At 43.8% G+C, this 288,358-nt stretch overlaps 3 protein-coding genes across 9 annotated transcripts; 1 reads left to right on the forward strand and 2 right to left on the reverse strand.

The window, feature by feature from the left end:
- Positions 1–8,763: 8,763 nt before the first annotated feature.
- Positions 8,764–117,552, reverse strand: LOC117349038 (ATPase family AAA domain-containing protein 3). 2 transcript variants are annotated; one of them, XM_033921921.1, is made up of 16 exons: positions 117,213–117,552; positions 110,351–110,427; positions 109,320–109,421; positions 104,907–104,966; positions 99,488–99,557; positions 98,570–98,735; positions 96,387–96,456; positions 70,181–70,336; positions 67,173–67,229; positions 62,761–62,886; positions 54,263–54,387; positions 47,720–47,771; positions 36,133–36,203; positions 27,863–28,030; positions 24,782–24,890; positions 8,764–9,314 (listed from the first exon to the last, which is right to left on the reverse strand). In XM_033921921.1, the coding sequence occupies exons 1-16, from the start codon at positions 117,394–117,396 to the stop codon at positions 9,135–9,137; spliced, it is 1,773 nt and encodes a 590-aa protein (XP_033777812.1). In that variant the 5' UTR covers positions 117,397–117,552; the 3' UTR covers positions 8,764–9,134. The 2 variants fall into 2 exon arrangements, with proteins under 2 accessions (XP_033777812.1, XP_033777813.1); XM_033921922.1 differs by lacking the exon at positions 70,181–70,336.
- Positions 117,553–117,589: 37 nt separating this feature from the next.
- LOC117349039 lies at positions 117,590–131,047 on the forward strand. Of its 4 annotated transcripts, none has more exons than XM_033921924.1 (5): positions 117,590–117,793; positions 123,248–123,381; positions 125,240–126,149; positions 126,491–126,735; positions 128,384–128,526. In XM_033921924.1, the coding sequence occupies exons 1-5, from the start codon at positions 117,738–117,740 to the stop codon at positions 128,392–128,394; spliced, it is 1,356 nt and encodes a 451-aa protein (XP_033777815.1). In that variant the 5' UTR covers positions 117,590–117,737; the 3' UTR covers positions 128,395–128,526. The 4 variants fall into 4 exon arrangements, with proteins under 4 accessions (XP_033777815.1, XP_033777814.1, XP_033777817.1 ...); XM_033921923.1 differs by having other exon boundaries at positions 117,591–117,793; positions 126,491–126,664; positions 128,384–131,047; XM_033921926.1 differs by having other exon boundaries at positions 117,591–117,793; positions 125,843–126,149; positions 126,491–126,664; positions 128,384–131,047.
- An 8,289-nt stretch (positions 131,048–139,336) lies between these two features.
- On the reverse strand, positions 139,337–191,814 carry VWA1 (von Willebrand factor A domain containing 1). Of its 3 annotated transcripts, XM_033922815.1 has the most exons (6): positions 191,556–191,809; positions 162,031–162,594; positions 148,697–148,975; positions 143,649–143,921; positions 142,115–142,384; positions 139,337–140,045 (listed from the first exon to the last, which is right to left on the reverse strand). In XM_033922815.1, the coding sequence occupies exons 1-6, from the start codon at positions 191,626–191,628 to the stop codon at positions 140,005–140,007; spliced, it is 1,500 nt and encodes a 499-aa protein (XP_033778706.1). In that variant the 5' UTR covers positions 191,629–191,809; the 3' UTR covers positions 139,337–140,004. The 3 variants fall into 3 exon arrangements, with proteins under 3 accessions (XP_033778706.1, XP_033778707.1, XP_033778708.1); XM_033922816.1 differs by lacking the exon at positions 142,115–142,384 and having other exon boundaries at positions 191,556–191,814; XM_033922817.1 differs by lacking the exon at positions 148,697–148,975 and having other exon boundaries at positions 191,556–191,813.
- Between the last annotated feature and the right edge of the window lie 96,544 nt (positions 191,815–288,358).

Here is a 288,358-nt window from a genome sequence, read left to right on the forward strand (position 1 = left end):
GCAAGCGATTTTCTCTGTGCACGCTGGGAAGCAAGCGATTTTCTCTGTGCACGCTGGGAAGCAGCGATTTTCTCTGTGCCCGCTGGGAAGCAGCGATTTTCTCTGTGCATGCTGGGAAACAGCGATTTTGTCTGTGCACGCTGGGAAGCAGCGATTTTCTCTGTGCATGCTGGGAAGCAAGCGATTTTCTCTGTGCACGCTGGGAAGCAGCGATTTTGTCTGTGCACGCTGGGAAGCAGCGATTTTCTCTGTGCATGCTGGGAAACAGCGATTTTCTCTGTGCATGCTGGGAAGCAAGCGATTTTCTCTGTGCACGCTGGGAAGCAGCGATTTTGTCTGTGCACGCTGGGAAGCAGCGATTTTGTCTGTGCACGCTGGGAAGCAGCGATTTTCTCTGTGCCCGCTGGGAAGCAGCGATTTTCTCTGTGCATGCTGGGAAGCAGCGATTTTGTCTGTGCACGCTGGGAAGCAAGCGATTTTCTCTGTGCATGCTGGGAAGCAGCGATTTTGTCTGTGCATGCTGGGAAGCAAGCGATTTTCTCTGTGCATGCTGGGAAGCAGCGATTTTGTCTGTGCACGCTGGGAAGCAGCGATTTTCTCTGTGCATGCTGGGAAGCAAGCGATTTTCTCTGTGCACGCTGGGAAGCAGCGATTTTCTCTGTGCATGCTGGGAAGCAGCGATTTTCTCTGTGCATGCTGGGAAGCAGCGATTTTCTCTGTGCATGCTGGGAAGCAAGCGATTTTCTCTGTGCACGCTGGGAAGCAGCGATTTTCTCTGTGCCCGCTGGGAAGCAGCGATTTTCTCTGTGCATGCTGGGAAGCAGCGATTTTCTCTGTGCATGCTGGGAAGCAAGCGATTTTCTCTGTGCATGCTGGGAAGCAGCGATTTTCTCTGTGCCCGCTGGGAAGCAGCGATTTTCTCTGTGCATGCTGGGAAGCAGCGATTTTGTCTGTGCACGCTGGGAAGCAGCGATTTTCTCTGTGCATGCTGGGAAGCAAGCGATTTTCTCTGTGCATGCTGGGAAGCAAGCGATTTTCTCTGTGCACGCTGGGAAGCAGCGATTTTCTCTGTGCCCGCTGGGAAGCAGCGATTTTCTCTGTGCATGCTGGGAAGCAGCGATTTTGTCTGTGCACGCTGGGAAGCAGCGATTTTCTCTGTGCATGCTGGGAAGCAAGCGATTTTCTCTGTGCACGCTGGGAAGCAGCGATTTTGTCTGTGCACGCTGGGAAGCAGCGATTTTCTCTGTGCATGCTGGGAAACAGCGATTTTCTCTGTGCATGCTGGGAAGCAAGCGATTTTCTCTGTGCACGCTGGGAAGCAGCGATTTTGTCTGTGCACGCTGGGAAGCAGCGATTTTGTCTGTGCACGCTGGGAAGCAGCGATTTTCTCTGTGCCCGCTGGGAAGCAGCGATTTTCTCTGTGCATGCTGGGAAGCAAGCGATTTTCTCTGTGCACGCTGGGAAGCAGCGATTTTGTCTGTGCACGCTGGGAAGCAGCGATTTTCTCTGTGCCCGCTGGGAAGCAGCGATTTTCTCTGTGCACGCTGGGAAGCAGCGATTTTGTCTGTGCACGCTGGGAAGCAGCGATTTTCTCTGTGCATGCTGGGAAGCAGCGATTTTCTCTGTGCATGCTGGGAAACAGCGATTTTGTCTGTGCACGCTGGGAAGCAGCGATTTTCTCTGTGCATGCTGGGAAGCAGCGATTTTCTCTGTGCCCGCTGGGAAGCAGCGATTTTCTCTGTGCATGCTGGGAAGCAAGCGATTTTCTCTGTGCACGCTGGGAAGCAGCGATTTTGTCTGTGCACGCTGGGAAGCAGCGATTTTCTCTGTGCATGCTGGGAAGCAAGCGATTTTCTCTGTGCATGCTGGGAAGCAAGCGATTTTCTCTGTGCACGCTGGGAAGCAGCGATTTTCTCTGTGCATGCTGGGAAACAGCGATTTTGTCTGTGCACGCTGGGAAGCAGCGATTTTCTCTGTGCATGCTGGGAAGCAGCGATTTTCTCTGTGCATGCTGGGAAGCAGCGATTTTCTCTGTGCATGCTGGGAAACAGCGATTTTGTCTGTGCACGCTGGGAAGCAGCGATTTTCTCTGTGCATGCTGGGAAGCAGCGATTTTCTCTGTGCCCGCTGGGAAGCAGCGATTTTCTCTGTGCATGCTGGGAAGCAAGCGATTTTCTCTGTGCACGCTGGGAAGCAGTGATTTTGTCTGTGCACGCTGGGAAGCAGCGATTTTCTCTGTGCATGCTGGGAAGCAAGCGATTTTCTCTGTGCATGCTGGGAAGCAAGCGATTTTCTCTGTGCACGCTGGGAAGCAGCGATTTTCTCTGTGCATGCTGGGAAACAGCGATTTTGTCTGTGCACGCTGGGAAGCAGCGATTTTCTCTGTGCATGCTGGGAAACAGCGATTTTCTCTGTGCCCGCTGGGAAGCAGCGATTTTCTCTGTGCCCGCTGGGAAGCAGCGATTTTCTCTGTGCATGCTGGGAAGCAGCGATTTTCTCTGTGCCCGCTGGGAAGCAGCGATTTTCTCTGTGCCCGCTGGGAAGCAGCGATTTTCTCTGTGCATGCTGGGAAGCAAGCGATTTTCTCTGTGCACGCTGGGAAGCAGCGATTTTGTCTGTGCACGCTGGGAAGCAGCGATTTTCTCTGTGCATGCTGGGAAGCAGCGATTTTCTCTGTGCATGCTGGGAAGCAGCGATTTTCTCTGTGCACGCTGGGAAGCAAGCGATTTTCTCTGTGCCCGCTGGGAAGCAGCGATTTTCTCTGTGCCCGCTGGGAAGCAGCGATTTTCTCTGTGCCCGCTGGGAAGCAGCGATTTTCAGGGTGAAAGCTGGTAAGCGCCATACTTTTTATCGGTACAGTACTTTACTCATGATGCAATTTAGGGGGAGGAAGTCAGCATGCAAAAAAGTGCGAATAAGCGAAACCATGAGTGCTGAAACCGCAAATACGGAGGGAAAGTGTACTACCACATTCAAATTTTAGAAGTAATACACAGCTCAAATCTAAATGTCCCACTTCCTTTGAGGGCTCCTTTTACGAAGCCGCGTTAGCAGCTTTATCGCACGCACATTTTTAGCACGCGCCAACCCCCACGTTAGCCAAAAAACTACCACCTGCTGAAGAGGAGGCGGTAGTGGCTAGCGCAGCCAGCAAATTAGCGCACGCTATTACGCGCGTTAAACCACTAACGCGGCTTCGTAAAAGGAGCCCTTAGTGTATGAACAGTGATTGACTCATGCAGACAGGTTAACCAAATGGTTAAAAAAAAAAATGCAGAGATCGACAAACTTTACATTTTATCAATTTTCCCAAATTTCCATCTGTTGATCCACTTATTGTATTTAAGAGATATTTTTCTGAAATATTGAAAATACTCGCAATCCTATTTCCCCGTTTCAAAAATGTATTATTACCATATAGAAACATAGAAACAATAGACGGCAGATAAGGGCCACGGCCCATCTAGTCTGCCCACCCTAATGACCCTCCCCTACCTTTCTCTGTGAATAGATCCCACGTGTCTATCCCATTTGGCCTTAAAATCAGGCACGCTGCTGGCCTCAATCACCTGTAGTGGAAGACTATTCCAGCGATCAACCACTCTTTCAGTGAAAAAGAATTTCCTGGTGTCACCTCGCAGTTTCCCGCCCCTGATTTTCAACGGATGCCCTCTTGTTGTCGTGTTAAAAAAAAAAATAATAATAATGTACAGAACAGCCAGTTGCAGGGGGTGTAGAAATATCCTTTTGAAAATCTGAATTGGACTCAGGTAGTTGGGAATGATAATTTTAGGATTTCAGACAGCAACATTGATAGTAGACTTTGTTCTACAACTTGATTGAGACTGGATATTAAAAATGATTTTTTTTTTTTTTTTTAAATCATTGGTAAGAAATGTTTCTGAATCATAAAACTGGAGTTTTCCCTATTTCTAGACAAATCCAACTGAAATGTCAGTCCTTTTCAAAATTGCATTCAAGGGTCAAGCAGGGGGTTTATTTTGGTTTAATTGCCCACGTAAATGTGTGGTTAAGCTACAGTCAACAACATTTATTTGCCAACACACTTTGCTTCTGTTTTGGACTTTAGGCTTGTAGCTTCTCCCCCTCCAATTGTAACTGTGCTTTCTACATCTACTTCATGAAATATATATATATATATATATATATATATATATAGTCAAACCTCGGTTTGCGAGTAACCCGGTTTGCGAGTGTTTTGCAAGACGAGCAAAACATTCTCGCAAAACGTGTCTCGCAAACCGAGTGTTGACTCGATTTGCGAGCACCCCCCGATAACCGGCATCGCTCCCCCCCGCGAGAACAGGAACCCCCCGCCCGCCCAACTTTAACTCACCCCCCCCTTTGGCACCAGCACGCAGCCCACAAGTGCCGGTGCCGCTTGAAGATCTTCTTCTTCCCAGTCTCTGCCGGCTTTGAGCATGCATCTGGGGATGCTCAAGCCCTTCTAATTCTCCCTCTCGCCGAGATTCTCGGCGAGAGGGAGAATTAGAAGGGCTTGAGCATGCGCAGATGCATGCTCAAAGCCGGCAGAGACTGGGAAGAAGAAGATCTTCAAGCGGCACCGGCACTTGTGGGCTGCATGCCGGTGCCAAAGGGGGGGTGAGTTAAAGTTGGTCGGGTGGGGGGTGCCAGATCACGAGGGGGGGGGACTTTGCGAGCGGGGAGGAACGTATTAAAGCGAGTTTCCATTATTTTCTATGGGGAAACTCGCTTTGATAAACGAGCATTTTGGATTACGAGCATGCTCCTGGAACGGATTATGCTTGTAATCCAAGGTACCACTGTATAGCTTGGTCTAGCTTCCTTCCATTTCTTTATCAATTGATATTAACTATGTCAATTCTACTCAATTTGTAACATTTTTTTATAATCATTGTAAACCGCATAGAACTTCACGGTCCTGCGGTATATAAACCGTTATTATTATTATTATTTATCTTGGAATAAGAATTGCCGCTGTTGGGTCAGACCAGCGCTCCCGCGGTGGCCCTTAGGTCAAAGACCAGTGCCCTGAGTCTAGCCTTACCTGCGTATGTTCTGGTTCAGCAGGAACTTGTCGAACTTTGTCTTGAATCCCTGGAGGGTGTTGTCCCCTATAACAGCCTCCGGCATTGTGTCTTGCCCTCTTTCGCCTTTTGTGGACTTAAGGTAGAAATGTAATATTTAATTTCCTAATTGCACTTTATAATGAAAAATCTATATTGGAAACTTATGTACAAGTTGCTGTGCTAGGGTGGTACGAGTAATTTGATTTACTTGTGTGGTCATTTCACTTTGCTGATCAAGAATCATCTGGTAAAAAAATGTGTTAAATTTCTTTAAGAATAAATTTTTTGTTAAAAATATGTAAAAAGCCACACAGTTCTTCAAAATAAAGGGCCCCCCCTTTTACAAAGCTGCATAGTCGAGTGCCACATGGTAAATGCTCCGAAGCCCATTCAATTCCTATGGGCGTTGAAGCATTTGCCATGCTGTAAAAGAAGGGACATTTTTTTGTAAAATTTTTTTAAAAAGCCAACCAGTACTTCAAAATGTCTAGCAGCCTAGCAGCTCCTCAACCCAGTCCCCTCCTTTTCTTCCTCCCAACATAAAAAAAAAATTCCCATTGGACCCTAAGACCCTCAGCCATCATTTTAAGAAAGCCCCTCCTCCCCATTTTTCCTTGTAAAGGCAGGAGCAATGCCCACTTTCATCTTTAAAAATGGCAGCTTCTGACCCCCATATGGTGAACCCTAAGATGCACCAAGCCTCGTCAGTCTGCCAAATATTCATAATTTTTCACCTAATTCACATATTTGGCAGACTGACTCCACTTGGCTCCTCCGAAGTGCACTGCACAGGGGCAGGTGCTGCTATTTTCCTAGATGGTGGCATTGACGCAGGAGCAAGTGGGCATGGCTCCTGCCTCTTCAAGGTACAATGGGGGAAGGGGGGCTGCTAGACATTAAGGGCCCGATTCTATAAATGGCGCTCTAGTTAGTTGTTGCTAGGTGCCAACATTGAAGCGGCCTAGCAACACCTAACTAAAATCTGCACCTAACCAAAATCAATTAGCTTAAATGGCATGGTAATCGACTCCACCACTGAAGTAAATACAAAAAATTATAATTAAGCCCCATTTTACGAAACCACATTAAGCTTTTTTTTATCACCGGCTGTGGCGGAATTAGCTCCGACGCTCATTGGAATTCTGAGTGTCGGAGCTAATACCACCATGGCTGGTGATAAAAAAGCCTAAAGCAACTTCGTAAATAAAAAAAAAAGGGGCGGGGGGGGGTAAGTTAGGTGTGGAATTCTGCACATGCCTAGCAACATTATATGAAAAGGGCAGCCAATAGGCGTTGTTGACTTAGGCGTCGTTAAGACATCCGAGTTAGGTGCCGGTAAAACCTAGCCTAATATACCGGTGCCTACATCCAAGGGTGAAGGGATAATTGCGCGCCAGACGCCAGCGCGCCGACAATCCAGTGCCGACAATTCATAGAAACATAGAAATAGATGGCAGATAAGGGCCACGGCCCACCAAGTCTGCCCACCCCAATAACCCTCCCCTACCTTTCTCTGTGAAGAGATCCCACGTGGCGATCCCATTTTGACTTAAAATCAGGCACGCTGCTGGCCTCTACCACCTGCAGTGGAAGATCATTCCAGTGATCAACCACCCTCTCGGTGAAGAAGTATTTCCTGGTGTCACCGTGTAGTTTCCCACCCGTGATTTTCCACGGATGCCCTCTTGTTGCCGTGGAGCCTTTGAAAAAGAAGATGTCCTCTTCCACCTCGATACGGCCCGTGAGATATTTGAACGTCTCGATCATGTCTCCCCTCTCTCTGTGTTGCAGGGGGGGGGGGGTTTAAACCCCCCCTCCTTATAGAGAAATCAGAACTTTTCCCAAAAAAAATCAGAAAAAGTTCCGTTTTCGCTATAATGGAGATTTCCAACCCCCCGAACCCCCCTTCAACAGCAGCGCGAACACTAACCAATAAAGTGGGGGGGGGGGGGGTTGCCACCCAAACCCCCCATCGGAGCTCTTTAAAAATTACTTTTTCCCCTGCCTGCTTCTGTCTTGCGCCGAATTGTCAGCGCGCTGATGTCTTGCGCTCCACTGTCTATGAACCACATCCAAGACACCTAGCAATACCTAAGCGTGACTAGGTACCGCTAAGCGAGATCCTATAAATGGTGCCTCGCAGTTGATGGGACAACTGCACTGAGCAGCGCCTACAATGTCGGTGCCGTTTATAGAATCAGGCCCTAAGAATATGTTGGCTGGGAATGTTGTTAAAGACACCAGTTTGTTTGGTTTTTAAAAACTTTTAACATATGTGGGGAAGTGTTCAGGTCAGGAAGGTGGAAGGAGTTTTTTTAAACTGGGGGGGGGGGGTATTAGCTTGGAAGGCGCCACTGGTCCAATGTAACTAGCATGGTGAGGGGCTCTCTAACTTTCTGGGCTACCTCAGAACTAGTGGTGGATGTCTTACATTGCGCTCCCCAGTAGACATTAGCGAACAGCTTTCCATAACTGGGGACTGACTAACGTGGTTAGCTGTAGAGCAGTGTCCCACAAACTTTTCGGCGCAGCGGCACACTAAACCTGGTGCTCGGGCTGGAAAGCCTCCGGAAGTGCGCGGACATCGATGCGATGACATCACGGGCACACATGATGTCACATGTCAACGGCCGTGCATGTGCGGAGGCCCCCCAGCCACCACCCTGAACCTGTCACTTTGCCGGTGGGGGATCCTGAAGGAGAGACGCCGACTGACTGCCTACAGGACACGCCTCTTGCTGCGAGGCACATCCTGTGAGCAGTCAGCTGGCGCCGGCATCTCGGGGCACACCTGGAAATCTGCTGTGGAACAGAGTAATGAACATGTAGAAACATAGAACATGACGGCAGAAAAGGGCCAAGGCCCATCTAGTCTGCCCACACTAATGGCCCACCCCCTAACTACCTCCAAAAAGAGATCCCACATGCCAATCCCATCTTTTCTTAAAATCTGGCACGCTGCTTAAAACCACTCATTAAACATGCGCTACTGCCAGCAGTAGCTTTCTGCATCAGCTCCAGGGTCAGATAGAGACATCGAATTATTGGGTAGAGGAGATCCTTAGTGTAGACGTGTGAGGCAGACGGGGGAAGTCTGACTGGTTGTCGTGGCATCATTACTGCCTCTGCAATCTGAAGGAAAAGCAAGCTTCTAACAGAAGCTCAAAAAGAGAAAGGCACATGTCCCTGCAATATATCACACTAAAAGCTGTGCCAGCATATATCACAAAACAATAAAAGTGGACTCTTAATTCCTTATTTGTCATTTTTGACTGTATTGAATAGATTGTAAGCTCTGGTTGAGCAGGACCGTCTCTTATCTGTCTTTGTACAGAGCTAGAAATCAGTAGTAGTAGTAGTAATCAATTCATATAAACAAGTGGCTCTTAAGTCTGTCCTGGGGACCCCCCCCCCCACAAATCAGTCAGGTTTTCAGGATATCTCTAATGATGTATGAGGTAAGATTTGCATGCGACAGAGATCGTGGATCCACATCTCTCTCATGCATATCCATTAGGGATATGCTGAAAACCCATCTAGTTGGCAGATGCCCTGTGGACAGATTTTAGAACCATCTAAGCGTAATCAAGGACTGGGGATAAGCTGCTCTTATGTTCAGCTCAAACTGGGCAGGAAACGGCTTGTAAACGTTTATAAGCTTGCTCACTTAATGAAGATAGCCAAGGCATCAGACAGTGAGAATATTTTCATGTATTTCATTAAAATTGTATTTGCAGTTCTGCATTCCCATATCTAGGTCCACAATTCACATGATACTGTGGTTTCAATTACACCACCAAATGCCACAGAACTAAGCAGCAGTTCCTGCCAACTTCTAACCAGAGATCTAGTTTAATGCAGTGGCTCCATCCTGATTTAAAACAATCATTTTTCAATTATGTTTCCTATAAAGAATATAAAAAAAGGTAAATGAGGCTTGGATGTAAGAATGCATTCTCTGCCCTGGTCCCCTCACAGAAGGGGTGTTGCGTCTGTTACTTTGCTCCAGTCAACCCATTGTTCCTGCTGCACCGTACTTGCGGGTTAGGGGTCTGCTCTTTCTCAGAGTGGCGTTCCTTCTGACAGTGGCAGCAGCGAGCCTTTGCTGGATTCTTTGCTAAGTTCCTTGCCTTCGGTCTTTAGCCATTCCATCTTCTGCTGGTGCTGCCGAATGGCATCCGTTACACGAGCATCGATCATAGCCTCTGTAAGAATACCATCCTCAGAGGCATACGCAGCAGCCTGCAAAAAGACAAAGTCCGGTTTAACGGAAATTTGATCATGGATCAGTATGGTTTGCCATCTAATGGGCTGCTCAGCAGTGCCTGTACACTGCTCACATCTGTGCATTCGCCACTGGTGATGCCAGAACAGTACTAAAGCAAGGGGGGGGGGGCACTGAGCTGATATCATGCTGGATAAAGGAGAATAAGGAGAATCTCTCTATTTCTCTTGCTCTCTCTTTAGGAGAGCTGCCATTATTTTAAAGTACAGCTACATATTCAAGGATCTTCCAGCTTTTCTTTTGTTTCTTACCCTTAACACCTTCTTTGCTTGATATACTGCATTTAGTAAATCAATGCTGTTTACAAACTTCAGGGGATAAAATAAACTTAACACGTACTAAAAAAAAAAATAAAAAATCATACATAAAGCAAAAATCAAGAAATATAGAAGCTCGTTTTCAAACCACTTAAAGACAGTGAGGACCGCCAGCATGACAACTCAACAGCGGGATCTGGAGGCAGCGGAGGGGACCCACAAGAAGACAAGTCCGGTGCGAGCCAACGCCAAGATGAGGGAAGATGGCTGCCTCTACAAGAAATTCCTCGACAGATCCCTAGCATTTCAAGCAGGCAAATGGAACAAATGCCTCACTGCACTCATCTCCAATTTCCCCCCCCCTACCAAATGTTCAGGAAGTCAATCAAAACCTACCTTTTTGATAAATTCCTCTATCTTATCCTCCCCCTTCCTTGCCTCCTCCTCGGACCTTGACTTAACTCAGACTCTCGACTCCTCCAATCTTGTCAGCCACCAAATGGTTAAACAAAATGGATCACCCTATCCAACTAATCACCCCTTCTTCGTTACCTCCCATACTAAATGCCTCTGCTCTGCCTTATCGAACACCGCAGTATGTATCACCGCCGTATGTAATACTACTGTATGAATTCCGCTATATATATGTAACTTACAGCAAATGTAACTTCTCTGCAATTTGTAACCTAGCTGAAAAATAACTTCACCGTAAATGTAGCGTCGCTGAAAATGTAAATGTTGCTATACCAAAAAATAAATAAAAAATTGTAACTTCACTGTAAATGTACAGTCTCTTCATCTGTTAACCGCATAGAACTTCCATGGTAATGCGGTATACAAAAATAAAGTTATTATTATTATTATTACACAGAGGACACGGACCTATGGCTGGAGAGAAGGGAGTACACCAGGGGCCTGGACCTGCGGCTGGAGAATCAAGAGAAGAGAGGACAGCAATCATCGTGGGGGACTCCATCATCAGACAAGTTGACAGCCACATAGCGGGAGGAAGACTAGATCGACTGGTGACCTGCCTACCGGGAGCCAAAGTAGAAGACATAGTGAGCCAAATCGACAGGATCATTGACAGCATGGAACAAGATGATACGGCAGTAGTGAACCATGTGGGGATGAACAACATGAGCAACAGGAACTACAACAGAGAAGTACTGAAGGACCAGTTCCGGGCACTAGGAAGGAAGCTGAAGACCAGAACGCATTTTTGGAGATCCTGCCGGTACCAGGGCAGATGAGAAGAAACAAATGGAGCTGCAAGCAGTCAACGCATGGATGCGGTGCTGGTGTGAGGAAGAAGGATTCCACTTCGTGCGCAACTGGATGACATTCTGGGGGAAGAGCAAGCTATACAAGAAGGACAGACTCCACCTCAGCAGATGGAACGAGGCTACTTGCAAGCAATATCAAGAGAGAAGTTGAGAAAGTTTTAAACTAGGAAGAAGGGGAAAGCCGACAGACGGCCCAGAGAGAGAGTCGATGATTTGGGAACCAGTATACCTGGAGAATACCGTGCAGGAAGAAGGAGGGGAAGACCCGCCAGATCACAAACAAGACAGACCGAAAGGTACACAAGAGGGAAGGACACGCAAGAAGGGAACAGGCTGCAAACTCAAGTGCAGGGCTGCCCAAGTCCAGTCCTCGAAATTTACTGGCATGCCAGGTTTTCTGGATATCCGCAATGACATGCATGAGAGAGATTTGCATACCAAGAAGGCAGTGCAGGCAAATCTCTCTCATGCATATTCATTGCGGTTATCCAGAAAACCTAGCCTGCCAGTAGATCTCGAGGACCGGACTTGGGCAGCCCTGCTCAAGTGTATGTACACGAATGCAAGGAGCCTTAGAAATAAGATGGGTGAATTAGAAGCTGTGGCACAAAAGGATAACGTTGACATCATCGGCATCACAGAAACATGGTGGACTGATGAAAACATCTGGGACACAGTGCTACCGGGATACAAACTATACCGCAGAGACAGAGTGACTCTGTCATTGCCATATATGTCAAAGAGGGAATTGAATCTACTGGAGAGAACAAGCCACAACAGACAGATAGGTTAGAGTCTCTATGGGTCAAAATTCCAGGAACAAATGGACCGGAAACGAAGATAGGCATCTACTACCGACTCCCAGGGCAGTTGAAAGAAATTGATGAAGAAATGACGAATGAGATTAGACACAACTGCAAAGGAGGCAACGCAGTTATCATGGGCGACTTCAACTATCCAGGGAGAGAATGGAACCTCGGCACCTCCGGCTGTGCCAGAGAGACCAAGTTCCTGGAAACTGTAGGCGATTGCTTCCTGGAACAACTTGTCAAGGAAAACACGAGAGGAAACACAATTCTGGACTTAATTCTAAATGGGCTGTGAGGACCGGCACAGGATGTAGAAGTAGGAGGGACACTAGGAAAACAGCGATCATAACATGATCCGCTTCAACCTGGAAACAGGGACAAAACATTGGTCCAGAACGACGGCCACGGCGCTAAACTTCTGAAAAGGGAATTATGAAGGGATGAGACGCATGGTGGGGAAGAAGATTAAGAAGAAGATAAACACTGTAAAGATGCTAGAGCAAGCTTGGTCTCTTTTTAAGGATAGTCACTGAAGCACAAAACCTATATATACCACATATCAACAAGGGATCAAAGAGGAAAAAGAATAAAGAACCAGCGTGACTCACTGTAGAGGTTAAGGAAGCGATCAGAGACAAAAAAAACCTCGTTTAAGGAATGGAAAAGATCAAAAACAGACGAAACCTGGAATAAGCACAAACAACATCAACGCAGGTGCCATAAGGCAGTGAAAGGGACAAAAGAGACTACGAGGAAATAATAGCCAAGGAGACGAAAAACTTCAAGGCATTCTTTCGATATATTAAAGGGAAACGACCCGCGAAGGAAGCGGTGGGACCTTTGGATGACCAAGGAATAAAGGGAGCGATAAAGGAGGACAAGGCAATCGCCGACAGACTGAACATGTTTTTTTCGTCTGTATTTACTGAAGAGGATATACACAGCATTCCGGAACCCATCAGGATATATGCTGGAAGTGAAAACGGGAAACTGACAGGGTTGACGATCAGTTTAGAAGAGGTATGCAGGCAGATTGATAGGCTCAAGAGCGATAAATCCACGGGACTGGATGCCATTCATCCGAGGGTCATCAAGGAACTGAAAGGGACCACAGCTGAACTGCTTCAACTGATAGCCAACCTGTCGATCAAAACGGGAAAGATTCCGGAGGACTGGAAGGTGGCAAATGTTACGCCGATCTTCAAAAAAGGTTCGAGAGGAGAACCGGGAAACTACAGACCGGTGAGTCTGACCTCGGTACCAGGAAAGATGGTAGAAGCGCTGATAAAGGACCGCATCATCGATCACCTTGACGGACACGGTCTGATGAGGACCAGCCAGCACGATTTCAGCAAAGGCAGATCTTGTTTGACAAACTTGCTGCACTTCTTTGAGGGAGTAAACAGGCAGATAGACAAAGGCGACCCGGTCGACATTGTATATCTGGACTTTCAGAAGGCGTTCAACAAGGTTCTGCATGAATGACAACTTTAGAAAATTGCGAACCATGGAATCGAGGGTGCAAATACTCATGTGGATAAAAAACTGGCTGGAGCATAGGAAACAGAGAGTGGGGGTGAATGGACTGGAAAAACATCACCAGTGGGGTGCCGCAGGGCTCGGTGCTTGGACCCGTGCTCTTCAACATCTTTATAAACGATCTGGACGAGCAAGGTGATTAAATTTGCAGACGATATGAAGTTATTCAGAGTAGTGAAGGCACAGGGGGATTGCAAAGATCTGCAACGTGACATAATCAGGCTCGAGGAATGGGCATCGACATGGCAGATGAGGTTCAACGTGGATAAGTGTAAAGTGATGCATGTAGGTAACAAAAATATCATGCATGAATACAGGATGTCCAGGGCGGTACATGGAGAGACCAACCAGGAAAGAGACTTGGGAGTTTTGATCGACAAGTCAATGAAGCCGTCCATGCAATGTGCGGCGGCAGCAAAAAGGGCGAACAGAATGCTAGGAATGATAAAAAAGGGGATCACAAACAGATCGGAGAAGGTTATCATGCCGCTGTACTGGGCCATGATGCACCCTCACCTGGAGTACGGCATCTAGCACTAGTCGCCATACACGAAGAAGGACATGGTACTACTAGAAAGGGTCTAGAGAAGAGCGATTAAGATGGTTAAGAGACTGGAGGAGTTGCCGTACAGTGAAAGATTAAAGAAACTGGGCCTCTTCTCCCTCGAACAGAGGAGATTGAGAGGGGACAGGATCAAAACATTCAAGGTACTGAAGGGGATAGACTTAGTAGATAAAGACAGGTTGTTCACCCTCTCCAAGGTGGGGAGAACGAGAAGGCACTCTCTAAAGTTGAAAGCGGGTCAGTAGAGTGGCAGTATAATTACAATTATACTTAAGGGGGTCAATAGACTTAAAAGGGAGGGTCAATGGTGTGGGCAGACTTGATGGGCTGTAGCCCTTATCTGCCGTCATCTTTCTATGTTTCTATGAAAGGGGATAGATTCCATACGAACAAAAGGAAGTTCTTCTTCACCCAGAGTGATGGAAAACTGGAATGCTCTTCCGGAGTCTGTCATAGAAGAAAACACCCTCTAGGGATTCAAGACAAAGTTAGACAAGTTCCTGCTGAACAAGGACGTACCCTGATAGGGATAGTCTCAGGTAGGGCCTTTTGTAAAATCCACTTCCCAAGGTGCTCCTTTTGGTGTAGCTTGTCTGCGGTTTCACAAAAGTAATTATTAAGGACATCCTGAAAGCCACTGCCACTGGCGATCCCCAATACATCACATTATAGCATGTATAATTCCAGTTTTAAAAAGTGTTGGTGGAGGAGGGTGGAATCAGAAATGTGGGTGGGGGGTGGGGAAAGAGTGGTGGCTTATGATGAGGGGGTTTGAGAGCTGGGGAAAGTTGGGACAGAACCAGAACCTTAGAGGAGAGGGAGAGAGAGACTTAGGAATATGATGATACTGGCTGCATGGGAACAGATTTGTTGGCTCTTATTTAGCCAGCTTGTAGCCAAAGTGTTTTGTCATTTTGGGGTCCTTTTATTAAGGCGCGCTATAGATTAGCGTGCACTGAATGCTAAATCGGTTTGCGCACCTTAATAAAAAGGACCCCTTTATGTTTTACCATGCTTTGCTATGTCTTGTCATCTCTAGCAGACAATGGCTGCTTTGCTATTTTCTACCATATGATGTCTGAGTGCTATCTACAGCCTTGGCCCCCTATGGTAGTGGGTTTCAAGCCCACATTGTCCCATGACCTTGAATGGGCCACTTTGTCGTCTCCCCCCCCCCCCATTGTCCCAAGTACTTTAGATAGATTGTAAGTCCACTTGGACAGATGGGGAAAAATGTTTTGAGCACCTACATACATGTAAACCATTCTGAGCTCCCCTGGGAGAACGGTATCGAAAATAAATAAATAGACAGATAGATAGATAATTAGTTAGTTGTGTTGTGCCTCCAGGGCTACATTTTCTCCTTGATAAAAAAAAAAAAAAAGATAGATTATACCTTAATAATAAGACAACACAGACACTAGCTGGGCAGAAGCAGGTGGCAGGTAAGGAGCTTCCTCCTTCTGTGCCATGCAGCTGTGCTAGACAGTTAGAGAGGTAATATTTAGTTGATGTTGGTATATTTTTAGCTACTCTGCTAATAAATATTTCTTCTGCGATTATGAACACTGCTGTGAAACAGGATGTTGGAGCAAAGTAATTTAGAAGATGAACTGTGTGGCCGTCGGGCTGGGTTTCCAGAGGCAGCAAGTTGAACAATTCGCTCTAGGCCACAACAACAGAAACGACACATCCAGAACTGCTGGTGTAGGCGGGTTAAAAAAAGTAATGAACAGGTTTCTTCGGAGGATTCCATCAGCCCTGATTTTTGAAATCTCATACACATGCGGTTTTAAAGAGGCTGCATAGGATTTGTGAACCCCCCTCTCCCCCGTTATGCTAATACAAATTTGATTAAAAAGTACCTTGCCCCGAGAGGCTAAAGGATGACAGGAATAGACTTTAAAAGTAAATTACAGGGGAATTAACTAGTTATCAGTTGTCGCCTAAATCATAAGCCTTAAAGCAAACCTGGAAGAACATTTCTAAGGCAGCCTTTAGTCTCTAAAGATGTCTGTCTATCATGCTTTTTGCGCTTCATATTTTTCTGTAAAACAGATGCTTCTGATAAATACGTAAACAGCTCTGTGGACAGTGTGACAGTTGGAACTGACTATTCCTACACCCAAATTTTAGTTGTCCCTGCAGCAGACCCAGTGGCACTCCTCCCTTGCCTGCCCCCTACCGCCTGTGCGCTCCCCAAACCTTTTTAACTTCTCCTGCACGAGCAGCATGCCCATATCGGTATCAGCTCGCCCTTTGACGTCACTTCCTAGGTGCGGGTCCCGGAAGTGACGTCAAAGAGAGTGCCAACGCCAATGAGGATAGCAACCTCATGCTGAGGAAGTAAAATGAGGTACGGGAGGAGAGAAGCAGGGGAGGGCGGAGAGGAGGAGAGGTGGACTGTCCCCCCTTACTACACCACTGAGCAGACCACAAAAACAGTGTGAGCCAACCAGGGCCTTAGGTTCATCCCCGTGCATCACATGGTGCACTGGGGAGGGGAAGGCCCGTCATTTTCACAGATGGGGCTTGGAGCTGGAGGGACGTCTATCAAAGGTATGGAGTTGGGGGGGGGCGGGAGCATCCAGTGGCAGGAGGGAGTGGGCATTCTTGGGAGGAGGGGGTATCTGTTGGCAGGAGGAAGTGGATTAGACCAAGCTGTCACCAGCTCTGATTTCTGAGAGCTTTATTTCAGTCCCAATGCAATAGATTTTCTCTGGGTATTTCAAGGGGAGGAGGTAATATTTTTGGAGTCTGCAAAATTGCAACAAACAAGCCAGAGTTAGAAAAACAGAAAAAAAAATATGAAAGATCTACAGCCACTACTCCAGGATGAATTACTGAAAGAAATATTCCCGGCTCCACCTATGCTGGCCTTCTGCCAGTCATCTAATCTGAAACAAAAACTAGTGATCAACAAACTCCCAACAGAATCTCAGAAACTGGCAAAGTTCCTGCAATATATCAAGCTGTAAACTATGAGAACATATTTTACAGGATCCCATTGTCACTCAAATGGGAAAACATTCAGCATAAGGGGATTCTACACATACCCATCTTCTATATATATATTAGCCAATACGATAAAAGTATAAAAGATGGGTTAATGTACAGGATGTGAGTCATAGGATGAAGTTAAGAGCTCAGGAGTAAATCTAAGGACATACAGTCTCTTAGGCTTCCGCGGCTGATGTCATGATTGTAGCAGGTTTCTGGGTCTTGCCGCCATCTGTGTAGAAAGAACCGATGTTTCAGCCATCATGCTGTGGCTTTCTTCAGGGTATGCTGAGGTCTGCAGTGTGTCTTTATATATAGTGGGGTTATGGACCTGATTGAGAACAGGACAGTCTGTGGGTCGAGAAATTTGAATTTTTGGAGGGAAAGCCACAGCAAGATGGCTGAAACATCGGTTCTTTCTACACAGACGCGGCAAGACCCGGAAACCTGCTACAATAAAGAAATACTTCTTTACAGAAAAGGTGGTGGACGAAGACTGTATCTGAATTTAAGACAGCTTGGGACAAGCACGTGGGGTCTCTTAGGGAGAGGAGGAGATGGTGGAAGTTGTGGTTGAGCAGCCTGAATGGGCCATTTGGCCTTTATCTGCCATCATGTTTCTATACTGGAGAAACAAGCCAGATACTAAAGACTAGATAAAGCTATACAGATATTTATTTATTTAAAAATTTTTTAGCCCGCTTAAACCAGGATATCACCTCTGTTGGACAACACTTCAGAAAACTAGTACACTGCATCAATGATTTTATGGCGAGAATACTAAAAGGAAATTGTAAGACAATCCAGGAACACAAGACCTTTGAAATCAAAATGATAAATTTTGACATCCAACAGACAGGACTTAACAAAAATCTTGGTTTTCTATTGCATTACAAACCATAAAATTACACTGCTCTGTCACCTCATCACCCAGCCATATCTCTGCCAATGGAGCGCTCTTATGTTTCATTTACACCGTTTGTACTGATATTTGTCAACATTTGCTTACTTCTGATCTGAAGGATTACCTTCAAAAGTTAATAAAAAAATGCATTAAGTATCACCTTATTTCCTTTATGCTTTCTTTTATTTCAATATATTACCTTAGGACAGGGGTAGGCAATTCCGGTCCTCGAGAGCTGGAGCCAGGTCAGGTTTTCAGGATATCCACAATGAATATGTATGAGACGGATTTGCATGCACTGCTTCCTTGAGATGCAAATCTATCTCATGCATATTTATTGTGGATATCCTAAAAACCTGACCTGGCTCTGACTTTTGAGGACCAGAATTACCCACCCCTGCCTTAGGATATCCTGAAAATCCGGCCTTTGTAACCCTTGAGGACTGAATTTGGACAAGTCTGTTATAAATCATAAAATGATACTCTGTGGCAATGCAGATTACCCAGACACCTTTCCCTGCTTCTCATTCCTCCTCCCTCACCTCTACCTTTCCCCCCAGACTATCACTAGAATGCTTTTCATGTTTCACTTATAATAAATATTATGTCTCTCAGTGCATTTGAGCATATTTTTGAAACCGTTTCAGGGTAGTCCTATTATTAAGTTTCAATTTACTAATTTTAATTCTACCTCATTAGTTATATTTATATTTGGTCTTTTTACTACTGTTAACAAAATTGCAAGTTTTATGTTGAATTATATCTGCTGTATACCACCTTAGGTGAATCTCTTCATAAAGGTGGTTAATAAATCTCAATAAATAAATACATTCTGAATTGCCATCTTTTGCTCATATCTGACCTGAGGTTTTCTGCCTTTGAAATTGTGACAAAACATATTAAGTTAGTTTAATGAAAAAAGAAAAAACCCTACTTATTTTCCCTTTTGCTTTGTTTCATTTCTATTTATTACTTTAAAGGAGACTAAGAAGGCAAAACACACTATTTTATCCAGAAAAATTAAAGTGATAAGACTAGTTGCGAGTAAGTGATTGCAGTCCTCAAATGATTGGTACCTGGTCTTATTTTTCAGCAGACCTCTGGCTCTTTTATTCTCAGGAGCAAAATAAGAAATGGACATAAAAGCCAATAGAAGGATTATGGGAACAAGGGCTAAATATACATTTGGGATCAGCCATGACCTAGGCTGTATTATTAGAGCATTCACAAGTTCTTCAATCCTAGCCGAGCACTAATGTGGAAAGATTAGGATACCCTGAGTGTACATATGCATTATAAATTTCAGATTTTTTTTTCCCTGACAGCACTGCCCATAATTCTAGCATGCTGCTGGGATTCATGCTCCAGTGATTTTCTCAATGACTTTCTATAAATAGCAAGCCCAAGCCCCAGGCTGTCAGGAAAGCAAATAGGGGAAGCGGCTTAGCCACTAAAACTGGTGCTTTTATGCTTTCCCTTCTCTCTTCCCAGCAGATAAGACACCTCAACCCATTTTCTCATACCCAGCAGACAGAGCACTTCCCTGTGACCTGTTAGGTGTGGAGGGGCCAGGCCAGCTACCAAATACTTCTTTTGAAAAAAAAGAGATCAAAATTACACTAATGGGCATTTTAATGTATGATGTTCAGTGTGAATATTCTGCCTACCTCCCTCTGACAATTTATACACATTTAGCGACTTCGTCAATTAATCTAAAATTTGTAGTTTGGTTTCAAGCAGGTACTGGGGGAAAAGAAAGCAGACTTTGCACATTTTATGAATGAAGAGATCATTAGCAAGGGAGTTCTAGCACTGATTTTTTAAAGACCTAGGGCTCCTTTTACTAAGGTGCGCTAGGGCTTTAACGCGTGGAATAGCGCGCGTTACGTGGCCGCGCGCGCTAGACCTTAACACCAGCATTGAGCTGGCAATAGTTCTAGAGGCGTAGCGCGCGGTAATTTCCTGCATGCGCTAAAAACACTAGCGCACTTTAGTAAAAGGAGCCCCTAGATTTTTCAGTTTTAAATTTGACCCAAAACACTGGCTAGTAAACTACCAGGTCTAAAATATACCACATTCATCAGAAACATCTAAAAAAAAAAAAAAAAAAAAAAAAAGAGTTTTTATTCTTTTTAAGATTGCTTGTGGTGAACAAAATTTTGAATATGGACATTCTATGCTGGTCTGCTCTGTTTTTGCGGCTTTCCTGACTGGATGGGAAAAAAAAGGGGGATGGAACCAAAATAAGCCTTAAAAGACCTTCAAGGCTTAGAAAGATGTACCCTGGCTGCCATGCTGGGCAGACTAGATAGACCATGGTGGTCTCGCTCTGCTGTTGTTTACTGTGGGCAGGTTCTATCTGCAGCGACATTTCAAAATCCAGCTGTAGCAACTCTGTAAGGAATCCCTTCATCCCCATTCCCTTCTATATGATTTAAGTGAGTTAAATCAATGTGCAGTTAAGTTACTGTTTCATGCTTGTCAATTCAATCATGTCTCCCCTCTTCTTATTTCCAAGCTGGCTGCCAGTCTCCTCATGGATAGAGTTTAAGCTACTTGCCCTGGTTCACAGATGCCTCTCTGCAACAGCACTGAATTATGTAATGTAATGTAATGTAATTTATTTCTTATATACCGCTACATCCGTTAGGTTCTAAGCGGTTTACAGAAAATATACATTAAGATTAGAAATAAGAAAGGTACTTGAAAAATTCCCTTACTGTCCCGAAGGCTCACAATCTAACTAAAGTACCTGGAGGGTAATAGAGAAGTGAAAAGTAGAGTTAGAGGAAAAATAAAAATAAAATAAACATTTTAACAAGACAGCATTGATCTAAATACTTTGGAAGGTAGAAGAGAGGAGAGAAAGGAATAGAAGCAGAAGGGGGAGCCGTTGAACAGTAGAATTCTGGAGAAATTTAAATGATAGAAATAGAACAAAACAAAGACAAAAAGGCAAAACAATAGATAAGATGAAAGATAAATCATAAGCTGGAAAGAAAAATAAAATAAAACTTTGTCTTCAATCCACGGTTTCAGCGTCAGTGATGAAGTGGAGCAAGTAAGTTTAGGAGGAGCTATTGACGTTTCCAGAAAGGGCTTCTTCTTAATCAACTTCTGATTCCACATGCCCCCTTTCAATAGCTATACTCTGCTCAAACTGGTCCTTTTATCCTTCCCTTTGCTATCATTCATGACTCAGCTTTTAGTTACACTAGACCAGGGGTTGGCAATTCTGGTCCTTGAGAGCCGGAGCCAGATCAGATTTTCAGGATATCCACAATAAATATGCATGAGATAGATTTGCATCTTAAGGAGGCAGTGCATGCAAATCCATCTCATACATATTCATTGTGGATATCCTGAAAACCTGACCTGGCTCCGGCTCTCGAGGACCGGAATTGTCTACCCCTGAACTAGACCAAGGGTGCCAAAGTTCTTCCTCGAGGGCCGCAATCCACTTGGGTTTTCAGGATTTCCCCAATGAATATGCATGAGATCTATTTGCATGCACTGCTTTCATTGTATGCTAATAGAACTCATGCATATTCATTGGGGAAATCCTGAAAACCCAACTGGATTGCAGCCCTCGAGGAGGGACTTTGACACCCCTGCACTAGGCCCAAAATTTTGGAACTCTTTCCACTTGCATTTCAAACTGAGCATTCATCTTCTAAACCAGTGGTTCCCAAACCTGTCCTGGGGGTATCCCCAGCCAGTCAGGTTTTCAAGATATCCCTAATGAATATGCATGAGAGAGATTTGCATACCTGTCTAATCTAATCTAATCCTTAGGTTTGTATACCGCATCATCTCCACGTTCGTAGAGCTCAACGCGGTTTACAGTAGGAGAAATAGGAAGGAACTACAACAGAGGGTTAGAGGTAGAAGTGTGAAGAAAATTTAGAGGACTTGGGATGCCAAGACATAAGAGTTTCCTTGATTCCTAAGTTGGAGGGAGACTTACATTTTTTGAGAAAAGCCAGGTTTTCAGATGTTTGCGGAAAACTTGGAGAGAGCTCAAGTTCCGAAGAGGGGAGGTAAGGTTGTTCCAGAGCTCAGTGATTTTGAAGGGGAGGGAGGTCCCTAGCATTCCTGTGTGGGAAATGCCTTTTAGCGAGGGGAAGGATAGTTTTAATTTGTGGGAGGATCTGGTGGTATTAGGGTTTGAGGAATTCCAAGAAAGAGGGATAAAGGGAGGGAGGATATCATATAGGATTTTGGGTTCATTATACAAGAGGATATGTTCTTAGACAGGTCGGTGAGGTTCGAATCAGTCTCGAGGAGGACGAGGATGTCGTCTGCATAAGTGTAAATTGTTTCAAGGGGGGATAGGTGGAGGAGTTTTAGGGAGGACATATAGATGTTGAAAAGGATAGGGGATAGTGGAGAGCCTTGCGGGACTCCACAATTCGGTTTCCAGGGGGAGGATGAGGTGCCATTCATGTTAACAATGTAAGAACGAGAGCGGAGGAATTTAGAGAACCAACCTAGGACTGTGGAGTTGATACCTATCTCAGAGAGTTGTCACTTCCATTATATGCAAATCTCTCTCATGCATATTCATTAGGGATATCTTGAAAACCTGACTGGCTGGGGGATCCCCCAGGACAGGTTTGGGAACCACTGTTCTAAACTTAAAAAAAAAAAGTTGATCAGGACTTGGCTATTTCAACAAGCCGTTGGGGAAAGCACTGTCCCTCACCCTTCTTCACCTGCTCCATTTGTCCCTATTCTTGTTCTCTCACTAACTATTATCTTTACTTAAGACAGGAGAAAAATTTTGATAAATTTAAAAGCCAACTTAAGAGCTTTCTTTTTAAAGACGCTTTCAATATCTAATTGAAATGCCAATTGCTCTTTATAGCTGCCATTCATTTTGCTCAATTGTGTATTATACTCCCAATAAACTATTTTGTTTTCCCTTTCCCTTTGTATATTACCCTTAAATGTTATTCCTTTCCTATCATAAAATGTATTTCGTTCCCTTCTATCCTAGTGTTTCCTGTTGTAATTTGTCTATTTTTAAAAGATTTTTATATTTTTATATATTCTTGTTATTGTTTACCTTATATTTATAGTTTATGTAACGAATAAACTTGAAACTTTGATTGTAAACAACTTAGCAGCATCATTAGCTAGTGATCAGCAGTTGATCTAAAGTTTTGTTAAAAAATTAAAACAAATAAAATGTGTGAGTTGATGATCAAAAGTGGATGATACAGAGTGAGAATATCTGGAGAGCCTATCTGCCTGTTGCAGTCCCCAGCCCTTTCATGTTCTATCTTTCTTCATCTTATCTGCACTGTAGCGCCACCCCCCTTCCCCATCCCCACTTCTCTTTATTTCTCTTTTCAGCCTCTACCTCAGTTTTGGCATCTGTAACATTCCACTGGATAACTTGGGGGAAGGATCCAGGCTTCTATCCTGCTGTCCTGCTCATTGCCTCTGCTCCAGGCCAAATTCTTCCTTGTGGTTGGATCCACACTTTTTCTGTTGGCCTCCACAGGCCAAAAACCCTTTGGCAATCCTTACCTCCCACTGAGCCCATGCTGAGCCATGACAAGGTACTGCAACTCTACCTGTGTGGGCTCAATGGGAGAAGAACTGTAGAAGCATCAGCAGCTGACACCAACTCTGCTTACAGCAGTGGTCTCAAACTCAAACCCTCTGCAGGGCCACATTTTAGATTTGTAGGTACTTGGAGGGCCGCAGAAAAAATAGTTAATGTCTTATTAAAGAAATGACAATTTTGCATGAGGTAAAACTTCATAGTTTATAAATCTTTCCTTTTGGCCAAGTCTCCAATAATAATATTGTCATTTATAGCTAAAGAGACATATGATCAAGAAACTGTTTTATTTTACTTTTGTGATTATGATAAACATACTGAGGGCCTCAAAATAGTACCTGGCGGGCCGCATGTGGCACCCGGGCCGCGTGTTTGAGACCATTGGCTTACAGGTACCATCCTGCAGATTTTTTTTAAATTGACATAAATAGGCTTTCAACCCCGTGATCTAGTCCGTTTGTTTCCAAAATGTACACAGGAAGAGGAAGGGGGGGGGGGCAAGATGAGCTTCCATGATAGTTTTAGAATTGAATGGATAAACATGTCTCTCAGACAGTATGGCAAAAAAATAAAATTAAAAAGCTCATGACCACTGAAGCAGTTTTTCCAGAGCAGGAGGACACCCCCCCACCAGTGCTCCCTCTAAGCGGGCGGGTGTTGTGAGCAAACTTTTTTTCGCTGTGAGCTAAAAATATCGGGCGCCAGCAAGTTATGAGCCAACTCGCCCGATTCTCCTCTCGCCGCCCTGCCATCTGCCGTACGCCGTGCGCTGTGACGAGAAACTTGTGCGCTGCGATGTAATATTTTGTGCGCCAGCGCACGCCAGCGCAGCTTAGCGGGAACACTGCCCCCCACCACCACAAAAACGGCAAAATCAAAGAACATATACACAAACATGAATGTATAAGTTTACTGTACACGTGCATACATAGAGCTGTATATTGGTATACGCTCTTCTCTATATGCACCTAAGTGAATTCTGAAACAGCTTCTCTTTCATGAGAGCTCTGCAACTCGTACATCCCAAGACGAGACTGCCCTCATTTCACAAAAGTCACACCAGAATGTTGTTGGGATTTGATATACTGCTTGGACAAGGTATATTAAGCCGTTTAAAATCAATCAGGTACTCAAGCATTTTCCCTATATATCCCAGTGGGCTCTCAGTCTATCCAATGTACCTGGGAAAATGGAAGATTAACTGACCGGCCCAGGGTCACAAAGAGCAGCGCGGGGTTTGAACCTACCACCTCAGGGCGCCGAGGATGTAGCTCTAACCACTACGCTTAGAAGCTCTCTCAAAATCTAAGTACACCACCTTTTTCTCAGCCCTTTGGATGTTGGGTATTATTTTTGTCAGGAGGGATGAGAACCTTATGCAGGAACTCAGTTTGCAGCTACAAAGCATTGCAAACCCATTACGTGGTTTTGAAGTCATGCATCTTTCTCTCAACAAACACTTAAAAAAGCATCACTGTGTCCAGGACCATACCTGCCATGCCACACCAAGTTTGGAGATCTCTCTGCCAGACATTCCCTCTGTCAGCTTGGCTATCTCAGAGCACTTCTTCCCATAGTCAAACTGGGCAAGTTTCAGACGCCTACAGGGTAGGAACATAAGCGTCAGTACTATATCAATGGCCACATCATCAAGCAAATCATTACCCACAAAAGCAAAGTAGAACTGGGTCATCTCCAGGGCAACAAAATTAAGGCACAGAGAAGGTAACTTATAAATCAGTTTCATGCCTAAATCAATGAGCTGCCATGTTCTTTTGCAGTAAGCATGCTCAGGAAAGAAATTAGTGCATATTTAAAAAAAAAACAAAAAAACCCCAACATACAAGGGTTCTTCAAAAGGTTTCTGCACTTTCATATTTTCACGGGAAATGGTTGGGGTGGGAGAAGTGGTAAGGTGTGTTGTAAAATCTAATCTAATCTTCTATTTGTGCGTCGCTCATACCTATACAGGCTCAAGGCGACTGTAAAGAGAGGCAAGAGGGGAGAGAAAGAGGAGGGAGAGAGGGGAAGTAGATAGGTAGGAGGGAGAGAACAAGAGGGGAGAGTGGAGGAAGGGAAGAAGGGGAAAGGGAGAGAGGAGAAGGTAAAGGAGATTAAGTATCAAACAGATGGGTTTTCAGTTTTCTTTGGAAGATGATGTGGCAAGGTTCAGTTCTGGTCCTTTCTGTAAGGCTTTTCCAAGTTTTTACTCCTAGAAATATCATGAGAAAAATGTATCACAAAATAAGGTGAGTGGAAAAGTGATATAATTTGCTTTTGAGATATTTAATAGTGTTTAAAAAATTTTTAAAAAGTGTGAAAACCTTTTGAAGATCTCTCGTACATAAACAGCAGCCCCGCTCTTAACATGCGTCCCCTTCAGTGGTGGTCTCTGCAGTTTCAGGATCTGGACTTTCCGGTCCCTCTTCAGAAGTTAGTGTGTCACAGCCTAACCAATCTGGTTCGGGGGTGAGTTTGAATCAGCCCAAGTGTACAGTGCTTCTTACAGACACGTCTCCTCGGGTGGGGAACTCAATGTCTCGGTCACTCAGCTGGTCACAGGAGGAAGCGTCCTGGATGATCAATGTTCTGGAGGACAGAGCCATTCAGTTGGCGTTACTTGCTTTCCAGGCATTGCTTAAGGGCAAGTCGGTTTGGGTTCTCTCGGACAATGTCACGGCAGTGGCTTACGTCAAATCATCAGGGGGTAACTAAGAGTCATCTGGAAGCGCAGAAGACATCTCTTCTCATGGAATGGGCAAAGACTCTTCTTCTGGACATCTCGGCTTCCCATATAATGGGAGTGGACAACGTTCAGATGGACTTCCTCAGTCGTCATGTACCGGATCTCGGAGAGTGGTGTCTTAGCCTGAAAACCTTCGAGTTGATTGTTCAGACCTGGGGCTGGCTGGTCATGGACTTTGTGGCCACGAGTGTCAATGCCAAAGCGCTGAGGTTCTTTGGTCAGCGCAGAATATTGTCCACTTGAACTGATTCAAACTCACCCTCTGAACCAGATTGGAAGGCTGTAGCCACCAGCGCAGGTTGTGATGCACTAACTCCCAAAGAGGAACAGGAAAATCCAGATCTTGAAACTGCAGAGACCACTGCTGAAAGAGAGAATACTGAAGGGGACGCATGTGAGCCTGAACCCACCGGACCACTTCCAGGGAGGCTGCCATTGACCGCAAGACCTGCAGAAAATCCTGAGCCTGAGGGCAACGACAATCATCCTGTTGACCCCTTTCATATCCAAGATGGGCGGAAACACCCCTTCTTTCTTGGGCACCACAATGTAAATGGAGTACCTGCCTATATGAAACTCATGAGAAGGCATTTTGAGGTCCAGCAATCTTTGCAGCGTCTGATTAAAGCTTGCTTCTTCCAAGCTGCCTGACAAGAAGAAAGGGTGGGAAAACTCTAGAGCACAGCCATCTCAAATCACTTCTAGGACCTACTGATGCATTGTAATCTCGGCCTACCCCCGATAAAACTCCCACTGGAAACGGGGGAAGGACCTGAAATGAGTCTTTGGGCTGGATGAGGAGCCACCGGTGGAAGTTACAACCACCCCACCCCCCCAACAGGTTCCCAAAAACGGCTGCATGCACTGAAAGAAACGTGTTCTGGAAGGAAAAGAGGCTGCACGCCAGCCAGGGAGGTACCTACAAAAATCACACAAACGCCCATGGCTCCATGGGTCCTCAGTATCTCTCCTCTCTCATCACACTCCCTTGAGCACTCTACTCATCGGAAAAGTCTCTTATCTGTACCCTTCTCCTCTAGGGCCAAATCCAGACTCTGTCCCTTCTACCTTGCTGCACCATATGCCTGGAACAAACTGCCCGACTTGGTACGTCAAGCTCCCTCTCTGGCAGTTTTCAAATTCAGACTCAAAGCCCACTTTTTTGAAGATGCTTTCAATTCCAAACTCCAACCCACCTTCTAAGCACAACATGTGTCTTATCATTCCCTCTGCAATTCCCCCATCTGAGCACTGTGTATTGATGCACCTTCTTGTCCAGTAGTAGTAGTAATAGTAGTAGTAGTAAATTGCCTCATATGCTATTTATTCATTCCTTTACTCCAGGGCTCATTCTATAGCTAGGAAGGAGAGGTACACATAACTATGCATGTTTTCAGAAAGGAGTGTCTGTGGATCCGACAGCCACCATAGTGTCTCTTTTTGGTGCAACAGCAGAACCCAAGTGCTGGTCTAAATCTGAGCATTGAGCGGTGGCGACACATCTGATTAGCACACCAGATGTTTACAGAACTTGAGATATAGGGGAACGAGTAAGAGACAGATTCTGGGAATGGGACATTGGTAGTGAATAGAGGGCCCAAGAACAGGCTCTGGGTTTAAGGCTAAGAGGAAGAAGACCCAGTATTTTCAGAAAAGAGTTGAAATCTTGCTCCTAGAACCTTCAGCAAAATGTTTCCTTAGTACCTAGAATTTGAATGTACATATATCTGAATATGCATATATTATACACACACCTACAACCAAGGATAAAGGTTATAATAAAAATATAAACAATTAGGCCTTTGAAATTCAAGTTCTGATACTTACTGTTTGCCTTCAGTAGCAGGTTTCAGAACAAACTTGTCAAAATAGAGCCTCACCAGTCGTTCCCTTTCCTCTAGTTGTGGAAGGGCAAAGTTCACTATTTCATCTATTCTATCGTTGATGGCCCAGTCAAATTGTTCAGGTTGATTACTGGCTAAAACCATCATAAATCTGTTAGAAAGGAGAAAGAAAACTCTGGGTTTAGCAGAATGCTAAAAATAATACATTCAAATTAATGCACATAAATACAGTACATACAGCATACACTGCTAAACGGTAGAAAATCGTTTCTTGTTTTAGCTGACAATTACTCTCTTAATATTGGCTAAATTATTGTTCCAGACCTAGGGATGTAGAGTTGTTATTCTGAATTACCATACTTGGCAATAAGTGACGATATGCAGCAGTATCCTACCTATCCCTTCATCCTTTATTTATAAAATAACTCAATGCTCTGCTGCTGTTAGACTTAATATTCCCTCTGCAGTCCTGCGTGGAGGCTTGTAGCAGGTAATGCGAGGCGATGGCACACAGCCACCAGCCATTCTGCATCTGTCCAACTGTGGGATCTCACTGGGACTAGCATGGGACTGGAACACAACATCTGTTACCACCACAAAGATTGTTGCAATAAAAATCGAGCCTTATGAGACCTAGAAGTTTTGAGGGCAATTTTAAAAAGGTAACGTTCCATGGATAAAACAGTGTTTTATGGGCAGAATTATCTTTTTTTTTTTTGTAATAAAATTGCTCTTGTTAAATATGCAGCTAAACTTTAGAACATATGGTTTATGCGTGTGTAAGTTTATCAAAAAGAGCAGAGGCATTCCTAGGGGTAGGCACGAGAAGTTATTGGTGTTCACATACACACTTTATAAATTCATCCAGGAAATTTGTGTATGCCAAAGAGCAGGGGGTACAGATGCATATAAATTCCCTGGGGTGATTTTCAAAGTGGAAGTACACACATACGCTGTTTTGAAAATTCATTGGTACCTGCACAGGAAAATCCATGCAATCCATGTAATTCTCTAAAGCCTGCCTAAAATTAGGTGCCAGGATAATGTGCATTAATCAGCAATTACAAACACACAGTAAATGATGGCAGAAAATTACACGTGTAATTGCCATTATGGAATACACAATGGCTGATTAAATGCTCACATCCAAATGCTGTTTGTAAGGTGCATAACTGATAAGATTTTATTGTAATAGAACATGCTTGCTCTGCCACAGGGGTGAAGTAGGAGTAAAGTTTCTATCTGAGGATAAATGAAGTAAAAAAAAAAAGTGCTTTACCTTTAAGAAAAAAAGAACTACAGGTCCCATAAGACATAGTGCAGAGGAGGATGGAGTAGCTGTTTCAGAAAGGGGGATGACTCTCTAGAGTAGTCTAGGCCAGTTTTTCTCAACATCTTCAAGCCAAGTATCCCCTAAGTCTAACAAATATCAACCGACTACCCCAGCTCAAGCTCTGCCCCAGTCCTCACCCCCATTCATTTTTCATATACACACAAAATAATCTTATTAATACATAATGGTAACCACAAAATTAAAACCCACACAAAGCACGCTGTATGTAGAGAAAATGTTAATTATCATTTATATTTGGGTTTTTTTTTTCATAACATAACATAAAACTCACTTGTATACCTCAAATACCATTAAGTTCTATGCGGTTCACAAAGACTAGTAATACAAATGAATAAACATCCAATATCTAACTTCTGAAAGATTCCCTAAAAAGATACGTCTTTAAGGCACGTCGAAATTGTTGATACGAATTTGAGAATATGAATATGCGAGTTAAATCTCTAGTTCAACGAGGTCAAGGTAGATGACTTTAAAATATGCAATGTCACCTTAGTAACAACTATAGAAAAATGGACAAATATAGTGCAAAATGTAGACAACAGATATAAATTCTCAAAGCTGGCACATTTCGATCACTAAATTGAAAATAAAATAATTTTTCCTACCTTTGTTGTCTGGTGATTTCATGAGTCTCTGGTTGCACTTCCTTCTGACTGTGCATCCAATATTTCTTTCTTTCTGCCTCCTGCATACTCTCTCCTCTGGACCTTATCCCCTTCCCCAACCAACATCACTCCCTGTCCCTCCATGAGTCCAATTTTTCTTCCTCTCTCTGCCCCTATTACAAAATATCTCCCTCTCTCTTTAAGTGTCCAGGGAGAGCGAGCAAGAGAGATCTCCAGGGTGCATCTCTCCCACCCCCCTCTACTGCCACATCCAGTATTTCTTCCTTTCTCATCCCCTAGATCATGTAGAGCATTATTCACCATTGCCCACCAGCCCCATGCCAATTTCTCCTTCTATCACCCCTCTCCAGCACAATGCCACATCTTTCCCTCCATAACTATTTCCAACATTCCTCCCCCTTGCATCCCCTTCAATCTGTCTCAATGTTCCCTCTCCACCACCACCATATCCAATCATTCTCCCTCTCATCCTTCTATTCCCCATGCATCTCTACCTCACTCCTCTCTCTATGCCCAATTTTCCCCTTTCTTCCTTTTCCCATATACACCAACTCTTTCCCTCACTCACACACATGCCCAACAATCCTCTCTTTCAATTCCCTCCCTATGTCCCAAGTTAGTGTCCCCTTCCTCCTCCCTTCTGTGTCACATATTCATGCCCCTTCCCTTCTTTTTGTGCCCTCCTTTCTCCCTTTGTCCCACAATCATGTCTCCTCTCTCCCTTACTCACTCACTCCCTTCAGGGCCATCCAGCTGGGCTGCTCCTTCCTGCCTTCAGTTGCACAGGGACGCGGGCAGCGGCTCTTACATGCTGTATGTGGCTGACCCACAAGCCTTCCCTCTGATGACAGCTCTGATGTCGGAGAGAAGGGTTCCGAGTCAGCCATGTGCAGCATGCAAGAGCCACTGCTCGTGTCCCTGTGCAACTGAAGGCAAGAAGGAGCAGCCCAGCTGGACAGCCCTGAAGAAGGTAACTGGGATCCCCCATGAACCCAGAAGGCTTCCCTCTGTTGTCAGCTCTGACATCAAAGGGAAGCCTTCTGGGTCGGCTTCGCGGAGGGGGGAATGCACGGGATCCCTGGTGGCAGCAACAGCCATTAAGGAGGGGGGGGTGGAGATCCGTACAGTGCTGCATACCCCAACAAGTGTGTTGAGAAACTCTGGTCTAGTCCATGAGAAAGGACCACTTGCAACAATTATCCCAAAGGAGGGTACAGTTATAGAACCCAGAGCTATGGACAGAGCAACGAAAAGGAACAAGATGATGTTTTTTGTAGTATGAGCTTGAGGAATAATTGAGAGTGTGAAACCAGGGGCATATTTTCCCCCTGGTATCTTCTGTTTATTATTAACAGTTGGGGGTAGAGGATAGTACTGAAGAGCTATTGTGTGTGTTTGGTACTATCCAAGGGAAATGGCTGAGCTGAGCTGTCATAATGAATAAAGAATTGAACCTAGCTTTTGTTCCAAAAGAATAATGAAAAGAAAAGCCTATGTACTACTTGGAGCCGTAAATGCTCAACCCTGAAGTGTGTGTGTGCGATAGGGGGAGAAAGAGGGTTAAATTCTTACCCAGGAGGCCAGGAATTTAATTTGCAAATTTGATGAATTCAACATATTTGCTTTTTACATGGTTTCTCCAGAGGCTTCTCAAGTCACTTCGCAGACTGCTATTCATTTCCACATACAGTTCAAACTCCTCTTATATTATATATCAAATGCATTACCTTTACCTTTATCAGTGACATTAGCCATAAATTAGCAAACCCAAACAGCATAGCCTAGCACACCAGTGTCTGGAGCTAGTGGCCCAGCTATTTCTGCAGTATAATAAAACGGTAAGCCGTGCATGCGCACTTCCTATGCGTGCGTCCGTTTTCCGTGAGCTGCAGCTAGGAAGTGCGCATGCGCGGCTTACGGTCTGGCCTCACGCGAGGCAAGACAAGTGCGCATGCGCGCCCTTCCCTGCTCTCGAGGCGAAAGGCGGTGCAAAGGCAGTGCGGAGCAAAACAGGGGAGCAGGGAAGGGGTACTGCTGGACAGGAGGAGGTAAACGGAAGAGAAAAGGGCTACTGCTGGACAGGGGGAGCAGAAAAGGGGTGCTGCTGGACAGGGGGAGGTAAACGGAAGAGAAAAGGGCTACTGCTGGACAGGGGGAGCAGAAAAGGGGTGCTGCTGGACAGAGGTGAGGTAAAAGGAAGGGAGAAGGGCTACTGCTGGACAGGGGGGAAGAGACAGAAAGAAAAGACAGAAATAAAGGGGGGCAGGGAGAAAGAAAGAAAGAAAGACACATACAGAAAGAGAGAAAGAAATGCCTAAGTCTACACATCTATTCTAGCACCTGTTAATGTAACGGGCTAAAAAACTAGTACAGTATATTTCTTAAGGCCTACTAGCAGGTACAATGTGCATAACTCCAGGATATTTGCTCTAGATTTATGAATTAAAATTGCTAGGTTATTCCTCAATCACAATTACATTCATAAAATGTCTATACAGAGACATTTTTACCCTCCTCTACAATCAGTCTCTCTTGCAGGTCACATCAATTTACATATTGAGAGCATAGGAAAGTTTTGAAAAAATGGTGAAGAGAAATGATAGTGCAGTTGGATATATTAAATCAGTCCCATAGAAAGGTATAGCCTAAAACATGTTGACCTTTATTTGCACATTGAAAAAAATGGGGAAAATCAGTATTCATTTTTAATGAGGCTTTCTTCTCACAGCTTCCTTCCACTGCATTAATTAGTGCTAAAGGTTTAATGGTGCATTATAACGGCAAATAGCAGTTTCACAGCAGTAGCAATTTTTTTTCCCCTACATCTCACCATCTGCTTCCATCTAGAAGCCCGACCAGAGCTGCTCCACAGTGAGATGAGATGCTTGAGTGATTTCATCTTTCCACTGCTGTGACTCAAACCAATGAAACTAGGGCTTAAATCCCATTTCACCCACTGATCCTTCCAGTTATTTTGGGCAAGCCACTTTGGCCTGGATGCACTAAAGACAGTAATACAGACTGGATCGCTGTTGGCCGATTCTAAACTAGCGATCAATGCATTACCAATCATCCCATGCCACTCCCGAGTACCTTCTCAGAGACGTTAGGAGGGGCCTTAGGCATATGAGCCAATCAGGGCCTTAGGCTCTTTCCTCTGTATCCTGGGATACAAGGGGGAGGAGATTAAGCCAATCAGGGAGTGGGCATCCCTCCTGCCTTTTTTTTCGGGGGGGAGGGGGGGTAAGGATGTTTGGGGGGCACCTGGAATGGGAGTGGCCATCCCTCCTAACAATTTTTGTTGGTGATGCGGGGGGGGGGGGGGGGGGGGGGGTAGGAAGAAGTGAGCGTTCCGTCTGCTGTTTTCGCTTTCACGGGGGGCCATTTTGTGGTGCCGGTTCGTCGGGGAGGGAGGGTCGCCATTGGCAGGAGTGTGTGTGCTTTTTTTTTTCTGCTGGGACAGATATTTTGTGTATGTAATACATGCAAAATATCTGTGCCATTGAATAAAATGAAAAAAAAAACAACCCCCCCAAAAAAAACAAAACCAAACCAAACCAGGCAGACCTGTCGGTAACACAGTTACCATCATCAAAAAAGGGGGTATTTTGGATAATAAAGAAATTTTGAAAAAGCTTTTGTTTACACACTAAGAACATAAGAAGTGCCTCTGCCGGGTCAGACCACAGGTCCATCCTGCCCAGCAGTCCGCTCCCGCGGCGGCCCAAACAGGTCAAGACCTGTCTGAATCATCAGAAGGGGCTCCCTTGCCACCTTGGTTTCCCATTTAAGTCCTGCCTTCCTATCGAAGTCCTAGCCCTCCGGTCTTGCACATGCACGACCTGGTTGGTTTATACTCATTACCTGTCAAGATTTATAACTGACTCAATGTAATGTATAACTCCTACTTTATTCAAGACCGTTCATACTCACCCCGGTTTATAAATAAACTCTCCCAAGTGATAAACTAGGAGGTTGAAGTATCATATCAGGTCCTTATCCTGGATTGATAAAGTACCATATAATCATTTACGACAAACCTCCGTCCCACCCTTAACTATAAACTTTATTTGTATCTAACTCAGGTTAAAACTATTGTAATTTATTCTGTTTTCCCCCCGACAGCTAAAACCCCCGTTTTAATTTTTTTGCATAGCCAAGCAATGCTAGTTCATCAATCGCTTGGCTACTTTGCATGGGGTTTTAGCTAATTTGCATGGCTGGATAGGAAAATGGGTGCTTGAGGGGAAAAACACACGGTGAGCCGTTTTGTGAATCGGGCCGATAATAGCGATCGTCGCTATAGTTATGAAAACAGGTTTAGCGATGATTGCTGACTTTAGTGCTTTTAGCCCTTTATCAGCTGTAAGGTTTTTAGGGAAGGGACTTTGCACCTGAACTTTAATAATGTTGTAGGTCACCTTGAACATTATCTAGAAAGGCAAACTCAAAATTAAGAGAAAAAAATGGTACAATTAGCAAGACATAAAAAGCAGAATAACTCATCAGCTTTGAAGCTGTTATGCCACTGAGGGGCTTTAGGGACATCATAAACTAGGGAAACCCCACTGCACATACGAGGGAAGCCCTAATTTCGTATTGTTTATTCTTCTACTTTTAGTGACCTTGTTGAAAGTAGCACCTTTTAATGTAGAACCTTCCACACTTCCTGGGTCCAAAAACATAAATCAAAACTATGTTCTGGGATGGCTGCAAATTGCAAGGGTAATTTTCAAAAATATTTCCTTGGGTAAAAATTATCTTATTTACATGTTGATTTACTTGGATTGAGTGGAGGCATTTCTGGGACCTGGATTGGGAAGCAGCTGTCACTTAGGTGCATCTTTTGAAAATGGACCATCTGTTTGTAAATTAACACTGAAAATTTGCTTATGTAGTTAGATCTGGGATAATGTCAAAGCAGAAATATTAATGTACTTTTGTTTTGAAAATCAGGCAAAGTCTGCACAGCCAAAAGTATGAGCGTATGTTTTCTGTGTGTCCATAGTTAAAAAAAAAATTAACCTATTAGTAATCATTTGCTACTTTGACTTCTTGTATGAATCAAGAAGCCTGCCATTAGAATAGAGGTCTGCACGGGAACAGGGATCGCGGGAATCCCCCCTAACCCATGGGACTCCCACGGGGACCCCCCCTCTGGCCCACGGGACTCCCACGGGGATGGAAGGCTTTTGGAAGCAGGGTTCGTCCATATAATATAATGGACACGTCAGCCTTAGTAAAAGAGGGGGTTTATAAGTTAATTACCTGAACAGAAAACAAAAAAAGGGTTCTACCAAAGAGATTCCACAAGGAAAACAGCAGCGCAAACACAAAAGAAACTGTGGAATTGATGATCCTGTCAGAAGTAATTGCTGTTTTTTTATGGGGACGGGCGGGGATAGAGAAAATTCCTTGTGGGGACGGGTGGGGATGGAGAGGATCCTGGCGGGACGGGTGAGGACGGAGAGGATCCTGGCGGGGATGGGTGGGATTTCTGTCCCCGCGCAACTCTCTACATTAGAACTGTTTTCCTTTTGAGAGTGAACATTTTTCTGAAGTGAGATTCTTAAATTAGCAGTGGCAGCCTATCCTTCAATGTCTGGAGACAAATCCAAGACTTAGAAGAGGACTCCAAGTAGCCTAAGTGCGTTCCCGCCAGGTAAAATCAAAACAGCTCCAGGCCATACCATGAGTAGAAGCACTGGGAACCAGAAGCACAACTGTATTCACTCTGTCATCAAACCCACCCGCTGGTCTGTCACAGACACTAAAAGATGCAATTACCAGAGAGGACACAGAAGTATGCTAGTCTTGCTGTTACCACACAGAAAAGAAAAAGCGTCCATTTAAAATCCACTAACAGTCAAAATAGGGAAACAGAGAAACATGACGGCAGATAAAGGCCAAATGACCCAACCAGTTTGCCCATCTGCAGCATCCACTATCTCCTCCTCTTCCTAAGAGAACCCGTATGCCTGTCCCATGCTTCCTTGAATTCAGACACAGTCTGAAAAGATCAGACATGTGACCATGCTTTCAGTAACAGTAGTGCCATTTATAAACTGAAATATGTAGGAGATGGGAGTTAATAAGCAGGAAACTGGGGCCAAGGGATGAAGAGAGCTGCCAGACAGAAAAACCTTTCTAATATGAACCTCTTTATGTTAAGGACATATAGTACTGCCAATATATTTTTCATCTCCTAATTAAAACAAATCACCCCCAGCTCTGTTTCAGCCCAAGTTCTAATACATCAGAAAGGGACCCTACTTGTTGCTTTGTTCTCCTGTCCTGTAGAGGAATGCATTCAGCGTTGCTCTCAGGTCTTCACTGATCTTCTCCTGCAAGAAAGAAACGCCAGTAGGTAAGCTGGAATAGCTGTGGAGTTTTATTTATGGCACTTTCTGTCAGTATTAATGCAAATATCCTGAATCAATTTGTATAATGTCTAGAATATAAATGGGGGTGGGGTAGGAAGAGGGAAAACATGCAGAACAATCTCCTACCCAGTTACCCTGCAATTAGTTACTTCCTCACCAACTGGCACCTGGGCTGAAGGACTTTTGCTTCTGGAGTTCATGCCACACAAGACAACCATAACCGGGAAGCGTTATGTCAACACAACAATCGCTTTGTGGGTGTCAATTAAGGAGAAAAGATGAGGAAAACTCATAGCAGGCGTGCTGCTGCTTCACGACAATGCACCGGTGCACATATCATGACAATCACAAGATGCCATCCAAGAATATGGGTTTCAGCAGCTGAACCAGCCACCCTACAGTCCTGACCTGGCTCCCTCCCATTATTTCCTGTTTTGGGTTTTGAAGAAATCTCTTTGTGGACAGCAGTTTTCAAGTGATGGAGACGTCAAGGAAGCTGCGACGTCCTGGTTTGAAGGTCAGGCAGAAGAATGCTTTTCCAAGGGGTAAAAGTCATTGCAAGAAAAGTGGATGAGGGGCATGGAACTATCAGGGGACTATACCAGAGTGGTAGAAAGCTGGAACTCTCTTCCGGAGGCTGTTATAGGGGAAAACACCCTCCAGGGATTCAAGACAAAGTTAGACAAGTTCCTGCTGAACAAGAATGTGCGCTGTTAGGGCCAGTCTCGGTTAGGGTGCTGGTCTTTAACCAGAGGGCCGCCGCGTGAGCGGATTGCTGGGCATGATGGACCACTGGTTTGACCCAGCAACGGCCATTCTTATGTTCTTAACATTTTTTTGAAAATTTTTCTTTCCTAATCAGGTAAATTATTGAACGCCACAAAAGCACAGTTACTTACCGTAACAGGTGTTATCCAGGGACAGCAGGCAGATATTCTTAACACATGGGTGACGTCACCGACGGAGCCCTCGGTACGGACCTTTTAACTAGAAGTTTCTAGTTGGCCGCACCGCGCGTGCGCGAGTGCCTTCCCGCCCGACGGAGGAGTGCGTGGTCCCCAGTTAGGATAAGCCAGCTAAGAAGCCAACCCGGGGAGGTGGGTGGGACTTAAGAATATCTGCCTGCTGTCCCTGGATAACACCTGTTACGGTAAGTAACTGTGCTTTATCCCAGGACAAGCAGGCAGCATATTCTTAACACATGGGTGACCTCCAAGCTAACAAAGAGGGAGGAGGGATGGTTGGCCATTAGGAAAATAAATTTTGTAACACAGATTGGCCGAAGTGTCCATCCCGTCTGGAGAATGCATCCAGACAGTAGTGAGTAGTGAACGTGTGAACTGAGGACCAAGTGGCCGCCTTGCAGATTTCCTCGATGGGCGTGGAACGGAGGAAAGCCACAGAAGCAGCCATAGCTCGGACTCTGTGGGCCGTGACAGATCCTTCCAGTGAGAGACCGGCCCGAGCATAACAGAAGGCAATACAGGCAGCAAGCCAATTTGAAAGTGTCCGTTTGGAGACAGGACGGCCCAAACGGTTGGGATCGAAAGACAAAAAGAGCTGAGGGGATGTTCGGTGAGCTCTGGTACGATCAAGGTAGTAAGCAAGGGCACGCTTACAATCCAGCGTGTGCAACGCCTGTTCTCCAGGATGCGAGTGAGGCTTAGGGAAGAAGACGGGAAGCACAATGGACTGGTTGAGGTGAAAAGCTGAGACCACCTTGGGAAGGAATTTAGGGTGGGTACGCAGAACAACCTTGTCATGGTGAAAAACAGTGAACGGTGGGTCGGCAACCAGTGCATGCAGTTCGCTAACCCTCCTGGCAGAGGTGATGGCAATTAGGAAAAGCACCTTCCAGGTAAGAAGCCTGAATGAAGTTGTGGCAAGAGGCTCAAACGGAGGTTTCATAAGGGCAGAGAGAACCACATTCAGGTCCCAGACGACGGGAGGAGGCTTGAGAGGCGGTTTGATGTTGAAGAGCCCTCTCATAAATCTTGAAACCAGAGGATGAGCCGTGAGGGGTTTTCCGAGAATAGGCTCGTGAAACGCAGTGATGGCACTGAGGTGGACTCTGATGGAAGTGGTTTTGAGGCCAGCGTTGGACAGCGAGAGCAAATAGTCCAAGACAGTTTCCACCGCCAAAGAGGTGGGTTCTTGATGATGCCGGAGACACCACGAGGAGAATCTGGTCCACTTCTGATGGTAACATTGAAGAGTGGCCGGTTTCCTGGAGGCGTCCAAAATGAGGCGGACCGGTTGAGATAGATTCTCCGGAGAGGTCAGCCCGAGAGAAACCAAGCTGTCAGGTGGAGGGAAGACAGGTTGGGATGTAGTAGAGACTGATTCTGCTGTGTAAGTAGAGTAGGAAACACAGGAAGAGGAATGGGCTCCCTGGAGCTGAGTTGAAGCAGAAGGGAGAACCAGTGTTGACGAGGCCACCGAGGGGCGATGAGGATCATGGTGGCATTGTCCTTGCGGAGTTTGGACAAGGTCCGCAACATCAAAGGAAGTGGAGGGAAGGCATAGAGGAACCGATCCCTCCAGTCGAGCAGGAATGCATCCGGGGCCAGACGGTGAGGAGAGAAGAGTCTGGAACAGAATTGGGGCAGCTGATGGTTGTGAGGTGCTGCAAAGAGGTCCACCTGCGGAGTGCCCCATCGAGCAAAGATGGAGAGTAGAGTCGGAGGGTCCAACGTCCACTCGTGAGGTTGAAGGATGCGGCTGAGATTGTCGGCCAGAGAGTTCTGTTCGCCCTGGATATAGACCGCCCTGAGAAAGAGATTGCGGTCCGTGGCCCAGGACCAGATGCGCAGAGCCTCCAGACAAAGGGGGCGAGATCCGGTGCCGCCCTGCTTGTTTATGTAGTACATGGCGACTTGATTGTCTGTGCACAGGAGGAGGACTTGAGGACAGAGAAGATGCTGGAAAGCCTTGAGGGCGTAGAATATGGCTCTGAGTTCCAGGAAATTGATGTGATGACGACGCTCCTGTGGGGTCCAAAGTCCCTGGGTGCGTAGATCTCCCAGGTGAGCTCCCCACGCGTAGGGGGACGCATCTGTGGTGATGATCATAGAGTGGGGGGGCAGATGGAAAAGTAGACCCCTGGAAAGATTTGAGGAGTTCAACCACCATTGGAGAGATTGCTGAAGAGATGATGTCACAGAGATGGGATGAGAAAGAAGATCCGTAGTCTGTGACCACTGGTTGGCGAGCGTCCACTGAGGTGTACGAAGGTGGAGACGAGCCAGAGGAAGGACATGCACTGTCGAGGCCATGTGACCCAGGAGGACCATCATCTGTCGAGCAGGAATGGAGGGCTGCATGAGTACCTGACGGCAGAGATGGAGCAGGGTCTGCTTGCGATCGGAGGGGAGAAAAGCCCTCATTAGCGTGGTGTCCAGAACTGCTCCAATGAATTGAAGTCGCTGGGTGGGAAGCAGATGCGACTTGGGGTAGTTGATCTCGAACCCCAGGAGGTGGAGGAGAGAGATGGTGTGATGAGTAGCCTGTAGCACAAGTGGAGACGTAGGTGCTTTCACCAACCAATCGTCCAAATAGGGGAACACCTGGAGGTTGTGAGACCTGAGGAAGGCCGCTACCACTATAAGGCACTTGGTGAAGACCCTGGGTGAGGAGGCGAGGCCGAACGGTAGCACCTTGTACTGATAGTGGTGGTGCAGTACCTGGAATCGCAGGTAGCGGCGAGAATGTTGATTGATGGAGATGTGAGTGTAGGCCTCTTTGAGGTCCAGGGAACATAGCCAGTCGTGTTGAGAAAGAAGAGGATAGAGCGTGGCAAGGGAGAGCATTCTGAACTTCTCCTTGACCAGACACTTGTTGAGGTCCCTGAGATCGAGAATGGGACGGAGGTCTCCCGTCTTTTTGGGTACCAGGAAGTAGCGGGAGTAGAATCCCTGCCCCCTTTGATCTGGAGGTACTTCTTCGATGGCATTGAGAAGGAGGAGGGATTGAACCTCCCTCAGGAGGAGGGGGGTTTGAGATGAGTTTGAAGCAGACTCTACGGGAAGGTTGTCCGGAGGCAGAGTCTGGAAGTTGAGAGAGTAGCCGTGGCGGATGATGTTGAGGACCCACTGGTCCGACGTGATGACTTCCCAACGGCTTGAGAAAATGGTGAGACGACCCCCGATAGGCTGTGGAAGAGGCAGCGAGGGTGGATGACTGGCTATGCCCTGGAGAGAAGAGTCAAAAGGGCTGAGATTGTTTAGCAGGCTGAGGAGGCTTGGAGGGTTGGGTGGCCTGAGACCGAGCCTGGGCATGGTGCTGCTGTTGACGGGGTCGCCGAGATTGTTGGGGAGGCGGATTGAGTGGCCTGGCTGAGAACCTCCGCTGGTAGGATGATTGAGGCCGATAGGGTCGAGCAGGCGGAGCCTTCTTTTTCGGCTTGATTAGGGTGTCCCACCTAGTCTCATGGGCGGAGAGTTTCTGGGTGGTGGAATCCAGTGACTCTCCAAAAAGCTCATCCCCGAGACAGGGGGCGTTGGCCAGGCGGTCCTGGTGGTTGATGTCCAGGTCGGAGACTCTGAGCCAGGCCAAGCGACGCATGGCTACAGCCATGGCAGAGGCCCGAGAGGTGAGCTCGAAGGAGTCGTAGATCGAGCGGACCATATACTTGCGCATTTGGAGAAGGCCAGATATGTGCTGCTGGAATAGCGGGACCTTGCGCTCAGGAAGGTACTTCTGGAGGGCAGACAGCTGTTGGACCAAGTGTTTGAGATAAAAGGAAAAATGGAAGGAATAGTTGTTTGCCCTGTTGGCAAGCATGGCATTTTGGTAAAGCCTCTTGCCAAACTTGTCCATGGTCTTACCTTCTCTGCCAGGAGGGGTAGAGGCATAGACACTGGAGCCCTGAGTCTTTTTTAAGGTGGATTCCACCAGAAGGGACTCATGGGGCAATTGAGATTTGTCGAATCCTGGAATAGGGATGACACGGTAAAGGTTGTCCAGTTTACGGGGAGCTCCCGGTACCGTGAGGGGATTTTCCAAATTTTTGTAGAATGTCTCCCGTAAGATGTCATGTACGGGAAGTTTGAGGAACTCTTTAGGAGGTTGCTCAAAGTCTAAGGCTTCTAAAAAGGCTTGGGACTTTTTGGAGTCAGATTCAAGGGGAAGTGACAGAGCAGCAGACATTTCCCTCAGAAATTTAGAAAAAGAGGACTGCTCAGGTTTAGAGGAGGCATCAGGCGCCGATGGTTCCTCATCAGATGAGGAGGGATCCTCCTCGGTACCGAGAGGAGTCTCCTCCCATAAATCCGGATCCCTGACTTCTGGTGCGTGTCGGGACACCGGGGTGGAGGGTGCGGTGTGGTGAGTTTTGGACAAAGATTTACCAGAGCGCACCGAAACGGCACCAGGGGAGGACGATCGGCGTCGTTCTCGGTCCCGAGAAGAGTGCCGTACCGCCTGGTGCCGAGCAGGATCCACTGTGGTTCGAGAATGAACCACAGGATCATCAGGAAGTTGTTGTGCCGAAAGGATCGGCATCGAGGTGTTTACCGGTACCGAAGGAGTGGACACCGGGGGCTCGGTGCGGGGCTCGGGCCGGTCTGGTACCGGAAGGAGCGGTGCCAGGATAGAGGGTAGCAGTTGTTCAAGCTGTTTCTTCAACTGCTCCTGAAGCTGAGTTTGTAGGATGGCCGAGATACGGTCATCCAGGGGTGGCATCGGAACCGCTTTCTTTTTCTTCGGTTCCTTGGATGCCGCTCCACGCCCCGGCGATGAGGAGGCCGATGACGAGGCACTCACCGTTATCGGGGCGGAGCGTTTACGGGACCGGTGCGATGCCGGTATGGACGGTGTCGTCACCGTAGCTGGAGGGCGCTCGAGGGAAGAGGAAGGCTTCTTAGCCGGCTTACCTGGCGCCAGTGGCGCCGATGCGGGATCGGTCGGTGTCGAGCTGGACGGTGCCGATTTCTGCGGTACCGCCGCTGAGGGTGATGAATCCATCGCCGACTCGGAGCCGAAGAGCAGGGTTTGCTGGATTCTTCGGTTTTTAAGAGTACGTTTTTGTAAAGTGGCACAGCGGGTGCAGGAGTCTGCCCGATGCTCCGGACCCAGGCACTGCAAACACCAATTGTGTGGGTCAGAAACGGAGATCGGGCGTGCACACCGCTGGCACTTCTTAAAACCGACCTGCGGGGGCATGAAGGGGAAGATAGCCTCCGCAAAATCGAAGTCCGAGGCCTGTATAATGGCAACAGGCCCCGCCGGGGCAAAAACGAAAGAAACAATAAAAATCAAAGTTTTTTTTTTTTTTTTTTTTTTTGTAATTGAAAGAAAAAGGAAACCCGGAGGTAGAGGAAGAAAAAAATATAACAAAAGCGCGAGCGGGAAGGCAAAAAGTGATTTCAACGGCCGTTGAAAAAATACACGCGTCTTCTTCGCTCCGCGGAAACGAAGAAACTGGGGACCACGCACTCCTCCGTCGGGCGGGAAGGCACTCGCGCACGCGCGGTGCGGCCAACTAGAAACTTCTAGTTAAAAGGTCCGTACCGAGGGCTCCGTCGGTGACGTCACCCATGTGTTAAGAATATGCTGCCTGCTTGTCCTGGGATAATACATGTTTGCTTCTCATTTTGCCATTAAATACCAGTTGTGATATGGGTTGATCCCTTATATCTTCCTCAGTAGAGACAAAGCAAATAATTAATTTGGTCTTTGTGCTATGGACTTTCTCTAGTGGTCCAACTGATTTATGAGTTTTCCCCCTCCTCACACAGTAAATTCTCTTTATCATCTTCCTTCTGAATGCTTTGCATTTTCCTTGCCAGTGCTTAAGCTGTTTCTCATCTTCTTCATTCAGCTCCTTTTTTTTTCCTTTCCATTTTTGATGGATACTCTTTCAGCTATAACAACGTTTTTCACCTTACCTTTCAAACAGGCTATCATTTGTGCTTCCTTCTGTCTAAAGTGGAATACTTCTGATCTGAACTTCCATTTTAAACAAATGTCCACCCTCAACCTTTGAAACTGCTCCTTTTAGTTTATTTTGAAACCATTTTCTTCATTTGTTATTATCTCATTTTTGAAAGCTAAGTGCAAATGCAGTAAATCTCCTTTGTGACATCCTCAGTCCAGTTATCCACTCCACTACTGTCAAGCAGTCCCAACACTTGCATTTCATATCAAATCCTCTGTTCCAGTAAGGACTAGGTTCAGAATCACTCCCTCTCTTGTTGATTCCTGAAGCAGTCATTTATTTAATCTAGGAGCGTTAACCTTCCTAGCATATCCTGATGTGATATTTAACCAGTCAATATTGGAGTAATTGAAATTAGATTGTTGCTAAATTTGGTAACGTCTCTAATTTCTGTTAATATTTCAATATCTTGTCTATTTATTCTGGCCAGGTGGACAGTGGTTATGCCCCTACAACTATTTTCTTTCCATAAAAATTTATATCCCTTCCCTTAAGTTAGTAGGCCAGTCACTGCAATGACAATAGAGAATGACATGAGGACAAATTTTTCCCCATCTCCGCTGGAACTCATTTTCCCCTCCCGCCGAGTTCTTTTCTTATCCCTGCAAGCTCTGTCCTCATCTGCACAAGACTCAAACCCTTTAAAATCAAGTAGCAACATTCTAGAGCTCAGATTGTGATGTCATAATGCCTCATTCCACCAATGCCTAAGCTCCGTTCTCATCTGCACAAGACTCAAACCCTTTAAAATCATAAGTAGCAACATTCTAGAGCTCAGACTGTGATGTCATAATGCCTCATTCCACCAATGCCTAAGCTCCGTTCTCATCTGCACAAGACTCAAACCCTTTAAAATCATAAGTAGCAACATTCTAGAGCTCAGACTGTGATGTCATAATGCCTCATTCCACCAATGCCTAAGCTCCGTTCTCATCTGCACAAGACTCAAACCCTTTAAAATCATAAGTAGCAACATTCTAGAGCTCAGACTGTGATGTCATAATGCCTCATTCCACCAATGCCTAAGCTCCGTTCTCATCTGCACAAGACTCAAACCCTTTAAAATCATAAGTAGCAACATTCTAGAGCTCAGATTGTGATGTCATAATGCCTCATTCCACCAATGCCTAAGCTCTGTTCTCATCTGCACAAGACTCAAACCCTTTAAAATCATAAGTAGCAACATTCTAGAGCTCAGATTGTGATGTCATAATGCCTCATTCCACCAATGCCTAAGCTCTGTCCTCATCTGCACAAGACTCAAACACTTTAAAAGCATAAGTGTTCAAGGTTTGTGCAGTTAAGACTGAGCTTATAAGAATAGGACAGGGACGGTGACAAAACTTGTGGGAACGGGAAGGGGAAAAATTTGGCCCTGTGTCATTCTTTAAATGACAGGCCTTAACAGGGACCATGCACCAGGATTCCTTCCATTATCCTGCAATTATAGGTCCTATATTCAGTCACTAGGTGTCACCACTGCACGATACTGTAATTAACTTTCCTTTCACCCCAAGTGGCTGTGAGTACTGCATCAACAGCAACCTCTGCTTGAGGAGCAGAAAACCCGAGCCAGGAATCAAATCTAGGACCTTTCATAGCACTATCACTGAGCTACCAGGCTCAACATTTAAAAACAAACTCTTAATAGTATTACAAAAATTTTTTAGCAGTTTAATTTAAGAATTGGGAAGCTCACTGTTTCCATAAATTGCTTGTTGTTTTGAATGTGTCCTTTGGCCATTTGTTAGGTTTATCACTGATTATTTTCTCTCAGGGATATCGTCTCCAAATGGTTAATTTTGTGAATCCTATTGCAGAGAGGTGGATGCATACTGAGGTGGTCTTCAATCTCATTTGCATGAAAGTATGCTAGAATTCACAGGCAAATTGATCTTGGCTGTTGGATGAGGCCCTGTGGGAGAAGCAAGTCCATTTCAACTGATGAGATTTTCTAGTGGATGGTTTTCTGGGCACTAGGAGACCTTCTCTAACTTCTTCGGAGACTGGAATTTTGTCTAACATGCTCTGCTAAATCTCCATGCTGTCAAGAATAAATTGGTTAGGTTGGGATGCAGAAGATGGCCTTGATGTTGTTTTAAGAAGGTTGGTTGATGTCCCTAGTAGAATTGATCTGTGTGGCAAGAAGACATGGAAACCAAACTTCTCTGGGCCATTGATAAGCAATGAAAACGTTATGTGCTCTGCCTCGAAGAATCTTGAGGAGGACTTATGAGATTAGTGGAATGGAGAGGGGAGGAAGCCAAGAAATGGCAAAAGCGTCGCAAAGTATCGTAAACCATACTGGAAGGTCTGGGCATATGGAACAGAAAGCAGCAGACTTCTTATTTAGCTGAGTTGTGAAGAGGTCAATCTATGGCAGTCCTCAGTGCTAGAAGATAGCATGGGCCACCATAGAGTCCAAAGATCATTCATGTGGATCCAGTTTGGGAATAAGCGAGTCTGCAACTTGGTTGTGTTGCCCTGGAAGGTAAGCAGCCTGGATTACCATTGGACTAGAGAAGGCAAGATGTAAAATGTGTGTAGCCTCTCAGCATAGGCCTAGTAATCTTGATCCTCCTCACTGATGACAAAAAATGACAAGTTGTCTGCAGATGAGCATGGTCTCGTTCTGAATCCAGAGTGTGAAAGCCTGCAGAGCATTAAAAGTCTCTCCGAAACTGAAGGAATTTATGTGAAAGCTTTCATCCTGCAGGGACCATTGGCACTGCACATGCAGGTATAACATGTGCGCATCCTGTATCAGCAAGAAACATCAGTCATCAGAGTTATTTGCAGCTATTGAGGCTGAAAAAGTTCATCCAACAGTCAAATATCTGGCTGATGTCACCACTGGAGGAACCTTGTGAGGCAGGCATGATGACAATAGTTTTTGAGAAAGGCTGCCATTTCGGGTTCCAGTGGAGTTTGAAATGCCACTGTAAGAGACATATGTGTAATCTCACTAGCGGGATAATATGAATAGTGGCTGTCATGTGTCCCATCAGATGGAGAACAGTATGAACAGACATCCATTGACTTTAGCAGAGGGTTGCAAAGGATATTCAGTGTTAAAATCTTGCTTGATGCAGATACATTCTTGCTGTTCAAGCATCCAGGTGGGTGCCAATGAGCATCACAAACTGCTGGTATGAGGCAGAAGTTTTTGTGGTTGATCAGGAACTCTGCACCGTAGAGGACTTCAGTAGGCTTTGACCTCATTTTCTAAGTACATCCAACAGACTGCTAAAGCCTGTCGCTTCTATCTCTACATCACCACCAAAATTTGCCCCTTCCTCTCTGAGAACGCTGCTCGGACCCTTGTCCACACTCTGCAACCTCGCGCTTAGGCCCACTGCAATTTACTTCCGACAGGTTTCCCACTGAACCACCTCTCCCCCTGCAATTGGTGCAAAACTCAGCTGCATGACTTATCTACTGCCAACCTTGTTACACTCACCTTACCCATCTCCTCAAATCACTTCACTGGCTCCCTATCCACCTCCCCATACAGTTCAAACTCCTATTACTAACCCACAAGAGTGTTCATGCCGCAGACCCTTAGTATCTCTCCTTATACTCTGTTCCGCAGATAACCTGCTTTTATCTCTACCCTTCTCTACTGCCAATTCCAGACTTTGCTCCTTTCATCTAGCTGCCCCGTATGCCTGGAATAAATTACCTGAGTTTGTCTGTCATCCCCCTTTTGTTACCTTGTTTAATAGCAGACTGAAAACCCACCTTTTTGATATAGCCTTCAATCTATAACCCTACTTCCCACCCTAGCCAGTAGATTAATCATCCCCCTAACTGTATCCTCTACCCTGGCATCCTGTTTGTCTGTCTTGTCTTGTTTAGATTGCAAACTCTTTTGAGCAGGGGCTGTCTCCTTCATGACTCTGTACAGTGCTGTGTATGTCTGGTAGTGCTCTTGAAATAACAATAGTAGTGGTACCTCATAAGAGTACCAAGGGCCATGTCCTTTGTTGGTGCTGCGATGAATCAGTTTGCATGAGGCCTCTTCATGAATCAGCTCCCCGGCCACAGAGCGGATTGGATCTGTGACCTTAGTGAATCTCTAGCTCATAGGCCTTTGGTTGATAAAAGCCCTCTCTATAACCTGTAAGTCATCTTTGCTGTACCTTATGGGCATCAAATGAGCAAGTAGTCAGGGCACTGAGATGAGATTAGTCTGATTCCTCTGTTCTTGCAATCTTAATTGTTTTGCTACCACAGCTTGACAACTGCAAATCCTCCAACATTTCCCAGTTAGTGCTGCAAGAAAAAAGTAGCAGGAGGGGAGCAAAGTAAAAAAAATTAGAAACTCAAATTATGTTCAAGTGCTGCTTGTCCATTTGTCCCATGCAGCTGCAAGGAGCTAATCTCTCCTTGCTGAATCACTTAATTATCCAGACATCTGCCATCTCATCTCTCTCTTGCCTGCTGAGGAAAAAATCATCAGGTTAAATGAGAAGGTGGACCAGCTGAGGGGAGGGAGGGGGAAGGGACCCACCAAGACTGTTGTGCTGTTTTTACTTACTGTTGATCGTTTCCGCAGGAATGCATCAGCTTCATCAACGAATAATAAAAGGCTGTAAAGAAGACACAGGAGCTATCACGGCAGCACAGGCAGGGAAGGGAAAACATTCAACTACTGTACAGCTGAGTCGTAGGCCCTGCTGGACTGATCACCACCAGAACTCTTTCTTTGTTCAGGCGGAGTTAAATACCAAAATGTATTCCAAATTTTCAGTGTCAAAAAGGGCCCTTTTACAAAGGTGCATTAGGGCCTTAATGTGTGGAATAGCGTGAGCTAGCCGCTACCGCCTCCTCTTCGGCAGGTGGTAGTTTTTCGGGTAGCGCGCGCTAATCCGGTGCGTGCGCTAAAAACGCTAGCGCACCTTTCTAAAAAGGAGCCCAAAGTGATTGGGCCTAGAATCTGAATTCCTGTCACACCCCCAGACACCCTTTCCAGAGCTGGGCAATCTGCATTACTAAATGCCCCTACACAAACGGCAACATGGGGAAATGTCTGGAAAGCAGTACACTTCCCCCTCCGTATTCGCAAATTCCATATCTACGGATTTGCTTATTCGCGGTTTTAAACGAAAAAAAAAATCACTTTCATTTTTCAGGCTATTTTAAGCCCTGTAAGCCCCCCCCCTTAAACCTTACCTGGTGGTCTAGCGGGTTTTCGGGGCAGGAGCGATCTTCCCACGCTCCTGCCCCGTGCAGATCGCTCACAGGAAATGGCTCAAGAGACTACAGGAGCTCAAGGCAGCCATTTCCTGTGAGCGATCTGCATGGGGCAGGAGCGTGGGAAGATCGCTCCTGCCTGAAAACCCGCTAGACCACCAGGTAAGGCTTAAGGAGAGGCATTCAGGGCTTAAAATAGCCGGGGGGAAGCGGGGGTTAGAGGCAGAACCGGCCCGAATGTTATTTGCGTTTTTTTCATATTCGCGGGCCGGCTCTGCCCTAAACCCCTGCGAATTCGGAGGGGGAAGTGTAGATACTAATACTCTAAGGGCTCCTTTTACAAAAGCGTGTTAGGGCTTTAACGCGCGGAATAGCGCGTGATAAATTTCCGCATGTGCTAGCCGCTACCGCCTCCTCTTGAGCAGGCGGTAGTTTTTCGGGTAGCGTGCGCTAATCTGATGCATACACTAAAAACGCTAGCGCACCTTTGTAAAAGGAGCCTTAAGTATGGCTGTGATGGAAGAGGCTGAGTTGGATTTTTCACCCTAAATATGAAAGTCCAGCTTGCCCTGCGTTTCCTCTGTACAATCACTACTCCTCCACCTCCTGCATCAACACAAGACATGATATCATTGTAAATGATAGATACCTAAAAAATAGTGTTTGAAAGATCTTCTTATGTTGGAGTAGGAATACATATAGTATTGTATTAAATATCAAACCCAATACAATATTATATTTATTCCTACTCCAATTTAAGAAGATTACATTACATTACAGATTTCTATTCCGCCATACCTTGCGGTTTAATGCGGATTACAAAAAGAGTTACAGAAGGAGGGTGACAAAGTTAGATCAAAGATCGTTTCCAAGAGTGGGTCAGGTAGGATCAGGGGTTAGGGAGAGGATGGTAAGAAGGAAGGTATTCGTGTTTTTAAGCCTTATTCAGGGATTTCTTGAAGAGTATAGTTTTTATTTCCTTTCTGAACATCTTGTAGTCTGGGGTTGTTATCAATAGGTTGGAGATTTGGTTATCTAGTTTTGCTGCTTGAGTGGCTAGTAGGCCATCGTATACTTTTTTCCGTTTTACTTCTTTGATTGGGGGGTATGTGAATGGGGTGTGCGTTTTTCTATGCCTGGTAGAGGTAGTTTGGATGATAGATTGGGTTGTCTCCGTTTATAGTTTTAAATAGTATACAATAGAATTTAAATTGTATTCTTTCCTGGATCGGAAGCCAATGTGAATCGATGTATGCCTCTGTAATGTGGTCATGTTTCTTCAATGTGTAGACGAGTCTCAGAGTTGTGTTTTGAATTGTTTGTAGTGGTTTAATCATTATTGCAGGGCAGGGGAGGTAGAGGATGTTGCAGTAGTCCAGTATACTTAGGATTAAAGATTGTACTAAGAGCTGAAATTGTCTGTCAAACACTATTTTTAAGCATATGTCAAGTGAAATGTTTGCCTTTAAATAATTAACCATTGCAAATGATGACAGGTAAAGATCAAAACCAGTTTGCCCAGGTAAGATTCATCATCTTATGGTAGATATACATAATCAATTCCAAAATACAAGTTATTACCAACTCTTTTAAGCCCATGTCTTCCACCCAACCTCTCTTATCTGCCTCCCCCCCAAAATTTATTATAGCAATGGCCTTCCATGCTTTCACAGAGCTCCGATACAATCATATCCATGACTAGGTACAAGAGAATGGATTCAACAAAAATCTCGCCCACAATAAATAATCATAGTAAGGGCAAAATTCACCATATCAAATAATTAACTTAACTCATACATCAATTAAGATGTCTATTATCTGTACTTTTCAAATTTTCAATTCAGTCCCCAAAAAAATCTGGGTATATCATAATGCATATAATACTCAGATTATAGGAGCTCTTATAACATATGTTATTTCAGATTCCCAAACTGGGATCTCAGCTCTAATCATATATACTCCACCCTTAGTTTAAATTTCAGCCTAAATCCTTCCATTACCTCATCCAAATTGATACAATGAACAAATCACACAGTAACAAAAAGTATCATAAGTGTCTATATCAAAACTTTTTCAAAAAATGTCAACCCTTATATCTTTGGAGGTTGACAACAACTGGAACTACTGGGAGTGGTTCAAACTCTTGTCAGCGCTGAAATTGGTGTCAACCTCCAAAGATAAAATAACAATAATAAAAAATAAAATCCCAATGACCTTGAGATCTACAGAGCACTATCCAGTGTACTTTGCAGTTCTTTTGCTCTGCTTCTGCCTGAAACAAATCTGACCCCAGAATATTAAAGTTTCTGCTTGTATTCAGTTTGTTCTTGTAACATATTTAACCTTGGTGAGGCACAGCTGGAAAGGAAACCACCCATGGGAAAGGAAGAGGCTTCTGGCATTGGTTATTCCTGTTTCAATGTAATGGGTAATTAAGCCTGACGACCGAGATTAAAAAAAAAAATGCAGAGTCAATGTGACATCGGTGACTTCATGGCAATGGCCAACAGCAGTGAAAATGTTTTGTTTTTTTTTGTATGCACAAATCCATTTTTTTTAAAATGAGCTTGTTGCATGTAGCCCATTCATCAGGATAGAGGCACTTCAGAAAATGCACAGCGTAATAGTTTTTTATCTAGATGGCTGAGCAATGGTCATCTACAACAGTCTGTATACAAAGGCACAGCTGCAACAGCTCCCCAGGATGGTGCCCTACAGCAACTGGCAGCCATCCCAGGAAAAACAAAATCAGCCTATTTGTACTTGGCAAATCTGCCAAACCAGAAACAGCAGCTAATCTGGGTAACACTACCACAAATTCTAATTCCTATTAAATAAAAAAAAATTCCCAACACAAGCAAAATAAGCTCGTTGTTCCAAAATCTCCACCCAGCAAAGAAAAAGACAAATACAAATTCTTTCTTAGGCACTCAAAAGCATTTATTTTGCAAGTTTCAAATCATAATTTGAGCCACAAATATAGAAACATTGCTGTGATGAATGCAGATGTGGATTGACTCGGACAATCAGAGAAAGAACATGTCCGAACCAATAAGGAGGACCATAAATCAGCAATTAGCTTCCTCCACAGAATGCCCAGACACCATCTAAATATAGTATCTCAACTAAATCAGATTCCTCTAAGCTTATTCCAGGAGATCTCGAGTGGTGAATGGGAGTATGCACACAGAAGGGGTAAAAAAAACCCATTCATTCATTTACCTCTTTGCTGGATTTGTGGCTCAGGGAATATCAGATCTTAGTTTTAGATTTAAATAGTGCCTTGCATGGTACATTCATGGATGACCTTACAGCTCTGGACATGTCAAACCTCGCAGTGAAGCCAGTTTGAAGCCCCTATAGGTTAACATAAGGGATAGACCTGATCTGTGCAATGTTTTAAGTATCAAGAGACTCTAAGCAGGAAGTATGACTTCTGAACTGTGATGAAGCTTTTGCATCTATTTCTACCTATAGTACAAAAATGTCAGGTGATATTTCATCTCTTAAAACGTATATACTGTCCACCTACAACAGTCTACGTACTGTATAGGTGCAAAGCTATAACCTCTCTGGATAGTGCCTTCAGGAAAACTTAGTGCATGCTATGAGCATGGGCGTTTTTACACAAGAATCATCATAATGGGTTAGACCAATTGGATTACTGCAATGTGCTTTATCTTGGGAAAACGAAAGCAAGATGTAGGGCCTTGCAGCTCTTAATGAATTCTGCTGCTAGGTTAATTACTGGTGTTCCTCGAATGACACATGTAACACCTATTAAAAAAAAATTGCAGATGATAACAAAAAATTGGAAGAATTGCGATAGACTGAATCATATTTTTTGGTGGGAATCCCTGTTCTTATTCTATCGATATGAATGTATGAATTCGGAACTAACTGGTCATTGTAAAAACATTAATGAGATTTGGGGCCCATTAGCAGATATTGTAGCCACCAATAGTATAAGCCTTCATCATCAATAGAGTCTTATACACATCTAGGATGGGTGGGAGAGGGGGGGAAAGATATTTCTATTATAATTTGGAAGTTATAAGTGCTGTTTCATTGTACCAATTGTACAGTGGTACCTCGGTTTACGAGTGTACTGGTTTGCGAGTGTTTTGCAAAACGAGCAAAACACTCAGCAAACTTTTGTCTCGTAAACCGAGCACTGCCCCGATAAATGAGCACTCAGCAATTGTGGCCCAGGGGTAAGAACTTGCCTGTGGGTGCTGCACAGCGATTCCAAAGTGTTGCCTTCCTTCCTTGGGGTCCCCATGCGGCTGCCCTCCTGCTTCTGCGATGCCTCTGCCGACCGTCAGCACTCTCCCGGCTCCCATCTAAACTGGCCATCCTGAATGAGCATGCGCGCGACTTCTCTCTCCTCTCCTAAGGCAGCCGCTCCCCCGACAACACGCTCACCACGTACAAGCATGCAGGACGTCCTTGTACATGGTGAGCGTGTTGTCGGGGGAGCGGCTGCCTTAGGAGAGGAGAGAGAAGTCGCGCGCATGCTCATTCAGGATGGCCAGTTTAGATGGGAGCCGGGGAGAGCGTTGACGGACGGCAGAGGCATCGCAGAAGCAGGAGGTCAGCCGCATGGGGACCCCGAGGAAAGAAGGCAACACTTTGGAATCGCTGTGCAGCATCCGCAGGCAAGTTCTCACCCCTGGGCCACCATTGCAAACTTCGGTTGTGGAACGAATCTTCTGAGTTTGCATTAAAGCCTATGGGGAACTTTGCTTTGAAAAACGAGCATTTTGGATTACGAGCATGATCCTGGAACGGATTATGCTCGTAAACCAAGGTACCACTGTATTTTTTATATGCACTTTGTGTATGTTTTAAAATGAATAAAGATTTATAAAAATAAATTGCACTGGCTCCCTATATCACAAAGGGTGCAGTATAAAGCGTTAACCAAGGGCTCCTTTTACTAAGCTGCGATAGCGTTTTTAGCGCGCGCAGAATTTTAGCGCGTGCTAAACCCGCACTACGTGGCTAGAACTAACGCCAGCTCAATGCTGGCGTTAGCATCTAACATGCTAAAACCACTATCGCAGCTTAGTAAAAAGAGCCCCAAGTTCACCAGATTTTGTATTATGTTGCGCCAGTATGTTTGTTTTCAGGAGATGTTTAAGATATGTCGACCAGGGAGAGGTTGAGGTTGGCAGAGGTTAGCGAGTTGAAAGCACACTATGCAGATACTACAGCCTCTACGTTATCAATAGCTGGAGTGAAACTATGGAATGCCTTGCCAGGTCAAATGACATCTTTGTACAGAATGTGCTAGCTTTAAAAGATTATTGAAGACACAGTTATTTGTTGAAGCATTCAAGGAATACAAGATCTAGGGGGCATGCATACTAAATAATAAATTTAAAACAGACCAGAGAACATATTTCCTCATTCAATGTGTCATTAAACTTCGGAAATCATTGTCAGAGAACATGGTAAAAAGTTAGCTTAGCAGGGATTATAAAAAGGTTTGGATAATTTCCTGAATAAAAAAATTCTATCAGTCATTATTAACATGGACTTGGGAAAATCCATGGCTTGTTTCTAGAATAAGTAGCATAAAATCTGTCTACTCTTTTGAGATCTTGCAAAGTTTGTGCTCTGGATTGGCCACTGTTGGAAACAGGATACTGAGCGTGATGGACCTTCAGTCTGTCCCAGTATTGCAAGGCTTATGTTCCTAGGATCTGAAAATACCACAAAAACTGGCAAAAGGAACATCTGTGTTATGAAGTTCTCTGTTTACATCTTCATCCATAGTCTTTTTTTACCAAGAAGCACAACAAAAATTTACAAAACGAAAAAAAAAAATAAAAAATTCCTCAGAGTACAATATAGAGGAACTGATCATCAATAAGATGCTTACCCTCTTCCACTAGTATTTGCCCAGTCAAACGTCTTGTGCATAGCAGTAACACCTTCCCGCCCCATAGGGGCGACATCACCACCTGTCATGATGGCATAGTCCATACCAGAATGCATGGCAAGTTTCTAGGGGAGAAGGATAAAACAAAATAAAATTTCTCTTACTATTGCTTCTCCAACAAACACTCCCATGAGGCATGCTTTAAACAGTGTACAGGTGCTAAATGTCTGTGGCAAGACCACAGCTTGGTACAAATACCGTGTTTCCCCATGTATAGGCTGCGGCCTATACACTGATTTTGCAAACCGGCTTTGTGGGTGTGGCTTAAATGAGGCGGCCTGTCTTACAATAATCATCCTCCCTAGCAGGTAAACACCTCCCTCGCTGGACAGCTGCCGGCTGCCTCCTCCAATCATAATGTGCAGGACAGGAGCAATGTTTTCGATCTTAAGCCTCGCCCCGCACCACTTCCTGAATGGCTGCCGTCATGAGAACTGACGGCAGACATTCAGGAAACGGCGCTGGGTGAGGCCTGAGATCAAAAACATCGCTCCTAACCTGCACAGCGTGATTGGAGGAGGCAGCTGTCCAGCGAGGGAGGTATTTAAAGGGGGGGAAAGATGATGCAGCTTATCTACGATTTTAAAATGTACATTGGGATTTCCTGTGGCCTATACATGGGGAAATACGGTAGTACTTCATCAAATCAACTGAGCAGGAGAATTGCTAACCAGCTTCCAGATTGTTGCTGTACTGCAGAATCTGCAATAAAGATTGCAAACAAGGATGTGGCTTGATTTAGCATAATGGATAATTCTTTTTTATACTCCTTAATCTGTTCACAGTATAGAGCAGGGGTAGGGAACTCCGGTCCTCGAGAACCGTAATCCAGTCGGGTTTTCAGGATTTCCCCAATGAATATGCATTGAAAGCAGTGCATGCAAATAGATCTCATGCATATTCATTGGGGAAATCCTGAAAACCCAACTGGATTACGGCTCTCGAGGACCGGAGTTCCCTACCCCTGGTATAGAGCCTTCCCACTTGCAGCTCCCTGTGACTCTGGGCAAGTCACTTAACCTGCCACTGACTCAGGTGCAAATAAGTACCTGTATACAATATGTCAAACCACTTTGATTATAATCCCATCCTTTTATAAATAAATAAATAAAATTCCAAGTTCTCTGTACTTGGCAAGACATACAACTGTCTGCTGGCTTTGTGCAGAGCTGGGCACACAATCAAAACATTATAATTAAAAAAAAAATTATTTCAATCACACAATTGCACATATTCTCAAGTCCAAGAAAACTGCATCAGGAAAATAACCCCCCCTTTTTTTATTTTAACAAAGCCATGCTAGCGTCTGCCGTGTGGCAAAATCCCCAAAGCCCTTTAAATCCCTATAGATTTCGGGGCACTTACCGCAGTAGCCGGTGAATCACATTTTATAAAAGGAGAGAGGGGAGGGGGGGGGGAGTTAACTGAAATTTACTTAAACACCAGTCAAGTTATGATCTCACTAGAAATCAGACCCTGAAACTAAAGTATATCTATCGTGCCGCGACTTTTTATCACGTGCTAACCCCTGCGCTAGCCGAAAAACTACCGCCTGCTCGAGAGGAGCTGGTAGCGGCTAGCGCGGCTGGCAGTTTAGCACGTGATATTACACGCGTTAAATGGGTGACGCGGCTTCGTAAAAGGAGCCCTTAATTTCAGGGTATATTTAACCAAGAGACACCTAGGCACCCCACTTGTACGTGATTCCTCACACCTATAGAGAATGAGAATTTATGTAACTCTGGGACTTTGTACATTGAAATTGACAGCTGTGATGGCTTTTAAAAAATACAGTGGTACCTTGGTTTACGAGCATAATTCGTTCCAGAAGCATGCTCGTAAACCAAAATACTCGTATATCAAAGCGAGTTTCCCATAGGAAATAATGGAAACTCGCTTTGGTATGTTCCCTCCCCCCGAGGCCAGCGGCACTGCTCTATCCCCCCCCCCCCGAGAACCGGCATTGCTTCCCCTGAAGGCCCCCCTGCGATCCGGCACCCTCCCCTCCGCGATCCGGCACCCCTCCGCCGTGATTCGGCACCCCCCCGACACTTTTTACTGTCACCTTGGCACCGGCATGTCCTGTGCGTTGGTGCCGGTGCCCGAGGTTCGACCTCCTCTTCTTGCTGGACCTTGAGCATCTGCGCATGCTCAAAGCCTGCGAGTTCACATTCTCTCCGAGAATCTCGGAGAGAGCGTGAACTCGCAGGCCTTGAGCATGCGCAGATGCTCAAGGCCCAGCAAGAAGAGGAGGAGGCCGATCTTTGGGCACCGGCACCAATGCACAGGACATGCCGGTGCCGAAGCCCAGATGACAGTAAGAAGCAGCGGGGGAGGGGGGTGCGTGCCGAATCGAGGCGGGGGGGGGGGTGCCGGATCGCGTGGAGCACCGCTCGCAAATCGAGGCATGCTCGGTTTCCGAGGCGCCGATTTTGCAAAATGTTTTGCTCGTCTTGCAAAACACTCGCAAACCGGTGCACTCGTAAACCGAGGTACCACTGTATATTGGACTCATCCGCAGCCCATTCCCATGCATGTTAACCGTTTCACTTTACTGCGAGTGATTATACAAAAAAAAAAAAAATCTTAATTAGAGGCTTACTAAATCAGTGGCCTCCTACAACAATCTGCTGAGAATCCTTATATGAACCTTCTAGTAACAGCAAAAGCAATTAATCAGTAAAGGTTTTGTCATTTGATATCAATTATTTACTAGGTGGGGGACACTCTGCATGCAGAAAGCATATCAAGGAGCTTGTAAAGCCAACTGAAACCATTTCAATTGATTTGGTTACTAGGGGCTGGAAATCTTTTTTTTTACATTTTTATCTTGTAAAAATTTCACACTACCAAAGCCCTCATCTTTAGGGATAAAAAGGAAGGAAGATTTGTGACATTTAAGATTTTGCATCTACTCTACTCAGATCAACCATGAAAATAAGGAAAAGAAGGAGCAAAGAAAAAACTCTGTTAAAACAGTCAATTGCTGATATTCTGGGCTACCAGAACCAAGTCTGCCTTACGGAGGGGTCCTTTTACAAAGGCGCGCTAAGCGTTTTAGCGTGTGTTTAGCGTGCACTAAATGCCAACGCGTCCATAGAATAACATGCATTTAGCGTGTGGTTAGCGCGCGCTAAAAACCATAGCGCACCTTTGTAAAAAGGACTCTGAATGCTCTCTTTAATATACAGTGATGTCAAGTGCAGCTCTAGTCTCAATGGGCAACTGGTTTCCTAAAATGAAATATCTGGGCCTCTCCCAAAAACATTAACACACATCGACAGTTTATCTTCTCCGTCACAGCGCCCCAAACATGGAATTCCCTCCCCATTTATTTAAGGGAAGAGCGCCTTCTTGACAGATTCAAGAACAAGTTAATATGCTTTCTTTTTGAAGATGCATTTTTGACTGTTAGTAAGATAGATTAGGATCTTTTAACAAATTTTATTTTTTTGACTTATTTCAAGTCTTCCGCTTTTACCCTCCCTGTTGTTTTTTCCTTATTTCTCTTATCTACTATCAACAATCGTATTTCTTTCCCCTTTTATCGGTATGTTCTGTCTGGTTAGTCCAAATTTTTTTTTCTGTCCCCCCTGAAATTTGTAATTTTAATTTTTGTACATCGCTTAGAATTTTGAATAAACGATTACCGTATTTTCACGCATATAACGTGCGTGCTATACACGATTTTACAAACCGAGCATAATCATGCGTGTTATATGCGTGAGCGCGTTATACAATTGTTTTCTGTCTTGCTGGTGCCCTCCTCCATCTTCTTGCAGCGTTCGCTGAAAGCCGCAGCAGCGGCTTCCATGCGCCTCCTGCGGTTGGGAAACGTTCCGTCTGACGTCGTGATGTCAGAGGAACACTTCTGGGTCAGCCGCAAGAGGCACATAGGATCCGCTGCCCGCGGCTTTCAGCGAACGATGCAGGAAGATGGAGGAGGGCACCAGCAAGACAGAAAACACCGTATCACACTAGAATGAGGAGCATGCACGGCATACGTGTGGCCGCGCTATACCAAAATTTTCTTACATAAATTCCTTGTTCCCGCGCGCTATACCCGTGTGTGCGTTGTACACGTGTGCGCGTTATATGCGTGAAAATACGGTAATCAAATTTTTTTTTTCCAAATTCTTTATTCATTTTGCATCTTACAACAAGTGCACAATATTACAACATATTAAATTTTTACATATCACTTGAAATTCATTCAATTATGATTTTACATAGATAAATTTATTCCCTCCTCACCCATACTTCCCACAAGTAATTTACTTCAAAGTATCATATACATATTGTATCACTATCTATAAGATCTTAAAAAGAACTTTCTACCCTCCCCCCTCCCCCTACATATAAATACACCAGACAGGTCCTCTCTGCTTAAAGATAATAAAGAAATGTGCTTGCAAATGGGTTAGCAAAATGTTAGGGACAGTTTTGATCAAAAGCATTCAAACTAGATTTAAAGTGGTGGAAGATTAATACAGAATACTGCGAGTTGTCACGCTTACAGCCCAAGTTTGATTCCTGGGTCATGTGTCTGCTCCCAAAACTAGTTAAGATGCCATAGTAGTGATGTTCTCAAACCTGGGGAGTGGGAGGAAAGGACAAGGGGGGGGAGGGTTTCGCCAATGATTCACTGGCTTCATTCACTTGACAAACCTAGGGTCTGTAGAGAACTGTGGTCTGTGGTCCCTGACTGTGTGTGTTGGGCTGAGCTGTGACATATAAAATGGAGAAAAAGCTTTAGGCAGCTGTGAATGAAAGCAATGTAGATTTTTAAAAAGATGTACACCACTTTGTACGATTACTCAAGGAAGCTGTTTATAACTAAATATAACAACTGAGCTGAAAAGGACAAGAGAAAGCTGCTAAGAAAACCTTCTCCTCAAACGGTTTAATGAGCAGAATTATGCAGTGGTATGTGATGAAACCTGGATGAATTATATACCAAAATGAAATTACTTACCTGTAGCTGCTGTTCTCCAAGGACAACAGGGCTTAAATCCTCACATATGGGTGATGTTGCAGTCAGAGTAAGGTATGGAAGGCATTAAACTAAACTAAACCTTACGTTTATATACTGCATCATCTACATAAAGATAGAGCTCGGCACGGTTTACAGGTAAATTCAATGAGAGAAGGACATAATAATAAATTAGAGGTTATGAAGAGGATAGCTAGCTTTACATTTTAAATAGATAGCTTTACGTTTTGGAGAAAAGCCAGGTTTTCAGATGCTTTCGGAATAATTGGAATGAGCCTAGGTTCAGCAGCGGGGCAGGGAGGTTGTTCCAAAGCTCAGTGAATTTGAAGAAAAGGGAGTTCCCTAATTTACCTGAATACATGATCCCTTTTAATGAGGGAAAAGGTAATAAATATACAGTCAATCCTCGGTTTGCGAGTGTTTTGCAAGATGAGCAAAACATTCTTGCAAATTGTGACTCGCAAACCAAGTGTTGACTCCATTTGCGAGCCCTTCCCCCCCCCTGAGAACCGGCATCGCTCCCCCCGCCCGCAAATGCCCCCTGAGAACTGGCATCTCCCCCCCTCCACCTGCTCGCGAACCGGCATCCCCCGCCTGCCCAAACAGAAGCCCTTGCCCCATCTAGCACCGGCACGCAGCATCAACCCACAGGACGTGCCGGTGAACGAAGATCCTGCCTCTTGCCTGGGCTGGGCCTTGAGCATCTGCGCATGCTCAAGGTCTTCTGGCTCTCGCTCTCTCCGCGTATGTTGTAACTCATTTAGGCCACGGAAAACAAGGCCTAAATACCTGTGCCTAACTTGTGTACAGATCAGGTCCTCAACCTGGCAGCTAGGCTTCAATGCTAAGAAATGTAAGGTCATGCACCTCGGAAGCGGAAATCCATGCAGGACGTACTACTTGAACGAAGAAACTTTAACTAGGACTTCAGCAGAACGAGATTTAGGAGTAATCATCAGTGCAGACATGAAAACTGCCAATCAAGTGGCGAAGGCTTCATCTAAGGCAAGGCAGATATTGGGTTGTATCAACAGAAGTTTCGTCAGCCGAAAGCCTGAAGTCATAATGCCATTGTACAGGGCCATGGTGAGACCTCATCTGGAGTACTGTGTGCAATTCTGGAGGCCACATTACAGTAAAGATGTGCGCAGAATTGAATCGGTTCAGCGGATGGCCACCAGGATGATCTCGGGGCTCAAGGGTCTCTCGTACGAAGAGAGACTGAACAAATTGCAGCTCTACACTCTCGAGGAACGTAGGGAGAGGGGAGACATGATCGAAACATTTAAGTACCTCACGGGACGTGTCGAAGTGGAAGATGATATTTTCTTTCTCATGGGACCCTCGGCCACAAGAGGGCACCCGCTCAAACTCAGGGGCGGAAAATTTCATGGCGACACCAGAAAGTATTTCTTCACAGAGAGAGTGGTTGATCATTGGAACAAGCTTCCAGTGCAGGTGATCGAGGCAGACAGCGTGCCAGACTTTAAGAATAAATGGGATACCCATGTGGGAACCCTACGAAGGTCAAGATAAGGAAATTGGGTCATTAGGGCATAGACAGGGGGTGGGTAAGCAGAGTGGGCAGACTTGACGGGTTGTAGCCCTTTTCTGCCGTCATCTTCTATGTTTCTATGATGGGTCATTTGGCCTTTATCTGCCATCATGTTTCTATGTTTCTATAATCAGAAAGTTCTATGACATCACAATGCAGGTGTAAAGAGCCTTAGCCTATAGGAAGAGGAGATGCAAATGTTAAGAGCCTTAGCCAATAGGGAGAGGAGGAGAGAGTGGCTGCTGCAGACACCAGAAAGTATTTCTTCACAGAGAGAGTGGTTGATCATTGGAACAAGCTTCCAGTGCAGGTGATCGAGGCAGACAGCGTGCCAGACTTTAAGAATAAATGGGATATCCATGTGGGATCCCTACGAGGGTCAAGATAAGGAAATTGGGTCATTAGGGTATACACAGGGGGTGGGTAAGCAGAGTGGGCAGACTTGATGGGCTGTAGCCCTTTTCTGCCGTCATCTTCTATGTTTCTATGTTTATAACAGTGTGCCTAACTTTTAGTAATTTCCATAATCTGCTCATACTCCCCCCTTGGCCATGCCCCCCTGTTTAGATTTGCACACTAAAACTGAGTCACAGCGCTTTATAGAATGCGCCTACCAAGTTGTGTGGGTAACTTCTAATTAGTGTCAATTATAAGGTGTTAATTGGCAATTATCGGCACCTATTAAGCCTGAAACAATTGTCCCCGCAGATAACTTATGGCGGTATATATACAGAATTTGGGGAATAATGGTGTGGTTCAGATTTCAGGCACATATGGTGATGATTCATTCAAATGCATCAGTCTTCTCTAAGATGTTGACAGCCTGTATAAACACTGCCAAGTCTAAAAATCAGTGACCTTGGCGCTCGCACAGAGGCTCTCCACAGCGGCTTATGCCAGGAATAGGTGGACAAGTTAATGGTCTGGGTGCTTTACCTCCATTTGCCTTGAAATAGCTGCCTGACAAACAAAGAGTTAAGAGGAGAGCAGGAGCAGTGCAAGACAGATGGTTAAAGAGGCCATCATTTCCCAGGAAAAAGCTAATTCAGATGAAAACAGAACACATACATGTGCGCACACAGACACACATGGGTTTTTACCGCCTCTGAACAGCATTAGTGAATTATGTGCTCCTTATAATAACTTCGTTACAGTAATGTTTCCATTAGCGTAACCTGCTGTTCAGAGATTATTCACTAGATCTAGGAGGCTCTTAGCTTACTCTTGGGAGTTTACACCATTGAAAAACAGTTCAAGGATGTGAAACTTCAGTTAATGTTTCTAAGTGGGGCTGGGGGAGGCGGGATTCACTTCAGTAAGAGCAAGACATCACACAGGGCTGATGTCATCTCTTCACACTAGATAATGAACAGTAACACGGACAGATAATTTTCTACCACCTCCCACCAATACAGATAAATGTTATTAAGAAGAGAAAATGAAAGGGTGGGGGCCTCTGGCGGCAGGTCTTGCACCATCTCTGCCAAGCCAGCCCATAAAAATGGATCTAGAGCAGGGGTAGGCAATTCCGGTCGAGAGCCGAAGCCAGCTCAGGTTTTCAGGATAGCCACAATAAATATGCATGAAATAGATTTGCATCTCAAGGAGGCAGCGCTTGCAAATCCATCTCATACATATTCATTGCAGATATCCTGAAAACCTGATCGGGCTCCTGCTCTCGAGGACTGGAATTGCCTACCCTGATCTAGAGGGAAGCCTCCTGTTCCTCTGCTGGACTTCTAGTACAGGATTGCTGCACAATGGAAACAGGCCAGGTGATCATAACCACAGACAGGTCAGAGAGTGGAGTGGATAACCCTCCCATCAAAAAAAAAACCCCAACAAAACAACAACTAAGCAGCTGTTCTGTCAGAATTCTGGCAGTTTTACCTTGGCAAAGAGCGTCTTTCCAGTGCCAGGAGGCCCATACATAAGGATATTCCTGTACAAGCCTTTGTTCTTTTTCGTGTTTCTCGTTGCAATCGCAATATCTCTGACGCGCTCTTCCAATTTGGGCTATAAGAGAAGCAATACCAATAGTTACAAGTCAGAGACCTCAAACCATAAGATACAAGGTTTAAAGAGCAGTATTACCCAATCTCCTCAGACCTCAGCTTTGCTTGCTACTCTCTGGTCTGCCTGGTTTTGCCCAATGCTATTTTATTTCTCATGATTTCAAAGAGCACAGTCTCCTGGAAACCATAAAAGCATTTTATTTGGTTTTATATGATTTATTAACCATCTATTTAGGTGGTGTATATCAAGGTTAAACTGGAAGTCAGTAAATTAATTTAAGGTGTCGGTCAGTATACCTTAAATATAAATTTACCCTCCCCATATGCCTGTAAGTGATTTGAGAGCAGAGTTTTACATGCTCAAATAGAAGTTCATAAAGTTACTTCAATGTATACATGAAGAGTAGACCATCAAAAGAACTGCATATACATGCATAGGTATTTTAGGGTGGGATTAATATATATGCATGTATCTTACAACCAGTGGCATAGTAAAGGGGGGGAGCAGACCGCCCTGGGAATTATCTTGGTGGGGGTGCCGGCACCTCTCTGCCCCCCCCCCCCCAAATGCCATATTCACGCCCTCCCTTCCCTCCTCCCCGTACCTATGCCTATTTAAATCTTTGCCTGCGTGAGCAAATTCTCTGGCCTGCTGCTCGTGCTGGTCTGGCTCCCCTCTGAAATCACTTCCGAGACGCGGGGCCAGGAAGCGACATCAGAGGGAAAGCCAACGCAAGCAGCGGGCCGGAGAAGCTGCTCAAGCTGGCACATATATGCACCTGTTTTGGGGCAGATATAATTTGTGCAGTAACTTTCCAGGTGTTAGAACTATAAAAACAGGTGCAACCTAGGCACTTCCTTGCATTGGACTTCTGTAATGCTTTCTATTTAGGACTTTTGCAGGTCTGGTTGAAGGCAGACCTTCACTGCTCATGTGCTTTTTGATTCTTCAAATAACCCAACAAAGAAGCTAAATAACTATGTTTTAAATCTGTTTATTGAACTTGAAACATACACACAGGCAGAAATAAGGTGAATATGACCCAAAAGTAATGAATAAACCAGAAAGGGCATTTTTGGACTGCAGGATGTGAGGGTAATATAAGAATTGCCGCTGCTGGGTCAGACCAGTGGTCCATTTGACTTGAACTTTTAGGAGAGACTGCAGTTCAAAAGGTGGCAAATGTTCTCGTCTATTTCTATGTTTCTATGTTCTTCTTTTGGCTAGCACCATAACTAGACAAATTGATGAAATAGAAGGCGTAATTATTAGAGAGTATTAATGAGTCACCATGATATGCAATCCAGGCTGATGAGTCTACCGATGTTGACAACAAGAAAATAATGCTTGCTTTTGTTCGATATATTTTTCAGGAGGATGTGCATGAGGATATGTTATGTACATTATTGTTGCCAACCAACACCACAGCTGCAGAACTTGTCAAGTCTTTGAATGATTACATATCAAGAAAACTGAATTAGTCATTTTGGGTTGGTGTATGTATGGATGGAGCAGCTGCCATGACTGGACAGCTTTCTGGTTTTACTACTCGGATCCAAGAGATCGCGTCTGAACGCGAGTCTATGCACTTTGAGACCAAATATCTGGTCTGGACCAAATTTCTGTTATGCAAATTAACGCTGCCCGGCTATTGGTTATCAGGCTATTGGTTAATACTGTTGCAGCACTTTCTGCCATCAACAAGAACCTATGAACCATAAAGATGAACAGGTAAAGAATCAAGTTAGAAAGGTATGAGATGTGCAGTCATATGTATGAAGGGGTGCTGAAAAGTTCTCAGCCCAACCAAGAAGAGAATGACGTGGATATGGTTATCTGTAAATGTAGTAACATAGAAATTAGTTTCTTCAAATTGTCGCTTAACAAATTATACTCTTTTCGGCTACAGTGGAAAAATAATGCTCAGAATTTAGGAGGCTGGTTGGTTGGTTAGGCTGAGAACTTTTCAGCACCCCCTCGTATGTGTCATCCTTAAGATGGGAGTGAACAAGGACTGATAAGAACATTAATGCAGTCATCTCTGACAAATCCAGTATCTTTACTATAATAAGGGCCCCAGATTCTAAACCCCACTTCCTCCACAAACTACCACATCTGTGTCCATCGTAAGTGAGATTAAGCCGCCACATGAGCGAGAGAAAATGAGAACAATGAAAAATGAATTACAGTGGTGCCTCACACAACGAACTTAATTCGTTCCAGGAGCAAGTTTGTTATGCGAAAAGTTCGTTATGTGAAACGCGTTTTCCCATAACAATACATGTTAAAAAAAATAATTCGTTCTGTAGCATAAAATATGCTAAGATGACATAAAAAAAGATAAATTTTTGGTTATTATTTTTATTTAGATACATCTAAAACATAATTGTTTTTTAAAACAACACACATTTTTTAAATTTAAAGACAGACTAAGTAGAGTCTAATTTTACAGTGAGAGAGGGCAGAGTCTCAGCGGCAAAAACTGGGACTTAACTGTTCATTTTTTTTTTTTTTCTACCGTGTTTCCCCGATGATAAGGCAGGGCCATCAAATAAGACAGCCCCCCCTTTTTAGAAAAAAATGTAAAATAAGGCACCCCCCCCCGCAAATAAGCCACCCACCGATACCTGCGCTTACCCGAATCGGGTGGTACGGTGGGTGACTCCGTGTGGTCCCTGGCACCCCCGACACGATCGGGGCAAGAGGGAGCTCAAGCCCTCTTGCCCCCCCGACTCCCCGACACGATCGGGGCAAGAGGGAGCTCAAGCCCTCTTGCCCCCCCGACTCCCCGACACGATCGGGGCAAAAGGGAGCTCAAGCCCTCTTGCCCCCCCGACTCCCCGACACGATCGGGGCAAGAGGGAGCTCAAGCCCTCTTGCCCCCCCGACTCCCCGACACGATCGGGGCAAAAGGGAGCTCAAGCCCTCTTGCCCCCCCGACTCCCCGACACGATCGGGGCAAAAGGGAGCCCAAGCCCTCTTGCCCCGCCGATTCCCCAACTCCCCGACAATATCGGGCCAGGAGGGAGCCCAAGTCCTCCTGGCCACGGCGACCCCCTAACCCCACCCTGCACTACATTACGGGCAGGAGGGATCCCAGGCCCTCCTGCCCTCGACGCAAACCCCCCCTCCCCCCAACGACCGCCCCCCCCCAAGAACCTCCGACCGCCCCTCCAGCCGACCCGCGACCCCCCTGGCCGACCCCCACGACACCCCCAACCCCCTTCCCCGTACCTTTCTGTAGTTGGCCAGACAGACGGGAGGCAAACCCGCCTGTCCGGCAGGCAGCCAACGACGGAATGAGGCCGGATTGGCCCATCCGTCCCAAAGCTCCGCCTACTGGTGGGGCCTAAGGCGCCTGGGCCAATCAGAATAGGCCCGGGAGCCTTAGGTCCCTCCTGGGGGCAGGGCCTGAGGCACATGGTTGGGTTGGGCCCATGTGCCTCAGGCCCCGCCCCCAGGAGGGACCTAAGGCTCCCGGGCCTATTCTGATTGGCCCAGGCGCCTTAGGCCCCACCAGTAGGCGGAGCTTTGGGACAGATGGGCCAATCCGGCCTCATTCCGTCGTTGGCTGCCTGCCGGACAGGCGGGTTTGGCTCCCGTCTGTCCGGCCAACTACAGAAAGGTACGGGGAAGGGGGTTGGGGGTGTCGTGGGGGTCGGCCAGGGGGGTCGCGGGTCGGCTGGAGGGGCGGTCGGAGGTTCTTGGGGGGGGGCGGTCGTTGGGGGGGGGGAGGGTTTGCGTCGAGGGCAGGAGGGCCTGGGATCCTTCCTGCCCGTAATGTAGTGCAGGGTGGGGTTAGGGGGTCGCCGTGGCCAGGAGGACTTGGGCTCCCTCCTGGCCCGATATTGTCGGGGAGTTGGGGAATCGGCGGGGCAAGAGGGCTTGGGCTCCCTTTTGCCCCGATCGTGTCGGGGAGTCGGGGGGGCAAGAGGGAGCCAGGCGGAGAGAGGGCAGTTAAGCGCAGTGCCTGCGCGGAAGGATGCAGCTCGGGCGACTTCGTTGTGTGAAACGAAGTTCGTTGTAGGGAGCAAGACATAAAGTTCGTTGTGTGTAGCGTTCGCTGTGCGAGGCGTTCGTTATGCGAGGCACCACTGTAATCATCTCTGCAGATATGGATCAAATGCCCCAAGTACATAACTGGCTTCGAATTGGTTTTTATCCTTCAGTGCTTATGTTTCTACTGCATGACAGCAGATCAAATTTGAGAGACAGCCTTTGGGCTTCTAATATAACCTTCAAGCATCGTAGGTTATAGGAAAAGGTAAAAAAAATGATGCACTTACACTAAGGACAACTCCTTCCAGGGCATCTTCAGGCTTGCTAAGAAGTCGCTTGCTGACCTAGTGAAGATAACAGCATGAAAAATTAGCCCCAGATGTCTGGAAATTCCCTTCATCCAGAGTTGTTATCTCAGCTCCACAGCAAAACAAGTGACAGTAATGAGGAAAGAAGGGTACAGAAGACAGGGCTTAAGATGCATTCTTCTGTTTCTGTTTAGACACCAGAGAAAATGACACTAAATTTAAACTTCTTGAGATGGCAGAACAGCAAAGAAATTAAGGCCCACACTGTAAACCTAATATGCTGACTTGATTCCCCTAACCACCATTCACTACATGACCTGTACAAGTCATGCTCAAGCTCTTTGGCAGGGGGGGGGGAAGATACATTGGAATCAGAACTGTCTAGCAGAGGGGTGGGCAACTCCGGTCCTCGAGGGCCAGAATCCAGTAGGGTTTTCAGGATTTCCTTAATGAATATGCTTGAGATCTATTTGAATGCACTGCTTTCAATTGAGGAAATCCTGAAAACCTGACTGGATTCCGGCCCTCAAGGACCGGAGTTGCCCACCCCTGGTCTAGCATAACACATTGCACTGATGAAATATATGGGGCTGACCCAGTTGACAATGTCTTACGGCTGGACCTGACACTCCCCCCTCATGTGCTGAAGGATGGAAGTATTATTGAATAATAATAATGAGCATGCAAAGCAGCAGCTGGTAATACTGAAGACAGACAAGAGCCTGGATCCTTTTCTCAGCTAGAAAATGACACGGAGACTGGGACCTGCGATAAATTGCAGATAAATTTAAAAGTAAACTAAAAACTTTCCTTTTTAATGACGCCTTCATAATCTAACTATCTTTTAATTGACCTTTTAATAATCATGAGAATCTCTTAATAGTTATTCTTTCAAGTCTCACTTTCAATTTTTATCTTCCTTTCAAATTTTATCTTATTAAATTATTATCATTACCCTCTCCTTATGTGCCTCCCCTATATGTTTATTTAACCTTTATTTAAATTGTAACTTCTAACCTATATTTTCCTTTTGTTTCCAGTTTTGTCATATTTGTCATTAACCCTGTTAGTATTATCTACTATGATTTTATTTTTATATTGTAATTTTTATTATTATGTATATCGCTTCGAATTTAGATGAAGCGATTAATCAAATCTGTATTAAACTTGAAACTTGAATGGGGGAAAAAAACCCTAGTAAGTTTACCGTGGGTGTGGGAGCAAAGCTTTTTACCGCCCTGCAGGAGTGGTTAAAAGCATTGCTCCTGCGGTAAAAAATGTAATTGCCCTCTTTGCCTCTTCCTTCTGCCGAACCAGAAGGAGGGACTCAGAAGGAAGGCCCCAAAGCAGGCCTATGAAGTTTTTTCTTCAGTCACTAAAGCTTCTAAGATACTGATAGGCGTGAGGAAGAAGGGGAGGTAGGGAAGGAGGCATAAAGGAGTCACAGGGTTGTTTTTTTTTTTCTTTTTTAACCAAGGGGGAAAGGTGTACTGGTGCTGCTGAACTTGTAAAGGGGGGGGGGGGGGCCTGCTTGGGCTGCTGGACCCATGGGGGTGGGGGTGCTGACTGACTTATGTGCTGTTGCCATCAACCCCGGGACCTGCAGATGCAGTAGCAAGTACAATATTTATTTCTGGAGTTTGTCTGCATGGCTCTGGAAGAAAAACCTGGCATACAGGTGTTTCAAACAGAACTCAGGTACTTCAAGAGCTGGGATGGCTCTACGTGACTCTTCTTGAAGTCCAAATCATCCCAAGTTCTTCAGAAATTGGACCACTCTCAAGACTGCCAATTCACCCTCTTCCTTGGATTGGGGGGGGGGGGGGGAACCTATCAGCCAATTGTCCAAATATGGGTGTACTTGAATCCCTGCCTTATGTAGGCGCGCTGCTACCACCACCATCACCTTGGTAAGGGTATGAGGCGCTGTGGGAAGGCCAAAGGGGAGAATAAAGAATTGGAACTGCAAGTACCTCCTGTGAGCCAAAAAAAATTGAATGTGGAGAAAGGCCTCCATAAAATCAAGGGAGGCAAGAAATTCTCCAGGTGCCACTGCCACAATGACTGAATGAATGGTCTCCATGAAGAAGCATGGTACTTTCAGCGCAGCATTGACAGACTTGAGGTCCAGAAATGGCCTCCAGTCTGAGACTCTCTTTGGCACTATGAAGTATATGAAATAGTTGCCTGATCCCGAGTCTTCTTCTGGAACTGGCTCTATGGCATGGAGAGCCTTTGCACCATTACCCGGACTCTGAGGGCTCTCTCTGGCCAGCCAGCCGGAATCTTTAAAGAAGTCTAGAAGAGGGGCACACAGAACTCGATCTTGTAACCTTCTCAAACAACTTTCAGGACCCAATGATCTGCACCTATCTATGCCCAGACTATCCAGTAAGCCAACAAACTGCCCCCTATTTGGGGGTACAGCTGCTGGCCTAGCGTCATTGCACTCTCTTGGAGGCTGGAGAGGAGTAAGAGCCAGAGGCTTGCTGCATTCTGCCGTGATCCCTGAAAAGATCTGTGTTGCTCTCTTTGAGAGTCTTGACAATTCCTACATCCCAAATTCCAAGCCGCCCAGGGTCTGCTGTCCAGCAAGGCTTTAGGGTGACAGTCTAACACCAGCCACCAGATCATCCAGACTATTTCCAAATAGCACCTGCCCCTTGAAGAGAAGCCTACTGAGTGTGGCCTTAGAAAACGAGTCTCCTGCCCATCGTCTGATCCAAAGAATCCATCATGTGGAGAAAGAATAGGCGGATTCTTTGCTCATGACTCTTAAGATGCCATACAGAGCATCTGCTACATAATTCACTCCAAAAATGATCGTCTGCCTCTAAGGTTGGGCTCTGGAATACAAGTACCAGGTACATTTTAGTAGCTTTTCATAAAGCTTCATCAGCACAAAAAAAGTTTGCCTGCCACGAAAGAGTTATGCTACACTGCAGTTTTTAGTGTCATTTCCAGAATAAGCAGCAAGAGATATTTACCTTGATAGGATGCTTAAGGACCTCTAGTGCAGTGAGGCGTGATGTCTCTCTCACCAGAGAGGGTTTTCCCAAACGGGCTTCTATATATCTTCCTGCAACTCCTGTGGCATTCTTGGCAGTATATATGCCCACTGCCAGCAGTGTTAATCCTGCCACCTAAAAAGCAAGGACACTCAAGGTGAGTATGCCCTAACAAGATGGATGCACTGTGAAATCTCCCTTCCATCTCTGCAAATTACTTTCTGAAAAGCCAGCTATATGGATAGTTGCAGATTTACCTTCAAGTCAGCATGGCTTGCTAGCAAATGTCCAGAATCAAGAATTACAAAATGGAATGGGAGCGACCCTCTCTATAAAACCTATATGTACTTGTATGATCGTTACCAGTCCTGAAATCTGAACATACTTGCGAGGGAGGAGGATTTCAAAATCAGGTCATTGCTCTGCTGTAGCGAAACAGAGGAAAATTCTTGCTGTTCACTTAAGTAAGGATTTATGGCATTACATTTACCACAGAAAAAGCAAACTTGTTATCTGATAAATCAAGGCAGGTTGGAGGAGTCAAACCCTGTAGCATTATGTAACTGAACATACTTCCACATCTTTGATTTAATAACCTAAGCACTTGTTCTTTTCTGCAATTAAATAGTTACCCAAGCAGAGGATGCTCTTGCTGTGTCACTTTCTCTATTAGAAAACATATTTCCCATTTGGAAACTCGTTTTCCTCCACCGGTGCATGAAGTAAATCACAGCAGATGAGAAAAAAACAAACATTCTAGAATTCACAATGGGAACTACAGCTGGCCCAAGGGAATTTGCCATCCTGCACCCTTCACCAAGGGGCAACTTGGGACACTCCATCAACTCTCCATAGTTCAGCATCTCTGCTTCTATACTACTTATCACTTATATAGCGCTGAAAGGTGTAAGCAGCGCTGTACATTTTGATATTTATAGACAGTCCCTGCCCGGAAGAGCTTACAATCTAACTTGGACAGACATGACATAGAGGGGAGTAGGGGATACAGAACCCAAGGTGAGAGGAGTTAGGAGTCGAAAGCACTCTCAAAGAGGTGGGCTTTAAAAACGGGCCTTGAACACTGCCAGAGTCTGAGTCCATCGTAGGGATTCACCAGAGGAAATGAAAGGTGAAAGTGACTTGCCTGATTTCCCTGCTTCTCAGTTACCCATTTTCAGGAGGTACTTTTTTTGTTCAATTCTATTTTTGAATTTACATCCTAATTCATTGTGCTATTTAAAATCAGCACTACAGGTTCCATAGTGCACCAGTACAGGGATTTCAGAAATCCAGGACCAGCTTGAAATCCTCCGTCCTGGGACCGGGTTACTTGGCAGCTTTTCAGCTCTGTTAAGCCACTCCATTTGAAGCATGTCTCCATGTTCATTCAGACTATTATTATTGCCATGCTCACAGCTAGATGCTGCACTTTTCCTGGCAAGAACATACTGTATTTATTTTATACTTCCCCAGAGTCACACGGAGCTGCAGTGGGAATCAAACCCATTAAAAAAAACCCCCAACAAAAAACAGGCACAAGGGTATAAAATGATCACAGCAAAAAACAAAACAAAAACCCTTGAACTCCTAACACTTTGAAAGGGCTTTTAAAGAAACCAACTCTAAGAAGAGGAAAAGCCTCCTATGCCATTCTGCTGCATCATATTCTGTGATAACAGATTATTACCGGGGAGAAACCACATAGGCATAAAAACCCATTCTCCATGAAATTTTACATTAGAGTTTATCAAAACTAGTTGTATGGGTAGAATTCAGGGGTGTCAAAGTCCCTCCTCGAGGGCCGGAATCCAGTCGGGTTTTCAGGATTTCCCCAATGAATATGCCTGAGATCTATTTGCATGCACTGCTTTCAATACATATTCATTGGGGAAATCCTGAAAACCCGACTGGATTGTGGCCCTTGAGGACCGACTTTGACACCTGTGGGCTAGATAATATCTGGATGTCCAAGTCTGGAGATTTTTTATGAGGATCTGACGGACACTCTGCCGAGATAAGTGAACATTTTCTTGAGCGTTTTGAAGGAGCTTATTGAGTGCCTGATGTTTGATTAACATTTTTCGATAGTACCGATATGGTTAAAATTACACTATCATAATAAGAACATATAACTAATTTTGATAAACTCTAATGTAAAATTTCATGGAGAGGAGGCTTTTATGCCTGAGGTTTCTCTGCAAAAATAATCTGTTAGCATAGAATATGATGCAGCAGATTGGAGTATAAGGCTTTTCCTCCTCTTCTTAAGAGTTGGTTTCTTTAGAAGCCCTTTCAAGGCATTAGGAATCAAACCCATTTCCCCAGGATTTCAGGCCACCAAACTAACCACTAGGCCAGTGGTTCCCAACCCTGTCCTGGAGGACCCCCAGACCAGTCGGGTTTTCAGGATAACCCTAATGAATATGCATGGAGAAGATTTGCATGCCTGACACCTGCATTATATGCAGATCTCTCATATGCATATTCATTAGGGCTATCCTGAAAACCCAACTGGCCTGGGGGTCCTCCAGGACAGGGTTAGGAACTACTGCACTAGGCTACTCCTCCACATCAAGCTCTCCTGCTGTGAAAAAGCAGGACAGGAAAGGGAAGACAAAATGGCTGCCGTTCCTTCCAATGGCATCAGAACCACAGGTCCCAACTCTTTAGTGCAGGGACAGTGGCTGACAGCTCTCATGACTGATAGATTCTAGCACCAATCGTATGGCTCTCACTTCCAAATGTTTTATTAGCTAGATCAGGAGTAGGCAATTCTGGTCCTCGAGAGCCACAAGCAGTTCAGGTTTTTAGGATATCCACAATGAATATATACGAGATGGATTTGCATGCACAGCCTCCTTGAGATGCAAATCTATCTCATGCATATTTATTGTGAGAATCCTGAAAACCTGACCTGCCTGTGGCTCTTGAGTACCGGGATTAACTACCCCTGGACTAGATACTTGTCCCTGATAAATGAGTTCCTCAGCTATATAAGCTTGCATCTCCTGTCATTACCATTGGATTATGGGCCTCAAATTCCGTGCCCTTTATCAAGTTTTCTGAACTTTAGTGTTATATCTTGTGCCTCCCAGACCCTTCAAGGGCATCTCCTGGACTACTGTGTAGAAAATGTTTGGAACTCTCAAGAAATCTGAACAGTGACAGGTAAGAGCTCTTCTTTGCAAAAGACCTGGTCCTCCCCAACTATCTGTGCTTCCTCTTCCTAGGAGTCAGAGTAAGGTACCTCTATTCACTTTGGAAGCAATGCCATGCTCCAATGGTACCACTGATTGCAGACTGGGAACCCCAGTCTTCTAGGACCTATAGGTACAGTCTCTTGGACAAAATAGGTTCCTCTGAACATCTGGGTCCAGATTGAGAATCCCAGGTCTGCTGCATCCCATCATTTTGCTATTAAAACGGTTGTATGTGAAAGCAATACACAGTCAATGGAAAACATGTCCCCTGTTCCTAGGAATTCTCTCAAGGACCTCCCCAGGGCAATGGAGTTTTTAGTAGCTCTTTTTTAAAACCAGACTGGGGTTTGAAATATCAGGAAAGACAGGAAGTAAAATGGCCACCATTTCAGTGCTTTCCTTGTAATGATCCAAGCTCTGCATGAGCATGTCATTATTTTCTCCCTTTGGAACCAAAGACTGCTCCGCTGTCTCTGGTTGACCTCAATCTGGGCTCTCCTCACGCTCGAACTATCCTACTGTATTGCCACAACAGGAATCCACACTGTCCTGAGCGTCCTTAGTGAGTGTTCCTGTGTAATTGGTGATTGGAGCACTCTGCCAAGTCCTCCATTCATTGCTGCAAAAGGATAAAATCTGCTGGTTCAACACTGCCAAAACAGTGGCCAAATTGGGGCACAGTCATCCTGACTTCATATCTTTGAGCTCCTCCTGGGGATTCAAGGCCAGAACACACTGGTTGCCAGCCTTCTTCCTACTTGGTGCCTATCACTGTCTCTTAGCTTCTAAAAGGTATAAATCTAGCCTATGCTATTATTTTGTGGGGAGGATGAGTAAAGGAAATATCAGATGGCTGAAAATCCAGGAAAAAGAGAGGGACCCAAAGGGTCTCCTTTGTGGCTCCTTGATTCATTCCTTCCTTCCAACTTAACTGGTTACCAGTTCTCCAACCGATCCAGGAGATAGCCACACCCAACCAGACCAGTACAGCATTCCCAACACCATCTACTGGAGACAGATGAATACTGACGAGTTTGGACAGCGGGTGAACAGATCTTGCAATCAATTATTCTTTCTCTCTTATCAGCTGGCTGACAGACAGCCCACTGGGGTTCTGGAAGATGAGGAAGACCCTTTGCTCCTGCGCTGCGACTTTACAGGCCTGAACTGGAGTACAAATTCGGCACTATGAAGAGTGGTTTTACTTTTAATTTTTCTATGCAAAAACCATATACCTCTTACTGTGTCAGGAATTTGATTAATTTGAGAAAATTGGGAATACACTATTGTGCTACGACTGGCTCACTCAATCACTTATCCTTTTATCAATAACTATCAAGGCTGCCCTATGGGCTCAGTTTTGAATTGAGGAATAACTGCTTACAGAGATCAGCAGGATATAGTTTGATTGCTGCACTGAGCAAAACACTAAACTCCTGCCCCACCATTTCCTACTGATATGGAGCAGCTGCTCTCTCTTGCAACCAAAGCATGTCTAGTCACAGCCACATGCGTTTCAAGTTGAGCTTGTTCCCACATATGTTTTGCACTTTTGCTTAGCACAACTACAGAATTAGAAACTTTCTCAAAAGCAAATGAAGAATATATTGGCACTATACCGTGACATTTTGCACTGGCGGCACTGCCAAACACTGGGCTTTATTCTCACTTACGTGTGTTATGCAGTTAACGGATGAATTACAATGTTATGTGTATGCATGGAGTGACAATGCTATTGCACAGTCTGTTATGGGGTATGAAATTAGCAGAGGATGGGGTATGCATTCTACCTTGCCGTGAACGCACAATACTATACTGCAATGATTTAAGTGCACCATACTACCTAACTAATGCATGGTTGTGGCAGTGTGTCCTAGTGTGTCCGGCTAGTCTTGTGGAGCAAAATGGCCTGAATTATCAGGAACAATCAGCACACATTACTCAAACACTTAACATAAAGTTTTTTTTATTGGGTTGCCTCACATTTAATACAATAATATCACTGTGGCTTACTTCAGACAGGCAGTAATGAGTTATTCCTTTCCCTTAGCTTCAAGAGGCAGCGTTCAGTTTCCCCAAGCTTTTGCCCTAGACCAGGGGTGTCAAAGTCCCTCCTCGAGGGCCGTAATCCAGTCGGGTTTTCAGGATTTCCCCAATGAATATGCATTGAAAGCAGTGCCTGCACATAGATCTCATGCATATTCATTGGGGAAATCCTGAAAACCCGACTAGATTCCGGCCCTCGAGGACCGACTTTGACACCTGTGCCCTAGACCATGTATAGGAAAACTGGGAGTTCCCCTCTCTCTCTCTCTCTCTCTCTCTCTCTCTCTCTCTCAGGGAGCTCTTCCCTTGGGACCTCCCTCTACTAGGTTCTCTCTGAATCATTTAACTCTGGGCAGAAGCACTCCTTGCCTGAGTTCTGCCCTTCTGACTCAGCAGTGAGCTCTAAAGTGCAAGGCACTTTAGGATCTGTAGTCTTTTTCCAAATTGACCAACACCCTCTGCTGCCCAGTACCATAAGTGCACTCTTAACCCTTTCAGGACCATAAGGATCGTAGGCCAATTTTTGTGGTTTTGACGACATTTTTATGGTAAAAAGGGCTTGCAGATGCCAAAAAATTGATTTTTTTTTGTGAAATATCATAATTTTTATTAAAAAAAAATCACACTTCTGGCTTATGGACAGTGTGGCAAGTGAATCTTCTCGTCAATCTAGCAACGACGCTAATGAATGAATGTCGGAACCAGTTTGTTTACATAAAGGCAGTATCATATGGAATCCGTACATATCAAATTTAGAACTGTAGACTATCCCAATCAAAATTGATAGGATTTTAAAGTTATGGGACAAATATGTCCCTTGGTCCTGAAAGGGTTAAAGGAGGGAAAACCCCTGAATCTGTCACAATAGTAAAGAATTTTTCTATACTGTAACTGACATGCTGGAAACGCCTCCAAGCTCTGCACTTAGCCCTTGTTAATTTTGCAACTACAGCATGGGCCTCTAAATCCTGGTTGAGGCATACCCCAAGAACCCTGAAACACCCTCCTGATCCCCTCTGCAGCTGCCCCTAAAAGACTGACCTTTGAAAAGGAAGCAGACTACTGACAACTTGCAAGGAAGATACTTGTGTCCTAGGAAGTGAACATTCACTTGGGTCCTATCCTCTGGGAACCTTAGTCTCCCCTAAGTCCTTCACAGTCTTTTCCAGAGGTTCATGGTTTCTCCTTAAAAAAACGCTCACTAAGAAAATGTTTTCAAGGCTACATCCAACATCTAATTTTACAACCAAAATATGCATTAAGTGCAACCTCCCCCCAAAAAAACCCACCTTTACTATAACTTAGTTAACAGGCCGCTAAATTTCTCTAACGCTGTATGAGCAGAACACACAAAAAGACCAGCCAGCTTAGGCTGTCACATTTGAAATGTATAAAGGCCTAGAAGAGTGTATATACGGATTCATCCTCAACAGTGGATTATCAGATAACTGCTATGGTTAACAGACCGATTAGTATTCTTAGAAATTTGTGCTAATTAAGGGATTAGTCTTTTATGAATCATTTTAAAAAGGATAGAATTAGGGGTCTTTACCCCTCTCCTGGATTATTACAGTATCTTGTTGGGCTTCCGGATGTGGCAGATGCTCAGTTGCAAATAGTATAAAACACGGCAAAAGGTTGATTTTTTTTTTAGAGCGTCCAGGTAAGATAGTGCCACCTCAAATAACGTTTAATTGGAAAGACTGTTCTAGACTGAATTGTAGTTTTTGGTGGAACTCAGTATGCCATATGTACAAGATGGAAAGATTACTTGCAGTACAGAAGGGTCATTTTAAAAGGTTTCAGGAGGTGTGGAGGCCATTAATTGAATATTATAATGATTAAGGTTTATTCTTTTTCCTTATGTGATAATTTGTAGAAATGGGGGGAGGGGGGATAGGATATTCTAAATAAATAGCTGTATATTTTAATTGATTAATGCACATAAGAAATATAATATGTATGTATGAATAGAAAAGGGAAAGGGGTAAATTTATTGGAAATATATTGTTATGGAATTTTAAGTGATATATGTAATATGATGAGTCATATTTGTTGTGCACTTAATTTATATGATAAAATGAACAAAGATTTTGAGAAAGGAAGGGTGGGGGGGAGGGATAGGTTAATATAAGATTAATTGTAATATAGAGGAGGGATATCTAGGTATGTATATGAATGGATAGATTATTTTATTGTTATGGGGAGGGATGGGAGGTGGGTGAGGGAAATTAAACTATGTATAATAACATTGTTTAAGAATATCAAGTGAGTTATGTGAGTTATTTGTAATAATATTGTACACTTGTTGAAAGAAATAAAATGAATAAAGATTAAAAAAAAAAAAAAAAGATAGTGCCACCTCATATGAAAAGACATTGCACCAATTACTTCTTGTTTTCTTTTAAAAATTGGCAAGGCTTTGTGCCTGCTTATATGATGAATCTGATGCACTATTGCATTCCTGGATGTCATTTAAGGTCTGCTGCTGCTTTGGACTTGTTATGTCTGCATCTAAGTAATTTTGATTAAACAGAACAACAAGGAAGACCATAATGGGGTTTGTTCCAGACCACCGGAACTCATTTCCATTATTATTTTGAATAAGAGCTCAGAAAACTTGGTTGCTTCAAAAAAATGTAGTTGATTTTAATAGCTTTTACTTTTGTTTGTAACTGTTACTTCTGGTTTTATCCATTTTATGTAATCACGTCTTGAGCTTTGCATTTTGAGTTGGTGTAAAAATGTAAGAATTTGAATGAAGCTGTTCAGTGGCATACTTTGACCCAGTACAGTATGGGAGCTGCATGCGTCAGAGGTGTTGGGGGGGGGGGAGGGGGGAAGACGAGGTCTCCAAATTCAAGTTTTCAAGTTCATTAGTTTTCTATCCCACCAATCAGATAACCATCTAGGATGTTTAACCAGGTGATGAAAGGAGTTAGTCCTGACACCGAAGACATGATGGAGAGGCTGCTTGGCAGATCCACTCCCACAGCTTCTGTATCATTATGAGGTTCAGTATTTAAGAATTTAATACTATAACCTGTGGGGGTCCAAATCGTTTTTAAAAATTCTCAAAAACTATTTGGAGAACAACGGATTTGGATCTATCCAGATGTCTCAAAAGTTACTCAAGAGCGAAGGAAAGATTTCCTTTCCCTGCGTCAAGAAACTCTTAAATTGGGGGCTACGTTCCTTTTAGCTTCCCCCTGTAAATGTCTGGTGAGGTATTTGGGAATTAAGTACATACAGTCAAACCTCGGTTTACGAGTAACCCGGTTTGCGAGTGCTTTGCAAGACGAGCAAAACACTCGGCAAACTTTTGACTCGTAAACCGAGCATTGACTCGATTTGCGAGCCCCCACCCGACCCGACCGCGGGAACCAATAGTATTGCTCCCCCCGAGGCCACCGGCGCTTCTATCACCTCTTCCCCCCCCTCCCCGACTGGCCCTGTCCTTACCCCTGCACCGCCGGTGATAAAAGTGCCTGCCGCCGGTCTGCTGCTGAGCCTTGAGCATCTGCGAATGCTCAAGGCCTTCTGGATCTCACCCTCTCCGAGATGCTCAAGGCTCAGCAGCAGACAGGCGGCAGGCACTTTTATCACCGGCGGTGCAGGGGTAAGGACAGGGCCAGTCGGGGAGGGGGGGGGGAGAAGAGGCGATAGCAGCGCCGGTGGCCTCGGGTGGAGCATGGGAGTCGGGGTGCGTCTGGCAGGAGTGAGCCAGCATTTGAGAATCCCAGCAGAGAGGGTAGTGGCATCCATGGGGAGGGGGGGCAGCGTCCGGGAGCGGCAGAGCCAACAGTGTCCAGTCGGGCTCTGTTGCTGCGGCGGTGTTTGCTTAGCCAGCACCACCCGCAGTGAAAGGCAGCCAACAGCAGCAGAGGAGGAGAACTGGAGGAGCCGCGTGGATGGGTCTGTGGCAGACGCAGCGGTGGAGGCGTCCCTAATGGTAATTAAGTTTTTGGGGATGTGGAACGAATTGTTCAAGTTTCCATTATCTTCTATGGGGAAAGTTGCTTTGATATATGAGTGTTTTAGTTTAAGAGCATGCTTCTGGAACGAATTATGCTCTTAAACCAAGGTACCACTGTATTTTTTTCTCCAGACCACTTGAGGGAGTTCCTAAAAGTCAAAAAGATCATTAAGGACTGATTAAGAATGGACTATAATTAGATGGTAACCGTGCTACACTAAGCTTTTTCCTTTTAATTTACTCTTTAATTAATTATCTCCGATATTAGGTGATTGTCACACCCCCTACATTGTGGTCTAAGGAAGGGATAACTTTATATTTGTTAAGTTTCTGTATAATTGGTAAAATTTGTTTCTTTCTCTGTGTTGCATGGAACAAGATTTATTCTTGTGAATTGAAGTGAAAATCTAATAAAACTAAAAAAAACACAACCCAAACCTGCGGGGGTCTCTGTGGCAGAAGAGCAGCCCTCTCGCTCCTGCTCCTCGCAGCTGCCTTCTAAAGTAGCTGTCGTGACCTCCCATAGCATTTCCTGTAGTACTGCGAGATGCCGCAAAGAGGTCGCGGCAACTATTTTAAAAAAGCAGCCGCAAGGAGGCAGGAGCGAGAGGCTGCGTTTCTGCTACAAAGGCTCCCGCTGGACCACTAGGTACCTCGGTAGGCCAAGGGGTGGGGTGGGGAAGAGATTAAAGGGTCAGGGCCTGGAGAGAACCTTGATTGTGGCAGGGAAGGGAGGGGAGGAATGAGAGGTACAGAGACCTGCAAGGGATTGAGGGGAGAGAACCTACACTTTGAGGCTCTTTGTAAATCTTGGGCCAAACGTTTTGGATAAATTGGCTCTTTGCTTTAAAAAGGTTGCTGACCCCTGGCCTAGGACATCATCAGTTTTATTCATATTAGCAACACTGTGGATGAATAGCGTGTCTTTTCAATTTTTTTTTTTTTATACTGGTTGCTACCAAGCCACTAAAGGTCAGTCACTGGATCAAAGTTGGCATTAAGGACATAATTCTTTTTAATGCCCAAACTAGCTGTATGTGCTAATTTTAAAAATATCACTAACATTTAGGACTCACTTTCATAGTGCTTCCAAAGCAAGCTCAAGCTCCACGACATGCCTTTCTTTCTAAATTCTAGCCTCTATTTTGATTGTGCATATATAGAGGAAGTGAATGTCATGCATAGCTCGGAAGGTCAAAGGTAGCAGAACTGAAAGAATTCAAAGCACAAGATGCAAGGTCACCACTGCATGCATGGGGGAAGGGGATATTTGAGAAGCACAAAGAGCAGACAAGGGCATGACTGACTCAACATTAAATTGTGGGAAACCATATGGTGCATGAATGTTTTGAAGAGCTTTAATCAAGAGAAGAAAGCTGTACAGCAGTAATTCAGTAACCAAACTGAGTTTGGCATTCACAGGCTGCAGCAATAACCTGTGCATTAAGCATGATAATGAGGGGGGAAACAAATCTGGCAAGTCTGGCAAGCAGTGCCAAACACCAGGAAAGAACTTCCCTCCATTCCCTACAGTGATCTGTTTACATTTACCAAACAGGTTTCATTTATGAGAAGTAGTAAAATCTTCACTTCAAATCTACCTGATTCTCTAGCATTCGTCTGGAACTTATTATAGCAAGTTAGATCTGTAAGTCATAAGCTAATGATAGTCAGGGCATGTTCATGTATTTTCATGACGTCACAAGAATTTATATACACAATCTCAATTTTGCATACATAAAATTAACTCATCTGTGAAGATAAAAAATGTTATATACCCCCCAAATAGATACAGTAGAGAAAGATTTTTGCAGTTAATGTCTGGTAACTGCAAAACCTCAGCATAAGCCCTGGCAAGTTAGATGCAAAGCATCGATAAAAAAAGCTAAACAAGAATATGAAGAAAAACTTACCAAAGAGGCAAAAACTCATAGTAACAATTTTTTTTAGGTACATCAAAAGTAGAAAACCTGCGAGGAAATCCATGGGACCCTTAATAATAATAATAATAATAACAGTTTATATACCGCAATACCGTGAAGTTCTATGCGGTTTACAAAAGATTAAGTAAGGTTCAAACTGATTGAACTTAAAAGGGGAGGAAGAAAGAGAGTTGGTGGGACAGGAAATCTATTTTTGAGGATAGAGAGATTAATAGGATATGGTGATCAAGGACTAAAAGGTGTGCTCAGGGAGGATAAAGCCATAGCGGAGAGACTGAATGAATTCTTTACTTCGTTCTTTACAGAAGAAGATGTAAGAAATCTACCTGATGAAAATCAAAAGGAACTGCAGGCGAAATGTACAAGATGCAGGCTATGTTTATTATATCAAATATCAACGTGGTTAAATATTACCACCCTTCAAACAAACCCAAGGACCCGACACGGTCCGTGTTTCGATAAACACGCTTTCTTCAGGGGTCCAGGGTTGTTAAGGTTTGACTTAACCGCAAATATAAAAAAAGATAGTAAACATAGGCCTGTAAAAGCGCCCCGACAAACTCAGCAAAAAACTTCCACCAGAAATGGTTTTCAAGGGTGATGGAGGTGGAGGAATTGAAAGAAATCTCAGTGAACCTGGAAGACGTACTAAGCCAAATTGACAAGTTAAAGAGTGATAGATCCCAGGGTACTGAAAGAACTCAAACACGAATTTGCAATCTGTCGTTAAAATCAGCTTAGTACCTGAAGACTGGAGGGTGGATAATGTTACACTGATTTTTAAAAAGGGTTCCAGTGGAGATACAGGAAATTACAGACCAGTAAGCCTGACATCGGTGCCGGGCAAAATAGTGGAAATGATTATAAAAAATAAATTTTGGAACATATGGACAAACATGATTTAACGAGACAGAGTCAACATGGGTTCAGCCGATGGAGGTCTTGTCCCACCAATTTGCTTGACTTCTTTGAAGGTGTGAATAAAGGCGAGCCAGCTGATGTAGTATACAGTATCTAGATTTCCAGAAGGTTTTTAACGAGGCGGGGAGAGCGTGAACTCAAAGGCCTTGAGCATGCGCAGATGCTCAAGGCCCAGCAAAGAAGAGGACACAGATCTTCGGGCACTGGCACCAGCATGTCCTGTGCGTTGGTGCCGGTGGCCAGATGGGGGTAAACAGCGTGTTCGGGTGGGTGCTGGGGGATTTCAGATCACGGAGGGTGTGTGTGTGTGCAATGCTGGTTCTCGGGGGGGGGAGGGAAGAGCAGCGCCGCTGGCCTCGGGGGATAGGAGTGGGTGGGAACGTATCAAATGAGTTTCCCTTAGTTCCTATGGGAAAACTCGTTTTGATATACGAGTATTTTGGTTTACAAGCATGCTTCTGGAATGAATTATGCTCATAAACCAAGGTACCACTGTATATCTATATCTATCTATATATAGTGACACTAAAAAAGTTCAAAGAGCGAGTAAGATGATAAAGGGGTTGGAAAGCCTCTCATATGAGGAAGACTAAAGAGGTTAGGGCTCTTCAGCTTGTTAAAGAGACGGCTGAGGGGAGATATGATCGAATCCTACAAAATCCTGAGTGGTATAGAACGGGTACAAGTGGATCGATTTACAAAGACTAGGGGACACTTGAATTTACAGGAAATATTTTTCACTCGGGGAATAGTTAAGCTCTGAAATGCATTGCCAGAGGATGTGGTAAGAGCAATTAATGCAGCTGGTTTTAAAAAAGTTTCAGACAAGTTCCTGGAGGAAAAGTCCATAGTCTGCTGTTGAGACAGATGTGGGACTGTAGCATGGAATGCTGCTATTATTTGGGTTTTTGCCAGGTATTCGTGACTTGGGTTGGCCTTCGCGAAGACAGGATACTGGGCTAGATGGACCATTGGTCTGACCCAGTAAGGCTACTCTTATGTTCTTATGGATGCTCCCTACAGTTACAAAACAACAAGAAAATTGACCCTGGTCCCTCCACAGAGGGTCATATCGAAGAAGCAAAGAAATCGTGGAGAGTCGATGTCGAAGATGAAGGTTTTATTCAAACAAATAAATAATCCGCATAAAAATGTCTAGGGCCTGAATCTCTGGGAAACATATGGACCCAACACGGTCCATGTTTCGACAATGTAGTCTTCTTCAGGGATCCCTATGTGGTCCTAAAAGCTTGTTCCCTACAGTTTCCCATTCAGTTAACATGAAGACACTATGGTTACTGTTCCCGTAATGCAGCAAACATAATACAGTTATTCACACCTATTTAGATATCATTAAGTTCTATGTCATGCCGCATACCATAATTACCATTACTTTATAACTGTAAGGCACAGTCCCCATCCATTGTGTCTCACTCCATATTAACTGTGAGTGCAGCATAATGAGCTAAAGCCTTGCAGATGTTCTGAAAATTTCAAGTGTTTTTGTGTTTTCCAGCTACAACAGTTTCTTATGTATTTCTAAGAAAAGGATTTGGACAACAAAACCCATAAGGACCTGCTCCAAACTCTTTTGCATTGAGTAGGTTCCACATAGGCCTCCTCCTCCCTACAGTATCTACTCCTAGATAATGCCTTGTAAGTACATTCTGTGAATAAAGATAGGATCCCAAAGTCACTTTAAAAAGGATGTCAGCATCTTATCACAAGGTTTAAAGATTGCCGGTACATATTGCAAGGATTGAATTATCTACTTTCTTTGCTGATATACAGAGCCTCAACTGGCACCATTTAAATAGTTTCAGAACTAAGTGAAATTTTGTCCTTATCTCTTAGAAGCTCATAAGCTTTTTTTCCCTTCTTAAGACAAGATCCAAGTGTCCATATGCCTTTTCTTTACTGCCAGGACATTTAATAGAAAAATTATTTTAAACATTGGATTATATCCTAAGAACAAATTTAATAGCATCTATGAATTTACCCCCTCCCCCTTTACAAAGCCGCATTAGGCTTTTTTCCTAATGCAAGCCACAGAGGTATTAGCTCTGACGCTCGTAGGTTCAGCAGCCCCAGTCTTTCAAAAATGTTGGCTTCTAAACTCTAAAAAGCTTGATTCTATTGCTAAGTTTTCCTTTGTTTTTGTAAGATTAGCCAGCTGGTTAGAGCAACGACTGAGAAGCTAAGATTCCAAGTTCACCATCTTTGGTAACACTCTTTGTGATCTCAGGCAAATCACCATGTACAGTAGAATGTAAGCGCTTTTGATCACAAATATATTATACCTGAATTCCAAGAATGCTCTAATACAGTGTTCTTCAACCTTTTTACACCTATGGACCGCTAGAAATAAAAGAATTATTTTGTGGTCCGGCATCGGTCCACGGACCGGCAGTTGAAGAATACTGGGCTAAGTCGTGGGCCAGACTCCACCCATCTCTACCCAGTCTACACCCCAGACCCTGCCCCCTTAATAGTACTAATTGTAACACTATTTTTTCCATTCATTTTTCATAGATACACACAATATAATCTTATTAACAACACATAATGGTTAACCACAAAATTAAACTACACAAAGCACACTGACAGCAGATATAAATTCTAAAAATTGACATAATTCAATCACTAAATTCAAAAATAAAATCATTCCCTCCCTACCTTTGTTGTCTCCCTCCCTCTATGCTATGCCTTACCTTGTGACCTGCTCCCGCCTGGCCATTTTATGCTGCTCCCGGTGTTATCTTCAGGCTGGCTCCCTCTTCCTCACTAATGCAGTGCACAAAGCTGCGGGCAGCGGCTCCTTGCACTTCTCGCACCTCATCTGGAAGCCTTCACTCTGACACGACGTCAAAGAGAAGGTTTCCGGTTCAGGCGCATGACGCACGTAGAAGCCGCTGCCCCGTGGCTTTGTGCACTGAATCAGTGAGGAAGAGGGAGCCGGCTCGAAGATAACGCCGCACTGTGGACTGGAGGTTGAAGAACACTGTTTTGGGCCTGATGCACATGCTGGCCCTGTGGACCGACAGGAAATTTCTGTGGACCGGCACAGGTCCACGACTGGTGGTTGAAGAACACTGCTCTAATACACCTTGTGGGATCATTTGGAAAAGCAAGCTAAAAATCCAACTTATTTTCTAGTGAAATCAATTTTTATTGAACAGAGAAATAAAACACAGCAAAAGGTACAGGTCTAGCCAAAAATATACAACTCCCCCAACTCATCCCCCATTCCCAAACCCCTTCCCCCCGCCCCCCAGCCAAATGCAACCATCAAAAGTAAGGAACAACAAGATGAAAATCCAGCAACAGGCAGAAAATCAACCCTGAATCATTGGAGAAGCCCAGACGATATAGTCTAAAACACCTTGCAAACAGAGCCCTTTACTCTGATGAGCCCTGAGAAGAAAAGGCAAGGCCTCCCCCCCAAAAAAAACAAAACCCCAAACAACAAAGAGCAACAAAACACAGCACCATTAACGAAAAATAAGCAACCAAAAGAAAAGAGAAGAAACCATATCCAACTTATTTTTAAATGATTAATTATGGAATATGATTCATCTAGAGTAAATTAACACTTGCATAGATGGAACTTTTTATACTGAATGTCATTAAAAATGAACCTTGAAATTTTTAGTTTGTCCAATACAATTAATAAAGGTATTTTTGGATTTGGGATTTAGCTCATGCCTTTCTCAGCAGTAGCTCAAGATGAGTTACCTGCTGCACCTGAATGCTTGTTTCTGTCCCTGGAGAACGTACAATCTTAAGTTTGTATCTGATGTAGAAAGATGGTTAAGTGGCTTGCCCAAGATCACAGTGGCATATCAACTTCAAAAGTCAAAAATAAGAAATCCACTGTAGAATTCAGCCAGCCATTAATATTGTATTCTTTTTATTATCTTTTAAATCACACTTTCTCTCACCAGCACAGGGTAGGAAAAGCTTAGAAATAAGGGTAGTTAGTATACTAAGATACTTTCTGTTCCCTAATCTTTAATCACAGCCATAAAATCTTTCCCCTATTTTTCTTACTATATATGCCACTTTCTGTAATTGTTCAAAAGTTCCAAAAAACATATAAATGTATCTGGCAATATACGAGAGAAAGTTCCCCTTAGCTTTAAATCATCTACATAGCAGCTTGTCTTAAAAGTCTGTAAAAAGATCTTACTTGAGAATGCCATGCAATTTTGTATTAACTCCGATGCAGTCAGTGTTTCGAAGCTCTCTTGCCGTTGCGTCAGGGATACTTATCCACAATGAATAATAATAATAACAGTTTATATACCGCAATACCGTTAAGTTCTATGCGGTTTACAGAAGATTAGTGGAGAGTGGAGTACAAGTTGAGTTGACGTACAAGTTGAGTTAACTTAAGGGATGTGGGAACAATGGGGAGAAAGGGCAAGAGAGGGGAAGGAGGGAAGTGGGTCAGCTGTCTAGGTATTTCAGGAATAGGTGAGTTTTGAGGCGTTTCCTGAATACCTCATAAGTGGTGGGCAATAGGAGTTGTTCTAGGTCTTTACCCCATAGAGCAGCCTGATGTGAGAGAAGATGCTCATGGTGTTTTTTTAGTTTGCATCCTCTAACCGGGGGAGAAACGAAGTGCAAGTGGGAGCTTCTCTTGTGTTTGTTGGCTGAGAAGGAGAATAGGTCAGTGATGTATTTAGGGGTTAGACCGTAGAAAACTTTAAAACAGAGGCAGGCGAACTTAAACTTTACACGAGCTTCCATCGGCAGTAACAGTTTTAACATATCATGCTGATTTTAAATAGACGCTGACAGAGCCTGGTACTCAGCCTGCTTAATGGTTAGGCCAGTAGGCCGAGGACTAAGGAAGCAAGGTTCATCCTACCGCAGCTTCTTGTGACCTTGGGTACATCATTTAACCTGCTGCCGCCTCAGATACAAACATAGATTGTGAGGCTTCCAAAGACAGAGCAATACCTAGTGTACCTGAATATGACTCCCCTTGAGCTGCTGCTACTACTCTGAAAATGCATTAGCCAAATCCTAATAGCAAAATCAATCAATAGGCTACTCCTCGACAAAATATAATAATGGGTCTAGCAAGTGGCACTAATGATAATATTTCTATGCAAAATTAAACATCCACAGGCTGCTTGAAAAATCATTCTTGTGCATGCAGATGATACAAGTTCCAGGGTTGTGCTACTGCTGCATGTCGCTTGCTGCATGCCCATAACCTTATGCTTGTAGTGCCATCTAGTGTTGGAGATGCAGCTTTACACTTGCACCAAAGCACTGGGTATACTGCAGAGGAATCCTTTTGTCTGCAGTGTGCTTAGTGTGGAAAACAACATCTTTCACAAGTTGTACATTCTTTTGCCTGCTGATTTTTCATTCATTTATTCTAAAACGACATATATATATCTTAAAAATCCCAGTACACAAATCAACATGCATTAGCACAATATTTATTTTATGGTAGCAGAATAGCATCAGAATTGGGATTCTAACACAATGCATCAAATTGCATGCACTTAGACTTGAGGTTGCGTATGGGGTTAAGATTCAAAGATCGGTTGGATGGGCCATTTGGCCTTTATCTGCCATCATGTTTCTATGTTTCTTTGCACACTCTGAGTTGTAGATTTCAGGATGCAGGAGGAATGTATGGCAAACAGAGAAACAAAAAAAGCAAATAGAAACATGATGGCAGATAAAGGCCAAATGGTCCATTCAGTCTGCCCATCCGCAGTAACTATTATCTCTTCATCTCTCTAAAAGATCCCAAGTGCCTATCCCAGGCTTTCTTGAATTCAGACACAGTCTGTCTCGCCACCTCTTCCAGGAGACTGTTCCACGCATCTACCACCCTTCCTGCTTAGCCTTCAAGATCCTACATGGCGTCCTTCCTCCCGTTATCCCACTCTTTTGGAATTCCTCAAAACCACACTCCACCAGACCCTCCCAAAAACTGAAACTATCATTCCCCTCTATAAAAGGTATATCCCGCGCAGGAAAACTTGGAACATCTCTCCCCTTTAGAACCACAGAACTCTGGAACAACCTCTCATCCCCACTCAGAAACTCAAGCTCCTTCCAATCCTTCCACAAACACTTGAAAACTTGGCTCTTTGCAAAAATCTAATCACCTCCCATTCTCCAGTATTCTGTCCCTCTCTTTCCTCTTAGTCCCTCTCCTTTATCCCTTATTGTTGTTCCTTTCCTCATAACTCTGTAAACTGTGCCGAGCTCTGCGCTTGCGGAGATGGCGTGGTATACAAACCTAAGGTTTAGTTTAGTTTAGTTAGTTTAAAAAAGTATTTCCTTAGATTACTCCTATGTCTTCTCATTTCAGAGCTTCCTTTCAAATGAAAGACTCAACTCGTGCGCATTTACGCCAGGTAGGAACTTAATTGTCTCTATCATATCGCCCCTCTGCCGCCTTTCCTCCAAAGTATACATATTGAGATTTTAAGTCTGTCCCCATATGCCTAATGACGAAGACCACACACCATTTTAGTAGCCTTCCTCTGGACTGACTCCATCCTTTTTATATCTTTTTAAAGTGCAGTCTTCAGAATTGTATACAATATTCTTAATGAGGTCTCATTACCTCCTTCTTCCTACTGACCATACCTCTCCCTATGCACCCTAGCATCCTTCTAGCTTTCGCCGTCACCTTTTCACCTTTGCCCATCTTAAGATCATCACTTATAATCACACCTAAGTCTTGCTCTTCTGTCATGCATATAAGTTCTTCACCCCCTAAATTTACCGTTTCCTCGGGTTTTTGCAGCCCAAATGCATAACCTTGCATTTCTTAGTATTAAATTTTAGCTGCCAAATTTCAGACCATTTCTCAAGTCTATCCATTCTGCCCTTCCACAGCATCCACTATCTCCTCCTCTCCTTAAGATATCCCATGTGCCCATCCCATGCTTTCTTGAATTCAGACACAGTCTCTGTCTCCATCACCTCTTCTGGGAGACTATTCCATGCATCTACCACCTGTTCTGTAAAAAAGAATTTCCTTAGATTACTCCCGAGCCTATCACCTCTATGCCCTTTCACTCTGAAGTTTCCTTTCAATTGAAAAGACTCGCCTCATGCATATTTATGTCACGTAGGTATTTAAACGTCTCTCTCTCACCTCTCTCATATTTCTTCCAAAGTATACATATTGAGATCAAGTCTGTCCTCGTACGCCTTATGACGTAGATAATCTACCATTTTAGTTGCATATCAGGTCATCCGTGTAGTATTGGACAAGGATCTGAAAAGTGGTGAAGCAATGATCACATGGGCGCTTCTACGAGTTTTCATTTTGAGCCCTCCCATAAGATCCCATCTCCAGTTCCCAGTGGGCCAATCCGACCCGACAACAACACAGTGCAGCTGATAAAGCTGCACACTTTGCTCTAATTAACCAGTCATCAAAAATATGGGTGGACCAATTTATCTTGCTTTTGCAGTGTGACAACTACCACCATCATCTCGGTGAAAGTCCTTAGAGCCACCACCATTCTGAAGGAAAAACAGGAATGGAAAGTCATTTCCCAAAATCAAGAAATGCAGGTGCCTGCGATTCTCTACCTGAATAGGAATATAAAAGATAAGCCTTTGTGAGATCCAGAAAGGTAAGAAACTTCCCTTGACAGATGGAAACCTTTTGGTCAGTGATGATGGCCATCCAGAAGCATGGAATCTGTAAGACCTTGTTTGCTTGTTTCAAATCCAAAAAAAAAAAAATCAGACAGAACATAGCCTCCTTCTTGGCACTGCAAAATGAGTCACATATGGGGGGATCACTACTAGGGGTAAGTAACCTTGAAAGAGACCTGGGAGTGATGGTAGACACAACACTGAAGGCGTCGGCGCAGTGCGCCACAGCCTCAAGGAAAGCAAACAAAATGTTGGGTATCATTAAAAAGGGTATCACGATCAGGACGAATGAAGTCATCCTGCCACTGTATCGTGCAATGGTGCGGCCGCATCTGGAATACTGTGTCCAGTACTGGGTACGCTTAACAGCTTATAAACTTCGGTTTTATATTTCACCAGCTTAAAGGTATGTCCATATGGTGAAATATAAAACCGAGGTTTATAAGCTGTTAAGCGTACCCACAGACTATAGGGAGCTAATCCAATGCCTGATTTAGCTCTTGAAATACAACATCTGACATCTTCAGCTGTGGAGGAAGGTTTTTTAACTCAAAAGGAGTATGAATATTTAAACATTTCAAACCCTAGGACTCCTGTGTTTTATGCCTTACCTAAGATCCATAAGAATCTAATTGACCCTCCAGGCCGTCCTATCGTATCTAGCAGAGGCTCTATTCTTGAGCCCTTATCTTCTTTTGTGGACATATTTCTTCGCCCCATTGTATCTAAAGGATTTTCCTATTTAAGGGACTCTTCACAATTTTTGACGAAACTCTCGGAGATTGGTAATCCTGAAGAAATTACTTTTTTTGTCACGTTAGACGTTAAGTCATTGTATACCATTATTCCTCAAGATGAGGCCCTTATCATTGCCGAAGAATTCCTTCAGAACAACCGGAGCAATGATAGGATTCCCATTGAGCTTATATTGAAACTGATGTCTCTAGCCATGAAGAGGGATTATTTTAGATTCATGGATAAGTTTTTCCAACAAGTGTCAGGGGTAGCCATGGGGGCAACCATGGCCCCCTCGATTGCCAACCTCTTCATGCAAAAGTTTGAAAACACATGGATTATTAATAATCCTTTCTCTGACAAAATTGTTATGTGGCTACGTTTTAGAGACGATGTTTTTGTAGCCTGGAAAGGCTCTAAAGAGAACCTAGATGAGTTCCTTACATGGTTAAACTCTAGACATTGGAAAGTTGAGTTTAGCATGACTAGTCATCCGAACTACATCTCTTTCCTAGATGTCCTTGTTACTAAAGAGAGTGATTCTATTAAGACTACAGTATATAGGAAAAATACAGACAGGAACACCTTTCTTGATTTTTCAAGTAATCACCCGAATCCTCTCAAACGCAGTTTACCTACCTCTCAGTTTTTCCGTTATCGTAGGCTATGTTCCGACACGGGAGATTACAAGCTTAAGAGTAAACAACTGTATTCCCGATTAAAGAACAGGGGATACCCCCCAGCAGTTTTAAAGAAAGCCTATAAGAGAGCTAAATTCATTAATAGGGATCTCCTTTTCTTACCTCGGGAAACTGAGTCCACGGACAACATTGCTACCTGCATTCTAGAGTACTCTCCTAACATCAACAATGTCTCAAAGATACTAAGACGCCACTGGAAAATAATGGATCTTCATCCTGTGTTTAGAGACATCCATTTCAGAATAGCATTTTCACGACAAAAAAACTTTAAAGAACTTTTAAGTCCATCTGACATAATGGATCCCTGCCTGCCAACAACACAACTAACTGGACATTTTAAATGCGGTAAATGTTCCACCTGTACCATAACTCAGGAACTTTCAGATGTTTTTATTCATCCGCTCACTAACCAAATTTTTAAATTGAAACACATGACTTCTTGTACATCTACTTTTGTAGTCTATGTTTTCATTTGTCCATGCCCAATGATCTATGTTGGTCAGACTACTCGTCCCTTTAAAACACGGGTCACTGAGCCCTGAATATGTATACCCTAGAGGAAAGGAGAGACAGGGGAGATATGATTCAGACGTTCAAATACTTAAAGGGTATTAACGTAGAACAAAATCTTTTCCAGAGAAAGGAAAATGGTAAAACCAGAGGACATAATTTGAGGTTGAGGGGTGGTAGATTCAGGGGCAATGTTAGGAAATTCTACTTTACGGAGAGGGTAGTGGATGCCTGGAATGCGCTCCCGAGAGAGGTGGTGGAGAGTAAAACTGTGACTGAGTTCAAAGAAGCGTGGGATGAACACAGAAGATTTAGAATCAGAAAATAATATTAAATATTGAACTAGGCCAGTTACTGGGCAGACTTGTACGGTCTGTGTCTGTGTATGGCCGTTTGGTGGAGGATGGGCAGGGGAGGGCTTCAATGGCTGGGAGGGTGTAGATGGGCTGGAGTAAGTCTTAACAGAGATTTCGGCAGTTGGAACCCAAGCACAGTACCGGGTAAAGCTTTGGATTCTCGACCAGAAATAGCTAAGAAGAAAAAAAAATAAAAATAAAAAAAAAAATAAAAAAATTTTTTTTAAATTGAATCAGGTTGGGCAGACTGGATGGACCATTCGGGTCTTTATCTGCCGTCATCTACTATGTTACTATGTTACTATGTATATAAGAGTTGCATACGCAATAATAGACTACAAGCTCCCATGGTTACCCATTGTTTAGAACATAATCACCAGTTCATGGATCTAAAATGTTGTGTGATCGATCATATTAGTGAGGCGAGTATGGATAGACAGCAATGTTTGTTGCGTGCTGAGCAACAGTGGATCCATAGACTAAACAGCGAAGAACCAGACGGACTTAATTCCAAATTGGAATGGAGTATATTTTACTAACGTTTCATTAATGTCACACACTGAGTTTTTCACATCACATATAGAATTAATCTCTTCCTGCTTACCAGCCTCTGCTGTAGTATTTGAAGTTTTGCACGAGCCAGCATTTACCATCGCAGCATTAATTTTTGCCACGTATTCACTTCCGGGTTTGTCACCCGGGAGTGCTATAATAATCCCAGTACAGTCGCGGTGCAGCCATCTTTTGATCTTGAGATGCGGTTTGCGTCCAGCTTAAAGGTATGTCCTTATGGCTTCTCTTTTAGTTTTTTGAAGCCGTGCAACTGTCCAGTTTTTTATCTTAAAGCTTTGCTTTAATTCTGGTTTCAGTGTGATCGGATTGCTCTACACCCTGAGGCAGCAGATATGTGAAACGCTGGCCATCGTTGGTGTACCGATCAACAATTTAGATAAGTGGATTTTTCCTCTATCTTCTGCACAACAGCCCTGCTTCAAGTTTACTACTATTGGGAGTCGGTCTGGAGGTTTTTTGCCAGTGAGGTGTTCGCCTGACCACCTTGGACCACCATTGTGGTGGTGGAAGGGTTCCAATCTGAGGCTTTTTCCTCCAGTCATTTGAAACTCCCTCTATTGAAACTGCAGCAGTACTGATTTTTGTGACATTCTATTGCATTGGTGAAAGTGTTTGTTTCAATATTATTAGCTTTTCACATTTCCGAGTTGTTTTTGCTCCAATTCTACCCCAAGACAGGAGACCCCCAGCTTCACTCTTAACACCTGTCTCAGACTGGATCCAGACTCCACAGGTCTCTCTTACCTACCATCAATACAGGCTCCACTCAAAACTTGAGTCTCTTCCAATTAAAATCGCAACAACTTTAAAGTTGTTAGGAGTTACCGTACTCTTGACAGTAAGTTCACCTATCACGCTCATATCAGTACAGCTGTTCAGAGATGCTTTCACCGACTAAGAATGGTTCGCTCTCTCTCTAAATTTGAATACCCTGATTCACTCACTTGTGATCTCCTGCATTGATTACTGGAATGCCCTTTACAAAGGCATAACAAAAAAAGAAATGGCGCCTTCAGACTGTGCAGAATATAGCGATCAAAATCATTTTTAATGCAAATAAAATACAATCATGTTGCCCCCATCTTGTAACATTGGTTACCGGCAGAGCTCAGAATCAGCTATAAAATTATATTATTAACATTTAAAACTCGCCTAAGTAACCAGCCAGAATTTATCGACAGACTCCTTATCCCATATAGTCCATCTAAAACTCTTCGCTCTATGACATTACATTACATTAGTGGTTTCTATTCCGCCAATACCTTGCGGTTCAAGGCGGATTACATAAAAGTTTTCAGAGATTACATAGAAATTTACAGGAATAGCTTAAGAGAAGTCATAAGAGTTACATAAGAATTACCAAAGAGTTGTCGGGATTTTAAGGTGGTAAGTGATGGGTAAATAGAGATATTTTAGCATTAGTAGGGTAATTAGAAGAGGGGTTTAGGTAGGAACTGGTCGTGTTAGATAGGTTTTATGTATTTTTGAAGAGTAGGGTTTTAGTATCTTTCTTGAAGATTTTGCAGTCTGTGGTCGATGATAACAGATTGGTGATTTGTCTGTCCAGTTTAGCTGCTTTGGTGGCAATTAGGTTGTCATATAGTTTTTTTCGTATGACATTTTTGGATGGTGGGTGTGTGAAATGTGCCTGGATGAGGAGTATTGAGTTAGTCAGTTGTTCCAGTAGGTTAGGCTTTCTCCGTGAATGGCTTTGAATAGTAGGCAGTAGAATTTGAAGTGTACTCTTGCCTGTATAGGGAGCCAATGAGAGTCATGATATGCTTCTGTGATGTGGTCATATTTTTTCAATGAGTAGATGAGTCTTAGGGCTGTATTTTGTATAGTTTGTAATTGTTTTATCATGGCCGCTGTACATGGGTGGTAAAGTATGTTGCAGTAGTCTATTAGTCCAAGGATAAGGGATTGTACCAACAGTTGGGATTGTTTCCTGTCGAAGAATTTGTCTTAGATTTCTCATGGTCACAAATGATGCTTTTATTACCTTGTTGATCTTTGGTTGCATGGTACAGCCTCTGTCAATTAGTACTGCCAGAAGTTTTAGTGTGGGTTGAATAGGGTATGAGATCGAGTTTATTATGACTAAGAACCTCCTCAATATTCCATCTTTAAAACATTAATACAATGAGATCTAATATCTTTGCTGTTACTGTACCCTCCCCCTGAAATTCCATACCTAATTACTTACGTGAAGAACCATCCTTAAGTCAATTCAAAACAAAACTAAAAACATTTCTGTTCCACGAGTGCTTTTGGACCGTAACTGTCCTTATAAGGACTAAATACTTTTCTTCCACTGTAGTCTTTCTCTACCTATTGTCTGTCCCTTTTTTTGTTTTCTTTTTTCCTGAATATTGTAGTTCTTACCCACTTCCCTTTGGACTGCGTTCGTCTTGGGGATTAGGTTGCTTGTTGTACTAACAATCCCTAGCGATGTCTCACATTGCTAATTTTATAACCTTGTTTCACCGTATTTGTACAATCTTTTATTATTGTACACCGCCTAGAAGTCTGATTAGGCGGAATAAGAAATTTTAAATAAACTTGGAAGTTGAGACAGAGAACGACTGGATAGATATGGGCTGCATTGGACACTATGTGGAATGACATCATCAAACCAGTAGTTCTCAGTCTCCAGCAGATGGTAGGAGAAAATAAACTCAGATTGGTCTGCAGGGATGAAGAAGAAACAAACATCAAACTCCTCTGGTTCCTTTCACAGGATTTAAGTTGCAGTACCGTCCCCAAGTATGTCTGCCTCCTTCGTAACAGGGGGAGCCGTTTATGCACCGAGCCATAGCAGTGCATCATCAACCCTTGTAAAATAATGCTCAAGCCCACAACTAAAAAGCAGCACATTGCAATTGCATAGTCCATTACATTCAACGTCCTCTTAATGTCCCAATACAACTAATTACTTTGCACTAATTAAAACCATGTAACATAAAACTTTAACATAGGAAAGAGACTACAGCCATTCAGTCATTACACTCGACTTGCTGTAGCAAGCTTTTTTTTGGGTTGAAAGAGTGCACTGTCATAAACATGGGTCCTTCAACACAATTCCCTCACTGTATCAATCACTCAGAGATCAATGAATTAAGGAGCTGGAGCTAAAGTTCTCCCCTCCCACATCCGCTGAATATGTTAGCCACAGAGACCTACTAACAAGCCAACTACCGGTAGCTTGGTTTAAGCCAAGGTCAAACATTTTTTCTTGCTCTCATTATCAGTTGCAGGTGGATACGACTGTGGCACAAACCCCACCAATAACAACTACTTGTCTTTCTGATGTAACATTTAGACGATTGGGGGGGAGAGTCACACGGGAGATGCTTCCATTGATGAAAGTCTCCATTTTACTTCTGGCATGGCTCCAAGCACCACTGCTATTTAAGCTCTACAAAAGGAAACCTCTCAGTGACGCTCAACTAGGACTGAGAGCAAAATAGAATTTACTGCTCCCTTCACAGTTCACCTGGTCCAGCGATAATTATAATTCTTTTTTTTCTACTTTGGTTCTCTTCATCTGCCAGGATGTCAGCAATTTACTTACCGTGGCTGTCACTTTGTCCCAGTCAGAAACAAAGGCACGAAACCCTTCCCCAAACACAGTACCAGCGGTCCTGAGAGAGGAGAGAAGGAAAACAGTAATGAGGAAAATGCGTTTAAAAACTGGAACTCTTAAGAAAGCAGACCTCCTGGGGTTTTATCATAGACTAACTTTTAAAGGTCTTTAACCCAGGTAAAAATACAAGTTGGTATGAAAACAGTCTACTGTATACAGCTAAAAGTACATGAGAACTTCCACTATGTACATACCAACACTGCGGGTAGGCCAGAGCTGGTGATACAATGTATTATTTTGCATTTTCAAAATTATACTCATTTCAAGGGAAAATATTTTGCAGAAACAGCAGCACAAGTATGTTCTAGCTCAGTGGTTCCCAATCCTGTTCTGGAGGACCACCAGCCCAATCGGGTTTTCAGGCTAACCCCAATGAATATGCATGGAGCAGATTTGCATGCCTGTCACTTTCATTATATGCAAATCTCTCTCATGCATATTCATTAGGGATAGCCTGAAAACCCAATTGGCCTGGTGGTCCTCCAGGACAGGGTTGGGAACCACTGATCTAGCTGATAAATGGTGCAAAGCCTGCGAGTAGAAGTACCTATGGACTTGTAGCAAAGCACGGTTTTAAAAGCTTCCTTAATAACATATACTGCTACTATAAGATTGTCAGCGGCACCCTACTATGGCTGTATTTAGAATAAACTGGTTTTACCCTCTTGGGGAATAAGTGAAACTGCGTCATGAAGCTTAAACAGTTCTGCTTACTCAGCGAGTCAGCCTGATTATGCAGTATTACCACAGCCGACAGGAAGCAGTTCAGAGACTTCCAGCAGTCTGGCTCAACAGCATCCTGCTGCTCTATGATATTTCAGCTCCATCAGAACCTGCTCATTTTAATCCCCCCCCCTTATTTCAGTCAATGCAAGGATGGTCCTCAGAAAGGTGCCAGAGAATTGGCTGCCTCTGAAACCCAATACAAATGCACCACAAATCTGACTAATGGATCTTTCTACTATCGTGTTTCCCCGAAAATAAGCCCTAGCGTGATTTTCGGGGTAGGTCTTAATATAAGCCCTACTCCAAAAGTAAGCCTTGTCCCCGGAAGCCTAACCCGAATATCCCTGGATTCGCTGGCAGCAACGCTTCTCCCCGCTCCCCCCTGCTGCGCAGCCAAACTCCCGCTGAACCTCCTCTCTTTCCATCTCTCCCTCCTGTCTGAACCCCACCGACCCTACGACCGCGAGACCTACAAAGAGCAGCGTCGGCAGCCAGGACATTCCCTCTGCCGCATCACTGATGATGTAATCAGTAACACGGTGCACAGAAGGCCCCGGCAGGATAAGGCTGTGAAGCAGCCTGTTTAGAGTGCTGCCGATGCTGTTCTTTGGAGGGAGGTATTTAGGTCTTGCGGTCGGCGAGGTTCAGATGGGAGGGAGAGATGGAAGGATCAGCAGGGGTTTGGCCGCATGGTGCGGGGGGGGGGGAGGTTGCTCAAGGGTTCTGCTGCATGGAAGGGAGGGATAGAAGCTGTGCAAGGGTTCTGCTGTATGAGGGATGGGAGGTATAGAAGCTGTGCAAAGGTTCTGCTGCACAAGGGATGGGAGGGAGGGATAGAAGCTGTGCAAGGGTTTGGCTGTGTGGCGGGGGGCTGCTCAAGGGTTCTGCTGCATGGAAGGGAGGGATAGAAGCCGTGCAAGTGTTCTGCTGCACAAGGGATGGGAGGGAGGGATAGAAGCTGGGCAAGGGTTCTGCTGCAAGAGGGATGGGAGGGAGGGATAGAAAGATGCTGTGCACAGTGCAAGGGTTCTACTGCACAGGGGGATGTGAGAGGGGAGGAAAGATGCTGCACATGTGGGGGAGAGAAAGGAAAGAAGAAGAATTGGGGTGAAGAAGAGGAAGGGAGAGATGATCATGTATATGAAAAAAGTAAGACCTACCCCAAAAATAAGCCCTAGTGCATATTTTGGGCCCAAAATTAATATGACACTGTCTTATTTTCAGGAAACACAGTATGTGTTGACTGGGACTTTCTCCCCCTTCTAAGGGATGCAAATGCTGCTTCTGCAGCCATCACCAGATCTGATCAGCAGGAACAGAATTTAAAGTGAGGTCTCCTGCCTAGCAGTATGCAGTACTACCAATGGACCCTATACAGGACGCACTTGATAGATTCCAGGACAGTCTGCCGATGCTCAGCAGCCTTAAGGCGAATCTGCTCCCGAATGATATCAGCATTCTCCCGCTCTACCTTAGCCCGGGCACGGGCTTCCGCCTCAATGCGCAGCATCTCATTCTTGTGTCGCAGCTCCATTTCATGTTCGATTGTGGCTTAGAGAAAAAAACAAGGCAATTCAACAGATGCATCAACAAACCAGCACCATTTGCAAAATTTACAGTATTACAATACTAATCAGTACCTCAAACACAGTCCAGGCAGGCTTCTGTCATGCATGGCATGTCTCGCACACTAGAGTAGGGGGTTCACAGCCCAGTCCTCAGGACACACCTAGCCAGTCGGGATTTCAGGATACCCACAACGAATGTACGAGAAAAATGTGCGTGCGCTTGCTCCATTAGATACAAATCTCTCTATGTATGTTCATTGGGGAATCGGGTTTGTCCCGAGGTCTGGGTTGAGAACCACTGCCTTGACGTGGAACAGTAATGTCAGAACTGCCTGGCAGCAAAAGGTAAACATGAACATTTCATAATATAACCAAAAGAAAATCCTTAGCCCTGCATCTCTGCTGTGTTACTTTTACCAAGACGTTCTCTTTCCCTCTTTCAGCCCATGCATAGGCACACTTTAATACACACAACTAATACTGACTGAAGCAACCTCATCTCCTGCTTACATGAAATGGATATTTTATCCAAATCTTTATTCATTTTCATTTCTTACATCAAGTGTACAATAAAATATCAATTAGATCATACAAATCACTTGAAAATCTAATCAAACATCAGCATGAATATATAAATAAAAAACCTTCCCCCTCCCATCCCTTCCAACAATAGTATTTTTCCAAATCTTACATTCATTTTAACATATACATCAAGTGTACATTAAAATATTTTACCTCGCCTCATTGCCTCCTGTTTTTGGACGGACTCCTCCTGTTTCCGCAAATTCTCCTCATTAAGAAGTTGCTGAAGGAAAAGATTCACAAATGGGATCCATTACAAACACAATTCTGATTATTTTTCTTGAAGTGTGCTTGTGACACTGTAATCCCTAACTGCCTTCTGAGCGTTTGTTAATTCTCTCATGGGACAAAAGCTTTTAAAACCTTCTGAGAACACCAAAACCCAACAGCATCAAGTACACAACACACACACTGCTGAACTTAAAACTACAGGGCCAATGCTGAGCTGCAGTGGTCAGCATTTAGGAAAAACACCAGCTGCCACAGTTAACCTGAAACTGGATAGTCAGAGCTGGTACCCAGACACCAGTTCAGTGCAAACCCAGAAGTGTAGCCCAGGTACAGTAGTGACCACATTTAATAATAGTAATAATAATTAATTTTTTAATATACCGCCAAAGCCATGATTGTTCGAGGCAGTTTACTATAAGAGGTGCTGGACCATCAGCGAAGAGGTACAATACAGTGAAGTGGTACAATACAAAGTCATCGTATATAAGGTACAAGTTGGGAGTAGCGATACATTATAAGATTTTTAGGTTACAATCGAATGAACAAATTTGTTTTTATTGCTTTTCTAAAATTGAAGTAGGATGAGGAATGCATGATAATGTTACCCATCCCGTCGTTCCATTTACCTGCCTGGGAGGCAAGAGTTCTGTCCAGGAATCTTTTGTAGATGCAGGCCTTTAAGGATGGGAAGGTGAACATGTGAATTCTGCATGTGGGCCTAATAGGACTGTCCAGATTAAATTGAGAAACCAGGTACGTAGAGGCCAGGCCAAAAATTGATTTATAACAAAGGAAAAAAAATTTGAACAAAACTCGTGCTTCCAGGGGCAGCCAGTGAAGTTTTTGGTAGTAGGGGCTAATGTGTTCCCATTTTCCTCAACCAGAAAATCAGTCGAATTGCCGAATTTTGAATGATTCGAAGTCTTTGGAGGGTTTTTTGGAAGGTTCCCAAATAAATGATGTTACAGTAGTCAAGTATGCTAAGAATGGAAGATTGCTAAATGCATAAAGTCAGGAGTCGGGACAGAAAACAAGGCCTTCCTAAAATTATCTGGATATTTATCCAGTCAGTAGTCTAAATAGGGCTGCTAACTGGATAACCTCTGGTTTTGCCTAAGCTCTGCCCTGACACTAATTTGGTTAGTGCTACTGAATATCCCTCTCACCAGCACCTACTAGTTAGCAGTATCTGCAAATTGGTATCTTTAAATACTGATGCCTATACTTTGTGTGGCTCTGGTCACAGCAAGTGTAAATTTTATATTAGATGGGTATTTTATTAGCTTGTTCATGGCTTAGCCTTCTCCTAATAAGAGGGCTGGTTATGTTTTCCAGACTTTTTGATATACTGTTGATGTTAGAATGATGAACTATATCATTATTTTATTTTCAGAAAATGCTTGTTTTGTAAGGAAGGCAGTCTATAAATACAAATAAACATAACAGATATTAGGTTCTTACCTGCTAATTTTCTTTTACTTTCTCCAGACTGGCCCAGTTCACTGATGGGTAATAGTCTGCTCTTAGGGCCTGATTCTCTAAAAGTGCGTCCCGATTTTAGGCAGCTGTAGGCGTCCTACAGCTGTCTAATCAGCCAATCGGGATGCACGTTTTAAAAAAAAAAATGCTCCCCAGGCAGGCCGCCTATATTGAAGGCGAGGCCCGCAAGACACCTAGGCCCTGATTCTGAATAGGACGCCCGGGAGAGGCGTCCTATTCAGAATCGGCCTAAACTAAACCCCGATTCTGTAACCGGCGTCCATGTTACAGACGCGGGTTAGAGAAACGGGTTAGATTAGACACGGCCCGCTACACTTATCGCGGCAAGGGATCTCTCTGCCGCTATAAGTATAGCGGGCCGCGGCCCCCTGACCAGGAGGGTGCCCAAACCCTCTACCCGAAGACGCACCCCCCCGACACTAACGACCGCCCCCCCGACATTACTGATCCCCCCCGCCCCCGACAATATTGATAGCTGGCAGGAGGGTGCCCAATCCCTCCTGCCCGAAGACGCACCCCCCCCCCGGCGCTAACCCCCCCCAAACCTCCACTCCACCAAACCTGTTCTTAGATGGGTCTTCCACGTCTTGAGCCGGCAGGCACGCCTCGTCGAAATGAAGCGGGCCCGCCCCTTCCCGGCCCATCCCGCCGAAGCCTAAGGCCTGATTGGCCCAGGCTCTAGAAGCCTGGACCAATCAGGCCTTAGGCATAGCGGGTCCGCCCATCCCCACTTAATCTAAGGCCTGATTGGCCAAACAGACCTTAGATTAAGTGGGGATGGGCGGACCCGCTATGCCTAAGGCCTGATTGGTCCAGGCTTCTAGAGCCTGGGCCAATCAGGCCTTAGGCTTTGGCGGGATGGGCTGGGAAGGGGCGGGCCCGCTTCATTTCGACGAGGCGTGCCTACCGGCTCAAGACGTGCAAGACCCATCTAAGAACAGGTTTGGTGGAGTGGAGGTTTGGGGGGGGGGTTAGCGCCGGGGGGGGGGGTGCATCTTCGGGCAGGAGGGATTGGGCACCCTCCTGCCAGCTATAGATATTGTCGGGGGGGGGGGGGGGCGGTCAGTAGTGTCGGGGGGGCGGTCGTTAGTGTCGGGGGGGGGTGCGTCTTCGGGCAGAGGGTTTGGGACCCCTCCTGGTCAGGGGGCCGCGGCCCGCTATGCTTATAGTGGCAGAGAGATCCCTTGCCGTGATAAGTATAGCGGCCGCGTCTACTTACAATGTAGGCCAGCATTTTGCTGGCCTACATTTTTAGCTTCTCCTCTACTAGGGAGACGCGTAGGGCCGCCTAGGTTCAGCCTAAGGCCCGCCTAAGGCCCTTAGACGAGCTTAGGCATCTTGCGGGTCTCCCTAGGCTCCCGGAGGTGCCTTCAGGCTTGCCTGGGGAACATTTTTTTTAAAAAAACGTGCATCCCGATTGGCTGATTAGACAGCTGTAGGACGCCTAAAATCGGGATGCACTTTAGAGAATCAGGGCCTTAGTCTCTATCTGCTGGTCATGGTGAGCTATTACCATGTTGAGTTGTGCTGGTCTGGAGAGATGCTTAAGAATCTAATTTGTGGAATGTGTGCATATACATTGCATCAATTTTTTAAAGCAGGGTTTCTCAACCCAGTTCTTGGGCACACCCAGCCAGGTGGGGTTTTTAGTATATCTGCAATATACATGAGATAGATTTGCATATCAAGGAGGCAGTACATGCAAATCTCTCTCATGCATACGCACTGTGGAGATCCTGAAAACCCGATTTGCTAGATGTGTCCGAGGAATTGCTTGAGAAGTACTGCTTTAAAGGAAATGATTCAATTCTGGACTCCTTATCTCAAGAAAGATACGGCGGAAATAAAAAAAAGGTTCAAAGAAGAGCGACCAAGATGATAAAGGGGATAGAACTCCTCTTATACGAGGAAAAGACTAAAGAGGTTAAGGCTCTTCAACTTGAAAAAGAGAAGGCTGAGGGGAGATATGACTGAAGTTTACAAAATCCTGAGTGGAGTAGAACAGGCACACGTGGATTGATTTTTCACTCTGTCAAAAATTACTAAGACTAGAGGACACTCTATGAAATTACAGGGAAATACTTTTAAAACCAATAGAAATGCATTTTGTTTAACTTGGAGAATAGTTAAGCTCTGGAACGTGTTGCAAGAGGTTGTGGTAAGAGCGGATACCATAGCTGGTTTTAAGAAAGGTTTGGACAATTTTCTGGAGGAAAAGTCCATAGTCTGTTATTTTTTTTTTTTTTTAATTCTTTATTCATTTTCAATATTTTCAATAAGTGCAATACAAATTATATACATTTTATATTTAAGACATCACTTAATACTCTTTCAAGAAACAAATCAATCTATATCCCTCCCCCCACCCTATCCCATAACTATTATAAATTTTTAATTTAAATAATCAAATCTTCAAAAAGCTCATTAAGATATACAATTCATATCCATAAGAGATAATAAGCACTAATAAATAATCCAATACATTAATTTTACAAGAATTCAGAGAATCATTTAAAAATAAATCCACCCTCCCTCCCTCCCCCTGGATGTGCACATAATATATCAATAAAAATGAAATCTACAATAGATCAACAAAAGACGTCAATGGACCCCATATTAGCTTGAAAATTTTTATATTCCCTAACGATTCTGCAATCATTTTTTCATATCTGTATATCAAGCATAAATTTGCCCACCAGAATGTAAAGTTAAGACGGTCCCAATTTTTCCAGTTACGCATGATCAACTGTAATAATAATAATAATAATAACAACAGTTTATATACCGCAATACCGTTAAGTTCTATGCGGTTTACAAAAGATTATTGGGGTACAAGTTGAGTAGACGTACAAGTTGAATTAACTTAAGGGATGTGGGGAACAATTGGGAGAAAGGGCAAGAGAGGGGAAAGAGGGAAGTGGGTCAGCTGTCTAGGTCTGTACAGCAGTACCTGTCATAATTAGGAACAGTCTGTTATTGAGAAAGACATGGGGGAAGCCACTACTTGCCCTGGATTGGTAGCATGGAATTTTGCTACTCTGAGATTCTGGAATGTTGCTATTCTTTGAGATGCTGGAATGTTGCTACTCCTTGGGTTTTGGCCAGATACTAGGGACCTGGATTGGCCACCGGGAGAACGGGCTATTGGGCTTGATGGACTATTGGTCTGACCCAATAAGGCTATTCTTAAGTTCAAAAAGGATACCTCAGGGAAAAAGGCACATGCACATATTTACACCTGCTGTTTTATGTGCACAAAATTTCCCAGTTTATGATAAGTGCATATGAAGCATGCATATAAATGCTAAAGCAACCATAGCCCTGCCTGCCCCCTACATCAAATTTGATTTGATATATCACTTATGCTTGGTTTTATTAAACAGCGCTAGAAGTTTTTAGCACAGGCCTGAGGAGGAAATGCTCCGACACTTATAGGAATTCTATGAGTGTCGGAGCATTTACCGTGCTGGTTCATGCCAAAACCCTCTAGTGCCTTCAAAAGTAGGCACAACAATTTAAATATAATCCTGGTTGAAACACGCAGCCAGTGCAAATCCTTCAAAATTGGAACAATTGATTTGATCTTTTTCCCTTGACTATCAAACTCACTGCTTTATTTTGGATTAAAAAAAAACCAAACACCTTATGTGCATACAGGCTTTATGTACAAGTTTACATAATTATACTCTAATTAATTTCATAAACACGCTGTAAAATGCTGTTGTATATAAGGAAATGCCTTTGAAATTTACTTCTCATGAAGCACCAAAGACAACATACAACTTTTTGAACTTTAGGCAAGACTATCCTGAACCTATCAGTCATAAGACCGAACACCCACCTGCTGTCGCATTTGGTCTTCATAGCGCTGCCGTGCAAGCTTGTCCTGATACTGCGCTCTCTGCAATCATAAAAATGCGAGAGAAAATACTTAAGGAGTAACAAGAGACACCTAGGAAGTTCTTTTTTACCCAGAGGGTGGTGAACACATGGAACAAGCTTCCGGAGGAGGTGATAAGCCAGAAATCTGTACAGGGGTTCAAGGAAGGTTTGGATAGATTCCTGGAGGATAAGGGGATAAAGGGGTACAGATAGAACTTGAGGTAGGTTATAGACGTGGTCAGAAACCACTTCACAGGTCGCGGACCTGATGGGCCACCGCGGGAGCGGACCGCTGGGCGGGATGGACCTCTGGTCTGACCCAGTGGAGGCAACTTCTTATGTTCTTATGTACCTCCATTTACCACCCTGCAACTAAGGGCCAGTTTCTATAATTGGCGCCTAAAGTTAGATGCCTATTGCGTTTAGACGTGGGAGTAACCTTGGAGAGATGCTTAAATTTAATTATGATTATACCCATATGGATGTTACAACTAAGTCCCCTCATGAAGCCTGTGGCCACTGTGTCTTGGTTTGGTCAAAAAATTTCTTAGCAATTCCCCGCACTAATAGAAAATTCTTTTTAAGAACTAATACACATTGCAGCTCTATGGAAGTCGTTTATTGTATTATTTGCCCTTGAGAAAAGCTATATATTGGGCATACAAAACGGAAGGTAAAAGTGCGGATAGCTGAACTCCTATCTAACATTAGACGTGATCAGCTGCAGGCTCCAACTGTATCTCATTGGGTGGAAGCTGGGCATTCCATTAATGAATTTCAATATACTGTTTTAAAACAGATAATACTGCACAGGGGAGGAGATAGTTCCCATAGACTATTAATGGAAATGTTCAGATATATTTTTGATTGGGGTTTAAACGAGGAAATCGAATGGTTCAAACTATGATTGGTTCATTTAGTTCCTAGGGGAGGGTTTAGTATTCAGGATAACATGGATGGCTCCTATTTGATTGGTAGTGGCAATATTGACGTCAGCTCTTCCGGGGTTGATAAGGTTGGATTAATGGATGCTCGGTCTGCGATTTCTCCCCGTTCTGACGGGGCTACCTTTGTTCCTTCAGCCAAGTAAGATTTTTTTATTAGATTTTGTAATAAATTTTGTAACTAGTTCTTTAAAACGATTAGTTAAATTCAATAGTAGAAAGTTTGAGAATATATTAGATTCATACAATTTATCGAAGTGCTTTAGAGTTATTTTTATTAGAGCTTTTGAGTTTTCACTTTTACCTTTTTTTTCTTTTTGCAGTGCCCCCTTCCTGACGACGCTAACGTGAAAGGAGTCGAAGGGAGGCTTATTGATTTTATGTACACGGGTGCGTTCAGGGGTTACATTGAAAATCGGTACAAGCGCAGGAGACCACAGCAATACCACCCTTTCGCCACAATCTTAAGATAAGTGGTCCATTGAATATCTCGCTGTGAACATTTAAAGTGATTTGTACAATGGTTTGAAGGTGGGAAGAGGGACGTTTAAAGTGCTATGATGGTCCCTATATCCAACCAGCGCTTGCACTTTTATTAGTACTTTATAGCACTTATTGCTTGGTGAACTATATATTTTTTTTCCCCAAGTATTTTTTTTAGCATTGAGTATTTATTAACTTGTGGAGTATTTTTCAATATCACATTTAGGCACCCATTACAGAAGGGTGCTTAGCGGAGCCTAACTTTAAACTCAGGCACCTGTAATGAGTTTTAAAGGCCTACATTATAGCTACTGTTAAAACTCTTTTATTAGAATGATATACCGTGTTGGTGAGGTTGAGGTAATATGATATTATACTAGTTTTTCCATATCTTATGTATGTTAAGTCTTTCAAATTTCTCTTTTTATTATGTGTGTAAAATTGTGAGCCGCCTTGGATAAAGGCGAATTAAAAATGTTTTAAATAAATAAAATAGGCACTTAAGTCCATTAGAGAATCACGCCTAGTGGCGCCCCCTAAACACGCCTACTTGGGTGTATATGGTGCCTAAGACTGTACATGCACAATTTAACTGATTAACTGGCTATTAACACCTTGTAATTCATGCTAATTGACCCTAGTTAAGTTACACATAACTCAAAACATGATCTATAAAATGTATGCACCCGCTGCAGTGTATGAATTGAAAAGGGGGCAATCCTAAAAGTTATGCATACTGTTATAAAATAAGTCTGATGTCTGTGCAATGATCAAGAAGATATTTTTCTAATTGCGTATGAACAACTTTCGGCCGTACCTGTCCAGCAATATATTTAAAACTGTCTTGCAGACTATAGTTCCATCTTGTCTAGGCTACTGTCATTTGTTTTTGGGTATACCTGCATTGCAGGTTGCACAAAACTCTATTATGCGGACATTATTTAGATTGGGAAGGCATGATCATGTGACAGAACGCTACATAACATTGTACTGATTGAAATTGGAATATCGGATTCGCTATGAACTGCTGCTGATGGTTTTTCTTTGTATACACAATCATGCACCAAGGTACTTAATAGATCGCCTTCTGACATATGTCCTGCAACGACAGCTGCGTTCAGTAGAACAGGCTGATCTCCACATCCCTACAGTGAAGCAATTAAGGTTAAATGTAATGTAATGTAATGTAATTTATTTCTTATATACCGCTACATCCGTTAGGTTCTAAGCGGTTTACAGAAAATATACATTAAGATTAGAAATAAGAAAGGTACTTGAAAAATTCCCTTACTGTCCCGAAGGCTCACAATCTAACTAAAGTACCTGGAGGGTAATAGAGAAGTGAAAAGTAGAGTTAGAGGAAAAATAAAAATAAAATAAACATTTTAACAAGACAGCATTGATCTAAATACTTTGGAAGGTAGAAGAGAGGAGAGAAAGGAATAGAAGCAGAAGGGGGAGAATTCTGGAGAAATTTAAATGATAGAAATAGAACAAAACAAAGACAAAAGGCAAAACAATAGATAAGATTAAAGATAAATCATAAGCTGGAAAGAAAAATAAAATAAAACTTTGTCTTCAATCCACGGTTTCAGCGTCAGTGATGAAGTGGAGCAAGTAAGTTTAGGAGGAGCGATTGACGTTTCCAGAAAGGGCTTCTTCAGGGAAGAGACTTGGCAGAAATGTTTTCCTGCATAGGCCCCCAAGAGTGGAATAATCTGCCACTATATATACACGTCAACAGACAAATGTATGCAACTTTAAAAGATTGTTAAAAAGACATTTTTTGTAAGATGAGACACGGGAATTGAATTTCATGTAAGATGAAATACGGGATTTGAACTTCATGTACTACGGTTAGGTGCTGGTCACCTTCTGTAATTTTGATAATGTTGTCATGTTTGTTTTTTGTTACTATTTGATTATGTATGCATTTATTGTGACCCGCTTTGGGTAAAGCGGGATACAAATAAACTATAAAAACTTAGGCACAGACACTTAGGCCTGATTTTAGCTGGCCTAAACGAGTGCGCCTAAGTTATGCGACGTACACAGACACTTAGGCCTGATTTTAGCTGGCCTAAACGAGTGCGCCTAAGTTATGCGACGTACACAAACACTTAGGCCTGATTTTAGCTGGCCTAAACGAATGCGCCTAAGTTATGCAATGTACACAGACACTTTAGGCCTGATTTTAGCTGGCCTAAACGAGAGCGCCTAAGTTATGCGACGTACACAGACACTTAGGCCTGATTTTAGCTGGCCTAAACGAGTGCGCCTAAGTTATGCGACGTACACAGACACTTAGGCCTGATTTTAGCTGGCCTAAACGAGTGCGCCTAAGTTATGCGACGTACACAGACACTTAGGCCTGATTTTAGCTGGCCTAAACGAATGCGCCTAAGTTATGCGACGTACACAGACACTTAGGCCTGATTTTAGCTGGCCTAATCGAGAGCGCCTAAGTTATGCGACGTACAAAGACACTTTAGGCCTGATTTTAGCTGGCCTAAATGAGTGCGCCTAAGTTATGCGACGTACACAGACACTTAGGCCTGATTTTAGCTTGCCTAAACGAGTGTGCCTAAGTTATGCGATGTACACGGACACAACACGCAATTCAAAAAAAGGTACACAACACCTTGTTAGAATCGTGCTAAGCTCCATTCTAGTCAACACTGATTTTTTGGGGGCGCTATATATAGAATCAGGCCCTGTGTTGATAAAATACTGTCAAATACAGGCAGTGCTGGCTTTCTTTTTCAACAGAAGACAGCAGCTACAGAGTGCATAAATGAAGATCAGATCTCTCCAAAGTCTGCTGGAGACTTGAATGGAGAATGGGTTGAGAAGACTTGTGCTCTAATGCACAAGCACACTGCAAATAAGATGGGCTGAGCAAAGGCAGGCAGTGTTTTTGGTACAAGGTTTCTAGGGCTCCTTACTGCCTGATGCTGTTTCGTCTCTTCATTTAAGGTCTTCCTCCTCTCCTCTCCTTGCACGCGAATCTGTTCATTCTTCAGCTGTTCTAAGGCAGCTTCATATTCCTAAAGAAAAAAAATGAAGCAGCTTAAATTAGTGGTCCAGATACCCATGGAGGTGTTTCACATATTTATGAACACTGACCTGCATAGCTCAGTTATTTGGCACCTGCTGTAGCTGCTGTTTCTACAGTATATAACAAAGAAAAACGGGGAGACCCAATGATCCACAGTGAAAACAATCCACAGCTTGTCTGTGGTGTTCTTTGCTCACATGTTTAAAGACAATAGACTGTTTTCAGTCCAATTCTTTATATGTGAGGTTGCAAACCATTGGACCCCTGAGGAAACACGGACCGTGTAGGGTCCGATTGGATTTTTATCACAGTATTTTTTATCATTGTACTTTTTTCATTGAATTTTTATGGTTTTAAATGTCAGTGTTTAATAAATTATCTCCAGAACATCTGTATCCACAGTTTTTTGTTTTCTACAGTATATAAACCAGAGGTACTTTTCTGCTTAGGATATCTCTCATGAAGAAAACATGAAAGGTTACAGACTTTTCATGTCCTGTTCTATAAGTCATAGGCTGACCGCAATTATCATATAGTCAAGCATTTAGAAATGTTGCCAAATAGCCAGTATTAGCAAACTTGATAAACCAGACATCAGAGCTGGAAATGCTGTTTCTTTAAGAATATTAATGTTCCTTGAAGCATGCCATAAAGATTTGACCCCTCCCCCAAGTTCTTTCATAAACTGGATTTTCCTTTCATAGATCATGTTGTTTGCATGTATCTAAAATTAGTTAAGTACATAATTTCAAAAATATAAATACTGATAGGCAAACATTTCCTATTAATGATCTTACATCAGTGTCCATCAATTACAAATGTCAATTGCATGAAAGAAAGGGCCAAACGGTGGAAAATTCTGCCTTGGAATATCAAGCCCTGAATCTTTAACAAAGATAAAGGCGGGCTATAAATTACCTTCACTTTGGCCTGCTGCTCCAGTTGCAATGTCTCTTCTTGTACTTTTGCAAGATTAAGGGCATCTTTGGCATGGCCTGCAATAATAATAATAAAAACCACAACAATTTAAAGATCACATCAGATCCTACTTATAAGTTTATCTTCTATCACTGAATAATTAGGATAACTAATAAATAGAACCTTGCAGCGTTCACTGGGTTTCCCTTAGAGGCCTCACTCTGAATTATATCAATGCATGCTCAGTCTTTAAGAATACAGACATTTTCAGCTGTACTATTGGACAAGTCTTGAAAGAACATTACAGAAAAATTTGCTAACTCCAGACAATGGGGCTCATAATCAAACACGTCTAAAAACCAAGCCTTAAGACAGGTCGTCCAAGTGCCAATAATCAAACCAACTTTCTGGATGTGTTGCTGGACTTTTTATGCCTCTAAATGCCACTGTACACCCAGAGCTAAAAGGGGCATATATGGAGAAGTGGTTAAAGCACTATGTAGGCCGACCTAGACTTAGTTATCCTGCAGGGATAATCGAAGTTTTATTAGATTTACCTGTTTTCACATCGTCTAGCTCAGAACGTTTAAGCTGGGAATATTACACACTGCCAACCACAGCAGTACAAACACTGTAGGTCCCAAGCTGTGGCCACTAACTTCTAAATCGCCATGCCACAATCTAGACAATTTGCTCACATCTCATCCTCCACATCCTTTCTTGAAAATTTCTGCTGGTATTCCAGGTAGGGAGTGGGGAAAGGAGTTATTTTGAATTACTTCTGCCTAAAGCAGGGGTGTCCAACCTGTGGCCCGAGAGCCGCATGCGGCCCCGTGAAGTATTTTGTGTGGCCCCGGTCGATGCAGTGTTTTCCTCTGCTGCCCCTGGGTATTTACCATCTTGCCGGCTCCCTCCTGTGTCTTGCTGCAGCATTTGAAAGTTTGTGTGGCCCCAGAAACATTTTTTTCAGCCAATACAGCCCAGTGAAGCCAAAAGGTTGGACACCCCTGGCCTAGAGTATTACACAGGGATTGGTACCCATGGTTAACCGTGGGGACGGAGACAGAGCCTGCAGGGACAGGGACAAAGTCTGTCCCCGTGTCATTCTGTTAAAAACTTGAGACTAGCATCAATATGTAAAAACTTAACATTTTAGACAACCGCCAACTGAACTCAATAATTAAAAAATACTACAGAAGCTGCTTTTGGATTTAAATGAGCTAGTGTTAATTCAGTGTCCCGCAAACATTTTGCTGCAGTGGCACATTAAACCTGGTGCCCCAGCCGGAAGGCATCCGGAAGTGTGTGGACGTCGACGCGATCATCACGTTGACATCCACGGAAGCCCTCTGGCTGCGACCCTGAACCTGTCACTTTGCTGGTGGGTGATCCTGGAGGAAGGGAGGTGCGGGGAGAGGAAGAAAGACGCCAACGAGGAGGAGAGTCCTTGACACCGCGAGAGGCATATCCTGTAAGCAGTCAGCCGGCACCTCTCCTCAGGGCACACCTGGAATCTGCTGCGCACAGTTTGCGATATACTGTGTTAATTGATATCATTTGTGTCTTGTCTGCCTTTGCCATAGCAACAAGGGTCTTGTTTGCTGATCAGACTCCTAACACCTGCAATGTCCTTCCATCGTGCCTAGCTGCTCAAGCATCTTACTGTTACTGCAACAGAATCATCCATTGTTATTTGCATCAAAGAACATTTCTGACATTTGACACTTATTTTCCTGTCCATCCACTACACAGTGTCGGTTCTCTTCTATACCCACATCTGAAAGACAATCCAATTAACTTCCCAGATGATGTAAAGACATAGGCAACTACTCTTTGGGAAGGCTGTACCAAAAACCAGACCAAAATGGAATGATCTACGAGGGGTTTCATAAGTCATGGCAACTATTTTTTTCTCTCTCAAAAATGTGCCAACACTGGAAATCTACTAAATACGTTTGAAAGTGTATAGCATGTACTTCTTGATGTTGCCACCAGATGAGTGCAGTGGTCTCTGGTAGGGGAGACATGAAAAACATGACATTTGAATTATCATTTTATTAACAAGTAATAAATGTTGGCTGTTTCCGTAAAGCAAGCACACAATCAGTTTAAGAGTATGTATGTTTTAACTGTTAATATCCTTCAAAGTGTTGTCATGTAGGATTATGTCATCATGCAACAGCTCTGGACGTTTCTCCCAGACTGCACAACGCAGATAATACTGCAGAAATGACTTGTAATATTGTACTGGACATTCACAGTGGATGATGCAACTGGATGATGCAACCTAGACTCGCCCAAGGTCACAAGGAGCTGCACAGGGTTTGAACCCACACCCTCAGGGTGCTGAGGCTATAATTCTAAACCACTAACCCAAACACTCACTATGTCAGTTTGTACTTGTACTTTGTTGTTCATGTTGTACATGTTGTATGCCAGGGGTGCCCAACACATCGATCGTGACCTACCAGTTGATCGCAAAGGCAATACGAGTCGATTGCAGAGAGACCACGCAACGTGAAAACACTGTTGCCGGGATCTCTCCCCACCGTCACCAGCTCCATTCAATCATCCCCCGTCGCCGCAACTCCAAGCAAGGAAGGGCCAGGTGCATGCTGCTTGGCTGCCCCGGACCTTCTCTCTGATGTCAGAGGGAAGGCTTGTGGGCCGGCAGCGTGCAATTACTGCACGCGCTTGGCCCTTCCTTGCCCAGAGTTGTGGCAGCAGAGGATGATTGAATGGAGCTGTCGAGTCGCAGGGGGAGGAAGGGGTGGGACAAAGGATAGAAGGCAGTGAGGGGGCATGAACTCGGGACACAGAAGGAAGGGAGGGGGCATGAATGTGGGACACAAGGGAGGGAGGAAGGGGGCACTAACTTGGGACATAGAAGGGAGGGAAGGAATAGAAAGGGACAATTGTTGGGCCTGAGTGTGTGAGTGAGAGGGAAAGAGATAGTGCATATGGGGAAAGTAAGAGGAAAATTGACAGAGGCTAACTCTCAGAACACATATGAGCAGGAGCAATCAGTGCCTAGGAGCACTATGCTGTGGAAACCACAGTGGCAGTGCCTACCATGAATAGAATGACTGCACAGCACCAGACTTTCAAGACTCTAAGGAGCCAGAAGAACTGTTGATTGAATCCGCTATATCTCCCAATGGTCCTAGCCCTTGGCAAAGCCATGACATTCAGGAAAGGGCACAACAGTACAACATGCCCCCTTCACTTGCGAGGTTCTAGGGCAACGAGCCTGTAAACACAAAAATGATGGCTCACAAACTAACGAAGGGCCATATTAAACTACTAAGCCAATAGTACTCTCAAAACAGGCGAACTGTCGAACAAATTCAACTACAAATCATCATCTAAGAGAGGAAACGACCCATACACCTACACATAGAATTCTACAGGAGAGGCATGGCCTAATCCAGCTTCCACCCCCTACCAGCTTAATTCTGGTCTCCTTATCTCAAGAAAGCTATAGTGGTGCTAGAAAAGGTTCAAAGAAGAGCAACAAAGATGATAAGGAATGGAACTCCTCCCATATGAAGAAAGACTAAAACAGTTAGGGCTCTTCAGCTTGGAAAAGAGATGGCTGAGGGGAGATACGATTGAAGTCTACAAAATCCTGAGTGGAGTAGAATGGGTACAATTGGATCGATTTTTCACTCTGTCAAAAATTACAAAGACTAGGGGACACTCGATGAAGTTACAGAGAAACACTTTTAAAACCAATAGGAGGAAATTTTTTTTCACTCAGTTAAGCTCTGGAATGCATTGCCAGAGGTAGTGGTAAGAGCAGATAGCATTGGTGGTTTTAAGAAAGGTTTGGACAAGTTCCTGTAGGAAAAGTCCATAGTCTGTTATTGAGAAAGACATGGGGGAACCCACTGCTTGCTCTGGATTGGCAGCATGGAATATTGCTACTCCTTGGGTTTTGGCCAGGTACTAGTGACCTAGATTGGCCACCGTGAGAACGGGCTACATGGATCATTGGTCTGACCCAGTAAGGCTATTCTTATGTTATTCCTGAACAAGTGGGTAGTCAATCTAATCTTGCAAGGTCTCTTGTAGGAAGCTTCATTTACATATTTTTTTATTCTCTCCTCTTACCTCAGGACTGACCTCTGATTTCCAGTTGGTACAAAAGCAGACAGTCATACCTGTATAGGACACGGGGAAGGGTATAGGGATACTCCCCGAGAAATGTTTAATATGCTCATATCATGAAACTGAAAACAACCGTGAACAATCAAAACATTATAAACCATAAAATTGTAACAATGAGACTCAGCCTGCCCTAACAGTGTGAGGTACATCAGTATAAGATCCCAGGAGCAAAGTGCACAATATTTGCAGATGTTAATCTTGGAAAGGCTGGTCAAAGAATCAGAAGTCCAGCTTACCAGTACTTATTGAGGCAGATAATCGATGAATCAGTAACTCCCAGAGCAGGCTTCAGGAATAGAGTGTGGATTTACAAGAAAGAAGATTAGCAAAGGTAAGAATTGAATCTTTCCTCGTGGATGGGGAATAATTTGTCCCCGTGTCATTCTCTAATCTAGGGCCCAATATTTAACAAAAGCTGAGCGCCTAAATCATGCCCTATTTTCAGCCAAATGTTTGAAACTTAAGGGGTAGTCCCAGAAATTAGGCGCAATATTATAGAATGATCGCTTCCTTGCCTGTAAATCTTGATATGGTCTGCGTTTGGGGGGATTTTAATGTTCCATTTGATAGCTGGTTTCATGTTTCAGGTGTGGCTTGATGTTTTGAAGACATATATTTTCTTTTAAACAAGCTGAATAATATACCTACTCAACAAGCAGGTCATATTCTAGATTTAGTGTTTGTTTCACAAAAATGATTTAAGGCATTACTTTCAGTGCCCTTGGCTTATATTGTTGGATGGTCAGATCATTTTCTTCTTACATATATAAATGTAAACATTAACAAGTTCTGAGGACCACAACCAGAGTCAGTATTTTATAATCTTGTCTCTCTTCTTACTTTTGAATTTCAGTTTGCTGGGAGACCTGATTGCTAGTTGACTTATATTGTAGTACAGTGATTAGACCTAAATTTGAGCTAGTTGCAGATGGATTCTCAAAGGAGGGAGGGTTCTTGAGTGGGCAGACTTGTTGGGCTGTCGGCCCTTTTCTGCCGTCATACTCTATGTTTCTATGTTTCTTGTAAAATCTCTCTCTATTCCTCAACAAGTGGGACATAACAGAGAAGGGTGGGAATGATGAGCCTGCTGCCAGAACTGAAGATCCAAAGGCAGAATCCTGCTTGGCTGCCACATATATCCTGTAAAACTTTATAAATGTATGCAAGGAGGACTAAGTGGCAGCTCTACAAATCTCTTCTGGGGAAACCACTGAAGATTCTGCCCATGAAGAAGCAACACCTTGGATAGAGTGAGCCTTTATCGAAAGAGAAGGCCACTTTCTGACAATATAGGCAGATAAAATAGCAATGTGGATCCATCTGGAAACGGTGGCTTTCAATGCCCTTATAGGCTGTACCTACCAGCAAGAACAGGTGATCAAACAAAACTTGTTCGTGACTTCCAAGTACCTCAGCAAAAGCCTGCACACATCCAGCGATTTCAACACTGTCATGTTTGCTCGAACCCAACGGTGTAAAGGCTGGCAACCGCATGTCCTGGTCGATGTGGAAACTAAAGACCACTTTGGAAGAAAGGAGGGGACAGTGTACAGGATCACACTTGATTCTGTAAATCTGAAGAAAGGGATCTCTGAGTTTGGAAATTCTGTGGGCTGACGTAATGACCACCAACAATATCATCTTTATGGTGAAATCCATCAAAGAAGCCTGGCCCAACGGTTCATAGGGCAAACTTGCAAGTGACTCGAGAACTAGATTGAGATTCCAAGTAGGAAACAGCTGACGTAACGGAGGCGGAGCAGCAACGCATCATTTAAGAACCTGACCACATCCGGAAGAGTGGTCAGAGAGGCCCCCCCACCAGGGGCTTAGGACCAAAACAAGACAGCCCGGCTATCTGAAAGTGAGCTGACAGCAAGGCCCTTTTCCAGGCCTTCTTAAAGGAAGGAGAGTACCATCGGGATCAAGCGTAAAAAAAACAAACTCCTACTGTCTCGTTTGTAAGAAGAAGACAACTGTAAGCCAGAGGGCAGTCCTGAAATGAGACGTGGATGAAAAATATGTAAATGATGCTTCCTACAAGAGATCTTGTGAGATGGGATTGACTATCCACTTGTTCAAGAATAGAGTAGGATCGTACAAGGAGATGCTGTGACAGGATGCATAGTGACATCAGGAAGTTCTCACACTCAACCAGCTACTTTGCCAGCAATATTGTATGACTTAATAATACCTCAAACCTCCAAGTATCCCCCTCTGCTAAGGCACCTATTAAAAAAGAGTAAAAAAATGACCCTAACCCTCTTTAATATGGTACTCCTCATTCTCCCTTTTACCCCAAGATGGCTTAAAACTTATCTTTTTAGAAAATTTGTTAGTGTTAGATAGCAAATATTTTTATTTATTTGATGATGATGATACATTCTTCCTAGGAATGCCTAGATTCTTGTTTGTAGACCGCACAGAACTCTTTGGGGCTGAAGGATAATAGTGCCAATTATTATAATTGTAATTAGTTTCCCCAAAATGTGTTCAGATCCTGACTTAAAGTGGAGCTCAGAACTATGAAGCAGGAATCCCACCACTCACATTCACCTGTGACCTTGAACAGATTCCTTAACCGCCTTCACACTAGGGGTCGGGCTATTAGTTCTTCGACCCATCTACTACTACACCACCTCAACCGTACCATTGCCAACAGCCTTTCCTACCTTCCTCCCCTTGCACTTACGTGACTGGTCAAGCTCCCGGGCCGCCTTAGCCGCCCTCTCCAGGCCGGTGGGGTCGAAGTTGCTCCATTTGTCCTTGGGTTTGTCACCAATGTCTCCGCTACCACCTACATCGGGAGGAGGGGGCAGAGGAGGGGGCCCTCCCGGGACCGACGGCCCCTTACTTACACCGAAGAGCCAGGACATGGCATGAAAAGCACGAACCGTGCGCCAACTCCTGCAACCACTCACACATGCGGGTTCACTCGAACACTGCGCCTGCGTACTCTGGCCCAACTCTATCACGTGACGTACCAATCTCCAACGCTCATTGGCCCAACTAGCCGGTACTCGGAACAAATTCCGATTGGTCAAGAGCTGGAGACGGCTATAAGTCAGAGCGGCGTCGGGAGGGTGGAGACAGTAAGATGGAAGCCGGGAAGAACGGACGTGATTGGACGGCGTGAGATGTGGCGTCATATCCGTCTGGCAACAGGCGTTGTTGAGGCGGTTGCTAGGGAGCGCAGAGCTCCCGGGCTGTGCGGATCATGGCTCGGAACGCGGAACGCACATTTGTTCTGCATGGTTCCAAAGCGGCCATCAGGTAGCGGGCTTGGGCGGGGAGGCCTGGGAGGGGAGGTAAGGAGGGAGAAGCCCCCCCCACTCCTAAAAACGCGTCTCACCGGGATTAGCCGAAGTGCTCGGGGCCCTGCTTCTAGAAAATGCCCTCGCCTCGCGTACGTGCCTTGGAGCGCTGAGCAAAGCGTACCAAGGAGACGGCGGTGTTAACACGGGAGAAGAGGTGTCGCTGGGCCTCATTCTGAGACCGGGGGGGGGGGGGGGGGGGGAAACAGGCTGCATTTTGTTTCCCCTCTAGGAAAGCGACAGTCCGTTAAGGGCCAAAATTCTGGCAGTTATGATTTTCGGATTAAGATCTGATAAAATTAGGGGGTTCCGCTTTAAGTGTCTGTAAATTGTATGGGGGGGGGGGAGGTGTCTGTTTTTCAGATAATTAGAAGTTCTTTGAGGGTATTTGAAATCAGTGTGATGTTTTGTCCTGTTACTATTTCCGGCAAATAATTGGTTTATAATATAACATGGCAAAATTTTCTGTACTTTAATCTTACTTTAAAATCATGGGTTTATTACTCTGTCCTTAGAAAAGATATTTTTAAAAATAAGTGCACCATTGTTTTGATTTCTGGAATTCATGCAGCCCACACACCCTAAAAAAGGCAAGATTGCCTTTTGGTAGGTCTGGCAAATAAGTATGTTGGGCCTTCAACTGTACAGTAATGCATATGATCCCCCGGCATAATCCTTTTTGTCTCCCATACTCCACTGTATCCACCTTCATCACCCTCCCCTCCCCCATCTGATCTTCTCCAGCAGGCAGGAGTCTGTGAGTGAATTCTTACTGATTGCTGCTGCTCTTGCAGTTTCCTCCTCTGCGGAACTGTTTGGGGCTGGTGGGTCTCACAAAAGTGCAGGGTCTTGCAAGGTTTTGGTGGCTGAAGAGGAAAGAGAAGCAGCAGGTAAGAAGTACTGCTTGCTGATGTTTCCTGATAGCAGGAGGGTAACCATGGGAAGTGGTGAGAATAGAAAGGCCGCTGGATGCAGGTGGTTCTGGCCTATCCCTCTCCACTGGGCATTAGCTTATTTACTGAGGCACAAAGAGATTGAAAAAGCCCCAGCCTCTAAAATATTCCATCCACAGATTAGAATTTACATGGTTCATTCTGGATAGCTCTTCCCCACCATAACCCCAGTGCTCATATCTCCCAGCCTCTCTTCACTCCCCCCCTCCCCCCCCCCCGCCCATATCGCTCACTGCCAATTTTTCAGGAGGAGAAAGTGCCTCCCTTGTGGCCTTGAGCCACATTCTCATTTTTTTTGGCTTTGGATCTAACTTGCATAGGGCAGTAGTGCCATGTGGTTAAAAATGGTAGTCAAGTCCAAACTAACAGAGGAGAGCACTATCTTAGGCTCATTTGGGCCCTTTCACTTTTGACCAATTAATGAATAGCAATGAGATTGATCAGCAGGGCATATGTGGGTTAGCATAGACAATGACTATGGTCTAAGATATTTTCCCATGCATAGCTGCTGGAAGATGTGAAATGTTTTAAACATGTCACAATTTTATATACCGGTATATCAATTTATGAAACAGTAGCATTGAATACTCCTTAAGGCAGGGGTGTCCAATGTCGGTCCTCGAGGGCTGCAGTCCAGTCGGGTTTTCAGGATTTCCCCAATGAATATACATGAGGTCTATTTGCATGCACTGCTTTCATTGTATGCTAATAGATCTCATGCATATTCACTGGGGAAATCCTGAAAACCCGACTGGACTGCGGCCCTCGAGGACCGACATTGGACACCCCTGCCTTAAGGTGTACTTCACTCCTATATATAGTACATGTCATGATTAACACTAGCCTGAGCCCTAGAGAATTCCAGCCACTGTAGAAAATCAAAGTAATGAGGCCTGTTCTGAAGAAAGACTGATCCTGGAGTAAAAGTTCATAATCTATTCTAGGGAAAGCCACTATTTATCCCTGGAATCTTCCTACTTTTGGCACTCTACAAGATACTGGGCTTGATGGATTTTTGGTCTGACCCACTAAGGCAACTCTTATGTTCTTATGTACTGAGTAATTGCAGACAGGTCTTAAACTTGTCTCACAGATCTAAAATAGTTGAAAGAGTTGTCTCTGAGCATTTAAAAGGATTTTGTGGCAAAAAATGTACAGCACCCTTTGAGTTAAAGAAATTCCTCTCTGATTGCTCTGTTAGGCGAGTTCTATTGATTTCTCTATAGGAGGGTTGGCTTGGTGGTCACCTTAGATCTCATGGCAGCATTTGATCATTCAATTCATTACAATTTATACACCTCCAGGACTCTGGTCATGGGGGATTATTTTAAAATGGCTTGCCTCTTTTCTTTCAGATCACTCCTATTATGTCAATTTTAATGGATTTTCATCAGAGATAGTTATTGTGTGATATGCCTCAGGGTCTTTGATTTTTCTACTTATTTTTAATCTGTTCTTAAATCCATTGACATTTTTTATACAGTACCTTGGAATAGGTGCACATCTTTTTGCAGATGATATTCAATTAATTAGGTATACAGATCCAGTTTATCTTGACCTTACCTAATTTGCCCCTCCCCCTTTACAAAACTGTAGCATGGGTTTTTAGCGCTGATGCTCATTGGGATTGTATGTAAAGGGGGGTGGTTGTTTTGTCTATCAGTTGTTTCTGCTTGGCTTGAGATATACTTGTATTATCTAAAATTTGATCTACTGAAATCAAAGACGAGTGGATTACAAATCATTAGCCCTGCCCCTTTCTCCAGTGACCTTAAGTCACACTTAGCTCCTAGAAACATTATAAAAAATCCTATGCTGCATCTTTGATCTTTAGCTTTCATTTACAGTTTAATTTTGGATGCAATAAAATTTTGTTTCTTGATGCTACATTCTATTCAAACCATTTGTCTGTTCTAGATAAATTGGCCCTCGCAACTTTAGTTTTTATTCTTGTGAATAGATTAGACTGTTGTAATTATATCCTCATGCCTGTCCATCATTTACAATTAGGTCAAAATACAGTAATCACTTTTATATGGAGAGATATATTAATTACTACACTGTGATACTATGTTTAAACAAATACCTTTTATAATCACAGCTCAACTTGCAATAATGTTATATTTAATTAAATATTGTGAAAACCTCAGACCCAAAACCCGTGACTGCTGATAACACCAAACTGGGGTTCATTGGGGGACCATCATCGTTTTTCACTGTCCCTTTACCATCCAACTAGATATTGCATGAAAATCCAGATTGAAAAAACTTATCTGTAGATCGGATGGTATGATCCCAATAATGATCCTCAGCGGTGAATAAATTATCTCGTGCTTATAGTGTGCTAAAAACAACCACTGTTACTCCTCCATAATATATCCTTGTCCCCCCCCGACTCGAGTTTCGAGGAATGTCTTCTTCAGGGAAGGACTCTTAAATGGGATTATTACGGGCAAGACGCCACCCTCAACAGTGGAAGTGATGTCACCAGGGGGGAAGGAAAAAAATGAAGAAAGACAATACAGTTTAAAGGGACAACCACTCGATCTCGTGATTCAATCCATTGGGCATTAAGGTATGCCATTCATAAATGAACCTTTGTTCTTTTCTGATCAAGCATCTTGAGAGGTCACCGTCAGTTCCTTTAAACTGTATTGTCTTTCTTCATTTTTCTCCTTCCCCCCTGGTGACATCACTTCCACTGTTGAGGGTGGCGTCTTGCCCGTAAGAATCCCATTTAAGAGTCCTTCCCTGAAGAAGACATTCCTCGAAACTCGAGTCGGGGGGACAAGGATATATTATGGAGGAGTAACAGTGGTTGTTTTTAGCACACTATAAGCACGAGATAATTTATTCACCGCTGAGGATCATTATTGGGATCATACCATCCGATCTACAGATAAATTTTTTCAATCTAGATTTTCATGCAATATCTAGTTGGATGGTAAGGGGACAGTGAAAAACGATGATGGTCCCCCAATGAACCCCAGTTTGGTGTTATCATCAGTCACGGGTTTTGGGTCTGAGGTTTTCACAATATTTAATTAAATATAACATTATTGCAAGTTGAGCTGTGATTATAGAAGGTATTTGTTTAAACAAAATACAGTAATGAAATTTAATCTCATATGTTGCATAAAAAATGTGCATTGGCTCCCAATCGGCTATCAGATGAAGTTTAAAATTTTAATTTTAGTTTAGAGCCTTTTCTGGGTTTCTAACATTATTTTTGTGATCTCCTGATTCCTTATGTCCCTAGTAGATTCTTATGTTCACAAAACCAAAATCACCATGTAGTCCTTCCTCATGTCACAGCTAGACTAGATATTTCTGGGCACTAAGCCTTGTTTTCTTTCAGCAAGTGTTTGGCATATGATTCCATTATTCATAAGTCAGGAATCCAGTTTCAAGAAGTTTTAAAAATCCTTGAAAATGTTTGGGTTGTTGGTTTTGTTTTGTTTTGCTTTAGCTTTCCTCAAGGATTAGGTCCAATGGAGGCCGACCAGAGGTGTTAAATGGTTTGTTCCATTTTTTCTTCTTCCCCAATGTACCAGATCTTTCTTGCTTAATCTCTGCCAACATTTCTTCTTTTTATTCTGCTCTGTTTATACAAATGTTTTAATTGATACAAATCATTTTGATCTGTACCCCCAAAAAGAGTGGTGTAGCAAATATCTCCATAAAGATAAATATGATGAGAATGAACCAGATTGCAAAATACTGTGCAACTAATAATTATCCCAAACAGGTTTTTTTTAATCAATGACAAGTGTTTTTAGTTTTATATAAATGTGGTGTTTGAGTTTTGTGATTTGATAGTAATTGATGGCAGATAAAGACCAGCATAGCCCATCTAATCTGCCCAGTAAGGTGGTCAGAGTTGTACATGTTTCCCCTCTGTGCTTTTGTTCAGAGTTATACCTGCTGCTCTATGAGGTTATTCTTTGTGCTTTATATTTTATTTTAAGTATAAAATCATACAAGTTTGCTTAGATTCCATCCTCTTGTTAATAATGATCCTCTGCGTTTATGCCATACCTTTTTGAATTTTGTTGCTTCTTTTGTCCCCACCACTTCCATAGGTAGGGCATTCACGTCAACCACCCTTTCTAAGAGAAAACATTTCCTGATGTTTGTTTGCCTAGTAACCATGATCCCTGGTTGCTTAAAACAATTCAAAATGTGCACTAAAGCACACCTAGGGTATATAACAAATTTATAACATTTATTTAATCACCCACCAGTGATATCCTGTACATATGTGACTTTTGGTCCATGCTTGTTTGACTGTTCTATGAATGGAGTGCTTGATGAAAAATTTGCTTAGTGAGCGATTCATAATTTAACACTTAATTAAACAAAAGGTTACTACTATTCATTCAAGAATATGATGTTGGTACTGTAAACATGTGAATGCTAAGCTAAAAAAATTACTCTTTTTTTTTTGTTTTGTTTTTAAGAGAGAAGCCAAATGACTTTTTGACCAACACACAGAAAACCACCAGTACTCACAATCTTAGCTTTCAAGGGCCAGCAACTAGCCAGATTTTGTATAATAAAGCTGGTGGATCCTCACTTCTTGACAAAGAATTTGGTATGTGTATGTAGCAAAATAGTCATGATCATAGACGGGGATCAGCTATGCCTTTCAGCTAACAGAATTCTCTAGAGCTGCACAGAAGAGTGGATCAGTTGGATAGTAAAATGTCATTAGCAAGATAAGTGATTTCTGTTTTGAAAGGCATTCATTGTGGAGGAGCAGTAGGTTGAGAACCAGGGAAACCTAGTTCAAATCCCACTGTGACTCGTTGTGATCTTGGGTAAAACACTTAACTTCTCCTTTAAGTCTGTATTGGAAAATTATCAATGTAGACTACGATTAAGATCGGTTATTTTACCGTTAACACTAGTTAATAGTAATTATGTCTCCTTGCATAAAAACATAATGATCAAGTGGTAAAATAACACCTTAATGATTGGAGGCTAACCAAAATTGCTTTTTTCAGTTTCAGCTGAAACTGTAGCCAAAACTCATCACCTGGTTTCTGCCAAAGCCAATAACTCAAATTTGGTTATGTGACCGTGAGCTAGTGAGGGCAGCTGGGGATTGTCAGAGCTTGTAATCTGCATCCCTCTGCTAAACCCACAGTATCCAAGCCAGAATATCATGTAAAATTGTGAAAGACCATGTTACCTCCAAGCAAAATAGCCTCCACACACATGGACCACAGATAATGAGAACTGAAAGTAAAAGCAAATAGTGGTTGACTTTGCACCATACTTGGAATGACAGCTGATGTCGTAATTCCATTGAGAGGCTAATTTGTAAGGCGCTTATCCCAAATATCAAAAGCATTTATTTGGAGCACTCTTATTTTCTATATAAACTATTATGCAAGATCATAACTGCAACGCTTGAAAACACAGTACAAGAAAAAAAAAAAAATACCAAAGAATAGTGCCCCCTTTTCCTTTGTCTTGTGGTGTAGTCAAGGCAGGAGCAATAGCTCAGTCATGGCGGCCATTTTGAGAGCCGGAATGAACAGGAGTTGCTGGTGCTCACTTGTACCAGCTATAACCCAATATCACAAAAATTGTAAGATAAGGTGGGGGGAGGGGCAACACTTGTTTGGGGGGAGTGGAGGAACAAATGGAACGAAGCACAAATATTCAGCTTCCACTGAAAATACCTGGCCATTTTTTGCTGAAACAAACGAACAAAAAAAGGCCAAATAATTAAAATAACCTTTGGTCAAAACTGTGCAGAGAGGATTTTGGGCTAGTTTCAGCACTGTAACTGAAACCAAAATTCAGTCAGCCTCTAACAGTAGCCCATGTTTATAATTATGCTTCTGAAGTTGTAAGCTCTCTGGGGATAGGAAAATACCTTCTGTATCTGCAACTAGCCTTGACCTACTATGGAAAAAGGCATGAGCTAAATCCAGGGCCTGTTCTTTGCACCCTCTACGGTTTACTTTAAAAAAAACCAAAAATATGGAAATCGATGCAACTGTAACTATTAAGGTTCAAGCCAGTAAAACAGTAGGGGTGACTGTGCGGCAGTTCAGCTCTGCCTCAGAGATCTCTCCTAACAACTGTCAGGCTACAAGATCATGTTTTATGATCAGTGCTAATTGGGCTGAGATCCTTCTGGATCTAACTGGTTTAATGCATGGATATAGCTTGTTTAAGGCTTGATCTGGGTTCCTAATCCAAACGAAAAACACATGTATCCTGTTCTTGTTAATCTAATGCGTTACAAATGTAATCTCTAAATGGTACTATATATCATTAGTTGAAGCACTGTTTTTAACGGCTGTCGAGCTATGGAAACATAATTATTTCAAAATAGTTCAACATCAAGATTAAATCCCATACAGAGATGTTAAAACTATATGGCAGATAGAAATAAAATATAAAATCAATAATTAATTCCATATTTTGTTACCTAGAATCTAGAATGGTTCCATATGTGAAGGAAAACCCAAGCATTGATGACCTAGAAGAAAGCTTACGGGAACTTAAGGTTCAAGTGGACAGCTTAGCTTCAAGTCTGACATTTGAGCTTGACAATTTGCAAGATACAAATTATGGTGTTACAAAAAATGGAAATCTCTCCGATTCTTCACATGTATCATCATGGCCAACTGTTGTCAATGGGACTTCATCTGGGGAAAATATTGGCAGCTCACTAAACATTCCTAAGGAATCTGAATGGTTTCTAAATCCAATCCATTTGGTGAATCCTCTGGGAAGTTTCCCTGCATTGAAAAGCTTGGGCCTTTCCACTATTTCAAGATCATCTGTGGATCGTGTTACAGGGCTTCTTGGAAGTCAAATCGCCAGTCAGGACTATGCACCGTCTCAAGTGTCGCTAGGAGACTTGGCTCATAAGGAATCCTTTCCGATCAGGCTCGGGGCACCTCATGTGATTGGAGTCAAATCCTTATTGCCTCCCAAAATGCCAGTCAGATCTCGCTCTCCTAATAAAACAAAGGTCTCTGTAGTTAGAGGCCGATCCCAATCCCTTGATCGATCTCTGTCTTTCTCCCCAGCTTCCAAAAGAACCCGATGGTTGAGATCTCGATCGCAGTCTCCTAAGCCTATCTGGAGACCAAATTCTGCAAAGACCAATGCTTGTTCTGAGCCTCCAGCACAGTTTGGGAAGCCAAGATCAGGAGGCAAAACAACAGCTTCTAACAGACAGTCAAGGTCAAGGTCATACAAGCCAGGAACTATGCTCACCAGATCATATACTCCACCCAAGACAAAGACAAGAGGGATGCTTAGCCACTCATGGAGTCCATACAGTATCCCCTCAACTGCAGTATCGGCACCAACTGCTCAGGAGATTAGTGAAAGGTAATAAAAAGCTTTTTTAGGGGTCATGGACGATTGCCATTGTGTGTGAAACAGAATCAATTGCTCAGTCTGCTGATATCAGGCATAGTAGAAGCATATCTCATAGAGCTCTACTAATCTTCCAGTTCTTAATACCCCATCATAACCCAGTCTTGCCATGTACCCCAGTTCTGTATCCCTCAATATGTTCTGCTAATGCTTGTCAGTCCTGTATCCCCCCCCAAACAAAACAAACCACTCTCCAGGCCTAGAGTTCTGTCAAAATACTTCCCATCTCTTGGCCCTTGTGCAAAGTGCTATGCAAGTAGCAGGACTCAATAGTCTGACTCTGTCTCTGTCAGGTTTTTGCAGACTCTGAGAGCTGGCGGCATTGAGAGTTCACTGGTGGAAATGTCTCCCTACCAGCAGGAGTTGGCTCGGCTCAGACTGGAGCGCCTTCGAGTGGAGGAGGAATTGCTTCTAGAACTGAAAAGGCAGCAAGAACTGGAGAGGACCAGGGGACCAAAACCTAAGTGGTATGAACATACAAGTGGGAAAAGCATGCAGACCCAGTGTCTATTGAATTCTTTCCAAACCCCCTGCTTGTGTATGTACACATCTGTGTGTATCTGTGTAATTAACATTTAAGAAAATAATACTTATTTGAATCACTGTGTGTGTGTGGGGGGGGGGGGGGGTCCTAGTTGGGAAAGCATATGGAGCATCTTTCATAGAATAATATAAGATCCTTCTGCATGTGTCAGTGTATGTGTCTATCTTTGTGATTCTATATCTGTATTTATTTATTAAAACTTAATAATCTATCTTTGACAAGATCCTAAAATGGACCACAATAATAAAGGTCAGAAAACATCTAATACAAAGCAGTTAATGCAGGAATTAGCATATTCTTACACCCTTTAACAAAACAGGCCCCTAACCTTTCTTAAATTTGCAAACTTATCTGAGAGCATGTATGAATGCCTTTGTGTCAGAGACTCTAATGTATGGACAGCCTTTAAGTTGTATGACCCGATGACAGCTACTACCAGGAGTGGCCCTTGCTGCTTGTGAATTTCTGGAGCTGGGTCTGTCCTGGCATGCCAATTCAGATCTTTCCTAACAGATCTCAATGCCAGATACCTAATTAGGTTAAAGGTGAAGTCCACATTATGGTCAGTGAACCCATTATATTGGAAATGGAGCAGGAAAACAAGATAATGGTTTGTAAATTACTTCTCGTTTCCAGCATCTCTTGATCCTGGGGGATGGGTCCACTGATTATGCTAGAGCTGGGAAATGACAGGAAAAATTGAGGACTTGTTAGTGGCAATGCTGTCCACTGTTCTGTGGAGGACCTGGTTCAAGTCCCAGGTCAGATTCTTCATTCCCTCTGCTGATCGGAGCTGGAGATGCAGCCCCTGGTGTGGAAAGATTCTAATCATCATGCAATAAATATACCTGATGTAATCTAGCTTGCACCTTTTTCCGGCAGATGTACTCATCGTGGGACCTTGCTGTATGAAGGGAGCAGGACTTCAAGAGTGGTGGAGGGAGAGAAAGGGGGAAGGGTGGTACTGATGGAACTGGTGTGCAGGGAAAGGGAAGAGTTCAACTTAAGTTCAGATCCATTGGCGACTTCTAATGGCTGAATTCAAGGGCTCATGATTGAAAGTTCTGGAAGGAGCTCTGGTGCATGGCCCCAGGCCCAGGCCTGTTGCTGCAGTTGGTTATGCAGTTAGGTATGTTGAGGGGTGGTAGGAACAGAATTAACCCCCCCCCCCCAACACACCATTACAAAACCATAGCATAGCTTTCAGCACTGGCCTGCGAGCGTCAGTTTTTACTTCTGCTAAAAACTGCTACGGTTTGTAAAGGGGGGGGGGTGGGGGTAAATTAAGTAAAAATAATAAATCAACATCTAGTTACAAATGAAGGAAAGAGTATAAAAGTTCAAAAGACCTCCAGTTGGTGGTGAAGTTATAAGTATGAAAACAATCTTTATTCAAGAGGACAGTTAATTGACACAGTCATATCTCAGCAAATGAAGGCTTATGATGGTGGATGCTAATTCTGCTTTCAGTTGGAAGTCCATAGATGCAGAAGGAAAATGCAAGTTGACAAAATAGTAGAAAGCAAAGCTTGATGTCCCACTTTATATACCATATATACTTGACTATACGCTGAAATTTGGGGGCCAGACTTATATTTCAGTTTTTACAGTAATCAATTTTTTTTTTTTCATTCTTCTGTAGGTATGAGATGAAGGACTCTCAGTTTCATTATGAAGCTCACAAGAATAATGAACTAGTGAGGAACAGCAAAGATTTCCAGGCTCTATATGACTACAGACAGGAGCTGGCTGCAGGGTCCAGGGACTTCCAGAAGCAACTGAAGCCTACAGAGATGGACTCATTTTAACACAAGATGGATGCTGAAACACAAGACAGTTATGTACAAACTCTGAATCGCAAAACTGGTGAGGTTAGATCAAAAGGAAGGAGAGTATCTATCTCTAGCCAACGCCCAGCACATGTTGAATCAATATTTCTCTGAAATAATTTTGTAAAATCATTTAATGAAACCAGCATTAAAAAGTGAAAAAAAAACTAACTTGATCCACTGAATATACTACCATTATCTATCACTTCTGTAGCGCTGCTAGACATAAGCAACGCTGTACATTAAAACATTCAAGAGACAGTCCCTGCTCAGTAGAGTTTACAATCTAATCAAAAGATAAGTAGGCATGATGTGGGGGTTAGGGATTTAAAGCAACTTCAAAAAAAAGTGAGCTTTTAGCATGGATTTGAATAGATTAAGAGGGGAGGGATGGAGAAAAGCAGAAACTCATTCAAGTTATCTAACTTATTTATTATTAGATCTTGTGTGAGGGGGAAACCACTGCTTGCTATGGGATTGGTAGCATGGAATGTTGCTACTCTTTGTGATTCTGCCAGGTACTTGTGACCTGGAATGACCACTTTGGGAAGCATTGTTCTGACCCAATAGTGCGATGGTTTAGGCAACCCTGATCAAATTGTATGTTTTGGTGAATCTCTACGTGAACAAATGCTGACATAACCTCTGTATGCTTCAGTTAAACAAAAGGGGGTTGACATTTAAAGAGTTATCCAGCTACCTAAATAACTAGTGCACACTAAGCTCAAATTGATATTTAGTGCCATTTTCCAAAAATGTTGAGCACAGTCCGTTACAGAACAGACGTCGGCTCCTCACTGTGCTTTAGAGGCTCACATTTTCAGTGTCCCCTGAGAAAGGCATTTTTAATAATGCTGAAACTTGGATCCTAGTTGGGACTATAAATAGGAATAAAAGCTTTATTTGTTAATTTACCCATTGGTTGAATAGACATCTGCCTTGCTTTCTAGTTGAATTGTTTGAACTTTTAAGGGAAAGTGTTCTTCTCTTTGCTGGTTTGTTCCTAAATTTCACTACATACTTACAAAAACATAAAAGTTCCAGAAATATCATTCCACAGCAATGGACCTGCCACTGAAAGAGTGCTTTGCTGTAGTTACATAAAATTTCTCTTATTCCCACATCCTACAGCATGGGTTTTTCAGATTTCAATGTATTCCCTGGTTTAAATATTTGCAAAATATCATTGAAATCTTGGCAATTTACCATTGATTCCTTAATGGGACAAATTTTAGAATCTTGTACTGTATATGAAATTGTACTGGAAGTTTCTTTAATATCGGTGATATGATCAAAACGGAACATCAGAAGAAGGACTCAACAGAAGGAAAACCCAAGAGCAGGCCTGTGCAGATTGGTGGCGAGGGCTGAGAACCTCTGGTACTGTATGTGCTGCTTCTCCCATCGGACCTACACTGCTGAACCTGTGGGGGGAGGGACGGAAAAGGGCACTGTGCAAATTGGCAGCGATGGTTGAGAACTTCTGCCACTGTATGTGCTGTCTGCCATTGGACCTACACTGCTTTTGGACCTGTGGGGGGCAGAGGAGGGCACTGTCACCACTGCTAGATTCAGACCCACACAGGAGGGGGTTGGGAGCTGGAAGCATAAGAATAGACTTGCTGGATCAGACCAGTGGTCCTTCTAGCCCAGTATGCCATCTTCAGAGGTCAATCCAAGTCACAAGTACCTGGCAAAAACCCAAATAGTAGCAGCATTCCATGCCACTAATTCACTCTTGCTATGATTGATTTTTGATTAGATACAATGCAGGATTTCCAAAATATGCAGCAAAGGCAAATGATGTCTAATTACTGTTTAACTACATATTACTTTTTGCTCTGTTGGATATAGGCTGAGCACACTTTGATATGAAGCTTAATTTTTTTTTCTCAGTGGTTGATTGCTTTTGATTTCCACTTATACAACTTTGTACGATGTAGAAGTTGTATTAGCTTTTGTTTTCTTAATGGTTCATTGAATCATGAATTGACAGGGGTGTCTAAATGTTTGTTACAACTGTATGAAAATTAAGTTGATTCTTAAGTTAATGTGGTTACTTAGCATTCTGGTTATTTTTAATTTTAATTGATAGGTGATTTGGGGGGTTTGCTCTAGTGGTGTATTTTGTCACTTTCCTTATAATGTAAGGAAGTTTAAACTCTGTGGATTGGTGCCATTAGTACTGTGCACACATGAAGGGCTTTTTATGTCCCTTGCCACTATTCTTAATGTTCTGGGACTCATCTAGTTCAACTCAAATGAGAGAGAATTTCTCTGCAAAAATCTTTTCTGTGACAAATGCATGCTAGGCTCACAGTTCATTTTCCAAAGCTAAACATTAAAGGGAAGCCAGCAATCTTTGGAAAAGAAGCTGGAAAGTAAAGGTGTTTTTTCCCTTTAATAAAATAGGCTTTTTATTTATAGTACACACATAATGCATAACCACAAGAGGGCAGCAGCAAGGCCAGTTTCACTGTATGTTCTCACCATCTAAAATTATGTCCTAGTGTGGAAATGGGTAAAGTAGTTTTTCAACTCGGCTGATAGCAAAATGATCCTTGGTGAACTGTAATACAGATCCTCCCAATATAAAATAATGGCTGAGCCACATCTTGAATACTGTGTGCAATTCTGGTCACCACATCTCAAAAAGATATAGTGGAATAAGAGAGAGTACAGAGAAGGGCAATGAAAATGATAAAGGGATAAAATGACTTCTCTAAGAGGAAAGGCTAAAGCAGCTACAGCTCTTCAGCTTGGAGAAGAGATGGCTCAGAAGAGATATGATAGAAGTCTATAAAAATACTAAGTGGAGTGGAATGGATAGACGTGAATCACTTAACTTTAAAAAAAAAATACTAGGATTAGGAAGCATGCAATGAAGCTACTAAGTAGTAAATTTAAATAAAACTGGAGAAAATATCTTCTCTCAATATGTAATTAAACTCTGGAATTTGTTGCCAGAGAATGTGGTGAAAGCAGTTGGTGTGGCGGGGTTTAAAAAAAGTTTGGCTAATTTCCTAAGTCATAACCCATTATTTAAGATAGGATTGGGAATATTCACTGCTTATTTCTAGTATAAACAGCATAACATCTGTTTTATTCTTTTATGATTTTTTTTTTTTTAGTTGTGACCTGGTTTGGCCACTATTGGGGAAGCAGTATATTGGGCTTGATGGACCTTTTTGTCTGTCCCAGAATACCAATTTTCATGTTCTTTTCTATGTTTGCATGGTTAATGTTTACTTGTCTGTTCCCTCCCTTCAGTCCTTTGATTTTTAGCATAATCTGAGAAACTCTTGAGTGGTTTCAACAGGACCGAGACCAGCACAGTGCCAAGGCACTGATTTCTAAGCAAGGCTTGCCAATTGCAAAAGAAATCAGATTTTTGTAAAGGGTTATTTTGATATGAAAGGGTACCTGGCACACAAATGTATTTACAAAGTGGCTGACCTTTGCTAGCTCTGATGAAATGCTGCCGGAGTCCAAATTATGCCAGGTGCTTGTGTGAAAGAAAAAGGACTTTCTGTTTGCTCAGACTAATATAATCTCAAAATTCCATCCTCTGGTGGACATGCAAAAGAATCTGGGAGCCAGAGAGGAGGCTTACACTTCCCTAGAGTAGACCGTAAAGAGCATCTCATTTATTTTAGGGATTTTTTTTCCCCTCAATTCCAAAGAGGAGGAAACACCATTCTGTGTCGCTGTACAGCACTGCACACTTTTGGTATATACTAAACACTTACCCCCAAATTCTATAGATGCTTATGCAAATTAAATGGCAGCTGTCCAATTAATATCAAAAAATTAGGTGCTAACCAATTATTCATGTTAACTGGCACTTAAATAAAATTTTGTGCACACATCTGGCTGTGTGCTATTCTATAAAGCATATACCACTTCTCAGGACCTCAGCCATACCACTCAGGGCTCGATTTACTGTCATGGTCCATAAGCTTTATGTATCCGCTTGTCACTGGTCCATATACTCCCAAACTTAGTTTAGATTTTTACTCATTTGTTTTTAAGGTTTCTTCTACCCACACCAACCGTATTCAAATTGGACATTTCAAGTATGTCATATTTAGAAAAGATAAGCACTTAGTTTTATTGATTTGAATTGCTCGATCAGGCGTTTTAATCCAACATGTTTTGTGGATTGCTGTTTCAAGGACATCCCTGGAAAGAGAGAGCACATTAAAACTTTCTTCCCCATATCTTTCTTACAAATTATTAATCACAACTACCCTGAGCACTAACCACTTTCTCACCAGCTCTTCCCGGACCAAGAAAGTTTTCAAATGCTCTCTCTTTCCAGGGTTGTCCTTGAAACAGCAATCATGTTGGATTAAAACCCCTGACCAAGCGATTCAAATTGATAAAACTAAGTGCTTATCTTTTCTAAATATGATATACTTGAAATGTTCAATTTGAATACAGTAGAAGAAACCTTAAAGCCCCCTAAGTAAAAATCTAAACTTAAGTTTGGGCATATTACTTCCCTTGCGTTCAATAGAAGTAAAAACTTGGAAGTCTCAATTCATCCTTTTTCTGGAGCTATAGGGTAATCCTATGCGGTCCCCTTTTTTTTTTTTGGGGGGGGGGAGAGGAGGTGGTAGGGAAGAGAAGGAGATGCTGGACATAGCAGGAGAAGGCCTTAAACCAGCCTGTGGTGGTGGCAGCTGATTGCCTTAGGAGCCAGCCCTGCCACATAACCATACGTTCACTTTATAAAATAGGCTTACACAAATCAGGTTGAATACCGTTAAATAAAAATCCAGAGGAACTCTACAGCTCTATAACAGAACATATCACTTCTAATCAGTTAAGAAAATGTTTTTGGATTGCTAATTAATCCCTTTGAAATAGAGCAGCACCTGTGAGATGAAGACACACTCCTGCCAGGAAGCCCAGGACTACAGGAGGCCATTAGAAAGACATTTTTGCCACTTATGTCTGAAGAGATTCCAAATGAACAGTGGGGTGCTGTCTTTGAATTGTTTTGGAGTTTTTTTTTTAATTATGACCTTTTAAATGAAAATCAGCTGCAAATCAGCTCTGAATGTGATTTTGAAAGGCTCTAGCAGAGAGATTTGCCTGTGAAGAAGGCCAAATAAATTAAATTTGACAAAATTCAAAGTGAGAAAATTTGACTCTGGGTTACAGAGTTTTTACTGTTTTAGGGCCCAGAAGAGCAAGAAGTGTGGTTTTTGTGTACAAGGTTTTCTTTTAAAATGATTTTTGACTGCTGGCTGGGTTTCTTTGGATATATCCTTTTTTTGAAGAAGCTGTTGAGAGTCTGAGTAGCTTTTTTTATTTTGCTATTTTGGTCTGGGAAACTGGACATCTAGTAACCCCTCCCCACCCCCCAATCCTGCTGTAACTCTTTAAGTTGACAGCAATCTGGAAGCTTTTTCTGCTACTGCTTCTTGCCTATGCGGGGACAGGAAGCAGTAGCAGAGGAAAAGTTTCTGTGTCATCGAAGGCAGCATCTTTACTTCATTCACATGGCTGTTGGCCTGAAAAGTTACAGTGGTACTGCTGGGCAGAACAGTGGAGAGGGGGGGGAATAGAATGGGGAGGGTAAGAGACATGCTGGACCATGGGGAAGGAAAGATTCCAGACCTCCAGAGGAAGAAAGGAAAGGGGTAGAGATGTCAGACAAGGGGAGGGCAGGAGAGAGATGTCAGACCACTGGATAGGGAAGAAAAGAGAGATGCCAGACCAGGGAAAGGAAGGTGGAGGGAGAGATTTAAGGCAGGGGATATCCTGAAAACCTTATCTGCTAGGTGTGTTCTGAGGACTGGGTTGAGAACTATTGTCACAGTATGAGGGGCCACCGAAAAATTCTCAACCCAACCAAAAAGAGAATGATTTGGAGCCATGAAGCTTACACTTTTCGTTTCATTTCTTATCATTGATACAAAAAGTGTCGAGAAAAATGTGGAATAACTTGTAAGTTTTATGGCTGTTCAGCAGCACTTCATAAAGCCAGACCTATGAGTTGGTCCCTGAACCTATTGCTTAAAGCCCACTGAAATCATAGACTGCAAAATTCCTTGCATATCGCTGGCTATGACTCTAAATCAGGGGTGTCCAATGTCGGTCCTCGAGGGCCGCAATCCAGTCGGGTTTTCAGGATTTCCCCAATGAATATGCATGAGATCTATTAGCATACAATGAAAGCAGTGCATGCAAATAGACCTCATGTATATTCATTGGGGAAATCCTGAAAATCCGACTGGACTGCGGCCCTCGCGGACCGACATTGGACACCCCTGCTTTAAATCTATAAGTACGAGGGGCCGCTGAAAAATTCGCAGCCCAACCAAGAAGAGAATGATGTGGAGCCATGAAACTTACAAGTTATTCCACACTTCTCTTGACACTTTTCGTTTTTCTTTTTTGTGTTTTTTCATATCATTGAAACAAAAAGTGTCAAGAAAAATGTGGAATAACTTGTAGGTTTCATGGCTCCACATCATTATCTTCTTGGATGGGCAGAAACCGTTTCAGCAGTCCTTCCTATTGTGATGTCATAATGTCTTATTCCACCAATGCCTAAGAGCCAGGCTTTTTGGTGATGTCACAATGGCTTGGTTTGCCTATACTTGTGCCCATTTACTAGATGCATTTATTGAAACAAAAAAGTGTGGAATAACTTGTAAGTTTCATAACTTCATTCTCCGTTGTATTGAGAACTTTTCAGCAGTCCCTCATATGCTTATATTAACCCATCTGGAGACATTCTCCCCAGAGAAAGTATGAGGTAATTTTCAAATGTCTGCCTCTCTGCTGACTTTGCACTTGTTCTCGAAGGGTAACTGACTCTTTTTTGGGGCTTGTTTGTACTTTGTTTTATTCTGTACATTGCTCCAATTAGTGTGTTGTAGAGCTAGGAAACACTTTACTAACCATTTCTAAATAAGATTCCGATACACTTTTGCTTTGAAAATGCCCTGATGCAGGGCTTCTTGCACCAGTCCTGGGGTCCTTACAGCCATTCAGGTTCTTAGGATATCCATGGGAGGCTGTGCATGCAGATCTAGCCAGTACCATAGCCCTCCACTCTTCCAATTTAGATTTGGACCCCCCCCCTCCCCAAATTGAGGCAGTGTCTTCTGCTTTGGCTGGCAGGGTGCCCAAGCCCCACAACAGGGCGCCTCTTCCAACCAAAGCCTGCCGCAGTCCTTGAGTTGGCGCGCTCCTTGCACATTCTTGTTTTATGTGAAACTGAGCGTGTGCAAGGCCTGCCCCCTATGCATGCACAAAAGGCGGGCCTTTCCTATCCTCAGTTTTAAGAAAACCAAACATGCACAGGGATGGGGGGTCTTGCATGGTGGCAGTCTTTGGTTGGAAGAGATCCTCTGCCAGTTTAGGTTTGTGGAAGGTACATTAGGGGGGAGGGGGGCAAAATTTTGTGTGTCCCCCCCCCACTTTGTGCTCAGGCTGAAGTCTATCTCATGCATATTCATTGTGGATCTTTTGAGTGGTTGGGATAGCCTTGCCTAATAAAAATGTACCTGCTGAGATAAGCGCCTGCTTTTTCTTTGGACGCTTATTCCTCGCAAAACAGCAAGAGTAGTTTTGAACATAAAAACCTACAGGCATTATTTCTCCCATCAACCCAACTCTGTCCTGAAAATGCCTCTGCTCAGTGCGAGCAGGTTTCCAAATTTCCTTTTACCTGAGTTAATACTTTGTAACAATCATCCTTCCTAGGTGCTGTGATTAACCACTGCGCCAGGAACTATCTTTAGGCGTGCTTTGTTGTTTCCCACAGTGGCAGGGCTGTGGAGTTGGAGACAATTTTGGAGTCGTGGGTACCAGAAACTGAGGAGTCGAAGGATTTATCTACCGATTCCCAGCCAGAGCTGTGGAGTTGGAGACAATTTGGGGTACGCTGAATCGGAGGATTTATCTACTGACTCCACAGCTCTGCACAGTGTGATTCTCTCCTCAGATGTATTTGTGCTATTATTAGGAGTACAATGTGGTCCGTGAAACCTCTCGGATGAGGGATCACTGAGACCAACTTCAAACTAAACAAACACTGGTTCAGCTCCACTTCCAAATCATTCTACATCACAGCTTTTTAGTGCCACAGCAGATACAAAATGCATTGTCACTCCACAGTGGGGTGTTTGTTTTTTGTTTGTTTTTTTGTTTCTCCTGGACTCTTTGTGGATTCCTTAGGGTCAGTTTTCTCTGGTTTTGTCAAGTACATGTAGGACACACACCAATAAAGAGAGTTGTCGGACACAGCGAGACTCGGTCCTTTTGTTTTGTGTAGGTGAAGGATACCTAATATGACCTGGGTACAAAAGATCATCATAAAACTCTTCATTCGGAATTCAAGTCTGTGCAAAACTAAAATGGAAAATGTGCACCTAGGTACTGAAAACCTCCCCCACCAAAACCAAACGTGAGGCTTCTTGCCCCCTGAGTTTCTGGTTTGAAAAGAGCAGGTGTGCTCCTGCCTTGCGATGCTAGAAAGCAGGAATTGACTTGGTTAAAGCTAATTTATGCTTTCTTCACCCAGAGGAACCTCAACACAGGCTGATGCTAAATTAGAAAGCTCTCCCTGGTGGTGTTTCTTATTTTGCTTAATTATGTTTTAAATAAGTGCAGTGGTAAAATCATTTTGTTAGACTGTTAATTCTATTATACAAATGAATGGCGTTGGAATGTTCAATTTGATCAGACTGGCTGAACAACCTTAAGCACTTGCAGTACTTCCAACCTAGGGCATTAAAAGTCACTGATTTCTTGTTGCCTGTTCACAGTATAGAGGGTAATTTATACCGGGTTTTTTTTTTTGTTCCATGTCTAAAGCCTATTTTACGCACTGAAAAGGGCTTTTAAAAAACAAACAAACTATACAACTGCGTATTTGCAAACAAAAAATTGGAACATGGAAACAGAGTACTACATGTAGGTTTTTCAAAGAGTGCAGTTTGTGGGAGTGGAGTTGGACTTGCACGTGGGTGTATGTGTGTGTGGGTGTGTATGCGTACTATATAAAATACATGGGCAGTTGCGTAGAATTAGGGTTACCATATTTGGAGCCTCGCAAACCTGGATGCATGGTCCCGTCCTGTTCTGTCCCCAGCCCTACCCAATTGTGTCTCAAGTCCTGCCCCATTCTGTCCCCCAGCCCTGCTCCCCTCAAAGCCTCATCTTCCCCGATGAACTCCGGCTGCGTTTGGAGGGCCTCGGGCATGCGCTGATAGAAACATAGAAAATGACAGCAGAAAAGGGCCTTGGCCCATCAAGTCTGCCCACTCTAATGACCCACCCTCCAACTTCACCCCCCCCCCCCCCCAAAGATCCCACATGCCTATCCCATTTTTTCTTAAAATCTGGCATGCTGCTGGCCTCAATCACCTGCAGTGGAAGTTCATTCCAATGATCAACCACCCTTTCGGTGAAGAAATACTTCCTGATGCCACCATGAAATTTCCCGCCCCTGATTTTCAGCGGATGCCCTCTTGTGGCCATGGGACCTTTAAGAAAGAAGATATCATCTTCCACCTCGATATGGCCTGTGATATATTTAAACGTCTCAATCATGTCTCCTCTCGCTCTACGTTCCTTGAGTGAGTATAGCTGCAATTTACTCAGCCTTTCCTCATATCCTTGAGTCCCGAGACCATCCTGGTGGCCATTCATTGAACCACGGGCCCCTCCTAGGGCACCTAGACTTCCATGTTGCCTTTTGGAAATCAATTTGGGGACAAAGTCAACTTGATTCTGGAATCTTCTATTCCGTACCTAAACTTCCTTTAGACAAATATAAAAGTTGATTATTTGTCATCGTGACTGGGATAGCAATACAAATGGTTACCAAAAATTGGAATTGGCTTAATTTCCCCTTTTGGTGGGAATCTTTATGTTTATGCTACAAATATGAGAAAATGAACTCAGAAATTTGGGTAATAATAAGTTATTTAAAATAAGTTGGAGTCCATTGAAAAATTTTGTTACAGTTGATTAGCTGGATTATTCTCTTGATTTCTTATTTGAGTTACACAGCCGGGGGGAGGGGGGGCAGAGGGGTATTGTATTTTGATGTCATCATTGATCAATAAGATTGATCTTCGCTAAAATAATGCATTTTATTTTATTTTTTGTTCTTATATTGGGGTGGGAGGAGGGGGAAATGTTTTTGAAGTATTTCTATGTTTGATGAAAATGTGATTTGTAAGTTTATTATATGTATATTTTAATGCATTGTTTTTGATTGGAAAATTAATAAAGATTTATTAAAAAAAAAAAAAGCTTCAAATAGACTCATTGTTGGGATTTCTGACATAGGCAGTGGATCATTCCCCACCAACACCCATCCCCCTTTTACCTCTTTAAATCTTCATCAGCATGAGCAGCTTCTCCAACCTGCTTCTTGTGCCGGTGTTGGCATTCCCTCCGACATCACTGTCTAGCCCCATGACCCGGAAGTAATTATAGAGGGGAGCTGGGCTACCGCGAGAAGCAGGCTGAAGACGTTGCTTATGTTGGCAAAGATTTAAAGAGGCAGGGGGAGGGGAGGGTGTGAGCAAGTTGGGGGGGTGCGGAGAGGTGCCAGTGCCCCCACCACGACAGCGCCTGATAAGCACCCTGTTATAAAATACTCCTGCAGACATTTCAGGAATCTTTAACAAAGATGTGGAATGCATATGCTGAGATGAGACTCCAGATTCCAAAGTCATTGCCCTCGGAACTTGCTGAAACCTCCTGGGACAGGAACAAAGTGATTCTGATGGTTCAGGCTTTCCATGTTTTATCTCGGACACAGTCACACAGCAACTGGGAAAGGAATCTGCTCCTGGACAATTAGGGCTGTCTTTCTTGGAAACAGAGAAAGGTACTTGCCTTGCAAAGTCAAATTCGGTGTAACAGTTGTGTACAGAAAAACAAAATTATGAGCCAACTACACCTCATTGGACACCCCTAAAGCTGAAAGACAGGTTCAGGTTGCAGGCTTCAGTTACACCATGAACACGGCACCAGACAGAGATGGTGCTACATAAAATCAAGGTGATGTGTGGGCCACGAGTGGCGTGAAAGTGATGGTGAAGAAGGCCAGAGTTTATTAGGACGTGGCCAGCCAAATTTTGTTCTGAGATTTGCTGCGTGCTCATGGAAATGATACTGAGAGGGTCAGCACAGAAGGAACCCTTTAGGGCAGGTCGTATTATAGAAAGAACCTAAATCCCCTACAGTTCTGGCAATTAGATGCATACCCTGGAGTCCTCGTTAGCCAACAGTCCATGCTGTGTGATAAATTATTGCATGAAGATTATATGAAGCTGCTGTGTTTCCATCCACAAGCATAATGATGAATGTTGCAGGAGGAGCTAAGCAAACTCACTCCCCAGTCTCACCATCTCCCTCAAACCCCAGTGAGTCAACCATCAGCCCTGGAAGCAACTTATACTGGCTGTGGAATCTCGTAAGCTTTTGTGGAGGTAGCTAGAAATGAAAAAGAAAGAAAGAAAGAAGAAGAAGAAAAAAAAAGAGTTGACTCCTCAGTGCACAGACATGAATTTACTTTACACAACAGATTTGCAATTGTAACTTATTGTTTGGAGCATCAAATACAAGAAAGCAAAGCTTTTTCACCTTCTGCAGTTTCATATGTGGATAAAGCGCTGGTAGTAAGGGTGAGAGGCGCCCGGCCCCCGCCGTCTTCCCCGCTGCCCCTGCCGTGTATGTGCCCCCTTCCCCATATCTTTTTAAACTTCTCCAGTGCGAGCAGCATGCCCACGTCGGTGTTGGCTCACCCTTTGACGTCGCATCCTAGGTGTGGGTCCCAGAAGTGACGTCAGAGATAGCACTGACAGGGGCATCAACTTCGCGCCGAGGAAGTAAAAAAAAGTACAGGGAAGGCAAGGGGCGCGCGGCAAGGAGCAGGGGAGGGGCAGAGGAGTGGGTGATGCTCCCTCAGCAAGACTGTGCCCGAGGCAGACCACCCCCCCCCCTCCTGCTACACCACTGGTAGTTATTGAAGGCTGAATGACGGATTCAAGTTGAATAAGGAGAAGACAAAATTGTTTCTAGCTTCACTGGTTAACCCTGGAGCAGAGAGCTTACCTCAGAAGGGGAGGAGCCTATTGTTTCTACCATCAACGTTTTGAGGCTGATTCTCCAAACGGCGTCCCAGTTGTACCGCCGTCTCACCAGCCAATCGGGACCCACGTTAAAATATTTATATATATATATATATATATTACACCTACTTTATCTGAGGAAGATGGACTTTATTTGTTAGATGTTAAAACGGACTGCTTTTAAAAATGGACGTTTACCACCTTTCCATAAAGTTTGAGACATTTATCTGCAGTGGAGAGCGAGACCATCTTTACAATCCTCATAACAGGGGGATTCTCTTTTGTATACTATGGGGCATTATGTGTTGGTATGTCCTTTGGATTTCTAAAGTGATTACTGCATTGCTTCATATGTGATTATTTTAATGATACATAATTTATTATGTTTATTATGTTAAATCCTTCCCATATATCGTATTCGAAAAAAACTCCTATATAATGTATTCTAAATTAATTTTCCTATGTACTGTTTTCCTGCCTTCTTCTATTCTATGTTTCTAGCCTAATTTATTTATTTTTCTCAAGTACTTTAGCAAGATTGTGAGCCTTTGGGACAGTCAGGGAACTCTAAGTACTTTTTCTTCATTTTAATTATCTTACTTAATTGCATCTCTTCTGTATCTACTGTAAACCGCTTTGAACCTCACGGTATAGCGGTATACAAGAAATCAAATTATTATTATTATTATTATTATTTTGTGTGTATGTTTGGGGTGTGGGTGGGATTTTCATTTTTTTTGTATTGTTCTGTGGGTAGCTTTGTAAGATTTGATGGCAGAGCTCCACGTCCAGGTTCCAGCAGTGATTTTCTGGGTATATGGGAGCGGTGAAAACAGCTGATTAAGTGCGATATTCAGCACTTGACCAGCTATAGGGAACCATCTAAACAGCGAACTGAATTTTCATGTGGTCCTATTTATGGGGTTACCTTCGCCAATTAAGTGCTGACTCTGCCTCCAGAACACCCTCAAAATAGCCATATTTTGGCTTTGGCGCTGACCGAAAATTTTCAAGCAGCACTCACTATCCAGTAAAGAGTGCCGCTGAAAATACCTGTGTTATCATATCAAGAAAAATTTCCAGTTTAATAATAGTCTTCAAATCAATTAATAAGGAAATACTTTGATACCTGATCCACAGAGGGTCAAATTACCCAATATTGGGTATTTTGACCCTCTGAGGATCGGGTATCAAAGTATTTCCTTATTAATTGATTTGAAGACTATTATTAAACTGGAAATTTTTCTTGATATGATAATATAGATTGATTCCAGTTACAAGTATAGCCACTATAGTATTTTTCTATACGCTGAAAATACCTGGGCAGCCCCCGACAGGTGATTTAAACAGCCAGTAGCCTTTCCTGGCCATTTAAATTGTTGCAAACGTTTGGTCCCTTATTGTTCAGTGCCTGTGGAGAGGTAGACCTACCTGCCTCAGTGTGCACTGTTCGGCATAGCCTTCTTCCCGCCGTATTCCTGTACATGGGCTTCACGCAGATTTTGTTTGGTGTCCCTGCCGCGAGATCCGTCAGTACGATGTTGTGAACCTGGGCTGGCACACTCAGCAAGGATAAAGACCCCGCCTGTCGCCTGCACCTCACTTGGTAGCCCAAGACATTCCCATCAGCTGCTTCCCATGAGGCTTTTAAGCTGTTTGGGCCCACATCTTCAAACCGTAGGTGTCGCACTTTGGAATGCTCTGCCCAAAGAAAATGAAGGCAGATCTCCAGTTAGGTGATGCCTTTTGCCTCTTAAGTTTACTTCAAAATGTACTGAAACACCTCATCGATAAATTAGGGGGTAAAACTTCAGCCGATGGTAGTAAGCATTTTTTTTAGGGGGGGTACTGCCAGTGTTATCCCCAGATATTTCATGCTAGGCTATATCTGGCCATTGGCACTGAATATTCAGGTATATGGGACTGGCTTTCTCTTATGCAGTTAACTTTAAGAGTTCTGCTGCTGAGTGAGCCTCTTTGCAATTTTAATAGGGCTGAGTGTCTAAATTTATACTCAAAATTTGAATAAACACCTAAATTTAGGAATGGCTACATGGGTGTAGCCAGACTTGCAATTTTGGGTAGGCCCCAATTTAAGCTGCATGGGCCCTTCTCACCCCCACTCCCGTACATACAAGCAATTTTTAAAATCTTCCTCTCAGATTCTTCATCCATCACTCCCTCTATCTTCTGCCCTAAATTGGCATCTGCTCCTCTGGGAGCCCGTGGTCCAGCATCTGTCTCTTTCTAAGGACCCCTTCCCCCAAGGTGTTTCTCAGAGATGTCACTGGTGACAATTCCTATAGGCATCCGGTGCTGGCTCTGCAGGTTTCCCCCTACCACATCCCCACCTGTGAAGAAACAGGAAGTGACATAATTGAGGGCAGGCACACAGCAGAGCCAGTGCAGGTTGCCTAAAGATGTCACCAGCAACGGTTCCAATGGGGTAGGGCTAAAAAACAGATGGACAGATGCAGGGCCATGGATGCAGAAGAGGGAGAGAGGAGAGTGAGGCACCACCACTGAGGTGTTTTGGGCATGAGGCAAGAATGTTTTTGACTGAGTGGACCTGAGGCAAGAATGGGTGGGCCTGGGCCCATCCAGGCCCACTTGTGGCTACGCCATTGGTGTAAAAAGTGGGTTGCATTAAAGGTGTATTTAGGGAAGGGGAAAAAAGGTTATGGTTAGTAGGAAGATATTTTCTCTGTTCTATTGTGTGGTATTTTATTATATCTAAAATTTGTGATGTGAGCAATATACTGTATATACTTTGGTATGTAATATAAGATAGTGTCTGTGAGTTGTTTTGACTGCATTTATTTTTCAGCAGAAGCTAGTATTAGAATTGTCCCTCTATTATTTTTGGTGGCCTATCTTTGGGTGCCATTTGCTGAATTTTCCCTTAGGCAGATGCCTAGTTTGCCTATGCTTTAATCCTACCCTGAGCGTTGTCTTATCAGCTCACCTTCCTGAGTACAAGCTTTAGCCGACAAAGCCTTCTCCTTGCCCGACTTGTAACGAGCTGCCACTGTCACCAGGTACGTAGTGTTGGGCATCAGATGTTCCACCATGGTGCTGTTCTGCGTCCCCTCCACCTCCAGCAGTTCCACAGAGTTTCCAGGGAGCGGACCATAAAGAACGTGATACGCAACCACATTGTCCGGCGTAGGTGACCAGCTGACCTGAAAACTGTGTGCCCGCGAATCAGATATCAGAATCTGAGCAGGACTGCTTGCCTCTGGAAGACAAATAGAGAACAAAGAGAGGGTACAAGTGAATTGATTTTTTTACTCCATCAAATACTACAAAGACTAGGGGACATTCAATGAAGTTACAGGGACATACTGTACTTTTAAAACCAATAGGAGGAAATATTTTTTTCACTCAAAGAATAGTTAAGTTCTGGAATTCGTTGCCAGAGGATGTGGTAACAATGGTTAGGGTTTAAAAAAGGTTTGGACAAGTTCCTGGAGGAAAAGTTCATAGTCTGCTATTCAAACAAACTTGGGGGAAACCACTGCTTGCCCTGGGACCGGTAGCATGGAATGTTGCTACTATTTGGAGGTTCTAGAATGTTGCTATTTGGGATTTTTCCAGGTACTTGTGACCTGGATTGGCGTCTGTGGAAACAGGGTATTGGGCTAGATGGACCATTGCTCTGACCCAGTATGGCTATTCTTATGCTAGAATTAAACTTCTTCATTACAGGTAATACCCGGGTTAAGAATGAGTTACATTTTAAAAAGCTGTTCTTAAGTCGGATTTGTATGTACCTCAGAACTTGTAGATTTTAAGACTCTTGCTGCTTACCTCTCCTCCCAGTTGCCAAAAAGGCCAACCATCCCTACCAGTGTTCCCTCTGAGGTACAGCATACACAACCACGCACTGTTCTTAATGTGGCCCTGCATCATTCCTTAATCTGCTACAGGAGACGTGTAGGAGTCTATAGCACTGGAAATACAGCTCAATGAAGCCACAACCTATTCTTAAGTAGCAACATTCCAGAGCTCATATTGTGATGTCATAATGCCTCATTCCACCAATGCCTAAGAGCCAACTTCATCAACGATGTCACAATGGCTTGATTATTCCTTTACAGGCAGTCCCTGGGTTAAGAACGAGTTACTTCTTAAGTCAGATTTGTATGTAACTCAGAACTTGTAGATTTTAGGATTCTGCTCCCAGCTGACAAAAGGGCCAACTATCCCTAACCAGTGTTCCCTGTAAGGTACAGCATGCACAACCACACACTCTTCTTAATGTGGCCAGGCATCATTCCTGAATCTGCTACAGGAGAAGTGTAGGAGTCTATGTCACTGGAAATACTGCTCAGTGAAATCAAATGAAGCTGCGACCGCGTTCTTAAGTACGAGTCATACTTAAGTCGGGTGTCTGTAACTCAGGAACTGCCTGTCCTTGACTCACATAAGAACATAAGAGTTGTCATACTGGGACAGACAGAAGATCCCTCAAGTCCAGTATCCTGTTTCCAACAGTGGCCAACCCAGGTCACAAATGCCTAAGAAGATCCTAAGGAGTAGCAACATTCTAGAGCTGAGATTGTGATGTCATAATGCCTCATTCCACCACTGCCTAAAAGCCAACCTCATCAGTGATGTCACAATGACTTGATTATTCCTATACAGGCAGCCCCCGGGTTAAGAACGAGTTATGTTTTTCAAGCTGTTCTTAAGTCGGATTTGTATGTACCTCATAACTTGTAGATTTTAGATTCTTGCTGCTTACCTCTGCTCCCAGGTGACAAAAGGGCCATACACAACCACACACTGTTCTTAATGTGGCCATGCATCATTCCTGAATCTGCTACAGGAAAAGTATAGGAGTCTTTGCACTGGAAATACTGCTCAGTGAAATCAAATGAAGACGCAACTGCGTTCTTAAGTACAAGTTGTACTTAAGTCGGGCGTCTGTAACTCGGGGACTGCCTTTATAATGCTTATACACTATTCAGTTCAGATTCCATAGTGCAGAACAATCTGCAGATACCAATGTTGCTTTTCCAAAGCGAATGCATTTAACATAGAAACAAGAAATAATTGTCAACAAATTAAACATTTTACCTCAAAAAGATACACAACCTACAGCCACCTCTAGTTCTTGAAATCATACAGATATAATTAAGTGATCGTGACCCTCCCATGCGATGAAGGAGCTGCAGAAGCCTGTCTAGGTGGGTAAGAGGCCCACCCAGCCCTTCACAGGTTTCTGCCTCTTGAATATTAATGGTGACTTTCAGCTGTCAAAGCAAATATAGAGATGAACTCATTCTTTGTAATTACTTTTCACTTAAAGGGATTTAGGATGATTAATATGAAGGCGGAGGTTCCAGAAGGGAAATTGATTCAAATTTTCATTTGGCCCTTGATCTGCCTTTTGGAAAAGCATGAAACAAATCTAAGTGAACATGCCCTCAAAGGGCCTAATAATACACAGAGCTCAGAACTCAAAAAATTTGCCTAATTCAACAATTAACCGGACATATGTTTACTTTTAAATTTCCTGTCCTGTTGACCAGTAAGGTGCCAACTGGATCCAGAGTCACCCAACCCAGTCCTGGGTTTACCCCATTGCATGCAGGGACTGTAGTCTTGTTTTTTTTCTTAAGGAATGCAACTGAGAAATCAGAATTACAAGTCCCTGCATGCAATAGGGTAAACCCAGGACTGGATCAAACTTATTGGGCAAATCTGGATCCAGTTTGGTAACCCTAGTGACCAGTGAATAATCTTTTATTTGGATATTTGGTTGACTTTAAGTTTTGTTTTTGTCACAAAAGGAAAAAAAAAAAATAGCTTTAGTAATGTATTCAGTGTTCTTGGAGATGCCACTCCTGGTTTTGAATTTACCTCCCATTGAAATCAGTGCTGCAAGTTTCCATAACGCATGAAAACTGAGTGGTCAGAAAACCAGGACTGCCCCAAACTGGAAGTGGATAAACTAGTATCTGTGTTTTAATATGCAGAAGTTGGAGCTACAGTTCTGTACTGAGTAACTGCAGGCTGCAGTAGCTACATGAAATAAGGATCACTTGAATTTATTCCTCTTCAGCTAGCAATTTAGGCTTTAGGTTTAAACATTGCAGACAGCAAAGACAAATTATTCCAGAGTGGAGATAAGAAAACTGCAGTGAGGTCAGGCCCTGGGCAAACTGCAAGCATTTGTGCCCTTGAGAATGGGTCCTATGATAGGAGCCAGTCTCCCAAAGAAAGCAACGTTTCAAGAGCTATTCCTCGCTTCACATCATAAAGCATATTCAGATTGTGGAAAATAAGGTAAAATAATAACCATATATAGGGTTGCCAACTGGATCCAGATTTGCCTAACAAGGTTGATCCAGTCCTGAGTTTACCCCATTGCAATGCTGGGTCTTGTAAGTCTCGCTTTTCTTAGGGACTGCAATGGAGAAATCTGAACTACAAGTCCCTGCATGCAATGGGGTAAAAACCCAGGGCTGGCTTTAACATTTAAACCACTATTTAACTTATCTATGTTGCTGCATTCCCAGATACACGCTATATTAATTTCAAATGTAGAGATTTTCCCATGGGTCACATTGAAAACAAGTTTACCTGATGATGATAGCAAGTGAGTCACAGCGGGCTGTGAACCTGTGTGATAAAAGTTGCTACTGAGGGAGCAAAAAAGTGAGTTTTGAGATTATTTGGTTAAATATTTAGTGGGGAATTCCATAAGAGGTGTCTAAAGAAGGCGCCTATATAAAGAGGTACCTAAAGTTAGGCGTATAATTTACCCCCCCCCCCTTTTTTACAAAAATGTAGCATGGGTTTTTTGTACTGGCCGCTCCTACGCTCCTGGGAATTCTATGAACATTGGAGCTGTTACCCCCCGGCCGACGCTAAAAACCGTGCTACATTTTTGTAAAAAGGGGTGTTAATTAATAAATTGGCTCCAATTATGAGCTTAAATAAGTTCATAATTGGGGAAAAAATAAAAATGAATTGGGCAATAGTCTATCTTAGGCACAAATCTACAAAAGATAAGTGCGTATCGCATGGTGCCTAACTCCAAAGCAGGCGTTTTTAGGGGGGGGCGGAGAAAGACTTAGGTGCTGCTCGGCGCAATTCTCTAAAGCAGTGGTTCCCAACCCTGTCCTGGAGGACCACCAGCTAGTCAGGAATTCAGGATAGCCCTAATGAATATGCATGGGGCAGATCTGCATGCCTGTCACCTTCATTATATGCAAATCTCTCTCATACATATTCATTAGGATTATCCCAGAAACCCAACAGGCTGGCAGTCTTCCAGGACAGAGTTGGGAACCACTGCTCTAAAGGATTTACATGCTTATGATGTAATCCTTTAAAACCCTGGCTTACATTACAGGCTTCTAAGTTTTAAGTTAGGTTCGATTCTGTAATAAGCGCTTAAGTTTGATTGACAAGAGATAGGCACCTATCTTTTTAGACACCATTTGTAGAATTTCTCCTTTATGTATAACAATTTTTATTGAAAGAATCAAATAATCAGTACAATAGGATAATACAAAAATACATTCAACACAATAAGAATCACAATAATAATATTTCATACAAATTTAAATCATTCTTTCAAATTTAATTTCCATATGAATTAATTCAATCTTATCTACACCCCCCTTAATTCCATCCCCTACCCACTATCTTCCCCTAAATGAAATCCCTCACCCTGGATGAAAGTTGACAAAAATAAAGAATTAAAATAAAAAACTGGAATGTAATTAGTAAACCTAATTTTCATAATAAATCATTGATAACCATACTTTGTATTTTTGGTGAAAGATTCTAAATATAAGGATCCCAAACTTCCACAAAAAGACGAGTTTTTTTAGGCAAACCTTGAATCTCCCAACTCTCAAATAAAAATAAGTGATGTAATTGATTCCTCCAATGCCAAAAACTTTAATGTTTTTTTCAAAGTAGGAAGATAGTGTCGAGACCTATACATGACGACAGTTTAATGTGTGTAAAAGAAATGGAAGGGGTTTTATGTACCTTCTAAAGTGGTTACCCTCGTGGTCTGAGAGTACACGTAGTGTTCATTGGACTCAGGGATGAGTGTAACCTCATAGGTGGTCTCTGGGGCAAGGTTGCTCACTGTCACCCCGGTCTGATCTCCTGGCACTGACTTTCGCAGCTTCTGGCTGGTATCAGACACCGGTGCGTACTCCACGATATAATGTCCTGTGGTAGCAGAGAGGAGCTGTGGCCAGGTCAGGCGAAAGCCACTGCTGGTGATGTCCACCGCTTTAAGCCTCTTTGCTCGGATAACCTCTGAAAAATGAACAAAGACGGGGATACCAGATTTATATAAGGAGACTCTCTTATTGTGTAGCGATACTGGCCTCTCTTCTATGAAAACTCAGAAGTTTAAACCAATCATACTCGGGATTAATGACAAAGCCGAATCAAATATTCTCCACCCCGAGAGCAATTACTTCAGGCACAATATCTCCAGAAATCTAGTCAAACAAGGTATTGCATTAGGTTCCACTAAAAGAGTGTCAACTTAAAGTATTTGTTTGATTTTGTTTGTTGACCTTCATTTCCAGGCCTCCGGAAATTCAGGAAGATCAGACAGTTTTTCAGACTAGAAACCAATTTCAAAAGCTTTGTTTGCCCAGTGCTTAACATATTTATAATAGCTCAGGGCCTTTGCCCTACATTCTATGATGCTTCATATTTTTTCACAAATTTTTCTCTGAATTATCAAGGCTGAACAAAAGCCCTTGTAAGGATCACAAAGCTTTGTATCTATAGGCATTTCTTTCATTGTTACTCCCCTTTATAAAAGCTAAATATATATATACACAAGTATATCTATGAAGAAAATAATTTCATACATGTATTTAAAAACAGACAATTTTTCATCCTAATCAGTAATAAGTTGTATAACAAGTTAAGGGCAATACCAAATGATAAAAAGGAACTGGATGTCTTCAGAGAAAGGAGAGTGTTGCAGAAGAACTGCAGTTTGCAAAATAGCCAATAGATGGCACAATACCACCCCATTTTAATTTATTTCTTAAACTAATTTTTATAGACCACCCTGTGATGGAGAGAAGGGGGAATGGGATGGAGGGATAAAAGGAAATGGGTTGGAGGGAGGGGAGTGATAATGGGGGATTATGGTTTATAATATAAAATGATTGGAGGAATGATAATATTATTTGGAAAATATGGATTATATGGAATGGAATTTTTAATATGTGAATTTATTTGTAAGGAATATCTTTATATATTATATGAATGTATTTTCTTTTTGTTCCTTCAAAAAAATGTTTGAACATAGACCACCCTGTTATCTTGTTTCTCCTTGTAATTCAGGAGGTAAGAAGCCCCACCACTGCCATCATGAAATCTGCCCAAGCTCCGCCCACAGACTGGTTCGGCACTGTCCAATTGGGGCTGAGGCGATCAGAGGGAATATTCAGTAGCACTAGCCAGTCATGGCATTAATCTAAGTTTCTGCCCAAGGCAACAGGAGGTTAAGTGACTTGCCCAGGATCACAAAGAGCTACACTGGGTCTTGAACCTGACTTCTCTCATCCCTCTGCTCTAACATTAAGCTGCTCTTCCAATCAACCAAAAGGAAACAAAATTAGTTATGTTTTTCTCTTTCCTGATACTTTGCCACCCTGCTGATAAAAATGGAAGGTTTCATAAGCAGGTTTGCTGGAGGAATGCTGTGGGATGAGAGGTTTGAGGTACCAATTCCTTCCTCCCCTAAAAGGTCATGAGCACTGGCTATTAATGAGAATTTCCTACCAGTCTGGAGGAAATCAAAATTGATTAGCCGCACACTTTGCAAATTCCTCTGTAGCAGAAGGTTGTTTGGGAGATAATATGATGATTTCCTAGCCACAGAATCAGTGAATGGAAGAGTTTGAGGGAAATGCTGGCACATTTTTTTGATGCAGTTTTAAAAGACTACTGAAATCTCTCTGGGTGGGTGGATGTGGCATGTGCATAGTCTGCAGTTTAAGACTTCCAAGCTGGGAAAATCTCCCTCGGCTAATATCAGGGTAGGAGAAGATGTAGGCTGAAGGTTTACTCTCACCCTGCACAAGGTCATTTTGAAGCACATTTGATAAAGAGAGCACAGATAGCAGCGGAGGGATTCCTTTAGCACAGCTGCTATGCCGATGGGAGTAGAAACGGAATATTATGTTATGGAATATTGGACTGAGATGAATATTTTGTGCCCTTCCAGAGTGCACAATTTTATTATGCTTCATGTTTTCTTTTTATGACAAGAGCTTATGCACAACAGATTTTCATGTAACGTGAGACTGATTTTCATGCACATATGAGACTTTAGTGAGGTGGAGGTTTGGGTGGGTATTTTTTGCCCATGAAAGAATATGAGCCCATCCATTTGTACATGTCATGCTTTGATCTAATGGTTTGAGAGCTCTTTTAAATCGAGGCTTTTTCTCTACTGATGAAAGTGTGCAGAGTGTGAGTTTGTTTGTGCTCTAAGTATTGGATATAGGAATTCATGTGTTTATTCGTAAGTGGAAGTAGCAATTGTTCCCATGTCCTATACAACCTTTGCACTCTCTTAGTCCAGTGTAAGAGCACAGGCAGTGGCCTATTAAGGGGGCAGACTGTCCCAGGCACCGTGCCTCTCTTCCTCTCTGCCCCCCACCCTTTGATCTCTGGACGCACAACAGCTCAGAAGTGCCAATACTGACATGCGGTATATATATATATATATATATATAAATAAATAAATGGTGACGCGTCAAAACTGCAAAGCCGGGCCGACAATCACACGCAGGACATCAGTGCGCTGGATTTAAACTCAATTTGAAAGTGCTCCGAGAAGGGTTGTGGGGGGGACCCCATTTAACTTAGTAGTGTTGGCGCTGCTGTTGGGGGTGTTTGTGAGGGAACCCCCCCCCCCACACACATTACAGAGGAAATTGAACTTTTTCCCTAAAAAATAGGGAAAAAGACTGTTTCCTCTATAATGGGGGTTCCCCCCAACACCCCTCCCCAACGGCAGTGTCAACACTACTAAGTTAAGTACGGTGATTCCCCCCTCAGAGTGCTTTCAAATTGAGTTTAAAGCCGGCACGCTGATGTCCTGTTCACGATTGTTGGCCCGGCTTTGTCTGCGTGCAGTTTTAACTATGAACCAAATAAATATATATATATTTTTTAAATGCGCATGCTGCTCACGCCAGAGAAGTTAAAAAGGTATGGAGAAAGGGAAGGGGGTGTGCATGCATTTGTGTGTGTGTGTGGGGGGGGGGGGACAGAAGAGAAGTGCCACTGCCCCAGGCACCCGCTCACCCTTACTATGCCACTGATGGTTAGCTGGCCAAATGCTATTTAACTAGCCAGTTCAATATCACTGAACAGTGAGTGGACTGTGCCTTAGTGAGCTATTGGCCCTGATATGGAGCAGATGATAAATTTAATGGAGTCCCTCCAAACCCCTTTCAGGAGGACCTCAAGCTCTTAGTAGCTTATCACCTCCCTAACCCTGATGTAGGGCATAAATAAAAATCTACCCCCTAGAATCTCAGTCTTCCCCCCCCTTCCCCAGTTTGCCCCTTAAAAAAAAAAATTTGAGAGCTGGCCCTTTCCCTCAATCCCCCAGGACTGACTCACCCAAGGGACCCATGAAAAAGATCTGGGTGTCATCGTAGAAAATACAATGAAACCTTCTGCCCAATGTGCGGTGGCGGCCAAAAAAAGAAAACAAGATGTTAGGAATTATTAAAAAAGGGATGGTTAAGAAAACTAAGAATGTTATAATGCCTCTGCATTGCTCCATGGTGCGACCTCACCTGGAGTATTGCATTTAGTTCTTGTCACAGATAGGGAAAATGCTTGAGTACCTGACTGTAAAACCGCTTAGATAATCTTGATAGGCGGTATATAAAATCCTAATAAAACTTGGAAAACTTGGTCTCCTTATCTCAAGAAAGATATAGAGCGATCAAGATGATAAAGGGGATGGAACCCCTCTCGTATGAGGAAAGGCTAAAATGTTTAGAGCTCTTCAGTTTGGGAAAGAGACGGCTGAGGGGAGCTAGGACTGAAGTCTACAAAATCCTGAGTGGAGTAGAACGGGTACAAGTGGATCGATTTTTCACTCTGTCAAAAATTACAAAGACTAGGGGACACACGATGAAGGTATAGGGAAATACATGGATACATGGAACGCGCTTCCGGAGGCTGTGATAGGCCGGAGCACGTTACAGGGCTTCAAAGAAGGTTTGGATAGGTTCCTAGAGGATAAAGGGATTGAGGGGTACAGATAGGAGTAGAGGTAGGTTATAGGGATAGTCAGGGACCACTGCTCAGGACCGAGAGCGGACCGCTGGGCGAGATGGACCTCTGGTCTGCCTCAGCGGAGGCAACTTCTTATGTTCTTACTTTTAAAACTAATAGGAGGAAAAAATATTTCACTCAGAGCATAGTTAAGCTCTGGAACGCGTTGCCAGAGGTTGTGGTAGTAGCTGGTTTTAAGAAAGGTTTGGACATTTTCCTGGAGGAAAAGTCCATAGTCTGTTATTGACAAAGACATGAGGGAAGTCACTGCTTGCCCTGTATTGGTAGCGTGGAATATTGCTACTCCTTGGGTTTTGGCCAGGTACTGGTGACCTGGATTGGCCACTGTGAGGACAAGTTACTGGGCTTGATGGACCATTGATCTGACCCAGTAAGATTATTCTTATGTTTTAAGGGATGTTGGCAGGGGGCAGGAGTGATTCTGGCAGAGGTAAGACAGTCCCAGGGAAAGGGATAGCTTACAGGTTTTGAAAAGGCAGGCCTGCAGAGAGGGGTTCTGGAGAGTAGTCTTTTTCATTTACCGGTATATCAAGGCCATAGGAGCCAGCTCTGTGGCTGCTGTGAGTGCGTGAGGATGAATGGGGATGGGGATGGGGGGGGGGGGGGGGAGTGTGTGGCACAGTGGTTAGAGCTACATCCTCAGTGCCCTGAGGTTGTGGGTTCAAATCTCATGCTGCTCCTTGTGACCCTGAGCAAGTCACTTAATCCCCCATTGCCTGCTGGAACAGATAGGGAAATATGCTGGAGTACCTGAATGTAAACCATTTAGACTATAAGTGGTATATAAATAATTGACTATAACTCATTCTGCACCAGAACTAGCTTGAAACACCAACTATAACTTAGATTAGTTCCATATATCTTAACTGTACAAAGAACTTGTCTTGGCTTTAGCCATCCATCTATTGATCCCAACAAACTCTACCACCCATCTTGTCCCCATCTAATATCTGCCCTTGGCCCTCAGCTATATGACAAGCTGTACTGTAGAAAAGCAATGTCCGATGCTGTATTCAGAGAGAGCCCCCAGGAAAGAGATTTGAGAGTGCTTGTAGACAACTCAATGAAGCCCCCACTTGGAATACTGTGTCCAACACCGGTCGCCGTACATGAAAAAGGTCATAGTACTACCCAAAAGGGTCCAGAGAACAGCGACAAAAATGGTTAAGAGGCAGGAGGAGTTGCCGTACAGTGAGAGATTAGAGAAACTGGTCCTCTTCTCCCTTGAGAAGAGGAGACTGAGAGGGGACATGATCGAAACATTCAAGATGTTGAAGGGAATAGACTTAGTAGAGAAAGAGAGATTGTTCACCCTTTCTAAGATGAAGAGAAAGAGGGGCACTCGCTAAAGTTAAAAGGGGATAGATTCCATACAAACGTAAGGAAGTTCTTCTTCACCCAGAGTGGTAGAAAACTGGAACGCTCTTCCGGAGTCTGTCATAGGGGAAATCACCCTCCAGGGTTTCAAGAAAAGGTTAGATAAGTTCCTGCTGGACCAGAACATACGCAGATAAGGCTACACTGAAATAGGGCCCTGGTCTTTGACCTAAAGGCCGCCGCGTGAGCGGACTGCTGGGCTCGATGGACCACTGGTCTGACCCAGCAGCGGCAATTCTTATAAGAACATAAGAACATAAGCAGTGCCTCCGCCGGGTCAGACCATAGGTCCATCCTGCCCAGCAGTCCGCTCCCGCGGCGGCCCAATCAGGTCACGACCTGTCTGAATCACCAGAAGGGGCTCCCTTGCCACCTTGGTTTCCCATTTGAAGTCCTATCTTCCCATCGGAGTCCTAACCCTCCGGTCTTACACATGCACGACCTGGTTGGGTTTTTATACTTATTACCTGGTTAGCTTTCTATACTTGTGTTACATCCCAGCTCCTCCCTCAGTATCCCACGATCCCTTTATCCCTCAGGAATCCGTCCAATCCCTGTTTGAATCCCTGTACCGTACTCTGCCTGATCACTTCCTCCGGTAGCGCATTCCAAGTGTCCACGACCCTTTGGGTGAAAAAAAACTTCCTTGCATTTGTTTTGAACCTATTTCCCTTCAGTTTCTCCGAATGCCCCTCGTACTTGTTGTCCCCTTCAGTCTGAAGAATCTGTCCCTATCCACCCTCTCTATGCCCCTCATGATCTTGAAGGTCTCTATCATATCTCCCCTGAGCCTCCTTTTTTCCAGAGAGAACATGTTCTTATGTTCATCATATCTATGTTATCTGAATGTTCTAATGTGTACTTAATAGATGTTTCATAAATATTATGCTGACATTGTATCATATCTTTGCTATTTGAATTTCAGCACTGTTAATAAGTATATTTCTGAAACTGTTTCATAGTAGTCCTCTTAAGTTTCAAGCTGCTGATTTGAGTTTACCTTAGGTTTATAGTTGGTCTTTTCACTATGTTACGCTGTTAACAAAATTGAAAGTTTTAGGTTGAACTGTACCTGCCTCAGGTGAATCCCTTCATAAAAGGTGGTTAATAAATCCCAGTAAAGAAATAAATTGCAGCCACCCTTGTGCAAGATGTATTAAAAAATGATTCACACCTTGCCTCTGTCGAGAATGTGTGAAATTCCCAGCTGTGGCAGCATGCAAAACTTTGGGCTAGATTCACTGAGCCCCGTTCCCTGTCCGATCCGTGCCCGATTGCAAGCAGGCTGACGAATTCACAAAAGGCCTGCATGCAAATGGGGATGATCATTGACATGCCCCTCCCCCCACCCACCGCATGGATTGCTAGAGAGCGATCCCGACGCATGCGCAAACCATCTGTAGATGGTCTGAGCATGCGTCTAAGAGCCGCGACTTTTTATTTTCTTTTAACAGCCCAGTGAGCCCGTGATTTTAACCCACAGGCTTGCAGTGCAGGGAAGGGCAGGAGGTCAGGGCTGAGTCGGACGGCAGGAGAGATTCGGGGCAGGCAGAAGATCAGAGCTGAGACGGGGCAGAGAGTAGATCGGGGCAGCAGAAGGCAGGGCAGTCGGAGAGGACCTCAGCGACTGGTCCTCAGTAGTCGCTTACTTTGGATTGGCCAGCCCAGTCAGTGTTGCTTTTTGTTTTATTTTAGTGAATCGCTTCCTTCCTGCTTTACATGCCGATTCCTCTCATTTGCATGAACGGATCGGGATGGGATCGCTACACAGGTTATAAAATCATGAAAGGCATAGAGAGGGTGGAGAGGGACAGATTCTTCAGACTAGCGGGGACAACAAAAACAAGAGGTCACTCAGAAAAACTGAGAGGGAACAGATTCAAAACGAATGCAAGGAAGTTTTTTTTCACTCAGAGGGTGGTGGACACCTGGAACACGCTCCCAAAGGAGGTAATAGGACAGAGTACAATACTGGGTTTCAAAAAGGGACTGGATGACTTCCTGGAAGCGAAGGGGATTGCAGGGTATAGATAGAAGGTTACTCTACAGGATATAAGTGAAAAGCGTATGAGAGTTTTAGGGTAGGAGCACTATCAGGTCCTGGACCTGAGGGGCCGCCGCGTGAGCGGACTGCCGGGCACGATGGACCTCCGGTCTGACCCGACAGAGGCAAGTCTTATGTTCTTATGTAGTGAATCGGGTCGGTCGCAAAGGGCTCGCAAACCGATTGGTACACGATCGGTCGCTTTGTGAATCTAGCCCTTTCTTGTGTAATTTAGCTAGGAGATGCAAATGAGCAAAGAGCTGGTCCTAACTCATACATGAGACCCAAGCTGACTTTTACAAAGCCCCACAATCGCCAACAATAAAATTCAGCGCTTGCCCCATCATGCCTAGTCACTTCAGTCAAGCTTTTCCTGGGATTCCTTGCTCCTGGTCAGATCTGGAGGAGAGCGCTTCCGTCTCTGTCTGGGTCATGCCCCCAACAGGGCTGGCTGCTGCCTTCACAGTTCAGCATCGCCTGCGTGATTCCACATGCTCTGCGATCAGGTGCTGAACCCTGGGAGGTCAGCCATTGTACCTCCAGTTCCGGCAGAAGATCAGAAGCCAGACATATCAGCCATTCCAGGGCCCGGCAGACGAAGTCTCATCCAAAAGGAATTTGTACACTATTTCTCTCCACCCCAGCCTCAACACAATGCCTTGAAACTGCATCATCCACCCACCTTTGATTTGCCTTGACTTATGCGCCTTAATGAATTAATTATAGAGAAGTATATTTTTGCATTTGGTGAATAGTGCTGGGTACACAGTGCTCTGGCATACCCCTGACTGGAAGGATAAACTGCTTAGTATATCTGGCTCTGTGCCAATAGGCTGCCTTAACGCACAGATCTCCCTCTCACTTTACATAAGCCAGCCAATGACTTATCATAAATTGTACTGAAAAACATCAGTATTTGAAAGCATTCCAACTCAACTTATCTTATAAAGAAAGGTCATTTCATGCACAGGACACTTGAATCTCCTCATGCCAGTGGGCATCACGATTCAGTGAGTAAATGGAAACATTTCATCAGATGAAAACATTTCAGGCTCTCCCGAATCTCACTGTTTATCTTGAGGGTAAATGAGCCAACATTTGGACTCATTTTATTAAGGGATTCTCATTTTGTGCACGAGAAGACTTTTTTTTTCCAGAAGGCATGGCCTGTGTTCTCTATTTTGGCCTTAGCAGTGAATTCTACGTTCACCTTTCCAGATCTGCTCCCTTCAACTTTTATTGCGAATTCTTGTGTTCAAGACATTTACCATTTCTGCTCTCTGTTAATAATGATCTTCAGTGGTTTTTCCTGAAGTATACGGAAGCATTTGTTGGTCTGTCTTCGACTACGGAATCCATCTTTTTGAAAGTTATGACCTGGTCAGTTTCCAATCTGCCATTTACTTACAAAGTGCTTGAGATGTTGCAACTTTCTTAATTCATTCACCAACCCAAGTTACAACAATTCTGTGGACTGTCTGACCCAGAATTCACTCTCTTAGATGTAGAGAGTTTAAGTTTTCTCCACATATTTTCAGATATGTTAATTACTCAGTCTTCTGCTTGGCTGGCCCGCCACTCGCAATATTTGAATGTGTTTGGTTCTCCCATTCTCCAGAGACTGGGGGAAGGGGTAAAACACGGACCTCACGGATCTAAACCTGCACTCCTTAAAAATCTGAGGTCCGTGCCACTTTTAGTCTCAGCATAGGTTATGGCTGTTACAGACCTCTATGACAATTTAACTCTGATGGATCCTAATGCTTTTTCCGCCCTAAGCTGAGACTAAAAGTGGTAAAACTTAAAAGTGGCACGGAGGTCGGGGCCAAAGTTTTGCCACTTTTAGTCTCAGCACAGGGAGGGAGAAGCTAAACTGCCATCGAAGTCTGTCAGAGCCATAACCTATGCCGAGACTAACAAAAATAGATTCTCCCAAGCATCATCTACGTTACAATCTACTTCTCAGCAAATCAAAAATGTTCAAACCACTCCTTATGTATCTCCTAATATCATGATAATTCTCATGGAATCCACTTTATGTATTCTGTATCATCTTGACAATCGTATGTAATCCGCCTTGAACTGCAAGGTAATGGCGAAATAGAAATCACTAATGTAATGTAATGTATTCCACGGTTGCCTGTACTTTGTAGGTTGCTTTTCTGTTTGAAAATAAAAATTGATTACACAAAAAGTGGCATGAACCTCAGATTTTTAAGGACGTGCGGGTTTAGATCCGTGAGCTCCATAAGGTCCGCGTTTTACCCCTTCCCAGAGATTGGTTAGATATAACAAGATGCACAGCCTTTTCTCATTATCGTCCCTTTGGAGAGAGCTGAATTTTGCCCAATTAAAAATCTGTTTAAGATTTATTTGTTTAAATCTTGCATTTGAAGAAGAATGAGAATGTTGTCTGAATGCAGTGACATTATTTTCTATTATTTGGGTTGTATGTTTATTTTTATTGGCTTTGTGTATGGTTGATTTCATTACTTTGCATTGGTTTTTGTTGTTTTTATAATTTTTTTAATCTTGTAAATTATAATTTACTACTGGAAACTGCCTATGGGTCGAAAAACAGTAACTCAAACAAGCAAACTAAATAATCGCAGATTCCATTGTAGTCAGGCAAAGTTATTCAGTTTGTGTTGGCATCATACTGGAAAGAAGGAAACCAAGGAAAAAACTGCAGATAAATGTACAAAGATGCAGGCTATGTTTATTATGTCAACTTTAAATGCGGTTAGTATTACCACCCTTTAAACAAACCTAGGGACCCAACACGGTCGGTGTTTCGGTAAACACGCCTTCTTCAGGGGTCCTAGCAAAAATAGACGGAACTGAGAATATACAATAATAAATGTATAACAATCTAAAAATTGGACATGTTATGTGGTGGGGAACTGTTCAAGAAAAAACAGTCATTTAACAATGGACTAAAAATTTTTTTTTTTAAGATCAGTGACAATGAAAATGTGTACATGAAGCCATTGTCACTGATCTTAAAAAAATGTTTTTAGTCCATTGTTAAATTACTGTTTTTCTTGAATAGTTCCCCACCACATAACATGTCCAATTTTTAGATTGTTCTACATTTATTATTGTATATTCTCAGTTCTGTCTATTTATTTTTGCTAGGACCCCTGAAGAAGGCGTGTTTACCGAAACACCGACCGTGTTGGATCCCTAGGTTTGTTTAAAGGGTGGTAATTGTATTGTACTGAGATTTTTTTTTACTGGAAATGTATGTATGCATTGCTTTTCTTATGCTGTGAGCTGCTTAGAACCTCCCCGGTATGGAAGCATATAAATAAAATTATAATAATATTTAGCACAGTGGTTCCCAAACCCTGTCCTGGGGGACCCCCAGCCAGTCGGGTTTACAAGATATCCCTAATGAATATACATGAGAGAGATTTGCATATAATGGAAGCGACAGATATGCAAATCTCTCTCATGCATATTCATTAGGGATATCTTGAAAACCCGACTGGCTGGGGGTCCCCCAGGACAGGGTTTGGGAACCACTGATTTAGCAGCTCCTGTGCAAGAGAGGTAAATAATCCACCATTTCCTCAGTGTTAGGGTTTTTTTTTTTCCCACTGTTGTTCTGTTGTACATTTTGAAGACAAAGACTTTGATTTCACAAAATTTCCACTGAGCTGGGATGCAGCCTTTTTAGGTGAAATGTGGCCATGTTAGGTGCAGTTTTATTTTCCTATCAATAAATCGTGGAATTTTACTTTGGACATTATTTGGTGCTATCGTTTGTCTTCTGCTAACAGTTTAGGATCTGCTTCTTTGGTTTCCTATATGCAGTCAGCCAAATTTGTATCTCCAAAGAGCTCTATAACCTAGGCCAGGGGTAGGCAATTCCGGTCCTCGAGAGCCGGAGCCAGGTCAGGTTTTCAGGATCTCCACAATAAATATGCATGAGATAGATTTGCATCTCAAGGAGGCAGTGCATGCAAATCCATCTCACACATATTCATTGTGGAGATCCTGAAAACCTGACCTGGCTCCAGCTCTCGAGGACCGGAATTGCCTACCGCTGACCTAGGCAGTTGCCTCTCACACTCATCGTGAAGTACAGCCCTCCATGGAGGGTCAAAGGCAGTAAATGATATAGGAAAAAGTGGCTGACACAAACTCTGGGTATGACCCTTGGTGCATATGCATTGTGCCTTCCTTCTGTTAGAGCAGGGATCTCAAAGTCCCTCCTTGAGGGCCGCAATCCAGTCGGGTTTTCAGGATTTCTCCAATGAATATGCATTGAAGCAGTGCATGCACATAGATCTCATGCATAGTCATTGGGGAAATCCTGAAAACCCGACTGGATTGTGGCCCTCGAGGAGGGACTTTGAGACCCCTGTGTTAGAGTGTTTCTCTAAACATGGTTATGAGAAAGTTACCATATTTAACAATGGACAAACCTAGACGCCCGGTTCCACCCCCAGCCCCGCCTTGTTCCGCCTTCAAACCACCCCATTCTGCCTCCAGCTCCGCCCCCGAAATGCCTCACCTCTTTTTCCCCCCAACCTTCAGGCCGCATCTGGAGAGCCTCCAGCGTGGTGACATCATCCACGCATGCTTGTTGAAGGCCCTCCAGATGTGGTAAGAGCTCGGGGCTTTCCAAAGCCCGGACAAACTGCTGGAATGCTTCGTCTAATCTAATCTAATCTAATCCTTAGGTTTGTATACCGCATCTTCTCCACGTTCGTAGAGCTCGGCACGGTTTACAGGAGATGTAATAGGAAGGAACTACAATAAAGGGTTAGAGGTCGAAGAATATTTAGAGGACTAGGGAAGCCAGATATGAAGAGATTTTGAGGGCTTGGGATACCAAAGTTGGAGGGAGGCTTACAATTTTTGAGAAAGCCAGGTTTTCAGCTCTCTACAAACAATAGACAATGATCCTTCGAGAACCTTAAGATCTGCATCTCAGTACCTTTAAACATTATTAGCACTCGCAGGACTTCTTCATTTGCAATCACAGCCCCTTAAATCTGGAATTCTTTACCTCCATACATTAGGGCTGAACAAAATTTAGATAAATTAAAGGGAAACCTTAACTGTTTCCTTTTTAAAGATGCATTTGAATGCTAAATGATCTCAGGGTCTGTCCTAGCTGATAACCAAATTAATTCCTTTCATCTCATTAGCGAGATCTTCTCCACCACCCTTCTGTCTTTCCCTTATTTGTTCTCTTTTCTTCTAAATTGTATTTCCCCCACTTTCCTCTTGTTTTCATGTTTTTCAGTCATCAATAAGTACGTTAAACGTCCCCCCTTTTTTTATTGATTAGCGTTTCATCAAATTTTAATAAACTTGAAACTTGAAACAATGATATAAATATCCCCAGCATCGCCAACCACAGCTTGGAATGGATGAACCATGGTTAAATCTAGCAGTGAGATCCCACTATATCTCGCATCAGTCACTTGTACCCCAAACGAGGTGCCCTTGAATGGGCTATAGCAGTTGCCGGGTTTTGGAAAGTCCGTCCGGAAAACCGGACAATCCTCTAAAAAGAGGTCATGTCTGGGTTTTCTCGGACGTTTGGTAACCTTAACCATATTAGTATTATATAATACTGTACCTATGATGGAATCCCTCAAGCTTTTGGTGATAATTGGGAGGTCATCCACATCCACAAAATGCAGGTGATCCTCTGGAGGTTCACTGGCGGCTGCCGAGAGCTCCCTGTAATTCCCTCGACCAGTGCTGACAACAAACACTGTCACACCCATGTCCTTCAAGAGCTTCATGGGTTCGGCGATGTCATCAGTTGAAATACCATCCGTTACCCATACCAAGACCTTTGGGACGCTGGCCCTTGCCCCTGCCTGCTCTGTGAAGAGTTTTTCCTTGGCAAAGGACAAAGCTTGGCCGGTATTTGTATCACCCATGTATTGTTTTGTGTCCTGAATGGCTTTTTGCACAGCGTGGCTAGAGGCATGCTGGTTAAACGGGAATTCCAGGACCGGAGTGGTGCTGATATGAATAATACTGGTCTGGACATCATTAGGACCAAAGGTGAAGGGCTGCAAGAGCCCACCAATAAATCCTTTCACGTTGGCAAATTCATAATACGAGACACTTCCTGAGCTGTCCAGAAGGAAGAGGATATCGCCTTCACAGTCCGGAATAAATGGCGGAGGATCTGTGAGAGACAAAAAGAAAAAAAATATTAAGATTCTCTTACACTAATATGCTGTGTCTATCAGAAACTTCCTGGATGGATTCAAAAAGCATTCCTGGAGGTGTTGGGCTCTTTATTCCTAAGCCCGTCTTATGAATCACACAGTCCTACAAGTGGCAAGATTCTGTATCCCTTTGCTTGTCCCTTTAACCCTTTGTCTTCATCCCAGTCCTCAATTCAGGTTTCAGGATATCCCTAATGATGTGCAAGATTTCCATGTTTCCTACCTCCACTGTATGTAGGTGTCGCTCATGCATAGTTATTAGGGGTATCCTGAAAACCTGAAACATTGGTGGCCCTTGGGCAATGGGAGTGAAGACCACGGCCTTGAGCTATACATTCCTAGAAGTTATAAGGTTTCTATCTTTGTATTCATTCACTTATAGGTGATGAAGTCTCTTTCTCTCTGCCAATCCCCTAAGCCAGTTCAAATCCCCTAAGCCCTAAATTCAAATTAAGGGCCCTAAAGGAGGGACCACCAGAGTGGGGACGTCTTTCTCAGTAGATCTAGGAGCAGCTGCAAGTGGCACTCCTGAACCGTAGAGGCTGCTTAGAGAGGATTTATGCCACTGCTCTGAACCACCAAGTCCTAGAAATACAAGGTGCTGATATTTCAAAATGATTGGGCATACCAAACACAACACAAATTGCCCCTCCATGGGCATATATAAAGGAGTTTGCTCAATATTGGAAGTACCCACTGAGTTGGCTCCTATGGATGGGATTTAGCTTATTTCCTTTTCAACTAAAGTAAAAACTTAAGTTTATAGACCGGGTTATCTCCTCGACTCGGTTAACAATCATAAACTAATGATAACAACAAACAATATTGATGAATAAGTACAAAAAGGAAAGATAAACCGAAGGATCTAGGAAAAACAATAAGAAAAATGAAATTACATTCAGGTATGATTTGAGTAGAGCCCATAAGATCTGTAAAGAAAAACCCCCCAAACATTATCAGATTACTACAATTTTATAAGATCTTTTGATTTGCTAAACTCCAAAGTTGAAATCCAGCAGAGATCTGTTAGTCAGAATACCAAAAGAAGAGCTTGTGAAACCTTTCTGCCCTGAAATCCAATCTCTAAATGTTAAATGGTTTGATTCTAGGCAGGAAAAGAAGAACAGCAAATCTTTTGAATCAATCGTGGACATTTAGCTTCTTTCCTCTCTGTTGACTCAGTTATGTACAGTGTCATTGCCAGGGGTTAGCAAATTTGTTTGTTCCCCTTTACTAAATCTTAGAATGCTCCATCTAGCTGTTCTCTCTACAAACAATAAGCAATGATATAAATATCCTTAGTATCACCCACCACAGCTTGGAATGTAAGCTCCCACTACATCCCGCATCAGCTACTTGTCCCCCAAAAGAGGTGCCCTTGAATGGGCTATAGAAACAAGACACAGAAACTATGATTTTTTTTAAAACTTGATAGTATACTGCTTCCTGTTGTCTCTTATCTCTTACAGAAATGCATCATGCCTTATGGTTTCCAGTTCTGGCTGATGGAGAATGCCGAGATCTTATTATAAAGCTAGAGATTAATCAGCCTTACCATGCCCCAGAGAGTTATAATGACTAATGGTATGCCAAAGACCCTGAGGGGCAAAGCAAGTAAATCTAGAGAATGACATGGAGACAGGTATTAGCAGTTATCCACTGGGCAGGCATGGTGACAGAGGTCCATGGGGATGGAGAGGGGACAGGGACAAACTTTGTCCCCATGTTATTCTCTAAAAACTTGACAAAACATAACATATTTGTACAAAATGTAAAAACTTAACACGCTAGACAACTGGCAACTGAATCAAATCATTAAAAAACCTGCAGAAACTGCTTTTGGATTTAAATGAACTACTGTTAAATTATATCATTTGGGTCTTGTCTGCCTTTGATGTCGCAACAAGTCTCTTGTCTGCTGATCAGAGTCCTACAACCAGAAAAGTCCTTCCATCATGTGCCCAGCTGCTCAAGCATCTTACTGTTACTACAACAGATTCATCCATCCTTGCTGACATCAAGGAACAGTTCCAAAGTTTAATAGACACATGTTTTCCTGTTCATCCACTACACAGTTCAGGTTCTTTTCTACACCCGTGTCTGAAAGACAATCCAATTGCCTTCCCAGATGATGTAAAAACATACGCAACTGGGTGACCAGAGAATTGGATTGAGGAGAGCGCTTGAATGGTGTACTTGAATTTCACCACGACTTTTGACACGGTTCCCACAGACGACTTATAAATAAACGGAGAGTCCTTGATATAGGACTTAAAATGACCGACTAGATCGGAACCTGGATGAGTAGAAGGTGAAAAATAATGGTAACTGGAGTACATGCCAAGGAAAAAAAACATTACCAGTGATGTGCCGCAGTGCAGAAAGACTGTTAGAAATAGAGGTTGACTGAATTTTGGTTTCAGTTTTGGATTTGACACCAATACAGGCCTGACATCTAGGTTTGAGTTTTAGCTGAAAATTCCAGTGCATTTTCAGTTGACACCAAAACTCCCCTCACCCCTGCGATCACGATGTGCTCCCTCATCTGTCTGACTACTCGTAGGTTCTCTCCAGTCCTGTCTGAAGAAGCCCTAGTAGTCTAATGGCCTCTTCAGTAGCAGAAATGAACCCCAGTAATTCTCTGTAGAAATGGCTTCTGAGATTTCTCGTGGCAGCCTCGCAAGTCTGCTGCAGGAGATCCTGGCAGCCATTTTGAGATTGGAACCAGAATAGGCAGGAGCGAGACTCTTGCCCATGTTGGTTCCAGACTCAAAATGGCTGCAAGGATCTCCCATTATAGTCTTGGCAGCCATTTCTATTGGAAATGGCCATGTGCAGGAGCAAGTGAGGAGGTTCCTGTGCCACTACCCACTAACAATGGGGTAAGCCTAAGAGGAGGCCATGCTGGGGGTGTGGTCTCAGGAGGGGGGCTTCTGCTGGGAGCTGGATGTCAGGAGAGGGCCTTTTTTGGTCAAGTGAAGGCTGTTGGGGGGTGCAGGCTCATTTCTGGTTTTGGTTTTTGTAATGGCGAGATCCTAACAAGAACTGAAGCAGAACAAGACTTAGGGGTGATCGTCAGTGAGAACATGAAGACTGCCAATCAAGTGGCGCAAGCTTCATCCAAGGCAAGGCAAATCATAGGTTGCATACGCAGGAGTTTCGTCAGCCGTAAGCCTGAAGTCATTATGCCATTGTATAGATTCATGGTGAGGCCCCACCTGGAATACTGTGTGCAATTCTGGAGGCCGCATTACTGTAAGGATGTGCTGAGACTGGAGTTGGTCCAGAGAATGGCCACCCGGATGGTCTCAGGACTCAAGGATCTCCCGTATGAGGAACGGCTGGATAAGTTGCAGCTGTACTCACTCGAGGAACGCAGAGAGAGGGGTGACATGATCGAGACATTCAAGTATCTCACGGGCCGTATCGAGGTGGAAGAAGATATCTTCTTTTTCAAGGGTCCCGCGGCAACAAGGGGGCATCCGTGGAAAATCAGGGGCGGGAAACTTCACGGGGACACCAGGAAATTCTTTTTCACTGAAAGGGTGGTTGATCGTTGGAATAGTCTTCCACTTCAGGTTATTGAGGCCAGCAGCGTGCCTGATTTTAGGGCCAAATGGGATAGACACGTGGGATCTATTCACAGAGAAAGGTAGGGGAGGGTCATTGGGGTGGGCAGACTAGATGGGCCGTGGCCCTTATCTGCCATCTATTTCTTTGTTTCTATGTAAACCGAGCAGTCAATTTCAGTTACAAATTCAGTTTTGGTCAGGCCATAGTTGGGAAAATCAGAAGAGACTTTTCAACCTATGAACACAAGTGTTTTGTCCGAATCATTCAGTAACTATTTCTCTGGCATTTGAAGTTTTGCACATCTCCTTTGGTTTTTCCTCTTATTGCCATTGAGAACAAATCTAGCATTCAAAGAGCACATTGCCTTATTTGCTATTATTTTGCATTAAAGTCATACACAGTGATGGGACGGTGGGTTCGGCTATAGGAGCCAAGGCTCTTGGTCGGATTACACAATTCTGAGTGTATGTGAAAATTGTATTACCTCACTTCTTAATACCTATATTTAAGATCCATTTTTGACTTTCATATGTTGAGAAGTCTTGGTTCCTGTTACACTTTTTTTTTATCCTGGAGGAAAGGCAGGATAGGTGAGATATGATAAAGATACATAATTCCAAAGTATAAATGCACAGAAAGCAGGTGGGCACAAACTCAGAAATAAGGAAATGTTTATTTATGGAAAGGGTTTTGGATATGTCGAAAGCAGTATTTTAATTCAAGAAAGTATAGGACGAGAACAGCATAACTCTGAGGGAGAGGAAGGGATTGCAGAATTCAGCCTTTGGGGTAGACAGGCAGACTGAATAGGCCAAGTGGTCTTTTATCGGCCATCTTTTTCTCTGTTTTCATTTTCCTATCAAAAAAGCAGCTGTCCAGTGGTAGCCCAACAGCCAACCAACGCAGTTATCCTCCACTTAATATAATCAATTAAATAAACAAGGAATGTCCATGAATCCTCTTTCCAAGCAGGTCCCTCCAGACTAAAGGAAATACTGAAGGCCATAAACAGGAAAGCGCCTTGAAAATATTTCAAGTATTTCATTAACTGCCAATCAGTTCTGCCAGATAAGTCTAATGTAGTTGATTTAAAAAAAAAATATATATATATATAAGTTCAATCAGGTTCAGGGCACACCTAGAAGTACATTTCCTGTTCTGGAAACATTCCAGAACTAACACAGAAATACCTTGCAGCAAAGCTGAAATGGAAACGCAAAACTGCCATGAGATTCAGCCCCGGCCCCAGCCCCAGCATGACAGGTGCTGGGTGGGACTGGGATGGCAAAACAGAAAGGAAAAGAGGTTTACCCTTCAATGCACTCATTCTTTCACTGTAACAGTTTGTCCATATTTTTGTGTGCGTTACCTTGGAAACCGCTGAGATTTCCGGCGGTATAAAATTTTAAAAAAAATAAAACCAAAGACTGGTCTTTGTGACATTGACATAAAGCATCAGATTACTGCGTCTCAATGGACATGAATCTGGACTTGGAGGATGAGATGTATGGCGTCTGCATCTATGAGACAAACATGGTTTTTCTTGTTACACAGAGCATTTTGGACCCCTGTTCGATTACAAAAATTAGATAAGAACATAAGCGTCGCCTCTGCTGAGTCAGACCATGGGTCCATCTCGCCCAGCAGTCCGCTCCCGCGGCGGCCTCCCAGGTCCATGACCTGTATGTGATCTTTTACCTAAAACATTTTATTCCCTAATTACTTAATATCCTGTATAGAAACCATCTAACTATACCCTTCAATCCCCTTTTCCTTCAGGAAATCATCCAATCCCTTTTTGAAACCCAAAATCGTACTCTGTCCTACCACCTCCTCTGGAAGCGCATTCCAGGCATCCACCACCCTTTGAGTGAAGAAGAACTTCCTAGCGTTTGTTCTGACACTGTCACCTTTCAGTTTTTTTGAATGCCCTCTTGTTTTTGTTGCCCCCGCTAGTCTGAAGAATCTGTCCCTCCCCACCTTCTCTATCCCCTTCAAGATCTTATAAGTTTCTATCATATCCCCTCTAAGTCTCCGCTTTTCCAGGGAAAAGAGCCCCAGCTTCTCTAGCCTTTCCGCATATAGAAGGTTTTCCATACCCTTTATCATCCTTCTGGCTCTTCTCTGGACCCTCTCGAATATCGCCATATCCTTCTTAAGGTACGGCGACCAGTATTGAATGCAGTACTCCAGTTGCGGGCGCACCATCGTCCGATACAGTGGCTAGATAACTTCCTTCGTTCTGGTCGTTATACCTTTTTTGATAGCTCCAAGTCTAATAGATGCTGGCACTGTCATCTCGAAGTTGGGACATTGGATCACCTATTGTACTATTGTCCTTTGATACTTAAATTTTGGAGATCCATTTGGGATCAAGTGAACAAAATATTGGAAAATCCAGTGGCATTGACGTACAATACCATCCTATTTGGTACATTAATGAGGGCTAAAAGCCAAATATCTGCTTGGAATAACAAACTTCTCTTTATAATGACAGGGGTGGCCATACAACTTATTTTGAGGAACTGGAAAAACTGGGATTGGTTAAATGATACTTTTTGGTGGGAATCTCTAAGTCATACTTTTAAAATGGAACATATGATGGCCATACAACAGGGACATTACAAGAAGTTTAGTGAGCCATTGACAAAATTCTGTAAGGAGTAATCGTTGATCTTACCCTTTGATAATACATGTCCAGGGTATGTGGGTTAGATATTTTTTAAATTTGAGCGCGAAATTTTGGATACGTAGACGGGGATGATATATGTGTATGTCATAGAATATAATTTTGATTGAATTTAAATGCTGTTATAGTATAAAATGACTGTATATATATATGTTGCACTTATTTTTGGCTTTAAAATGAATAAAGATAAATATAGGAAGCCAATATTCTACTAAAAATATTGGTGAAAACATCAACAAATTTACATGTACGGTACAGATGACAAATCCAGAGATGTAGTTAAGAATCGAACCAGGACTGGCTCAGTCTCTCCTTTATGAAATGTGTACTGTTTCCTGCTTCAGATACTGATCGTCTAGCTCAGGGGTAGGCAATTCCGGTCCTCGAGAACCGGAGCCCAGTCAGATTTTCAGGATCTCCACAATAAACATACATGAGATAGATTTGCATCTCAAGGAGGCAGTGCAGTGCAGGCAAATCCATCTCATACATATTCATTGTGGAGACCCTGAAAACCTGACCTGGCTCCGGCTCTCGAGGACTGGAATTGCCTATCCCTGGTCTAGCTGATCCTATCAAGATAGACTCCACCCCAGTTCAATTAGACCACAGGTGTCAAAGTCGGTCCTTGAGGGCCGGAATCCAGTCGGGTTTTCAGGATTTCCCCAATGAATATGCATGAGATCTATGTGCATGCACTGCTTTCAATGCATATTCATTGGGGAAATCCTGAAAACCCGACTGGATTACGGCCCTCGAGGAGGGACTTTGACACCCCTGAATTAGACACTAACCCCCTCTTCTACAAAACTGCGCTAGCGGTTTTTAGCGCAGAAAGCCGCGCTGAATGGCCCGTGCTGCTCCCGACGCTCAAAGGAACTCAATGAGCATCAGGAGCAGCGCGGCTCTCTGGGCTAAAAAACACTAGCACAGTTTCGTTGAAGAGGGTATAAGGTAAAAATACTCAAAATCATTCTGGATCAAAACCTCTCTTTTCACCAGCAAATCAGCTCAGTAGTCAGTACATGCTTCTATAAGTTAAAACTCATTTGATCTCTTACATCACTGCTTGACTCTCCCTCTAAATATTCTCATCCATTCCCCTAATCATTTCCAACACTGATTACCTTAATACCCTTTACCAAGGTATAAATAAAAAAGAATACGTAGGCTACAAATCTTACAAAATACTGCCATTAAACTTATCTACCAGGCAAAAAAATTTGACCACATCTACGTGATGCCCCCTGGCTTCCAATCCCTCAGCGCATCACATTCATAAGCAGTTTGCGACCCTGACCCGATTCAGTAACCTTCCTCCCGATCTGATCTGCACCCGATCCGTGCATGCAAATGAGGGGAAAAGGCATGCAAAAGTAGGAAGGCAGCGATTCACTAATCACAATCAGGAACACCAACTGGTCCGGCCGATCACAAAAGGAAGCGACTGCTGGGGACCAGTGGCTCACGTCCTTTCCATACTGCTCTCTGCCACCCTTCGAGCCTGTGGTATTAAACCGTGGGTTTAAAGTGGGGCTGCACTATGGCGTGTTCTGTTCCAGACAGGAAGTCCACCCTGCCGCCGTACAATCTTGCCGTAGAGGATGAGCTCCTGGAAGAGACCGCTGGGCAGAACTGAGCTGATGCATCGGCAGTGCGGCCAAGAAGGCCCCAGCCAGGGACAGACAGAACCTGGCCACCACACAGACAGCATGGCGGCGAGCAGCAAAGGGGCAAGAGCAAAGTGGAAATGACCAATCAGAATGGTGCACAAAAGAGTGTCTTTCAACTCATCTGATAAATCCAATGGTCTTTATTCATCCAAAATAATTCATACATCCAAAGAAATTCAATGACTCGACATGATCATGTTTCGGCCATCCGGCCTGCATCAGGAGTCTACAAATTATTTATATAAACAATAATAAGTGAATAGACATAATTATACATAAAAACATCAAATATTAAAATTAATAAAATATAAAAATATGTCATTTCCACTTTGCTCTTGCCTGTTTGTTTTTTGTGGAATTGTTTCCCCTGTTTTATTGTGGCGAGCAGCAAAGGGCCACAAGATGCCCCTGTAGGGAGAAAGGGCAACCGCTTTTCAAAAAGAAATCAGCTCTGAGCTCTCTCCCCGCTTGTGCTTTGGCAGCTTTTTTTTTTTTTTTGGTGCTAGTTCAGTTTTGTGGACGAGGGCCTTTGCTGTTAAACCCCCCCACTCCGCCCCCCCTCCCGCTTTGTTTTGGCCTGTGTGGTCTGCGCGTCGGGATTGCTCTTCAGCGATCCCTGCGGTGTGGGGCATGCATCCGATCGCCCCCATTTGCATGAAGACATGTGGATCAGTCGCCTGGGATGACTCGGAAATGGATCGCACCAGGAGGTAAGTGAATCTGGGCCCAGATCACTTGGGTACGATGACTCATTAGTTGGAATGAGTGACAGGCTTTGGGCCAGTGATGAAAACAATCAGACGGGGCCTGGTTCCTTGTGATACTAGCAGGTGAACCATGGGAGGGCCGTGGGCTGGAATTTGCCACTGGACAAGGATAGGTAGATGACGCCCACACAATCTAATAAATTCCCTCGGAACAAGGAGAAAGTCTCTCCCGGGCGGTTTTCTTTCCCAGTGGGTTGAAGCGAATGAAGTTTTGGAATAACAAAGAAGCGAGGCTGCTCATTATCGAGATGCTTTTCAGAGGGTTTGGAGTTTTCCATTTATATGCCGGCAGGTCTTGTCCTGTACAAACACAGAACCTCTTTGTTAGGGGAAGATGTGTGTATTGGTTACCCGGCAACAGCAGAACTAATAATGCACATTTTACACGCCCATCCGCTTTCATCAATCAAATACCGATTGCATGTGCCGTGCAAGATTTGCAGAATATGAGCAGAAATGTGAAGCTTGTGCTCTGGTTAGTTAATATAATATAATTTTTGGCACGAGCAGCAACCCCCAAGCTGCTGTCGCGCCAGCGCGTTGGCCCTTCCTCCGATGTCACTTCCTGGACCCACAAAAGGAATTGACCCCAAAATATCCACAAAGAAGAAAATCCAGAGAAGACCAAAAAAACTCTGTGAAGTGACGATGTTCCCAAATGGACTTTATTTGAAAGTATCAAAGTTCCAAAGGTACACTAAAATCATCCACATAAAATAATTCCATCCACATAAGAGCCTTAAAGGACCTAGTCCGCTAGGGATACAGGACCCAACACGGTCTGCGTTTCGACAAAAAGTCTTCTTCAGGGGTCCCTGGGGGTCCTATAAAGGTGAGTACGTGGGAAACAATTGTGTGGTGAGCCAGAAGTGAGACACTGCTTGTGTATGCAACATTCTAGAGCTCAGTCTGTGATGTCATAATGCCTGATTCCACCAATGCCTAAGCTCCGTCCTCATCTGCGCAAGCCTCAAACACTTTAAAATCATAAGTAGCAAAGAACAAAAGGAATTGACCCCAAAATATCCACAAAGAAGAAAATCCAGAGAAAACCAAAAAAACTCTGTGGAGTGACGATGTTCCTAAATGGACTTTATTTGAAAGTGTCAAAGTTCCAAAGGTCCACTGAAATCATCCACATAAAATAATTCCATCCACATAAAAGTAAATCATCCACATAAAAGCCTTAAAGGACCTAGTCCGCTAGGGATACAGGACCCAACACGGTCCGCGTTTCGACAAAAAGTCTTCTTCAGGGGTCCCTGGGGGTCCTATAAAGGTGAGTACGTGGGAAACAATTGTGTGGTGAGCCAGAAGTGAGACACTGCTTGCATTTGCACACCCAGTAAGCAACATCAAAGGAAGGGCCGATGCTGGCGTGATAGCAGCTTGGGGGGTTGCTACTCATGCCAGGAACATTACAGGGGTACAGGGGAAGGGAAGCGAAGCAGCGCGTGTGTGGCAGGAGGGGGGTGCCTCTCACCCTCGCTATGCCACTGCTTTCAAGTACGTAAATGTCTTTCATATCTCCTCTATCCCTCCAGGATGTACATATTCAAGTCCTCGCAAACGTCTTGACGCAAACTTCATGCTGTTTTTGTGATGTCATTGAAAGACTTGTGCCCACTCGGGGATATCGTACACAGAAGTCAGACCAATTTTCGAAAGCACCTCTCTAAATAAGCAGCAGCCACTGTCTGTACGAGAATCCTATCTGCCAATTTACAGCGGCATTATCCAGAGAGTGCTACTGAAAATGATTACAGACCACCCTGGCCCTATTCAACTAGCAGAGCGTCGGAGGATTAGTCCTTAAAAAAGCTCCCAGGTTTCAAATGCCACAGCCCGACTTGGCCATGCAGCATAAAAGCTAGGTGTCGGCACAACAGCTTTTGACAGTGCAGCTGTTGGGCCAGCATCTGGCTTTTATGTTGCATTCTGAATATATAGCCCCCAACACAGCTGACTGATGAAACATGGCCATGTCAGGCTACAGCATTTGAAACCTGGAAGATTTTAAGGATTTATTTAAAGGACTAATTTTCTGATGATCTGCTTGTTTACTTCCTTCTTGGATATCGTAGGTCGGTCACCTTGTTGTTTTCTTAGCTCAACTATTCAACTAGTGCCAAGACGGAGTGAGGATGGTGTGGGTGTTCCACCACACTACACAGAAAATGGCGACGTCCATCAAAAATGCTGTCCTACATTTATACAAATGTCTGCATGGATAATAGACTGGATATTGCCACTCTCTGTATGGCCAAGGCAGTCTTGTCCTATACCTATATTCAGTATTGAAGCTTCTGTAGACAAGAGCAGGGCTGGCTTAACCTATGGACCAGGTAAAGCTCTGGCCCAGGGCGCCGGTGCTAAAGGGCGCCAAACACCCACGGTCATGATGTCATCAGCCCACATAACCTACCCTGATGCTGCTGCCCAGTCCTGGCAGGGTGCAACTTCAAAGGCCAGCTATTGAAGGTAGGGAGGGCCAGTGTCGGCATCAGACAAGGGAAATGCAGCACTTCCTTCCTCCCTCCTCTGATGCTAGTGTTGCTCAACACTGACGCTGCCTATGAAGCCACATCCTGCCGGGACTGGGCAGTATCATCAAAGGGGCACATTGGTTACCCATTTCTCACCGTCTCATCTATAAAATACTCTTTCTTACCTTCAAAACAAAAAGCTCTAACCAACCAGCTTTCATTGACAGACTTCTTATCCCATATGCATCCTCCAGGACACTCCGATCTAACAACCAAAACCTACTCACCATTCCATTGATATGTGAACTTTTCTACGTTACTACTCTGAAATCCATTTTTTCGGTCAATGCACCATCTCTGTGGAATGCCCTTCCATCGGACCTTTGACTTGAAAACTCAACTAAAGACTTTCCTTTTTAAAGACGCCTATACTCTCTAATTCTAGCTCTCTCAATTAAACTAAACTAAACCTTAGGCTTATTTACTGCATCTTCTCTATAACAGTAGAGCTCGGATGGTTTACAATAAATTAGAAAAGAGAACAAATACAATATGGAATGGAGAGGAGCGGAATTTACAACTTTGAAAATAGCCAAGTTTTCAGATGTTTTCGAAATGGTTGGAAGGAGCCCAGATCGCGCAGTTGAACAGGAAGGTTATTCCACAGCTCAGTCATTTTGAAAAGTAGAGACTTCCCTAATTTGCCAATGTAGGTAACGCCTATCGACGTAGGAAAGGACAATTTAAATTTTTGAGTCGATCTGGTAATGTCAGATCTTACAGAATTCCAAGGCAGGAGAGTTAAAGGAGGAAGGATGCCAGGCAAGATCTTAAATGTTAAGCAGGCACATTTAAAAATAAATCCTGGAAATTATTAACTCTCATTCAATTCAACAAAATAACTTGGAAAATCAAAACACTTCTTTAGAAGCAAGTCCTACACCAATGTATTTCCCCTTCTCCACTTGCCTCCCTCTTATTTTTATTTTCATCTAAATGTATTTACTAACTTACTTCCCTTCCCCCTCATTTATGTATGTCAGTCTGATTATGCCCCCGTATCTTTTAACTATAGATATGTTATTTTTTTTCTTAATTTTTTATATTTAATTTTTTAAAATCTCATTTTATTGTAAACCATTTAGATCAGCGGTCTCAAACTCACGGCCCCCCAGCTGCTATTTTGCGGCCCATGGTCTAGTACCCAAACTCGCAATCTGGGCAACCTGATCCCGCAATCTGGGCAACCGCCTACTGCCGTTGCGTATGCCGGGACTCCTGCCTTCGCGTATCTGCCGGATACGTGAAAGCAGGAGTCCTGGCATATGCGACAGCAGCAGGCAGTTGCAAGTCAGCTGACGCTGGCGCAATCTCGCATACTGGGCAGGAATAGAAGCTCCTGCGTCAGCTGACTAGCAACTTCCTGCAGTCGCATCGTATGCCGGGACTCCTGCCTTCGCGTATCTGCTGGTTTTATCCCACCCATCTTTCCCAATGGAAGTTCGTAGCTCTACCCTTTCCCCTCATAGTCATGTCTGGACTATTAAACCCTTCCCCACTCTAGAATGTAAGCCACTTAGACATACTCTGTGATAGGTGGGATAACAAATCTGGGTGTTATTGTAGACGATACACTGAAGCCTTCCGCCCAATGCATAGAGGTGGCCAAGAAGGCAACAGGATGGTAGAATTATTAGAAAAAAGATGGTTAACAAGACTAAGAATGGAATAATGCCTCTGTATCGCTCAATGGTGCGACCTTACCTTGAGTATTACGTTCACTTCTGGTCTCCTTATCTCAAAAAAGATAAAGCAGAACTAGAAAAGGTTCAAAGAAGTGCAACCAAAATGATAAAGGGGATGGAACGCCTCTCGTATGAGGAAAGGCTAGAGATGTTAGAGCTCTTCAGCCTGGAAAAGAGACGGCTGAGGGGGGGGGGGGGATATGATTGAACCCTACAAAATCCTGAGTTGTGTAGAATGGGTACAAGTGGATCGATTTTTTTACTGCATCAAGATTTACAAAGACTAGGGGGACACCTGAAGTTACAGAGTAATACTTTTAAAACCAATAGAAGGAAATATTTTTTCACTCAAGAGAATAGTTAAGTTCTGGAATGCATTGCCAGAGAATGTGGTAAGAGCAGTTAATGTAACTTTAAAAAAAAAGGTCAGAGGTTATATCTCTTGGAGGGACTTTTTTTCTACGACATCCTTGTAAATGTGTAATACAATATCGCATGAAAAAATATGTTTTCTTTGAGCCCTTCCAGTTGACAGCCTTTCTGGCAGGAGCTCGATTGGACGAAGGGAAATAAAAGTGAAGTGCAGTTTGAATTTAATGGTATCCTCTCTTAGCTAAAGGGACCTTGTTTTCTTTTATATTTGATTCAAATATTCTGTTAATATTTGTTAATATGTTTGCCTACTTTGTCTTGGATCTACATGGAGGACTTGAGCTGAAGCTAAGCTAAATATTTATTTTATTTGATTATTATGTATTTTAATTCTTGAGTATTATTTCTTTGCTTTTCTTCAACTTTCTGTACGAGTGGATACTTGAATTGTAAAATTTAAAAATTTGATAAATAAAAAAAAAAAAAAGGTTTGGACAAGTTCCTGGAGGAAAAGGCCATAGTCTGCTGTTGAGACAGACACGGGACAGTAACATGGAATGCTGCTACTATTTGGGTTTTTGCCAGGCACTTGTGATTTGGATTGGCCTCCGCGAAGACAGAATACTGGGCTATATGGACCATTGGTCGGACCCAGTAAGGCTATTAAATTACCACGAGAGCACTTACCGCCTTTTATTTAGCAGGGCTGTCATTTAGCGCAATGGTAATGTCAGCTCACTGACTGATTAGTATATTCGTGCCCATTCTCCGTCCCCTCCCCTCCCAAAAAAGAAATATTGCGTACGTACAGAATGTCGATGGCAAAACCAACATAGAACACTTTAGCGTATCCTGCGTTAGGCCATTTTTGCGGCGTCAGGCGTGCATTATCATTTAACACAGCTTCATAAAAGGGCCCCTTAGATCAGTGTTCTTCAACCACCGGTCCATGGACCAGTGCCGGTCCACAGAAATTTCCTGCCGGTCCACAGGGCCAGCACGTGCATCAGGCCCAAAACAGTGTTCTTCAACCGCCGGTCCACGGTGCGATCGATGCGGCGTTATCTTCGAGCCAGCTCCCTCTTCCTCACCGATTCAGTGCACAAAGCTACAGGCAGTGGCTCCTACGGGCATCCTGCGCCTGAACCGGAAGCAACGTCAGAAACACAGTACAAAGGGTAAACGCAGAAGGAAGGAAAAGCCTCAGATATTTGATGGGAGTCAAAACAGAGAACTTCTCCAAACTCCCTAGCTCAACGTCAGAGGGAAGGCTTCTAGATGAGAGGCACGGGATGTGCAAGGTGCAATTAGTACTATTATGGGGGCAGGGTCTGGGGTGGAGATTGGGTAGAGATGGGCGGGGTCTGGCCCACGATTTAGCCCAGTGTTTCTCAACTGCCGGTCCACGGACCGATGCAGGTCCACAGAATAATTATTTTATTTCTGCCGGTCCATAGGTGTAAAAAAGGTTGAAAAACACTGCCTTAGATCATAAGCTTTCCAGGAACGGGAAAATAATTATTGTACCTGGATGTAATTCACCTTGAGCTACTTCTGAAAAGACGTGAGCTAAATCTAAAGGGAAAAAAAGCATTTATGAAAAAAATTTTTAGTTATTTTATTTTTTTATCATAGTTTGGCTTTGTTGCGGATACATCTGGTAAGCCATTTCATTTCCCTTCCAAAAATCCTCTCCAAGGAGACTGCAGATTTGAAAGTGCTTTGCAAAGCAAGGGATGTTAATCCTGATGAGAGAGCGCACAGCGCTTGCATGCCAGACAGTGAACTTCCTTTGCACGCTTGTCATGTATTCTGTGAATAAGTCTGGGAGCTCATTAGAAAGCCTGTCACTGTCATAGCTCGTATGTTGGCAGACGCTTTTGGAGTTGGTACAGATCATTCTTTGCGACGGATGGGTTGGGCTCCCTTCCAGAAGTTTGCTTTGCAGCACATGCAGATCTTGCCCGCTGCTGGCATAAGCCCCCAGGAGAGGTAGGGAGGGATGGGTACATTTCCTCAATATAGTCTCTGGTAAAAAAAAAAAAAAAAACCCCAAAAAAACAAAACAACAGAGGAGGTTTGTTCTGGTCCTCTGAATATCAAAGAAAAGGCTCCAGGACCCAATCAGATTCTCTCCACCATTGCCTCATGCAAACAGTTGCGGGGAGTGTGCATATCAGTGGTTAGAGAGCACAGTAAGTATTTTTCAAGTTTATCATGTTTTATATACTGCCTATCAAGGTTTATCTAAGCCGTTTTACAATCAGGTATTCCTTATCTGTCTCGGTGGGCTCACAATCTATCTAATGTACCTGGGGCTATGGAGGACTGAGTGACTTGCCCAGGGTCACAAGGAGCAGCGCGGGGTTTGAACCCACAACCCCAGAGGGCTGAGACTGTCGATGCAACCACTGCGCCACACTCCACTTTTTGAAAGTTTCTATAGCCCATAAGGAATGTGTCTATGTATGGCCGTTTGGAGGAGGATGGGCAGGGGAGGGCTTCAATGGCTGGGAGGGTGTAGATGGGCTGGAGTAAGTCTTAACAGAGATTTCGGCAGTTGGAACCCAAGCACAGTACCGGGTAAAGCTTTGGATTCTTGCCCAGAAATAGCTAAGAAGAAAAAATAAAAAAAAAATTTAAATTGAATCAGGTTGGGCAGACTGGATGGACCATTCGGGTCTTTATCTGCCGTCATCTACTATGTTACTATAACTTTATTGTTTTTGAATGCACAGTGAGCACTGGCTAAATACCATATTTCTGAAACAGATCGAGTTTAAATTTGAGAAAACAAAGGCACCAGAGGGGAGGGTTTTTATGCCAGTGACTGAGCTAGGGAGTTTGGAGAAGTTATCTGAGGCTTTTCCTTCCTTCTGCGTTTACCCTTTGTACTGTGTTTCTGAATGGTGAATCTTAAGTGTGCAATGGTAAGTTAAACTGACAAGGTGTTAGCAAGAAAGTAGGAGCTGGCTCTACATTTAGAGTAGAGAATGACACGGTGACAAAATTCATCACCGTTCCCGTCCCCGCGGATAACCGCAGGAAACCATCTTCATGTCATTCTTTAAGGAGAGAGGGAAGAATCAGAGTATGAATGGCCACAACCACTGACCCGCAAGCTTTGCTTTGAAGAATACTGGTGTAGAAGGACTGAGGTTGAAACAGACACTACAGAATGACAGTCTCTGGTATCCAGAGCAGATATTGTGATGTCATAATGCCTCATTCCACCAGTGCCTAAGAGCCAATCACATCAGTGATGTCACAATGGCTTCATTATCCTTGGCTCCCATAAGAATCAGAGTATGAATGGCCACAACCACTGACCCGCAAACTTTGCTTTGAAGAATGCTGGTGTAGAAGGACTGAGGTTGAAATAGACACTAGAAAATGACATGGGATTATTTCCCGCGGTTATCCGTGGGGACGGGAACGGTGATGAATTTTGTCATCGTGTCATTCTCTAATTTAGAGCACTGTTACTGAGTGATTATTTGCCCTAATACCCATCTAGATAGTTTTCAGTGGTTAGAGCTTCAGCCTCAGCACCCTGAAGTTGTGGGTTCAAATCCCACGCTGCTCCTTGTGACCCTAGGCAAGTCACTCAATCCCCCATTGCCCCAGGTACATTAGGCAGAGTATGAGCCCAGTGGGACAGACGGGGAAAAATGCTCGAGTACCACATAGGCTATAAGTGGTATATAAATACTATAATAAAAATATGCCCCCCCCCTTTTACAAAGCCGCGGTAGTGGCTGCAAACGTTCCAACGTCCATTAAATCCCTATGGGCGTCGGAGTGATTACTGCAGCAGCAGCCGTTACCGAGGCTTTGTAAAAGGGTTCATAGACAATTGCACGCAAGACAATCGCGTGCGGATAAAGTGGCACGGACAACTGAGCGCGAGACAACTGAGCGCAAGACAATTGAGCGCGAAGACAAGTGAGCGCGAAGACAACCTAACGTAAGACATTTGAGCGCAAGACAATTGAGCGCAAATTATTTTCTGTAATGTGCACGAGCGGGACAAGTGAGTGCAAGACAGCTGAGCGCCAGCAGGTGAGCACAAGACAACTCAGCGCAAGACAACTGAGCACCGGCAGGTGAGCGCAAGACAACTCAGTGCAAGACAACTGAGCGCCGGCAGGTGAGCGCAAGACAATTGAGCGCAAGACAACTGAGCGCCGACAGGTGAGCGCGAGAAGGTTCATAGACAAAACCGCTGAAGATAAAGGTGCGCGCCAACAATTGAGCGCAAGACGAATAGTTGCACGCAATTGTCTTTAGCGCAATTGTCTGTGAGCGCGATTGTCATTGCGCTGAGTTGTCTGCGCGCAATTGCCTTGCGTGCTTTTGACCTGTCACCTTGTAAAAGAAGTCCATAGCCCTTTATTCTCTAATCCAATCAAATTACTCACACTCCCTTTTGTGTTGTCTGGACTGTGTGTGCTGAGGGGGGGGGGGGGCTGCAGAACAGCCAGATCCCTACTTTTCAGCAAGCACAGACACAGCACACAGAAGCAAAGACTTTCTTTAGTCTGACCTGGAAAAATGCAACCATTAAATACTGGAAAGCTTTGTGCTAGAATCTAAGACATGGCAGACCATCACAGAGGTTCACGATCTGGTCTAATGGCGAGGAGGATTTGGGCTTCATTAGAACTTCATGCATTCTAGGCCTGATCTTGCTGCTGAACCTGCGCCCAAGCCTGGCTAGATTACCAGTACAATTAATGAATCCTTTGTCTTGGTCGACATGTTTCTGGAACATCCAAGGTATCCAGTTCCAGGAGGGAGTTTAAGCCAGTCCCAGATTTCTTCCAGCTTCATCCTGCAGCATTGACTTCAAATGGATATAACCAGAGACAGGCCAAAAAGTCTTCCTCCTGGATCTGGTAACTTGGCCGCCCTGTGCTTCCTTAAAAAACAATCACAAAGTAAAATAGAGGAAGGAGGTGGGAAAGCAGGTGGCAGCCATCTTTAAAGGGCTCAGATCAAAGGCATAACCAAGGGCAGGCCTGGGCCAACTCAGTTTGGGTTCAGTCCAATCCAAAATTCTGGCACCCTTGTTATGGCTGGTGGGCCATATGGGCATCTTCAAGCCCCACCGCTAAAGGGATTCTCTGGCAGACAGGTCACTCCTCTACTTGCTACAGCTGGGAGCTCTGTCTACACATTACCACTACCTCCTCCCATCCGCCTCCATGTACATGCTTGGTTCCTATGCCACTAACCTGTTCCCAAGCAGTGCAGTGGGTACTTTTGGCTGTGACCTAAGGAGGAGGAACCCTAACCTCTATCAGAAGCAATACTCACCTACAGAATATACTGAGCATACAACAAAGCGTTACCTGAGGCAGAGATCATTATAATCTGAAAATTCTTGATGGCTCTTTAAAGTTAAGTGTGGATGTGTCAAGTCCTAATTATATTTTTCTATAATCTTGGGTCTATTTTAGCATTTTTCTGGATGTAATCTACCAGTGATATTTATCATGCATCCTGCCCCCCTCTCAAGAACTGCCATCAGCAGATGCATTCTGTCTCTCCTCCAAATGCTTTCTGACAGCTGTTCAGTAGAATAATTCACAGCTGCCTTCCTGCCAGTCTCACATGATCAGCTCCTTGTTGGCTTAAAAGCTGCAATAGTAAGGGAGAAGAAAACAATTTAAGATTTCTTCAACTAGTTTCTCACTCTCATTCTCTCCAGCTCCAGCCTTTTATTTATTTTTTTTTTTTTTGGGGGGGGCCCTAAGCAGTGGCGGACCAAGGGTGGGGTGGTGGGTGTAATCCACTCCAGATACAGCTGCTACAGGGGTGCATGCATAGAGAAGCCAGTGGGGCCGCAGTACACACACATGCAGCATTTGGCTCCACCAGCCTCTGCCCCCTCTGACATCAACTTCCTGTTTCGGGGCAGGGGACAGGCAGAGCCTTTAGCTGTGCCCCACAATCGCTCCACACTCTTCCATACTGCCTGGAGTAGGAGGAGGAGGATGAGTGAAGCGCCTGGAGTGAGGTTACCCCAGATGGTAACCAAGCCAGTCACACAACTGGGCCGTAGATCTAGAAATTGGCAACCAGAAAGTTTTTGTGTCTTTTTTTTTTTTACTGAATGTTGTTATGAATGTTCACTCTCCTATGAGTGGGATTCTATAGAGTAGGGGTTCTTAACCTGGGATCCATAGATGGTTTTCAGGGGGTCCATGAGGGTCAGTTAAAAAGTAACATTTATATTCACTCTACAACCCGGTGCGCCCTCACCTGGAGTACTGCGTCCAGCACTGGTCGCCGTACATGAAGAAGGACACGGTACTGCTCGAAAGGGTCCAGAGAAGAGCGACTACGATGATTAAGGGGCTGAAGGAGTTGCCGTATAGCGAAAGATTAGAGAAACTGGGCCTCTTCTCCTTCAAACAGAGGAGATTGAGAGGGGACATGATTGAAACATTCAAGGTACTGAAGGGAATAGACTTGGTGGAAAAGGACATGTTGTTCACTCTCTTCAAGGTTGGGAGAACGAGAGGGCACTCTCTAAAGTTGAAAGGGGATAGATTCCGTACGAATGTAAGGGAGTTCTTCTTCTCCCAGAGAGTGGTAGAAAACTGGAATGCTCTTCTGGAGGCTGTCGTAGGGGAAACACCCTCCAGGGATTCAAGACAAAGTTAGACAAGTTCCTGCAGAACCGGAACGTATGCAGGTAGGGCTAGTCTCAGGGCGCTGGTCTTTGACCTAAGGGCCGCCACCTGAGCGGACTGCTGGGTATGATGAACCACTGGTATAACCTAGCAGTGGCAATTCTTATGTTCTTAAGTCCAATTAACATAAGAACATAAGAATTGCCACTGATGGGTCAGACCAGTGGTCCATCGTGCCCAGCAGTTTGCTCCTGCGGCAGCCCTTAGGTCAAAGATTGAGTCTAACCTTACCTGCGTACGTTCTGGTTCAGCAGGAACTTATCTAACTTTGTCTTAAATCCCTGAAGGGTGTTTTCCCCTATAACAGCCTCTGGAAGGCGTTCCAGTTTTCCAGCACTCTCTGGGTGAAGAAGAACTTCCTTACGTTTGTACGGAATCTATCCCCTTTTAACTTTAGAGAGTTCTGCTTCTTAAAGCAAATACAGTTCCAGTTCCAGGAAGATCATTTATGTGTGTGTGTGTGTGGGGGGGGGGGGGATGATTAGCAAAACAGCTTATCATTCTTGCTGACCCACTTGAAAAAATTAAGGATTAAAACAATTTCTCCATAAACAAGTGCCCCCCATTTGATATTCCAATAGCACCTGTAAGTTCCAAAGAGATTATGTAACAGTTAGGGGGCACTGTTACAGTCCCTCCCATTAAAAAACAACCCACCATATGCAGGAACTGTATGTATAGATCTAATGGTGACCTGAAAGTGTGGCAGTGGAACAGAGTGAGACTGGCACTTCCGCAAAGCTGGTGCACTGTTTGGTAGTCCATGCTCCTGGAGTGAATTTCTGCAGTGCTATCCTGAAACCAAATCCTCAACTCACCTTATCCTACTTTAAACCTAGCTCCTGGCTCTAGCATGTCTCTCCTGCCTGGGAATGATACCTCGTTCACAGGTTTAATCCGCTTGGCTTGATGAAACAGTTTGCTGGTCACTGCACTCGGTCCATGAACCTCCTTTGCCGCAAGCCAGAACTGCTAAATGAGCCGATTCAGAGAGATGGTTGAACTGGCTTATTTTAAACCTCTGCAGGCACTTCAGTCTTCAGAGAAAAGAGACTGAAGTGAAAGAAAAGAGCAGAACGTGTAGCTAAGGTGGAAGCCTCTCTGCTCAGTTCCGTGCTGACGAAAGCTTCAGAAAAATGTTCTCAATGCCAACTAAGATTTCTAATCCCATTCCTTGCAGAGAACGACCTATTTTAAACCAAGCAAGTCTTCTCTTTCCTTCCCCCCCCCCCAATCAGGAGACCACAAACAAATTACAATCTGACCTTTTGTTCCCTTTGCTTAAGTAATAAAAGAGGAATTTTGTTTTTGAACACTTGAGGACTTTTGGCTACATACAGGAGGAAGCTAGGGACATTCGTATATAGTCTGGGGGCTCATTTCCAGACTCAGCTGACTGGCTACTATTTCATTTTGGATGGTAGGCATGCTAGCACTTTCAGGCCTTGGGGGAACTGGGTTACAAAATAACTGGTTTATTCTCATTTCTCAAGACCCACGGGATTCTCCAAATCCTTTCTTATGCCGTGGGAAGGAAGAGCTGTGAATTTCTGGGCACACAGGAAGAAGGTGGTTCTTCACCATCAGTCCTTCTCTCTAAAACGGAGCTCTAGAGCAGTGGTCTCAAACTCATGGCCCGCCAGGTACTATTTTGAGGCCCTCGGTATTATAAAGAATGATTCTTTATGGAAAACTCGTGCCTTGAGTATCTGGCGGTCGCTGTAACCTCACGCAAGAGCTTTCCTGCATCTGTACGCGATTGTGAGGTGGAGTCCAATGGTGTGCAGACGCAGGAAAGCGCTTGCGTGAGGTTACAACGGTGAGGCGGGCAATGTTCCAGAACGTAAGATAACCATTGGAGGCAGTGCAGCTTGTGCGTGTGTCCGATGCTGGAGGAGGTGGATGCGATCGCCAGACACTCAAGGCACAAGTTTTCCACAAAGAATCATTCTTTATAATACCGAGGGCCTCAAAATAGTTGGTCCCAAATCTTGTCTCTTGCAGTTGATACTTTGATAGTTTTTCACTTTCTGCATGTTGCACTGCTTTCAGCTGTGTATAGCTGAAATTATCAGAAGCAATTAAGGAACATAAGAACATAAGAAGTTGCCTCCGCTGAGGCAGACCAGAGGTCCATCTCGCCCAGCGGTCCGCTCCCGCGGCGGCCCATCAGGCCCATTGCCTGAGCAATGGTCCCAGACTATCCCTATAACCTACCGCTACTCTTATCTGTACCCCTCAATTCCTTTATCCTCTAGGAACCTATCCAAACCTTCTTTGAAGCCTTGTAACGTGCTCCGGCCTATCACAGCCTCCGGGAGCGCGTTCCATGTGTCCACCACCCTCTGGGTGAAAAAGAACTTTCTAGCATTTGTTTTAAACCTGTCTCCTTTTAATTTTTCCGAGTGCCCCCTTGTACTTGTGGTTCCCCGTAATCTGAAAAATCTGTCCCTGTCTACTTTTTCTATACCCTTCAGGATCTTGAAGGTTTCTATCATGTCTCCTCTAAGTCTCCGCTTTTCCAGGGAGAACAGCCCCAGCTTTTTCAGTCTGTCAGTATATGAGAGGTTTTCCATACCTCTTATCAGTTTAGTTGCTCTTCTCTGGACTCCCTCAAGTACCGCCATGTCCTTTTTGAGGTACGGCGACCAATATTGGACACAGTACTCCAGATGCGGTCGCACCATTGCACGATACAGTGGCAGGATGACCTCCTTTGTCCTGGTCGTGATACCCTTCTTAATGATACCCAACATTTTGTTTGCTTTTCTTGAGGCTGTGGCGCACTGTGCCGACGCCTTTAAAGACGTGTCCACCATCACTCCCAGGTCTCTTTCAAGGTTACTTACCCCTAGCAGTGATCCTCCCATTTTGTAGCTGAACATCGGGTTCTTTTTCCCTACATGCATGACCTTGCATTTCCCTAGGAAAGATTTATAAACTATATGACAACTTTGTATGGAGGCAAAACTCGTTATAGTTACTATAACGAGTTTTACCTCATGCAAAGTTGTCATTTCTTTATTAAAACATTAACTATTTTTTCTTTTTCATTATTTATTTATCAGTTTTTCACTTTAACAAAATTAAACATTTTGTACAGAAAGATTCATGAACTATTTTTTCTATGGCCCTCAAGTACCTACAAATCCAAAATGTGGCCCTGCATAGGGTTTGAGTTTGAGACCACTACTCTAGAACAATCTCCCTTCCTACCTCAGACATGAATCATCTTTGGACAAATTTAAGATCCAGCTAAAAACCTCTCTTTTTAACGATGACTTCAGCCAATGCCCTTCCTTTACTTGATCCACCCTTGGGCTTCTTGCTTTCCTTCCTGAGAGATACCCAATACGAGGCCTGCAGCAGGGAGATAGTTTTCCCATCTTACCCTCTCCCCAACCCACTATCCCAGGGGTAGGCAATTCCGGTCCTTGAGAGCCAGAGCCAGGTCAGGTTTTCAGGATCTCCACAATGAATATGTATGAGATGAATCTGCATGCACTGCCTCCTTGAGATGCAAATCTACTATCTTGGAACTCCTCAAGTCCCAATTTATAGCTAAAGAGACATATGATCAAGAAACTGTTTTATTTTACTTTTGTGATTATGATAAACATACCGAGGGCCTCAAAAGAGGACCCGGCAGGCTACATGTGGCCCCTGGGCCGCGAGTTTGAGACCACTGTACTAGGGGGGTGTAATACTAACATACAAACCACTTAGAAGTACTGCACTGAGCGGCATATCAAATATAAGTAAACTTGGAAAGCTGGCAGGTCAAATGCCGATATTCAGCCCTTAACATAGAAACACCACTCTACTGACCCACCTCCCTAAGTCTACTCTTCCAGAGATCACACACCTAATGACCCTGTTCCTTAATTCGACCCTCGTTGGGATCCCACATAGGCATCCCATTTATTCTTAAAATCTGGCACGCTGTTGGCCTCGATCACCTGTACTGGAAGCTTGTTCCAATGATCAATCACTCTTTCTGTGAAGAAATACTTCCTGGTGTCGCCATGAAATTTCCCGCCCCTGAGTTTGAGCGGATGCCCTCTTGTGGCCGAGGGTCCTTTGAGAAAGAACATATCATCTTCCACCTCGACACGTCCGGTGATGTATTTAAATGTCTCCCCTCTCCCTGCATTCTTCGAGAGTGTAGAGCTGCAATTTGTTCAATCTCACTTCGTACGAGAGACCCTTGAGCCCCGAGACCATCCTGGTGGCCATCCGTTGAACCGACTCGACTCTTACCATTTAGGTACCCGCATAAATGGGACCGCGTAAACCACAGTCTAATCTCATGGCCGCTTAAGTTCTGAATATTGACTTAACCGGCTATGTGTTAGCCAGCGCTGCAGAAAACAGATATTCAATGCCATGAACCTGCATTGAATATCCAGGAATAATGCTGGTGGTGGTCGGCAAAACCCTCACTGGGCACAGTGAAACAAAGGTATCTGGGAAGAGTGGATATTCTTTATGGATTGGGGAGGAGCAATTTGTCTAGGGATGGCTCCGTTAACTGCCTCCTCACATCAGATCCCTCAAAGGGCTTCTGAACGTCAGGAAAGCAATAAAAACTTACCTCTTCCCATAAATCCAATCACTCACTTTCAACCATAAGTATACTAATGTACGCTTAACTAGACCCACTGTTTAAACTAAACTAAACCTTAAGCTTATATACCGCATCCTCTCCATAATTATGGAGCTCAGCACGGTTTACAAGAGTTTAATGTAAGGAAGGAACAACATCATGGGTTGGAGGTTGAGTGTAGGGGGTAAGAGAGCCTTACATGTTTGTGAATAGCCTAGTTTTCAGACGCTTTCGGAATAGTTGGAAGGAGCCCAGATTTTGTCGTGGGGCAGTAAGGTTGTTCCAAAGCTCGGTGATTCTGAAGAAGAGAGATTTCCCTAATTTTCCCCGCATAGAGGATACTTTTTAGCGAGGGGAAGGATAGTTTAAATTTTGGGTGGACCTGGTGGTATCGGGACTCGAGGAGTTCCAAGATAGTGGAATTAGGGGAGGGAGGATGCCGTGTAGGATCTTAAAAGCTAGGCAGGCGTATTTAAAATGAACCCTGGGAATGACTGGGAGCCAGTGGAGTTTGGACAGAAGTGGGGAAACATGAACAAATTTGCTTTTTGCGAAGATTAGCTTGGCCGCAGTGTTCTGAATTCGCTGAAGTGTTTGGTAACTGAAGATGGAAATAACCGTATGTTAACTTAAAATGACCAAATTATATGCTATACTCGACTCTATATACAGTATATATTTCTGTACACATGTAAATCCATAATTTGTCTATGCCAGTGTGTCGCAAACTGTGTGCCGTGGCACACCAGTGTGCCCCCTGAGATTTCTGGTGTGCCGCGACACACTGGTAAGGAGGAGAGTCGTCCATGCCTGCTGAGTGCCTACAGGATGTGCCTCTCACAGCGAGCGGTACGTCCTGTAGGAAGTCAGACGGCACGGCCGACTCTCCTCATGGCCGGCATCTCTCCTCTTCTCCATGCACCTCCTGGATCTCTGTATCGGCGGGGTCGCGGCCAGATGGGCCTCCGCGCATACACAGATGTTGATGCGATGATGTCCCGCATTGCGTCGACTTCCGGGTGCCTTCCGGCTGGGGCACTGGATTTAGTGCATCGCCGGCCAGAAAAGTTTGCGAGACACTGGTCTATGCATTATATATGTCAACCTTGCCACCCGTTCTGAGCTCATTGGGGAGGATGGGTTGTAAAATTAACCTAATAAATATTTGCAGCTAATCCACACCATTCTGCTAAAGCATCTCACCCCATACCCTGGAGTTCTCTCATTATTCCAGTACTTGGAACAAACAATACAGCGCCTTTTCTCAACATATATAGTCTAAGAATACAAAACAGAAAGCCTCCGAACCCTATGTAAAAATCCAGATGGTCTTCATGGTTTTACGACCCCTTCTGAGTTATCAGAAATGCAAAGTTCTTCCCAGTGTTGACAGCTGAAGAGGATCAAACCCAACAAAGAGCGGCATGTTATCAATAAAAGGAAGACACCATTCAGAAAACACCGCTGCCAGCCAAATATCTGCTCTTTATTGTTCACCTTCGCATTAAATCATTATTCATTGTACGCCAGGTGTTGCTTTCTTCCTCCACAGATTCACACCACCCTCTATGCCACGCTTCTGGAAGGCACACAAATTAATAAGCTGTCTAAGACCGACATCCATATCAAGAATTTATTGGTCTAGTAAAAGATAACTCTCTACCCACGAGTAATTTACTCTGCTATCTTCCAATCAGTCCTTCAGAGAGAAGCAGATGAATTAAAGGATGTAAAAAATATAGTTTGGGAAAGCCAAATAAGACACTTTGCTCAAGGTCACCCGGAAAGTGAGAGGTAGATGAAGGATTTGAAGGAACATCCTTCCAGAATTTCTAACAGATCAAACCACTCTTCTTTAAGACTCCATCCCTTGCAGTATTTGAATCCAAACTAAAAGCCCACTTTTTTTGAAACTGCTTGCAACTCCTAATTCCCACTCACTGCTGTCAGATACCTAGACCCACTGAATCATTTCCTCTACCATAATCTCCCCAACCCTGAGATGTCCTGTCTGTCAAATTAGATTGTTAGCTCTTCTGAGCAGGGCTCTTTTCCCTGGAAAAGCGGAGACTTAGAGGGGACATGGTAGAGACTTACAAGATCATGAAGGGCATAGAGAAAGTGGAGAGGGACAGATTCGTCAAACTTTCAGAAGCTACAAGAATGAGAGGGCATACGGAAAAATTAAGAAGGGACAGATTCAGAACCAATGCTAGAAGTTCTTCTTCACCCAAAGGGTGGTGGATGCCTGGAATGCGCTTCTAGAGGGTGTGATAGGACAGGGTATGGTATTGGGGGTTCAAGAAGGGATTGGATGAATTCCTGAAGAAAAAAGGGATAGAAGGGTATAGATAGAGGATCACTAAACAGGTCCTGGACCTGATGGGCAAGATGGACCTCTGGTCTGACCCAGCAGAGGCACTGCTTATGTTCTTATGTTTCTCCGAAAATAAGACAGTGTCTTATATTAATTTTGGGTCCAAAAAACTCACTAGGGCTTATTTCCGGGGGATGTCTTATTTTTTTCATGTACAATAATCATCTCTCCCTTCCTCTTTCCTTTCTCCCCCCACCCCCATGTGCAACATCCTTCCTTCCCTCTCACCCATCCCCTTGGTCAGCATCTTTCTATTCCTCCCTCCCTTCCCCCTGTGCAGCAGAACCCACCGACCCTCCCACCATGAGACTGACAGCTCCGAGGCCTCCTAAAGCAGCAGGGGTGGGGGTGGGGGTGCTGAATCGATGAGCAAATCAGGCAGCACTAGTGTCAGGGATGGAATTGGGGGGGGGGGCTTCAGTGGTTGATCTTAACTAGGGCATATTTTTGGTGTAGGGCTTATATTAGGAGCATCTTTAAAAATTATGCTAGGGCTTATTTTCAGGATAGGTCTTATTTTCGGGGAAACAGGGTAGTAGTAGGAAAGGGAAGGGGCTTGGGACTTGTATAGCCACACTCAAAGCGGTCTACATGCAGGTACTTCAAGCATTTTCCCTATCTGTCCCGGTGGGCTCACAGTCTATCTAATGTACCTGGGAAGAGATCTCAAAACAGGGAAGGCAAATGTTTCTGTAGCCCAGGATTACCCAGTAGCAGAGGGCAAAGGGTATTTTTCCTTGATCGCCACAAGAATTCTTAAGGCTGCCCGGGCTTAGGCAAGCACTTCAATGCAGCTTCTGGTGAATTTTAATCCTAGTATTAGACGGCACAAACAGTTCAATCGTCTCATTTCTACATGCAGCTGGCCTGCTCCGTTTATGGACTAGTTATGACTCTAGTACAATTACTAAACTACGTTTAAACGGACCTCATCCGATCCCTTCTACAGGAGAGTCAATATTTTAGCAAGAATGGGAGGCTGCTCTGCAGCTTACGCCATCCTGTAGGGCACCTAGCCTAATTTCATATTGTAGACCAGAAGGATAATTCTTGGATGGGTCAAGCTACGTTATTCATTTTCTCGGCGACCCACGGGGGGTACGTTTCACATCCTACGAGCAGTTCTGGGCCCAACTCAATTGGCAATAATTATCATTATCTAGGAAGTGGACTCTCCATCGACTATATTTAATAGACTAATTTTCAGGATCCTATTTGGCATTCTTCCTCCCCGAATCCCACTATCCTGGAATTCTTCGAGACCTGACACTACCAGATTCGCCCACAAACTCAAACTATCTTTCCCCTCGTTAAAAGGCATCATGCATGCAGGTAAATTAGGGAAATCCCTTTTCTTCAAATTCATTGAGCTTTGGAACAACCTCCCTGCCCCGCTGCGGAACCTAGGCTCATTCCAATTATTCCGAAAGCATCTGAAAACCTGGCTTTTCTCCAAAACGTAAAGCTATCTATTGAAAATGTAAAGCTAGCTATGCTCTTCATAACCTCTAATTTCTTATTATGTCCTTCCCTCGTTTATTGAATTACCTGTAAACCGTGCCGAGCTCTATCTTCATGGAGATGATGCGGTATACAAACTTAAGCTTTAGTTTAGACGGGTAAAGGATAGACGTCTCCGTTTAGAACGTTACAAATGTGATTCCAAAGACCGATGTTTTCGCGACTCTGGATGCGCCTTAAATCTCCCCGGCCCTCCACGACTCTCTGGGGGGGAGAGAAGCGACCCCTCAGCTTAACACGTGTAGCACAGGGAACAACTCCCTCACGGAGTATGAATGAAAAGTCATCAGCCCTCCAAACAGAACAATCCCTTGGCCAAAGTCGGGTCTGGGTAAAACCAGGATTTGCAGGATCGTCATGGACTCGTATTGAGATCCTGGCAAAATAGTAGGATTTGCCCCTACTCACCTGCTCCAGGAAGGTGCTGGCCCCGAGCGATCTGGTGCAAGAAGTGGAGCCAAAGTGCCAGCCGGGCAATCATAGCAGCTGTGGCGCTGGCAGACTACCTGAAGTCCTGAAAGCTCTCCAGACGAGTCATAGTACTTTCTGCGCCTGCAACTCTGCCGAAGTCTCCGGGATCAGCTGGGCTCCGCTCCTTGCCCCTGCCCTGTGCCCAGCCAGGCTCGCAACTGCTGATCGAAAGTTCAGCGGTGCCCGACCTCCCCCCGCCAAAGGACCGGAGCCGTCCGGGTCCTAGCGCTTCCGAGTTCAAAGCGCTTGAGAGGGTGAATGAGAACAAACAGAGTCTCAAAAAAGAGAGGGGAGGGAAGTTGAAAATCTTAAAACCATATAATATGTATGTTTAACCTGCCTAAGCCGTTCTGAGCTCTTTGGGGACAGCAGAATTGAAAAAAACCCCGAAGGAATTCAATAAATAATCTCTTCTTATTGTAAGACAGGGGTGTCAAAGTCCCTCCTCGAGGGTCGCAATCCCCAGTTGGGTTTTCAGGATTTCCCCAATGAATATGCATGAGATCTATTTGTACTGCTTTCAATGCATATTCATTGGGGAAATCCTGAAAACCCAACTGGATTGCGGCCCTAGAGGAGGGACTTTGACACCCCTGTTGTAAGAGACCTGACATTAAATAGTCTGATTGTCGAAAACAGGGGTTGGCAATTTTGGTCCTCCAGGCAGGTCAGGTTTTCAGGATATCCACAATGAATATGTATGAGATGGATTTGCATGCACTGCCTCCTTGAGATGCAAATCTATCTCATGCATATTTATTGTGGATATCCTGAAAACCTGACCTGCCTGTGGTTCTCGAGGCCCAGAATCGCCTACCCTTGGTCTAACACAGGCATGGGTGACTCCAGTCCTTGAGGGCCGGAATCCAATCGGGTTTTCAGGATTTCCCCAATGAATATGCATGAGATCTATTTGCATGTACTGCTTTCAATGCATATTCATTGGGGAAATCCTGAAAACCCGATTGGATTGCGGTTCTAGAGGAGGGACTTTGACACCCCTGATGTAAGAGACCCGGCATTAAATAGTCTTTGATTGGATTTTTCCTAGAAGTAGTCGAAAACAGGGGTAGGCAATTTCGGTCCTCCAGAGAGCCACAGGCAGGTCAGGTTTTCAGGATATCCACAATGAATATGTATGAGATGGATTTGCATGCACTGCCTCCTTGAGATGCAAATCTATCTCATGCATATTTATTGTGGATATCCTGAAAACCTGACCTGCCTGTGGCTCTCGAGGCTCGGAATCGCCTATCCTTGGTCTAACACAGGCATGGGTGACTCCGGTCCTCGAGGGCTGGAATCCAATCGGGTTTTCAGGATTTCCCCAATGAATATGCATTGAAAGCAGTCCATGCAAATAGATCTCATGCATGTTCATTGGGGAAATCCTGAAAACCCGATTGGATTCCGGCCCTCGAGGACCGGAGTTGCCCACATCTGGTCTAACAGGTAAAAACCCACTCAGCTTAAAACTGGAACAAGGGGTTTCTCATTCTAGTTTTAAACAATAAGCCTGATGAATAAGGTAAGAGAATAGGCTCAAATAGGAAGTCTTTCAGAGAACCTGATGAGCAAGGAGGCTTCATTATGAGCTCGCAAGCATAAACCAATCGTCTTTTGGGCATTTTAAGAAGAGAACTAATCGGTACAAGAAGTGATAATGCAGAGGAGGCCCCTAGTTAGCAACACTTGATTGAAACATTTTACAGCTTAAGAGTTTGTGGCCAGAAAGGCACTGTGTCTTTTTCAAAAGTTGGGGGAAAGTGGTGGGAATGAAGGACCCGCTATAAAAAGCAACTGAAATATCTTGAAATTGAAATATCTTGAAATGGAAGGACCGATTTAAGGTGCCAGGGCCATTTTTATCAAATATGTGGGACACAAATCCCACTGCTTCTTGCGATCTTGGTCTTCGCTTAGCCTTCAGTTGCCTGAAGCATCTGTGAGCTGTTAGGGCAGGGGTCTCAAAGTCCCTCCTTGAGGGCCGCAATCCAGTCGGGTTTTCAGGATTTCCCCAATGAATATGCATGAGATCTATGTGCATGCTCTGCTTTCAATGCATATTCATTGGGGAAATCCTGAAAACCCGATTGGATTGTGGCCCTCAAGGAGGGACTTTGAGATCCCTGTGTTAGGGTACAGAGAAATACTTATTGTACCTCAGTGCAACTTACATGATGTTCTACTGAGAGGGTATGAAAGAAATTCAAACCCAGCCCCTGGAAAGGCCATGGAGATCTGGAAAACCAGATGCTTGGGCAGTGGTCACCCTGGTGCTTGGTTTAATGTGAGGGGAGGTATAGGGTGTGAATTAAATGAGTGACATGCATGCTCAGCTACTCAGAAAACTAAATTGAAAGAAGGAAGTCAAGAAAAGCTGTCTCGGATAAGGAGGGATAGCCCTCAAATAGCTAGGATCCATGGCTGGCAGCTTGGATAGATCCTTATAACATGCACAGGATGGTCTTTTCCTACTGTCATCTACTATGCCACTTTTCCCCAGATGGAACCATTCCTAATTAGGCTAGCTTCCAGGATATACATAATGAATTTGTATCAGATGGATTTGGGTACAATGCTCTTCAATAAATGGCAGATCTATCTCATGCATGATCACTGTGGCAGCCTAGAACAGTGGTTTCCAACCTTGTCCTGGAGGACCACCAAGCCAATCGGGTTTTCAGGCTAGCCCTAATGAATATGCATGAGAGAAATTTGCATATAGTGGAAGTGACAGGCATGCAAATCTGCTCCATGCATATTCATTAGGGCTATCCTGAAAACCCGATTGTCCTGGTGGACCTCCAGGACAGGGTTGGGAACCACTGGTCTAGAACAGTGTCTCTCAATGCAGTCCCGGAGTACCCCCTTGTCAGTCAAGTTTTCAGGATGCTGTATGGAAGAGAGAGAGGGCAGAGAGAGGGTGGACAGTAGATGGGGTAGGGAGAGAGGGCAGATGTTGCATGGATGAGAGAGAGGACAAACGCTGCATAGAAAGAAGAGAGCAAAGAAAAGATGATTAAAGCAGAAAGGACGAAAGGTCGAAAGAAATCTTTTTGGTTGCTTTTTGTAGAATCAAGTAGTATTGTAACTGTACAGTCAAACCTCAGTTTGCGAGTAATGCGGTTTGCGAGTGTTTTGCAAGACGAGCAAAACGTGCCTCACAAACCGAGTGTTGACTTGATTTGCGAGCCCCCCCCCCACATAAACTGGCATCGCCCCCCGCAAATTGGCATGGCCCCCCCATGATCCAGAATTCCCCATCTGCGTGCCCAAACACAATCCCTTACCCCGAACTGGCACCAGCACCAATGCCCGATGTGCCGGTGTCCAGTGCCCGAAGATCCTGCCTCTTGCCTGGGCTGGGCCTTGAGCATCTGCACATACTCAAGGCCTTCTGGCTCTCGCTCTCTCTGAGAATCTTGGCGAGAGCAGGAGCCAGAAGGCCTTGAGCAGATGCTCAAGGCCCAGCCCAGGCAAGAGGCAGGATCTTTGGGCACCAGCACATCCTGTGCGTTGGTGCTGGTGCCAGATCGGGGTAAGGGATTGTGTTTGGGTGGGTGGGGGATGCTGGATCGCAGGGGGGGGCGACGGGGCAGGGGCGATGCCGGTTTGGGGGGTGATGCCAGTTCTCAGGGGGGTGTTCGCAGATGGGGGTGCGATGCCGGTTCTCGAGGGTGGGGGGTGGAGCAGCACCGGTGTCCTTGGGGGGGGGGGGAACGAATCAAGCGAGTTTCCCTTACTTTCTAAGGGGAAACTCGCTTTGATATACAAGCAATTTGGTTTACGAGCATGCTTCTGGAATGAATTATGCTTGTAAACCAAAGTTCCACTGTATTGATAAAAATTTATAAATAGCAAATGGAAATAAGGCAATTTTTTTGGGACTAAATCCCTTTCCTCAGGTCAGGACAGGATACCATAACTGCAGTATACTGTACTGTCCTGAAGAAAGATTTGGCCTCTGAAAGCTAATTGAAAAATGGATTAGTCCAATAAAATGGTATTTTCTTATTTCTAATTATTTGTTTTATTTCTATTTGTTAATTTGTAAAATGGTGATTGTTTTGTATCAGTTTTTTTTTCAAATATACATCTACTGTCTTCATATTTTGCACAGTATTAGGGGACATGTGTCATTGTTTCTGTGCTGTTGCATTGTATGCAGAGTCTTGCATCTCAGGGTTTCATTTTTACATATTACAATTAGTACTATTATAGGGGCGGGATCTGGGGCGGAGATTGGGTGGAGTCTGGGGCAGAGCTTTCAGGCCCCCCAAACAAAAAAGTGTTCCGCTGCCTATGTCTCTATGTAATACAATGTTCTGAAAAGAGCCATGAGAAGGATGTCAGGTGAAAAGCGCGCCAGGACAAAGGCGCGCGCAGACAATTGAGTGCAGCATGGAGGCACGCGCCGCAGAAAATTACTGTTTTTAGGGCTCCGACGGGGGGGGGGTGTGGGGAGGAACCCCCCACTTTACTTAATAGAGATCACGCCGCGTTGTGGGGGCGTTGTGGGGGGTTTGGGGGGTTGTAACCCCCCACATTTTACTGAAAACTTCACTTTTTCCCTGTTTTTAGGGAAAAAGTTAAGTTTACAGTAAAATGTGGAGGGTTACAACCCCCCACAATGCTGGCGCAATCTCTATTAAGTAAACTGGGGGGGGGGCTCCCCAACAAAACCCCCCGTCGGAGCCCCTAAAAACTGTAATTTTCTTCGGCGCACGCCTCTGTCTTGCGCTCAGTGGTTGGCGCGCGCCTTTGTCTTTCGCGGGGTTGTCTATGAACCATGAGAAGTGGACCCAAAAAAAAAAAAAAGGCTTCACTGCCCACTTTTTTCATTCTCTGAACCATTTCCGGTGCAGCTCTTTAATGTTTGTAGACTTTAGGAATTGCTGGTGTTCCCTATAAACTCGTAGTAAGGAAGAAGCAGGTTCCTGAACCTGCCAGTATCTAATACTATAGTGCTTTAGTAATCTATTTTGGGATATTTAACATCTAAATACTGTCATTTTTTCCAGTAACTTTAGCTCTGACACATTCCAGTGTCTGAAATTTGCACATTTAGGCAAGCCATGAAATGTTTCTAGTGGAAACAGACCATTTTTCATGTTGATGTTTATGAGGTTTAGCATTTGGTGCCAAGGACTAAAGATGTGAGCGATCAGTGTCATAAAAGAGTGAAAAGTGCCGACGAGGTCCATTTGCTAATGGAAATGAGCTGGCTGGGGAATTAAGAAGTGTGCGCGCTGCTCAGTCAATCGGATTCCTGCAGAGGCTGACGATTGTACTTGATATGACTTTGCCTGAAGACAGTGGCGGAGTAAGGTGGGAGGGAAAAGCAGACGGGAGGGGGGAGCGGATCGTACCAGGCGACGTCTCAGTGGCGCCGGCACCTCTCTGCCTGCCACACCACGCCACACTTGCACTGGAACCTCTCTGCCACACCCTGCCACACCATGCCATGTTCACGCCATCCCTCCCCCCCACCCCATACAGTATAATCTCGTTATAACGGACTTCAAGAGACCTGGAAAAACAGTCCGTTATATCCAGAGTCCGTTATATCCAGAGTCTGTTATATCCAGAGTCCGTTATATCCAGAGTCCGTTATATCCAGAGTCCGTTAGTCTGTTATATCTAGAGTCCATTATATCCAGAGTTGCATTTTTAAAAAACTTTATTTAGGTCAACTTGAAACAACGTACAATCGATGAACAACAGTCACTGCACAAGCGTATCCACAACATCAAGAACAAAACTCAACAAAACATTGGTATGGCATGAAATGATTGCAAAACCAGAACACTAAAGGATGTTCTAGAGCATTATGTCGTACTGTACTGGAAAGAAAAATACTTTGGGCTGCATTTTGATACTATACCACCGGCACGCCACGCGCCTTGAAGGTGGAGCCTGTATATCCGTTATAGCCGAACAAAACTACAGCTAAAAGCGGCTCTGGGGACCAAATTGGTTGTCCGTTATATCCGACAGTCCGTTATATGCGAGTCCGCTATATGTGATGATTTTCTGTATGTTCATAATGGCGCTCGGCCGGGACTAGCGGACCTTGTCCGCCATAGGAGAGGTTCCGTTATAAGCGAGTCCGTTATAACGAGATTATACTGTGCTTCTGTAGATCTTCACCAGTGTGAGCAACTGCGCCAGCCTGGTGCTCCTCTGGATCACTGGCAGGTCACGGGCCCAGGAAGTGTTATCAGAAGGAGCAGCATGCGGGACAAGCTGCTTGTGCTGGCAACGATTTACAGAGGTACGCGGGGGGGGGGGAAGGAAAAGCGCAAGTGTGGAGTGGGGGTGGGTGGATGGGAAGGAGCGGTCTTAGTGGGAGGCATGGAATAAGCAGTGGGGGGAGAGGAGGGTATGGGTTGCGTCTCCTACCCTCGCTGAGCCACTGCCTGACGATATGGATGGGAGGGAGGGTGGGGAGGGACCCAGCAAGTGGACATTTATGAGGAATCCAGTGGAGATATGTAGCTTTTTTTGTATGCATTTAAGAAATCTTCATTTATATGAAATCTGAAATTTAGAGGTGCTTTGCACTACATTTGTTTGGGTAGAAATATCTTTTTGTATACAAATGCAAATGGTAATGACTTTCTGTTGTGCAGGAGTTAAGTTATGGAATTCCTTGGTGGGTGACGGGACTAAATCGCGCGAGACAACGGCACGCCGACAACTGAGCGCAGACAACTGAGCGCAAGGTTGACGGCGCGCCGAAGAAAAGCACTATTTTAAAGGGTTCCGACGGGGGGTGTGGGGGGAACCCCCCCACTTTACTTAACAGACATTGCGCTGGCGTTGTGGGAGGTTTGGGGGGTTGTAACCCCCACATTATACTTAAAACTGAACTTTTTCCCTAAAAAACAGGCAAAAAATTCGGTTTCAAGTATAATGAGGGGGGTTAGAACCCCCCAAACCCCCCACAACGCCAGCGCCATGTCTGTTAAGTAAAATAAGGGGGTTCCCCACCAACACCCCCCGTCGGAACCCTTTAAAATAGTGCTTTTCTTCGGCGCGCCGTCAACCTTGCGCTCAGTTGTCTGCGCTCAGTTGTCGGCGCGCCATTGTCTCGCGCGATTTTGTCTATGAACCTCCTTGGTGGGTCAGATCCAAAACTGCTGCGAAAAGGGGAGCTTTAGAAAATGACTAAAGACGTAGCTATTTGTAGATGCCTTTTTTTTTTAGTTACTTTTGATAAAGTTGATGAACTAGCCATGATCTTTTTTATCTACATTATGGAGCTCCTTTTACTAAGGTGCGTTAGGGCCTTAACGCGCGGAATAGCGCGCGCTAAACATAGAAACATAGAAACATAGAAATAGACGGCAGATAAGGGCCCACGGCCCATCTAGTCTGCCCACCCTAATGTCCCTCCCCTACCTTTGCCCTGTGAATAGATCCCATGTGCCGATCCCATTTGGCCTTAAAATCAGGCACGCTGCTGGCCTCAATCACCTGTAGTGGAAGACTATTCCAGCGATCAACCACTCTTTCAGTGAAAAAGAATTTCCTGGTGTCACCTCGTAGTTTCCCGCCCCTGATTTTCCACGGATGCCCCCTTGTTGTCGTGGGACCCTTGAAAAAGAAGATATCTTCCTCCGCCTCGATGCGGCCCGTAAGATACTTGAACGTCTCGATCATGTCCCCCCTCTCTCTGCGCTCCTCGAGCGAGTATAGCTGTAATTTGTCAAGCCGTTTTTCGTATGGTAGATCCTTGAGTCCCGAGACCATCCGGGTGGCCATTCTTTGCACCGACTCCAGTCTCAGCACATCCTTGCGATAATGCAGCCTCCAGAATTGCACACAGTACTCCAGGTGGGGCCTCACCATGGATCTATACAATGGCATAATGACTTCCGCCTTACGACTGACGAAACCCCTTCGTATGCAGCCCATGATTTGTCTTGCCTTGGACGAAGCCTGCTCCACTTGATTGGCAGACTTCATGTCCTCACTGACGATTACCCCCAAGTCTCGTTCTGCTACCGTTTTTGCTAGGATCTCGCCATTAAGGGTATAAGACTTGCGTGGATTCTGGCTGCCCAGGTGCATAACTTTGCATTTTTTGGCATTGAAGTTGAGTTGCCATGTCCTAGACCATCGCTCCAGTAGGAGTAGGTCGTGCATCATGTTGTCGGGCACTGAATCTTCGTCTGTTGTGCATTTGCCCACTACATTACTCAGTTTGGCGTCATCGGCGAATAATGTTATTTTACCTCGAAGCCCTTCTGCCAAGTCTCTTATAAAGATGTTGAATAGGATTGGGCCCAAGACTGAGCCCTGTGGTACTCCACTAATCACCTCCGTCATATCGGAGGGGGTGCCGTTCACCACCACCCTTTGGAGCCTACCTCCAAGCCAGCTCCCAGCATGCGCTAGACCTTAACGCCAGCATTGAGCTGGCGTTATTCTAGAAGCGTACTGCGCAGTGTAGCACGCGGTAATTTCATACGTGCGCTAAAAACGCTAGCGCACCTTCGTAAGAGGAGCCCGTGGCCTTTCCTTGAAGATTGTTTTTAGGTTTATTTTATTATAAACTATGGGCTCCTCTTACGAAGGTGAGCTAGCGTTTTTAACGCACGCGCCGGATGAGCGCATGCTAGCTGAAAAACTACCACCTCCCGAAGAGGAGGCGGTGGCAGCTAGTGCATGTGGCATTTTAGCGCACGCCATTCCGCGCGTTAAGGCCCTAACGCGCCTTCGTAAAAGGAGCCCTTAGCCTTAAACGGTATATAAATTTTTTAAATAAATAAATAAATATACAGTAATTCAGTTGACAAAGAGAAGCTGCAGTGAGAACTAAACTAAACTAAACTAAGCCTTAAGTTTATATACCGCATCATCTCCACGGAAGTGGAGCTCGACACGGTTTACAAAGCTTAAAAATATAGGAAGAGAGAGGAGAAAGATTTACAAGAGCATATGAATAGAGGGGATGTAAACAGGAGAAGAGATGTTATATGTTAGAGAAAAGCCAGGTTTTCAATTGTTTTCGGAATAGTTGGAGGGAGCCTAGGTTCCGCAGCGGGATAGTGAGATCGTTCCAAAGGCCCGTGATTTTGGAGAAGAGGGATCTTCCCAGTTTGCCAGCGTGGAGCATGCCGTGTAGAGAGGGGAAGGATAATTTATATCTGTGAGCGGATCTGGTGGTAGCAGGCGTCCGGACGAGGAAGGATAGAGGGATTAGGGGCGGAAGGATGCCGTGAATGATCTTGAAAGCCAGGCAGGAGCATTTGAAATGAACGTTGGAAAGTACTGGGAGCCAGTGAAGATTGGTAAGTAGTGGGGAGACGTGATCAAATTTGCGTTTAGCAAAAATCAGCTTGGCTGCAGTATTCTGGATAAGCTGGAGTCTGCGAAGACTTTTTTTTTGTTAGGCATAAATAAATGGCATTACAGTAATCGAGTTTGGATAGGATGAAGGATTGTACGAGGACGGTGAAATGTTTTTGGTGAAAGTAGGATCTTACTTTCCTCAGCATGTGGAGGCTGAAAAAACATGATTTTGCCAAGGAATTCAGGTGATCGTTGAGGGAGAGGGAGGAATCGATAGTGATGCCGAGGACCTTACTTGAGAATTCAAGGTGCAGAGCAGGGCCTGTGGGCAGTGTGAAGAGGGTGGGCAGGTGTACTAATTTTGGGCCGAGCCAGAGTCCCTAACCCATCCTCAACTGATTGGTTCTTAATAAAACGTGGCGCGTAAGGCAAGGGTGCGTCTTGTCCCTCTATTTGTTTAATCTCTACAGCGAAGCTATTTTCAGAAAAGCAAATTTGGAAGAAAGAAAGTCGGTGGTCAAAATATAAACATTGCCAGTAGTAAAGAAGACATGCCGTATTTGATGGGAAAAGTTAAAGTTGAACGTCATAACATGGGATTAGAACTGAATATAAACAAAACAAAGATTATGAATATTGAAAACGATGAAGATTTTGAGCTTGAAGGTAATAGAATAGACGGCAGCAACTAGCAGGGAAGAAATACTTCACAAAATAGCAATTTGTCGCTCTATAACAGGAGTCTCAAAGTCCCTCCTTGAGGGCCGCAATCCAGTCGGGTTTTCAGGATTTCCCCAATGAATATGCATGAGATTTATGTGATTGCACTGCTTTCAATGCATATTCATTGGGGAAATCCTGAAAACCTGACTGGATTGCGGCCCTCAAGGAGGGACTTTGATATCCCTGCTCTATAATGAAGGCTCTTGATAAGGTAATTAATGGCAAAGAAATAACAGTTGAAATGAAGACCAGACTGGTCCATGCGCTCATTTTCTCAGTGATCAGTTACGGATGCAAAAGCTGAGACCAAACTCTCCGAAGCCTATCCGGCGTGATCGCGTTTATAGCTTCAACGATGTGTTCCTGCAGATCATCCATAGCTGCGGGTAGTGGAGGTACGAACACTCTGTCTTTCACGTACCCCAAAAGGAAAAAAGTCACAAACAGCAATGTCCGGTGATCTCGGGGGCCACTTGAGGAACGCCTGGTCATTTTGTCACGTTGCATTGTCTGAAGGTTGTAACTTCTGCACCAATGGCAGCTGATAAGGGTGAAAGTGCAAACGATTGTGCAAGGTCTTGTTAACCGTGTTTTTGGGGACTTGTATTTGCCGTCATCTTATTTATAAACATATTCCAATAAGTTTTGATTGTGTAACCATTTAAAATCAAGGAGTGTTTTTATGGGCACCCTGCATTTACTTATTTATAAGTGGGATTTATTAACTGCCTTTATGAAGAGATTCAACCATCTTTTTGATAAATAGAACACTGTTAACATTTGAAATACAGTAAAACCTTGGTTTGCAAGTAACTTGGTTTGCAAGTGTTTTGCAAGAAAAGCAAAACATTTGATTAAATTTTAACTTGATATACAAACACCACTTTGGGTCCTAACTTCAGCCCGTTAAGTTTATTCAAGAGCCTCCTATGAGGAACCGTGTCACATATTCAGTACAGTCAGATCTACAATCAACACACAAATCCCTAAAAGGCTGTAAAAAAAACCCCCTCCTGTTTAGGCCTTCGTGTGAAACAAGAAATACACCAGCTTTAAATTTGTGCCCTGAATACCAGCTATTACTCCAATCTATCTATGCATGACCCAAACGATGACTTCCTCTAGGAATTAGGAGAGTCAGTTCTGTTCTGTCCTGTAGCAGAAGTAGGATTATTGAAAAGTCACCCTGCTGTACTGTGCAAAAGGAGAATGTTGGTGAATCTATTAACCGTGGGCTGTGTTTGTGTGTGATGTGAAAAATGTTTGTGTTTTCATGTGGGGCATGAGACCTGTGGCGCTTCGCCTCTCCATATTATAAACAATTCTGCATGCTCCAGAAGTCACCGCAAAGATCAGCTGCTGAACTATTGGCATTAGGAGACCTGAAGGGAATTAAAAGCTGAACAGCTGAACACATCTGCCTCAGATTGCCAGAGCAGAAAATATTCTACAAACATTAACACTTTCAAGGATAATGTCTCTAAATGGCATAGGTTTGGGTAAATTAAAAAAAAAACAAACCCAAATATCTTTGCTAAGTGTCTTACTGTAAGAAATCCATAAATGATAAAATCAGAGGAATTATGAATTATTTAAATAAAAATTTTGCATTGCATTGCATTTTTTTTTTTTTCAATTGCACACAGGCATCCTATATAGAATTGTATCTGTCCTGACGAACAGACACCTAACCCCATATAACCACCCCATTTCTCTAACTGGCATCCCTGTCACAGGCGCCAGTTAGAGAACCTTGTTGCTGCTGAGCTTATCGCGGCAAGAGAATCTCCCTGCCGCAATCAGTTTAGCGGCTGCAACAGGGAACCCGTCCCCTTTGTGAAGTTGGCCGGCAGAAGGGATGCGCACTTCCTCCTGCCAAAACCCTCAAAGCCCCCCCCCCAACTATCCACGGCAGGAGGAGTGCCCAATTCTGCCTGCCGCAATGGCGAACCCTCCTGACACAGTCCAAGGCAGGAGGGATGCCCATTCCCTCCTGCCACTGGCCCCATCATTCCCTGAACCTCACCAAACACTCCCTGACTCCACCCTGACATTCTCCGACTCCACCACTGACACTCCACGACAACCTAACATCTTCTGACTCCACTCGACACCCCTAAGATCGCCCTGCCACCCCAACCCCACCCAACTTTATCTGATGGCTGGCATGAGGCATGCCATCTCCCTCCTGCTGGCAGGCCCGCCACTGCAAAATGGTGGGCCTTCCCCATCCCGGTGCATTCTAGGATGCACCAGGGAAGGGCCTAGGACCCTGATTGGCTCAGATGCCTAAGGCCCCTCCCACAGTTTTTTGTAGTCAGAAATGTCCAGGGTGTGCCTTAACAAAGCTGCTCTTCTCTTCCCAAATGGTGCATAGAGTACCAAAGACCCTGATGCATCAACCCCCTAATTCTATAATCTTGTGTACCTATTTTTATGCCTAACGTCAAAAATTGTGTGCACAAATGATAGAATACTGCCAACTACACACATAATTATGTTATGTTAATCAGGTTTTCTACTCTGCCTTTACCTAGTCAGTTCAAGGTTGGATTATAGAGCAAGAGGTTGGGTCAACCTGGAAAGTCACAATGGACAGTTTGATGCGGACATTCAGTAGGGTTGCTAGTCCAGGTAGATCAGTACAGCTATTCATAATAATAATTTGTTTAATTAGGTGCTAATTAGTATTATTCAATAATTGGAGTTAATTGGTGCTGATTGTCACTAATTTGTACTTAATATGTTATAATCTGAGGTTCAGATTCTATAAACAGTGTCTAGATTGGCATGCCTAGCCAATCTAGGTGCCTATCTTAATTTTCTTAATTAACTCAATTGGCACTGTTAATTTAAAGCACCATTAAACAATTAATACAAAATGAATTATCCGGTAGGTGCCTACCACTTCAAGGCAGGAGTCTACCATAGTAAACTAAAACTTAGTTTTATGGACTGAGTCATCAACCAAGAGGAGCTCGACTCGGTTTACAACAATGTAAAACATAATACATAATTTTGACAAGAAAAAAGTAGATTGAAATAGTTAATGTCCAAAATATTTAGCAAACAAAAAAAATTTTCAGAACTTTCCAGAATAAAGCAAAAGAACCTAAACTTCTTCATGTAAGCGGTAAAGCATTCCAGAATTCGGTTCATTTAAAAGCAAAATAATAACTAAATCTCTTAAAGGTTCTGTTTTTACCACTGAGAGAGAGAAATGTAAATTTAAATTTTTGAGAACTTCTGGCATTGGCCACCGATGGAAGCACGCGTAAAGTTTAAGTTTGCTTGCCTCTGACCAAAATCCTAAATATCAAATCTCTCAAGGTATAGCATTATTATAAATAAATTTTCATTCATCATTATTTTCATTATTTTACTAAGGCACGCTAGCTGTTTTAGCACTAACGTTATAGCCTATGGACGCATTAACGTTTAGCGTGCGCTAAATCGGCTAGCGTGACTTGGTAAAAGGACCCTCTTGTTATTAAATGTGGCTGTACGGTTGGTCACGTTCTTGCTGCGGGCGCTTCTGAAGAGATCCAGGCCCTTCTCCTTTGGCCGGGCTGTGAGTAGTTGCCTTCTGATCCTCTCCAGCTGTAAAGGTCTGCTTCACTGGCGCTAAATACCAGTGACTTATGATTTCATCCTTGGCTGGAGACAGTCCCATGCCATGACGGCAGAGCCAGCGGCTATATGCACTGTCATATTTGGAAGAGCAGTGCCCGTCCTCTAATGGAAATCCCAAAAAGACCTCCTACCAAGCCAAGTTAGCTGCAGGGACCAATAAATGGAGACAAGTATGGAAATCATGATTTTTCTTCTGAACAGTATTTTCCTTTTTGACTATATATTTTAAGCACAGAGTTGGGATAAATTGAGTCATTGGGAGGTTTCCATCTTATTCCTGTGCAGCTGCAACATGTGGAAAAGAAACTGAGAACATGATAGCACAATATAGTCAACCCACCAACACAGACTGGTTAACCCTTCCTCTCCCTGACAGAGCCTCTGTGCTTGTCCCGTACTTTCTTGAATTCAGAGACAAATTTTGTCTCCATCACCTCCTCTGGGAGGCTGTTCCATGTAGGGTCGGTTATCAGACCCCCGTGAAAACCCGGACATGTCCTCTTTTTAGAGGACTGTCTGGGCTCCTGGATGGACTTTCCAAAACCCGCCATTTGTCCAGGTTTTGGAAAGCCCCGACGAGCTCCGGCCACGTCTGGAGGGTCTCTTGAGCATGCGCGGATGACGTCACACACATTCGCACATTCACAAGGCCCTCCAGACACGGCTGGAGCTCGTCTGGATGAAGAGAGGAGGCTTTGTGGGGTTGGAACTGGGTGGGGCTAGGGCAGAAGGGGGGGCAGGGCTGGAGGCAGAACAGAGTGAGGTCATGTGTCCAGGGTTTCCCGGAGAAAAATATGGTAACTCTTGTTCCATGCATCTACCAGCTGTTCTGCAAAGACTTGTTTCCTTAGATTGTTTCTGAATATATTCCCTTTCACCTCCCTCCTAGGAACCCCTTGTTCCAGAGCTTCCGTTCCATTGAAAGAGACTGCTTCCTGATCATTTACACTTAGGAAGTATTTAAATGTCTCTACTGTAGCTCCAACATCCCGCCATTCCTCCAAGTCAGTGGCGTAGGTAGGGAGGTTGGCCAGCATTGCCACGCCGTACGCCTCCTGCTCTTCCCCACTGCGCCGCATGCATCCCCCTGCCTCCATGTACCTCTTGAAATGTACGCTAGCTGGAGCAGCAGCTTCCACCTGATGCTCATGCTGGCCTCGGCTCCTTTCTGACATCACGTCCCGGTCCTGCGACCAGGAAGTGACATCAGAAGAGAGCCGAGGCCGGCACAAGCAGCAGGTAGAAGATGCCGCTTGCACCAGTGAACATTGGGAGGGGGGGCAGAGAGATGTGTTGGTGCCCCCATGAAGACGGCGCCCGAGGCAGTCTGCTCCCCACCCCTCTTACTACTGCACTGCTCCAGGTTAGGTATATTTAGATCTCTAAGACAAGTTGCCATTTTGGTTCATAGTCAGTCACACGTGAGACACCAGCGCGCCGGCAATTGAGCGCTGACAATTTGGGGCAAGAAAGAAGCACGCCACGGGAAAACTTAGTTTTAAAGAGCTCCGAAGTGGGCTGTATAGTGTTCGCGCTGCTGTTGGGGGGTGGGATTTGGGGGGTTGGAACACTCCATTATAGAGAATACGGAACTTTTTCTGATTTTGGGGGGAAAAGTTTCATTTTCTCTATAATGTGGGGGGTTGCACCCCCCCATACCCCTCCAACGGCAGCGAGAAAACTATGCAGTAAAGTGTGTGTGGGGGGTTCCCCCCATAACTCCCGTCGGAGCTCTTTAAAACTAAGTTTTCCCGCGGCGCACTTCTTTCGTGCGCTGAATTGTCAGCGCTCGACTGTCGCGCGCTGGTGTCTGGCGCGCAATTATCCTGTCACCGCCATTTTAGTAGTCACCCGCTGGACTAGCTCCATCTGGTTTTTATCCCTTTGAAGGTGCATTGCCCACAAATGCATGCAGAATTCCAAATGAGACTTGCACAGAGGCAGCATCACCTCCCTTTTCCTGCTAGTCATTCCTCTTGCTTGAGCATCATTTTAAGTTCATCAGCTATGCTCTTACACTTCTTTTGTACACAGAACCTCACCCCTTATTATTGTACTTCTCCCTTGGGCTTTTGCAGCCCAACAGTGGCATAGCAGGGGTGTGCAGCACCCCTCCCAAGTTTGTTTTTTAAGTTTTATTTAAAATATGATGAATCGCTTAATCATACTTCAAAGCGATGTACATAGTTAAAAGCTTTACAACTTTCAGGGGGGACATAACATGCAACCCAGACTCGACGTACATGACATATGCTACAAAAGGAAAAAGGGTAAGAAATACAGTAAACGGAGTCTTGCATGGAAAAAATCTTTCTCTGTTTACTTTTTGAGAGACTGACACCCAGAGTATAAGACTTTTTGTATTATCAGCCTTATCGTTTGGCTTCCTGAAGAAGGATCGAAACGTGGCATGTCGGGGGCCAAAGAAATAGTATCATACGATAAGTGCTTGATATTACAAAATTTTACATTACTTTAGTAATACTGTATTTTTTGGAAGAGATGCAATGATTGGGTGGTGAGGTTTTTTGGGAGGAATTTCATTCCCCTTTTTCCTCCATGTCTCTGAGCACAAATTCTTCCTATATGAAACGTTTATTATAAATGGTGAATTTTATATTAAATGCCTCTGGCAAGTGTGTTGTTTATTATTTTTAAATCCAGTAACTTTATGCAGGATGTGATGATCTTAATGATAACCGATGGAATGGATGTGAAGAGAGAATTTGAGTCCAAGGTCAGCAAGCAAACAGAATTCAAGGCCACTATTGCCTTTATAAGCCACAAACTGTATAAAAAACTGTCTAAGAAACCTATAAATAAAAGATTAGCATTCAGTAATTATCCTGATTTTTCCAGTAGCTGATGTTTTTTTCCATTACGCAGAGGGCGTACAAATTTATCTTCTTGGGTTTCATTGCTGGAGAGGGGTGGGGTGGGGAAAGAAGAGTTCACATAGCTTTGCTGACATCACAGCAGGCAGCAAGAAATTTTGTGCCTTTGCTTTCTGGTCATCAAAGTTTCTTGCATAGCTGGCTTACAAAAAGGTTTGAGCAAGTTTTCATAGGACGAATTCATAAACACTTAGCTGGGCAGACATGGGAACTGCCACCTCCTACATTTGGTAAAGAGTAACAGAGAAGAGATTGTTTGGGATATATCCTAGTGACCTGCATGGGCTGGGGTGGTCTGGGCTCAAAGGATCATGGCGCTCCTGAGCTCTTGAGTTGTGTCCATTGGGTGATGACAGATTATGCTCTGGAGACAGGAACTGTAGTAGATTGTATTCTCAGGCGCACCGCCAGCTATACAACGCTCACAAATGTAATGGCTTCATTGTAGCCCAGCTGATGACGGAAGCCTCCAGCTATCTGTGGGTAAACTGAATTCTTTTGACGTCTGATTGGCAGGCAAGAGAATGGGGCATTTGAGGAAGAATAAAGGAATCTTTGGATGTATCAATCTTGGAAAATCCAGCTCAAGACCTGGAGCCTCAGAGTTGCTTACTTTCTCTTCCAAAACTTTTCTCCTTAGTTGAGTTAATCTTTGTCTTTCTTGGAGTCCTTTGTTTGTGTTTCTGCAAGTATCTTTTATTTCAAAGACAGGCACCGGACTGAGACTGGCTTTCATGTTACGGAATTTAAGCTCAAGTGGCATTTTCGCCTGTTTTCACAGGGAATCCTTTATCCTTTATGAGTATTGTGCTAACATGGTGTTACACAATGTCATGGACTGAGCATCTCTATTTCCGTGAGTGATCTTTAGATTCTGTCACTGGAATAGGGAGACTCACAAGATGCCTTAACTGATACACTTCCCGCTCTTTGGTTCTTTATCTTCCTAGCTCCTTTCCTATAACCCTTCATTGTAGCTCCTTTTCAACCTAACCCTGTAAACCGTGCCGAGCTCTACGCTTGTGTAGATGGCGCGGTATACAAACCTAAGGTTTAGTTTAGTTTAGAATAAAACAGTACATACCTGTAGAACATCAACATCTGGTATGAGCCATAGAGAGAAGGACCCAGGCCCTTTCGATGCTCTGACCTCTACATTTATGGTGGAAAGTGTGAGTAATTTCAGTACTTATATCTTCAACCTCCCTGATGATGGATTCAACTGAAACTCAGCTGGAGTTGGAGGCTTACTCTGATTCAACAATATAAGTAATTAAACTGGAAAACAATAAGGACTAAGAAGAGAGAACCTCAGAACTGATTTAATAATAATGATAACTTTATTCTTCTATACCGCCATAATCGTGCGACTTCTAGGCGGTTCACAACTGAAGAGAGCTGGACAATCAACGAGTTACAATATGCAGCTAGTCAGTGAAATTACAGTATACAGAATCTTAAAATGCAGCAAATTACAATATACAGATTGTTTAGAATTTCAGAAGGGCCCTTTTTTCTCATTGGATTATGAATATAAGGAACAACTGGTTTGGTCAAGTCTACAAATTACAATTCAAGGAGATATTGGGACTTTGACTCATCATCATCATCAAGTTAAGTGAGCTTCATTGGGTCTCAATGGTTTCAACACTTAACATCATTAAGAACCTTGAAGATTGATTGATGGACTCTATTTAGAAGCTTTAGATAGTACTTGTAGCTTTTCCTAGCCTATGATTTTGTCATTAGTAGCATTTTACACTTTGTATTACTTGTTATTGTAGATTTTAAATGTAGATGAAATAAATTGTGTTAGTTTCTAGGATATGAATTGAATTAAAGAAATTAATAAATTAAACATTTAATTAATTTTAAGCTTTGGTATTCTTGGTATAGCATTTTAATGAATTGAATATCAGTAATTGATTATATTTACCCTATTTTGTATGGTTGTGGAAAATGTGAGTCCACCAAAACCCAGGTGCTTGGTCTCCATCCTCTTGCCCTCTAGGGATGCACTGTGTTTATTCTAAATCAAAATACCTTTCTCAAATTGTTTTTAAGTGCTTAAAGTAGACACAAATTCATTGAAAACATCTTCCTGCACTTTTTAAAGGCACTTTAAACCGTGCTAAGGGGAGAGCCTCAGATCCCCATGCGTTGGTAGATTTTACAACAGCACTAGAAAGGGAATAAATCCTCACTGGCTCTTAATCCCTCTCCTGTTCTGCTAAATACGACTTTGCTTCTTCAAAAACCAACTTAGAACATCATGATTTCAAAACATTTTAAAAAATCAAGCACTTAGTTGCAGAGCAGGGTTCATTAGTATTTTAAGAATGTCTCTGCATCCCCACCAGTCCTCGCTGATGTCCAGCTAGCTGCCGTTTCACCCACAAGCTGCGTCAGGGCTCTGGACCAAAATCTGCAAAAATAAGAGTAGAAAAGTGGCAGCACTTAAAAACAGTTTGAGAAAGGTATTTTGATTTAGAATTTGATTGTTTCTTTCTCATTCCTGTATATCAGGGGTAGGGAACTCCGGTCCTCGAGAGCCATATTCCAGTCGGGTTTTCAGGATTTTCCCAATGAATATGCATGAGATCTATTTGCATGCACTGCTTTCAATGCATATTCATTGGGGAAATCCTGAAAATACGGCTCTCGAGGACCAGAGTTCCCTACCCCTGCTGTATATGATTTTTGGTGACATGCACTGGGTTTATCCCACTCCGCCTTGAATTCTGGCACAGTTTATGCTGCCACCACCTCTTTCGAGAGGACATTCCAGGCCCCGCCCCCTTTTCTATGAGAAAACATTTCCTGATGCTGTCTTTGACTCCACCTCCCTGTAACTTCATAGGTCTAGACTAGAGCTTCTCCTCGTTTGGAAAAGGTTCCTTTGTTCAGCAATGCCTTGCAAATATTTAAAGATCTTTATCATATCCCCTCTGTCACATTCACAACCTCCAGTCTCTTCTCATATGTCTGCTGATGGAGACCTCTTACCATTTCAGTCATTTTCCTCTGAACGGATTCCAGCAACATTATGTCCTTAGCCTTCAAAACCGAACATGATCTTGCAAGTGAGGCCTCACCGTGTTCTATAAAGGGGCAGGATGATTTATTTCTTTTTGCTAATTATGCTCTTTTCTATGCAGCTTTTGATTTTAATTCTTTATCTATATTTTCACCAAATTTTACAAGAAAATTAACTTCTTGTTAGAGAAATACAGTCGAATAATGTTAAAATAAATGAATCAAAAAAATTAAAAATAAAAATGACATGCGGCATAATTATACCTCCTTCTGTAGACCACAATTAGAGGAGAATGCAGCCTTATAATATAAGAGAATAAGTCAATTTGCATAACATAATAAGTAAGGCTTCACGCTAATTCAAAAATTTGCTACCATTAACTATATTGCACCTGTGTGTACTTCATCAAGCTATCTTTTTCAGCTCCAAAAAAGGAAGTTGAGGGGGAGGGGGGACAATGACCAAATAACTTCCAACAGCCAGGCAGAAACAAAAGTTTATTGCCAAAGCACCCAAAATGTAAAGACCCCTTGGAAGTTGTTTGGTCTACCCCTACGTCCTATCCTAAGGTGTTTCCCATATAGGGGCTTTTTCCATTTTCTCCGGTTAGTCAGAGCTATTCTGGACTGCCTTTGGCTAATATCTTGAGATCCTCAGACACTATCATAAGAACATAAGCCGTGCCTCTGCTGGGTCAGACCAGAGGTCCATCATGCCCAGCAGTCCACTCACGTGGTGGCCCATCAGGTCCAGGACCTGTATAGTAGCCCTCTATCTATACCCTTCTATCCCCTTTTCCTTCAGAAAATTGTCCAATTCCTTCTTGAACTCCAATACCGTACTCTGCCCTATCACGCCCTCTGGAAGCGTGTTCCAGGTGTACACCACCAGTTGGGTGAAGAAGAACTTCCTAGCACAGGTTCTGAATCTGTCCCCTTTTAATTTTTCCAAATGCCCTCTTGTTCTTGTAGTTGTTGAAAGTTTGAAGAATCTGTCCCTCTCCACTTTCTCTATGCCCTTCCTGATCTTGTAAGTCTCTATCATATCCCCTCTAAGTCTCCGCTTCTCCAGCGAAAAAAGTCCCAGTCTCTCTAATCTTTCAGCGTATGAAAGATTTTCCATACCTTTTATCAAACGCGTCGTTCTCTTCTGAACCCTCTCGAGTATAGCCATATCCTTCTTTAGGTACGGCGACCAATATTGGATGCAGTACTCCAGATGCGGGCGCACCATCGCCCGATACAATGGCAGGATAACTTCTTTTGTTTTGCTTGTAATACCCTTCTTGATTATTCCTAGCATTCTATTCACTTTCTTAGCGGCCGCTGCGCATTGTGCTGATGGCTTCATTGTCATGTCAACTATTACCCCCAAGTCCCTTTCTTGGGTACTCTCACTCAATAACAGCCCTCCCATTGTGTAGCTGTACCTCAGGTTTCTGTTTCCTACGTGTAGGACTTTACATTTCTCTACATTGAACTTCATCTGACATCTCGTCGCCCACTCCCTTAGTTTTTTCAGGTCCCTTTGTAAATCTTCGCAGTCCTCTTTAGTCTTAGCCCCATTAAATAGCTTGGTGTCATCTGCGAATTTTATTACTTTGCTCTTCGTCCCTGTTTCTAAATCATTTATAAATACATTGAATAGCAACGGTCCAAGCACCGACCCCTGCGGAACACCACTCGTGATCTTCCTTCAGTCTGAGTAGTGGCCCTTCACCCCTACCCTCTGCTTCCTGCCCGCCAACCAATTCCTGATCCATCTGTGTATGCCTCCTTCCACCCCATGGTTCTTTAGTTTCCGAAGTAGGCGTTCATGGGGTACCTTGTCAAAGGCTTTTTGGAAGTCTAAGTATACAATGTCTATGGGGTCCCCTTTGTCCATCCGTTTGTTAATTCCTTCAAAGAAGTGCAATAAGTTCGTCAGGCACGATCTTCCCTTGCAGAAGCCATGTTGGCTTGTTATCATAAGTTTATGCCTCTCTAGATGCTCCTCGATGCTATCTTTTATCAGCGCTTCCGCCATTTTCCCCGGAACCGAGGTCAGACTTACCGGTCTGTAGTTCCCCAGGTCACCTCTCGATCCCTTTTTAAAGATGGGCGTAACATTGGCTATCTTCCAATCCTCCGGGATCACGCCTGTTTTCAGGGATAGATTACAAACCTGCTGTAGTAGTTCCGCTATTTCCTCCTTTAGTTCCTTCAATACTCTAGGGTGGATTCCGTCCGGGCCTGGCGATTTGTCAGTTTCTAATTTTTCTCTCTGCCTGTGTACATCCTCAAGGCTTACTTCCATGGATGTTAATTTTTCTGCTTGGTCTCCTTTGAAGATTTGTTCAGGTTCCGGTATGTTGGATGTGTCTTCTTTTGTAAATACTGACAAAAATAATATGTTTAGTCTTTCTGCCATTTCTTTCTCCTCCTTCACCACTCCTATCTCTGTCATCCAGCGGTCCCACCTCCTCCCTAGCTGGCTGCTTCCCTTTAACATATCATGCTCCCAAGTCTCTTTTCTCGTCTTGCACATCAGTTTTTTCTCTCCTATCATTTAAAGTTCCTTTGGGTTTCTGCACCCCAAAAGCATCAACCTTCACTACATCACCTTAAATCTTAATTGCCAAACATTTGATCATTCTTCCTTTGAGGCATCTATTTTGTTCAGAGTTAAGAACATAAAAACATAAGAAAAGCCTTACTGGGTCAGACCAATGGTCCATCAAGCCCTGTAGCCTGTTCTCACGGTGGCCAATCCAGGTCACTAGTACCTGGCCAAACCCAAGGAGTAGCAATGAAGAAGGACACGGTACTACTCGAAAGGGTCCAAAGAAGAGCAACTAAGATGGTTAAGGGGGCTGGAGGAGTTGCTGTACAGTGAAAGATTAGATAAACTGGGCCTTTTCTCCCTCGAACAGAGGAGATTGAGAGGGGACATGATTGAAACATTCAAGGTACTGAAGGGAATAGACTTAGTAGATAAGGACAGGTTGTTCACCCTCTCCAAGGTAGGGAGAACGAGAGGGCACTCTCTAAAGTTGAAAGGGGATAGATTCCGTACGAACGTAAGGAAGTTCTTCTACACCCAGAGAGTGGTAGAAAACTGGAACACTCTTCCAGAGTCTGTCATAGGGGAAAACACCCTCCAGGGATTCAAGACAAAGTTAGACAAGTTCCTGCTGAACCAGAACGTACGCAGGTAGGGATAGTCTCAGGGCGCTGGTCTTTGACCAGCAGGCCGCCGCGTGAGCGGACTGCTAGGCACGATGGACCACTGGTCTGACCCACCAGCAGCAAATTCTTATATTCTTATGTTCTTATGTACCAATCAAGGCAACCAGTGGCTTTCCCTGTGTCTTTCTCAATAACAGACTATGGACTTTTCCTCCAGGAACTTGTTCAAACCTTTCTTAAAACCAGCTACACTATCTGTTCTTACCACAACCTCTGGTAACGCGTTCCAAAGCTTAACTATTCTCTGAGTGAAAAAAAAAAAAAAATTTTGCAATGAGGTAAGCCACGAGAAAACATGATTTCTATTGTTAGAGAGTCATGGTCTAGGGCCCCCTTTTATTAAACCGCGATAGTGATTTTTAGCGCAGGGAGCCGCACTGAATGCCTCGCGCTGCTCCTGACGCCTATAGGAACTCTATGAGCGACGGGATCAGCGCGGGGCATTCAGCGTGGCTCCCTGCGCTAAAAAACGCTATCGCGGTTTAATAAAAGGGGGCCCTAGGTTTGCAGAATGGAAGAGGTGCTGCCCTTCTATTAGGCTAACAACCTTGCAAGTGCTAATTTAAGCACAAACAATTCAGACCTTATAAAAATTTCTCATAACCCAGATCCTCAGAGACACCAGACTAGGCTCAAGAACTTTCGTTTGCCTAGTGATTAACATGTCATCTCGTCACTGGATCTATATTTTAAGTGTATAACTTCTTGAAATCCCAACTTTGTGAATAAAGTATTTCAATACAATTTTTATTATTTCTTATTTATACGTAATAGTACTTAGCTGTGTGGTCATTAAACTAGGGATTGATGCTGCCCTTCTATTAGGGCTATATTTAAATAATGTTTTACCTATGTTACTCAGGATTACTTTGTCTTCCATGGAGAGCCTGGGCTTGTCATTATCTTTTGTGACCAGAATACTGAGTTTCCCAGATGTTCTTCTAAGTCTTATGGAGAGGTGGTTAGCGTATGGTTGGTAGCTTATGGCTTGGTGCTTAGATGGTTAGAGTTGCTGAGGCAAATGTAGCCCACTATCACCCATCCTAAGGTGACTCATTGTTGGTTTGGAATGGATTTTCTGTTTTCTTGGGAGAAGGATCAAAAGGTTAGAACATTTGGGCAACACTTTGTCTTGTAAACTAGTATGGATTTCCCAATAATGCTGTGTTTCTTTGGAAATAGCTGGCCTTCTTTGCCTCTGACATATTGACAAGCTAGGATCATTTCTCTTATTTGCCAAATTTTTTATTTTATTTTTATTGATTGGGACATATTAACTGCCAGACCTTGAATAAAGCTTGAGAAGACCTTGAAGGGAAAAAATTTCTCTTAGTTGTCCATTTCACACTTTACACCATACAAGGCCCACTTTTCTCATAGCTTTTATGGCAGCTTTTCTGTAATGGGCCTTATGCCATGAGACATGTCCAAGCAACAGAGATTTGGGAGGTGCAGATAAGCGTTGGGTACCTCCAGCTCTAGGAACAGATATTCAAATTCTTATTTCTGATGATTGTCTTTGTTCTGTTGTGTTCCAGCGTCATGTGATTCTTGGTGAGCTTGCTCTATATCAGGGGTCTCAAAGTCCCTCCTCGAGGGCCGGAATCCAGTCAGGTTTTCAGGATTTCCCCAATGAATATGCATGAGATCTATTAGCATACAATGAAAGTGGTGCATGCAAATAGATCTCATGCATATTCATTGGGGAAATCCTGAAAACTCGACTGGATTGCGGCCCTCGAGGAGGGACTTTGAGACCCCTGCTCTATATGGCGCCCAAACTTCTTCACTGCTCACATGGTCTTGCAAGAATAGCATGGGAGTTTGTACAATGTATAACTCTAACTCATGAGAGCTATACAGTCCTGAAGGAAAATACACAGTTGTTCTGAAGACAGTGCCAGTAACAAGCCTCTGGACAAAATGGGGGTATGTAGAGTATATATTGAGAGAGGAGAGGGAGTCATGCCTAAGATCATTGGGGATCGCCACTAGTCCCCATGCCTTGTGGTGAAGAACACTAGCCTCGATGGTCTATAGATTATAAGGACAGTGCCATAAAATCTACAGATTTTATCTTTTATTTGTTATGTGCCATTAACTCGTTCTCAAGTCCTAGCAACTTGGTGAATTGTGGATCTAAAAAAAAAAAAATTGGTTTTGTGCTTGCCCAGAAAGGTCCTCCAGCATCATCCCCATGGTTGTTTTCAACATGTCCAGCCATCTGATTGCAGGTCACCATCTTCGCCTGGTTCCTTCAATCTTCCCAAACATGATATCCTTCTCCAGTGATCTCTCTTCTGATGGTGTGACCAAAATAAGACAGTTGTAACTTCATTTGGGCTTCGAGTGACATAGTTGGTTTGATCTCTTCCAGAATCGATTTGTTAGTTTTTCTGGCAATTCACAGCATGCCTAAAATCCTTCTCCAGCACCAAAAGCTCAAACGAGTCAATATTTTCTGTCTTGTTTCCTTAGTGTCCAGCTTTCACATCCGTAACTGACCACTGAGAAAATGAGTGCGTGGGCAAGTCTGATCTTTGTTCGCCTTTGAATACTTTGTCGAGAGCCGTCATTGAAGAGCGACCAAGTGCTAGTCTGTGGAGTATTTCCTCCCTGCTAGTTGCATTCTTTGATTACAAAAGAGCCCAGGAGATTGAAATTCTTTACAGCTTCTATTCTATCGCCTTCAAGCTTCAGATTTTATAGCACTATCCATATAATGGCACTGAAAATTCCTTACAGACCATCTGGCTAATGGCTGCTTTATCGGGATACTTCCCTTTGAATATTCTGTTGATCTATAAGAATGTATAAGATGTTCATTGTAACAGAACTCTGCACTGCGTAATTCTGACCTTAGGTGTTTCAATGAGAATATGTTATTAGAGGTGTATTGCCTGCAACTAAACCCCCCCTCCCCCCCCCCACACCTTTTACAAAACTGCGAAAGCACTTAGCGCAGGCTGGCGCGCTGAATGCTTTGCACTACTTCCGACGCTTTCACAGAATTTTGTAAAAAGGGTGTGAGGGTAAATTTGTTAAACATGGCTGGCCACATGCAAGAGCCTAGTATAAAGCAAGGTTGTCGAGCTTTTGAAATTAGCTGCATTTCAAGAAACTTAGAATGAAAGGCATAATACATTTCAACTGACAGTATTCACTGTCTCCAGAACACCGAGACACTGATCGTCGAGATGCAAATAAAGCCCTTCTGCCAGTTATGACTCAATTGTCGATGGATTTGGGGAAACGTCTGGGCTTCAAAATTAATATGACCAAATCAGAAATTCTGAATAGTAATGAAAGAAGCCATTTAATAAATCTGCTTAAACAACAGCAGCTCTTTAAATGGGCAGCTCAGCAGATACGCTATTTAAGGGTAAATTCAACAGCTAATCATGAACATCTTTTAATGGTGAATTACCCATCCCTACTCAAGAAATTGTGGGAAGATGTTGAAAGGGGGGAGTGAGGGGAGGGATATATCTTTAGTGCGATTCCTTGATGTAATAGTTGGTTGGTTGGGGAGGGGTTATATTCCTGCATTGCTACTGACTGAATTTAAGTGCTTATTTGTTATTGTTACTGATATGAATATTGTATTGCACTTTTTGTTAGTTATGGAAAATCAATAAAGATTAAAAAAAAAAAAAATAAATAAATAAAAATAAAGGGGGGAGGGTCTAATAGTCTATTGGTGGGGCAGAATTAATGCATTCAAGATGATCATCCTTCCTAAACTCCTCTATCTTTTCTAGCACTTTCCATATATCCAAACAATTTTTTTTTTATTTTTACCACGCTTAACTGAAAAGTGTTTCTTTACATATGGCCACAAAATAATAAGTCCAAGACTAAATAACCTTCAAATAAGATGAAAAATAGGAAGGAATCTTTACCAAAAGACCATAGACTTTAACAATTCATATATAGTTACTAAAATTATCATTGGTCATCATAAAGTGTATAGAGGTAGACTTACAGACCTCAAACTGTATATATTGGAAGAAAGGCAAGAAAGAGTGGATATGATTGAGACATCTAAATATCTCTGTGGAATAAATGCACAGGAGACGGGTCTCTTGCAACTAAGAGGAAGCTCTGGAATGAGAGGGTATAAGATGAAAGGGGATAGTCTCAAAAATAATCTAAGGAAATACATCTTTATAGAAAGATGCATAGAGCAAAATCCCGATGGAGAAGATAAAGACAGAGACTGAGTCTGAATTCAAGGAAGCATGGGATGGCCATGTGGGATCTCTTAGAGCAGTGGTCTCAAACTAGTGGCCCGGGGGGGGATCACATGCGGCCCCACCAGGTACTATTTTGAGGCCCTCGGTATGTTTATCATAATCACAAAAGTAAAATAAAACAGTTTCTTGATCATATGTCTCTTTAGCTATAAATGACAATATTATTATTAAGACTTAGCCAAATGGAAAGATTTATAAAGAGTTTTGCAAAATTGTCATTTCTTTAATAAGACATTAACTATTTTTTTCTGAGGCCCTACAAGTACCTAAAAATCCAAAATGTGGCGAGGGAGAAGGAAATAGCAGATGATATGAATGGGCAGACTGGATGGGCCTTATGGTCTTCATCTGCCACCATTTTTTTATGTTTCTCTGTGTCTTCAAGTCGGACACAAATTGGATGGAGTTGCTTGCAAACAACCCCAACATTTCCAAAAATTGGGAGGATGCTGTGGCATTTCAGTTGTCTGGAAGAATGCCCTTGGCTCTGAAGCTAATTGGCTTTGTTATTAAAGAAAACATCCAAATACTATGCATATAATTTGTTTTCTTTCTAAGTAACACTAAACCCCTTTTCCAGGCAGGTTGGGACGCATTATTATATCAGGCCCTTCTTAGGCTGCATTGTTCACGTTTTCATAGTTGGACACCTTCCCAGTAAATAATTGAATCAAGGAGGCACGAAGGTGAAAGTCCCTTGAATAATAATTCACTGCATTGACTGGGAACTTAATGCTAAGATTTTCACTGTAACCCCAAAATGTTTTGCAGCACAGCAGAAACCAGATGAATTCTTACAAAGCAAGGAAGCAGATGATACCAGGAAACTGAGTTAGCGCTTTTTAATTATACATAGGCTGATGCTTCTTCTTTGGAGTGATGCATATCTGCTTGGTAGCCAACAATTAACTTCCCTATCTCTACATTTAAAATAATGCTAAATGGCCTGATACTATCCATATTCGAGGTTGGTCAAGGGTGCCAAAAATTATCTGGATATCTGCAATATTCAGTCACTGTCTAGATGAGTTGTATGTTTAATTTAGGCCTGCACTTCAGCATATATTCACTGGGAAGGTGTGTATATTCAGGAGGGATATGTATTCGTTTGCCAAACCATATTCAAAGCAATTTAACCGGCCATAAATGGCTGTTGATTGGTTAAGTTGCTTATTTGAGACTACCACTAATTTTCAGCAGCTGTTAACCTGTTATCGGCGCTGAAAATTAGTGGCTAAAAATCTGGTATTATAATTATGGCAAATCCAACCTATAAACTGTCTGTTTGTCAATTAGGATAAAACTTGTACTGTAGAATAACCAGGGTAAATTATAACCAGTAAATTGTATACAGTAAAACCTTGGTTTGCGAGCATAATGTGTTCCAGAAGCATGCTTGTAATCCAAAGCACTTGTATATCAAAGCAAATTTCCCCATAGGAAATAATGGAAACTCAGACGATTCGTTCCACAACCCAAAAACTTTAATACAAAATACTTTAAGTACTCGTATTGCAAGACCTCGCTCGTTTAGAACAGTCACTACACTCCCGCAGCATCAGAGAGAGAAGAACCATCGGCTTAGTTGTGATGGTGTGACGCGGGTATGCTGTATGTACTCGTATTGCAAGACTTTGCTTGTATATCAAGTTAAAATTTAATAAAATGTTTTGCTTGTCTTGCAAAACACTTGCAAACCAAGTTACTTGCAATCCTGTATTAGTATTACAGCCTAAATATGTGTCTAGTTAGAAAAAGCTTGTATTAGAAACATATACTGAAATTATGGCTAATCTAGTGTAAATTGTAACCTGTTAACCATATACTTACGTATGTTAAACCTGTAACCAGTTCTGGGATCGTTGAGGACAACGGGATCGAAATAGAAATAAATAAATAAATTATGAAAACTTGTATTCCACAGTGCCGGGATTGTCCTTCCCTACAATTAACTTTCAGACACTTACTAAGGCGCGCTATGCTTTTTAGCGTGCGGTATATATTAGCGTATAAACGCTAATGCGTGCATGTTATCCTAAGGACGCCTTAGCGGTTAGCCCACGTGTTGAAATGTTAAACACACTTTCATCTTGCGTTAAAGGGCTGGGAAGATCTGCTTTTTCACCTGCATCAACTCTAGCGGCTTAGGTCTTTCCTCATATTAGGCAAACATCTGAAACATCAGGAAACAGGAAGCTAATGTCAGAAGCAAACAGGTACACGCTGTTTTCTGCTCTTAGATGTTATTGTTCTTATTCTTGGACTCGACTTGAATGAATGGCTGAGGAATGTCAGGAAATGCCAACTCTACTTAATGAGTATCCTGAATGCTAAAAGTAGCTGTCGCTTCGTACTCGGCAGCAGTGGGGCCAAACGTCAATCTTTGCATCGGGTGAAATCATGCTGCCACTTGCAAATACAATGAGCTCAGAAATTTGACATCAAGCACCTTCCAAGAATCTTTTATGTCCTCACCAATCACTGTAAGCACTTCCTTCCAACCTGTCAAAGCTTGCTGCTGCTTCTAAACTGCACAAGCCCTGGGGGCTTCCAGTGTAGACTGCTGGGCGGTCTCGTATACAGGTAGAGGATCTGAGCTCTTCAGTGCATTCTCCCCTTCAGAGACGTGGCTGAATTAGCATAATCTGAAACTCCTGAGCAGTGATACTTGGTCAAGGCTTCCACTAGAGCAGTGTCTCTCAAACTATCTTGAGCCGGGGCACACTAAAGGTAGTGGCCACGGCTTGAGGCACCCAGATGGGCTCTGAGATGCCAGTAGGGGGTGCCAGCAGGGAAGAGGGCCAGAGAGAAGGAGAGGCACTGGCACCAGCTGATTGCCTACAGCAGTGTTTCTCAACTACTTCAAGCTAAGTACCCCCTAAGTCTAACAAATATCAACCAAGTACCCCCAACCTCCTTAGGCCATACCAGGGCAATGATCCTAGTCCCTGCGCAAACCATTAGACTTCTCATTTATGTTACAGCAAAACAGTTCTATCATTTTCCTAACTGAAATGAATTTCCCAAGGCCACAAAATGCCCAACTTGTTGATCCCTAAATATTAATATGAATAATTGCAGAAGAATTCAATTCAGCAGCACATATATACCCCAAGCTCCCCTCTCCTTCCCCCTTCCTCGGCAGCCAATTACACAGACTTATGGACTCTGTTCACGTAGTGCCAGAAACATTACAACATTAACTGAGCAACAAAAGTCTATTCTCTGAGGAATAGAAGGAGAATTGTTCTGCATTTCTTCCTTCGTACTCAAATACCTCTGCAAATGATGGATCTCTTTTTATTGCCAGCACCGATAACTGGATGGGGTTGAGGAATTGCACAAGAAGTCAAGACGTTATAAGGTCTCAGAACCAAGTGGCATCACTTTCCTCTCCTATTAGTTTTTGGGAGGTGGGCATGAAAGCGATCAGTCCAAATCCCTACCTCTAATTCAAGTTTAATAAATGGTAAGTAGCTGTTGGATAGATCAAAATCTCATCAATAAAATACAGTAAATCACTGATTGGATGTACCTTTCAAGGGTCTCTGGATATCTGGGGATAGGATCCCTGTTCCTATCTGAGCACACTGAACATAAGAACATAAGAATTGCCGCTGCTGGGTCAGACCAGAAGTCCATCCTGCCCAGCAGTCCGCTCATGTGGCAGCCCCCAGGTCAAAGACCAGTGCTCTAAATGAGTCCAGCCTCACCTGCGTACGTTCCAGTTTAGCAGGAACTTGTCCAACCTTGTCTTGAATCACTGAAGGGTGTTTTCCCCTATAACAGACTCTGGAAGAGCGTTCCAGATTTCTACCACTCTCTGGGTGAAGAAATTCCTTACGTTTGTACGGAATCTATCCCCTTTTAACTTTAGAGAGTGCCCTCTCATTCTCCCTACCTTAGAGAGGGTGAACAACCTGTCTTTATCTACTAAGTCTATTCCCTTCATTATCTTGAATGTTTCGATCATGTCCCCTCTCAGTCTCCTCTTTTCATGGGAGAAGAGGCCCAGTTTCTCCAATCTCTCACTGTACGGCAACTCCTCCAGCCCCTTAACCATTTTAGTCGCTCTTCTCTGGACCCTTTTGAGTAGTACCATGTCCTTCTTCACATAGGGTGACCAGTGCTGGACGCAGTACTCCAGGTGAGGGCACACCATGGCCCGGTACAGCGACATGATAACCTGGGTGCTCTATGAGATTAAGAAAAGTTGCACAAAAGACTGGGTTGCCAAGCATTAGTAAATATATGGATAGCCAGTCAGAAAAATATAAAGAACACAAAAATAACAATACTGGACTTGCTTACATTTCTTTTGGAAGGGTGAAGAACAGTTTTGACCCATCATACTTGGAAATTACCCCGTGTAAAGGCTTCAGGTCCTAGAATGATCAAAAGGTATTTTTCATCCTTATAAAGTAGCAGCACCAGCTCCAAGCCAGAAATAATACCAAGCCTGAATAAAATTACCTGCAGGGCACACCCAGATCTTTGCTTTTTATTGGGTTATCTGGTCTGCAGGTAACACGGTGCCATCATCTTGCAGTATGTGTCTCCTGTGTGTGGTAAATGCAGGGCAGATTCTCGACACCCTTCCCCTGCATTTGCTGCGCAGGCTTTGCATTTATTGAGTGCTAGTTTTTGCAATGAACACATATCAAGTGCAACATCTTACTGCACTTTAAATAAAGAGCCCCCCTCCCATAAAGGTGGCAATTAGAAAAGACCCTGTTCTGACAGACATATGGGCTGTGACGAGACTTAGACAAAACACCATGTAAATAAAAAGGCATCATTTCTCTCAAACTGTTCAAATCAAGGCAATAACAAGCATAAAAACTGGAAGTCAGTAAAATGTTTCCATGGTAGGACTCACAGAGGGCTCCAGAAAAAGGAGGACAGATTGAGACATCTGGGTTTTACTTCCATTGCTTTCAGTGGAAATAAAACCCAGATGTCTCAAGCCATCCTCATTTTTCTGGAGCCATATTTTAACCCTAGGCTCACATAATCTCTTGGTCCAATTCTCGCTGGTTATCATGCAGCTGCATTTTGTACCAAATGAATGAACAATCACACACAAAACTTGATCCAGAAAATATGAATGTGACTAGTGAAGTTGGTACTTAGACCATACAAAATGAACTTCATAGGAGATGATCTCACCAGTACTACTATTAAATATTTCTAGACCGCTACCAGATGTACACAGCGCTGTACAGTCACAAAGGAGACAGTCCCTCATTGGATGAGCTCACAATCTAATCAGTCAAGACAAACAAGATGCTGGGTAGGGGTTCCAGTTAGCGGGGGATGGTTAAATATCTGGATGAGATGATGAGCAGAGGGCAGTGGGGTTATGAGTTGATACTCGGGGAATGAAAGACAAATCTGAATGTAAAATAACTTCAAATCTACCATCTTTCTGGCAATCCTAAGGAATAACATGCCCTTTTTCTTTCTGGACAGCCATAATGCCTCACGCTTCCCTCCACTTTCATTCTTTTAACCCTTCCTACCTACTCTCAGTTTTTCCTTCTTCTCATCTTTTTTCCTCATCACCCTCTTCTCCCTTCCTCTCACCTAACACATAAACCTTTCCCTTTTCCATGCCAGGAATAGCCCATCCACACTCCAGACCGGCGCTTTTCTACCCCCTTAGGGCTCCTTTTACTAAGGTGCACTAGGGCTTTAACGCCCGGAATAGCACGCGCTACATTGCCGCACACGCTAGACCTTAACGCCAGCATTGAGCTGGCGCTAGTTCTAGAAGCGTAGCATGTGGTAATTTCCTGCCTGCGCTAAAAACGCTAGCGCACCTTAGTTAAAGGAGCACTTAGTCACAATTCCAGTCATATTTTCAGAATTATTTATTTATTCAATTTTTTTAGCCCTTTCTCCCAGCCGAGCCCAGAATGGGTTACAAGTGTACAAACATAAAACTCTCCTCCCTCCGTATTCGCGGTGGTTAGGGGCGGAACATGACCGTGAATAAGGAAAAACTGCGAATAACTTTTTATATTTTATTCTCGTTTTTTTTTTTGTAATAGCCATCCTTTAATATATTGAAATCGCGAATAACAGCATTTTTCTCTGTGCACACTGGGAAGCTGGGGAGCAGCGATTGTGAAAGCTTGGAAGCAGTGATTTTCAGGGTGAAAGCTGGTAAGCGCCAAACTTTTTATCGGTACAGTACTTTATTTGCGACATAATTTTTTTTGAAGGGGAGGAGTCAGCATGCGAGAAAGCGCAAATAAATGAAACCGCGAGTGCTGAAACCGTGAATACGGAGGGAGAAGTGTAGTAGTTAGCAGATTACAATTTTACAGACTTAAAAGAGTTAGCAGTTACAAGTTTACCTATATAATAAGAGTTGACAGTTTGACAATTAGTTGTGTTAACATGTGTGTTGGGAGTAATTATGAACCAGGATAGGTTCTACGACTTCTCCCGCTATTAGCAATTTTTCATGAATATTTCACTATGAATACGATAGGATGGATTTAGACTTGCCAATACTCTCCCAGAAGCTGTTGTTATTGGCCTGAGTTTTCAGACCAAGGGTCAAAGGTGGGCATGGGGCCAAGCAGCACTTGGACTTCCTCAGTAATATTTACTTAGTATCTCCAACTTCTTTATGCGTTCTGCACTTCCTCCTCCTCGGTCTAATTGGACTGGTAATAAAAATAGCATTAGGAGATTTAGATAACCAAAGCTGAAGCAGCTTTATTTACAGCTCTGCAAAACCACTAAAACCACTAAACAGAGGTCATATTTACAATCCATGCATAAACAGGGGAGTATCACTGGTGTCTGGAGTCATTAAATTACCGTACGTACTTCTGTTTCACCTTTATTCCAAAAATGAGATCATAACAGTTTATATCATTAAATACAATACAAATTAACCCCCCTCTCCCCCCCCCCAGAGTTGTGTGGTCACCAGAAGTTGGTACAACTCCAGGGCACATCTGGATTTGGACAATAAAACAAAAAATATTATCAATGAATTATCTCACATATGTCCATCCCCTGCTCTCTCTAGGAAGTGGATCACCACACAGCATCATAAACAAAAATAGGCATGCCATAAATATGTTATTTATTCAGATTTATAAGCCATTTCTATCAAGAGGCCCAAAGCGGACACCCCCTAGACCTACCCCCAGTCCCACACATCTCTGCCCCAGCCCCGCCCTAGCTCCGCCCCTGCTGCCTGCTTTGGTTGGGCAGGAGGCAATCCGCGCATGAACGGATTGCCTCCTGCCCAATGCGATTGAGAGGAGGCTTTTCAAAACCAGGACAAAGTGCTGGGTTTTGAAAAGCCGTCCGGGGAAATCCAGACGTCTGGTAACCCTAGCTAAGGATGGGGCTTGATGTACTGACTCAGGCAATCTGTTCCAGGCTTTTGGTGCAGCAAGAGAGAAGAAACGTAGAATGGAGTTGGCAGTAGAGGAGAAGTGTACAGACAGAAGAGACTTGCCTGATGATTAGAGTTATAAATGCAGCAAGGCTGAGAAATGGGAAATGTCACTGGTGCTGTGGAGAAAATGTCTTGCAAGCAGTCCCTGAGTCTTGGCAAGACCAGGTACTGTAGAGAGATGCCAGATGACTGTTTGCACAAGATGTAAAGTCATGCTGAGTAGGTTACAGACTCAACATGGTCCATTGTTAAGAATTTCCTTTTAATTATCAGCAAGGGGTAGAGTATGACATTGGAAAGAAGTTATTTGCATGTTGTTGGTGTCATCCAGGGAGTGGAGGATGCTATAATTAAAAGGCAATGGCCCTAGTCAGTGTTAAGAGCCAAGACTGGAAGAGCCTGAGAGTGACATCAAGAAGCTTATTTGTATATGGTTATGAGTCTAACAGGACTGTCTTTTTAACCCCGTTCTCTAATTGGAAAAGGAGAGCAAGGGAGCCAATGAGCTGGTAAAGATTACAGGGAAGCCTCCAAGAAGCTTTATGGAACTTCTGTCAAAAACAATGGAGGTTTGTGATTTCACCCTGAGCTCAATAGTATGGGGAAATAGAGACCACTAGCAGGCATGCATTGCTAGCCGAAGTCTGTCTTTGAGCTTTTGTTTAAGAGATAATGATTTTTGTTCTTAACAGGCAGGCCTGCTACATTATAAAACTGCTTTGAAGGCTGTTATGCTGGTCAATATCTGGAAGGGTCCTAGAAATCTTTATTTAATTGGGATTGGTCAGGTGACTGATCCAGGTGAGGGTATGGTACTTTCTTTTTACTTTTTGAGAATGGGCCCCAAGTTTCACCATAACATAGACCTGACTGGGTTAATGTGGCAATCAGAGCACTTTTCTCAAGCCCCTCAAATTTGGAACTCGCTCCCGATCAATTTAAGAGAAGAAAAATTACTTAGTAAGGCCAGGTATAGATGCCAAGTGAAATGAGCCTGATGCTTCTAGAGGCTTATTTGTTGGCATTACAAGTCAGCTGTGCTGAGTGGTACAGTTAATACAGAGAGTCACAAGAATGGCAAAACGATGGATACTGAATGTCAGGATTGGGGTATACAAACAAGAAAAGAGGTCCAGGTGAAGCAATAGGAAGATGAACTGCAAGGGCAGGCGTGGGCTGCATGGCAAGACTAGCCTAAGCATTAGGCAAATTCGGTGATCATCTAGAACATGGATATGGTTTATTAAGCTTGCTATACCGCTCGCTCATTTTACTGGTCCAAGAACTCCATTATTAGATAGTATGACCTAGCCCATATAAACAGCAGGCATACTAAGGGACATTCACTCTTACAAAAAGCATTCACTCCTAAATAAAATCATATAAATACCATTAAGCTTTATAACTTCCCCAGACTGCTAACCGAAGATCTAGAACATTCAGAATATATGAGTAGTATCAAGATTGATTTAAATGTTGTCCGAATGCTTCTTTAAAAAATACTGTTTTTTAACATAATTTTGAAAGATTTTAAATTTGCCTCTAGCCTCAGTTCTCTTGGCATATGGTTCCATAAATTTGGGGCTGCAAAATAGGACGCTTTATTTCGAGTAGACTCCCATCTAGCTCTATGAACAGAGGGTATTACCATTCTATTATCCTGAACAGATCTCAAAGTTCTTAAGGTTCACAGTCATAAGCGCGCAAGATAAAGGCGTGCCGACATTACAGAGCAGACAATTGAGCACAAGACTCCAGCGCACTGTCGTAAAAGTTTATTGTAAAGAGCTCCGAGGGGGGTGTGAGGGGGGATACCCCCCCAGTTTACTTAATAGTGTTTGCGTTGCCGTTGGAGGGGGGTTGGGGGGTTGGAACCCCCCATTATAGAGGAAACTTAACTTTTTCCCTTATTTTTAGGGGAAAAGTTAAGTTTTCTGTATAATGTGGGGGGTTACACCCCCTCAAAGGTAGCATAAACACTATTAAGTAAAGTGTGGGGGGGTTTCCCCCCTCAGAGCTCTTTAAAATAAACTTTTAGGGTGGCGCGCTGGAGTCTTATGCTCAATTGTCTGCTCTGTAATGTCAGCGCGCCTTTGTCTGGTGCGCTTTTGTCCCGTCACCGTTCTTATGGAATCAAATATGAATGTAGGTAAGCAGGCTGTAGAGAATAAAAAAAAACTCTATGTGCATAAATAAAGCTTTAAATTGGATTCTATAACGCATGGGTAGCCAGTGATATTGCAAATAAAGAGGTGTTCCCCTATCAAATTTTTTCTTAAAATCTAGAACTTCTATTGTAGTATTCTGTAAGGATTGTAATCTGTTTAGATTCCTATTTGAGCTCCCCAAGTATACAATATTGCAATAATCCAATTCTGAAATGATTAAAGCATGAAAAAGAGTATGTAGATATTTCTCCTGGAATAGTCCTCTTATGGTCCTCAAGGCTCTTTTTTTTATTACATCTGACACTTGTTTTTCAAAGATCAGTTGATAATCAACCCAAATTCCCAGATATCTAAAGCTTTTTACCGATGGGATATTCAAGATGAATATTCAGGAAATAGATTTGCATGAACTGCCTTCTTGGTATGCAAATCTATATCCAGAATATTCATTGTGGCTATCCTGAAAACCTTAACTCCCTGGGGTTCTTGAGAACCGGAGGTGCCTACCACTGACTTAGAACACCAAATATTTTGTGGGGGGTGGGGAGGAAGAGTTGTGGCAAAAAGGTCTATGGGAAGGAGATAGGATGCAGCAGGTAGCAGATTTAATGATCATTGCCGAATAGGATCATTCCTGGCAATAAGATGCAGTAGCTGGCCCACAGCAGAAACAGTTCGAGGTGCTGCTTCTTCAATTCTTCCTACTGCCCAGAAGCAAACAAGGAAGGGTGATTATATTTAGGTGAGTGTGAAGTGAGAGGGTGCCAAATGCCCTGGCTGTGTGTAGGGGCATCAATGAATGCTGTAGGGCAGTGGTTCCCAACCCTGTCCTGGAGGACCAATCGGGTTTTCAGGCTAGCCCTAATGAATATGCATGAGAGAAATTTGCATATAATGGAAGTGACAGGCATGCAAATCTGCTCCATGCATATTTATTAGGGTTATCTTGAAAACCCATTTGGCCTGGTGGTCCTCCAGGACAGAGTTGTGCTGTAGGGCACAACTGAGCTGCAGAAGGGGGTGTTTCAGAACTGGAGTAGCAGGGTGTGCTACAGGACAGGAGATAAATAAAACCCATCTCATTTTCCTAGGGCCTTCTTGCTTCTTTCTACATAAATATGTTTCTCTGTCATAGACGGAGACTGATATGGAGGATGAGAGAGACCTGTTGCTTTTTAACAGCTTGTTACTTCCTTAGAAGGTAAAGTCTGGGAACTGAAAGGAATCCTGCATTACAGAACTATGACTGCATCCAACATGCACTTAAAGTCTGGATGGTCCCATCAAGGCATTATCTAAACACTGGAATTTATTCTCAGGTTGCTGAATTAAACATCGTGCTATTGAAGATGTTGAAATCTTTGTCTGCAATATGTTGGCTTTAGAAAGAGACAAACCTATCCTATTCTGTTTGAATTTGAGGTCATTTCTATGTTTACTTCATTCAAAAACTTGTTCCCACACTTGGAACTGACACTTGAAGAATCTTTAAGCCAGACATAGGCAATGGGAGGAGAGAAAGGTTTCCCATCAAGAGCTGCCTAGTATGAGCAGTTATAGGATGGAAGCTCTGTAAGAGATGCTCCACCGAGGATACTGGGACAAGATATTTACCTGTTTTGGAGGTTTACCTATCTTTTGAAGTTTGGAGGATGATACTCGAGGATGTCAAGGAGCATTGGTACAATCTGGGGTGTAGAGGTTGTTAGGCTAAAAGCTCCAAGGTCTTGTTAAAGGGAGCCGGCCTGTTTTGTTGGGAGAGGAAATAACCCCTCCCTCCCAATTCCTTATTGTAGCCTGATTGCTGGAGCCTGAAAAAAGTTGGGTGTTAATTTGCCTATGTTATGATGTTAAGAAGTCTGTCTTTTATTCTGTTCTCTTCATGTGGGATAATGAAAGTGAGCAAGCTCGAAGCTCAGGTTGGGGCTGACAATAAAGAAAAGCCTCCAAGATGTGGTGATCAGCTTCCAGAAGAAGAATGTTGATGTTGGGCAATTCACCCTGAGTATAACAGTTCCTGAAATATGGACTACTAATGTTAGATATGTGTTACATTGGGATGATCTTTGAGCTTTTCTTAGAGATATGGGTACTCATTGGTGTTTTGTAAGACTAGTATACCTAGAAGGTAGCCTTTAAAGCACAGGTGTCGAAGTCGGTCCTCGAGGGCCGCAATCCAGTCGGGTTTTCAGAATTTCCCCAATGAATATGCATTGAAAGCAGTGCATGCACATAGATCTCATGCATATTCATTGAGGAAATCTTGAAAACCCGACTGGATTGCGGCCCTCGAGGACCGACTTCGACACCCCTGCTTTAAAGGATGCTTTTTCTGGTATGTGCTTGGAAGAATCCTTGATTTCTTCATCTGAGAGAGCTGCTGATTGATCCTGGTGAGAAGAACTTAGTACTTTCTTCTCATCCCTGAGGATTTGGCCATGTGGGTTCACTGTGTTATGCATCCATTCCTCATACAGCCCCATCATTATGATGAAACATACTTTATCATGTTTAGTTGAACTTGCAAATGGAGGAAGAAAAAAATGTGCTATTTTGTTACAATATAAATAGGTACTTTTCAACTTGTTTTATAAGTTCGGTTTTATAAAATATCTCCTTTTGATATCTCACCACATACACTTTTTTCCACGGTGCTACATGTATTTTCTAAAAAGCTTAGCATCCAGTGAGCTTTTATAAAATACTATTATAGTTGTGCATACATGGACCTTAAATGTCTGTTGTCTGACTGGATTGTTCTATACAAATTTGAGCTGCATACTTTAATCTTCGTGGCTCAGTGCCAGTGCTGTGCACTGTCATGCTTATTGACCTGGTTTTGAAATTCAGGATATCTTCTCTCCCAGGGTAGGCAGGGGCTGGAGATGTTGCATTGAGAGCCATCGATAAAGCACAATGGTAACACCTAGTCCCCAGATTTAGGACTTATGATTGGAGATAATGGAAGGTGCCCTGGTGCATGGCCTTGATCCAAGGACTGTCAATGCAATGACTGAACTCGAGGGGGAGGGGATAGACAATAGGCTCGGACTTGGTCCTCACTGAACTGGAAGTAGAATGGGATAGAAAGAAATTGGTCAAGTCAAAAATAAGATCAGTCTTTTCGAAAATGGGTCCTAACTTAGGAGGTAGGCACAGCATCAATTCCTGTGTAAATTACTACATTGAATTTGAGACGACAGCTCTAAGGTAACATTCTTGAAGGAAGGGCCAGTGGTGCCACAGGGCATTATAGAGTCTTTGCTTGTGTCTTCTTGCTTATGAGAGGTTTAAATGCGCTGCCAGCAAACCAATAGCTATAGCAGATGGTGAAAGAGGGGGCCGGTGCCAAAGAATGCAGCTCTCTTGTGGTCGGCCATTGTAGATTCTCAAGCGATGCTAGAATTACACCCGGTTCTGGTGTTGTGCAAGGGGCGTGTGGGTGTGTTATATGTGAATCTGTCTGTGTTTATCTTGCAGCAGCTGCAGTCTGACAGATGTGCCGTTCCATCCAGCAGCGTATGATGTAAGCTCTTAAGCAAGTAATTAAGTGGCATTTTATTTTGTAAACAGCACAAGCATTGGGTGTCGGTCCCTGTGGTTCCGTCCTCTCCCGTTTCTTATTTTCGGTTCAGTTTTGTTAAGGACTGCCCCCCTCATTCTACAAGTTGGTGTCTAAAGTTTGACGTCATTTGTACACGTGTGTTTTAGGGTATTAGTCCATTCAGCATATACTGTGCCCATACGTGAAGCGTGAGCTGTGGCACAGTGCTGTTCGATGGTCGACGAATAATGTAGAACACTAAAGACAACATATGATGCACAATAATATCCAAAGAGAGGAAAAAAAGACCTCAAAGAACCCCCGGAGTCTAGTCAATAGAAAGACACCAATTTGGGGTTTAGGGTACTATCATACCTGTTTGAATTAATTAATTTTTTTTATTAAATCCTTATTTTTTAAAAAGATTTTTTTGATTAAATATTTAAAATTGATAAAAAATAAATGTGCTAGCCTGTAGTTACTAATATTTGAACGCATATATCATATTATGGCTCATCTTTCATTCCTATGGGGTATGGCTCCGGTGTCTCTTGGCGCTTTGAATACTGTACACCATGTTGGCCGCAGATTGTGCTGACACGCTCCTGTTGGACAGGCATGGTTCAATCTGCTGTATCGTATTGTTCGTCAACATTTTGAGATTCCTTTATTTTGTACAGCTTATTTGTATCTTGCCTTGCTAACATTGCCTTTTCTTGCTGTATAGGAAAATCAATAAAATCTTTGAACTGAAAACCCCCCCCAAATGTAACAAATAATATTTTTTTAAATTATGGGGCATCCTCAGTGTGAGGTCTCAAGCTAGAGAAGAGCGTACTCCAAAAGGAGCAACAAGCTCTATCGCTCCCAAATTAGGCCACAGTTAAAGAACATAAGAAGTTGCCTCCACTGAGTCAGACCAGAGGTCCATCTCGCCCAGCGGTCCGCTCCCGCGGTGGCCCACCAGGTCCGTGACCTGTGAAGTGGTTTTTGCCCACTTTTATAACCTACCTCTAGTTCTATCTGTACCCTTCAATCCCCCTATCCTCTAGGAACCTATCCAAACCTTCCTTGAACCCCTGTAAAGTGCTCTGGCCTATCACCTCCTCCGGAAGCATGTTCCATGTGTCCACTACCCTTTGGGTAAAAAAGAACTTTCTAGCATTTGTTCTAAACCTGTCCCCTTTCAATTTCTCCGAGTGACCCCTAGTGGTTGTGGGTCCCCACAGTTTGAAGAATCTGTCCTTATCTACTCTCTCTATGCCCTTTAGGATTTTGTAGGTTTCTATCATGTCCCCTCTAAGTCTCCTCTTTTCCAGGGAGAACAGCCCCAGCATTTTTAACCTGTCAGCGTATGCAAAATTTTCCATACCTCTTATCAGTTTAGTCGCTCTTCTCTGGACTCCCTCGAGTACCGCCATGTCCTTCTTGAGGTACGGCGACCAGTACTGGACACAGTACTCCAGGTGCGGGCGCACCATTGCGCGATACAGCGGCATGATGAATTCCTTCGTCCTGGTTGTGATACCCTTTTTGATGATGCCCAGCATTCTGTTTGCTTTCTTTGAGGCTGTCGCACACTGCGCCGATGGTTTCAATGTTGTGTCCACCATCACCCCCAGGTCTCTTTCAAGGTTGCTCACCCCTAGCAATATTCCCCCCATTTTGTAGCTGAACATCGGGTTCTTTTTCCCTACATGCATGACCTTGCATTTCTCTACGTTAAAACTCATTTGCCACTTTTTTGCCCATTCTTCCAGTCTCGTTAGGTCCCTTTGCAGGTCTTCACAGTCTTCTGTGCTTCTAACCCTGCTGCAGAGTTTGGTGTCATCAGCAAATTTGATAACCTCACATTTCGTCCCCGTCTCCAGGTCATCAATAAATATATTGAACAGGAGAGGTCCCAGCACCGACCCCTGTGGAACTCCGCTCGTGACCCATTGCCAGTCTGAGTATTGGCCCTTTACTCCAACCCTCTGTTTCCTGCCTGCTAACCAGTGTTTGATCCATCGGTAGATATCCCCTTGCACCCCGTGGTTCCACAGCTTTTTAAGTAGCCGTTCGTGAGGTACCTTGTCAGTAGAACTGACAGATGGTTTTGGAATATTTCCTTACAAGTATGAACCACGGTATATAAATGGGCGGAATTCAGGGCTCCTTTTACGAAGCAAGCGTCAGCGGTTTAACGCGCGTAATAGGGCACGCTAATTTGCCGGTGGCGCTAGCCGCTACCGCCTCCTCTTGAGCGGGCGGCAGTTTTTCGGCTAACGCTAAAAAGTTGCGTGCGATAAAGCTGCTAACGCGGCTTCGTAAAAGGAGCCCTAAGTTGTTACAGTGATCTTATTCAAGTTTCAAGTTTAGCTTGATATACTGACCATCACAGGCATATAAAAAATTTTAAATAGCTTAAAAAATAAATAAATAGAAATTAAAAAAAAATAAGAGAGACTGAGGCTAGGACAAGGACAAAATTAAGACAGGTTGGATATGGGAGGCGCAGGGGGTTGAGGGAGATTTTAATTGCATTGAGAAAATAAAAGGAAGAGGGAGAGGCTGAAACAAGTTTTGCCAAGACTGCCCACCTTCCTTCTTGGAGGTGACGGCACTGCTCTCTCTCCATCGCCATATGCATCTAACAAGCTCTTGAATGCAGTTTGAGATGTCATGTAAAATCTGTGCCCTCCATCACCCCATAGTAATTAGTACGTTCGCTGTGTGGCTGTCAAGACAAATGGGAATTTCATCAGGCCTGTCTTTGGTAGCCAAAGTGAACAGCTTTAAAACCATAGCAGATGATATCGACATGCTGAGGTTAGCCGGTTGCCTTGAAAAGGAGCTGATTTTTTCGGTTACAGCCCCTACTATTTGGAACTCACTCCCTCTTTATTTAAGACTTGAACAAGATTTGAATAAATTCAAAACTAGTTTAAAGTGTTTTCTTTTTAAAGAAGCCTTTAACTAAAAGTTTATTTTTCGGTTGATTCCTATACTCATTGTTTTGTATTAAACTCTGATTATATATCCCCTTTTTTTTTAGATTTTTAAGTTTGCAAATCCTTTTCTCACATCATCCTTATGTTCTAACCTAATCTGATTAACACATTTTTTTTTTATTTTTTTATTGTATTTTTTCTTTTCCCTACTTTCCTACTGTTCCATGTGTTTGTTACCCCAGTTTGTTTTTAATTTTTAAGTAATTATTTTTATTTACGATGTATTTGTGATCTAAGAAATCCAATTTTATTTCTTTGTAAAACGCTTTGTATCCTGAAAAGCGTTTAATCAAATAATTTAATAAACTTGAAACTTGAAACTTCAGATGCAGTGAGTGGGAACAGCAAGAGGCTGCCCGGCTTGGATCATGTTATGGAATAAGCACCTGTTGGTGCTCTGGCATGGGAAAAGATCCAGGAGCAAAGAGAGATAGACATGTGGCTGGCAAAGAGGTGGGAGAGAGAAATTCTGGGCAGGAAGCAAATATTCTGATGCCAAGTCTCTCTCAGGGTAGCTTTCAGGAGGTATTTCATTGGCAAATATCACCAGACCCCACAATCACTTCTGCTCTGGCATCAGTTAGGAAAAAATATAATCGGTTAATACATGAGAAGGAGAGGAGAGGTCAACCTTGTGCCTCTGTTCACGTCTCCCAGTGACTCAGCAGGACTGTTGAGCCCAGTGCATCCTGGGAGCTGTAGTTTCCGCACTACTAGGCCAGCGCCCTCTGCTGCCCAGTGATAAAATAACATCATTGCTGAGGGAGAATCCCTGACTCTTTTAGAATGGGCTATTTGAAAAATGCTCACCCTCCCTGATGCTCAAGTGATATGCCAATAGTTCTTTCAGTCTATGCTACGGCCAGAATCTGTTTTATTTGACAGCAGCAGCTTGCTTCCCTCCACTTGAAATTGCTGCCACAGGCATCTGCCTATCATCAAGCCATTCCCAAGCAGTGCATAATTAAATGAAACACTGCAGGAAGATATATCTCTGAGAAAACAGTGTAAATTTAATTGAGAAACCATAAAGAGACACTGTAGGATAAATGCATTTTATGTTTTACAGTTTATCTTTGAAGCAATGGCCATCGGGAACAGTGAACAGTGGCCAAAAAATATTTTATTTTTATATAATGAAAGAAGTGTGTGTGGGGGGGGAGGGGAGATTAAAAATCTGAATCCCACCCCAAATAAAACGCACAAAACTAGGCATTAAAAACAAATATCGGGAACAGCAGATTTTTAGAGCAATGGATGCTGCCCTCCAAGTCTGATGCTCCGAGGCAGAGGTTCTCAGCCCAGTCTTTATAACCCACCCAGTCAGTCAGGCTTTTAAGATGTCCACAAAGAACATACCGGAGAAGTTCACATGCACTACCTCATGTAAACAAATCTATCCAATGCATAGTCATTGTGGGTATCCTGAAAACCTGATTGGCTGGAGGACCACTGTTATGAGGATACACTGTATTTTATTAGTTAGTTACTCCAGAGGTCCATCGCGTCCAGTTGAATAGCGTGGGCCACTGCGGTAATTGCCCTGAAGCCCATAGGCCCACAGTACAGCTTTGTAAAAGGGGTGGGGAGTTAAATAGGGGGTTGAGCCCAGAATCAAATTACTGTCAATTAACTGCGGTAATTGATTTGACATGAATTTGTGTGCATCTTTGATTTGCAGGCATATTTCAGCGCCCATATTTGGATGCCAAACATAGAATCCGAGGGGGGGGGGGGTGTTTGTTTGCATTTAATAGTGAGCACTTTTTCCCATAGTGGGTTTTTTTTTTTCACAACTAGGGGCTTCTCCACTCACTTTTCCCGTTTCCTTGTTAAAGTCTCACAAGACTATTGAATTCATTTTAAATCTGACTCATCTTTGCTTGTCTCATCTCCAGTAAATACTTATTTTTGTTATCTTTCCCCCAGACTGTTCTTCGGCCCTCGTTGAAAACAATTCTCACAAGGGCAGAGAACAGCCTTCTTCTCACAGCTGCCACACTGAATAGAACCTCCCTTTTTCTTTGCTTGTATCAAGCAAAAAACAAAAGGAATTGACCCCAAAATATCCACAAAGAAGAAAATCCAGAGAAAACCAAAAAAACTCTGTGGAGTGACAATGTTCCCAAATGGACTTTATTTGAAAGTATCAAAGTTCCAAAGGTACACTAAAATCATCCACATAAAATAATTCCATCCACATAAAAGTAAATCATCCACATAAGAGCCTTAAAGGACCTAGTCCGCTAGGGATACAGGACCCAACACGGTCCTTTCCATTGCAAATGCAAGCAGTGTCTCATTTCCGGCTCACCACACAATTGTTTCCCACGTACTCACCTTTATAGGACCCCCAGGGACCCCTGAGGAAGACTTTTTGTCGAAACGCGGACCGTGTTGGGTCCTGTATCTTAAGGCTCTTATGTGGATGATTTACTTTTATGTGGATGGAATTATTTTATGTGGATGATTTTAGTGTACCTTTGGAACTTTGATACTTTCAAATAAAGTCCATTTGGGAATATCGTCACTCCACAGAGTTTTTTTGGTTTTCTTTGCTTGTCACACCCACATACACAGAACCACAAAACCTGCTCCTTCTCAAACACGGGCTATACAGCGTGCTTGGGTACAGGCTTTCACGTGGAAACCTCATGTTGCAGTGTTTTGAGAACCCGAGTCAGTGGCATAGCAAGGGTGAGAGGTGGCTGGAGCAGAAGCACCCCTCCCCTGCTCTCTTCTCCACCCCCCCTCCACACGTTCCATCCTCGCCCCCTCCTGCTCCCCTCCACCCCCTACCTCTGTAACGTGCCTGGCGCGAGCAGCAACCCCCAAGCTGCTGTCGCACCAGTGTCGTCACTTCCTAGGCACGGGTCCAGGAAGTGACATCAGAGGAAGAGCCGACGCTAGCTTGGGGGTTGCTGCTCGCCCTAGGAATGTTATAGAGGTATAGGGGAAGGGAAGTGGCGTATATGTGGGAGGGAGGGAAGGGAAGGAGCGGGGGGGGGGGGGACAGAGAGTGTAATGATGGTCCCTCAATAATCTCTTTAGTGGCTCATATGCAGGAGGTTTGGGCTCTGAACACTTCACATTTATACACATTTCATTGTTTGAATTGTGTGATTTATATACATTATTTAATTGATGTTTTTGAAATATATTTGATATTTTGAGTGGGATAGTTTATATATAGGATTTTTTGGGAACTAAACTCTTTTGAGAGGCTGGTAAAAAGTTCCACAACTTAGCTGCTTGATCTGAAAATAATCTAGATAAACTAGATTTATATATATATACTAGCTGATGCCCCGGCGTTGCACGGGTATTTAATTATAGCAATAACACTGTAAATGGATTCAAATAAAGATACTTTATAGTGGTGAATGAAATTATTTTTTTACAGCTTAATAAAAAGTACAATATTCAAATTATAATGTGAAATATTTGACAAAATGAATACAATACAACTAACACAAAACGTGATTATAAACAACAATTTTAGTTTCACCTCCTGGAGCAAGAACATATAAATTCTTGGGTGAACCCACCCTTGAGCAAGCAACATAGAGTTGTGGGCCGCGAGACCCCCAGAACATATCACCCCAGGTAGTGAGGGATCTGCATACCAAGTTTCGTTCAAATTGGTCAAGCCGTTTTTGAATTACAGTGAGAATGGCAGCTTTTTACATTTTTTCCATTGACATGAATGGGTGAAATCTGATTTTCTGTTTGTAGCTCCGCCCACGTGTGCAGGTGGGCCGCGAGACCCCCAGAACATATCACCCCAGGTAGTGAGGGATCTGCATACTAAGTTTCATTCAAATCGGTGAAGCCATTTTTGAATTACTGTGAGAATGGCAGCTTTTTACATATTTTCCATTGACATGAATGGGTAAAATCTGATTTTCTGTTTGTAGCTCCGCCCATGTGTGCAGGTGGGCCGCGAGACCCCCAGAACATATCACCCCAGGTAGTGAGGGATCTGCATACCAAGTTTTGTTCAAATCGGTCAAGCCGTTTTTGAATTACTGTGAGAATGGCAGCTTTTTACATTTTTTCCATTGACATGAATGGGTGAAATCTGATTTTCTGTTTGTAGCTCCGCCCACGTGTGCAGGTGGGCCACGAGACCCCCAGAACATATCACCTCAGGTAGTGAGGGATCTGCATACCAAGTTTCGTTCAAATCGGTCAAGCCGTTTTTGAATTACTGTGAGAATGGCAGCTTTTTACATTTTTTCCATTGACATGAATGGGTAAAATCTGATTTTCTGTTTGTAGCTCCGCCCACGTGTGCAGGTGGGCCACGAGACCCCCAGAACATATCACCCCAGGTAGTGAGGGATCTGCATACCAAGTTTTGTTCAAATCGGTCAAGCCGTTTTTGAATTACAGTGAGAATGACAGCTTTTTACATTTTTTCCATTGACATGAATGGGTGAAATCTGATTTTCTGTTTGTAGCTCCGCCCACGTGTGCAGGTGGGCTGCGAGACCCCCAGAACATATCACCCCAGGTAGTGAGGGACCTGCATACCAAGTTTTGTTCAAATCGGTCAAGCCGTTTTTGAATTACTGTGAGAATGGCAGCTTTTTACATTTTTTCCATTGACATGAATGGGTGAAATCTGATTTTCTGTTTGTAGCTCCGCCCACGTGTGCAGGTGGGCCACGAGACCCCCAGAACATATCATCCCAGGTAGTGAGGGATCTGCATACCAAGTTTTGTTCAAATCGGTCAAGCCGTTTTTGCGTGATCGCGGCACATACACACATACATACCTCCGATTTTATATATATAGATATCATCTTTTGGCAGTAGGAAATGAAGGACTGAGTAGTGTCTAGACTTAATATTATGGCCTCCTTTTACTAAACATGGAATGCGGACCCAACACGGTCCGTGTTGCGGAGAAACACTCCTTCCTTAGGGGTCCGGGATGACCAATGTATCGCATGTAGTGAATGTTGAAAACAACGCGGTGTTAAAATCATCAACATTTTTCTATCGGGAGCAAGAAATTCTCCTTCTGAGCAGATTACCTTGTGAAGTTGGCTATTCTGAAAACTGAACCTGAATTTATCCAGATTCAAACCACATAACGATGATCTTCTCTAAGGGTCAGCTGGCAAATTTGGAAGAATTGCCCCTCCCCTTCCCTCCCCCTAGGAACTGCTCCTTTCCTGAATTTGTTGTCCTCAGATGCCCTCTAGTGCCAAAGAAAACAAATTACGTGACTGAATAATACTACCTATGCAGTCATGAACATGTAATTCTGCTGTTATCACTCAGAAACGGAATATGGTGAAACTTGGCTGGATGTATGCATGAGACCAGGAGAGGACCATATACCAGGACCCCCCTACCCACCCAAACCTGTTGCATTGGGAAGCTTTGCTATTAACATATTGTTATGAGCTGCAGGCAGGGGAGGATTCAAAGAAAACCTACCAAGACATGAACAGAATTAATGAGCTCCTAGCAAAAGCAGCTGATTCTTAAAAAACATCCATTTATCAACCAAAAGAAAAGGACTTGGCCTCCCTTTTCTTTCACTTCCTAGCTCTCAGTCCATTACTCAGAGTAGCTTTCTCCAGCTGGGCCCATAAACAAGTGGAGTGAATGGTTTTCCAAAACCCTGACCTTGAGGCAATTGCATTCATATTTCTTGGAGCAGGAACATGGCTGAAGAAGCCTCCTGCTGGTGCAGGGTGGACTGGTGATCCAACTTGGGGTTGGATGAATTATAGGACTGAGTGCTGATGCATCTCTGTTCAAACTCAGCATCAACGACTGTTCAAGTAGCACGATGGGAAAGCAGACAAACCATTTGTGAAATCATGCTGCTTATCTGTCGTGTGCAGCAATGAGTCAGTCAGGTGTAGGGTTACCATATTTTCAGAAGCAAAAACCTGGACACATGACCCAGCACTATTCTTCCTCCAGCCCCGCTCCCACATAGCCTCAGCTCTTTTTCTCCAGCCGCGACTGGAGGGCCTCGATCATGCGCAGATGCGTGTGACATCATCCACGCATGCTCAGAGGCCCTCCAGACATGGCCAAAGCGGATCGGGGCTTTCCAAAACCCGAACAAACTGCTGTGTTGTGGAAAGTCTGTCCAGGCACCCGGATGATTCCTCTAAAAAGAGGACATGTCCGGCTTTCCCCGGACGTCTGGTAACCCTAGTTAGGTGGTATAACAGAGTCATTTCTATCAGTGGCAGCAAGTACTGTATTTTGAAGCTAATTAAAAGTGGAATTAATGTTGGCTTCTCCTGTAGACTTAAGAGCCTCCGTCATCCAATCAAAACATCTTTATTCTATCAGGGCAAATTCTATAAAGTCCGCCTATAGTTAAGTGTGCTTAGCTGATGTAGGTGCCTAATTTAGTTAATAGGCTTAATCAGCACTTATAATTGGCATATCACACCTCATAATTAACATTAATTGGAATTAATTGACAGACACCTAACTTCAAGTTTCAAGTTTAATGGTTTTTTTGATTAATCTCTTAATCATACTTCTAAGCGATGAACAGTTTAAAATTACATATTGATGGGAAACAATACAATACAAAACAAAATTTATATAATGACAAGGGATTGAAATTTAACTTAACATACTCATAACATTGGGTAAATAGGGAAGTGAAATACAAATCAACATAGTAAAGTAGAAACAAAAAGGGAAAGATACAGAAGGTAAACAAAATAACAATTAAAATATTATAAGATAAATTTTATTAGGGCTGTGGAGTATTAAAAAATAGTTTTCAAAGGCATCTTTGAAAAGAAATGTTTTTAAATTACTTTTAAATTTTCCAAGCTCCTGTTCTTCCCTTAAAAACATTGGAAGGGCATTCCAAGTCTGTGGTGCGGTAACCGAAAAAAATAAATTGCCGTCTTGTATTAATAACCTTCAGCGAAGGAATAGTCAATAAATTCTGTTCATTGGGTCTCAAAGCTCTATTTGGAGAGTATGGAATTAATAATTTGTATATAAGTGCTGGGGTTTTATTACAAAGAGATTTGAAAGTCAGTAAACAAAGCTTATATGTAATTCGATGGATAACTGGAAGCCAGTGTGCATTTTTAAGAAGCGGTGTTACGTGATCAAACTTTCGGGACTTGATAGGCATGATTCTATAAAAGTTAGATGCCTTGTCCAAAGCGCCTACCTGAAAGTGGGCATGGTTAGGGGCAGATTGTGACTGTGTTGATAGAGTTAGGTGCCTGTTTTTGATTGGGTACAGGCATATAGAAAACCCTGACATAAATATGGTGCGCCTAAAAATTAGGATTCCTAACACTGCTTAGGTGGCACTAAGGGGTCCTTTTATCAAGCTGCGGTAGGGGGGGGGGTTTAACACACGTAATACCGTGCGTTAAACTGCCTGCCTCGCGAGCTGCTAACACCTGCATTGGAGCAGGCATTAGTTTTTTAGCCGGCCACGGGGGTTAGCGCGTGATGAAATGTCCGACGCGCTAACCCCGCTAGCGCAGCTTAATAAAAGGACCCCTAAGTGTGATTCCATACATTGCACCTAACTTATATAGAATCGCCCTGATTGGCGCCAGTGTTTTAGATGACATATATATATAGGGTTACCAGATTCGGAAAATCTGGACTCCTTAGACGCGGCCCCCAGGCCCGTCCAGTTCTACCCATGCCCGCTCCAGTCCCGCCCTAGCCGCACCCTAGCCACGCCCCCTGCTGCCTGCTCTGGTTGGGCAGGAGAGCATGCACGCATGCGATGCGATGACATCATACGCATGCATGTGTGCGTGATGTCATCATGTTGCCCTCCTGCCCGACAGAAATTTGAGGGAGGCTTTTCAAAACCCGGACAAAGTGTCGGGTTTTGAAAAGCCGTCCGGGGAAATCCAGACATCTGGTAACCCTACATATATAGAATCAGAGCTTCCATGTTTGATCAGACAATTGCTAGCTGTGATTTTCTCAGGATTAGAAATAGCATGAGATAAGAAGTTTTGAATTTTTGACATCCTGAAAGAAGAACCAAAGAAAGATGTGACCGAAAGCCAGGTGAAAAGAAAATTGGATCTCAGACAAAAATAACTGACAGTAAGCAGAGCCATTGCACAGATATGTGATTCTCTAGCCAAGGATTCAACCTTGCGCTCTCACTCATGCACCTGGATCCAGCCCCTCTCGCAACCGAGCAGTTCAACCTGGCTGCCCTGGTGCTAACACTTATTTTATCCCTTACTTCACTATTTTTTTAATCGTTTTATGTAGTAAATATTTAAATACTAGCTTATATAAGTTACACCAGTGTCTTCAGATTTATCGTTTCATTATTCCTCCATTTTCTTAAAAGTATATCCACTTATCTAGTATATAGAAAAAGATGGCAAAAAAAGCCACTTATCTTAGGCAATACTTGTCTCTAAAAATGCCTCTTTAAACAGTGCTTGTCTCTAGAAATGCCGACGCGGCCAGCGTTTCGCGGACTGTATTTCTGTCCGCTGCTTCAGGGCCAGCACTAAGGCATCCAATTCTACAATTCCAAAAAAATGTTTAATTAGCTCACTATACAAATGAATCCTCATAAATAGATAAAGCGTTACTTACATAACTTCATTTCATCCGTCAAAATTTTCAAACACTATCAAAATGGCGACAGCGTTTCTTTTATGCAAGTTCAAGTATTAGCGTGATGACATCTTGTAAACCTCGATGACATGTTATTACACGCCAAATCACAGCACAAATTGATCTAGCTTGAAATGGTTTTTGCCATAGACTTTAAAACCGCTGAGTTCAGATTAAATTCTGAGAGATAAGTTGTTTGTAAAAGAAATGATTTTCCAAGGTTACTGGATCAATTCTCAAGAAGCTGGAACTAATGAAATGAAAATTGTGTCTGAAGTGAACTGCTCAGCATTGATGATTTTAGCAGTTTTCTTGTTCAGACAGAAGATCAGTAAAAGCAACTTTTTTGTTCTGTGTAGCTTACTGATCAAAACACAGTTGTTCTGCTACTTAGGATAAATCAGGGCTTTGCCTTAAATCACATTTTAAGAATAAGAACATAAGAACATAAGCAATGCCTCCGCTGGGTCAGACCTGAGGTCCATCGCGCCCAGCAGTCCGCTCACGTGGCGGCCCAACAGGTCCAGGACCTGTGCAGTAATCTTCTATCTAGACCCCTCTATCCCCTTTTCCAGCAGGAAATTGTCCAATCCTTTCTTGAACCCCAGTACCGTACTCTGCCCTATTACGCTCTCTGGAAGCGCATTGGCTAAGGCTCTTAACATTTGCATCTCCTCTTCCTATAGGCTAAGGCTCTTTGCACCTGCATTGTGATGTCATAGAGCTTTATGGTTATAGAAAGCTAGAAACATGATGGCAGATAAAGGCCAAATGGTCCATCCGCAGCATCCACTATCTCCTCCTCTCCCATAAGAACATAAGCAATGCCTCCGCTGGGTCAGACCTGAGGTCCATCGCGCCCAGCAGTCCGCTCACGCGGCGGCCCAACAGGTCCAGGACCTGTGCAGTAATCCTCTATCTATACCCCTCTATCCCCTTTTCCAGCAGGAAATTGTCCAATCCTTTCTTGAACCCCAGTACCGTACTCTGCCCTATTACGCTCTCTGGAAGCGCATTGGCTAAGGCTCTTAACATTTGCATCTCCTCTTCCTATAGGCTAAGGCTCTTTGCACCTGCATTGTGATGTCATAGAGCTTTATGGTTATAGAAAGCTAGAAACATGATGGCAGATAAAGGCCAAATGGTCCATCCGCAGCATCCACTATCTCCTCCTCTCCCATAAGAACATAAGCAATGCCTCCGCTGGGTCAGACCTGAGGTCCATCGCGCCCAGCAGTCCGCTCACGTGGCGGCCCAACAGGTCCAGGACCTGTGCAGTAATCTTCTATCTAGACCCCTCTATCCCCTTTTCCAGCAGGAAATTGTCCAATCCTTTCTTGAACCCCAGTACCGTACTCTGCCCTATTACGCTCTCTGGAAGCGCATTGGCTAAGGCTCTTAACATTTGCATCTCCTCTTCCTATAGGCTAAGGCTCTTTGCACCTGCATTGTGATGTCATAGAGCTTTATGGTTATAGAAAGCTAGAAACATGATGGCAGATAAAGGCCAAATGGTCCATCCGCAGCATCCACTATCTCCTCCTCTCCCATAAGAACATAAGCAATGCCTCCGCTGGGTCAGACCTGAGGTCCATCGCGCCCAGCAGTCCGCTCACGCGGCGGCCCAACAGGTCCAGGACCTGTGCAGTAATCCTCTATCTATACCCCTCTATCCCCTTTTCCAGCAGGAAATTGTCCAATCCTTTCTTGAACCCCAGTACCGTACTCTGCCCTATTACGCTCTCTGGAAGCGCATTGGCTAAGGCTCTTAACATTTGCATCTCCTCTTCCTATAGGCTAAGGCTCTTTGCACCTGCATTGTGATGTCATAGAGCTTTATGGTTATAGAAACCTAGAAACATGATGGCAGATAAAGGCCAGATGGTCCATCCGCAGCATCCACTATCTCCTCCTCTCCCATAAGAACATAAGCAATGCCTCTGCTGGGTCAGACCTGAGGTCCATCGTGCCCAGCAGTCCGCTCACGCGGCGGCCCAACAGGTCCAGGACCTGTGCAGTAATCCTCTATCTAGACCCCTCTATCCCCTTTTCCAGTAGGAATTTGTCCAATCCTTTCTTGAACCCCAGTACCGTACTCTGCCCTATTTCGTCCTCTGGAAGCGCATTCCAGATGTCAACCACACGTTGGGTAAAGAAGAACTTCCTAGCATTTGTTTTGAATCTGTCTCCTATCAAGTTTTCCGAATGCCCTCTTGTTCTTTTATTATTAGAAAGTTTGAAGAATCTGTCCCTCTTTACTCTCTCTATTCCCTTCATGATCCTATAAGTCTCTATCATATCCCCTCTAAGTCTCCTCTTCTCCAGGGAAAAGAGACCCAGCTTCTCCAATCTCTCAGAATATGACAGGTTTTCCATACCTTTTATCAGACGTGTCGCTCTCCTCTGAACCCTCTCAACTAACGCCATATCCTTCTTAAGGTACGGCGACCAATATTGGACGCAGTACTCCAAATGTGGGCGCACCATCGCCCGATACAACGGCAGGATAACTTCTTTCGTTCGCTCTCTTACATTTAAAATGCACACTTCTATTTGGACTGAAACTTGGTCAAGAGAAAATACGGCAAAATTTGCAGCATCTCATCCGGTTAAGATTATGGAGAAAATAATGCAAGAACAATATTAATCCCTGGAAAAGCGGAGACTTAGAGGAGACATGATAGAAACCTTCAAAATCATGAAGGGCATAGAGAAGGTAGATAGGGACAAATTCTTCAGGCTGTGGGGAGCCACAAGTACAAGGCGGCACTCGGAGAAATTGAAAACGGACAGGTTTAGAACAAATGCTAGGAAGTTCTTTTTCACTCAGAGGGTGGTGGACACATGGAACGCGCTCCCGGAGGCTGTGATAGGCCAGAGCACGCTACAGGGGTTCAAGGAGGGTCTAGATAGGTTCCTAAAAGAAAAGGGGATTGAGGGGTACAGATAGAAGTAGAGGTAGGTTATAGAATTAGACAGAAACCACTTCACAGGTCATGGACCTGATGGGCCGCCGCGGGAGCGGACCGCTGGGCGCGATGGACTTCTGGTCTGACCCAGTGGAGGCAACTTCTTATGTTCTTATGTTCTTAATCATGGTCTGAATAAAAAGAAATGATTGTGAAATTGAGTGAAAGCCGATTGTGAGTTAAAGCCATGCAATTCTTACTTTGCATTTCCAATGGTTTAACATCACAATCTTGAAAAGATTAGCAGCCTGCAGTATAGAATGCAACGACAGAAAAAGTTTAAGAGAAATGTTTTTTTTAACACCGTTAACCCCATAATTTGAAATTTTAACGGAGTGCAACCTGATATGGTTTGGGTTTTGATTATCTGACTCCATTGCCGGTCTCAAAGTGGCTTGAATTTATCTTAACAAGGTCTCCCAAGCTGCCTTCTAGCACGTCATCATACAAAGGGGTGCTGAAAAGTTCTCAGCCCAACCAAGACGAGAATGACATGGATATGGTCCAATCAATGATCTGAAATAATGTCAAAACAAATTGGCAGTTAACGAAATAAGCTACAGTGGCAAAAATAATGCACAGAACTTAGGAAGTTGGTTAGTTGGGCAGAGAACTTTTCAGCACCCCTCATATGTAATAAAAGTGAGCCAAGTATAGGACAATCAAGCCACTGTGACATCACTGATGAAGTTGGCTCTTACTGGTGAAATGTGGCATTATGATATCACAATTAGAGAATGATAGGTGGCAGTTATCCGCGGCTAGCTGCAGGTAACCCGTTGAAATGGTGTGGGGGAAGGGAAGTGCTTACTGCGGGCATGGGGACAAGGCTATCCACCGCCCCGTGGAGCGGTGAATGGCCTTGTCCCCGCAGTTAAGGGAGGGAAGGTGCATGGGCACCGATTGCACGCAGCCCCCTCCCTCCCTCCCCCTTACCTTTGTGGCGCTTTAGTAAAGAAACTTACTGAAGCTGGCGAAGCCTGCCTGCCTGTAGTCGCGTGTGTGTGGGCGGAAGCTTCTCCTCTGACACAACTTCCGGTTGTAGGGAACCCAAAAATATTCAAATTAGTGTGGGGTCCATTGGCGTCTTTTGAAGAATTGTTGTAATTTTATTTTTTGCTGATATAGTATTTGCACATCCAAGGGTGGGAGGGTGGGTATATCTTTATATGATTCCTTGTTCTTTTCTTTGATGGGTGGGAAGGGAGGGGGTATCTTTGGGTATTGATAAACCGATTCGGAATGTTTATAAGTGCTTAATTGTTATGATTATGACATGTATGTTATGATGCACTTTTTGTAAGATCTGAAAATTTAATAAAGATTTAAAAAATATGATAAAATTGCAATTTGAGAAATTAAATTGGTGAAATTAAAATAGTTAGAATAGAATTGCTAATCAATTCAATGGATGAGCTTCTTTTTGAGTGCAAATTAACTCAAAACGTGATTCGATAGTCGACAAGCAAACACATGTTTCATCATCCACCATCTACAGTCATTCTTTTTTTTCGATTTAATTTGTCAGAGCTGAAAATCTAAGTTTGTAAAGATAAGAAGATCCAAACGATCCATTACTTTTCAAGGACCAATCACATCAAAGAATGATGCTTGTCTGAGCGGTTGTATTCTTACGCTCATAACATTGACAGATCTTGTGCATGTGATAGAGAATGACACGGTGACAAAATTCATCACTGTTCCCGTCCCCGCAGATAACCGCGGGAAACCATCTTCATGTCATTCTTTAAGGAGAGAGGGAAGAATCAGAGTATGAATGGCCACAACCATTGACCCGCAAGCTTTGCTTTGAAGAATGCTGGTGTAGAAGGATTGAGGTTGAAACAGACACTACAGAATGACAGTCTCTGGTATCCAGAGCAGATATTGTGATGTCATAATGCCTCATTCCACCAGTGCCTAAGAGCCAATCACATCAGTGATGTCACAATGGCTTCATTATCCTTGGCTCACATAAGAATCAGAGTATGAATGGCCACAACCACTGACCCGCAAGCTTTGCTTTGAAGAATGCTGGTGTAGAAGGACTGAGGTTGAAATAGACACTAGAAAATGACATGGGATTATTTCCCGCGGTTATCCGCGGGGACGGGAACGGTGATGAATTTTATCACCGTGTCATTCTCTAATGTGCATGTCATCTATTCTAGTGTATACTTATGAACGGAATTTTAAAAAATAAAGTAATAGTCTGGATTCTCTTGCGACCTACCTAGAATCTTTTTGGGGCACACCATTGTGCCATGACACACAGTTTGAGAGACACTGCCATAGAGGGAAATATACCCCCAAGATCAGAGTGGCCCAGCAAAAGAAGCATTGTATGTCTGGGACCCTCCAAAGAAGTAGAGCAAAGAGGACAAAACTCCCGTTATTTGCTACTTTGCATCTGGATCTCTTGGGCCTTGGCTTAGGTGGGAGGTATTTGCCTCTGGCAACACATGAAGCTGCTGGGTGGATAAGGATGATCCCCACATTACTTGGGTGCTCTGGTGAACCACCACTGCAGATAGAAGTTACTTAGTAGGTCACACTACCATCAGAACTGCTCAAGCTTCTTATTTCAATGGGATCTGAACATGACCATAAAAAACCTGGAGCTTCATAGAAACATAGAAGATGATGGCAGATAAGGGCCATAGCCCATCAGGTCTGCCCACTCTACTGACCCACCCCCAAGTCTACTATTCTAGGTATCCTACTCCTGGTGATATGTTCCCTTGGCTTAACCCTCTAAGGGATCCCACATGGGCATCCCATTTGCTCTTAAATTCTTGCCTCGATCACCTGCACCGGGAGCTCGTTCCAAGCATCAACCACTCTCTCGGTGAAGAAATATTTCCTAGTGTCGCCATGAAATTTCCCGCCCCTGACTTAGCCATTGACAGCTGAAGCAGGGTGGGCAGATTTCTTCTATGTGGAAACTTCCAGCACAGAGAAGGGACAAAAGTGCAATAGTATCTGGACCCCCTGCATTCCATTTATAGAATACTTACATAAGCTGGCATTGCTACGCCCATTTGTAGCAGGTCAACTTCAAGTATTAATGGGCTCATCTAAGCTTAGCATACAACAACTTATTCTGTGAGTTGGGCATGTGATAGTCCTACCTATGTATGCCCCTTAAACATATGTGCTACAGCACTTATGCACACCTTTATAGAATAATATGTAGTGACACTTTTTTGTGCATAACTGCACATATTCAGTTACAGAACTGCCTTTCACATGGCCAAGTCCAAACTCCAACTCCACTGCCAACACTATTTCTACCAAGGCCTGATAAACTTGTGCATAGATACGTAAGTTTAAATGCACCCACTCCAGACATTTTATTTTTTAATTCTCTCTTTGTACATTGTAATAAAGCCACTAATCCTTAGTTCTTCAGGAAACATACTATTGGCATACCACCCTCGAAGGACCTTTGCTTCTAATAAAAAGCAATCAGAAACCAGCTACACATTTAGCTCAGTCAGCATTGATAGTATCTATTCTTGGTAACCAATGCACTCAAGGTGACTTCCCAAGATACCTCAACTTTACAGAAATCACATTGGATACCTTTTCTTCTGTGAGATATAAACCAGGCTGTTTAGTTCTGAAACCACAAGGGTCCTACACTTTAAGAAAATTAATTCTTTGTCGGAATCCTGGATGTATGCAGATTATGCTCTAGTCATATTCAAGTCTCATGAAAAATGACTTCCCATATCTTAACGAGTTCTGTGGGGTATTTCTCTATTCAAAATGCTTATTTATGAAGCAGCAAAACCTTTGAAGTAGGTAGTAGGAATTCTGTTAAACAGTCTCCATACCCTGAACAAGACAAACCTCAACATGTCTTTGTGATTCTGTCCTCCCCAGTTGTTAGTCTCCATTCATACAGAAATACAAAATCAAAGATAAGTCCTTTGTCCAAACTTTGTCTCTTGCTTAGGGGTCCAGGTCCCAGAATTCTCGGCCCAAACCGCCTTGTGGCTGTGAGCACTGCACTGCACCGCATCACGCTGCACCTCACCTCACCTGGCTTTTCCATTCACTCTGCCTCTTAGGAGCTTTTTTCAAGGGCGTCCAATCATTTCTCCCTTCTTATCACTCAGCCTATAGCTGGGCCTAACTCATTACTATCCCAATTAGAGTTCTTGCTGGGATCCTCCCTAAACTCTCCTAATATGGGTAATACTTCCTCTCGGAGCTAAATGAGATATTAGGCCTTTCCAAATATGAGCAGTTTCTTGTTAAATCTAATCTAATCTTCTATTTCTGCATGTATGTAGGCTCAAGGTGACTTACAGAGAGAGGCAGGGAGCGAAGGGGAAGAGACAAGGGGGAACATTTGGGCAGGAGAAGATCTGAGATGTTCAAGTGTCAAAGAGGTAGGTTTTCAGTTTTTTTCCCCTGACTCCAGTCTTCCAACTCATACTTCCCAAATATCTTCCAGCTAAGCTAGTTCTGCTCTAATTTTTCCTCCTCTTCCTGCGAGTCACAAACTCTAGCACCAAGCCTTATGAGAGTTGCAGATTCCTTCCTCTTAAAGGGAGTTTACCATTTCCTTTATTATAGTTTTAGCTGGCAATCAAGGAGCCAGAACTCCTCCCTGTAGCATCTTCATGACAGGGCCCAACCTGCAACTGTCATAATAAAAAGTGCTGTTTCACTTAAAGAAATAAATGCCTTTTCAAATTACCCCCTAACTGCGCATAGTTTTAAAGTCAGCAGTGCGAACTATGACTGATCCTTTTTATTCTTATAGTGTCCCACTGGGATGAAAGAGGAAGGGGATAAAAAAGAAAGCCAGTGGTAGAACAGAATATTACAACTTCAGGGAGTGGACGGGGTTATTTTAATGATTATTTTGGAAGCAATACAAAGAAACTGATCCCCACTATGGCGCCATAACTTGAGCCTTCCTTCTTGAGAGAACAGAGAATCTATTAAACTAAGCCATGATTAAAAAAAAAAAAAAAGATCAAACCAAAACATTAGACAGCTGCACTAAACACATCTGTTGATATTTCTAAACCACTTTTCATTTCCAGGCATGTGGATTGGGAGTCAGTGTTCAGCTCATTTGTATATGTTGTGTGCATGCCAGTGGTTGGGTGGAAAAGACATCTCATTCTGGAAGAAATCAAAGCAATTATGTTCACTAATTAAGCATAGAAATTCAATTAATTATACTTGGACTGCCAAATACATTCTTATAGCTGTATCGTTCAGTGGCAGCCGGCATCTGTAGCAGTCAGAGGATACAACTATTTAAAATTTTGGCTTCACTTATGGAAAGGAGAAAATGATGCAAACTGAAGGTGTCGAATGTATCCACCAGCCATTATCACATCATATTTAATCATTCTTAGCCATCGTCAAATATCAAAAGCCAAAGAAGCCCAAGATAATGGCCATTGACAGCTAAACCTTTTCATTGCTATTGGTTTTTACAGCGCTCTCCTCTCCACATATCAGTTCTACCACGTATCTACCACCATAGGACCTTTTTGGGACCCCTGAAGAAGACATTAGGTCGAAACGCTGACCGTGTTGGGTCCTGCGCTACCAGCGGACTAGGTCTATTAGGTTTTTATGTGAATCATTTCATTTTTATGTGGATTGTTTTATTGTATATTTGGAACTTTGTTTCTTTTCATTAAAGTTCTTTTCAGGACCATCGTCATTCCACAGTGTTTTCTTGGTTTCCATTGACAGCCAAAGTCACCATAATAATAACTGAACCTTCATTCTCTATGTTTCTATAACATAACCCCCTCCCCTCCTTTTACAAAGCCATGCTAGTGGCTGCCGCTGCGGTAATTGTCCTGAAGCCCATAGGGATTTAAATGGCTTAGGGGCTTTTGCCACATGGCAGCCAGTAGCATGGGTATGTAAAAAAGGGGGAAAAAAGAATAATTATATATATATAATATAAATACCGGTAGTTAACTTGGCTCTGTGTAATATTTAAGAACACATACTTAGACCATTTAAGGAAGAACTAGAAATTTATTTTGCCAAAACAAGTTTATTTATAAGATTATGCAGGCAATGCAGTAACTTTAGTTACAATTTAGGGATCTTTAAACAAGGGAAATGTGACACAAGATAAAATATTATTAGAGAAGCAGAAAGCTTAATTTAAACTGAATTGAAAGTAACTCACTATGATAAAGGCCCAGGAGGTCTGTTTGCAGAGGGTGGCTTGAGGAGATGAAGTCCTTGCTGATAGAAAGGTTCTTCAGTTGCAGATTAGCTGGGAGCACATGGAGTCTTGGATGTAGAGGAGAGATTCCAGCAAGGTGTGTTGTAGATGTCCAGCGGTGATCCAGAGGGAAAGAGCTTAGGTCAATCTCCACTTTTTATGGGCCATAGGAGCTTGTAATCAGGTCCAATCACCAAGTCAGGAATTCAGTTCAAATTTGTTTATGTTCTGAGTGGGTGATGTCATCTGGTTTGGCTCCCTAGCTGGGAAGAGTCTTGATTGGATTTTAATAGAGTTGTTATCTGGAAATGTCCAGTGGCTTTTGTCTTATCTCAAACTCTGATTGCTAAGTCCTGATAAGGTTTAAAGAGAGTCATCGTCTTGGAGCTTCAGGTAGACTGGGGTAGTTAACATTTCTGGTTTGTTGATTGTTGTGCATCTATTGGAAATTAATAGTTTGAGGAGATACTGCTGCAACACCCTGATATCCTTTGCTATTCACTGAATGGGTACTTAACTTCTTTTGTTTCAGGCTTGTAACAGTACTAGCTAGAGTTTTTCAGAAATCAGGTTAGGAAATACATTTTTAGTTCAGGCAATATTTTTATAACTGATAGATCCAGCAAAATTAACCATACTATGCTACATTTCTATTCTAAACCATGGTCAGTAGTCTTAGCCTTAGTAGTTTCAAGTTTATTAAAATATCTTATACCGCTCAATCAGACTTCTGAGCGGTATACAATAATAAAAATATTAAACATTATAGATTTACAAAAACAGGGTTAAGGACTAAACGACATGACAGAAAGGGAAAGTTGGTAGCCATCTTCAATTATCACCATGGTCTACAATCACAAGAATGTATTTGAAGAGCTTCTTACCCAGGGATCAGTAGCATGAAATGTTGCTACTATTTGGGTTTCTCCAAGGTACTTGTGACCTGGATTAGCCACTGTTGGAAACAGGAAACTGGACTAGACCACTGGTCTGACCCAGTATGCCTGTTCTTACATTCTTAGTTGACCAGAAAGAGCTTCCAGCATGTCTATAGGCTCTGCTAGTTTTAGTTTATCCTGTCTTTTGTGCTGGTTTGTGAATTCATTTTTGAAACCTCTAAGCCAAAGCAGGTCTAACAACCTTGTATACCAATCATCTGCCAGGTATGCAGCAAACACAGGGCTCCTTCCACAAAGCGGCGTTTCTGATTAGCGGTGCACTGAATGTGAAGAAACCCATTTAGTTCCCATAGAAGGTATGGTTCACTGGTAGAGCTGCTGCCTCTGCACCCAGAGTTTGTGAGATCAAATCCCAGCGCTGCTCCTTGTGACCCTGGGCAAGCCACTTAGGCCCAAATTCTGTAACTGGTGCCTAATGTTAGGCACCTATTATGGAGACGCCCATCTAAATTGAATAACAAGCTCAGTTAAGCTTTGTAATCAGCAATAATGGAGACTTATCAAGAAAGAGCGATTCTGTATCAAGGCGCCTCAAAAATTTAGGTGGCCTTCAAAAAAAATAGGCGCTGTGTATGTTAGGCGTGGGCGTGATTTTGTGTTAGGTGCCTTGTTACAGAATCGCTGCTCGTAAGTGTGCGTAAGCGCTCGCATGGCCGCCTAACTTGTAGTTGTTTCTAGAGCTGGCCTATTTAAGGGGCGCCTCCAAAACAGGTGCCGCTCAGCGCGATTCACTCAACGGCGCCCAATTGTACTTGAACCGCGCTGAACGGTGCCTATGGAGGCGTCTAACGTTTGGACCCTTCTTATAGAATTTGCCCTTTAATCCTCCAGCGCCACCACTTTGAATGCCAAAGCCATAAAAAAAGACCGCTCCTGCCCCGAAAGCCCACTAGACCACCAGGTAAGGCCAGGATGCCGGGGGGAAGGTGGGAGAGAGGCAGGGTGGGTCAGAGCCGGTCCAGAAGATATTCACGGTATTTTACCATTCGCGGTCCGGCTCTGCCCCTATCCCCCGTGAATCCGGAGGGAGAAGTGTATACAAGTTGCCATTCCCCTCATGCTCTGCACTGCTTTGTAAAAGGAGCCCATAGTGTTTATTTATATTTTACTAGTTTTTTAGCCTGTTACATTAACGGGTGCTAGAATAGATGTGTAGACTTAGGCATTTCTTTCTTTCTTTCTTTCTGTATGTGTGTCTTTCTCCCTGCCCCCCTTTCTTTCTGTCTTTTCTTTCTGTCTCTCCCCCCTGTCCAGCAGTAGCCCTTTTCTCTTCCTTTTACCTCTCCCTATCCAGCAGTACCCCTTCCCTGCTCCCCCTGTCCATCAGTAGCCCTTCTCCCTTCTTTTTACCTGCCAATATTCTCATTTCCCCTTTCACCTTTCCTATTTCCACCTTTTTCACCCCATCCAGCATCTTAGAGTACCTGTTGCATTGTTGGTGTTCCAGTGTCTCCTCTGCCTTTTATCTGGGCCGACTATTGTGGGCCAGGATTGCCAGGGGTGCCCTGTGGGACAGGCAGGGGCAAGGGTCAGCAGAAGTGGGGGAGTTCTGGGTGGCAGCGTGAGTTCACTCTGGTGCGGGGCCTCTGCCGGGCTGTGGGGAGCTGGTGTCTGCACTTCTAGCCACTTCCTCCAATTTCTCTAGAGTCCCTACTGATCTTCTGTCTCACTCCTCTCTGTGTGCAGCGCGCAGGCATTGCGTCGCGCGGCGGTGATGTCCAGGCCTCGCACTGCCACGTCTCTCCTGGGCCGCGATGGAGAGGGCAGGGGGTGCTGGTGGCCGGCAGCCACCGCTCCGCCCCGCCTATCGCCTCAAGCCGCAGCGGCCTCCTCCCAGCAGCCGCCGCTCCGCACTGCCTTTGCACTGCCTTTCGCCAAGAAACTTCGGCTGGTAGGGCCGTATTGTGAGGTGGAGAGCAGGGAGGCTTGTGTGGCGCACATGAGCACTCATGCCGCCACATCCTGACAGATCAGGGAACATGCGACGCGAGTGTGCATGCGCGCGTAGCGTTTTATTATTATAGATTTCTAGCCAGGGCTACAATACAACATAAAAAAAAAAAATCAAAACAAAACACCACCTCAATAAATCTGTGCTTTGTTTCACTAGAAATTGGATATTTCAATGTTCTCAGCTCAAGATTTATTGGGAAAGAGTTTGGAAAACCATTTCCTCTATGGTAATGATCCATGAGCCGCTAAATCTCAAAATTATTGTTTTAGGACAACAGGGCCTCATCCAACCCCTTTCGGAGCCCAATGCTCGCTTGCTTAACCATCAAAAATATTTTGCACTGTTGGAAGAATCTATCCAAAGTAGAGCTCATGGTATGGTGGAACACCGTATGTATTACTAACAAAACATCATTCCACTAGCACATTCCTCAAAATATGGAGCCCTGTTCAAACTTATTGTGCTTTAGACCAGTGTTCTTCAACTACCAGTCCATGGACCAGTGCCGATCAACAGAAAGTTCCTGCCGGTCCACAGGGCCAGCACGTGCATCAGGCCCAAAACAGTGTTCTTCAACCGCCGGTCCACGGTGCGATCGATGCGGCGTTATCTTCGAGCCAGCTCCCTCTTCCTAACTGATTCAGTGCACAAAGCCACGGGCAGTGGCTCCTACGGGTATCCTACGCCTGAACCGGAAGCCTTCTCTCTGACGTTGCAACGTCAGAGGGAAGGCTTCCAGAGGAGGCACGGGACGTGCAAGGTGCAATTAGTACTATTATGGGGGCGGGGTTTGGGGTAGAGATTGGGTAGAGATGGGCGGGATCTGGCCCATGACTTAGCCCAGTGTTCTTCAACCGCCGGTCCACGGTGCGATCGATGCGGCGTTATCTTCGAGCCAGCTCCCTCTTCCTAACTGATTCAGTGCACAAAGCCACGGGCAGTGGCTCCTACAGGCATCCTGCACCTGAACCGGAAGCCTTCTCTCTGACGTTGCAACGTCAGAGGGAAGGCTTCCAGAGGAGGCACGGGACGTGCAAGGTGCAATTAGTACTATTATGGGGGCGGGTCTGGGGTAGAGATTGGGTAGAGATGGGCGGGATCTGGCCCATGACTTAGCCCAGTATTCTTCAACCGCCGGTCCACGGACCAATGCCGGTCCACAGAATAATTCTTTTATTTCTGCCAGTCCATAGGTGTAAAAAGGTTGCAAAACACTGCTTTAGACCATTGACAGAGTTTCAGACTAGATTGCTATTCTTAACATATTTGCTAGTGATGCCTCTTGAAAGTTCTATTATATTTTAATATGATTGCTGTATACCATATGCCGATAATATATGTGCTGGTCCCCCATATTCATTTGCTATATACATTTTATGTAATTATATAGATATATATATACAATGACTTGTACATATGATTTATTTCTTGTTTTATTTAATATTTGTACATTTTGTTCATTTATCTTATAAAATTAATAAAAATATTTGCAAATTAAAAAAAAAAAAAAAAGAAATTGGATATTTTCAGCTTATGAGAAATTTATTTTATTCTAGATTTAATTTTATTTTATTCTAGGTTGTTATTTTTATAATAGACATAGTCCTTATTAAGTTGTAATAATGTGCGTATTTACATTACATTACAGATTTCTATTCCGCCATTACCTTTCGGTTCAAAGCGGATTACAAAAAGAGTTATGGGAGAAGGGTTACAAAGTTAGATCAGAGATCTTTTCCAAGAGAGGGATAAGTAGGATCAGGGGTTAGGGAGGGGATGGTAAGAAGGAGTATTCGTGGTATTAAGCTTTATTAAGAGATTTCTTGAAGTGTATAGTTTTTAATTTCCTTTCTGAACATCTTGTAGTCTGGGGTTGTTATCAATAGGTTGGAGATTTTGTTATCTCGTTTTGCTGCTTGAGTGGCTAGTAGGCCGTCGTATAGTTTTTTCCGTTTTACTTCTTTGATTGGAGGGTAAGTGAATGGGGGGTGCGTATATTGTTAATATTGTATTGTATGTATTGGAAGTGTATATTTGAAAATAATAAATATATTTTTTTTAAAAGAAAGAAATGTATCCATTCAATAACAAGATACTTATTGCTCGTGAGAATAAGGGCTCCTTTTACAAAGGTGCGCTAGCGGTTTTAGCGCGTGCTTTGCACATGCTAAAATGCCGTGCGCGCTGGCCGCTACCGCCTCCTTTAAAGCAGGCGGTAATTTTTCAGCTAGCGTGCACTATAGCGCGCTGTAATCTTGTGCGTGCGCTAAAAACGCTAGCACACCTTTGTAAAAATGTTTTCAACCGTTTCTTAAATTTGGTGAAATCAGTAATAAGGTGTATACTCGCTGGTAATTTGTTCCATAACAAAAGGCCAATAAATGTGAAGGCTGCATCTTTAGTATCTGAGTAATGCGCCTTGGTCAAAGAGGATATAACAGGCCGCAATGATTCCCAGTTGACATTTGCAGGGTATAAATATAAAAACCAATATGGTATGGTTCGGTTTGCCTCATGCTCAAAGATAATAAAGAACAATTTGGCTGATAAATCTGCAGTAGAGAATGACACGGTGACAAAATTCATCACCGTTCCCGTCCCCGCGGATAACCGCGGGAAATAATCCCATGTTATTTTCTAGTGTCTATTTCAACCTCAATCCTTCTACACCAGCATTCTTCAAAGCAAAGCTTGAGGGTCAGTGGTTGTGGCCATTCATACTCTGATTCTTATGGGAGCCAAGGATAATGAAGCCATTGTGACATCACTGATGTGATTGGCTCTTAGGCACTGGTGGAATGAGGCATTATGACATCACAATATCTGCACTGGATACCAGAGACTGTCATTCTGTAGTGTCTGTCTCAACTTCAATCCTTCTACACCATCATTCTTCAAAGCAAAGCTTGCGGGTCAGTGGTTGTGCCCAATTATACTCTGATTCTTCCCTTTAAAGAATGACATGAAGATGGTTTCCCGCGGTTATCCGCGGGGACGGGAACGGTAATGAATTTTGTCACCGTGTCATTCTCTAATCTGCAGCATCTCCTTCATATAAAACGGATCTTGACCGGAAAAAGCTTTGAACACAAGCAACAAGAACTTAAACCTAATCCTATACTGGACAGGAAGCCAATGGAACCCCTTCATTGACTATGTAACGCAGTCATACCGATTCAGCCCGACCAACTGTTGCACTGTCGCATGTTGTAGCATCTGCAGTGACAAACGAGACTCGTTGTGTGTAGGGCTACCGGATTTTCTATGCGCGGATGGCCTCCTGTCCGACGGCGATTTTGATATAAGCTTTTCAAAACCCAGACAAAGTGCTAGGTTTTGAAAAGCCGACAAGATTCCCAGACATGTCCTCAAAAAGAGAACATGCCGGAAAAATCCAGACATGTGGTAACCCTAGTTGTGCGTTTTACGTTGGTTTGGGTTTCCTGTACTTTGGATTCCCTCTCTTCTACTTATAGTATCTGCAGTACCATATGACTGAATGATGCCTAAATATACTGTAATCTGTTACAGTCGTGAAATTAAGAATCAATTTCTGTAGGAATAAAATGCTCTGGCAAATGAGTAGAGAGGAACAGGTAGATGTGAATCACTTGTTTACTCTTTCCAAAAATACAAGGACTAGGAAGCACACAGTGAAGCTACTAAGTAGTAAATTTAAAACGAATCTGAGAAAATATTTCATCACTCGACATTAATTAAACTCTGGCATTCGTTGGCAGTTAGCTTAGCAGGGGTTAAAAAAAGTTTGGCTAATTCCCTAACAAAAGTCCATAAGCCATTATTAAGATGGACTTTGGAAAATCCACTGCTTATTTCCAGGATAAGCAGCATAAAATCTGTTTTGCTCTTTTGGGATCTTGCCAGGTACTTCTGACCTGGATTAGCCATTGTTAGAAACAGAATACTGGACTTTTGATCTGTCTCAGTATGGCAACACTTATGTTCTTATGTGACTGAAGTAAGTGACTGAAGGTACGTTGCATTTTAACTTCACCCAAGGTGTGCAGTAATCTGTCATGAACAAATAGCTTGTCTTAGCTTAATACTTAATTAAAAGGGGAATCATGGCCTGTGAAAAGAGAAAGGAAATCCATATATTAACTGACAAACATAAACAAATAGCTGAATGTCTGAGGCTCTGAAATTCATCTCATCCACTTGCTGTCATGGTCAGAATTAATAATTAAAGCCTGCTTTGGAATTATTATGCCTGTTTTTGTTTTTTTAACACAGTTAATAAATCAAATGTATCCCCATCTTTCCTCTTGGGATAAACAGTATGAAGCTAATACATCAAAAGGCAAAAAGAGAAGCTTCTAGGAACCTATGCGCCCCTGCAATCAAATGAGAAACCTGGAATAAACCTTTTTGGAACTAAAATATTGTGACATGATGGAATAAAAGAAGGTGAAAAATGAACAACCAAACCAAAGCAGCACTAGGGGCTGTCACTAGCTCCCTAAGTCTATAAACTTGAGTGCAGTGTGGGTCCCTCACTGATCGCAGTGGCGGTTCAAGTGTCGATTAGCACTGGGGCGTGCAGCCATGGTGAACATGGTCCAAATATGGATGTGCAAGGATGTCTCAATCACCATCAGACAAAGACTGATCACTGCCATTGTGTTCCCAATCGCGACCTATGGCCACGAGACATAGGCACCCACGAAAGCAGGTAGATGAAAAATCGATGCCTTCGAGCTGTGGTGCTGGAGAAGACTTCGACGAATCCCATGGACAGCTAGGATCGCCCACAAAGATGTCCCCGGAAGGCAAGATTACCAGGCAGAAACTGACCTATTTTGGATATGTGATGAGGGCGGATTCACTAGAAAAGGAGGTGCTATGCGGAATGGTCAGTGGTAAAAGGAAGCAGGGGAGACCAAAGGCCCTTTGGCTGGATACCATTAAGAATGACACAGGAATGAACATCAGGCAATGGAAAGAAGCCGTGGAAAACAGGGAAGCATGGCGAGGAATGGCCTACAGATATCCAAGGGTCGGACACGACTGAATGGATAGTATTGTAGTAGCAGCAGTGTGCAAAGTTACATGTGCAAGTTATAGACTATTATAAAATTGACACAAATTGACTAATTTGCAGTTACACGCATAGCTGCCCTTTGGTATTTACAAATTGAGAGTGCAAAATTCCACAGTGTGCAACTACAAGTTGGTGTGGATTTGGGAGGGGGCATGCCTAGCACTTGATAAAAGGTATAGAAAACCTTTCATATGCTGAAAGATTGGAGAAACTGGGGCTCTTTTCCCTAGAAAAGCGGAGACTTAGAGGGGACATGATAGAGACTTACAAGATCATGAAGGGCATAGAGAAAGTGGAGAGGGACAGATTCTTCAAACTTTTGAAAACTACAAGAACGAGAGGGCATTCGGAAAAGTTAAGAGGGGACAGATTCAGAACCAATGCTAGGAAGTTCTTCTTTACCCAAAGGGTGGTGGACACCTGGAATGCACTTCCAGAGGGTGTGATAGGACAGAGTACGCTATTGGGTTTCAAGAAGGGATTACCGTATTTTCACGCATATAACGCGCGCGTTATACGTGTTTTTACAAACTGTGCATACCCTTGCGTGGTATACGCGTGAGCGCGTTGTACAAAATTTTTTTAACATAGTTCCCCCCCCCGACGTCCGATTCACCCCCCGCAGGACCGCTCGCACGCACCCGCACCTCCACCCCGAAGGACCGCCGACTCCCCGACACGATTGGGGCAAGAGGGAGCTCAAGCCCTCTTGCCCCCCGACTCCCCGACACGATCAGGGCAAAAAGGAGCCCAAGCCCTCTTGCCCCGCCGATTTCCCAACTCCCCAACAATATCGGGCCAGGAGGGAGCCCAATTCCTCCTGGCCCTGGCAACCCCCCCCGCTAGTTTTTCGGGCCGGGAGGGAGCCCAAACCCTCCTGGCCACGGCGACCCCCTAACCTCACCCCGCACTACATTACGGGCAGGAGGGATCCCAGGCCCTCCTGCCCTCGACGCAAACCCCCCTCCCCCCAATGACCGCCCCCCCAAGAACCTCCGACCGCCCCCCCCAGCTGACCCACGACCCCCCTGGCCGACTCCCACGACCATGTGCCCAAGGCCCCACCCCCAGGAGGGACCTAAGGCTCCCGGGCCTATTCTGATTGGCCCAGGCACATTAGGCCCCACCAGTAGGCGGAGCTTTGGGACGGATGGGCCAATCCGGCCTCATTCCGTCGTTGGCTGCCTGCCGGACAGGCGGGTTTGGCTCCTGTCTGTCCGGCCAACTACAGAAAGGTACGGGGAAGGGGGGTGGGGGTGTCTTGGGGGTCGGCCAGGGGGGTCGCGGGTTGGCTGGCGGGGCGGTCGGAGGTTCTTGGGAGGGCGGTTGTTGGGGGGAGGGGGGTTTGCGTCGATGGCAGGAGGGCCTGGGATCCCTCCTGCCCGTAATGTAGTGCGGGGTGGGGGTAGGGGGTCGCTGTGGCCAGGAGGATTTGGGCTCCCTCCTTGCCCGAACAACTAGGGGGGGGTCGCCAGGGCCAGGAGGACTTGGGCTCCCTCCTGGCCCGATATTGTCGGGGAGTTGGGGAGTCGGCGGGGCAAGAGGGCTTGGGCTCCCTTTTGCCCCGATCGTGTCGGGGAGTCGGGGGGGGGGGCAAGAGGGCTTGAGCTCCCTCTTGCCCCGATCGTGTCGGGGGTGCCACGGTTGGCTGGGGCAAGAGGGCTTGAGCTCCCTCTTGCCCCGATCGTGTCGGGGAGTCAGCAGGGCAAGAAGGGAAGCAGCAGGACACCAGTAGGAGCTTCTACATGATGGGAGGGGTCGGGAGGCTGTGGGGGTGCAAGCGGTCCTTCAGGGTGGGGGTGCGTGTGAGCGGTCCTTCGGGGTGGGGGTGCGAGCGGTCCTGCGGGGGGGGATGAATCGGACGTCGTGGGGGGGCATCAGGCTTTCAGGGTGGGGACAGGACTTCAAGGGGGAGAGGAGAGTCGGGGCGGGCGAAAGAAGAGTCGGGGTGACCAGAGGAGAGTCGGGGCGGGCGACTGGAGAGTCTGGCAGCATGCGCGGTATACGGGTGTGCGCGGTATACAAAAATTTCTGTACATAAATTTGTGTTTCCCGCGCGCTATACCCGTGTGCGCGTTTTACACGGGTGCGCGTTATCTACATGAAAATACGGTAGATGATTTCCTGAAGGAAAAGGGGATAGAAGGGTATAGATCAGTGGTTCCCAAACCTGTCCTGGGGGACCCCCAGCCAGTCAGGTTTTCAAGATATCCCTAATGAATATGCATGAGAGAGATTTGCATATAATGGAAGTGACAGGTATGCAAATCTCTCTCATGCATATTCATTAGGAATATCTTGAAAACCTGACTGGCTGGGGGTCCCCCAGGACAGGTTTGGGAACCACTGGTATAGATAGAGGATTATACAGGTCCTGGACCTGATGGGCCGCCGCGTGAGTGGAGTGCTGGGCACGATGGACCTCCGGTCTGACTCAGCAGAGGCACTGCTTATGTTCTTAGGTGCATAACTGCTAGTATTATTTAACTTGTATGCATAAGTGCTCACCCATGCCCCTCCCCCTTGCAGTTACTCATAAAGAAACTCCAGAAAGTCTCCTGGTAAAGCAGATTATCTTTTACTGTATTTTCTTCCTGGCCAGAATGGGTGTCTAAATTGCATCAGAATGTCAAAGTAGACATACAGAGTTCAGTACATTAATTCGTTATATAGTTAGTTCAAACATTTCTTAGTCCCTCCTGCCTACCCGCTCATTGGATGGAGCAACAGCAGTTCACAACCTATCAGATGCTTCCTTTGTTACTTCCGTTTTCCCTGCCCGTTGACTTATCCCGTTACTCTTATTCTTCAGACCTCCAACCCTATTTACAATTACCCATATTTGGGCACTTACTCTTCCCCGCACGTGCTCACCCCTCGTCCTTAGTCCTTAGACTGGTCACTCGAACAAAAGCCTTTTTGGTTAATTATGATGAGACATCAGATTCTATGGTCATTGTATTCATACAGTTACAAAAACTATCCCAGGAATGCCTTCCTCCCTGTTCCTGATTCAGCAACATTAAGAGTATTAAGACAAGTTCCCTCTACTGGGATTAATAGGTTATTACACTCTGCAACAATTAACATTATCCATTTGTTATCTCAGATCTATTAGTAATTCACCTTATATTTTATGTTATGTCTTATTTCACTTCTCACATGCCTCTAGCCCCGCCCCTGACTCATCTTTGTTTTCTGACCTCTGGGCCGTGTCTGAAAGATCTCTGAGCATGTGCAGATGCATGTGACATCATCTGCGCATGCTCAGAGGCCCTCCAGATGCGGCCGGGAGGTTGGGGCATTCCAAAACCTGGTCAAACTACCAGGTTTTGGAAAGTCTGTCCAGGCACTCAGACAGTCCTCTAAAAAGAGGACATTTTTGGGTTTTCCCGGACATCTGGTAACCCTATGCCATGGAAACCTGCGGCAGCAATTTTTTTTTCCTATGGACACTGACAGAAGCATAAAAGGATCGCTCCTGCCCCGCCTTACCGCTGGACCACAAGGGACCTAAGGTAGGCCTGCAGGGGGACAGGGAGAAGAGGGTAGGGGTTGAGCTGGTTAGTTAGTTGCAGAGACCGTCCTTCGGTGATCGTTTTTGCACAGGCTTTTTTGTTTGCGGTTATATTTGATACCTTATCAACCTGGGACCCCTGATGAAGGCGTGTTAACCGAAACACGGACCGTCTCGGGTCCTTTGGTTTGTTCTAAGTTGGTAATGCTAACCGCACTCAATTATTTGATATAATAAATTTAGCCTGCATCTTTGTACGTTTGTCTGCAGTTTTTCTTGTTTTTCCCCTTGTATTTTTTACTGCAGACTTTGTTGGTTTTCCTTTTGTTGTTTGTTCCCCGTACCACTGGACCACCAGGGCAGTACTGGAGGCCCACAGTAGGTCCGGGAGAGGGAGAGGCTATGTTTGGGTTTACACTTCTCCCTCCGTATTTGTGGTTTCAGCATTCGCGGTTTTTGATTATTCACGGTTTTTAGCTTGCTGGCTCCTCCCCCCAAATGACATCAGCTTGCATAGAGAAATCGCCGATTCCCGGCACTTTCTTCACCGTGTTTTGCCTCTCCTTCAGGAACAGGGCCAGGTCTCCCACCGTGTTATTTGCAGTTTCACCATATTCATGATGGTTTTTAATAGAAAACCGCGAATAGCATATGAAAAAGTTATTTGCGGTTTTTCTGTATTTGCGGTTCTGTTAATCCCCTATCACAGCGAATACGGAGGGAGAAGTGTATACAGTACCTCAAGCCTCTGGCTGAGCTGCTTAGGTCAATGGACACAGAATTCTATATCTATGCTGATAATGTGCAACTATTCATTCCCACTGAACCAGATCTACCTATAGCTTTGTGTACACTGACTGCCTGTCTAACCGCAACTCAGGAATGGACAAACAACGTACTCTGGCTGAACCCAAGCAAAACAGAGAAGTTGTTTGATATATATTTTTGTTATCTAATTGTTGTTATTGTATGGGTTTGAGTTTTGCTGCAATCTTCCATGTCTAAGTAAAATCGATGGATGATCAGATTGTAGTAGGAATTTTTACAAGGCTGCATTGTGCATTAATATTTTGAACAATGTATTGTGGCTAAAGAAATTGGGGGGTGGGAGGGGGAGTGATTATTGGTTCAATGATTATTGATTCAGTGATTATTGGTTACTTGCAGTTTATTCTCCTAATCTGTCCCCATGATATAATTCTAATTTCTTTCTCTTTTTTTTGTATTACCTGTGCTTAGATCACATCACTTGTGGACTAAATAATTAATAATGATTCCTTATATTTTGTTTTTCTATCATAATGGCTGGTGTTGGCCGACCTAGAGTAGTATATTTTATTTCTAATCTGTATTATATTAGATTGACTTGTTTATATTTGAAAATTTAAATAAATAAAAAATATTTTGAACAATGTGTTTTGATTCTTTATTATATATTGGTGTGTTATAACATTGGGTGTAGGTTTTGTATACTAAAAGCATGAGTTAACCAACATCACATTTTATCTGTGTTTCTATCACTTTAAATGATGTCAGTACATATAATAAGCATCGTTCACTTACCGGTACTTATTTCACCGGGAAGCTGAGGGCACACCAGCCATTGTCCTAAGTCTTCCTTCCCTTTCCTGTTGCTACAAACCTCTTGGGTTCTCTTAGCAAAAGTGTCAGGGAACTACCAGCACAAAGCTTTTATTTCCAGCTGTTAAGATGAAGCCAGGCATGTCAGCCATGCTAATTACTCTTAATTACGATAAAGGCCATGCTATCAATTACTGAAAAATTAGCTACCTTCAACTGGTTGGGGGTTTCTCAGCTCCACGGGAAGAGGGCAGCAATGGAAAGGAGAGATCAAAGGACAGCTTTTTTCTGTCACCACCCCCCTCCCCCCCAGTGCTCTCCAACACTCTTGACTTTTCCAGTTTGAAAAATGAAAGAAGATGTCTTCTGTGAAACTATTTTTCCTCGCTGAGGACCTAAAAATAAACTCAACTCTGAAAATAGCCATATTTCCACAGCTCTGTGCTCCAGCCGTGAATAGGCCGATGTTGGCACCTGTTTCACAGGATGCTCAGTGTCACAGGTGACCAGGGCTGGCTTTAACCACTAGCCAATCTAGGCGACCAAGATGATAAAGGGGATGGTACTCCTCTCATATGAGGAAAGACTAAAACGGTTAGGGCTCTTCAGTTTGGAAAAGAGACGGCTGAGGGGAGATAGGATTGAAGTCTACAAAATCCTGAGTGGAGTAGAACGGGTACAAGTGGATCGATTTTTCTCTCCATCAAAAATTACAAAGACTAGGGGACGCCCGATAAAGTTACAGGGAGCTACTTTTAAAACTAATAGGAGGAATTTTTTTTCACTCAGAGAATAGTTAAGCTCTGGAACACATTGCCAGAGGTTGTGGTAAGAGCGGATAGTGTAGCTGGTTTTAAGAAAAGTTTAGACAAGTTCCTGGAGGAAAAGTCCATAGTCTGTCATTGAGAAAGACATGGGGGAAGCCACTGCTTGCCCTGGATTGGTAGCATGGAATATTGCTGCTCCTTGGTTTTTGGCCAGGTACTTGTGACCTGGATTGACCACCATGGCAACGGGCTACTGTGCTTGATGGACCATTAGTCTGACCCAATAAGGCTATTCTTATGTTTTTATGTTCTTATGCATTTAAAGTTCTGGAAGCAGCCAGAATCCATGATGCATAGACCTTAAGAAACATCAGAATTCACACTGCAGGTTTCTTTTTTAGTGTATGTAAACATTTGTGAGTAGTTTCCAAATCACTATTTACCATGGTAGCTTTAGACGTACAAGGTTTATGTTTTTAAAAGTTTGTTCTTTGTCAGCATGTAAGGCAGCCTGACAAGATGGGGGCTAATTCGGTGTTTATCTAAGATCTCACACTACTAAGTTCTCTCTGGAGTCTTGTAATGAGGAGAGGAGGGAGAGTGTCATGATTTAGGAATTCTTGCCTTGTGTACAGTATTGCAGTGCCTCGGTCTGAGTTTAGAAAAACAGACAGGTCGATATTCAGCTGGTGGTGGTGTGTGTTTTTAAAAAAAATGCTAAGCATCACTGCTAATCAGACCCAAATAGTCAGTGCTGGGCAGTATCCAGGCACTGGCGCTGAATATTGCCACCTAGAGGTTATGTGGGCATAGTCAATATTCAGTGCTGTACCTGCATAGTTAGCCGGGCAAGGTAAGGACAGCTATGTAAGGGGTCCTACTTGCCCAGCTGACTATGCAGTACCAGCACTGAATATTGGCGGTGGCCTCATCATTTACAGATCTGCCCCAACTCTGCTCCCAGATTACCTGGATTCTGCCAGGGTGCACTGTTAAATACTGCTGAATATTGGTGGACATCCCGCTGACAGTGATCTTTGTCTTCAGAAGACACATGAAGTGAACTCTAAAATCACATAGAAACAGCTTATCCATGCCTTCTACAATCCCTCTATAAACTTAGGGCTCCTTTTACGAAAGGCGCGTTAGGCCCTTAATGCGTGGAATAGCGTGCGCTAAAATGCCGCGGGCGCTAGCCGCTACCGCCTCCTCTTAGGCAGGCGGTAGTTTTTCGGCTAGCATGCGCCAATCCGGTGTGCGAGCTAAAAACACTAGCACACCTTCGTGAAAGGAGCCCTTAGAGCAGGGGTCTCAAAGTCCCTCCTTGAGGGCCGCAATCCAGTCGGGTTTTCAGGATTTCCCCAATGAATATGCATGAGATCTATGTGCATGCACTGCTTTCGATGCATATTCATTGGGGAAATCCTGAAAACCCGAATGGATTGCGGCCCTCAAGGAGGGACTTTGAGATCCCTGCCTTAGAGATTCTATGTACTTGTCTCACTTTCTTGAATTCGGATCCTTTTTCCATCTCTACCGCCTCCACTGGGAGGCCGCTCCACAAATTCACCACCATTTCTGTGAAGAAGTATTTCTTCAAGTTACTCCTGACGCTGCCTCCTTTCATCTTCATCCTATGAGCTTCTAGGATTACCATATGGCTCCCGAAAAAGGAGGATGGATTCAGACATCCGGGCTTTACTTCCATGGCTTTAACTGGAAGTAAAACCTGGATGTCTCAATCTGTCTTCCTTTTTCTGGAGCCATATGGTAAACCTAAGAGCTTCCTTTTAATTGAAAGAGACTTTCCTCCTGTGCATTCATGCCATGGAGGTATTTAAACATCTCAGTCATATCTTTCCTCTTCTACGAGCCATGCTTCCAAAGTATAGAAACCTTATAAGTCTGTACCCATATGCTTTCTGATGAAGACCACTGACCATTTAAGCAGATGCCTTCTTCACCAACTCCATCCTGTTTATATCTTTTTGAAGGTGCAGGCTCCAGAATTGTATACAATATTCTAAATGAGGTCTCACCAGTCTTATACAAAGGATATTCAAGTTTCAAGTTTCTTGGTGCTTGATATTAGAGAATGACCGGGTGAGAAAATTCATCACCGTCCCCGTCCCCGCGGATAACCGCGGGAAATAATCCCATGTCATTTTCTAGTGTCTATCTCAACCTCAGTCCTTCTACACCAGCATTCTTCAAAGCAAAGCTTGCGGGTCAGTGGTTGTGGCCATTCATACTCTGATTCTTATAGGAGCCAAGGATAATGAAGCCATTGTGACATCACTGATGTGATTGGCTCTTAGGCACTGGTGGAATGAGGCATTATGACATCACAATATCTGCTCTGGATACCAGAGACTGTCATTCTGTAGTGTCTATTTCAACCTCAGTCCTTCTACACCAGCATTCTTCAAAGCAAAGCTTGCGGGTCAGTGGTTGTGGCCATTTATACTCTGATTCTTCCCTCTCTCCTTAAAGAATGACATGAAGATGGTTTTCCGCGGTTATCCGCAGGGACGGGAACGGTGATGAATTTTGTCACCGTGTCATTCTCTACTTGAAATACCGCTTATAACAACCTAAGCGGTTTACATTAAAACATAGTTTAAAAAGAAATACGTATTTACATGGGAGGATAACACAAATTCTTTTAATATAGAGGGTGAGACTTCACACCCAATCATCTTTCTAGCTTTCACCACCATTTTTTAAATTTATTTATTCAATTTTCTATACCGTTCTCCCAGGGGAGCTCGAACGGTTTACATGAATTTATTCAGGTACTCAAGCATTGGTCCCTTTCTGTCCCGATGGGTTCACAATCTATCTAATGTACTTGGGGCAAGTCTGACAAAGGTGGCAAAACGAAGTTTACAAAGCATGGTAAAAATAAAATATGACAAAACATGGTATGGTCAGACAGCATGGTGAGCATAGTTCAGCAAAACATGGCACGGTAAACATGGTATTACAAAGCATGACTAACATAGCATAACATGACTAGCAAAAATGGTTAGGTAAGCATGAATGATGAAACATAGCATGAAAGACATGGAACGGCAAACATTGTGTGACAAACATGGTATGAGAGATCATAGCAGGGCCAACATAGTATGGTAAATATGGTGTATAGTAGGACAAGGATGGTGAACAGTGTGACAGAGTGTGGTAGAACATTGGATGATAAAAAACATGGCATGGTCAGACAAAGGATGAAGCACATCAACGTTTGAGGTGTGAGACAGTGGAAAATTGGGCTTTTTGTTAGAAGGTCCGGGAAATTTGGGTTGGCGCACTCTCATAGAGGATCAGGGGAAGAGGTGAGTTTTTATTGCATTCTTGAAGTTCAGTAGACTTTCTATCGATCTTATGTGGGTATGCAGGTTGTTCCAGAAACACAGTAGGTAGTGTGAGCAAGATTTTTATCAAAGAAACAATAAACCCCAATGGTTCACCGCGGAGATCTCGCACCTCACTAAGGAGAAGAAAAAAGCGTTTCTCTCCTACAAGCGCAATGAGAAACGAGAGGCAAAGGTAGAATATAGGTCTACAGCGGTCAAAATGGCAGTTAGGGAGGCAAAACTTTGAGTGGAAGAAATTCTGGCAAAAAACATTAAAAAGGGGGACAAATCCTTCTTCAGGTATATTAGTGATAGAAAAAGGAATACAGGCGGGATAGTATGCCTTAGAAGACCGGACGGAAGTTATGTGGAAGCAGATTCCGATAAAGCCGAACTACTGAATTAATACTTCTGCTCAGTCTTCACCTGTGAGGCACCGGGACACGGTCCGCAGTTGAAGGCAACACAAAGCACAGAAGACCCGTTTCAGAATTTTGAGTTCACACCAGGTGAAGTTTACAGTGAACTGGCAAGACTCAAGGTGAACAAAGCCATGGGACCAGACAATTTGCACCCAAGAGTGCTCAGAGAATTGAGCGATGTCCTGGCGAAACCGTTGGCTGAGCTATTCAATCTCTCCCTAAGTAAGGGGAAAGTTCCCCTGGACTGGAAATTAGCTAATGTCGTTCTTCTGCATAAAAAGGGTTGCAGGGCAGAGGCTGCGAATTATAGACCGGTGAGTCTCACATCAATAGTGTGCAAACTCATGGAAACACTAATTAAAAGCAAATTGGACACGATCTTGAATGAAGGGAATCTTCGGGATCCCAGTCAGCATGGATTCACCAAGGGTAGGTCCTGCCAATCCAATCTCATCAGCTTCTTTGACTGGGTAACAAGAAAGTTGGACTTGGGAGAGCCTTTGGACGTCGTGTACCTGGACTTCAGTAAAGCTTTTGACAGTGTCCCACACCGCAGGCTGCTAAGCAAGATGGAATCGATGGGGTTAGGAGAGACACTAACTGCATGGGTCAATGATTGGCTGAGTGGCAGACTTCAGAGGGTGGTGGTTAATGGTACCCTCTCTAAAACATCGGAGGTGACCAGTGGAATGCTGCAGGGCTCGGTCCTGGGTCCACTCCTTTTCAACATATTCATAGGGGATCTGACTCAAGGGCTTCAAGGTAAAATAACACTATTCGCCGATGACGCCAAACTATGTAATATAGTAAGTGAATGCAGTTTACAGACCTGCTTACATTGGAAAGTTGGTCCTCAACCTGGCAGCTAGGCTTCAATGCTAAGAAATGTAAGGTCATGTACCTCGGAAGCGGAAATCCATGCAGGACGTACTTCTTGAACGGAGAAACTTTAACTAGGACTTCAGCAGAACGAGATTTAGGAGTAATCATCAGTGCAGACATGAAAACTGCCAATCAAGTGGAGAAGGCTTCATCTAAGGCAAGGCAGATATTGGGTTGCATCAATAGAAGTTTCGTCAGCCGAAAGCCTGAAGTCATAATGCCGTTGTACAGGGCCATGGTGAGACCTCATCTGGAGTACTGTGTGCAATTCTGGAGGCCACATTACAGTAAAGATGTGCGCAGAATTGAATCGGTTCAGCGGACGGCCACCAGGATGATCTCGGGGCTCAAGGGTTTCTCGTACGAAGAGAGACTGAACAAATTGCAGCTCTACACTCTCGAGGAACATAGGGAGAGGGGAGACATGATTGAAACATTTAAGTACCTCAAGGGACGTGTCGAAGTGGAAGATGATATTTTCTTTCTCAAGGGACCCTCGGCCACAAGAGGGCACCCGCTCAAACTCAGGGGCGGAAAATTTCATGGCGACACCAGAAAGTATTTCTTCACAGAGAGAGTGGTTGATCATTGGAACAAGCTTCCAGTGCAGGTGATCGAGGCAGACAGCGTGCCAGACTTTAAGAATAAATGGGATACCCATGTGGGATCCCTACGAGGGTCAAGATAAGGAAATTGGGTCATTAAGGCATAGACAGGGGGTGGGTAAGCAGAGTGGGCAGACTTGATGGGCTGTAGCCCTTTTCTGCCGTCATCTTCTATGTTTCTGTGTTTCTATGTGTTCTCAAGGCGGAGGGCGCATCCTGAGGGAGTGCGTATTCGCTTTTCTTCTTGCAAGTGTAGCAGTCGTGTCGGGGCATAGGGTAGAAGTTTGGAGGCCATATAAGCCGGTACCGTGTCATGGAAGAGTTTGGAAGCCTTTGAATGTACATCATTTGTCAGTTGGCAGCAAGTGGACAGCACACAACACTGGGGTGATCGGATCTCATATATGGAGGCTCTTCAAGAGTAGGTGGTGGCATTTTGTGCTTGTTGTAGTTGATGAAGGTTTTTTGTAGTGAAGCCATTTAGAAGCATGATGCAGTAGTCCATATGGGAGAGGACAAAGATATAGAGTAGCTGGGAAAAGTCCAGTTCCGAGAAGTATCGCCTGATTTTTTTTTGTAGCTGTCGGAGGTGGTAGAACGAGGCAGAAACTACCTGTTTGGCCACTTTAAGATCCTCACATATAATCACACAAAAGTACTTCACCCTCTAAACTGTACCATTTCCTTTGGTTTTTGCAGCCTAAATGTTTGACCTTGCATTTCTTAGCATTAAATCCTAGCTGCTAAATTCTGGACCATTCTTAAAGCTTTGCCAGGTCGATTCTCATGCTATCCACTTTCGGGGTGTCTACCATACTGCAGAGAGGTAAATCACGGCCCTTCCCACAATATCACTATTAATTAGTTGGTGAAATTTTTATTCAAAATCAAGGGAATAACACACTCTAAATGACTTCATCAAGGGGTAATAAAATAAGCAGCATTGGTAGGAAGCACTCTTCAGAAAATATGTAAATCTAGTTTACCAGAGTGATTGCTGGAAGAACTTGGCTGGAGGATTACTGGTACTTCATTTCATTAACTGATCTTAGTAATATTTCACCCACTTGTTTTAAACAGCGACACGGTTGGTTTACCCGAACTGTAACAATTGACAGCAGTTTTGCCTTCTCTGTTGTGTTTTTTTTAGATCACTCCACTTATGTCTGTTTCTTTGTTGGCTCTCCATTTTTTTTTTTTTTTCATTTTCATTTTCCTCTTTGTCTTTATCCTTTAAGCCCGAACCCGAACCCGTCATTCATTATAGCCAGTAAAGTCTGTCATTATAAGGCTGCATCATGAGAGTCACATTTGCTCTTTCAGCGACCAGAGTGCTTCTTTATAAAGGTCATTATCCCCGTTGTCAGCCAATTCATTGACGTGCAAAAATTCCCATAGGGAAAAAATTCCGGGACATGGGGTCATGATGATAATATGAAGTTGGAAGGAGGCTTTGAGAAAACACATCTTTACCGGGAGGGTAGGAAACACCAGGAACAGCCAACAACAGAGGGAATAAAGACCAAACTGAGACTGCTTGGGACAGACAGAGGGCAGCTGTTAGAAGAGGAATGAGGAAAGATAAGTTTCAAAAAAGGAGTGGCCCAGATTTCGGGATAGACAACTGCCTCCAGCACTGAATTTTAATAGGCACCAGGCAATGGCGTAGTAATTTCCGTGTGTTGCAGCATTTTCCTCCCACCCCACTTCCCTGTGCAGTATTTTCCTCCCCCCATACCTTCCTCCTGAACTCCATGTTAAAATGCTTTCCGGGTTTGGCTGCCGCGGCCTGCAGCCACCGACAGGCGCCGCGGCCAGCAGCCGCCGTGGCCGACATCCGACTCGGGCCACTGCGGTCGACATCCGCCTCGGGGGGGGAGGAAGAGAGAGAGCGGAGAGAGTACGGTGCGCAAGGGAACGACGGCAGCGGGGCGGCCAACTTACAGGAAGGGAGCTGCATCTTTCAACAGGGAGCAGGCCAGACCGTAAGCCGCGCATGCGCACTTCCTATGGGTTGCTACAGCTCACGGAAAACCGGCGCACGCATAGGATGTGCGCATGCGCGGCCTAGCGTTTTATTATATTAGATAAGCAAACGGTTGATAAACTATTTTCTAATATGGACATTCCTCTGATGTCCATATCTCTCTTTGTCCCTCTTCATAATTTGGGGTGTTTCAGTTTGTAAAATGGATGTTTATTCTGGCTGTTTCCAGCAAGTGGACATCCGTCTCACATGTAATTTAGAACAGGCTGTATCCTGTGCGGGTTGGAATTCTTTTGTGACATATTGACCGGGATGTTCACATTCTGAGTTGGACATCCTTTCCAAAATGCCTCTCCTCATAGACATTTATCCACATTTACATGCTCGAATGATGCATAAGTGCAGGTGCCCAATTATAAAATGACCCTTCACAGCTCGAGTAATAACTACAGAATATGCTCTTAATGAAACAAGTTGCTCACCGACTGGGCTTCTCAGGAGGATTACAAGCCTCTGTCACTCGCTACAGCAGCATCCGATAACAGTTTTTATTCTGGTTATTTACCATCTCGTTCTCTTTCCTTTTGCTTAGCTTTCAAGTGGCAGCCAAGGAGCACAGATTGCGTTTTTACAGAGGGAATTGAGGTTCATAATTGAAACTGTAAATTCTCTTTTTATCAGAAAGAAACACAAGCTCCTGGAAAGCTTGACTTTCTGCGGGTTTTTTTTTTTTTTTTTCTTTCCCCCTGCGGCACATCATCAAGCCAATTTTTCATCGGCGGACCAGAATCTGCAACATTAACTGAGCGGCCAGGAAGCAGAAGGGAGACAGAGCTGGAAAAGCTGCAGTAATTGTAACAGTGCGGACCCATTTGATAACTGTCTCCAAAACCTACTGAAAGGAAACATGAAAGCTGGTTACGTAGGATACTGTATTTTATTTTAGTTTATACTTGTAAGTCATGTGCTGCAAATTATGCATATATAGGGTGCATATGTGCATATATAGGATGAAAACATATGCATATATAGGGTGCATGCTATCCATATATAGGGTGCTATGCATATATAGGGTGAAAACAAAGCTTAAAATGAAACAACAAAAAGTAACATAGTGACATTGTAACTTAATGACAGCAAATACAGACCAAATAACTTTCCAGTCTGCCCAGTAAAGTAGATATGATATCCAGCATCTGCTTTCTTTTCCCCCAGGTCTCCAGTGTCTTTCATTCCCTATGTTTCTTGCCCAACATATCTCTTCCATCCCTCCCAAGTTGTCCAGGATCTCTATTTTTCCCTACCCTCCCTCCCAGGTGTCCAGCATCCCTCCTTCTTCCCTCCTTCCTGCCACTGCTTCTCTATATTTCTCCCTCCCCTCCCACTTGAGCCAGTTCAGTTCAAAAAGTAAAAGCAACCTGATTTGGGAGTTGGGGGGGGGGGGCTTTTTAACATTGCATGTGATCATGGCCTTCTGGATACTGGCCCCCTCTGACACGCCTCCTGCAAAGGGAGAAGATTTGTGAGGCCTTGAGCATGTTCATGAGTGCTCCAAGGCCTGTCACCACAAAAGCACTGTACATGTTAGCTGTGCTGATGCAACACTGCTGCCCCTGGAAGTCTGATGCTTAGTCTGCCTTGTGTCAGGGCACGTCTTGTTCTCAGTGAATATGAATGATGGGATCAATGTGAAAAGATGGGATTTCCAAGGTATGAAGATGTATTGCATCCATAATCACTGTGGCTATCCTGATGACCAAAGCGCCCTAAGAATGAGCATGGGATGTCATGCTTTATGGTATATCATAGCCCCAATATATAAGGAATTATAAACCTTATATACATAACCTTTTTCATTTACTAAACCTCTCAAGTCATATGATCCTCAGCGAGGCCACCTCCCCACTCAATAAATCTTCATAGTAGGTGGCTTTACACCTCCTCTCGTCATCGGATCCTTATATTTTCTTATACTCTTGTTCTTTTATAATTTTATGCTTTTTAACTTAAATATTTCATAAATATTGGCTAAAATAAGTTTACTTAGCTTTAGATCAGCTCAATTTCTGGTCTCAGTTCACAGAACGGGGGATAACCGACATGTTTCACCCATGTGTTCTAATTCTGGAGAGGAAAATGGTCTGTTCGGAATGGAGTGATAGTTAATGGGAGAGATAACCTTGAAAAAACCACATTAGAACACATGGGTGAAACATGTCGGTTATCCCCCATTCTGTGAACTGAGACCAGAAATTGAGCTGATCTAAAGCTATGTAAACTTATTCTAGCCAATATTTATGAAATATTTAAGTTAAAAACTTTTTAACTTAAATATTTAATAAAAAGCATAAAATTATAAAAGAACAAGAGTATAAGAAAATATAAGGATCCGATGATGAGAGGAGGTGTAAAGCCACCTACTATGAGGATTTATTGAGTGGGGAGGTGGCCTCGCTGAGGATCATATGACTTGAGAGGTTTAATAAATGAAAAAGGTTATGTATATAAGGTTTGTAATTCCTTATATATTGGGGCTATAATTTATTATTGCCTTTTTCTCTAAGAAGTTATATGAGTTTGGTGCTTTTGTGTCTAATGCTTTACGGTATATGCACAGGGTTACCACTAGACATCCGGAGTTTCCTGGACGTGATCTCCTTTTGAGGACATGTCCGGACAGCTATTCAAAACTCGGCATTTTGTCTGGGTTTTAAAAAGCTGTGTCAGGCAGGGAGGAAGTCCGCGCATGCATGGACTTCCTCCCGGCTCGACACGAGCTGGCAGCGGGGGTGGGGGATGGCCGTAACTAGACGGGGCTAGGGGTTCCGGATTTTCCAAAAGGAAAATCTGGCAACCCTATATATGCATTACTTACCCACTGGATTGTGCAAGACTCTGGATCAGTTACAGAGATAAAGAGGGGCATTTTCGATATGATGTCCAAATCCGAGTTTGGATATTTTGCAGAACACGCACAAAAATCCAGTAACAAACATGACCATTTTTTAAAACAGAAAAACATCTGTTTTCTTGTTATGAAAATGGTCATTTCTCAGCTGTGCTTGTCCTCAGCGTGCCTATCATTTGAACTATTAAAAAAAAAATGTCCACAAGAAAGACACACAAAGCCAGCCATTGGGATGTAGAAGGGGCCAGCATTTTTAGTAGACTGGCTACACAGACATCCCAACAGATTATTGGAGTACCCTAGGGCAGTGTTTCTCAACTCAGTCCTGGAGTACTCCTTTGCCAGTCAGGTTTTCAGGGTATCCACAATGAATATTCATGAAATACATTTGCATATAATGGAGGAAGTGTATGCAAATCAAGTTTATGCAGATTCAATGTAGATATCCTGAAACCCTGACTGACAAGGGGGTACTCCAGGACCGAGTTGAGAAACACTGCCCTAGTGGGCATCTCTGCTGCTTTTGGGTGGAGGGTTGCTTGATATCAGCGGCTCAATTTGTAGTTGGGGTTTTTTTTTTTGTGCTTATTCAGCGTATGTGCCCATCACTCTCACCAGTGATGGGCATATGCAAAATTAGCAAATCTTCGCTACTCTCCGCCAACCTCATTTACATGAGCATTTTTTTTGGAGAATGACTCGCTTTTTTAAATCACGGCTGCGACAGTGGCCTGTCGGTTTATAATGCAAATTTTTGAGAATCTAGGCCTGGGTACTTTCCTGCCTGGATCTGTTTGTTTAATCTGGTTTTTCCTGCTATGTGTTGTGTAGCATACGTGGTCTGGAACTTTACATATTGGTTCCTTCAGGCTGGGCTCAGAGAGAGGTCCATGGGCAGTTCAAATGCTCAAGACTTGATTACTGGTTAAGGCCAAAAAGTACCCCCAGCGATGGGAAGTGCTTGTTTACTTGTGGTCCCAGAGCTTCTTATCTTTCCGCATCAGGACTGAATCTCTGGTTCTGTTCCCAGTTGTGATCTATAAACTGCCTCATAACCCCTGGCCTTAAGGTTCAGCTAGCTCTACTGTATTCCCCAGGGAAAAAAGAAAGGTGGGGGTCAGCTTGGCTGATACTTCAATTTGAAGATTATTTTTGCAAGTGCTGCGACTGGAAACCACAGAAAAAAAACAACCCCTCACCTTCCCGTATTGCAGCTTGTGTATTGCATGATGTCTGTGGGAGCAACATTCCCTATTAATAAGAACATAAGAATAGCCTTACTGGGTCAGACCAATGGTCCATCAAACCCAGTAGCCCGTTCTCATGGTGGCCAATCCAGGTCACCAGTACCTGGCAAAAACCCAAAGAGTAGTAACATTCCGTTCAGAATCCTAAAGATTCCAGAATCCCAAAGAGTAACAAATGATTCTGGAACCCCAAAGAGTAGCAACATTCCATGCTACCAATCCAGGGCAAGCAGTGTGGCTTCTCCCATGTCTTTCTCAATAACAGCCTATGAACCTTTCCTCGAGGAAACTGTCCAAACCTTTCTTAAAACCAGCTACGCTGTCCACTCTTGCCATAACCTCTGGCAAAGCGTTTCAGAGCTTAAATATTCTCTGAGTGAAAAAATATTTCCTTCTATTGGTTTTCAAAGTATTTCCCTGTACCTTTATCAAGTGTCCCCTAGTCTTTGTAATTTTTGACAGAGTAAAATATTGGTCCACTTGTACCCGTTCTACTGCACTCAGTATTTTGCAGACTTCAATCATATCTCCCCTCAGCCGTCTCTTTTCCAAGCTGAAGAACCCTAACCTTTTTAGTCTTCACTCATACGAGAGGAGTTCCATCCTCTTTATCATCGTCATCGCTCTTCTTTGAATCTTTTCTAGTGCCGCTAAATCTTTCTTGAGATAAGGAGACCAGAAGTGAACGCAATACTCCTGGTGAGTTGTACCATGGAGCGATACAGGGGCATTATAACATTCTTAATAATTCCTAGCATCCTGTTTGCTTTTTTGGCCGTCGCCTAATACTTGCAGCCTGACTCCTAGTGGTAGTCAGGCTGTACTACTATTTCTACAAGACTACTACTGCTAGGGGTCATTAGTGCGATTTTGAATCCAGCACATACAAAGGGTAGGAATGACTGCTCCCAACCTCATAGGCACTAGGAATTACTAAAAGGTATTCAAGTTTCAAGTTTATTAGGATTTTTATATACCGCCTATCAAGGTTATCTAAGCAGTTTTACAATCAGGTACTCAAGCATTTTCCCTATCTGTCCCGGTGGGCTCACAATTTATCTAACGTACCTGGTAGGCTTTGGGGATGGAGGGGGAAGGGGTACTTTTGTAGATGAGGAGCCTTTGGGGCAGGGAAGCTTCAGGAGGCAGTTTGGCCGGCTCCTTTAAGAAGCAGGAAGTGTGAATGACCCTGCTTGAGAGTTGATCACAAGCAGCTTTATTCGTATACTGTGGGAGAGACTAACCCGTGACACTGAACTCCCACAGGTTAGTTGCTCCCATTAGAAATTAAGATGTGACAAAAGCCTGACTGTCAACACACCTTAACGTAACTACCCACCTAAGGACGGAATTGTTAAAGGCAACTTTAATTAATGCAAGATCTATTCAGAACTGGACAACAGCCATTCATGACTTAATTCTTGAAACAAAATTCGATGTTATTTCTATAACCAAATTTTGGCTCATTGATATATTTTTGATAAATCAATGTGAATGGAAATGTTGCACTTCATGGAGAGGTGGTGACGTTCTACTGATTTTTAAGCAATCTTTAAAGCCTGTATAAAGTGCCTTAGAGAGTCGTAGCCAGTTTGAAACCTTGTGCTTAATGGGGGAAATGTTGGTTGATATGTCTTGGGTTCTGTCTTCCAGGACTGTTAAGTGCTGACTGTTCTGTTCTTCATTGCTGGAAACACTGGTAGACTCTGAGATTAACTTTAGCTGAGAATTCGTCTTGGGAGATTTTAAATTTTACGAGGAGCCGCTGAAAGGTTCTCAGCCCAACCATGAAGAGAATGATGTTCCACACTTTTCATGACACTTTTTGTTTCAATGATATGAAATGAAATGAAAAGTGTGGAATAACTTGTAAGTTTCATGGCTCCACATCATTCTCTTCTTGGTTGGCCTGAGAACATTTCAGGAGTCCTTCCTATTGTGATGTCATAGTGCCTCTTTCTACCAATGCCTAAGAGCCATCCTTATTGGTGATGTCACAATGGCTTGGTTTCCCTATACTTGTGCCCATTTACTAGATTCTTGGTTGGGCTGAGAATTTTTCAGCAGTTCCTCCTATTGTGATATCACAATGCCTCATTCCACCAATGCCTAAGAGCCAACCTTATGGGTGATGTCACAACGGCTTGGTTTCCCTATACTTATGGGTGATGTCACAACGGCTTGGTTTCCCATTTACTAGATTCTTGGTTGGCCTGAGAACATTTCAGGAGTCCTTCCTATTGTGATGTCATAGTGCCTCTTTCCACCAATGCCTAAGAGCCATCCTTATTGGTGATGTCACAATGGCTTGGTTTCCCTATACTTGTGCCCATTTACTAGAAGCATTTGCCTCATTGAAACGAAAAGTGCCAAGAGAAGTGTGGAATGACGTGTAAGTTTCATGACCACGTCATTCTCTTCATGGTTGGGCTGAGAATTTTTCAGTGGCCCGTCGTACATATAGATTTAGATCCACAGCCAGCGATGTGCAAGGAATTTTGCAGTCTGATTTCAGTGGGTTTTAAGCAATAGGTTTAGGGACCAACTCATAGGTCTGGCTTTTTGAGGGGCCGCTGAAAAGTTCTCAGCCCAACCAAGACGAGAATGATGTGGAGCCATGAAACTCCACACTTCTCTTGGCACTTCTCGTTTCACTTCATATCATTGAAACAGTCTGAATAATGACCGGTAGTTGTGTAAACAGGCATTCTCAATTTGAGAAATTTTCATGGGGTTTTAAGCAGTGAATTAATGTTTCATTGCAGAGATACAGGTCAACTGTGAAGTTTCAGAATAGGCCGTACTGAAAGATGTAAATGTTGGAGAACTACGTATGGAGAACGGATGATATGGTTATGATATAATTGGCTGGACTTTTATGCTATGTTGTATTTTCATTTTCTGGATTAGGTACATATGTGAATCGCTACCTGCGCAGTAAAATGAGCAAATTATAAATCCTTAAATAAATAAATGTTGCCTTAGCTAATCATTGATGAATACTTCACTAATCTCATCTATGCAATGTATAAACTCATTAACAGTTAGACTTACTGCCAAGCTTAACCAACAGGTGTGCACGGAATGCAGAAATTCCTACAGGGTTGTCAGCTGGTGCCTTTTAGAGTCTTGTGCGCTCAACAGAATTCCTCTAATGCAGTGTTTTTCAACCACCGGTCCATGGACCAGTGCCGGTCCACAGAAATTTCCTGCCAGTCCACAGGGCCAGCATGTGCATCAGGCCCAAAACAGTGTTCTTCAACTGCCGGTCCACGGTGCGATCGATGCGGCGTTATCTTCGAGCCAGCTCCCTCTTCCTAACTGATTCAGTGCACGAAGCCACGGACAGTGGCTCCTACAGGCATCCTGCGCCTGAACCGGAAGCCTTCTCTCTGATGTCGCAAGGTGTAATTAGTACTGTTATGGGGGCGGGGTCTGGGGTGGAGATTGGGTAGAGATGGGCGGGGTCCGGCCCACGACTTAGCCCAGTGTTCTTCAACCGCCGGTCCACGGACCGATGCCGGTCCACAGAATAATTATTTTATTTCTGCTGGTCCATAGGTGTAAAAAGGTTGAAAAACACTGCTCTAATGCATCACTTGACATTATGGGACAAGACCTGAGCACCAGTAATCAAGAATCTAAGAAATTCCAGGGAAGAGGTGCTAAAAGTATCCAATAGCTGCGGCCCCTTCAATGACTGGACTCTAATCCTAATGGAACATTCAGGGCCTCATTCGTGCAAGATTATTTTCATAGAGATGAGAAAAAGTCCTTTCTGAATAAGGCCTTTTGTGAGCCAAAGAACTTACTGAGGTAGAAAACGTTGATGTAAGAGATGCCCACAAATATAAACCCACGGAAATTTCAACAGACATCCAAACCTTAGTTACATCTGTGCAAACTCATATCTCAATAATCAGTTTTATACCATAGTTATTCTAGCAGGCAAATTAAGGTTTGTGATAAACAATTTTTGCTGGCTTTTTCTAAACCACAGTAGATCATCCTACCCTGGGCCAGCGAGATAAATGATCTAACGCTCATAGGAATTGAATGAGCATTGGAGCATTTACCTCACCGGCCTGCAATAAAAAGCTCTACCACAGTTTAATAAAAGGAGTCCTTTATGTCTTATCTTAAGGCCTGACGTAAAGGTGACAGGTCAAAGGCGCGCCCAGACAACTGAGCGCAAGGTGGAAGCCCGCGCCGAAGAAAAACAGTGATTTAAGGGGCTCCGACCGGGGATGTGGGGGGAGCAACCCCCCCACTTTACTGAATACAGATCACGCCGGCATTGTGGGGTGGTTTGGGGGGTTGTAACCCCCCACATTATACTGAAAACTTCACTTTTTCCCTAAAAAACATGGAAAAAGTGAAGTTTCCCGTATAATGAGGGGGGTTACAACCCCCCAACCCCCCCACAACGCCGGCACAATCTGTATTCAGTAAAGTGGGGGGGTTCTCCATGAACACCCCCCGTCGGAGCCTCTTAAAACACTGTTTTTCTTTGGCGCGGGCTTCCGCCTTGCGCTCAGTTGTCTTGGCGCGCCTTTGTCGGCGCGCTCTTTTGTCTATGAACCGACGTAAGCTTCGGCAGTATATCAAATTTTATTAAACATAAATATGAAAGGCCCACACTTAGGGCTCCTTTTACTAAGCTGCGTTAGCGTTTTTAGCGCACACAGCATTTTAGCGTGCGCTAAACCCACGCTACGCGGCTAGAACTAACATCATCTCAATGCTGGCATTAGCGTCTTGTGCACGTGGCAATTTAGCACACGCTATTCTGCGTGTTAATGCCCTAATGCGGCTTAGTAAAAGGAGCCCCTAGGATTAGTCCTTGTCTCTCTCCCACTCTTTAGTCTCTTACCCCATTGTGGATTCTCTGTTTGAGGAGGGGGGTGTTAACTTCCAGAACCTGGGTGTAGAATATGTCTTAAACATACATATGTTATATTTTAAAAATGACAGAATGACTCTCAAATGGTGTTCCAACTAGAGAGTTGCGCGGGGACAGAAATCTCACCCATCCCCGCCCGTCCCCGCCAGGATCCTCTCCGTCCCCACCCGTCCCCTCAAGGAATTACCTCCATCCCCACCCGTCCCCCTAAAAAGCATCCGGGAAATTATAGACCGGTGAGTCTTATGTCGGTGCCAGGCAAAATGATAGAGACTATTATAAAGAGAGAAAGCCAGCATGGATTTAGTCAAGGGAAATCTTTCCTCACCAATCTACTGCATTTCTTTGAAGGGGGTGAACGAACATGTGGATAAAAGTGAGCTGGTTGATATTGTGTATTTGGATTTTCAAAAGGCATTTGACAAAGTACCTCATGAAAGACAAATTTAACCTGTAAACTGTATATTATGGATATTGGTTTTAGAGCCCTAGTTTGTGTCGAGTTAGGACAAAAACTTGTATTGAAAAATCTTGCACTGTAACTATGACAAATTACAACCTGTAAATTGTATTTATCGTATGTTAGCCTCTGAGCTCTTTGGGAAGGACAGAATAGAAAAAAAACCCAACAACATAAATAAGTCTCAATGTCCCTCTTTGGTTCTAGGATTTCCCTGGATTCTGTGAATGGGCAGTCTCTGGTCTTTAATGAACTATCTTTCCATACTTGGGATCCTTTGGTGGGTTCTTGCCCTTTATCCCTACTCTATCTTCTCTTCCATTGTATTGGATTGACAACTCCTATACCTGTTTCTACTGGGAAACCATGAGTTGGCATTTCTTCACCTCCTTTTTGCCTCTTTGCAGGATTTCAGATAGGTTTCCAAATATCCTTGTCTCCTATAACCTGGCAGGTTGCCTGGTCTCCTAGACAGGGAGCCTCCTCGGCAAATCTTTCTCCTTCCTTCGGACAGGAAGGGTGGACCAAACTTCCTTACAGAACTAAAAATTTCTAGAAAGGAAATTCTCTTTTGTAGTCAATGCTGTGACCCAAAATTCACACTTCAGCCGCAGTTTCACATTGAACTCCTACTCTAACCAACCTCAACCTAAAAGTCTACACAGCCATAAGAGCTCTCTTGCTACTATGGATTAGGAATCAACCACTCAGCAACGTCCCCTGGGATGCTGTATCATAGTCCTTTAATCTACTCTGCCTGGTAGGACCCCTATACAGGGTCACACTGGTTAATAAGGATTTGTGAATTAAAAAAAGAAAGTCTTACTTCTCTTTGCCATACAAAGAAAAATGGCTTCTTGCAATATCAGATCTTGTGGTACAGTACAAGCAGACAATTTTACTTTACAATTTTTGTGTTCATAATATATACATATAGAGCTTGTCCGACGGGGGGTGTTGGTGGGGAACCCCCCCCCCATTTTACTGAATACAGATCGCGCCGGCGTTGTGTGGCGTTGTGGGGGGTTTCGGGGGTTGTAACCCCCCTCATTATACTGGAAACTTAACTTTTTCCCTGTTTTTTAGGGAAAAAGTGAAGTTTTCAGTATAATGTGGGGGATTACAACCCCCCAAACCCCCCCCCACAACACCGGCGCGATCTGTATTCAGTAAACACCCCCCCATCGGAGCCCCTAAAACAGTGTTTTTCTTCGGCGGGGCTTCCGCCTTGCGCTCAGTTGTCTTGGCGCGCCTTTGTTGGCACGCGCTTTTGACCTGTCACCTCTACAATGGCCTGCTGCTCACGCCAGCCTGGTTTCTTCAGAAAACACTTCCGGGTTGCAGAGCCAGGAAATGACATCAGAGGGAAAGCCAACACTGGTGCGAGTAGCAGGCCGAAGGAGCTGCTCCCGCTGGTGATGATTGAAAGAGGTACAAGGGTGGGAAGGGAGGGCGCTAAAATATAGAACACAGCTGTCCGACTGATATTTAACTTGAAGAAATTCGATCATGTATCGGGATATTATCGGCGCCTACATTGGTTGCAAATTGAAGCAAGAATATTATTGAAATTTGGTTGAATTTGTTATTAGACTTGCTGTGCATGCAAATGTGAATTGGTTTGGCTACCTACTGTGGAATCGATCATTTGATCTGATGTCTTTTGGTTTTTTTTAATTGGTGAATTTTGTTTTGACTTGATATACTGATATTTTATTTGGGGGGGGCGATGTTGTCCAGACATGTCTACATTATATCTGGAAATCACAGGGAAACAAGATTTTATGTATGCGATATGGAAACCGCATAGTTGTATGCGGTATATACATTTTTTGATAAATAAATAGTAAAATAAATAAGACATTGCATGATCTGATGCCTACCTACTTTATTAATCACTTTAAGTTTGTGAACAGAAAGTGCTGTACTCGTGAATCCAGACTATTGGCTTTCCCTTCTGTAAAAGGTTGTTTATTTAATTTTTTAATAGAATCCTCGCCTATCAGAGCTTTGGTCATTTGATTTTAAGTTCCAAGTCCTATCTAATTTTTAGGAAATTGATAAAAACTTATCTATTTGATAAATTATTAAAATAATTGAATTGTAATTCACAGCGAATGCATAGTACTTTAAGTATTATAAATCGCACTGAACTGCAAGGTAATTGCGGTATATAAATTAATTGTTTTGTTTTGTTATGTTATGTTATGGTGTGGTGTGGTCTGTGTGGGGGCAGTGTGGAAGGAGCATGGGGGGCAGAGAGGAGGGTGCAGGGGCGCCACTGCCAAGGGCGTCTCCTAACTTCTCTATGCCGCTGTTCATACACAATGTTCAATGACTGTCCCTGCTCTTCCACTACTGAGAGACCCTCCCCCAGACAGATAGAGCTCTGTTGCTATTCCATAACTGAGACCTCCCATGCAAATCTACCAATTCTCCTCATGCCTGCCTTGCGGCATTCCTCCTGCTATTCACAAGTAAACCCCGGCTCTACAAATGCTCTTCATTGCTGTCATGCTGCATCCCTTGCTATTGTAGAACTAACACCCCTGGCAATGCAAAATAAACTAGAATTACAGTACTCTGCAGTTGCAGTACTGAGACACCTACACCTGGAACAGTTACCGTATTTTCACGCAAATAACGCGTGCGTTATACGTGTTTTTACAAACCGTGCATAACCTTGCGCGGTATACGCGTGAGCGCGTTGTACAAAATTTTTTTTACATAGTTCCCCCCCCCGACGTCCGATTCACCCCCCCCCGCAGGACCGCTCGCACCCCCACCCCGAAGGACCGCTCGCACGCACCCGCACCCCCACCCTGAAGGACCGCTCGCACGCACTCCCGTCCTCTTGCCCCAACCAACCGCGGCACCCCCGACACGATCGGGGCAAGAGGGAGCTCAAGCCCTCTTGCCACAGCCAACCGCGGCACCCCCGACACGATCGGGGCAAGAGGGAGCTCAAGCCCTCTTGCCTCCCCCGACACGATTGGGGCAAAAGGGAGCCCAAGCCCTCTTGCCCCGCCGACTCCCCAACTCCCCGACAATATCGGGCCAGGAGGGAGCCCAAACCCTCCTGGCCACGGCGACCCCCTACCCCCACCCCGCACTACATTAAGGGCAGGAGGGATCCCAGGCCCTCCTGCCCTCGACGCATACCCCCCTCCCCCCAACGACCGCCCTCCCCCAAGAACCTCCGACCGCCCCCCCAGCCGACCCGTGACCCCCCTGGCCGACCCCCACGACACCCCCACCCCCCTTCCCCGTACCTTTATGTAGTTGGCCGGACAGACGGGAGCCAAACCCGCCTGTCCGGCAGGCAGCCAACGACGAAATGAGGCCGGATTGGCCCATCCGTCCCAAAGCTCCGCCTACTGGTGGGGCCTAAGGCGCCTGAGCCAATCAGAATAGGCCCGGGAGCCTTAGGTCCCTCCTGGGGGCGGGGCCTTGGGCACATGGTCGGGTTGATCAAGAAACTGTTATATTTTACTTTTGTGATTATGATAAATATACCGAGGGCCTCATAATAGTATCTGGCGGGCCGCATGTTTGAGACCACTGATCAACACCAAATGTGGGAGTTGGCTGGCTTGCCTCCCACAGTCCGAATACAAGTCAGCCAGATTTTTTTTTTTTTTCCATGAAAATTTTATTGATTTTAATAAAATCAACAGAACAGAGGTACAAGGCGAGACTAGACTTTTGCTTTTGTCTGCACTAGAATGGACTGGCAAACATTTTTAAGCTTATATAATTTCAGTTATTCATACATTTAAAACACAGCTTTAACATGGTTATTTGCTAAGGCTTTTTGTAAGAGTTACAGTAACATATTTCTTTTGTCTTCTGGCATTGGGGAGTAAATCCTATTTCTAGCCTGACTCTGTTAATGCTATTATAAACTGGTAAGAATGGCACATTTTAATCCATTGCACATACCTGAAACAGCACCCCCTGGAATAGCTGTGCCGTGTCATTTCACAACTGGGAACTATGAAACAAAAGTCAACCTGTTATTTTTTGCTGGATTAAAATGGGCAAAAGAAGGACTGCCTGGTTATAAATGTGGAAAAAAAAATATTAATTTTTCTTGACAGAGAAAGATTAAACCAACAGGAAAGAAAAAGCAAATGTATTCTGTTGTGCCAAGGGAATAAGCAAATGGCATTCTGTTGTGCCAAGGGATAGACTCATTTACTATCAATCCTTGGTGCTTGCTTTGGTGCCTAGCAGCCCAACTGTAAAGACGTGATATTTCAGCCATGGACTGAAAGCAGCACCCAGGCCAAAAGAAGCACCAACAAGAAAAGTTTGGAAAAAAGCTCTAGGGGACCCTACAGCCTGGCATCTCTTCCCCTTCACCCCAGTACAGCCCGATATATATATATAACTCTCTCTCCCTTCCACCTCACATTCAGGTGTACAAAAAAAACTTTCCCATAGCTGCAATGCTGATTGGCTGCCTCATTGCTTTCTCTCCGCCACATTCTGCTCAGGTGGAACCAGGAAGTTGTGTCAGAGAGGGTCAGAACTTGGCGGAGGGAAAGCTGCTGCAGGAAATGGTTTTGTGGTTTTTTTTTTCACACATCCAAAGATGAGGTGGAAAAGAGAGAAAATTTGGGCTATGTTAGGGAAAAGGTGGGAGATACCAGGCTAAGAACCCCCCCCCCCCTGGAATGGGACCCAGGGCGGTTGCCCTGTTTGCTCCCACTAACACCGGCCCTGCACACTAGGGACTCCTTTTACTAAGCTTTTACTAAGCTCGAAAAACTTATCATCCCTCTCTGTCCTTCTCGGACCCTAAGATCAGCAGATCAAAACTTACTGGCTGTTCCTTCCATCAAAGAATTCTACTACACTAGGAATATTAACTTCTCTGTAGTTGCTCCAACCTTATGGAACGCCATGCCACCTCAACTCCGTCAAGAAAATCTTCTCGTTAAATTCAAAACCAAACTAAAAACATTCCTATTTCAAGATGTATATCATAACCTCTAAATACCTCCTCTCCCTAAACCAGTAAAATCATCTCAACCGCTTTTACGAAGCAACTCTATCCCTTTCTTTTAATTTTTTTTTTAATAATGTACTTATTGACCCTTCCTTTCCCTTATTACC

This window comes from Geotrypetes seraphini, chromosome 15, assembly GCF_902459505.1.
Source record: "Geotrypetes seraphini chromosome 15, aGeoSer1.1, whole genome shotgun sequence".
Classification (NCBI taxonomy): domain Eukaryota; kingdom Metazoa; phylum Chordata; class Amphibia; order Gymnophiona; family Dermophiidae; genus Geotrypetes; species Geotrypetes seraphini.

Coding starts and splice junctions, on each gene's coding strand:
- LOC117349038 (XM_033921921.1), bottom strand. CDS start 117,396: ATGTCCTGGCTCTTCGGTGTAAGTAAGGGGCCGTCGGTCCCGGGAGGG. Junction 98,736..99,487: donor ACAGGAGGCAATGAGGCGAG/GTAAAATATTTT, acceptor TTTTTCTCTAAG/CCACAATCGAACATGAAATG. Junction 70,337..96,386: donor GGGACAAAGTGACAGCCACG/GTAAGTAAATTG, acceptor CTTGCTTTTTAG/GTGGCAGGATTAACACTGCT.
- LOC117349039 (XM_033921923.1), top strand. CDS start 117,738: ATGGCTCGGAACGCGGAACGCACATTTGTTCTGCATGGTTCCAAAGCG. Junction 123,382..125,239: donor ACTTCTTGACAAAGAATTTG/GTATGTGTATGT, acceptor TTTGTTACCTAG/AATCTAGAATGGTTCCATAT. Junction 126,150..126,490: donor GCTCAGGAGATTAGTGAAAG/GTAATAAAAAGC, acceptor TGTCTCTGTCAG/GTTTTTGCAGACTCTGAGAG.
- VWA1 (XM_033922815.1), bottom strand. CDS start 191,628: ATGATTGCCCGGCTGGCACTTTGGCTCCACTTCTTGCACCAGATCGCT. Junction 162,595..191,555: donor CCAGCACCTTCCTGGAGCAG/GTGAGTAGGGGC, acceptor TGTCTCTCACAG/ATCCTCCGCCATTTATTCCG. Junction 140,046..142,114: donor AACAGTGCACACTGAGGCAG/GTAGGTCTACCT, acceptor TTTCATTTCTAG/CTACCTCCACAAAAGCTTAC.